This window comes from Gymnodraco acuticeps, unplaced genomic scaffold (genome assembly GCF_902827175.1).
Source record: "Gymnodraco acuticeps unplaced genomic scaffold, fGymAcu1.1, whole genome shotgun sequence".
Lineage (NCBI taxonomy): Eukaryota > Metazoa > Chordata > Actinopteri > Perciformes > Bathydraconidae > Gymnodraco > Gymnodraco acuticeps.
In genome coordinates, this window is record NW_022991219.1 from 1,711,299 (window position 1) to 1,999,656 (window position 288,358).

At 42.4% G+C, this 288,358-nt stretch overlaps 14 protein-coding genes and 2 long non-coding RNA genes across 21 annotated transcripts; 10 read left to right on the plus strand and 6 right to left on the minus strand.

Moving 5' to 3' along the window:
* Positions 1 to 20,266: 20,266 nt before the first annotated feature.
* slc25a10 (solute carrier family 25 member 10) lies at positions 20,267 to 33,888 on the minus strand. The gene is made up of 11 exons (XM_034239252.1): positions 33,799 to 33,888; positions 29,566 to 29,685; positions 26,985 to 27,099; positions 25,700 to 25,748; positions 25,017 to 25,058; positions 24,891 to 24,934; positions 24,730 to 24,800; positions 23,063 to 23,155; positions 22,901 to 22,978; positions 22,718 to 22,774; positions 20,267 to 22,084 (listed from the first exon to the last, which is right to left on the minus strand). The coding sequence occupies exons 1-11, from the start codon at positions 33,886 to 33,888 to the stop codon at positions 21,983 to 21,985; spliced, it is 861 nt and encodes a 286-aa protein (XP_034095143.1). The 3' UTR covers positions 20,267 to 21,982.
* An 8,405-nt stretch (positions 33,889 to 42,293) lies between these two features.
* LOC117561648 (claudin-9-like) lies at positions 42,294 to 45,417 on the minus strand. Its single transcript, XM_034239183.1, has 2 exons — positions 45,262 to 45,417; positions 42,294 to 44,698 (listed from the first exon to the last, which is right to left on the minus strand). The coding sequence occupies exon 2, from the start codon at positions 44,506 to 44,508 to the stop codon at positions 43,840 to 43,842; it is 669 nt and encodes a 222-aa protein (XP_034095074.1). The 5' UTR covers positions 44,509 to 44,698; positions 45,262 to 45,417; the 3' UTR covers positions 42,294 to 43,839.
* LOC117561649 (GTPase IMAP family member 4-like) lies at positions 44,388 to 47,453 on the plus strand. Its single transcript, XM_034239184.1, is given in 4 exon segments — positions 44,388 to 44,541; positions 46,352 to 46,377; positions 46,735 to 47,075; positions 47,077 to 47,453. Coding segments are annotated over 4 exon segments (504 nt in total). The 5' UTR covers positions 44,388 to 44,506; the 3' UTR covers positions 47,179 to 47,453.
* A 1,627-nt stretch (positions 47,454 to 49,080) lies between these two features.
* LOC117561650 (GTPase IMAP family member 7-like) lies at positions 49,081 to 50,041 on the plus strand. Its single transcript, XM_034239186.1, is given in 3 exon segments — positions 49,081 to 49,210; positions 49,323 to 49,663; positions 49,665 to 50,041. Coding segments are annotated over 3 exon segments (465 nt in total). The 5' UTR covers positions 49,081 to 49,188; the 3' UTR covers positions 49,767 to 50,041.
* Positions 50,042 to 51,664: 1,623 nt separating this feature from the next.
* On the plus strand, positions 51,665 to 52,925 carry LOC117561647 (GTPase IMAP family member 7-like). The gene is made up of 2 exons (XM_034239182.1): positions 51,665 to 51,794; positions 51,906 to 52,925. The coding sequence occupies exons 1-2, from the start codon at positions 51,773 to 51,775 to the stop codon at positions 52,703 to 52,705; spliced, it is 822 nt and encodes a 273-aa protein (XP_034095073.1). The 5' UTR covers positions 51,665 to 51,772; the 3' UTR covers positions 52,706 to 52,925.
* A 720-nt stretch (positions 52,926 to 53,645) lies between these two features.
* On the minus strand, positions 53,646 to 56,722 carry LOC117561645 (GTPase IMAP family member 4-like). Its single transcript, XM_034239179.1, has 3 exons — positions 56,556 to 56,722; positions 56,300 to 56,371; positions 53,646 to 54,965 (listed from the first exon to the last, which is right to left on the minus strand). The coding sequence occupies exons 1-3, from the start codon at positions 56,662 to 56,664 to the stop codon at positions 54,034 to 54,036; spliced, it is 1,113 nt and encodes a 370-aa protein (XP_034095070.1). The 5' UTR covers positions 56,665 to 56,722; the 3' UTR covers positions 53,646 to 54,033.
* An 807-nt stretch (positions 56,723 to 57,529) lies between these two features.
* Positions 57,530 to 60,052, minus strand: LOC117561646 (GTPase IMAP family member 9-like). 2 transcript variants are annotated; one of them, XM_034239180.1, is made up of 3 exons: positions 59,916 to 60,052; positions 59,712 to 59,827; positions 57,530 to 59,056 (listed from the first exon to the last, which is right to left on the minus strand). In XM_034239180.1, exons 2-3 carry the CDS (start codon positions 59,797 to 59,799, stop codon positions 58,254 to 58,256), a joined length of 891 nt encoding a protein of 296 aa, XP_034095071.1. In that variant the 5' UTR covers positions 59,800 to 59,827; positions 59,916 to 60,052; the 3' UTR covers positions 57,530 to 58,253. The 2 variants fall into 2 exon arrangements, with proteins under 2 accessions (XP_034095071.1, XP_034095072.1); XM_034239181.1 differs by having other exon boundaries at positions 59,939 to 60,033.
* A 1,960-nt stretch (positions 60,053 to 62,012) lies between these two features.
* Positions 62,013 to 64,454, minus strand: si:dkey-27j5.5 (GTP-binding protein Rhes). The gene is made up of 2 exons (XM_034239274.1): positions 63,650 to 64,454; positions 62,013 to 63,214 (listed from the first exon to the last, which is right to left on the minus strand). The coding sequence occupies exons 1-2, from the start codon at positions 64,260 to 64,262 to the stop codon at positions 62,685 to 62,687; spliced, it is 1,143 nt and encodes a 380-aa protein (XP_034095165.1). The 5' UTR covers positions 64,263 to 64,454; the 3' UTR covers positions 62,013 to 62,684.
* An 857-nt stretch (positions 64,455 to 65,311) lies between these two features.
* On the plus strand, positions 65,312 to 85,592 carry mycbpap (mycbp associated protein). 2 transcript variants are annotated; one of them, XM_034239307.1, is made up of 19 exons: positions 65,312 to 65,475; positions 67,654 to 67,775; positions 67,920 to 68,076; positions 68,217 to 68,323; positions 68,480 to 68,663; positions 68,958 to 69,073; positions 69,166 to 69,316; positions 69,914 to 70,029; positions 71,872 to 71,996; positions 72,787 to 72,895; positions 73,471 to 73,663; positions 73,816 to 74,003; positions 74,455 to 74,601; positions 76,689 to 76,787; positions 76,977 to 77,104; positions 77,230 to 77,357; positions 77,429 to 77,568; positions 81,805 to 81,984; positions 85,391 to 85,592. In XM_034239307.1, the coding sequence occupies exons 1-19, from the start codon at positions 65,424 to 65,426 to the stop codon at positions 85,478 to 85,480; spliced, it is 2,532 nt and encodes an 843-aa protein (XP_034095198.1). In that variant the 5' UTR covers positions 65,312 to 65,423; the 3' UTR covers positions 85,481 to 85,592. The 2 variants fall into 2 exon arrangements, with proteins under 2 accessions (XP_034095198.1, XP_034095199.1); XM_034239308.1 differs by lacking the exon at positions 67,654 to 67,775 and having other exon boundaries at positions 65,337 to 65,475.
* Positions 85,593 to 87,309: 1,717 nt separating this feature from the next.
* epn3b (epsin 3b) lies at positions 87,310 to 104,415 on the plus strand. 2 transcript variants are annotated; one of them, XM_034239223.1, is made up of 12 exons: positions 87,310 to 87,672; positions 92,499 to 92,736; positions 92,972 to 93,130; positions 94,085 to 94,168; positions 94,309 to 94,606; positions 95,928 to 96,046; positions 97,198 to 97,284; positions 102,063 to 102,186; positions 102,260 to 102,430; positions 102,556 to 102,651; positions 103,122 to 103,415; positions 103,840 to 104,415. In XM_034239223.1, exons 2-12 carry the CDS (start codon positions 92,668 to 92,670, stop codon positions 104,130 to 104,132), a joined length of 1,794 nt encoding a protein of 597 aa, XP_034095114.1. In that variant the 5' UTR covers positions 87,310 to 87,672; positions 92,499 to 92,667; the 3' UTR covers positions 104,133 to 104,415. The 2 variants fall into 2 exon arrangements, with proteins under 2 accessions (XP_034095114.1, XP_034095115.1); XM_034239224.1 differs by having other exon boundaries at positions 87,310 to 87,656.
* On the minus strand, positions 96,828 to 113,582 carry LOC117561678. The gene is made up of 3 exons (XR_004571419.1): positions 113,439 to 113,582; positions 100,126 to 100,280; positions 96,828 to 97,242 (listed from the first exon to the last, which is right to left on the minus strand). It is a non-coding gene; the product is annotated as an uncharacterized LOC117561678 (long non-coding RNA).
* Positions 113,284 to 134,275, plus strand: b3gntl1 (UDP-GlcNAc:betaGal beta-1,3-N-acetylglucosaminyltransferase-like 1). The gene is made up of 12 exons (XM_034239225.1): positions 113,284 to 113,678; positions 113,985 to 114,101; positions 114,200 to 114,299; positions 115,866 to 115,930; positions 118,289 to 118,354; positions 119,347 to 119,442; positions 127,709 to 127,804; positions 127,880 to 128,004; positions 130,152 to 130,287; positions 130,441 to 130,509; positions 130,683 to 130,757; positions 131,806 to 134,275. The coding sequence occupies exons 1-12, from the start codon at positions 113,592 to 113,594 to the stop codon at positions 131,884 to 131,886; spliced, it is 1,113 nt and encodes a 370-aa protein (XP_034095116.1). The 5' UTR covers positions 113,284 to 113,591; the 3' UTR covers positions 131,887 to 134,275.
* Positions 134,276 to 141,090: 6,815 nt separating this feature from the next.
* Positions 141,091 to 146,196, plus strand: metrnlb (meteorin like, glial cell differentiation regulator b). The gene is made up of 5 exons (XM_034239098.1): positions 141,091 to 141,475; positions 142,544 to 142,727; positions 142,814 to 143,039; positions 144,448 to 144,507; positions 145,385 to 146,196. The coding sequence occupies exons 1-5, from the start codon at positions 141,381 to 141,383 to the stop codon at positions 145,711 to 145,713; spliced, it is 894 nt and encodes a 297-aa protein (XP_034094989.1). The 5' UTR covers positions 141,091 to 141,380; the 3' UTR covers positions 145,714 to 146,196.
* Positions 146,197 to 218,181: 71,985 nt separating this feature from the next.
* LOC117561586 lies at positions 218,182 to 230,473 on the plus strand. Its single transcript, XM_034239093.1, has 6 exons — positions 218,182 to 218,216; positions 218,306 to 218,420; positions 221,893 to 221,983; positions 222,615 to 222,749; positions 222,847 to 222,917; positions 230,032 to 230,473. Exons 1-6 carry the CDS (start codon positions 218,182 to 218,184, stop codon positions 230,194 to 230,196), a joined length of 612 nt encoding a protein of 203 aa, XP_034094984.1. The 3' UTR covers positions 230,197 to 230,473.
* A 13,231-nt stretch (positions 230,474 to 243,704) lies between these two features.
* On the plus strand, positions 243,705 to 244,585 carry LOC117561639. The gene is made up of 3 exons (XR_004571414.1): positions 243,705 to 243,746; positions 243,926 to 244,003; positions 244,174 to 244,585. It is a non-coding gene; the product is annotated as an uncharacterized LOC117561639 (long non-coding RNA).
* A 7,988-nt stretch (positions 244,586 to 252,573) lies between these two features.
* LOC117561637 (polymeric immunoglobulin receptor-like) lies at positions 252,574 to 262,616 on the plus strand. 3 transcript variants are annotated; one of them, XM_034239172.1, is made up of 8 exons: positions 252,574 to 253,267; positions 258,186 to 258,512; positions 259,406 to 259,726; positions 259,928 to 260,227; positions 261,224 to 261,334; positions 261,412 to 261,513; positions 261,609 to 261,679; positions 262,281 to 262,616. In XM_034239172.1, the coding sequence occupies exons 1-8, from the start codon at positions 253,240 to 253,242 to the stop codon at positions 262,443 to 262,445; spliced, it is 1,425 nt and encodes a 474-aa protein (XP_034095063.1). In that variant the 5' UTR covers positions 252,574 to 253,239; the 3' UTR covers positions 262,446 to 262,616. The 3 variants fall into 3 exon arrangements, with proteins under 3 accessions (XP_034095063.1, XP_034095062.1, XP_034095061.1); XM_034239171.1 differs by lacking the exon at positions 252,574 to 253,267 and adding an exon at positions 257,773 to 257,954 and having other exon boundaries at positions 261,415 to 261,513; XM_034239170.1 differs by lacking the exon at positions 252,574 to 253,267 and adding an exon at positions 257,783 to 257,954.
* The last annotated feature ends 25,742 nt before the right edge of the window (positions 262,617 to 288,358 follow it).

The following is a 288,358-nucleotide window of genomic DNA, read 5'->3' on the forward strand; positions in this document are numbered from 1 at the left end:
TGGAGTGTAGATGTGGAAATAGGTGCATTCGATCAGCTGACTGTGTTTTCACAATAAAAGTAGTTTCTTAGTGAATGTCCTGTACTGGTCTTAATATCTCATAACATCAGCTTTTAATGTTCCTCTTGGATGTTCTTCTGGACCCTCAGAGAAGGAGAAAATGTCGTGTCTTTCAGGCATGTCCTTTCCTAACAAAAATGACAGGAAACATAAAACATATTATTGCACAACAAGTGTGTTATTTATGAAAGTGGTGTGTTTGTGTGTTTAGGGGCTGTAGATATAATTATTTTGTAATTGTAATGATTTTTTTTTATTTCAACAGTGAGCTACAAAGACGATCAGATTATGAATGAACAGTATGAAGCTCATCAACATTGAAATATATGTTATTATTAGGGCCGGGACTCGATTAAAAAAATTAATCTAATTAATTAGAGGCTTTGTAATTAATTAATCGAAATTAATCGCATTTTTAATCACATATAAATATTTGACCTAAGAACAGTGAGAAGCAATTTTTTTCACATGGATTTTAGTATACCATTAGGCGCATTCACACTGCAGTACTTTTCCCACAAAGGTTCATGAGAACTTAGTTCATGAGAACTCTTTGAACCTGGGGGTGGATTAGGCAAATGAAGCCGCTGACGTCACTTCTTCTTCTTCTGCTTTGGGTTTACTGGCAGGCCGCAAACCACTTCACGGCGTATACTGCCGCCCAAAGTCCCCGGCCGGAAGTCCCCGGAGTTGGGGACTGGCTTCAGTAGAAGCTGCTGGGAGTCCCAGCAGCCTTCCGAGTAAATCACCAGAACGCCGACACCTCCTCATCTCCACCGCTCCCATGTTTTATTTTGTGTTGCCATAAGTTAGTCTCTCTGCGTTTCTGCGCTGGGCTAATGCTAATAATGCTAATGCGAGGATAATAAAATGGCGGCTTCACAAAACTTTTTGCGAGTTTTACAGGGCGTGGTTTGCAATCCGCCCAACCAATCAGAAATATAGCTCTTTTCTCACAAGAGAGCCGTACGAAAGTCCCTGCTCTCTAGCAGCTCTATGCTCTCTAGCAGGGACTTTCGTGGGGGTAAAAAGGTTCTCATGAACTAATTTTAGTACCGGCTCTTTTTGGTGTGAACGCGATAAAAGAGGCTAACGTCCACGCTAGCTGCTATATGTTTTGCATTGAGGTGATACTTGAGGCTTGATGTGCTGCGGTGATATGCGAATTCCTTTTTGCATAATTTGCACACAACCGTGCTCTTATCAACGCTTCCATCCGTCCGTTTTTTAAAACAACATTTCCCACTATTGTTCACTGTGGTTTGTTGTTGTCTGAAGTCATGAACGTTAGTTGGTGCTCCAGTATAATCGGTACGCCTGAAACTCATCCAGTGAGAAACGTTCCGCGGTGCAAAAATAAGTGCGATTAAAATGCGTTAATTTTTGTGTAATTAATTAACGCGTTAAAGTCCCGGCCCTAGTTATTATCAAAATATTATGTAACTGTTATCAAAACGTAGGGCAACTGTAGAAGCTTGCTCTGTTGTCTCACTGAAAGAATCACTTTTACCACGTTTTTTACAGACAATATTGAGAGATAAATAGTAGCAGTTCTCACTATGTGTTAAATATCTTTGCCTTCAATACATTAAATTAGAAAGCTGACAAAACCATATTTCTTTAGCCTTTATTTATACAGGTGTAGATCTCATTGAGACACAAGGTCTCATTTTCACACAATCATATTGCTTGTTAACATCTAAATGTAACCTTTTGTATGGAAAAACTCCTCAACTTCACTGATGTGTAGGTGATCTAGTATTTAGTATTGTTTAATGGAATGTATATCAGTGTATTCAAGTCAATACTTCATTTATTTAAACAAATATCTTTCTGGATTCTTTGTACAGTATGAAAAATAGAGTCTTTGTACCTGTGCTGAAGTTCACTGCTGTGAGCAGTCCAGTTCTGTCTCTCACTCTCTGGTCCAGCCTGTCTGCATCACCTGGACACCTTAAACAAACAGATATATATGTAAAGTACCATGTGTACAAACAATATAACTGATTCTCTTCTGTTGAACATGTTGGATTGTGTATTGTCCGAGTCAGGGTCCTTTTTATTTTACTGTAACTTTGGAAGTTGTGTTACCAATGCTTACTGTTTATTTTATACCAATTTGGTAATGCAATTAATAAAAACAACAAGTTTTGGGTTCGTTCTTCAGATGACTGTGACGTTAACGTGTAAGCTCAATAATGAACTCCAGCTCAACCAACCATATTGTAATATCCAACCTAATCATCTTGAAATATGACATTAATAATTGTAATATACACACATCTTATTGTGAGGTTGATTTCACATACACTACTTCGACATGAGCTTGTCTACATACTTGAGCATAGCGAATTTAAATTAACCTTAGATGCATACAGTTCTACCTACATAATAATATATCTCTCTAAGTTACAAGGATGACCTTATTTTATAACCTCAAACAGAAGCCGTTTGTTCTACAGTATTATCCCACTTAACGCTTAACACTTGTCTATTTCGTTTTAACCTTTATATATACAGTCTATGGCAGTGACCACCAACTGGCGGCCCGCGGGCCACATCCGGCCCGCCAGACATTCTCATCCGGCCCGCACGACGGGGGTGACTGTGGCGTTGGCTGAGTGGTTACTACGTTCGCCTCCCACCCATTTTTATTTTTTAGAACGTCGTGAGTAAGGTGCAGTACCGGAGTCCAACAGAGAGGCAGCAGCTGCGGGACAGTAGACTGCGTACTGCGAAACCTTCCCTGCCTTCAAGAAGAAGTGACCCTTCGTTGTGAAGAGTCTGCTTTGTGCGCTCCGCAGCAGTAGCCCCGCTGCGACGGAGTCCAACAGAGGCAGGAGCTGCGGGACAGTATAGCCTAGAAGCAGGGTTGGGTTGTAACCATAGACTGGTTGTAACGGAATACATGTAACGGCGTTACGCAGAATATAAAATCAAGTAGGCTAACTGTATTCAGCTGGCGTTACATTTCAAAAATGAGTAATCTGATTACAGTTACTTTCGTAAACCTGAAGTGAATACATTTTGGAATACTTATTGGAATTATTGGTGGAAAAGTTTCCTCACAAAATGTAATATTCATTACCGGCAGAACTGTGTGCACACTGCACAGCGCTGCAGCATATCTGTGAGCGAGAGAGAGGTGCAGCTTGTCTGTGAGGCCCCGCCCCCGCACGCAGTGAGAGAGAGAGATCTCTTTTAAAATATATTGAAAGTTAGAAATGGAGATGGTTGGATAAAATGTGCAAGATAACGTTTATGTAGCATTTCTTTATTGTCGAAATTATGACATTTCATAACTATCAAATCAAAGTGAATGGCCTGCTGCTGCTGAATGCATGGGGCAAGTGACTGGAACAAGTTTTAAAAGTTATTACATCATTTCAGATAATAAATTAAAGGTCCGCTGCAGTACCTGAGCGTGCTCCACTAGCATTGTGGACTATATCAAAATCACTGGCCCGCGATTGTGTCTATTGGATACATTTTGGCCCTTGGACCAATGTAGTTGGTGATCCCTGGTCTATGGTTTTAACTTGGAGACTACGATTAGCATCGTTAGCACCGATGTAGCTACCACTCACTTACACGCTAACCCAAGCCTTAACATTCATTACGTAGCTGATTCAAATCATAAACACATCAATAAGTACTCGAATTTCAATTACCGCAAAAACCGCATTCATGCACCGTCTGTTTCAACCGCAGAGCGAGTCACAATAGTCCGATATATAAGCATGAAGAACAAACAACCACGGCCGGCTTCAAGTTGTGTTCCCTGGATGAACTGAGCAGGCAGAGTCCCTGTAGCTAGCTTCACGGAGCAGGTAGCAGAGAGACAAGAAGCTAGCAGCAGTCACTTGACAGAGCTGTCACTCAATGTGACCACGCCCTAATATATGCATAACTTTAAGGCTTAATATTAATTAAACAGATGAGTTGAGAAAAAAATGCACTCCCCACACAGTAGTCATGAAGGGGGAATCTAACTATAAGCCTACAGAGAATATGGTTTTTTGAACCACGATGTAAACATGTTTATTTCTGCTGTAAAGTTGGGCATTTTAACATGGGGGTCTATGGAAATTGCTCCCTTCTGCAGACTGCTTCTACTGGCCACTAGATGAACTGCAGTGTGTGGCACTTCCGTATTGGCGTCCCGGCTCTTCCCCAGAGTTTGCCGCTTGATTCACACCTAATAGTCCGCTTCTCTGGTGCGCACGAGACCACAGTTTGTTACATTGTTTCATTTTTCAGAAGGTTCGGTTTGCGTTCACACGGGCAAAACTCAAAAGGACTATAAACTTTAAACACAAGTCATGTGCACGGAAATGCAGTTAAACAATTGGTCAGACATTAAGGGGGTAAAAACGCAAATCCCGACAATTTCTACCGGAGCCTCCGCCATGGAGCATCGGCACTTTCGGCAGGTTATTCTCATGCTGCTGTTAATCTGGAGATCAACAGACACTAGCGGCCCGCGCATATGATTATATAATCAGACAACGTCCGTTAAAAAACATTATAACACATATGAGAGACGTTCTGCAGTAAGGAGGGGCGTTTCACCGACGACAGGTGTTCTTACTTTTATGTAGTTGACGGAGCATTTTTACTTTACACGACACTGTTCAACACTTAATTCAGCTTCACTCTTTAAATTAACAACCGCGGATATCTTGAAAGACTCTTTAGCTAAAGATTTTTGAAGACATCCACGTTCTGGTGACACGTAAATACTACGCTTCCTATGTTTTGGTGCGGACTGCGTTCACACCAGCAATGAACCGCTCCAGAGTTCGCAAGCAAGCGCTCCGAGACCACCTATTTTAGCGTTCACACCGACCCAAATGAACCGCACCAAGCGGCTAAACGCACCAGGGTTAGATTCAACCGGACTATAAAAGGCTGGTGTGAATGCGCCGTTATCTCAGTGGGTCTCAAACGTTTTGGTCACAAATTATTAAAAAGATTATTTCCACGGCACACCTTCATATGATCATTATAGTCTATACGGCAGTAAAACAAGAATAGAGTTTAAAAGGGGAGTGATTTGTAAAATATCCATAAAGAAAAAGAAAATCTGTTTACAGTTCTGTTTCATATGGGTGTTGAGACGTATCCATAGATCTCTTAATGTTGCTCTCAAAGTGCACCAGATTGATGCTTTTAACTTCAATATTTAAAAAAAAATCTTCCCGGGGGAGCATCCCCCCGGACCCCCCTAGAGGAGGTGATGTCCGTCCCCCACTTGTAAAAATAGCACTTTACCCCTGCCTATGTGCCATAAGCTGATTATCGAGCCTTCATTGTAACAGTCGCGGGTGTACTGTGTGTGCGCGTGGGGAGTGTTGCAGTAGAAAATTCCACTGTAGCGCCGCGGCCGCCGCCACTGTGGGCTAAGCCCCGAATGTTTTCAGGTCCAGGCGACGCCCCTGGGTGGGGAACCTTTTTCCTCTCAAGGGCCATTTCAATTTTTTCAACATCCTCAGAGGGCTGTACAAATGATTGACCTCTGCTTAAAAAACTAAAATCACTGCCCATTCATTTCGTCTTTCTTTCATGCTGTGCAAAGAAAAAGCAACATCTTAATCCAGATATCTCACCATGATTCGCGTATGCATGCACGTGCACGGTTGTGGCATGACCACCAAAACAGAAAGATATGGACACAAGATATGTGCAAATGTGTTTAGTTTCATATCCATGTGGACATGATTTAAGTGGTGGGGGACCTAACCTCCTCTAGGGGGGTCTGGGGGCATGCTCCCCCGGGAATTTTTTTGTTTTTAAACATTGAAGTTAAAAGCATCAATCTGGTGCACTTTGAGAGCAACATTAAGAGATCTATGGATACATCTCTCAACATCCATATGGAACAGAACTGTCAGCAGATTTATTTTTCTTTATGGATATTTTACGTCCAGCTGGGAAGAGACCAAGGGGTAGACCTAGGACCAGGTGGAGGGATTATATCTCTTCGCTGGCCTGGGAGCGCCTTGGGATCCCCCAGTCAGAGCTGGTTGATGTCGCCAGGGAAAATAAAGTTTGGGGCTCTCTGCTGGAACTGCTACCCCCGCGACCCGACCACGGATAAGCGGGAGAAGATGGATGGATGGATGGATGGATGTTTTACAAATCACTCTCCATTTAAACTGTATTCTTGTTTATTAATAACAACTTTTTTTACTGTCATATAGTATTTTATATAGTAGTTTACTTTATTCTCTTATTTGTTTATAACTATAATGATCATATAAAGATGTGCCTTTACCTCACTGGTTGGAGAAAAAGCTTCTTATATTCGTTAGCATAGCTAGCTAACCAGATGCTAATAACAACAAAGTTATTGACTGTATCAGTATGACCAGTATGACAGATGAATAGATCGCCACTGGGCTTTCAACTAAAGACAGAGCCACGCAAAAACTGCATGTGTACGGCTCCTTATGGGCTCTGCAATTTTTGAAGAGCCGGAGCCGCGTTCTGGTGCTCTCTGGCAGAACTGCACCCCTGTCAGACGAGATATATACCACGTGGTGACCACAGGCTGCTTCTCAGGTCGATTAAAGGGATAGTGGAAATGGAACCTCAAATAGTTTCGTTTTAACTTATATACAAGCATAATTATGTACCAAAACAATCACACCTGATTAAAAAAATATAATAATTGCCTTACGCATGTTAGAAGCACTTTATTGCAGCTTCCCCGAAGTTTTTTAGAAACGAAATGTTCGACTCAGCCAAACCGGAAGTGACGAAAACGTAGGAAGACGATACGATAACAAACCATGGCGTCTATGTAGAATGAACGTGGAAGGGTAAATATACCAGACAAAGAAGAAGGATTGTACGAGGTATCCAGTGATGATAGCGAGTCAGAAACATCCTCTCGGCTTTCTTACGAAAATGTCGTTTTAGGAACTGAATCTGAATCCGGTTCAGTAAGCGACGATGGTGACAATATTGAGCCAGACGATGGACCATTACGTCCTTATTTGTTCGAGCCCGAGCCCGAGGTGATGGTTCACGGCATGGGCAATGGCGAGGATGACCAGGACCAGGCGCCAGATGATGCACCCCTACGCACAAATAATCTTGACTGGTAGGTCCCTAAGCATAGCTCACGCATCTTAAGATCACCTGTAGCCTTTACAAATATTAATCATTGTTAACCAGTTAAGCCCGAAGGTCCCCCCAGTGGACCCCTCCCACAGTTTTTTTTCTCTCACATGTCTCAGGGCTTCTTAACATTTATGAAACTATTAATGTTTCATACCCTTTTAAAGGTAAGAAACTCCGCTAACTGACAATAAGAACAATTGTTAGCTAGAAAAAACACAAGAGTAATACCAAGCCTTTGAATTAGCATTGAGCGAAACAATGCTAACTAATGCTAACGCTTTTTTACACACAACACACGGTAGAAATGCCCTTATTACTATCTTAACTGCACAAACAAGATATACGATTTAAAGCTGAGACTCCACAGATTCCACACATGTAATGTCATTGTAAAGGAATATTTTAGTCTTGTTAAAGTATATAGAGTTTAGTGACTTGTCCTCGGGAATCTGTTTAATGGTTAAAGTGTATTCCTGCCTGTAATGTGATCCATAGCTTCTCAGGAAGACACAGGTCAAGAGGTCATCTGATGTCTTGTGGGGGGGGAGAAGCTTGGCTCATGTGGGTTTGCAATACAACGAGTCTTTGTCTCGACATCTGGCATGCATTAAAGGAAAACCCGCGTGTTTTAGGGCCCTCCTCTTCTTACATATAGATGGGTTCTTGGCGCTTTTGTCTTCAGAGTTGGTTGGTATCTTACATGAGAACTGTAGTATACTGTGATCTCTCCGGCCGTTTGTTTCTCAATAAATATCAGTGTATTGACAGGCGAATCCAGTTTCCCTCATTTGATGATTGGCTCAACATTGCTGCAAAGAAGTTTTTACTTCACAATTGGCGTCGCGAACAGTTACCAACAAATCGTCGAGCTGGTGAGTGTAATTTCAAATCTATATTTTGACATTGCCTCGCCAGACTCTGTGATTGACGGTATAAAAATTACCTGTGGAACAGATAGATGCAATATTTTTGGTTTCCTCTGTGTGTGTGCACGGCAAATATTCGGAGAGACCTTAAAGAGGGCATCAGTAATGTGGAACTTCTGTTTAAAAGCAATGTAGAGAATTGTAATTGAAACAAATTGCCGAATTCTGGAGATTTTCAACGGGTTTAAATCAGACCAATCCGTTTTCGGCTGTCTGCTCAAGCCTGCACGAGGGAGGGCGAATTCCCCTCCCCCCTGTGGTGAACGGCACATGAGGAATGTTTAAGAACACAGACTTGTATTTTCTGTTAATCACACCATAAGCTCAATAACTAAATTGAGCTATTAAATGGGAAGGGTGGTGGCAGAATATTACATTCACACTGTGTTTAATAAACTAACGGATTATTGAATTGGATGTTGTTTAAAATAAAAATAAAAAAAGTACTGAATTAATTTAATTAATTAATATCTCTGCTCTCGGTCGGTTGAGCAGTTTTACCACTACATTTGCATAGTGGTTTTGATTGAGAATAAGGTAGTTTATTGCTCATCAACAGATTACTAGTAAATATGGCTGAGAAGAGCCCATATTAAACAGATATTTCAGTGCCCCCGCTGAAGTTTCCCTAATTCGGATTAAATTAAGCTGGATGAGTTTAGCTGTCACCTGATATTTGTTGCGGGTTCATGTTTGTTTGTATAATTGTTTCGTGTTTGTTTGTCTACCCGCCGTCTTGTGCATGCTTTGTAACAACTAATAATGAATCAGTCCACAGCCAAGGTAAAATGAACTAAACTTTAGTTATCTCACCAAAAGTAAATTACTTGAGAAAAAAAATGCATGATGTAGGGATGTAGAGCAAAATTATACATTGTAATATACATTTCCGCAAAAGGAAAATAAATAGCAAAAAGCCTCTGTTTTATACCCGGGAACCTCAGAGGCATCACTGCGGGTCATCTGTCTGCTCAAATAGATCAATGTTGTATTATTTGTTTCATTTATTCTTAATCTATGTATTGTATGGTAATAATGAAAATAAAAAAAAACCTAATGTATTGAACACATTCCGAAACAAAGCAGATAAGACAAGACTCAGACATAATGGTGATTAAACCTTTTTGCACGATTGATGCAAAATGAAAACTTTGTCATTATCTGTTTCCAACTGGCCACTGGAATCAGATAAATTTATATAAGTTGAAGTTCAATTACAGTTTTAAATATAGTTCAACATTCTTTATTAAACTGTTTCAAATTATTTCTAGTCAAAATCCCCTCATTTTCTCTACTCTGCTTGGTGCTGCAGAAGAAGAAAATAAAATAAAACGCAAGACACGGGGTCAGAGACAGGCGTGACCTCTGGAAGGAAAAGATAATTTGAAGCAGACCACAGCACTGTGCGTTGGGGGTTTTTATGCCCTGAGCACAAAGGAACATCTCATGTCAGCAGTCAGTTTTTTTTGGCAGAACTGTTGAGCACTTTGAAAATGTATTTTCATGCCTCTGCAAGGCTTAGTCTTTCTATCTGTACAGCCACTGGTGTACAGATAGAAAGACTAAGTTCATAAACTCAACAAGTACTATACTTGGGCACAATTTTGAGATACTGGTACTTTATTTGAGTATTTAAATGTTTTGCCACTTTATTCTTCTGCTCCACTACGGTTCAGTGGTACATGGTGTATTTCTACTCCACTACATGTATTTAATACCTTTTAGTTACTTTCAGATCAGGATGAATGATGTGAAATCTAATCAAGTGTTGAATCAGACTTTAGTTCCACCTGGAGTAAATCCACCAGCTACCCTGCAGTATACAAAGTCATTCAAACTAGCTGCACCTTTACCAGCTTTGAGAACACTTTCATGATCAATCATTATAAAACATATCATATATCCATCCATCCATCCATCTTCTCCCGCTTATCCGTGGTCGGGTCGCGGGGGTAGCAGTTCCAGCAGAGAGCCCCAAACTTTCTTTTCCCTGGCGACATCAACCAGCTCTGACTGGGGGATCCCAAGGCGCTCCCAGGCCAGCGAAGAGATATAATCCCTCCACCTGGTCCTAGGTCTACCCCTTGGTCTCTTCCCAGCTGGACGTGCCTGGAACACCTCCCTAGGGAGGCGCCCAGGTGGCATCCTAACTAGGTGCCCGAACCACCTCAACTGGCTCCTTTCGACGCGAAGGAGGAGCGGCTCAACTCCGAGTCCCTCCCTGATGACCGAACTTCTCACCTTATCCCTAAGGGAGACACCAGCCACCCTGCGGAGAAAACCCATCTCGGCCGCTTGTATCCATATCATATATAGTATTCTGAAATAAACCAATCTGCACAGTGACTACTTTTACTGTCGCTATTTTCACTATATTTTGATGACAATACTTTTATACTTTTACTTGAGTAACATTTTGAATGCAGTACTTTTACTGTAACTTAGTATTCCTACACTCTGGTACTTCTACTTATACTCAAGAACAAGATCTGAGTACCTAAGCTAACGTTAGCCAGAAACCTTCCATTTTGACACAAAGAACAATGAGGTAATGTAAAGTAATTCACACAGCCTCTTCCCGACGAGCAGCAGGTTCAGCTTCATTTAAATATGTCGCGTAGTAATAGATGGATTTATTTTTTCCTCTAAAAGAGAGAATGTGTATTTTATGTTAGTATTTCAAAAAAATCTCCTGGGGGAGAATCCCCCCAGACCCCAAGCAGGGGTTGGGTTTTCAACATGTCAACTTTTTCACTTGTGAGGAAATGGCAGGAGTGCCTCCAGGTCGCCTTTTTATTTTTTTATTTACTACAACACAAATGTGCCTTTTTATTTCATACAGTTCAATTTGGATTGAGACAGGGAAATAATCTAAACCTCACGCGTGGCGTTTCACTGACAAGGGGGCGATATAGCGTGTATGTAATTACATTTCAAATACTGATTTGAGCCCCACCACTGTATGGGTTAGCCCTACCATAGATTACCCAACGCAAATATCGCAAATACTCGGGAGCCGATAAGTCAATAAGTTGCTTATCGCGACAGGCACACAATAAAACAGTGGAAACAAACATGTGTTTGACTTTCATTATTTAATGAAACTGTGTGCCCTTTATAGTCTGTGTCCAATATTGTGTATTTGTATATATATATTATATATGTACAGGGTTGGGAGGGTTACTTTGTAAATGTAATCAGTTACTGATTACTGAATACATGGCTCTGAAAGTAATCTGAATACAGTTACAGTTACGTGTCTTAAAAAAGTAACGTAATCAGATTGCTTTTGGATTACTTTCTTTTTCCATCACAGATGGATGTGTTGGTGAACAGGAGACACACAAAGCAAAAGGAAACTGAACGTGTTTTTACTGTTTTAATGGCTTATCAAGAGCACAACTGAAACATAGCATCTGAAACGATGCAACAACATATGCTAATACACTTTTTGGGGATGCAGCTTGGGATGTGAGGAGTGAGGGACACGGCTTAGAACGAGCGTGTCGTATTCTGTCCTGCCAGTGTTGCCAGGACATGAATTCAAATGTCAAACTCGGACTTCATTTTAAGGACATGTCGGCCAGGGGTGTAGAGCTATATTTGTTTAAGCACCGGATCGGCAAAACAGGAGAGTGTGTGCACCAGTCTGCCTTGATCTATGAATTAATGTCCGTGACTCTCACAGTATCTGCTGCCCACAGCTGTTTTATAGAAGGAACACCTCCTTCACTTCATGAAATCTCTGCAGCACCAGGAGGCAGCGGGAGGGTTCACTCAGAAGACGAGCGTGCAGTGCCTTTCACGCACCGCCTTCGCTGTATTTACCTTCAGAATCATAAGGCTAAAGAGCGACCGCAGGCTGATGTGTTTTAACCACACACACCTCTACACACACGACTTAAACGCAGACTTTTGTTCCTCCATGTTTCGTTGTTATTGTTTCACTGAGCGGACCCGCCCATTTTTTTTTCAAACGCTCCTTTTTTTGGTCCATCTGCGGCGGTAAAAGTGTTTGTGCGCTGTGATGATTCGGCTGTACCTTTAATAATGAATATTAAATGTTGTGAGGAAATATTTCCATCAATAATTCCAATAAGTATTCACTTCAGGTTTACGAAAGTAACTGTAATCAGATTACTCGTTTTTCAAATGTAACGCGAGCTGAATACAGTTACTTGATTTTTGTATTCTGATTACGTAGCGCCGTTACATGTATTCCGTTACAACCCAACCCTGTATATATATATATCCTAAATATATGCTAAGGTCCCGCTACGGACACGATAGCAGTCACTTCGTGCGCATGTGTGTAATTAAACCCATGATATCAAAATCTCACTCCAGCCAGGTACCCAAAGTTAGCAACCCTGTCCATACCCCAATAATATTTTATTGCAGATCAACATGAATCACACAAGCGACCTATTTTGGATTCAAAACGGCAAATTTCCCCAAAAGATGACAAGTTTGCATCCCTGCTTGTTATCGTTTTCATCACGGAGCTGGAAATATGGTGTATTGATTACTGATCTGTGCATGTCCAATTTGTTAACTGACTTTAGTTCTAATGTTAATGTTAATTTGATTTCAACCCATAAGTAATTATTTAAATTAACTCAACATTCCACATGATGGATTAGTGTTCCACATTTTTCCCACTAATTTGTTTATGATTTGCTTACAATGGTAAAGAGAGACATTGATGACCCTGTGTCTTTTTTGTTAGCACGTGGTTCCATTTTGTCTAATGGCGTTGGACAGCTTCACTAAGAGTCACCCAGTTCTACCCTGCTACAGTCCGGCTGAGTGCAGTCACAGAGATGCTATGGCTGCTCTACATGACATTAATGGTTTGGTCCAAGAATGGACACCATTTCCTGCTCCCAGAGAGAATGACGCTCCTCACACTGAACATTACAGCCTTCATACTGTCTCACGTGGGTCTGCTCCCCCCCACCGAGCCATGAACTGGAAGCTTGACGTCTGCTCTGAACACTTGGAACTGTCACACCAGCACCAACCCTTGGGTCAGTTAGATGAGACTAACGGCTTCACTTAGGGCATATGGGTCAGAAATATGACTCTCGTTACCACGGAGTGGGTTGTTTGTTTTTTTAAGGCTATTCATACTGCTATGCAGAGTGAAGAGCCCCTACTATTTTAACAAATAGGCCTAATGTCAGGGGCCTCTTACTGTCTACTTCTGCATGTATTCACATTATATGGACCATGTTTCCACCTGTTGAAACTAGGGCTGCACGGAACTCAGGCTACAATACAACCATTTTGTTCTGCTCTAACGATTCAATTTATAGATTCTACATCAAAATAGTTCGTTTTTATTGTTTCCAATGATAACGTCACCTTAAGTGGAGGAATGCAAACCTGTTTTAAAATGTAAGGTTTTGAATTTATTTGACATTTCTCAGTAATGACACCCTCAGACGCCCACTATCATTTATGCCAGTGGTTCCCAAACTTTGTTGTGCCCAAGGCACACCAAAGCACAAGTAAAAAATCTCAAGGCACACCTATTGTGAAAAAATAGCCCTTATAACACGTGTTATCACTCATATCATGTAAAGTATTTGTCAATGTGCATAATTATTTACTAATGCCAAATAAAATGTGACAAAGACAACTATATTACGAAATATTTCCCAAATTAATTTGAAACTTTATCAAATTAGGCTTCATCAAAGCAGCAACACACTCATTTACACCAGACAGGTCACAAAATAGAAAATGAGGCAAAGGAAACTCAGCAGAAATTCAGCACAGACAACTGTCAATGCAAGGAAGCTGCATTGTCCATGGTCCGGAACTACAAATTATAAATGTATTACTTTAAAAAATTTAATATATTACACTACTTCGTTACTATCTACATAAAGTAACTCGTTACTTTACTCGTTACTTTCCTCGCCGAGCACGTACAAACTGCGCATGCGTGAGTGGCAATAACTTTCCTTACCAGCAGGCGGCGGTAGTCAAGCCCCCAGGAAGTGCGCCGGACTCAGATGAAAATATTCGTGATGGCCAAACGGCGCTACTACACTTGCGTTTGGTTGCCAGGCCCGGAAACACTTTTCCCATTGACTTACATGGGGAAAGAGTGGTCTGTAACTCGTTGGATAATTTTTTTAACTAAATAAACTACCCAGTATGAACACTTGTATAGCCCTTATTAAAAACATTCGTTCCTCAAGTTGTAAAACATTTGCTAATAACGTTATTCTGAGAGTTATTTCCCTCTGCATTATGAACGCGCATCTAATCCACGGGACCGCGCAGCCCGGCACGTTCATGTTACGTGTCCCGACCAATCAGAGCACACTGTGCTCACAGGGAGGGTGGGGCTGGAGCTATTGGAGCTACAACGAGCCGTTAAAGGCAGAGAGTGAAATTCAGTGAATACACGTAGTTTACAGAGATGCTGTATGAGGAACCAATGTGAGTTGCGTTTATCTTTACCCATGGATGCACAATGGGAACGGACCCATATCGTCTTACTGCCATCCCACGGAGCTGTAATAATGGATATATTGCACATGTTTGCTGTAATTCATTGTCATACTACATGGGCTGTATGATTAAATCTTGTACCGTAAATGTTGTATTAAATAGAGTTAATATTACCGACATTATTAACGTCCCTGTAGCTTCGTATTGCACTGGGAAGCTTATTGCACTGTATATAAATATATATGTATACAGTGCAGTAATAATTTCATGCTAAATGAGGCCCTGTTGGATATCACTAGATCATTACTAGCTAGCCGCTAGCTGCTAACTGCCGCCTCGTTCATATCAAATCCATGATAACAACAACCCATTACCATGCTGTCATGAACGCGCGGTGCTGTTACGTGTACGCAAATTGACATACTTGATGTGAACGAGCATTTTGGTTAAAGTTGCGCATGCTCTATGAGTTCACGTACGGGTACTTCTCAGGCATGCTGGGTAATCTGTGACGTTTCACTCTCTCAAAAGTTGGGCCATTTTATCATCATGCGCTAATGAGCAGCTCTCATAGGAATGAATGAGGCCCCGCCTCCCACGCTGTATCCAGTTCTTATTATACATCCATGGCGGTAGTGTGTATTTGTCATTCAATACAGGCAACAACCGGAAAACAGAGAAGAAGAGAGAGGGATGAGAAAGAGATGGGGAAGTGAGTAAAGAGGGATAGGAAGGAGGAGAGATATTTGCGAGTTGCATACTCACTCTGAGTTTTCTCGATTAATAGCTTATATAGACAATACCATGCTTAAATAGACTCCTAAGTTATTATTTCATATGTGACAATATGTAAGAAAAGAGAGGGAAGAGTCAAATTATATTGAGAAATTGAGCAATTGATTTCATATTGGAACATTCATTTCTCAAACCTATGTTTTATGGAAGAGGAAATGTACTTCTGATAAACTAATCCTTGATCAAACGGTAAATGGTGAATTAATATAACATTCAGAATCATTGAGAAAGGGTTATTCCACAGGGACTAGCTCACATTTAACTTAAAATAACATTTCTCTGCTTTGGACTGATGAGTATATGATTCTTGCATGTTAAATGACTAACACAAACCTTACATTTATAATGTGCATGTGTTAGGAAGGCTCCCAAATCATTCTGAGGGGGCCTATCCTATTTTTGTAATTGAATGATAATGTGCTAATCCATTACTTTGAGTTGTCTGCACTCAGGAAAACATCCCTATCAAGTGTTAACCCAATAACTAGGACAGCTCTGAAGGCCAAGGGTCAGAGAGAGAGGATCACACTCTCCGGCTGCAGAGAGCAACTTATCCACGGGCAAGGAGGTCGTTCGAGATGAGAGGATTCTAATCTTCAACTTTCTGATGAGATGGGATGCTTCTTCATCTTTCTGCTCGGTGGGCTCAGGCAGACAACTCTGCAGGACGAGCGATGGTTTCAGAGGCTTCATACAAGGTTCCATGTTTCTTGGAGGAGCAGATGTTTTCATAACCTCTCCCATCACGGGGGGGGCATCTGGATGTGCCACTTGGAATAGGCACTGCTCTCAAGCAGATAGCAGAAGGAATGCAGGCAGATGAGCCTCTGTTTCACTGGGAGATCATAAAGTGCTCACTGAATGAGCCACAAAAGCAGAGCAATTGGGGGGGATTGAGATATGGCGCTCTGATGAAGAAGAGTTTTGAGCCAATCAGCACCTCAGTGCTAATCTACAGATAATTGAGTTATGGCGCTCTGATGAAGAAGAGTTTTGAGCCAATCAGCACCTCAGTGCTAATCTACAGTATCAGGATGCCTTTACACACCAGACATTCTGTGTCATAAAGAGAGGAGGAAAACATGTTCTTCTAGCTCTGATACAAAGATAACATTTGAATTGAATGACCAGATGATTACAGATGTACAATTAATGATTGTTTTTGTATTCCCAATGAACAGATATGTGTTAAATAGTGGTGATAAATATATTTTGTCAGATCAGATTGCACTTTCACACTAAACTAATTAATTAATTGATATTTTCAGATTTATAAGGTATTGAACAAGATGTTTTGATATTGATTACAGTTGATACTCTGAATAAAGAACAGATGTTTTGATATTGATTACAGTTGATACTCTGAATAAAGAACAGATGTTTTGATATTGATTACAGTTGACACTCTGAATAAAGAACAGATATTTTGATTTTTTCCTTTTCAGATTGTTAAACATCTTGAGAATTGTTTAGTTTTCCCTTCAGATTTTGAAATGACATGATTGATAGTTGAAGTAATGTAATTAATTAAATATCATGCCTTACTCTTGAATAAAGCGTAATGAAGTAAACGTAAGTAATGTTAAAGATTGAGGACACTGTAACTTTACAGATTATCTGTTTAATCTGATTACAGATTGATCGATTCATCACTGTGAATTTATACCTTAACTAGGAACCTTAGCTGGATATCTCATGATTCTGATTTATACCTCAATTGGATTTATTATAAATCCTAAATTCTAATTGTGTTTTAATAAGTAATTGCCTTGAAGTAAATCTTTGAGATGTAAGCTAATTTAGAATTTGTGTTTGATGAATGAGATTAACTGAGTGATAAATGATAAAAGGTCTTATTTTTTAAACATATATTCTGCTATTATATTTCATGTGTGTTCATTATTGTGCTTTTGACAAAAAGATGCCAAACACTGAAGAGAGATGATTTTTCTATTATAGTTGACTGTGTTCAATCTTGTTCTACTTATGATGTAATTAATGTGAGTGAGCCCACACAACTCTGAAGACGCTTATTGATTTAAGTATTGACTGAAATATTCTTTAGACTAATGTTAATTGATTATAATAAATTGATAAAAGGGTGGATCTGTAAAGGAATATTTTAGTCTTGTTAAAGTATATAGAGTTTAGTGACTTGTCCTCGGGAATCTGTCTATTGGTTAAAGTGTATTCCTGCCTGTAATGTGATCCATAGCTTCTCAGGAAGACACAGGTCAAGAGGTCATCTGATGTCTTGTGGGGGGGAGAAGCTTGGCTCATGTGGGTTTGCAATACAACGAGTCTTTGTCTCGACATCTGGCATGCATTAAAGGAAAACCCGCGTGTTTTAGGGCCCTCCTCTTCTTACATATAGATGGGTTCTTGGCGCTTTTGTCTTCAGAGTTGGCTGGTATCTTACATGAGAACTGTAGTATACTGTGATCTCTCCGGCCGTTTGTCTCTCAATAAATATCAGTGTATTGACAGGCGAATCCAGTTTCCCTCATTTGATGATTGGCTCAACATTGCTGCAAAGAAGTTTTTACTTCACAGTCATCACTGTCCGACCTCGAATTCCTGGAGCTATCAGCCAGAAAAGAGAAAGTAAACAACATCCGGTTCCAAAAATATTACAATAATTACGTCTTACCTTTTTTGATTTGTGATCAAAAGTTGTGTTCAACGGAATAAAAACGCATCTCAAGGTTAATCCAATGTCGTTGTGTCACGTAGAATTGTTTACTGATAATCAATCATCATATTCTCGAAACAATCGTCAGTAAAATGACGGGAGCACACGACTGCCGAATTACTCGTCAGCTTCGGCTCCGTGAAGTTTGCCCGTGTTATCTGAACAAATTTCACCCACTGACGACGAATGGCTGGGTTTCTTGGAAACGCATGCGTCGATACGCCATTCTCTGCATTTGCTGTCGCACTACAGCCATACAAAACACATCTATTCACCATAATAAAGGTCGGCTATTCACATGCAAATGCTATTGAATGTCCGCCATTGTTTGTGCCCGTCTTCCTATGCTCTCGTCATCACCCGAAGATTCCCGACGATTCCCGAAGTATTTCGTTTCATTGAGAGGGCGCAGTAAAATTGAAAATAAAATGAAACTAGGCGCATGAAATAAAATAAAATGGTTTATTATGCTTATTTTTAATAAAAATACATAAGTTAAACCCAAAATTCGCGGATTTCCACTATCCCTTTAAATGAAATCCTTGATTCCCTCACTTGCGTCGTTTCCCTGCGTTTAGTCCCTCCCACCAGGGAAGCATGGAGGGACGCAAGGAAACCACGAGAAGCAGGGAAATCAGTTTTAAGAGCAATGGGACGTCCTTTCCTCCGGAGCGTCACGTGAAGCGACGTCCGTTTGTGATGACGCTGCACAGCTGATCGTCTGACAGCAGCTCTGTCCCCGTTATTTCCACAAACACCCCCGCCTCTGTTAGTACACATTTACTGACACAAACATTTGTATCATCTGTTGTAGACCCAAATAAATAAAATAAAATAAGAACTCATTGTCAAAAAAGATAAACGCCATTCTTAAAATTTATAAACGAACAATAGTTTGATTAATATTGATTAGAGTGCACAATAGAAATAAAATAATTGAGAGAAGAAAAAGAGTTATGTTATCTATCAAAACCCAGTTAGATTAAAATTCATTGGATTGCACACTGTGTGTTTGTGTGGATATGTAGCACACTAACATTTTAATAGCACTTAATGACTGACTGAATGGAAATGACAATAAATGAAAATGTAAAACGAAAAAAGCGATCATGAAAATGTTTCCAAAAAATGAATTAAATGATTTTTGACCACTTTGTTGTTCAGATATATCACATATTTGTAACTAAATGATACATGAATTTAAACAAAACACGGTATAAACTGAGGAGTGACTCCCGTGAGGTTCATGTATTTTCTTCACTCTGCTCTCATGTCAAGAAGCATCAGATCAGTGCATGCACTGCCTCGTCCAATCAGTGAGCGATACACAGTAAGGGGGCGGGGTGAGTATCTGAGGATTTCATCGGAGGATGGTCTGGTGGTTCCTCGGTTATCGCTCTTTGCCTTTGCCTTATATGTCTTAAATGACATGATGAATTGGAAATGGGGGACCCTGATGTAAACAAGACGAAAGTCTTTCTCTGGTCTGCATCCCCTTAACAATTGTATGTTTTGAGCTGTACTGTACTGTACCCAATATACAAGCTGTTAATAAACTTTTCAATCAATCAATCAATCAAGCTCCTCCATGATCGCTCCTCGCTCCTCGATCCTCCGGCAGAAATAAGAGCCATGGGACGGTACTCAAGATGGCGCGGGCAAATCAACTTCCGGTGAGACCGAGGACCGAGGAGCGAGGAAATTAAAATAGTCGACCTGAGAAGCAGCCATAGACTGTATAAAGGTGGTGACACGTTAGGCTCGTGTTGTGTTCAAGGACCCTGACCTTGGCCAGGATAAACAGACACTCGCTTATTTAATTCTTTTGCGGTCTAGATTTCTTAAATATGTTTCTTTTTTGCGTGTGTTTATAAATCACCTCGAGCAGGGCCGTCCCTTGCTATAGGCAGTATAGGCGGGGGGCGCCAAAAAATTGGGGAGAAAAAGAAGAAAAAAAAGTCTATATATAGATAACGCTTGATTCACACTCCCTGCACGAATCATTATGAGCCAAGAGAATATTTACACGGAGATATTCCTGTTTGATAATGACATGATTTTATGGAATTAGAAAAATAAAATCATTATCAAATACAACTCTACCATGAATTACATCCAATCTGGGTTTCTACCTAAATCAATGTTTTTACCTGACATTCTTCTGTAAGGTAAACGGTGAAAAAATACAAAACAAACATTTTCCATTAGTATTTTAATTCCAAAATCATTGGTTAGTCGTCTACAACATAAACATTTACAACACCCAGCGCTGAGGGTCCCTCCAGTTTCATTTCTGTGCATATAAACAAAGCTGGGGTTAACATTGCTTACTATGGCTGATCAGTACCTCACATTATTGCAGAATTGCAGTCAGATGTTGTTCTCTTTTTTTTTTATATACTCATCCTTGGTTAAAGGTTTTTCAGGATTCATTGAAGTTGTTGGCAATGATATCATTTGCACGTTCCTATACTGCCCTCTGGAGGACAAACTGTAAGGCAACATGACTCGACGAGGTCTCCGTCAACACAGCAGGCACAGCACAGGAAAGGCAAAGGCCAAAATGATTGTACTATAACTGAGAAAAGTCATAGTTCAGATTGGCATTAACATTGTAGATTCCAAACATTATGTTATTTTTAGACCATGTTATAGTATGCAGCTAGTGTTTCTACACAGTAGTTAGTACAAGTCCAGGGATTTTAATAAAGTGCCTTATAAAACAGTAGCATCGTGAGTCAGAGTCTGACAGGCATTCAGCTCAACGAAACAGTAACATAACGGATGGAAATGCTACATATACACTTCTACAGTCCAGCGGTCTTCTCCAGACATCTCTATTCAAACAGTAAGAACTTTTTAAGAGATCAAGTGGTTGTACAGTATTTCACTGGGTCAGGGAAGAAAGAGCGCCCTTCCCCAGGATTTTACCAGCCTGCTCTTTCTGCTTCACAGTTTCTCCCACTCACGCCCAACTTACTTAAAAACACGAGACAAACAAGCTTGGTCCTCTTCTCCAAAACATATGGGAGTGAAACGATGACAGAGGAATAAAGAAAAGGAGAATCGGGTCAAAAGTGGAGGATATTTTAACCTGATAGTAGTTCCAGTTATAAAACATCAATTTAGTGAACTGTTAAATTCAGGTTGCATTTCATTTGGTCACCACTGTTGGGAATGATTACTATGTAATGACATACAACAGAGTTCAGTCGTGTTTTAGCAATGGCTTCTGGGAACTATAGATTTGAAAGAATGGCACTAGTTTGTTAGCATTTTGGACTTTTGCTATATGATAACTTGACACTCATGAAGTATTAGAGAGACACATTATTGGCACTCTTTAAGCAACAACTGTGGATTACACTTATGTTAGCTCAGAAGGCTTTGTACACCACTGGTGAAACTGGTGAAATTAAAACATAAATCACTAAATCTTAACTGGAAATAGTTAAAAGTCAACATTTAGTGTCCATCTTGACAAATTAATTGCTTCTTAAATGAACAATTACTATACTATATATAATCCCGTCACAAACTAACCCTACCTGAAATTAAACATCTGCTAGAGCTAATTCTAATTTGGCAGGTCACTCTAATAACCCTAATGTGAAGCACTTTTACAGTAAGCGTGTTCTTTCTTAACATATATAATGTTATAATCTATGCTGATAGAGGAAACCGTTAGTTCTTGTAATTGTATCTTCTAGAAGTTGGTGCTCGTAAAAATCAACATCATTATCAGTCGTGAGATAGAGGTAGAGCAAAAAGAGAAGGGGACCATGCACCAGCCCATTAAATAAACTGTGCACCACTCCCGTTCTCCCTTTTTTTGCCTAAAATCTAAAATGCCAAGAGTAAAGCGGGGGGGGGGGTGATGTGGCAGTTTGGGGTTCAGGGTCGCAGAGCGTGCTCAGGAGATGATGCGGATGCCGAAGTTTTGCTTGAGCTGCTCGAGGAAGATGAAGGTGAGCACTGTGTGAGGAATCAAGCGGATTCCTGCGGGGACGAGACCCTGCAACAAAAATCAGCAATATATTACTATTTGTAGTTTTCTCCCTTTACATTTATCCATTTCAGATACCCCATTGTATTTTTTTTGTAAATCTGTATCTGTAAATAAAATCGATGTTATCATTTCCAAAATTCAATTTTGTCAAACAAAGTATACACAACTTTTTCCTGTAGTCAAAAAACTGCCCTCTAATGTAAATGGAGGAAATGTATCTCACATTTAACATGTAGGTAGTATGCTTTTAATATCAAGTGCAGCTTTGGCCATCATAATCATATTTATGGGATTTTTTGATTTGTGTCTGTTTTTTAACGATTTTGAGTAACCAGAGCCTTTAATGTAGGGACAGTATTAGAATGGGGGGAAAGAGGGGATGACATTACTTTTTGTTTAAAGTAAGAATAAAGTCATTTGGAGCTGCATCAAAAATGCTGCCTCACGCATTAAAGTGTGTATACGTGTTATATTGTGAGACAATGTAAACAAAGTTGCACCAAAAACATAGCACACATGCAGTAACAGGCATGATGGGTGTTGAGCTTGACAAAGGCATCCACATTTGATAATTGCAGGTACAGTGTTGTGTTCTTATATTGTGTTGTGTTCTTATATTGTGTAGTACTGTTGTCTTACCTTGTAAAATGCCATGGGACCAAGCTTGGCAGTTTCTTGTAAGCAATGCCTCACCCCCTAAAGAGAGAGACACACTGGATGAGAATAAAGCTGAGGAATGAAGGGAGATGGACAAAGAGAAACAGAGGAAGGAAGGGATTAGAGGAGACAGTGATGAAGGGTGAGAGGGGGGGGTCCACTTACTGTGTACTCGCCCTTCGAGCTCATGAGCCTCGTCTTTAGTACGTCCAGAGGCTGACACAACAATGTAGCACAGCCTCCCTGCGGGGAAACTTACCATTAGTTTAAAGAGTCCTGTAAACTTTACACTGAGCCACATAACACAAGAATGAACCTGATACTCACAGCGATGAAGCTGGAGAGAAAGTGTGTGAGTATGTTATCCCCCATCATGCCTGTGCCCAGCACCAGCTGCTTGGCCTGGTCATAACACGCCAACTGAAGGTAGGAAAAAAGAAATGGTGCCATTTTAATGATGCATCTCTTTACTACCTGAAGCTAACTGAAGCCACATCGCTAATGCTCACTACAGCTCCACTTCCAAATAATTACAATGAGCCACACAATATAAAGCATGAGGTCACCTCTGAGACTGAATTAAATAATCTGTGGGAAAATCACATGTCATGATAACTAACAAAGACTCATCCACCCTTCACAACCCCAGAGTACTGCGAGAATCATTTGAACATTATCCACAGCACTAAAAAACAACAGAGTTCTCACCATGTGAAGTTTTGGAGTGACGTCAACAAACAGCAGTTCCCTAACGCTCAGAGAGTAGCGATCTGTGTGCTCAGTATGTTTGGATCTTACATGTGAATCAAGCTTTTCACACATGAACTAAAAGAAAAGTGCCACTCGCTGCTCCCTGACTGACAGCACTCTTCACCAATGTCTTAGGATTGCATTGACATCCTATGAGCCAAAAATCACTGCTCACTTCTCCCATTGAGAAAGTCAGCGATGGCAAATCACAAATGAGGTGATAGCACCTAGTTTGCTGCCCTCAGGGAGGCGCTACAGGTCACTGTCCACCAAAACTGCCCGCTTCAAAAACAGCTTCTTCCCCTTTGCAATACGGACACTAAATGGACTCTAAATAACCCCAATGAACAATCACACCTTGAACTTTATGTATATATGTCATGATGTATGTATTTGCCCTGTGCCGTGTGTTGTACTTTTTATTGTCTGTTTATTGTATGTTGAATTGTATGGAACAAGCTGTAATAATCTGCACTGAACACGAATTCCACCAGCCTGGCTGTGTGGTCATTAAAGATTATAATCTAATCTAATAGTAGACGTGTGGTGTAGTATTCATTCATATGTTAGTTACCCTTATCCCTTGTTATGGGTTTGTGCACTAAAGGGTTTGACAGTTCTTTTTGTATTCATTTAAATGCACTTTGTAATGTGTCTGGGTCAAATGTGACCAAAACGTATGATTTTCTTGTTATTACTTGAAAAAATAGTATTGTTATAGTACTACCTCTTTTTGTTACATTGGAGCTCATTAACTGTTTGTTAATGCACTTTTTGATGTGCTATTATTGTATTCAGTTAAATGCACTTTGTGATGTGCCTGGTTCAAATATTCAATATTTTACTTCTTAAGCAAACAAATGTAATGTTACAACTGTGCACTTTTTGTTTTTGCATGCCGGGCCGGCTAAAATGATTGGTCGTGCTTTTTACAGTGCTACAGATTCCACAGATGACATTTGTTCATGGATTTTTTGTCAAAGCACTTCAGATATTCATTGCTATCGGGATGTTAAGAGCATTCCATGGACTATAACAAAAAGTGTATCTCGAGCCGGTTTCTCAAACTTACCTACCCCACCTTTAACATGGTCATCAATTGCCTTCTTAGTGTATTTACGAGAAAACTTTTATCTTAATTGTGATAAAAAAAAAACAGACAGTTGCTCGTCACTGGCCGGAAAATACTCTGGTCTCGTTAATACCTGCAGGCAATTTAACCGTATTTCATATGTGTGACTTGCCTGTCCCACAGTGACCATTGCTCCTCTGCTGGAGGCCATGCTGGCTCCTGAGTACAGTCTCCTGAGACCCTCTGTGGGGCCAGACACAAGTCAGAGGTCAGACATGATCCCGCAGATTGCTTTATACAAAGTTACACACACTTTATTGCTCGAGGATTCACCTTCTCTGAAGACTCTGAAGAGCCCATCGATGGCATGTTTGTAGCTGAAAGAAGGAAAACATTCAGGTTTAAATACAATAAGAGATTTAGATAATCTAAACTTTTTTTATCTATAGTAACACTCACTTCCTCCTCAGCTCTGGTGGTAGTTTCATGTCATTCTGCATCCTGTATTAAAAAAAAGTCATTGTAGTTTTGTTACAGGAAAAAAAATGCATATGTTAGATGGTTGAGAATGTCCAACCAGTGTGAGTGGTACATTGAGACAGCTAAAGTGAAGTACATTGACCGAGAAAGTTATCCACATGATAGCATCTGCATTTGCTTCAGCTGTATACTTTGAATAAAAACAAGTCAGCCAAACAGCAGTTAACGGTATTCTCGTCCAGAACGTGATCTGCACTCTGGATGCCATTTCAGTTTGAACTTTTGTAATACAAGCAAAGAGAGTTGCATTTAGTTTTTGTTATGTTTGCACAATGGAACAGGTTTAGGAAGTTCTGTGTTTGAGCTGAAAGAGCATACACACTTCCTAGCAACCCAGAAGTGGATCATACAAATTCAAGATAAATTGGCCTGTGATTCATCCAACTATGTCAAATGAGAGAGCTGGCAGCCGGAAGAAAAACTGTTCTGGCAGCAGCATTCCTTTCTCATTAAATAAAGTACACTAAATTGTATAACTACAAATCGACTACATTTACCATCAACACTGATTGGACATTATCATTGAAAGTTGGCAAATGTTCCTTTTAAGCATTTAAATCTTCGGTATTTAAATCATTGATTGAATGGTAATGTAATGTTACCTGACATTCACCATGTCTGCCGGCGTGCCAACAAATCCTCCAGTGAAACCTGTTGGCAGAGAACACAATCCGGTATGGGTTATACTCAGGGGTGCACATAACTTTTTTGCCCTGGTTCTCAAAGGAGCACCTGGAGATGTTGCTTGGTGCTTATCCTTAAAATTAAATAAATAAACCGGTCTTTATTTGCCAGACACACGGCACTGAACACACATGCAGAGGTGAACACAGAACACACATGCAGAGGCGAACACAAGACAACATTAGCACGACCAGTAATCCTACAAGCTGTCATCACTGCCCTCCTGACTGTTCTCCTCACTGTCTTTCTCTCTGTCAGACATGGTAGCTGATGATGTAGGCCTACTTCTTTCTCTCTGGTTGAGTCTGCGATTAGCTGCTTGCATCCACAAGTCAGCAGCTAGGTTTGGGTCAAAAGTCCAGTTTCAAAAGGATATGTTTGGTTACTGTCCTATAGTATACATTGGAATGATTTCAAACCTGTTTATCCCAATAATTATAAAGGAGTGCCTTGAAAATATGTGTTTATATAAATTGTGACCAAACCGTTTGAACTTAGACTAAAGTGAACTATCTAAACACTCAGAGTCATTTACCTCACTGAGCTGTAGTATCAGCCTCTCAGTCTGACTGGAGAGGACTCTCCCTCCACATTATTGTAGAAACATCTTCTTCTTATATCCGCAGCTAGCACCAGATTATAATAACAACTGCGCCGGTACCGGTGCACCCTCCCTCGCTCACTCGCATTTTGGCTGTGAGCTGCGGGCGCCAGATAAGCCAACATCCCCCATTTCCATCACTTACAGCGCCCATCGTACAGGGCGAATGAAACGTGTAACCGGGGTGAAAAGGGTGTTACATTTACTTAATTATGAATGTTGTTACATCAAGGCCGAAAATTAGGATGAGCCCCAACGGTCAAAAATGTTTTTTTCCCTCCCAGAACTGCCAGCGCAGCGCCTCCACAGATCTGGCGCCCTAGGCGAACATCTATAACGCCAGTGCGACGGGCCGGCCCTGAGTTCATATGCAACTCGCAAATATCTTTCTTTTTTTTTTTCTTTTTTTCTCTCTCTCTCTCTCTCTCTCTATGTTGGTACGCAAATGCGCCTTTTTTCAAATGACCTGGTGCTCTTTTTTTGGCCGAGGTGCGCATGCGCACCAGTTATGTGCAGCCCTGGTTATACTGCACGTGTGTGAGTGTATGTTTGAGAGTGTGTGTAAAAAGGAGGAGAAGGGAGGCAGAATGTATGTTTTCTACCTCCGAAGGCTCCCAGCAGGACCTTCTGGTAAAAGGGCATGGGGCCCTGGCTTGTGCTGCCCATCATGTCCCTCACTGTCTCATAGATGGCGAATCTGGTGAGCGAATAGGACATCTGAGAGGAGAGGAAAGGAAAGAATAATGAGTATCTCACACTTTTTTCACCATTTTGAATATTCTTTTTCTAACCACAAGGAGGACCCTTTGGCAACACAACCAATTAAATTTTCTGGCTGTGATTCAAACGTTTCTAAAAAAGTAACCAAAACTAACTTTTGGTCACGTTAGAATGGATTTTTCACACGTCAATATTTCCACCTTTTTATTAGCAATCACACTGAGGCAGCATGAATATGAATGTATTCAAATCTTATTATAAAGCACCGCTTCGAGAAAAGTTACCAGTTCCTATGTCCTCATTCAAACTCTCTCACTGCAACCAAAACCATGAATACAATACATGAATTTACTCAAATTTCAGTCAGAAAAACAAAAGATGAAAATATCGAAACGACAAATCTTGGTCTGAAACTTTGGTGGTTGACTCCATCTTTACTGTGTTTTGCCTTTGCCAACCAACAGCCTTATTTTATCATTAGTGTGGTTTAAAATTGTTTTGTCTGTAACTCTTTATTGATACCATCTTAGTAAAGGCTGGCTCACAAAAGAGGTTACCACCCTCTGTGACACTTACCGAGTTAGATTTAGGTGAAAAGCCATACAAATCACAAACATGTCAACACCAAGCGGCAAACTCTGGGGAACAGCCGGGACGCCAATACGGAAGTGCCACACACTGCAGTTCATACATGGGCCGCTAGGAACTGGCTGCAGAAAGGATCAATTTCCATAGACCCCCATGTTAAAATGCCCAACTTTACAGCAGAAAAAAACATGTTTCTACCCATGGATGCAATAAATATTATTATCGATATAGTTAGATTCCACCTTCATGATTATGAATCTGTGAGTGAATTGTTTTCTAACACAACCCTTTTATTTATATTAGGTCTTAACGTTTTTGCATAAATTAGGGCGTGGTCACTTTGATGGACACGTACATGCCTCACTGTCAGCTAACAGCAACTTGTCCACAGTGTTGCCAACTTGGCGATTTTCTCGTTAAATTTGGCGGATTTCCAAACCCTCCGGCGACTTATTTGTGTCAAAAGCGACTAACGACTAATCTAGCGATTTATAATGGTGTTATTAGCGACTTTTCTGGTGTTTGGAGACTCACATTGTTCTGCAGTTAACGAGCCGCGGGTGCTGCCGTGAGCCCCGCCTCCCTCCCATAGTACTCACAGGCGCTCAGACTGACAGTTGCCTGGCCGCAGCAGAGCTGCTGCTGCAGTCAGAGCAGAGAGGAGACAACCACACTCCCCCGCGTCGAGACTGCAAATGAATTGCGCATGCGCCAACTGCCAAGCCGTCCTGGTTTTGAGCGGGATTTAAATGTTCTTCACTCACTTTCACACTATAATAAAGGGGAAGCAACAAAGTAATTTTACCTTGCAGAATAGAGACATTTCTGATCTACTGTCGTCTGGATTTAACTCGTTTTTTGTACTCCCCTCTACCATGCTCTCTCCTACAGCCGCCATTACATGATATGCAAATTAGGCGATGACGTCATTTAGCGACTTCTGGCGACTTTTCGGACAGCCAATAGCTACTTTCCTTACTATGGAGTTGGCAACACTGCTTGTCCACTCTGCTAGGCTACAACCATAGAGGCTACAACGTTAGTTAGTCATAGTACTGTACTTGACCCTTTAGCTTTAGCCGTGTTCGTGGTGATTGTGCCTTTTAGGGAATATTGTTACAAATACCAGACAATTAAAATGTCGTGCTGTGCGCTTGAATGTACTAACAGAACTTCCAAGAAGTCTAAAATGATAATATTATACATGTTAACCCCGTTCGCAGGTGTTTGTGTGCTTGGTAGCTTAGCTTGTTACTTATTAGCCAGCTAAGGACGTAACCCTTTATGCATACATATACATTTTAGTTTATGATTCAGCCTTGGGTAAGACTTTTATAGTCTATGGCTATGACGCCCATAATGCTAAACGGGAGCAAATGTTAATAGGGGACCCAATTATCCCAGTGGTGGCCGCCGGAGCTAACGGTTAGGTCCGGGCGGTGGAGTCCGTTTTTTCTCAACGTGTGAATGACAAGCATTAAGAATAACAAAATATAGCTAATTCTCTTGCAGATTGTCTCATTTGATTATGAATGTAACGTTTATATAGGGGAACTACACTGCTAGCAGTAACTTGGTATGCATGTATTTCATGTTAGCTTAGCTTCTTAGCCTGAGCTAGCTCTGTTTACTTCCAGTTCGGAGGCAGCAGGTCCCGCCTCGGCTCCGCCTCTTTGTCCTTATTTGGAGCAGGCGGGATTAGACTCTGACGTCACAGTCGAGCCGTTAGTGGCCGACTCCGCCTACTAAGGGCTTCACGGCAACTCTGCAGAATCCTATGGGTGACGTCACAGACACTACGTCCATTTATGTATACAGTCTATGGTCAACACACAGGCAGAGGCAGACAAACATAAGGCATGCAAACAGACATACCTGTCTGCAAAGGGAGGCAGAGAGGCCACTGTAAAGAGCCAGCACACCGTCACTCTTCACCACATGAATGGCCATCCCCATCATCCTCTTCTTCACCTCCTGCTGTGTCTGCAGGTGTACCTGGAAAGACAGTCATGCATTTTCCTTGGAGTTATTTTAATACCAATTTGGCACTGTGGTGACATAAATAATAAAGAAACCGTTGAACACAGAAAACAAATCTATAAACATGAGACAGAGCAACATCAGTTTTTGGGGGTAATTTATGACACCACTTCAGATATATTTGGTAAACTAATTGTGTCAAAGGGCTACATGTGTCAGCTCTTAAAGGGGTAGTTCAGCTCTTCACTGGATCCTAGACATCCCATAATACAACTCACAAGCCTTTTTAATTACATTACATTACATGTCACTTGTTAGACGCTTTGATCCAAAGTGACTTACATACATTCAGTACTGTGGACAATCCCCACAGGAGCAATCTGGGGTGAAGTGTCTTGCCCAGGGACACAACGACATGCTGACTGCAGTGGGACTCGAACTTGCTATCCCGTGATTCAAAGTTCAGTGCACTAAATTCAGCGCACAATTCCACTGAGCCACAGGCTCCCTAATTAGACCCTTTGCTGTCTGGTAAACACACGTGTCTTCAGACTTCACACTTCCATTTTGTAATGCAGGCTTACAGTTACAAATATTTGACCTTTGGGGACATCACTGTGAATAGTTGTTTCTCAGATTTGAAAATGCTTCACACACTAAATTAATTTCTCAGGCTAAGTAAAACTGACCACAGTGTAATGTCACACAGGCAGTTATGACCAATTCACAAGTCGTGTGTGTGTGTGTGTGTGTGTGTGTGTGTGTGTGTGTGTGTGTGTGTGTGTGTGTGTGTGTGTGTGTGTGTGTGTGTGTGTGTGTGGTCTTTGTCAGAGGCCTTCACAGCTCTATAACGTGAGCTTTGTCCTCTGTTCTAATCAGTATTTGGGTTTGAAGGCCACTAAGCTCTTCAAAAATCAATGTCTTACTGTCTCATCACTAACCTTTAAATATATATATTCCAACAAATCTGTATTGATGCGCAAGTTTGTTTTAGATTATAATTCTACAAATATATAAAGTAAAATACTAAAAATACGAGTGTAGCATCATATGTATCTGTTCAGACCTTATGAATGACGCTTTCAAACTTAAAAGTATCCTTAACAAAGTCAGAAGGCTTCCTCAGGAGAACAATCAATCAAAACCAAAAGTTAATGAGATACTCAAATCTGGTTCAAACTGGTGGACTGACAAAAAGACAATTCTCTTTGATAATAGGGGCACAATCTTTTATGGGCAAGGTTTCACTGGAAACAAATACTATACTACATAACTTCAGGGAATTTAATCTAGACACTGGCTGCCGGTCAAGTCCCGGATTCAATACAAAACACTCATCCTCACGTACAAGTCCCTCCATACCCTTGCCCCCCAGTACTTATCGGACCTCCTCCATCCCTACACCCCTTCTCGGAGTCTGCGGTCCTCAGACACGGGTCTGCTCTCCATCCCCCGCTCTCGCCTCCGAACTGTTGGTGACAGGGCGTTCAGTGTTGCGGCCCCCACCCTCTGGAATGCACTTCCTGCCGAGATCCGTAATGCTGCCTCCCTGGACATCTTCAAATCATCATTAAAAACACACCTGTTCACCCTGGCCTTCGGGCCCTAGCCCTTTCTTGGTCCCCCGGCTTCCTCTATTTTTTGTTTGCCCTTTGATTGTCTGTTTGTTTTGTTTGTCCACCATGTACAGCGACCTTGGGTCCCTTGAAAGGCGCTATATAAATATCATTTATTATTAGACACATTGAGTAGAAAACTTTGGTATTATCTTTAAAGCTCTGATTAAAAGGAGCCACATTATGTTGTGCAAACGCATTAAGCCATCAGCAGGTGAATGTGTAGAGGAACACGCGTGCACAGTGGTGAAATATTACACCCAGATAAGTTGATAAGTGTCTTGCTGAAAGATTGACTTTTTAGTTGAGGTCAAACTAATCCGGTCGAGGACAAAAACAATAGGCCAGCCTGTCTTGGAGTGTAATGGATATCTTAGTTAACACTGACAAACTAATCTCTGCACCATGACTAAGCAATCTTTGCCATGGGATGTGTGTGTTTGGTAAAGCCCTACTTCCCTGCTGTAAAACACACTAACATAATTATTCCCTCTAAAGTACATTTTAGGCTTTCTAAATTTAGATGCCATTCTGCAAGCTTTAACAGGAATTTGGTAACTGTACAGCATTATGAAGACACTTTTTGTAAACTGTTTCCAAATAGTCACCATCTGCCTCTGCTGACAGAGAAGCTGGCACATTTTATTTTAATGACTGTGATTCATGAACTGTGAAAGTAAAAATGTGTTCTTAAATATCCTCAAGGTTGCTACTTTAACTGTTCGGTAAACAAGGGTAGAAGCCTTTCAACAGAACCAGACTTAAAGAATCAAGATCCCAAAGCTGCTAACAACACAAATATGTATGAAAAGTTCTCTAAAAGAGTTGTTGTGGTTTTATAGATTATTGAAGAGTCCACACTCTAAAGTCTTACTTAAAGGTCCCATGTCATGGCCATTTCCACTGATCATAATTCCATTGTTGAGGTCTACTAGAATAGATTTATACTGTGCAATTTTCCAAACTCACATTGGATTCGCATACAGCATCTCCACGGATTGGTCCATTTCGTTCCGGGGACGACATGACATCATGATGTACCCGGAAGAATCAAATGGACAGTGACGTATCACCAACGAGGCGTTTTGGGGAGGTATTTTCTGTGTTAGAGTTTACTCGCTACATGGTGTACTTTGAGGGTTTTGACTCTGCACACCATTTACATGCATAAAAACCTTTATAACACACAAGGGGACGGGTAATAACCGGAAAAGCATGACATGTCACCTTTAAAAAACACACAAAAGTTATGTGCATCCCACCTTTTGACCCAGATCATGTGCACTAAATCTGGCAATTTAGTCCTAATAAAAAGCCTTGTGTCACACTGGAGAATGTCTAAACTGGTGGGAACAGGTTTCACTAACTGTGTTGGTTATTAGGTATTTTTGTTAGCCTCAATTATTGTAAGATTTAACATTTGAAATTACTTGAAATTGGGGGAAATTAATATCCTTAACATTCATAATTCTATCCTCTCTTATTGAATTTCTTTTTCATTGTTTGTAAAACGTTTTGGTGAAATTCAGATGCGAGAAAAACATGCCAGATCCAACACGATAAGACTGTTTTCAGAACCCAACAGAAAAATGTATTCCTGGGATAATTCTACCTTAAGTGCATCTGGCATCACCAGATAACAAGGAAGTTAGGCCGTTTTGAAGCACCTTCGAGGGAATTCAGACATAATTACACAACTGCCTGAGGAGCAGTTAGTATCCTCAGGGAATCAGGGTCATGTGGGGCAGACTGCAGTACAACCAAAGGAGAGGCGCAGTAAAGCGGGAAGAATGTTGGCATAAGCAAACGAGAATCTGGCTTACTCATGTGCAGCACAGCAAGCCAACGATTAACAAGAGTGAACATGCATGACCCCAAGAGAAAACACACACACTTTACAAGTACCATATTATATAAATTAGTAGAAATATCAACCAATTGGTCGTTTTGGTCGCCTTTTTTTTTACTGCTGAATGACTTATTTCCAAGAAACTTATGAGCACATTTCTGGTAAACACAATATTTAAAGTTGTGCTTTAGCAGATTTTTGTGGAGGAACTTAGATGTATATCTCCGTCGAGATGTACAATTGTGGAGTGTTAGTCGACTATTATGTTTTTGTTCAGAAACTGCCCTGATATTTATCTTAAATCTAGACTACATTGGGCCATTATGATTACTTTAAAATGAATCTAAACATTGCTTTATATTATCTTTGCTACATTAATAGCACTTAAGGTCATTTAGGCTAACCACTGGTCCTAACCTGTGCCCTATATTTGAGCAGACTTGCACGGTGTGATGGACATTGATGCCATAGCAGAGATATGTGATCCCTCAGAGTATGTCACCAGAAGCTAATTCAGCAGTAGCACGCACACAGTAATATGATAATCGTCAGGAGTTGAATAACTGTAAATTAACCCAGTAGTAGTCTGTAAAGCAGTGTCGCAGGATTTGCAAACAGCTGGTGTTCAGGCCTGCTATCCAGCACACAGCAGCGGAGGGTTACCTTCAGTAGATCCAGAGGATGCGTGCAGCAGGCGGCCCCGCAGGACGCCAGCCCACCAAAGTACCACCGTGACATCCGCTTCTCGGCCATGGCTCCGTGCTATGCCGTTGTCCGATGCAGCTACAGCGGGAGCTTCCTTTCTCCTCGTCGGTCCGCCTCCTCTGTCCGCTTCCCGGCTGACAGCTGGCAGTACGTGTTTTACAGGACACCGATAACCTCGTTAATCTTCTAACATAACGATAAGAGACCGCGCCACTCACTGAGGGACTTTGGGCTCGAGCAACATCGTGCACATTCTCATAGTGCGTGTAGAAAAACACAGTGTACGTCTGTGTGTGTACACTGTTTGGGCTACCACATGCAGCAGGAAGCAGCTGTGTGCAGCGGAAAAGAGCTCAGCCAATTGGGACCGTGGACGGCGGAGCTGCCTACCTACCGGGCACCGAGATTCAAAGGTCGACAGCGGGGTATAAGAATGCTAAAGCCCCGAACAGCACCGACTCACACACAGCCCACGTTCCCCTCCACAAACTGTCATGAGGCTTTAAAGTGATACGCATGCTTCCTGCAGCTGTAGAGAGGCGAAATATAGACCCTGTCTCTTTAATTGGAAGAGGAGAATAGCATTCTCAACCAGAAACTTGAAAGACCATATGCAGGAGTCACGCACACGATGGTGTTCCTTCAATGAGTTGAATTCAATTTAGACCAGTAGTTCTCAAACTTTTTCTGTCAGGCCCCCCCTTTGGAAAAAATAATAATTCGGGGCCCCCCCCAACACAAATAGTCACCAAGTTAACATTTATTAAAATACATCAATATGAACGTGAGCAGGGGCGGGGCTTCAGGGGGGGCTGTAGGGGCAGGGCTCCCCGGGCCCGGGACGGTCGGGACCCAATGGGGGCCCGTCGCCGAGGCAGCAGGCTCCGCCCCCGAGATATTCGCCGGCGGGCCCTGCTGCCTCGCGCCACTGAGTGCACTGACGTTCGTGGTCATATTAGGTATAAAGCATTGTAGCCTATAATATGAGTTGAACTTGTGCTGCTATTTTCACACTCATATTTAACATTAAAACATGAAAAATTGCAAGTGATACCCTTCTATTGTCTCCAAATGTATTTTGGGTAAAATCGTCATCAACAGCCGTCCATCAACATAATACGTAAATGAACGTCATCATCAATCACTTGTCATTCAACAGAGCACTGCCTAAGCATGAGCAGTTATAAACACAAAAGTGGAGCTACAAAACGCAAAGAAAAAGATAAAAAGGAGGACCAAAAGGTCAAATTGTCCAAGCTAGATGGATATTTCTTTCGCCCTACTCCTCCTCCTGCGGGAGATGAACCTGAAGTTGTTGCCACTGCCAGCCGTGTTTCATCCCCGAGCCCCAGCCCGCCAACAACGTTAGTGGGGGTTAGCCAGATTTACAGGTAGGCTACAATCACGGACACACACTGTCAACAAGAAAATGTGAGTTTGTGGTAAATGTTGATATCATATGGTTGTTGTTACTTCGTGTAGCTCGGCCGCCTAGCTTATTTCCTTTTCTGTCTCTCGGCTGTAGTGATGATGATAATAGGGACGACTCAGCAGCTGCTAGCTGCTCGTCTAGAGGAGAGCCAGGCCTGACGCTTGACCAGCCGCACCCCTCCCCCTCCGGCTCCTTACCTGCTGCGCCGCAAGGTGAAGAAGTACCGGACACTGGGAATGAAAGCAGCAACAGGTCTCCTCCTCACGCTACGCCTACGGGTGAAACTCAGACCACGGATCATGATGTGTCCTGCAATTATCCTCTGGAGCGTTTTCCGACTGATCGGGCAAACTATTTTGAAAACATTGAGGACGCCAATATCAAAAGATATATCCTTAAAATGGGCCCATGCAAACCCAAAGGTCCATTTCCCAAAGACAAGGATAACCGTTGCTTTTCAGAAAGCTATTACACCTCCACCACTAAAGTTGGGATGACATCTCCACGCAGCTGGATGTGCTATTCCCCAAAATGTGACTGCTGCTACTGTGAGCCTTGCTGGCTTTTTGCCAACCGAAAGGCACTGTTCTACAACAATGCATGGGTAAACGGAATAAAAGACTGGAAACATCTTTCTACTAAAATTGAGAGGCATGAATCCACTCAAATACACCTTGGTGCATGCGTAGTATATGAGCAGTGGAAAACCAACGGCACAATAGACGCTGACATGGAGAGAAATGTGCGTAATTCCGCCCAATTTTGGAGACAGGTCGTGGAGCGCATTGTTAATGTAACTCTCACTCTAGCTTCAAGCAACTTGGCATTCAGGGGCCATCGAGAGGTTCTAGGTCAGGGAAAAGCTGGCAACTTTTTGTCAATAATATAATTATTGGCTAGCTACGACCCTGTTTTGAAAGAGCTAATCAACCGACCAGAAGGGTCAGTGAAATACCTCAGTCACCAGATTCAAGATGAGATTATTTACATATTATCTCAACATGTGAAAGCTGACATCATTGATGAAATAAACGAAGCCCCATTTTATTCCGTCATCATGGACACAACGCAAGATGTGTCAAAGATAGACCAGTTGAGTCAGGTTTACCGTTACATCACTGTTGTTAAGAACGACATGGATATTGCAACAGATATACAGATCAATTAAGTCTTTTGGGGTTTTGAAGTGACTGAAGGTTCATCAGCTTCAGAGCTTGAAAACAAAATCCTTGGTTCTATAGAGAAAAACGGATTAGATCTGTCTAAATGTCGCGGACAGGGCTATGATGGGGCGGCTAATATGAGTGGTGTGTATTCAGGCGTGCAAGCAAGAATAGCCGAGAAGGAGCCCCTTGCTCACTATGTTCATTGCGCTGCTCATAATCTCAACATAGCACTCAACGACTCTGTTAAAAATGGCCCTGGAGTGAAGCAGTTCTATGACACTGTAGACGCTCTACAACTTTTTTGGTCACAGTATCAAACGATGGGCATTGCTCAGTGAGTTAATGACGCCAGAGAGCAGATCACATTAAAACGCTTATGTCCCACTCGCTGGTCATCTCGCCATGATGCGCTTGTTGCGTTAAGGCACAGATATGGAGACATTATAAAAGCCCTCGTCAAAATATCCCTTACCAGTGACAAAAAGGATGAGCGCAATGAAGCAAGTGCACTCAAGAATGCCATAAGCAAATTTCGCTTTCTATTTTTGGTCAACATGCAGACCAAGATTTTGGAAAGCATATTGTGCTTCACAGTTACTGCAAGCAAAAGACGCGGATATTCTCAAAGCATCTACTCTACTGCAAAATTCCATCAGTGTTTTGGTGGAGTATCGGGGACAATTTGATGAGGCGAAGTCCGCCACTCTTGCCCTGGCTACTAAATGGGGAAGTCAAACACAGTTTGAAACAACCAGGGCCAGGAAAGTTAAGAGACACTTTGATGAACTTTCTGAAGACAGCCGCCTCACTCAGAGAGCAACTTTCGGGTGACCGTTTTCAATGCATGTCTCGATATAATCATCCAGCAACTGTCCCAAAGATTCACCAGCTTAAATGCAACTGTGAACATGTTTGAGGCAATTCACCCCAACACACTACTGCAAGCAAAGGATGAGGATTTACACCAAGCTGCCCAGCGGCTTAGAGAGCACTACAGTCGGGACATCGCCGCCAGCTTCCCTGGCCAGCTGCTTTCTTTCAGAACCTGTTTCAGGGACAAAATACAAAAACTAAAATCTGTCGCGGATCTGGTAAAAATGCTCATTGTTTACAACCCAGCAATAACATCTACATTCAGTGAGGTTTGCACAGCCTTCATCTTATTTCTGACTCTTCCTGTCACCGTGGCAACCGCCGAGCGCTCTTTCTCCAAATTAAAACTCATCAAAAACTATTTGAGGAGCACGATGGGACAGGAGAGACTGAGTGGACTGGCCTTGCTGTCCATCGAAAGTGACCGAGCCAAGAAATTGGACATACAGCGGATTGTGGACGAGTTCGCGGAGCGCAAGGCTCGCCGAGTACCCTTCAAGTAGTGGTGAGTACACTTCAAATTTAATTTGTACAGTAGCCTACTTGTACGTGAACGTATGGGCCGCCGTGCCAATTTTACACTGCTCTGCTCTCATGGTGGCTGCTGGCTGTCCATGGTGAATGGTGTGTCAGAAAATCATTTTATTAGGCTATGTTTTCGTTGTCCTTGTGGTTTGTTGGACTTTATGTCATCTTATATCATTATTATCTCTGATATATATTTATATTTCGTTTCTATACCCTTTGTAGAAACGAAATCTTAAATATTACACCTTTTCTTTAGTTACTTTTCTTTCAAACATTGTTTTAAATTGTAATCTTACTGACTGAGCGACTTTTTACGCACGAGCGTCAGATTACCACCCCGGACTCCCGATATTTTTGTCAAGCTTTATTGGGTTGAAAGGGCCCGGTCATGTGGCCCCGCCCCCCGGCCCGGGTCTGATATGTGCCGCCAGTGAACGTGAGCATTCTTTCACACACAGTGACGTCACAGCTACCCACAATGCAACGCGCGCCATATATTTTTTATAAAGACGCCATTTTTCTGGAGGTGCAAAAATCCTGGGAATGCTAATATGAACAGCTAGCTTATGTAGCCAGGCAGAGCGCACTAGGTTTTTTTTCTGAATTAACGACCGAAGAAATCGCTGCATGTCTTCGGATTACATCTCTGGACTTGAGGGGTGTGCTCTAGGTCGTTACCAGCGTAAACTAGAGCTGTGTGAGTTGTTGGATGTACAATGTATGGAATTACGACCCTCAAAAGTGGCCTTCGGTCGATTTTGGCTGCATCTACGTCTATCTTCTGGAAACACCAGGTGAATACCCCACTTGTCACAATAATATTATCATGCCAATGCATATATGTGGTATTTTAGAGTTGACTATATTGATTAAGGCAATCGACTATGATATTCAGTATGCACCTCGCGTGAAATGGTTGATACCGGAAGTACGGTGTCGCCCTCGGCCCAAAACCCGTGTGTGTGTGAAAGAATTCCTTTCAAAAAAATTTAAAAAATCACTTTGCTAGAACAGTGATAATAAAACAATGCTCCATAAGTATGTGTGCTCAAAAAACAATACATAATACAATTGTGCAATCCCTTTGCTAGAACTATAAGTTATAATACTTTGCCACTTTGCAAAGAAAATGCTGATATTTGGCAAAAAAGTGTGTCTTATCACAGGTGGCTGCAATGAGCCTGTTTTGCACTGCACATTTCTTCAAAACGGGGTTGCAGGCTCAGTGGCGGTGCCAGAGATATCTTTTGGGGGTGCTCCCCACACGCATATATGCGTGTGGGGAGTGTTGCAGTAGAAACTGTGTGTATACAGTGTACCTGCAACTGTTACAATGAAGGCTCGATAATCAGCTCACGGCATATAGGTGTAAGCAGGGGTAAAGTGCTATTTTTATAGGTGGTGTGTGGACCTCACAGAGGATTCCGGGGGCATGCTCCCCAGGCAAGATTTTTTTTTAAATATTGAAGTTAAAAGCATCAATCTGGTGCACTTCGAGAGCAAAATGAAGAAATACCCATTTGAAACAGAACTGTAAACAGATGTACTTTTTCTTTATGGATATTTTACAAATCACCCTTTTAAACTTTATTCTTTTTTTACTGTCTGTTACGTTCCCTTCTAGATCTAGGGGGGTACAAAGGGAAGTAACAACACACCAGGATGACCAAGCACGACAAAAAGGGAGAGAAAACCGATCTCTGAGTAACGATCCAGTCGTTTAATGATCAATCAGGAACACGGCTCACCAGCCAACTTGCAAAACAACTCTTGCTACAAATATATATATATATTGGAGACATTGACACCACGCTGCACACATCCAGCCCGGGGAGAAGGGAGAGAGAGACTGCAGCTTTTCCCAGGTCCTTTATGGAGGACCTGATTAGTGATTGGGAGCACCTGGGGAGAGGCTGCACCTGGGGACAATCAGGCTGCACCTGGGGAATCAGAGGGAGAGAGAGAGAAACACACATACACGACCACACAAACACTACGGCACGTAACACTTCCCCCCATAAAACCAAACCAGTGTTTGGTCACAGTTACCAACAACACTCATTACATATTTCACAAGCATGCTTGGAAGCTGCCACCTGCTGCTTCCAAGCCACACACTCCGCCACTAAATGACCAGGGTCAAGACAATAAAAACACAATCGCTTAGTGTCGGGACCTGGGAGAGAAACAGAATGAGCACGTGTGACACGTCTGTTACGAGCCCTACAGTGAGGATATTTGCCCTGAGGATACACCTTACCCCCGGCTATATATAGTATTTCATACCTGTTTTTCATTTATTCTCTTATTTTTTATAACTATAATGATCATAATTAACGTGTGCCTCGGAAATAATTGTTTACATTAATCGTGACCAAAACGTTAGACCCACTGAGATAACTTAGACTAAAGTTAACTATCTAAACACTCAGAGAGTCCTTTAGTTCACTGAACCTCTCAGTCTGACAGGAGAGGACTCTCCTTCACTATAGGCGCATTGCATTCACACCGCAGTACTTTTCCCACTTTAGTTCATCAGAACTAAATTCACACCGCGTTCACACCGGAATAAATTCCTGGGGAAGGATTAGGCAAATGAAGCCGCTGACGTCACTTCTTCTGCTTTGGGTTTACTGACAGGCCGCAAACATCTTCACGGTGTATACTGCCACCCGAAGTCCCCGGCCGGAAGTCCCCGGAGTTGGGGACTGGCTTCAGTAGAAGCTGCTGGGACTCCCAGCAGCAGCTACTAAGGATAATAAAATGGTGGCTTCACAAAACTTTTTGGGAGTTTTACGGGGCGTGGTTTGCATACCGCCCAGCCAATCAGACATAGGAACCTTTTTCTCCCACGAAAGTACCTGCTCTCTAGTGCGGCTTACACACCAGCGCTTTTCCCATTCTAGCCTAGAGCTAGAGCTTTTCTGGTTCAGCTCCGGTTTCCCTTTTCTGCTCCCGCTTTGTTCACACCGCCCAGAGCCCGACTGGTGCTGCCGCTGCTGCGTCATCATTTACACCGCTGATTTGCTCGCCACGCTCACAACAACAACAACAACAACAACAACTGCATTGGGTCGATGATCGTGTTGCTTTTAATCATACGAAGCCAGATTAAATTAAATAAAAACTTCTCCAACCTTATACTTTTCTCCAGAGTGCGGTGTGAAGAGGAAAAACCGGTACTTTTCAGGCTCTAGCTCCGAGAACTGAAAACGCATTGGTGTGAAAGGGGCATAGCAGGGACTGAAAACTGACGGAAAAGGGGGTAAGAAGGTTCTCATGAACTAATTTGAGTTCCGGCTCTTTTTGGTGTGAACGCGACATTTCGGAACTATATCGGAACTAAAGTGGGAAAAGTACTGTGGTGTGAACGCGGCTCTTGCTGTTGAAAAAGCTCCTTGTATCCGTTAGCATAGCTTGCTAGCACCAGAAGCTAACAACAACGATCTCCGGTACCGGTGAGCTCTCTCTCTCTCTCTCTCTCTCTCTCTCTCTCTCTCTCTCTCTCTCGTGCACGCACGCACCCACGCACGCACGCACGCACGCACCCACGCACGCACGCACGCACGCACGCACGCACGCACGCACGCACATCTTTATTTAGATGCCAGTGCTCTTTCTGTTTTATATAAAATAAATTGTTATTGTTTTTTTTAATTCAGCAGTTTCGGTATTGAAAAGTCTAATAACCTTTCAATGGAAAAGTTTTCCATTGTTCTCAAAACATTCCATTTAATGTTCCCCATTGACTTCTGATACATACCAGATATTATTATAAAATTAAAGTATTATATATTATATATATATATTATATTAAAATACATAATAAAATATTCTATGAAAACATATGTACAATCAATGTTATTGAATGGCAAAATGCAGTAATAAATGTCTTGTCTCGTTTGAGTAAAGGGTAGAAGAATATCCACCTGATAATACAATTTTAAGAAAGATTACAGACTTGTTTTTATATTTTTTTAAGAAAGAGGAACTTTTAGCACACTCCAGACAGAAGAAAGGCTTTGCATGCAGTTATTTTTCCCTATCGCCTAAAACAAATCCGCTGTCCTGTGTTATCAAGAGTTAGCAAGTCAGCACATAAACTACAGAAAGTCACTGTTGAATTTCTGTTCCTTTTTTTGGACGACTGTTGGCACCATGCTGTTTAAGTTTCTGTTATAATGTGTCCAATACAGTTCTCCCACAAATCAATTGCAGCTTCTCAACCAAAAGCAACTATAAAGCAATACAACCCATACTGGTGCAACATGTTACATTTGAATTGCCTAATATGAGTCCACTCAGGGACCAACTGAGCCATGTCCAAAGTGGGAAAAAAAGACATGACATTATTTGACAATCATCGAAAATCAAACATTTTAATAATCACAGCAACATATTTTAGCAGAAAGACAAACTGGCATACTATTAATTGTATATCAAATATTACAGACAGGTTGATAAAAGCTGTAAACTAGCATCCATATTGGTCTCTCCAACTTGCTTTATATTGTATACTTATTAGGATGTAGTGTTTACATTGTCTTGTTAATGGCTGTTCATGCAAGAGTGCAGTTCAGTTACTGTGTGTTTACTGCCCCCTACTGTACTATATCTGCTGTTACAACACATGAAGGTAAAATAATGATTTGGGCTCTTATTTGGGTATAATCATAATGGTTTGCCATTTGAATACATGTCGGATTGGAGTGAGAATGTAGACATTGCTTATTTCCAAAAGCCTCGACCCAAAATGGACCTGCATGCTCATTCGTTGTTTTTGACCAGGCTGCACAAAGTGGGCGACCGTGGGCCAAAGTAGGACCACCATAAATCCGGATTGGCCCAGTAGATATTTATAGTAAATATAAATTACTCATGTGCTGCTTTTTTATTTTGTATAATCTGATCACGTTAGGCAGAGTGACAATTTGCACAAATATAATTTCATTAAAGGAAAATTGGGATCCTATTTTGCATCTTAATGCATTTTTCCCCATGGCCAACTATTCCGTAGTTATAAATTATACAAACCACCGTCAATACAAAGAATAAGGCTGGAAAATGCAATTTCCCACTTATGTACATGTACTGAATAATTATTATGACAACTGTACAGTGGGAGAAGCTGTAAACATTATAAGAATTGCTACATCTCTGAAATATATGTAAGACATGGCATTGGCTATAATGGTAATTTTAGTAAACTACATCAAGTCAGAAATTAAAACATTAGATAAGCAATGCATTTTCCAGTAAACTAAAGGAACAAAACTACTACTGCTGTATAATATTAACACTTTGATAATTATTTAGAATTGTCAGTTTTAAAAAAAAGCTTTAAAACGTATATGGGAAAATTGCTGTGTTGGACCTGATATCAATAAGAAAGTACTGTAGAAATACATATACAAAACCCAGTTAAAATTAATATCAAATAAAACAATAAAATACATTTAAATAAAAAATACATTTGCTCAGAAATGCCAAATGCTCAGAAACATTCATAATAAGAAAATAAACAATAATTCCCCTCACATGTTTTCAGTAAACACACCAGCATACACAGATATACTGTACACTGGTCTTCTGTACACAGACCACCCACACATACACAACACACACACACACACACATAGGCAGAGGCAGAGTGGAATTTAAGAAATGTGAGTCACACACATTAGTAAGGCTCAAAACATTTAAATACTCCCACAATGCATGTCAACTCCTACTCTGAGAGAAAGCTGTTAAATAATGTAAATTCTACTACAAACTCTTTGTTTCATATCATGTAAATGAATGAATACATGTCAAACTATCATTTACCAATGACTAATGAAATTCAAAATAAAATGCAATCCTTTAACCGCTTTATAAGATATAAAAGGCTATATGCTGAATACCCTCCAATAGATGGTGACCTTGTGATTTTCTGAAGCTTGTGTGACAAGGTTGCGACCTCTGTGTTTGTTTGTATCTCTCTTGTCCAATAAAATCATCTCATACAAAAGATTTCTCCTGTGGCTTCCCCTCTCCGGCTGCACCTGTACCTGGGTTGTCTTTCAGCACTCCAGCAAAAGTAGGCAGTCTTCCTCTGCTTTGCTGAGAGGACCCCAAATGCAACAGAAAGCCCCCCACCATGAGCAGCAGGCTGGCCCCCCAGCCCAGGTACAGCGCTGGGCCCAGCTCTCTCTTATAAGGCGCTGCGATATTGGGATCATAGAAGTCCCGGATAGTTGCATGGGCGGTCCAACAGATGGGTATCATGAACGCCAAGCCAGCCACCAGGAAGAGCACCCCTGCTATCCTGCCCACCCGAACCTTGGAGGCCTGGTTACCATCACCCATGCAGTGAGTGCACTTGGCCCCCGCCACCCCGAGCATGAGGGCCAGGAGGCAGAGGAGCAGGGAGAGAACAGTGAGGCCCCGGGCGGCTTGGGCAGTCACAGGAAGGGCCAGGGTGGAGTCATAGGTCTTGCACTGAATCTGGCCTGTGGTCTGAGACAGGCAGTTCATCCACAGTCCCTCCCACACCACCTGGGCAATCACCAGCTCTCCCCCCACGAAGGCGGAAACACGCCACAGAGGAGCCGCGCACACCAACGCCCCGCAAACCCAACCCAGCACCGCCAACACCAAGCCCAGCAGCTGAAGACCTGTTGAAGCCATGGCTGCTGAAAGACACTTGAATGTGCTCTCAATGTAAGAGAAATGTTCCTTAGAATAATCTCAGTCCAATCACTACGATGCTGCTGAGCACTCAGTAGATGAAAGTCAAGCCTTCACAGAGTTTATTCATTCAGTAAAATGTCCAGTGACTGTGAGAGCCCCTTCTTCTCTTCAGTTTCTTGTTCACCACCTGTTGTTAGATGACAGTTTTCATTACATTAAATTCATGGAAGCACATTTTAAATGAACACATTAGATGAATACTCCACCCCCCAAACAGGATCATTTGTATATAATTGTATATCCAACCTGGAAATTGTAAAGAAAACATTACTCATGTCTCCACAGGGAGTAGGAGCGTTTTAAATTAAGTGTATAGTGACATTTTAAAGTAGAAAGCATATGACTGGAGAGAGTTTGTCAACAAATGTTTTGGTCACATTTTGTGGCACCCATTGGCTTCAATTCCTCAATCATTTCTGAATAATTTACTGTTCTACGTACATCAGAAATTCAAGCTAAAAAAGATAAGTAATTGATACATAAGTTATTATTTTTGCGTTGAAGCATTCCTTCAAGTCATTACAGATCTGAACTAATGGCATGGCATTTTTGTTTTGTAACATTTGTACAACATATAATTACGTAATGTAACAGTACAGTAATTAAGAATAAAAACATTGAACGTTTTCCATCTGGACCTGTTCTTCTAATTTTCCCAGTTACAACTAAATACAACTTTAAAAATCTTACCTTTGAATCAATAATCTCACAATCAGATGTCCAAAGAGAGCAGGTTGATGGTTCTTCGTCGTTTCTGGGTTGTATAGTCATGTGATGTGAGTAGTTGGTGTCTTTCTTCTGTTATGACTGGCCAGCTTGTCTCTCTGGATTTCATACACAGGGGTGTGGGAGGGCAGCAGTGTGTAATACTGCATACTAAACACACACACACACACACACACACACACACACACACACACACACACACAGCTAGTTATGCAGAATAATACAGCACAAGGACACTTTGTTTCAGACATTGTTGATTGCTACCATGTTGTCATATCTTGGAGTCGGAGGCCATATTGAGGCGATGAATGGAGCCGAGGAGGAGATTGGAGACCCGACAAGTGGAACATTGAACAAACCAATTGTACAAAACGAGTGAAGAAAATCTACTCTAATATCTTTATTAGCTAGCACTTTAGTTGTTGATATCATGCAGGTGGGTAAATGGAGAGTTGCTCTTTAGAGACACTAGGTGGCATTAGAGAGACTACAACGATTCCAACTCCAGCCTTAACATCCCGCCTTTCCAGGCACTTGGGTCCAGAGTGCCTATTATTTGCATTTTGCCTATTGCCGGAAGAGGTTTTGTTGATTAGCTGAGAAATAGAATTCCTGACTGTACATCAAGCTGGCAGCAATGTCTGGGTCAAATTGTATTTGTCTTTGATAGCTGCAATGCAAACTTGTTGAATAGCATGTTTGGTCCCCGACCGCCCTAGTCGCCACAAAAGATTGAACACTGGTCTGATTATATTGTAATTGCACATCTTTGTCTAATTTAAACAATATTTCAGTGTGAAACATGGAGGGACAAAAACATGACTCCTTTAAGAATGCATGCCAAAAGGGGATTGGTCCTTTTGCATGAAGTCTCCAGCCTTCGGACAGTTTAAGTTTCACTTTCCAGGGAAACCATTGAGTCAAAAAGAGGGGGAGGGTGGAGTAACACAGCACAAATAAGTACAGGCACACTGTGATGTGGAAGAAACGGTTGAGAAAAGCAAAGACAGATTTTGTGCAATAAGTCAGTTTTAATTTGTGTTTTTCTCAACAGCAAGATGGGTTCGAGCTCAAGAGAAGGTTAGTGTCTTTACTTGTGTTTAAGCGTATATGCAGGCTTTTAGATTAGATTAGATACTTTATTGTCATTACATAATGCAAGCAGAGTGTAACAAAATTAAGAGGGTCTAACCAGAGTACAAACAGTCAGTTATATACACATCTATAAGCAGTCTGTACAAAATAAATGCACAATACAAGTAAAGATATAGATGTAAAATGCATAAATAAAAATAAATACACCGAGGCGTATATACAGTATATACAGCAGTATATGTGCAAAGATCAACGCGCTTCAGCACAGCACACAACAACACTTTTTGTACTACTTACTCCAAAGAATTCGAAGCAACTGCCTCTCTTTGATTTGTTCCACAGACTGCGACCTGAGGATCGTCCTGCTGGGGAAGACTGGATCAGGAAAGAGTGCATCAGGCAACACCATCCTGGGACACAGTGTTTTCAACTCAGAGGCTTCTCCATCCTCTGTGACCAAGACATGTAAAAAGAAGTCTGGCTACTTTGATAAAAGAACTGTGACTGTGGTCGACACCCCTGGTATCTTGGACACATCAATGAATGAAAAACTGTTGAACATTGAAATAGAGCGAAGTCTCACACTGACTGACCCCGGACCACATGTGTTCCTGCTGGTGATCAGACTGGATGTACGGTTCACAGAAGAGGAGAAGTCTGCCATCAAGTGGGTCAAAGACAACTTTGGTGAGGAAGCCTCCAAACACACACTGGTGCTTTTCACCAGGGGGGATGACATCAAGGAGAAGACCATTGAGACTTTTTTATTCGAGGGACCTGAACTAAAGGAGTGTATCAGTTGTTTTACGGCTGGGTACATTGTGTTTGAAAACACATGCAGAGATAATCGCACTCAGGTGGCTGATATGTTTGAAAAGATAGACAAGATGGTGCAGTTGAATGGTTACAACCCTTATACCTGGAGCATGTACGAAGAGGCCCAGAGAAAGAAGAATTCAAGGGAATGGCGGAGCAAGTGGGCAAACAATTTGAAGTACGGTACTCATTTGTTAACTGCAGCAACAATCACAGCTGCTGCTGGTGCTGCTGGTGCTGCTGCTGTTGGTGCTGGTGCTGCTGCGGCAGCACCAGCAGCAGCAGCTAAGGCCGTAACACCACTTCTATGGGGAGGGATTTTAAAAGGCCTTGGGTGGTGGGTAGTCAAGCCATGATCCTTTAAAGTTACAGAGAGGAACTTGTAACCTGTCTTTGTGTAATAGATGATGCATCTGTATGACTATATACATACTGTAGTAAACAAGACCATCAATCCAAGTCAAGATTGGTTTTTTTTATGAGGTTATTCTGAATACTTGTCATTGGTGCATACATGTCTGATTTTGGCTGAGGCAGGGGATATCATACAGGTACCAGAACCAGAACCTGCAGTCAGAGCAACACAAAAGGAAAGTTTCTCGTAGTAACTTTAAGCAAACTTGTGAAGTCATTCCATTGATTGCCTTTTTTGAATACATGTAGGAAAAATGTCATTGCTTAATGTACATTCATAAATATCAAACACAACCTGCATTGCACGATATATAAACTCTGAATAGCCAATCTTATATTGATTCTGTACACTCTTATCCTGAAAATGATTTTGTATTGAAAACACTATTCTTCCTTGTGTATGTTTTACTAGTCATAATGAAATAAAACAATGTGGTTTTAACTTTTGAAACTGTTGTTTGATGTATTAAAAAAAACGTTATTAGAAATTATTCCCTGTTGTGCAAGAAATCTCACCACATCATCCAGGGCTCCACACTGATGTTTGTTTTTCATAAACCAAGTCTGGTTGATTGCATAAGATAAAGACCCACTGTGGATCTTGTGTAAAAAAAACACAAATCTCTTATGGGACCATGCTAACTGAAAAACATGAACTTCAGTGTACATAACACCACATTTATCACCCATCAGTCTCAAGTTAAAGGTCCACGTGATATTAAGATAAAACTCCTACACAATTACAAGTTATATTAGGATCTACCTGGTTTGTTTTACATGAAAGGTCACAAGGTTGTTTGAAACTCCTGTTACTGTGCTAGCACAATTCAACAGCTGCCAAAATGCTTTTATGATTGCTAATGGTTTTATCAAAGTTGATCAATGTAACCAAACCTACATTCAATATTTGTTTTGTAAAGATATTTAACAAAGCGGTGCAGCTTAACGTGAACAGAACCGCAGCCTTGTTAAAAAAAAATCTCAAAGGGGACGACTGGTAATACTTTAATACAGGCACCACATCAGAAAAGCTACTTTCTGTGAACCATTCTCTACTGCTCATTCTGTCATTGTAATCCACAAAAGTCAATCTCAAATCTTTCATAGTAGAAAGTAGAAAGTAGTTCCATGGTTAACATTTAACCACTTATTGTGTTGATTATAAACCGGGAAGTTGTTACCAAAAAAAGTTGCTACACTGTTTCCAATGAAGGGCACACTATTCACCAAAATCTTGAATCTGATCGTAATAATGACACGTCTCCTTAAGAGGTGGAGGCAAAACTGAGATTAGGATGTTACAAGCTTTAGCATTTAAAATGTCTAAACTATTTCAACAATGTTTTAATCCCAAACAGATTTCTGAAAGTTTCACTTTCCAGGGAAACCACGTGGTGGAGAAGACAGAGAGTTTCATTTCACTGGAAACCACTGAGGGAGGGAAGGGAGGGAAAATAACTAACACACAGCAATGCAGAGTGTGATCTGGAAATAAAGGCTGGACAACACTGGCAGATTTAGGGGATAGAACTCGGTTCTGTGTGGTTTTTCAACCTCTACAACAAGATGGGTTTAAGCTCAAGTGAAGGTAAGTGTCTTTACTTGTGTTTAGGCATATATGCAGGCTTTAGTACTCCTTATTTTAACTAACTTAAAACTCAAGATTCAAAGCAACTGCCTCTCTTTGATTTGTTCCACAGACTGCGACCTGAGGATCGTCCTGCTGGGGAAGACTGGATCAGGAAAGAGTGCATCAGGGAACACCATCCTGGGACAAAGTGTTTTCACCTCAGAGGCTTCTCCATCCTCTGTGACAGACACCTCTAACAAAGAGTCTGGCTACTTTGATAAAAGAACCGTGACTGTGGTCGACACTCCTGGTATCTTGGACACATCAATGAATGAAAAACTGTTGAACATTGAAATAGAGCGAAGTCTCACACTGACTGACCCCGGACCACATGTGTTCCTGCTGGTGATCAGACTGGATGTACGGTTCACAGAAGAGGAGAAGTCTGCCATCAAGTGGGTCAAAGACAACTTTGGTGAGGAAGCCTCCAAACACACACTGGTGCTTTTCACCAGGGGGGATGAGCTCAAGGAGAAGACCATTGAGACTTTTTTATTCGAGGGACCTGAACTAAAGGAGTGTATCAGTTGTTTTACGGCTGGGTACATTGTGTTTGAAAACACATGCAGAGATAATCGCACTCAGGTGGCTGATATGTTTGAAAAGATAGACAAGATGGTGCAGTTGAATGGTTACAACCCTTATACCTGGAGCATGTACGAAGAGGCCCAGAGAAAGAAGAATTCAAGGGAATGGCGGAGCAAGTGGGCAAACAATTTGAAGTACGGTACTCATTTGTTAACTGCAGCAACAATCACAGCTGCTGCTGGTGCTGCTGGTGCTGCTGCTGTTGGTGCTGCTGCTGCTGCGGCACCAGCAGCAGCAGCTAAGGCCGTAACACCACTTCTATGGGGAGGGATTTTAAAAGGCCTTGGGTGGTGGGTAGTCAAGCCATGATCCTTTAAAGTTACAGAGAGGAACTTGTAACCTGTCTTTGTGTAATAGATGATGCATCTGTATGACTATATACATACTGTAGTAAACAAGACCATCAATCCAAGTCAAGATTGGGTTTTTTTATGAGGTTATTCTGAATACTTGTCATTGGTGCATACATGTCTGATTTTGGCTGAGGCAGGGGATATCATACAGGTACCAGAACCAGAACCTGCAGTCAGAGCAACACAAAAGGAAAGTTTCTCGTAGTAACTTTAAGCAAACTTGTGAAGTAATTCCATTGATTGCCTTTTTTGAATACATGTAGGAAAAATGTCATTGCTTAATGTACATTCATAAATATCAAACACAACCTGCATTGCACGATATATAAACTCTGAATAGCCAATCTTATATTGATTCTGTACACTCTTATCCTGAAAATGATTTTGTATTGAAAACACTATTCTTCCTTGTGTATGTTTTACTAGTCATAATGAAATAAAACAATGTGGTTTTAACTTTTGAAACTGTTGTTTGATGTATTAAAAAAAACGTTATTAGAAATTATTCCCTGTTGTGCAAGAAATCTCACCACATCATCCAGGGCTCCACACTGATGTTTGTTTTTCATAAACCAAGTCTGGTTGATTGCATAAGATAAAGACCCACTGTGGATCTTGTGTAAAAAAAACACAAATCTCTTATGGGACCATGCTAACTGAAAAACATGAACTTCAGTGTACATAACACCACATTTATCACCCATCAGTCTCAAGTTAAAGGTCCACGTGATATTAAGATAAAACTCCTACACAATTACAAGTTATATTAGGATCTACCTGGTTTGTTTTACATGAAAGGTCACAAGGTTGTTTGAAACTCCTGTTACTGTGCTAGCACAATTCAACAGCTGCCAAAATGCTTTTATGATTGCTAATGGTTTTATCAAAGTTGATCAATGTAACCAAACCTACATTCAATATTTGTTTTGTAAAGATATTTAACAAAGCGGTGCAGCTTAACGTGAACAGAACCGCAGCCTTGTTAAAAAAAAATCTCAAAGGGGACGACTGGTAATACTTTAATACAGGCACCACATCAGAAAAGCTACTTTCTGTGAACCATTCTCTACTGCTCATTCTGTCATTGTAATCCACAAAAGTCAATCTCAAATCTTTCATAGTAGAAAGTAGAAAGTAGTTCCATGGTTAACATTTAACCACTTATTGTGTTGATTATAAACCGGGAAGTTGTTACCAAAAAAGTTGCTACACTGTTTCCAATGAAGGGCACACTATTCACCAAAATCTTGAATCTGATCGTAATAATGACACGTCTCCTTAAGAGGTGGAGGCAAAACTGAGATTAGGATGTTACAAGCTTTAGCATTTAAAATGTCTAAACTATTTCAACAATGTTTTAATCCCAAACAGATTTCTGAAAGTTTCACTTTCCAGGGAAACCACGTGGTGGAGAAGACAGAGAGTTTCATTTCACTGGAAACCACTGAGGGAGGGAAGGGAGGGGAAATAACTAACACACAGCAATGCAGAGTGTGATCTGGAAATAAAGGCTGGACAACACTGGCAGATTTAGGGGATAGAACTCGGTTCTGTGTGGTTTTTCAACCTCTACAACAAGATGGGTTTAAGCTCAAGTGAAGGTAAGTGTCTTTACTTGTGTTTAGGCATATATGCAGGCTTAGTACTCCTTATTTTAACTAACTTAAAACTCAAGATTCAAAGCAACTGCCTCTCTTTGATTTGTTCCACAGACTGCGACCTGAGGATCGTCCTGCTGGGGAAGACTGGATCAGGAAAGAGTGCATCAGGGAACACCATCCTGGGACAAAGTGTTTTCACCTCAGAGGCTTCTCCATCCTCTGTGACAGACACCTCTAACAAAGAGTCTGGCTACTTTGATAAAAGAACCGTGACTGTGGTCGACACTCCTGGTATCTTGGACACATCAATGAATGAAAAACTGTTGAACATTGAAATAGAGCGAAGTCTCACACTGACTGACCCCGGACCACATGTGTTCCTGCTGGTGATCAGACTGGATGTACGGTTCACAGAAGAGGAGAAGTCTGCCATCAAGTGGGTCAAAGACAACTTTGGTGAGGAAGCCTCCAAACACACACTGGTGCTTTTCACCAGGGGGGATGAGCTCAAGGAGAAGTCCATTGAGACTCATTTATACCAACACCCTGAGCTCAAAGAGTGCCTCAGTATCTATACAGCTGGGTACATTGTGTTTGAAAATACATGCATGGAAAACCACACTCAGGTGGCTGATCTGTTTGAAAAGATAGACAAGATGGTGCAGTTGAATTGTTACCAGCATTATACGTGGAGCATGTACGAAGAGACCCAGAGAAAGAAGAATTCAAAGGAATGGTGGAGCAAGTGGGCAGTTACTATGGACAATTTGAGTAATAACATGATTTTGGCAGCAGTATTCACCACTGCTGTTAATTCCCCTGTAGCTGGTGTTCCTTTAGCAGCAGCTGCAGGGATTTCTAAAGCCATTGGGTGGTGGATGAAACCTAAAACAACGGTTGTTAACTTGTAAGGTCATTGTTGTGAAAAACTAAAAACATATATGTAATGTAAGCATCAGTAACCACTTTAGGCAGTAAGGCATTCATTGTGTATTATAGGTGTCAAACCTATAAATAACATCATGTATTATCATTTATTAATTCAACAGCTCCATCTTTTTTTTCACATGATCAAATGTAAAGCTGACAGATGTAAAACATTCATATCAATAAACATGACTTAAAGAAAAATAATGTCACTCTTTCTTATGTCTATTTTGAAATGTTAGTTTGTGTGCATTATTTTCATTGATTTTTCATTGGCTTTGGTGTTTTCTGTCTTGAACATTTTTTATTTGATGATGATGCTGTATTGGTCAAAAATGGTGCCATCACAAATGAAAAAAAGGGTCCCACAATTTTTTTTGTGTGTGTTTTGGTAATGATATAATGGATGAAATGAGTAGTACAGAATTGTATACAATGTAACCTCAGTACACTCTCTGATTTTGAGTCTTTCAAAAACATGGCCAAATCCTCTCTTTGAATTGGCCAAAGGAATAGGAAGGAAACACAGAGGAAATATATTTGTCTTAGATATCAAGAGCATGTCATAAGTTCAAATAGTTTACAGTGGATGGAAATGATTACCCTAAAAACAATTCCTTTAAAGAAATACAAAAAAAGATCTAACTTGTCAGAACCTGTAAAACATATCTATATAAAGATACACTGTACTTATTTTATGTTCCTCATACTTTTGAAATGACACAACACCATAATTTGATTGCAGACTTGGGGTTAAACAGTCTAAATTCATCATGTTGTTGGTATGTTATTGTCAGAGGTGGCTCTGTTAAGAATGCTTCCTCAGTGAAATGTGATCGGTCAGCGGACGTTGACCATTGTCTCTCATTTCCTTTAGGGAAGTGAGCTCATAATGTTACTAATAATAAAACAATGGAAACGGCACATCCATAAACATTTTATTATCCCATAAGTTATGAAATCATGCCCAATGTACTTACAAACGTTATGAGATCTATAGAGAACATGTCAACACATTCAAACTTAGTTGTTCAAGTATAACTCGGGGCATGGGTCTCATATCTAAGCTCCAAACGATAAATGAGAGGAAAGAAAACAAAAAGAAGAAAACACGTATTGCATGTCATACCGTTTGTTTACTGCCAGCATTTAATTCACATACTTCAGTTATAGCAATGTTGTGTCCAAACTTAATAATCCTAGAAGAAGAATGCAGGATAATACGAAAACACCATTCACAGATTAATTAAAACAATCATGAGTGCAGTATACTTCTACTGTATGTCACCTTGTCTTAGTCACTAACCTCTGCCTATACCGGAACATTTGCTTTCGCTTTGCATCTTATGCCCTTCCAGACACAAAAAGCAGCTAAACCACATAACACTCCCAGCAGGAGCACAGGAGCGCCTAGAGCCAAAGCCACCGTGGTGTCGGCCCCCACTGCTATGATAGCCCCCGCTAACACCAGCACAACAGCAGCAGCCGAGGCCACGCGTATATTCTTCCTTTTAACCTTCTTCTCCTTTTCTCTCTGTTTCTCTTTCTCCTCCCTCTCTGCATCCCATATTTTCCTCTCCTCCTCCTTCTTCTCTTCCTCCTCTTGTATCTTCCGCTCCTCCTCCTCCCTCAGCTTCCTCTGGGCTTTCTCATACAGCTCATTGGTGTAGTGTTTCCCCCCATTTTCCTGGATCATTTGCTTGACCATGGTAATCAAATCTTTGACCTGTACTTGGTCCTGCGGGTCTTTGTTGTTAAAGGCATGGTACCGGCGTCCAAACGTAATAGAGAGTCTCCGCAGCTCCTTGCACTCCTTCAGAGCATTGTCAGCTTTGGCCTGATCTTTGCATGTAAACATCATGATAGTGTACATGGAGGCATCATCCCCAAAGTTGTCCTGGATCCACTTCACAGCGTTTCTTTCCTCCTCGGTGAATCTTACTCCGAGCCTGATCACGAGTAGGAAGGCGTGAGGGCCGGGCACGGACATTGTGACGCATTCCTCTATTCTGGTTTTCAATTCTTCCTCTGTGATGCCTGTATCAAACAGACCTGGAGTGTCAATCACCTGGACCACAGTCCCGTCCACCTCCCCGCTCTGTGTCTCGCAGTGTTTGGTCACAGATACAGGGCTCGGGTCTTCTTTGAAGGCAGCTCTCCCAAGGATGGTGTTTCCTGTCGCACTCTTGCCAGATCCAGTCTTGCCCACCAGGACAATCCGCAACCCTCCAGAAATGTCCCCAGCTGGAACAGCAGAATTTATGTTTAGCCAATTGCTAATGTTTAGTTAATGTGTTTTCCATTAATCAGCATGAGTGTGTTGGTTATTAAGCACAATTTGGGTTGCAATGGTTGTGAAAGACCTCTTTGAATGATGTGTATCCCCCTCCATATAGTACAGACTTGACCCCTATGGACCACAAAGTAGATTTTTTAGTATTGTGGACAACCGTGAGGCCGCGCATAACCTCTACCTAATTGATATTTGGTGGCATCAATTCACAAAGAACTCAAGCATATGGGCCAGCAAACGTGGTGTAAAACCATGTGATAAAGCTGAAGTGCTATGATTGGGCCAAAACATTATTTCCAATCCACAGAAGTACTTACTTCTGTTAAAAACTATGAAATAAATGAGAAGCTAGAGAATAAAAAGCGCTAAACTGGACACAATGTTAACAAGATTTTTTAACCCCACTTTTCCATATGTGGCCAACTGTGATACTGCGGCTTAAATGAATCTCCTGGGGCACTAAAATCATTGCTAAAGAGACGACTGCAAACACGTTTACATGACACCTCAGACAGAAAAGGGACGTTGATTGTTACTCATTCTATTCAGATTTTTTAAAGCATGAATCACATTAATGATGTCATCCAAATAACAAGTCTATTGGCCAAATGGGACTACCTTTTTGTTGCAAAACACTAAATGTAGACCTATAGTAACTTGGTGCAGCTTTAATCCATCAGGAAGCATTCAAGCACTGAACACGAAAAAGCTCATACATAATTCGTACAATGTACAACATTGTATCTTTTATTGTAGTGGCCTAACCCTTTATAGCTTAGTAACATTGATAACACCTCTCGTTTAACAACTTCAAAAAGTTAATAAGTGACTTTAAAGAAATTAGTCTGCAGTTATAGATGTGCGAGAGACAATAAAGAATCATGCTTTTTCCTGTTAAGCCATCAAAATCAAGCAGCCAAAGGTAGACCCTGTAATACCAGAGAAGAATAAACACCAGACAAAGGGATTTTTCACAACCTGGAAATCCTAAAATAAATCAAATCAAATCAAATTTTACTTATATAGCACATTTATAAACGATTATTGGTCGAGCCAAAGTGCTGTACATATAATAAAATTAGCCTACAGTAGAGACACTTTACAGCAAATACAACAGCACAGATTGTTCAGAATATCAGTATGAGAAAAACGACACCCTCTATCCTTAGAAATGATTTGGTCAAAACAAACAAAACAATCAGGTTAAGCCAGTATAAAGTGTTTCTTGTTAGAAGGTGGTATAGACATATAGTTAGAGATTTCATGAGACAATGAATGAGCATACCGTCAAAGCTGTTCAGACCACACCCATCAGCCCGAGGAAGAGTTTTCTGATTCTTTTCTCGCAGTGGTATTGCTGTAATGGAAATTATTCCATTGAGACAAAAACAAATTCCACTATTAGTCACTGACATCATTATCAAGGTCCAGGTTTTTACGATTTTCTCTTTCCAGAGCCACAGTGTCACAGTAAGTTTTACATCTCACAGGGATAAAAGATCACGGTTGTTTATTTAAGTAAGTCAGAAAGGTTGTCTTACCTTCAGCCATTACTTCAATATCACTTTTTCCAGTTCCCAGGTGGCCAAATGTGTTGTTCCAGGCCTGAGTTGTAAACTTAGACAAGCTCCGTGGTTTGACTTCAGACATTGATTTTGATTTTCTGGGAAACTTCTGGAAGCCTGGCCTTTACAAAGGGGGCTTCCTATTTCCTTCTATTGTCTTCAGTTTACATCTGAAAAGTGCATCCCCAAAGAGGCTGTCCACAGCTCTGTGAATACACTGAGCAGTTTGTGTACGGGTACTCAGATCCTTTCCTGAAGTACAAATACCATAGCCTAAAAATACACCATTACAGGTAAAGTACTGGTTTAAAAATGATATTTAAGTAAAAGTGCAGTATTATAATTGGCGAAATGTATTTAAGGAGGATCTTAATTATGCAGCAAAGCAGCTTTCGTGGTATTCTATTTTTATAAAATGTTATATTATGTTTTTATCAATATTGAAAACATATCAAGAGCATTTAAATGTTTTTAAAGCTATTAAAAAAGAGCTACTTTATATTGTGCAATGTTTTGGCAGATACATGTAGTGCAGCATGATATTCCCCTCTGAGATTTAGTAGGGTAAGTAAACAGAAATGCACATTTAATGTACAAGTATCCCACTACTTGAGTAAATGTACTTAGTTACATTACAGTTGGTGGTTTTGGAAGCTTTTACCACAAAAAGAGAATAACATTTAAGGCTAAGTATTTACTAATAAACGCATGCAACCTACCATATAATGAGATTTGGATGTTTAAAAGTGAAGAACAGAGAACACCAGACAATCACATTCTTCCATTGTTAATTCCCCACATCAAAACCGAAATGTCTTAAATATATATGTACAAGCTCAGAAGCATATGATAGCCTTTAAAAACTTCAATCAACTATCATACATATGTCTAAAATACATAAGTATTATTATTATAGTTTGTTATTTGGTTTAATGAGTCTTCCGGGGAAGTAGTAAGCATCTTTCAGACTTTATTGAAGAACGATTTATTCCAACACAATCACATACAGTATGAAGCATGCATTTCAAATTAAGATTTTGTTTAAAGCTTAGTAAGAGCAATTACTGTACGTGTTTCAAGCTTAGCTTAGCTTAGAGCGTGTGTGTGTGCGTGTGTGTGTGTGTGTGTTTGTATATGTACGATATGTAAAGACAAACCAGGGCTTTTTGGGGTCATTTTGCCATTGACAGTTTTGCAGAAATTCAAAATCAATCATTGTTCTTAAAAATAAATGTAAACTATAAATGTTTAGTAAACAGTATACATTTAGTGTACAAGAAAAGCCATGTTGATAGCCGAATTCGACTTAAAGCCTATTGAGGTTGACATTAGCTGGAAACAGTAACTTCCTAGAGCCTCTGTGCCAGATCATTCCCGGTAGATGCTTTTTGTTTAAACTGTTGTTTCTGAATAATTAATTTGAGAACTATGTGTGTATCTGGCTTGGTCCAAAGTCATTGCTTAAAATAAATGTTGTTGCATGTCAATGGTTCGTCTAACATAGTCAAAACCCCATTTTGCAAAACTGATAACAGCATATTTCTAATTCCCACTGATACACAAGCATGCAGACTGAATTTTCAGTTAAAAATTAAGGTAACATCATTTTGAGTTGAGGATCGTTCATTATCCATAGCTTTTTCCATATTTGTATTTATTACAGGCTCCACAGAGCTACGTAAACGTGCAATTATAGGCTGCAAGTGACCCAACTACACCTAATGCACGAGCCCCAAACTGGAGAAGTCCTGCAGGTAAGAAAGCTCCTGCTGCGATAGATATCGCGGAAAAAATAGTGAGCTTATTACACCATGCCCTCTTCTCTTCCTCTCTTTTCCTTTCCTCCTCATAAAGTTTCTCCTGGGCTTGCTGGTACATCTCGTTGGTGTAGTGTTTTCCTCCATTAAACTCCACCATTTTGTCTATCTTCTCTAGAAGACTTTCAACCTGGATTCTGTTTCCTTCCTTGTTATTCATGAGTGAATGATACCTTCCTCCACACTGGTCTATCAGTCTTTTTAGATGTAAGCTCTCCGAGACATATTGGTACACTGATTTATCCTCTAGAAAGTCAGCGTGTGTGAACAGAATGATGGTATACATGGAAGAATCCGAACCAAAATTATCCTGGATCCACTTCACAGTGGCCTTCTCCTCATCAGTGAATCTAGCTTTCAGACTGATCACTAACAGAAAAGCATGGGGTCCAGGAACTGACTGCGTAATACACTCCTCAATTTTTCCTTTCACAACTTCTTGTGTTTTGTTAGTATCAAAAAGTCCGGGACTGTCGATCACAACGACTTTCCTCTCACCATCATTAGACTCTTCTTTGTGACAGCTGTTAGTAACAGACTCAGGAGATATATCCTTTTTAAAGGCATTTGGATTTCCCAGGATGGTGTTTCCAGAAGCACTTTTTCCAGATCCAGTTTTTCCAACAAGAACAATTCTCAGGTCTTTCAGTAGAGTTGAACCTGAAAAACAGTAATTCAAAGTAGCTGAGGCATTTTTAGCTTGAAAGCAAAGGCTAATCGACTGTGAGGGGACGTAGTAATGTATTGGTTTGTGGAATAAAATGTGGAATCTTCTAATTTGGCATTTGGCTATTACTATTTGTAAACCAGAAGTGCCACCAGACAGTCCAACTAAACAATTTGCCTGCTTAAATATGTATGATGAAAACACTGAAAGCACTCAATCAGGTAAACACTCTGGTATTAATGTGAGTCACAAGGTAGCCACTCCCTGAAGCATACCTTGCTTTGTCTATTTTATTCCAAAAGGACCCATCATTTACTAAATGAACGTCATGCTGTATTGAAAATGAACTGAAACTAGTGATAGAGACCATAACAGTCAGGAAAAGGTTTATTTAGGTAGTAAATTGAGAATTGGAGTCATTTTCTCGACTTTCTCTATAGAGTCTGACTTTTTTTGCATAGTGTCATTGCCCCCTGTTGGAAATAAGAAAGAATACAAGCTTAAGCATTGACTGCATTTTCTTAAACCCGGATGCTGCCACGTTGTTGTGTCTGACAACCTTCACTATACAGTATGTTATCAGTTGTACAGCTCCAAATGTTGTAAACCTACAGTACATATGGCATTGTTTCCTTTAAGATCACCTACCTTCGGTTTTGCAGTGAGCAGTTTGACCACATAAAGTAACCAGCGCAAGCAGGGTGCAGCCTGAGATTAAAGCTTTTCCTCCCAACATCTCTGTAACAATGACCTCCGTCGATTATCTAACAATAAAAAGAAAAGAAAATATAAACGGTGCATACGGTATATAGTTATATGATCAAACAATGAAGATAAAGCCCTTACACTTACAATTATTATTTAACGTAGGCTACCTGCACAAGTGTTTCTCAGCTGTCTGGTATGTTTGCAGGTGGAGAGATCCTTTTATAGCCTAAGAATGACAAACACACTCAACAGTCTTATGACACTAATGCTGTGCAATTTTAAGTTTCGTTTGTGCTTCATGACCAGACTTGCCAACCGTGAGACCTTGGGGGGGGGGGGGGTTAGTGGATCGCCGGAGCTGTATTAGATTAACATCTACACATGCTTATTGTAGTTGTAAGAAGTGCACTGTCTTGCAGCCTGTAGCATATGTGTGGGCTGGACCTGTATTTTTCAGGAAAGGAGTGAGCAGAGGGTATAGTTGTCGATTCTTGTTCTGTTTTCTGTGACTATCAGCTCACCCTCTCAGACTTTCAGTTCCGCGCGCTACTAAAGAGACGTGCTACCACGGAAACCAAACAATGGTGTAGCTGTATTAAAGTCCGAGTGGAAACAGTCCTGAGTAAATCTGATTTAGTCAGAAATCGGGAGAAATGCGGGAGAAATATGACCCCGGGAGAGGGCAATGAAATCGGGAGTCTCCCGCGAAAATCGGGAGGGTTGGCAAGTATGTTCATGACATGTAGTTTAATTGGCAAACCATAGCCTCAATCCACTGATCAGGCCAAACAAGAAAAGCCAGAACGGGTGGCAGGTGCTTGCTTGTGCATTTGTGTTCCATTTCTCTGTCATCTAACTGCGTGACAAGCCGCCTGCCTCCTTCAGTCTTTTCTACTTGGCATGATTTTGCCCCAGCTGCTGCGAACAAGCCACTGATTGTACTGTTGATGGACAGAACTCTTCAAACCATGGGTGTAAACAAACTCATATTCCCTCCTGTAAGTCCAACAAGATGTGATGAAAGCCAGTGGCTGTTCTGAATCATTAGCTTTATCTGACATGAAATCTTAAAGCAGCTGCACAATTCAGGTCTATTATATAGTCCAATGTGTCTCAGTGGGCTACTTTAACATCACTTAACAACCCAGTCCAATGTCACAACACAAATAAAATATCAGTGAAAGAGAAGATTAGACAAACATGTAGGTTATTTTACATTTACAAAAGCAGAATACAGAGCTGTTGATCTTCCTATTGATCAAAACTCTACTCACTGACCAACGTAGATGGCATCTACAAAATCCAAAGCAACACATTTTGTTTGTAGAACAGGGTGCTTTCAATTGTGAGCGGCCTTAACAGAACAACACATTTTCCAGCAAAGGTAGTAGAAAAACAGAATCACGTTTCAGAGGCAAAGCTGTTATCTTCTCTGGGCACAGTGTAGACCCGTGTGTATCATGTATGTGTGTGTGTGGTGATAATGGCATCCTCTTACCTGCAATGTGAATTTTCTCACGCGACAGCAGCAACCTATAGTTATAATCAAGCAGCAATTTAGCTTAACCACACCTCTTTAAATTAAACAATTTATTTGAACATATTTATTCCATAAAAGTTGTTGTCACTTTTAAAAAATGCATCTATCTGGTGAGTTTTAAGAAAGGATGATAAAGCACACAAATTAATGTTTGAAGTACTTGTATTGAAGCCGATGATAAGTGAGCACTTCAACCAACACAGTAAGTGAGACTGTGTTGCTTCAGCAGATGTGAAGTACAAATCTTCCCTATCGTCCCTTAAATGGCATATTCAAACATTTCATTAATGCACTAAACATCCCTTTACTGGAGAGTCTAATACTTTTCTGCAAACGGTTCTATTTACTCTAAAGAGTTGGTTTCATTTGTCATCATCCCTACATCTCTCTAAGCCTCTGCCTCATGGCGCGAGCGTTGTTCTGCTGCTTTCAGTCATAATGACTCACATGTTCACATCACATTGCTTTATAATGGCACCCAGCTAGAGCTATGTGAATGAAGAAACTACTATCAAGTTTTTTTGAGTGTTAACCCTTTTATCACTGTTTTTAGGGGTCTGGGGCCATGTTGTGTTAACAAACTGTGTAACTCTTTTCAAACGTAGGTTGGGATAAGGTCTGTAAAGCAGTGGCAATGGAAATGCATATATACAACTTTCACTAAATGCTTCACACACAGCAGAAACAAGTTGACACCAGAAAACTGTGTTAGGTGCCCTTTTAATAAACACTAAGCCAAACGACATTCATTACAAGAAAATGAATTTTTAAACTTTTATTTCTATTCATGAACATAAACATAAAATGTTCTGTTTGCTGGAAAACTTTCATCATTGTAATGTCATTCGGTCGTTTTGTGTTGTCATGTTTTATGTGGACCCGAGGAAAATAAGCTGATGAGCTGCATGGGGATCCTGATAAAAGACTAAATCCCTGTATGACTTGAGAGCAGTGGAAATCCTATTTTCAGGATGTGTGGGAATCCAGAGGAGAACTTCTGGCAATCGTGACTCACTCACTCACTCACACACTCACACACTCACACACTCACACACTCACACACTCACACACTCACACACTCACACACTCACACACTCACACACTCACACACACACACACACACACACACACACACACACACACACACACACACACACACACACACACACACACACACACACACGACAGATTAATAGATAGTCATTGTATATGTATGCTTCTTGTATTAATAGGCCAGCCATTGTGCTATTAAAACACATTTTATTTTTGAAAACATCATCTTAATGTGATTATAGATAGGAATAATGGCTTATATTTAAATAATATCAGTGTTTAATTCGTTGTTTTATCCGCTCTGTTACAATTCTTGTCTCTCACTGAATCGGACATTTCTCCAGAGCTTTCCCCGGCTTGGTTGCAGTAAGTGGCCCAATGACTTGTCTGAGGTCCGTGGTAAAACTGGGCCGACGGACCAGAGGATGCAGGGCCCCGAAGGCATCATCTCGCCCCGGAGTCTTGCTGACCTTCCCGGGCACACGGCCTGTCCGAATGGCCTGGTACGAACGCATGGACAGTTTGCGGTGCTGAGATGGCCCAGTTTCAGTAGGAAGCCCGCCTCGCTTTGCCAAAGTCTCAAACACTTTCTCCAGATTCGTGCTTTCTTTTGCAGACGTTTCAAAATATGCACATTCATCGCCGAGAGATTTGAGCACTTCTTCCCTAGATATTTCTCTCTCTGATTCCAGGAGATCCACTTTGTTGGCGCAGACCACCAGAGGAATCTGCTCTGGCATAGAGGATTTGGTGAGCTTTAATTTAGCGGCCAGAATCTCCTTTCGTAGGGCACACACCTCTTCGAAAGAGCTCCGGTCATCGAGACTGAATACCAGGAGAAAAATGTCCCCTGCATTAAAGACAAGAAATTAGTTGGATAATATGGATGTGAGAGATAGAATCAGAATCAGAAACAGGTTTATTACCAGGTAGGGTAACACTTATGATGAATTTTGTTGTGGTGCACACATAAGATAAAACACAGATAGAAAACTATTTGAAGAAAACTATAATAACATTAACAAATATTTAAAAATATATAGTAAAACAAATAGCAGTATTGAATATGGTTGTAATCCTCGAAATATAATTGAATACAAATATTTGCAGCAATAAAAAGCAAGATTGTACACTGTGTGCATTAATGTAATGCATATGGGTCTATGATGTGGCTGAATTACGCATGCACAAAAAAACTGCAACGATTCGCCTGTTATGGTTTTGGAAAATATATAAACTGAAAACAAATCTAAACTTTTGTCAGGACAGAGACTATAACACGCACCAGTGAGGATAGATAGCCGCCGCTTGGCTGGGAAATCCCTTTCCCTGGACGCGTCCAGAACGTCAATTTGATAGCTCTCTCCACGAATGCGAAACATTTTCCTGAGGAAATCCTCGGAGGTGGGATTATACTCCTCCATGAATCCTTCTCGAAGGTATCTTCTAACGATGGACGTCTTGCCGACCCTTGGCGCACCAAGAACCACGATGCGCTTACAGTTCTGAGGCTTGGTCGGTACTTGCTCTTGGCCAATCTTGCGCTGCCGGCTTTTACCGTGCAGAACCAGAGCTGCCAACTGATCCAGGGGGGATCTCTTGCAGGGGTGGCTGCTGTTGGCGGTGGACAGTTGCCTAACAGGTGGCCCTGAACGCGTCTTCTTCTCCTGTTTCCACTGAGACGTGGCCACTTTAAGTATCCCCAAACCTGCTTTGATTCCCGATGAACTCAGGTGCTGTGAAGCGTTTTTGTAAGCCAGAAAGACTTTGGAGGTGCCGGTGCCCTTCTCGTCCATATTACCATGAAACTGGGGAGCATCTATGGAGCAGCTGAGCTGGTGCGCCACAGGCAGAGAGGTGGTCTGTGACACGGTGGAGATGCTGCCTCTTTCCATCATTTTAATATAGCCTATGTCCAGCCCGTGGCTCAACAATGTGGACAGATTGTGAGAGCTGACGTTGCATAGGCTTGTTCAAGCTTGTCTCTGCAAAGGCTGATGTCCGTTGTCTTTATATGAGCCATCCTCAACCCCGTGATTCATGCGTCATGCTCATGGAGATGGTTGTTGTGTTCCTCAGGAGAACAGTGTGTTGAGGAAACAGTATGGGGGCTATACAACTCAGCGTATAACACATGATTTACATTTGCCATGTTTGATTGTTATATTATTATCCTATATATTATTATGAATAAAACAACCATTTAATGTATTATTTCATGATTATGACATTTGTTTTTGATTATTGTTATTACAGTATTAGCTTATTCATAGGTTAATTTAGCAAAATTAATATGCTTATTTTATTCCTGGCTCATTTTTTTTCTCCATGAAACATTCTGACATTTGACAACTTATCTAGGCTATTGTTGTTCCCTTTCATTTGAAATTGTTTTGGTAGCCTATTTTATTGCTTAAGAGAAAAGAAAGAAAACATGTGAAAGAAATAAAATACTTTTTAAAACGTTATTTACCCGAATTAAACTTTGCACACAGAACCGAAGAGCAGCCATACAAAACCAAAATAGAAACTAAAATAAAACATAAGAAAAATGAATTAGAAATCAAATTAATTACTTTTCACAGCTTTAGAGTTTGTGAAGTAGGCCTATTTAGTGTGTCCAGGTAGGACTTGAAGCAGGCAGGGCAGGCAAATGTGTTAGTAGCCAATATGGAATTTTGCATATAAAACAACAAGACTGATGCCATTATCAAAATAACCAAATATAATTAAATACATAATAATTGAAGGTCATAACCAAAAGTCTGTGGTACAGTCCCAAATAGGCTGATTAAGGTTTGATCTGTGTGGTGATAGAAACTAGGGTCCTTTATGTTACAATAACTGAATAAACCGGAAACACATGTGCAATACTGTCATACTCACATCTTGTTTAAAACAAACTCCTCTGCTCCTCCTTTGTTCTGAAGCGTCGTGGTGACCATGGTTACCAATAGAGAGAACATACTTGACGCTGAGGTGCAGCGCTAGCTCGGTTAGCACTGCTGGCTAACAAACGCTACATGAGTTTACCGAAACTTTCACGGCAGTGAGAACAAATGAATTACGGCGAGTCAGTGAGTAAGGGGCTCAGGCGTCTAAGTGCTGCAGGTAGGCTAAGTCACACACTTCTGTGTCTTTCTTTTACCCCCCTGTCCATGTCTCTGTAACTGTATACGAGCTAAGCGTTTGCAGCACCATGACCTCTCCACCTGCTCAGGAGCTGCACTGAAGTCAACAGCGAGAATGAAGCTGTGCCTCTCTTTATTTTTGTTGGAAAAGATACTCAGAACTTTGACTTTTGTTAAAGTAGCGAAACCACAATGTAGATAACTAAGTCCTTCGTAAATTAAAGTGTTGCCTTCAAAAATGTTGATTATATGTCACATCATTAATCCAAATCTGCAAAGTAATTTAGAAGTCGGAGTAGAAGTAGCATAACATGGAAATAATCAAGTAAAGTAGGCCTACAAGTATCTCAAAATTGTACTTAAGTACTTGAGTAAATGTACTTAGTTACTTCCTACAGCTGACAGTAACTGTGTCCATTAATACTTGAAGAAGAACTAATCAGCACTGGTGTAAAGTAACTAAGTAACTTAAGTTCATTTTCAGAGACTTGTACTTTACTGGAGTATTTCAATTTCGTACTACTTTATACTGCTCCCCTACTACAATTCAGAGGTACATAATGTACTTGTACTCCACTACATTTATTTAGATCCCTTGCAGATTTGGATTAATGATGTGAAACATAATGAAAAATTAAATAAGGCTTTATTACACCTGGAGTAAAATCACAATCTACCCTGCAGTATAAAGTAATTGAAACGAGCTGCAACTTTACCAGCTTTTATAACACTTTAATGATCAATAATTATGATCAAAACATATAATATACATACATCTGGAATGGGCCAATGTGCAAAACGAGTACTTTACTTTTAGAACGTATATTTTGATTCTAATGCTCTTGTAGGAGCCATGAAACGTGTATAGTAATGTGTTTTGTTTTAATATAAGATATTTGTTTGATCACTATTGATTGGTTGGCTTGGGTCCCATCTATATGGGCGGCACTCATTATACTCCTGTTCACCTGCGTGAGGTGTGTGTGGAAGAGAGGGTGACACAGGGTCGTTGTACTTTGTGTTGACCGCAAGTCTAATGATTGTTTGATTACTATAGCAATATATATGTCCAAGGAAAATAAGTTGATCATCCCAGATTTCATTAATCTACATTATCTTTAAACAGAGTTTTTGATCTCAGCAAGTACTTTGTTGTAGCGTGTCACACAATATCAAACGGGCCCGGCCTCAGCCTCTCAGCGACTTTGTTTGTTTCCTGCTGTCGCTATAGCTCTTGTACTTTTACTTCAGTGACATTTTGAGTGCAGGATATTTTTCTTGTAACAGAGTATTTCTACACTGTGGTGTTTTTACTTTTGATCCGAGTACTTTTTCCACCTCTGCTAATCAGAGTTCAGATACCATACTTTAGTCCCAAAACTCCTTTGGTAGTTTGTTTTATGAATGGGAAAAAATACATTATGATTATTATTGTACAAACCATTTATGATTGATCTAAACTTAGCCTATAATTATATATTTAAAATGTAATTTTTTTATATATTTTTTTGATTAATCGGGATATGCAAGGTAACTAGTAAAGTTGTCTAAGTGGAAAATAGGAAGATATTTTCAACTCAAATGTACTGTAGTCGAAGTAAAAGGTAGCATAAATGTGGAAATAACTGCTGAGTACTTGGGCAGCCTATTTGTTGCATTCTCTTAGGGAGAAAGTACATAAGATCATGGTCAGAAAAAAAGGCGTTTCATTGGCTGTTTCTTTTGCGAAAACATGTAGAATTGCAGCAGCAATTTCTTTGGATAAGGGCAAGGGCTTTGCTGCTGGCAAATCAAATCAATTATGTGAGAAACTGCACTTAGTTTGAGACTGACAACATGGAGGAAGTGAAGAAAAACACTTACAAAAGCCAAGGATCTTTCACTGTTGTTGTGGCCATGGAAACTATATTCAGAGAAATGAACAGAATTGCATAACCATGTCAGTGTTCCAGGGCGATAGCTGTGAGTTTGTGACCACTTATGTACTTTGCACAAATGAAGTAAAGCCTCTCTCACTTTTTAAAATGTAAGAATTAGGGATAAGCAACATGAAACATTATAGTCTCTGTGTGGAGAGATTACCAAGAGACTTGAAGTGTGGGAGCACTCAGAATGACTGTTCCCATTTTCCAGTTTATATCTTGACTCTCTCCTCTAGAGAACAAGAAGCTGAAACCATCAGAGGAGTTGCACATCTTGGGTTATGAGCAGCCCGACATCTGTACTCTTAAAGACTGTGAACTCCAGGCCATGTCCTTTCAGCCACAGGACAGCAATAAAGTAAACCCGCTTCATCCATTTACAGTATTTACTCTGACTTTGAAATGAACTTTGCTCCCCCAAAAATACAAATCATGTTTGTGTGGCACCAAGGGTGTTTTATAGCAGTTGAATATGTTACTGACAATATGATTATGTCTGTAGATTCATATACCTAAGCCACCGAAGGGCCGCCCCAAACCAGCTCACATGGCTCTTGTGCCTAAGACACAGCCAGCTGAAGGAGCAAGTGTTACTGTGCAGGGGCCAGCGACTCATCCAGTGAATCAGGACCCTGACTCTCAACCTCCAGACTGCACAGGTTGGTCATCTTCATTTGTCCTCATGAACAATAACACATTGTACAGTGTACTGTAGTGAGAAAGATGTTCATAATTTGTATCCTAAGGCTGAAATTAGTGTTATTTTCAGTGTTGGTTCCAATACTCTTTTTTTTTTCAGGATCAGAAGGGTTCAACTTTGATGACCAAGAGATGGTTCTTCCACACAGCATTCTGGGTACTTTAGAGGATTTCCAAAGTTATTTGGAAGCCAAAGGGGAGACAGAGGTATATCATAATGAAACAGCATTTACATTTTAACATATAGTATTTCAAATCGGGAAACCAAATACAGCTGTCATTCTGTAAACTGATGTAACGAAACAGAAACCGCTGACTGCGCAAGCCAACTCTGGTTCCTTCCTTCCTTTTCCCACTATCCAGTTGGTGAAGCGAATAGCAAAGTCCAGGAAATACACTCCATCTGAGGCCCCAGAGAGACATGGGTCTGAGGCTGTGGAGGACGGGCGTGGGATCCCTTCAGGCTGCAGAAACATTCAGAGCAATGCCCTGCAGCACTGGCAGGCTCACATGACGCAGCGCAGACGGCAGCAGGACCTCTTATCTGGTGAGCGGATTACACTGTACAGCAACCTGCACCAGAAATACATCACATTTGCATAATCATTTCTGCCTGCTTACAACCTAAAAAAAAAAGAATCAGCTCGCATTTGTCTAAGCATTAACAAGAGGCAATATATTATTGAATGAAAAACACTTGAACTGAATCAGGAGTTGATGAATGAATACATCTCATAGATGCATACTTCATATTTGCTCATGTATACATTAATATTTGATTTCCAAAATACTTTTTCTCCCATCTCTTTATTCATCTGCTGCTCTGTTCAACTCTCTCAAGACATGCTCGACAGGCCGGTAGAGAGCTTACTGATGAACCAAGCCAACCATTACAGAGAAACTCAGGAGCAGAGGGAGTTTCTAAACCGAGTCATGCCTCTCATCCACTCTGGATATGTATGACACACATTTGAGTCAGAATCCTCTCCTATTTGATTTGATTTTCTCTGCGGCTTCTTCACTCACGTGTCTTTACATCTATGTCTTAGGGTTACCGTGTGGGCAGTGAGTTTTGGAGCCTCCCACAGCGTATTGGAGATGAAATGAGTGGCATCGCAGCCACTCTGACTCAGACGGAGCAGGGCAGATGGTCACCTGTCGCACACGTAGCACAACCGGGCAGCGTACGCCGGGAATCAGGTACACACAGAAACCTCCTTCTTCAAACTGTTTCTTCTCATGGTGCATTCGCTTGGAACATCCAGTTGGCCCAACATTCTAAAAAGTGTTTGTGAAATCACATTCTAGATGTCCAATTTTCCCCCTGAAGACACATTTTTGAAAACCACACTTGGCGTTGAGGATAATCCCGAAACATCATAAAACAAATGCTCACCAAAGTAAAAAAGATAAAAATACAAAAATGCCTCGTGGTTCTTTGCCTCTGCCAACTAGTCAAGTCATCCATGTCTGTCCCAAAAGGCATCCGTTGTGTGGAATTGGCATATGTATTGTTGAGTTTTGTCTGAAAATGTGACCCTTGCCCCCCTAAATCTGATCAGTGTGTCCTTGAGTTCAAGAGGAGAATTGTGCAACATTTGAACAAAATCCCTCCAGACGTTTCATTTAATTCCATGTTAAGAATGGTACAGACGGACAACTTGAAAACAGTGTGCCACTGCAGTTGCAGCCGCTGATGTATAACAGGTAAAGATGAGTGATTGTCTCTTTTTTGGGGGACTACTCGGAATAAACTCTAATAATAAATCTCTCTGTGGAAAATGTTTGATTCTCTAGGAATTATTTCTGCTGAGACTCGTCCAGCGTCTCGGACTTGGGACCAGAGCACCTACCTGCAGCACCAGTGCCAGGAGCTGGGGGAGCTTCTGCAGGACATGGATATCAAAAAGCCGGTAACACAACTCACACACAACTGCAAAATAATTGCAACAGAAGTTTGAATCCACCAGGCATTTCTTCAGTTTTTTACAGTACTTTCCATCTCTTACAAACATCGATTAAGACTCAAGGATGAACTGATTGGGTTATGGTGGTCAAATGGTCCAGGTCACTGTGATCTCACAATAACATCGTTTTGGCAATAACTGAATTGCTCTTATGATTATACTGATAATTTCCCCAAAAATAATAGGATAAAAGGGTGACTTGATGACCTTTTTAGACTTGGATCTTTTGTTTGAGCTGGACATGGATTATCCTCTGAGGTCGTACACTGAACCTAAAAAATATATGCACCATATCTTTGTGCAGAATTTAACTGGGTTATGATGCTGAAAAAAGTGTGATGTTTAATGCAAATTGCACACAGGCATGAACACACACACACAAACCACTTTACATACTCTTGAGCAATTATGTGATGGTGTATCTTATTACCTGTAAAAAGTACAGTTAGTACGCACATGCATGATGAGATTAATGAGGAACTGGAGCCTTCACATTGAGTCCAGATATTAAGTCTGGAGCGTGTTGTATAGTAGCACTGAAAAGATGTGCAGGGTAACACCCACACACACACACACACACACACACACATTGTGTCCGTGACATTAGAGGAAATGGTAGCAGTGTGTTCTGCCGGGCTGGTGGATGTGTGATGCTGAGGGGGGGGTTGGGGTCTGAAGTGCCTCTTGACAAACACACAGGAGGAAACAGACTGTCTTGTCAGCAGCTGACTGGTCTGTGGCTTCGTGACATACAGGAGAGCGATAATAAGGAGAGGTAGGGGCTGTAACGAGAGAGAGGAACAAAGGTAGGGAAGAGGGGGGCGAATGACAGAAAGGGCGGAAGAAAATATAGCCTCTAGTGATACTCAAGAAGAAGAGTTTGAACTTCAGGAGAACAAAAGATTGCACTTTAATTATTATGTCACATGATATAATGGTAGAGCTAAGCTGATGATGTGTTTTTGTTTCTGAGGCCAATGGAGACTTTCATTGAAGAAAGACTCAGAAATCCTCTCCTTTTTATGACATAGTGTCGACTAGTGGTGTTGTGGAAGGATAAGACCCGAGTCAGCATATCGTTGGAGCCGATCTCCGTTTATTCTGACAACAGATGAACAACAAATCAGTCGTTACTACAGTATATTGTATGCCCTCACACTTCGGCCCCTGCATAGATTAAATAAGACATAACTAATTCAGTATACACACATGTTCATAGCTTAATGCAGAAATGTCCGAACACATTGCAGTTCACCGCTCCCGTGACACAAAAAGGGAAGAGGAAAATGTGAGGGACACCATATAAAGGGGGTCCCCACAAAATAATCGTATTGGTACACGGACTGAATAAATAAAAGTGCATGACAAATATATTTGACAAGGAACCCTAAAATGTACCTTTTTACAGAAATGTGACCAACAACTAGCAAAGAATATGTAATGATGACATTTACCTAAATTAAATATTTTCACTGCTTCTTTAGTTTGAACACACATGCATATGTTTCACAGTTGTCGGGGGAAAGTTTTAAGGACAGTGTATGTGCACATTGATAAAGTTTAATTTAGCCATTGACATCCGGACTGTGTGTTCCACAACACCTCGTCCTCAACACCTCCTTTTGTCCGTTCCGGCTGCACTTTCTGGATGTGCGCTGACAGGACATGCGTACCCTGAAAAGGACTCTGGGTATTGTGTTTCAATGCCCCGTGTCACAATGTTGAATGAGCATACAAAGCTAACTACCTCCTTCACAACCGACACCCACTGTGTGGCTTTTATTACAGGAGATGTATGGACTGGAGGTTATTGGCTCCAGCACGCCTGTCACTTCTGTCAGAGTGTGTCGTGGTCCCTTACTGGAGGAGCTGGAAGACGAGACAGAGCACAAGAACATGAGGAAGGAGGACCTGTAAGCTGGGCTTTGTTGATTTTTAGAGATTTGCCATTATTTCTTACCAAAGCTTGGTTAAATATATCAAAATCAGGCCAAATGTCTTGCCCTATTTCAAAGGCACTACAAATCACTACCCACAAATCAGTGCCATATTATAGGTTCTTAAATTTTAATTGAATGAATGGGAACCATGTCATAATCTCCAGTACATCTTTTTAATTAATTAATTTTTTATTATTTACGAGTCATTATTATTATTTAATTTGTTTCATAAAAAGAATAACAAAACTTGTTTTTAAAATAAAAACCAGGTGCTGCAACCAGGTGCTGCAACCAGGTGCTGCACATGTGGTTTAAATGTGAGGGAGTTATGAACAAAATACCCAGATAATTATAAGAAGGAAATGCAAATTTATGAATCACAAAAAATCATATCGAATGGATCGATTTTCATATACATTTGTATTCTCAGTTACCCATAATGTTGAAGTGTACGTCTCAACATGAACTACATTTTGTCACTCATGTTAGGGCAGCTTCCTGATGCTAAGCTTACAAATGTTAAGTTGAACAAGAAACACTTGAATGCATGATTGCCTTCAATGGTTCTCCTTTTAGGAGCTGGTTTTGTGCAGAGGGAAGAATCAGCATTCCAGATGTAAAGAAATAACATAACAATACTACAGATTCAAATGACATTCAAACTAATTTAATAAATCCATATCTAGTATCAGAAGTCAAGGTGCAGTCTAGTTTCTATCTTGTTGGCCGTGTGGTACTCCTGATTTATTGTTCTCTTCCACAGGAATCCTCTGGCGCAGTACGATGATGTTTGGACCGACGCTCTGCTCATTCCTGCCTTGAGGTTCGGAGGTCAACTTGCTAGCTGGACTGGAAACTCTCCCATCAACCAGGTACAGAGCGGCCTTAAAACAGATAGTTAGTCTGCACCAATGAGTTTCAAACCATGATATATCAAATATGATATCTTACCAGGCTCATAGTATGGACATGATTTCATTTCCTATTTCCCCAGTTGCACAGTCTAGTTAAATTCATCATAACATCCCTGAACGATGTTGAGCTACCATGAATCAGCATTTTTTCCTGATTTTTTTAAATTTTAAAATTCCCTGCAGAGGTCTTATTATAGTCAGGCTTTACATTTTAGGGAATAAAAGATCAGGAAGCTTTAGTTTAGGTGGACAATGATCAAGAGTACGGCAAACAGAAACGACTGTGATTAATTACAGTATGAAAACAGAATTTCTAGAAGGAATAGAGATTGAGTTGATAACACAACTGCTGTGATGGAATAAATGGTGTAAATGGATATGAAGCTACATTTACCATGTGAGTAGACCACAAGTAATTTCACCTTCCTCCATGTTTCTCTACCTGCCGTTTGCCTTTATTTGTCCATGCTTCCTGTTATTGGAGACGCCTACATCATATTAATACACTTTTCCCTCTATCACTCACTGATCAGGGACAAGTAGGAATCAGTGCCACAATTATCTTTGAGGCCCTGACTGGAGAAAGAGCATCATCCCACCTGGAGCTGCACAATGAGGGCAGCTCGGCCATCTTCTACAGCTGGCAGCAGCTTCCCGTGCCATGCTGCCTTGCTAACTTGCGATCACACACAATGCGTCATCTCTTCTACTTCAACTCTTCCAGTGGTAAACACACACACAGCCAGCCACCTGCTAAACCCTGGTCACACACTGTTTGTCCCAGTTTCAGCCCATTATACTTTATCTTTCATCTACTTTATCTTTATCTACTCATTGCACCTCAACCAGTTTTTAATTATGCTTCCACTCCCATCCAGGCGTTATGCGTCCAGGTGAAACCCAGTGTGTTGAGTTTGTATTTAAGTCAGAGGAGCCAGGCATCAGAACTGAGATATGGCAGCTCAACACCCACCCTGTGCTGCTGCGAGGTGCCTCCATGCAGGTCTCTCTGAGAGGAGTGGCTCTGCACCAGGACACAACTGCAGACCAGAGGCTTTTCATACAGGTGGGTACAATTACAGTGTGTTTTAGTGAGCTGCAACTGTTGCACAATTTTGATAATCAATTAATCGTAAAAGTAATTTTTCATGCAAAATGGCTGAAAGTACTATTTTCTGCTTCTTAAATATGGAAATGTCATGGTTTTCTCTGTTTATTTGATCTATAACAGAATAAATATTTGGGTTTTGGACTGACAAAACAACACTTTTAAGACCTCCTTTAGACTTTATGAAGTGGGGATGGCAATTTTCACTGTTTTGTGACTCGGTTTTTCTTATCAGTCTGAAAAATGTAAGCCATTTTATTAAATATTGGGAAATAAATGAAAATAGTTACTAGTTGCAGTTTTATCTGAAAGTACGACTGCAAATTGCAAGGACAGATGGCACTGAGATCTTCTTGAAGCCCATCTGTGTTTTTTTTTATCTTTGTTTCTGTTGTGCGTGCACGAGCAGACGAAGCTGGAAAAGATAGTGAAGGAGAAACTGTGTCGGTCCATTGTGTATGACGTGCTGCGGGGGGTCCGCACCCTAGAGAGACCCAGCTCTCCTGCAGAACTCTACGTCACCGAAGAGCAAGAGTTTTTACGCCAAAACCCCAAGGTAAATACTACAAGTGGAAGATCTTGTCCTTAAATCATCCCACACTTCAGTTTTTATAGGCGTTTATTTTCATATAAACCCTCCTTAGGTCTTAAATGTAGGGTAGGTAATGTTGGAGAAACCAGCTCGAGTGCGCTAGAATTTGAAAATACGCAACCGGAAAAAATCTGCCACTTCCTTACAGAGCCCCTCCTCCAACACACACGAACGCGCACATGACCAATGAGGGCACGAGATAAGTTTGTGCACAGATGGAAGGCTGACAGGCAGGTAGGCCATCGTCGTGCTTTTTTCAAAGATGACATTTCTTGATGTATTTATTGTCATTTTAAGCATTTAATATATTCATTGCTATCGGGATGTTAAGAGCATTCCTTGGAATATAACAAAAAAAAATTCTGAAATAAATTACATACCCCACCTTATACACAACCGGAAAAAACCGGAAAAAATAAATTAGGTAATTAATTTTTTTATTTATTTTTTGTATGTATTTTCAAATTCTAGTGCACTCGAGCTGGTTTCTCCAAAATTACCTACCCCACCTTTAAATGTAGATATAAATGTATAATTTTTTTATTGGTTTTTCAGTTGAATTATACTTAAAGTTCAGGGTATTCAACTGTTAGAAACAATACTGTTCAAATCATTATTTTAATTTTTTTTAAAGAATGTTTTCAAAGTCAATGAATAATTGTATTTAATAATTGTGATATCAATATTGACCAAAGATAATCGTGATTATGATTTTTGCCATAATCGAGCAGCCCTAATACATGGCCACATTTTTTACATCAGTGAGATACCAGACATGTTTCTTTGTATATAGTACCCCCTGAATCTTACTCACAGCATGGTGTGAGGTGATCCACCAGTGGGCCCATCGTGTTGTTCTTCTTGACCTTTTAACTGAAGACAAGGGTGTGATCAGCCCATTATAGCATGTCCTTCACAAACTCAAAAATATCCATCCATTATCACACTCATAATAGATACAAAATGATTATAACTTCAATTAGTCACTGTTGCCACTACACTGTACTAAATATGTCATGCACTAGTGTCCTAGTAACCTGGCTATAACTGGGTTAATTATGAGGCTGATTTAGCTAATTAGACTACAGTGAATATAGAGCATGGCTGTAGTAAAGGCCCATTTAGCTTTGATAGACAACATCAATAGACATCAAATCAAATCAAGTTTTATTTATATAGCACATTTTTAAAACGATTTTTGGTCGAGCCAAAGTGCTGTACATACAATAAAAATACTTTACAATATAATCATTAGACATGGCAGCTAATGATTGAAAACAACATAGGAAAGTGTAACAACAAATTAAGAGTACATTTATCTGTTTACAGGCTATCTACACTAATTAGGATAAATAGAAGGCTTTCAAAAGTCATTACCAAATATTGTGATGATTGCAGCTTTCTAACCCTAACCCACATTTTATCACCACAAAGGGTGGCACACATTTGTTGTCCTCATTAGAGTCCCTTCCACAAGGTGTTTTCAGTTCATAAAAGTTCATTGTAATTCCAAACGTAAGGCTTCAAACTGTAGTCCACAAACCAATAGACAACATCGCAGTGACGAGGTCAACTTCTTATTTACAGTGTTTGATTTATACTCCAAACACTGTTTTAATTCAATCATCAGCCAGTGGAGGACCTACAGATACCAAGGGTAATCAACCTCCAGTGAAAAGTGAGGTCAATGCTGGTGAGCCTTTAAATCTGCATTCTCTCTAAAGACCAGCAGGGTGCGACTATACTGGGTGAAAAAACAAGTCAGATTATATAGAATTCTATGAGAAAATGACCCTACTTTTCACTTTATGTATTACCTTAGTAAACTCGTTCCTAATAATAGTAATGGTCTCAATCGGTAATTGAAGTTTTCTTCAGTGCAGCATGATGTTAATTTTGTGTAAAGTATTGTCACAATGAATGTACAATAGATGATAAAGCAGGGTGTGGTTTAGGACGTGGCTACGTTGTGATTGACAGGTAGCTATGGTGTTGTATGGATGTATGGTTTATACTGCTTATATTGATAACTACTTCATACATTATTTTAGTTGCAGTATCTTTATCTGCCAGTGGAGGACCTAAAGAGACTGTCGCAAGAAGTTCAACCAGGAAGCAGCTGGGACCTCTCTGTGGATACACTGCGACAGGTAGAGACATTATTTAATGTTAAGGTGCATGATAAACCTTGGTTAGTACAATTAAAGTACATGTACAGTAGCAGGTTGAACCAATGTGAAGGTCCTCTTTGAATGCACTGTGCACTTGACTATCAAATGCTATACCATGATTAAAAACTCAACATATTTATTTGTCCATTCATTGGTTCTCCACCCAAGGTTGTTCTGTCTCTGCCTAAGCATGAGTCGGCTCAGGAACAGAGCCTGGCCCGGATCAACTCTCTGATTCTGCAGCTCTCTGAACCTCCTCAGCTCAAGCAGCAGCAGCTAACTGCAGGAACTGTTGGGTGAGGCATAAACACAAGCAATGAGTCATGAACCATCTCTATCATAGCTTCTACACACACGATACACACTTGTACATAGTGTAGTAAGTCTACAGGGTTATGGTGGTATGTGCTGCCCCCTGCAGGCAGCAGCTGTGGAGGGAACTCCTCGACACCATGGCTGGTGAGGCCATGTGGCTCAGAGAGGTTATGGGCCTTCCAGAGAGAGACACATGGATCTATGAAAAGGAGGAACCCCCAATCTCTGATGCTGGTGAGACTCAGACTTTCAATAAGATGTAGATTGATGGAGATTCCTTATGCTACTGAGTTATTTCATCACAGATATGGCTGATACCAAAGATGAGAAGAGTGAGAAAAAGGGAGGAGCGGCTGCTAAAGAAGAGAGAAGTGGAGTGAAGTCCAGAGTTAAGGAGGACAGCAAAGTGGAGTCCAAGTCAGCAACAACTGAAAAATCAGTGGAGGTGAGTGAAGAGAAGGTGTTTGTTGCCTTTGACAATTCATAGATGGGCTGCTATAAGATGTTCTCTCCACTGATAGGCAGGCCAGCAGATCCAAAACTTGTTTTAATTATGAAGTATGAAGACACATCACTTCAGCTGACTTACAGCTGACCCAACTGTGAGTCATCTTCACTACTTTGAGCTGTCATCATTCAATCATCTGATATTCAACAACTCCCATTTTCCTGTTACTACAGACTGCTGCCACACATTAGGCCACCTGCTGCCTGGTTCTCTGAAACAATGTGTTATACAGTATATCATGTGTGTCACCATCACACTTGATGTCATGATTCTTGTGTTATGTCACGTTTTAGTTTTGTATGTCTTGTTATGGGTGTGTTTCTGTTCTCTCTGTCATGTTTTCCTCCTTGTGTATTGTCTGGTCCCTCTCCCTGGGTTTTTCCTCCCTGTCGTTAGTTTCCCTGGTGTGTCTAATTGTTTGAGTGTGTTCACCTGTGGCCCTTGTGTTTCTCCTCCCCTGCCCGGCTGTTTCTCGTCTGGTGATTACCCCTCCCTGTATTTAGTCTGGTCTCTTCCTGTGTTCAGTGTTGGTGCTTCTTTTGTTTGTGACCTAGTTCACCGTAGAGTGTTTTGTTTGTTTCCATGTGATATGTTCGATAAGAGCCCTTGAAATAAAGGTATTATCAGTATTATCTGCGTTTGGATCCTACCTGCTTCACTCCGCGTATCAGAAAGCACCAACCAAGAAATGGACCCAGCGGATTTTCAGGAGTTTGAGATGGATCTGTTCGATCTAGACTTTTCTCTACAATGTTATCATGCTGAGTGGAAAGGAACTTCTTCTAGAAAGGACAAAGAGGCTATTCTCGAGAAGGCACGAATGGAGGTGGCCGAAATGCCTTGGTTGAGGAGTTCGTTGCCGGAATGGTTACAGCTTTTCACAAGTTGTCCTGAGGATTGGTCCGACGCTTCTAACCCTTTCCTCGGATCCGACTACGGTCCTGTTGGAGGTCCACGGAGTCTCCAAAGAGCCTCTAGGAGACGCAGGGCCAGGATTCCAGCCCGTGCTCCAACAGCCATGATTCCGGTGTGGGATTCCCGGCCTGCTAGCCCCAGGCATGCTAGCTCCCTGGCTCCCAATTCCCAACCTGGCACCATACGCCTTTGTGGGTTCCGCCTACACTCAACCCGTGCTTCTGCTCCAGTTCCTGCTCCTGTCCAGGAGTTTTATTCCGGAACTCGGCTGGCTTATGGAGGTCCACAGAGTACTCAGGCGGCTGCTAAGAGGAGTCGTCGCAAGGCCAGGCTAGCAGCCGGAGCAGCCACAATTCCGACTCCAGTACAAGCCCCAACAGCCGTGGTTCCGGCTCCAGTGCCGGACCCAGCAGCCATGCCTCCATGCTCCAGTACCGGCCCACGCAGCTTTGCGTCCATACTGGATTACCTGGCGTACACAGCCAGGGTCCAGGCTTCCAAACCGGACCTTACAGTCATGTTTCCGGATCCTGAACCGGACCTTACAGCCATGTTTCCGGCTCCAGAACCGGACCTTACAGCCATGTTTCCGGCTCCTGAACCGGACCTTACAGCCATGTTTCCGGCTCCAAAACCGGACCTTACAGCCATGATTCTGGCTTCAGTACCGGCCCCAGTAGCCATGGTCCCGACTCCAGTTTCGGCTCCAGGACTGGCGTACCGGCCAACACCAGCTCCCCGAGGCCTGTCGGCGTACCGGCCGACTCCAGCACCTCGTCTCCTGCTGGCTCCCCAGCCGACGCCAGCTCCCCGAGTCTTGTCGGCGTACCGGCCGACTCCAGCACCTCGTCTCCTGCTGGCTCCCCAGCCGACGCCAGCTCCCCGAGTCTTGTCGGCGTACCGGCCGACTCCAGCACCTCGTCTCCTGCTGGCTCCCCAGCCGACGCCAGCTCCCCGAGTCTTGTCGGCGTACCGGCCGACTCCAGCACCTCGTCTCCTGCTGGCTCCCCAGCCGACGCCAGCTCCCGAGTCTTGTCGGCGTACCGGCCGACTCCAGCACCTCGTCTCCTGCTGGCTCCCCAGCCGACGCCAACTCCATGTCTTGTCCCGTTGGAGGTCCCGCAGACTGCTCTTCTGCCGGGGGTCCTGCCAACCCCATGTCCTGTGTCGTTGGAGGTCCCGCAGACTGTTCTTCTGCCGGGGGTCCTGCCAACCCCATGTCCTGTGTCGTTGGAGGTCCCGCAGACTACTCTTCTGCCGGAGGTCCTGCCAACCCTATGTCCCGTGTCGTTGGAGGTCCCGCAGACTACTCTTCTGCCGGGGGTTCTGCCAACCCTATGTCCCGTGTCGTTGGAGGTTCCGGCCGGGGGTCCTGCCGGCCCTGTGTCCTCTTCCGTGGGGAATCTTGCCGACACCTGTCCCACCGGCTCCGGATCCTGTCCGGTCGACACCGGCTCCTGCCCGGCCTCCGGAGCTGTCCGGTCTTCGCCCTCGAGCCCGGTCCCCTGAGTTCGCCCGCTGTGGTCTTCGCCCCTCCTCGAACTCTGCCTTGCCCCCGGGCCGTCCGCCCGAGACCCCTTCCTTGAACTCTGCCTTGCCCCCGGGCCGTCCGCCCAAGACCCCTTCCTCGAACTCTGCCTTGCCCCCGGGCCATCCGCCCGAGACCCCCTCTTCGAACTCTGCCTCGCCCTGGGCTGTCAGCCAAGGCCCGTCCTCCGGACCCCCCCCACCCACCCTGCTGGACGTTGTTGGATTTTTGTTTTGGTGTTTAGGGACGTCTAGAATCCGTCCCTTGAGGGGGGGGGGTTCTGTCATGATTCTTGTGTTATGTCACGTTTTAGTTTTGTATGTCTTGTTATGGGTGTGTTTCTGTTCTCTCTGTCATGTTTTCCTCCTTGTGTATTGTCTGGTCCCTCTCCCTGGGTTTTTCCTCCCTGTCGTTAGTTTCCCTGGTGTGTCTAATTGTTTGAGTGTGTTCACCTGTGGCCCTTGTGTTTCTCCTCCCCTGCCCGGCTGTTTCTCGTCTGGTGATTACCCCTCCCTTTATTTAGTCTGGTCTCTTCCTGTGTTCAGTGTTGGTGCTTCTTTTGTTTGTGACCTAGTTCACCGTAGAGTGTTTTGTTTATTTCCATGTGATATGTTCGATAAGAGCCCTTGAAATAAAGGTATTATCAGTATTATCTGCGTTTGGGTCCTACCTGCTTCACTCCGCGTATCACTTGAGGGTTCATTTAATTTATAAGAGGAGCAAAAACAACTGTATAACATCTTATTATTTTTGACATTTCTAGGCCATATTCTGGTATTGACCATAACCATGATATTTAAATATAATTACCACACTATTAAAAGGATATTGATGTCATGTTTACTATACCCATATAATAATATCAATCATTACAGTTCCTTCAGAGTGTAGTTTATTTGCCAAAGAATGCACAAAAAACAAATTTGACTGATTACACACGTATTATTTACATTTTTAAAATAAATAATTTCTAAAGATATCCCATTCATGACGTTTTTCAGAATTATTTTGGCCAAAATAGTGAAAAATCATAGTGGAAAAATATGGTCGTGGTCCTATCCTGTTTTTTTAATAATGCGCAAAAACACTTTCACTCAGTTTCTATTTGTTTTTAATGCAGATATTTGTTTTCACCAATCCTCATTATACTCAGCCCAGAAACTTTGCATGGTCCTCTTCACAAATCTGAGTAACTTTGATGATACTGCGTCCTGATGACTCAGATGGTCGTCACATAAATAAAGTGCTCGGTGTGAATCTGCCCAGGGACCTGTAACATCTCTCTCCTAACGATCCGTGTCTCCATTGTCAGCCATCAAAGGCAGAAACAAATATTACATTTTGAAACAGACAACAGATGCAGTCTTTTCTGTGTGTGTGTATTCTGAGTATTCTCTACCCTGCATGATGGTTGAGTCATAGGTAAGGTACAGACTATTACTCACAGGGTACCATGGTAACAGGACACTGTGAAAACGTGCACCTGCTCTCCAACTGTGTGCCAGGGTTTGAATTAATAGACCATGGACCACCATCTGTGGTGCACACAGCTATACACTACCTGGTACAGAACAATTTATTAAACACCACTGGAAATGTGAGAGGTTGTTTTCATGATGTAAGATGTGGCTAACTATGAACCAGACAACTTGTTTTGGAAGTTAGATTTATTTCATTTATTTTATTTCATTAACTGATGTCTGTTGTCTATCTATCCGTTTTGTGTACAGGACAGCAAAAAGAAAGGGAAACGAAGAGAAGACGTGGTGAAAAGCTCTAAGGAAAAGCAAGGGAAGGAAACTGCCTCGCTGACTGATACCACCTCACAAAGCGTCAGTCAAGAATTTATCGAAGACCCAAATGTAGAGCCGGAGGCGATGGGCATTTACAAAAGACTCCTGCATTCAAAGGCAAGTTTTTCAACTATCTTACAGTATTTTAACCTGTTAAGCCTCCCGCAACATCTTGCAAGAAACAGCGTCTGAGGGCTTCTTAACATTTAACAAACTATGAATGTGTCATACCCACTTAACGGGAAGAAACTCCGCTACCTGACGATATGAACCATTTTTACCAAAACAAAACACAAGCCTAACGCCGAGCCTCTGAATTAGCACTAAGCGAAAGAGTGCTAACGCACTTAGCACATAACTCACGGTAGAAATATTGTATACTTCATCGGATCTGCACAAATCATTCAATTCATAGATATCATATGAAAGCTGAGATTCCACGGATTCCAATGGTATAAGTATCATCATTGTGCGACCAAAACCCGCGGCAGCGAAAACAAGCAAAGACAACACACAACTTCACTTTACGTAGCCAAAACGGCAAATATGTCTTACCTTTGCTGTTTTCTGATCAAAAGTGGTGTTCAATGGCATTAAAACGCATATAAACGCGGCTGAAGGTTAATCCAATGTCTCTGTGTCACTTTCAAATGATTACTGATAATCCATCATAACATTTATGTCAATAAGAGTAGTTTTCATATATAGCTGCTATGAGAGCTACGAGAGTGTATAGAGGCTTCTCAATACTCAAATTTCCCCTCCTCGACTCCCCTCCTCGGTTCCCCTCCTCGAGACTTAGACCCGCCCACAGGAGATGCGAGCGGAGGACCGAGGAGGGGAACCGAGGAGAGAGGAGGGGAAGCAGCAGACGTTTAAAGAAATGAGAACTCCTCTCCTCTGAGCGGTCATTTTAAAGAGACGTCCGTTCATTATTACGTGGCAACAGCTGCATCAGCTGTCGAGTGTTTTGTCATAGCGCTGTATCTCTGTTAGATCAGCTGAACATTGTTCCCCCACATATTTACTTTGAATTCATTGAGAGTGCGGTATAATGAGACAATAACAGACTACAGATGCGGACACACACACACAAATATATTTATATAAATATATACAATTTAAAGTATGAGAGCACTCTCATAATAACGTAACACAATCAGAGACTGGATATATCCCCCCTCTCTCTGGTCGCTGAAATGGGGAATTAAAATTACGGGCCAAAAGTTGTATTTACAAGTAGGCCTATTAAAAGTAAGCAGAGGACACCAAACCAACTGAGACCCGTCTGTCCGCCGCATTTACGCACTGTACAACACACACCTACACACTGTACCACACACACCTACACACTACCACACACACCTACAGCTCCTAAAGCATAAGCCGTTGTGTATTTTATTATGTGAAGCAATGGTCTTAGAAAAATATCGACTCTTTGTTTGTAGATATCTACTAAACTAAAGCAAATAAAGAGAGTAGGCCTGTTATACTGAGTGATATATATTATACACACTGCTCTGCTTTCTGCATGGACCTTACAGCTGTTCTCTCTGGAAACATCGCGACGCGATGAAAGCAGTTGCTAATATAATATCCAGGGGATGCATGCAGAGCTGTCATTGGCTGAGATAAGTCCGGCCGTGCGTCACGCCTCCACCGTTCCCGGAAATGCATCCGTGGAGGAGCCGTGGAGGACCCATCAGTGTATCCTCGGTTAGAGCTCCTCCAGAGAGCCTCCTCGACGCTCGATCCTCGGTCCTCGGTGTGCATTTAGAGAAATTAGATGTCCTTCAAAATGGCGCGCTGAAATTCATTTCCGGGTCACTACCGGAGGACCGAGGAGTCGAGGAGGGGAAATTTGAGTATTGAGAAGCCTCTTATGAGAGCTTCCGGTTTTGGGCATGCTGGCTGCGCATCACTCATTCACCAATGGTAATGTTTAGATGGATTTAGGAACCTCCCTCTAGATTCTATTGGCTCTATCAGTTCAAAAGTGGTGTCAACATTTTGCTGTCCTGTTTTTCCACGCTTACCCTGTTGCTGCTTTGTACAACTGAATTTCCCCTCAGGGATTAATAAAGGTTCATCTTATCTTATCTTATCAATCAGTGGGTCTTTTTTTCTAAACCTCTCTAAAAAGGTCAGATTTCACTTGTTTTGCATCAATCTTGATACAGGGTACTTATTATGTGTTACAGTTTTGACTCCTAAAGCTTTTAGTCTACTATCCCATCATTTAAGGGTGGTTTTCACTATAAGTAATGTTTTTTTTATTTGATTTTTTTACTATGTTCAATCTGAATTTACTTTAAAAATAAAAACATCTATATTGATTCTGACTTTTCTACATCCAACTCACAGGTTTATCATTGCTTTGAGAAAAAAGATTATTAATTTACCCCTTTTAGAAGTGAAGATATAGTCATTTGTTCTGGGAATGTCATTTTCGAGCCTGAAACCTGAAAAACAGGCTTGGGGCTTAACAGGTAAAGGAGCAACCAAATGAAGTTCAGCGTATTTGTGAGGAACACCCATGCACCTGTGTGTTGTTTAATATGTTCTTCAGCTCTGGAGGAGATTTCTAAAGTTTGAGAACTATTGTGATGACAGCAAGCTGGTCTAAGGTCCAGGTCTAAGACTCAGGCTGTGATTAAAAAAAATAACTTGTAAGATCAGCTTTGCAGAACTAGTATTATTAAAATGGATGAATCCAGACAAAGTTTATTGAAAGAAATTCAGCAGCATCATAAACTAAATTGGGTTGAACCTGTCCCTTAACCTTTTTCAAGGAACTTGATTATTGTATTCAAACTATCTAAAAAATGCAGCCATTTTAAAGTTAAACCCCCTTTCAGTGCAAGTTTCAAGTTATTATTTGATCACAATTTAAATTGGGGATCATTTAAAAAAAATCTAATCTAGGATTATAGAAATAGGTTGATTGATTTTTAAAGAGATGTTAAAATCTCTTTAGGAGTTAAGTGTGAATTGGAATTGTTGTGGCTCAACCTTAAAAGTACACCTGCATTACAAATTGGAGAGGTTTGTTTAGAGAAAAGTATATATAGAAGGGACTGTCTTATTGGTTCCTAGAACAGCAACCTTTATTGGAATTTTTAAAGTAAATTAAAGACCTATCTTTTTAATTTGGGGCAATTGGAATTTTTAGTATCACTGTTCATGTTCTATTGCTTTATGGTTCACTGATATAACTCATTTTGTTTGTTTATACCTTGTTTTTAATCATGTTCCTCACTTTTTATTGTCATTTTCTGTCATACTCTGAAAAGCACTTTGGGCAGCGTCAAGCATGAAAGGTGCTATACAAATAAAGTGTATTATTATTATTATTATTATTACAAAGGACCCTTCCCAGTAGCATTATGGGAGATTTTGGATCCTGCTCCATAACAGTCAGGGTGTTTAACTTTATTTCATGACTTTATGAAAGTGCAACACTTGCCTTTTTAAGATGTCCCACAGAGCATCCTACATTGATTTATATTGTTCTTTCTGACAGGTGTATGCTCTGATGGAAGACCTGGTGGACAACCTGTGTGACCTGACGGATGATCTTAAAGAGGGAGATGAACACACTATTACCACGTGAGAGGCAGGCACAGGATCCCACTGAATACATCATCCTATACCAAATGTAGGATCCATGTATCTCAGTACCAAATATTGTTGTAAAAATAAAAACAGCTTTTATTTTTCTGTCATAAATGTGGCGTAACATTCATTCTGTGTCACTCACTGTCACACTCACACATCATGATGATAGTACCGCTGACTCTGCAAAGGTCGCCCCTGCCCAGGGACGTGCACAGACATGTTGAGGGGCGGGAGCTCAAGGGAGAAAAAGGGCACTTCCCATAATCATTTATAAAAAATGTTTTAAAACAAAAAGTTAAATATAGTTGCACATCCCTGACTTAAAGGTAGGGTAGGTAAGTTTCAGAAACCGGCTCGAGTGCACTAAAATTTGAAAGTACACAGCCGAAAAGAATCCGCCCCTTCCTTCAGACTTCCTTAGAGCACCTCCTCCAACACACATGAATGCGCAATACACGCCCAATTACGGCACGCCCAATGAGGGCACGAGATACATTTGTGCGTGCACAAGATGGAAGGCTGACAGACAGGGCGGCCGGCTAAACGGATTGGTCGTGCTTTTTACAGTATTACGGCTTCCACAGATGACATTTTTTAATGGATTTTTGGTCAAAGCACTTAAGATATTCATTGCTATCGGGATGTTAAGAGCATTCCATGGAATATAACAAAAAGTGTATCTCGAGCCGGTTTCTCAAACTTACCTACCCCACCTTTAATGACCAATTTATTTTAATACCCTCACACTCACGCAATTGTTTAATACTCAACAGAATTCTAGAAAATAATCAGCTAACACAGAGACAATGGTCTTCTTTAGTATTCACTACGCACAAGAGCAGACAACAAACTAGTCAAATTAATAGTTATTAAATGAGCAGCCAACAATCAAAATTATGAAGTTACTGTTTAAGGACATTACAGGCAAAAATATCGTTTTTTCATGTACTATACATTTTGTTATTTTGGTCTATTTTGCTTCCATGTTTTCTTTCACTCTAATGGAAAGAAAACTTCCAAAAAACACATATAAATGGTGTTCGTTTTACTACCATGTCTGAATTCATCTATAGATTTAAAACTAATCTGCATTTAAAAATAACATTTCAGGGGAAAATACTGACTAACTATCTTTGTTAGTTTTTAGTTTTATCCTTTTCACCTGCAATGCCTTGGTAACTGCATGCAAATTAGCGCATTTTAATTAGGCCTATTTTAACGCCTAATTTGCATATCAATGTGACGATTGTGATGACGTTATTAGATACACATTTGACTGTATTCACCTTTAGTGTCTGTCTCCCCTTAAGTACTGTACAGTACATTAGCCTGTATGCCCATGATAAATTGCCATAGCTAAACCTGGAGCTAACTTATCCATTAGCTATAGCCTACCTAAGTTAACTATGTTTGTTTTTGTCTTCTGGCTAATTAGCTGTCAGTTTAGTCATTTGTTCATCACCACTCACCTTCAGACAAGCCAAGAAAAGCCGGCATAACATGGGACAGTAAAGTTGGAGGTGTTGCTACCTGTCTGTCTGAAGTGACTGCCGATGTCCGCACTCCGCACAGCTGTGCGCGAGACGTGGAGGGAGGGAGGGGAGGGGAGAGAGAGCATCTGAACTTCACAGTCTAATCTCCCGACCTGATATTTTTATTTTTGTATTCAATCAATATATTTTTGGAAAGGGAAACTGTGCGCAAACAGCAGTAGATATATATTCATTTATTTCAACAACAAAAAAAGGGAGAAAAAAAGGGCACTTTCTCTGGAGGAAGAAAAAGGGCAGGGGCTCAAGCCCACTTTGATGTCTATGTGTGCACGTGCCTGCCCCTGCCCCTCTCTGACGCTCTCCCGGTGTGATTGTGTATGTGTGCGTGGCCTGCCGGTGCCGTATGCGTGTGTGGATGCCTGAGAGAGAGAGGGAGTGAGTGAGCACCGTGCTGTGGCTTATCCTTGTCCTATGCGGATTTCACCGCTGACTGCTTGCCCAAGCGGCGCGCATCATCCACCGCAGGCAGGGGTATACAGACTATTGATGGGAACTCTGTGATCGGATCAACTTTCACGTTTACCGGATATAGGAGCGGATAGAACGGGGGAAACTGCCCTGCTTGGCCAAAGGGTTTATTACTGGGATTTATAGAGGAGATGATGCTCAAGGCGAGAGGTGAGCAATGGGCAAGGTAAGCGGCATGTTAAAATGACCAGGTTAGCTCTAATAAGTGTGAGTGGCTAAATAAACATGCTATCATTGAATCTGTATTGAGCCGTGCTGCCGAACGGATAACCCCACTTGGCCTTGCATAGGAATGTGTGTTACACATGGCAGCCCGCATAGGGAACCACCGCAAACTGTGTGTGTGTGTGTGTGTGTGTGTGTGTGTGTGTGTGTGTGTGTGTGTGTGTGTGTGTGTGTGTGTGTGTGTGTGTGTGTGTGTGTGGTGTGTGGTGTGTGTGGTGTGTGTGTGTGTGTGTGTGTGTGTGTGTGTGTGTGGTGTGTGTGTGGTGTGTGTGTGTGTGTGGTGTGTGTGATGTGTGTGTGTGTGTGTGGTGTGTGTGTGTGTGTGTGTGTGTGTGTGTGTGTGTGTGGTGTGTGTGTGTGTGTTGTGTGGTGTGTGTGTGTGTGTGTGTGTGTGTGTGTGTGTGGTGTGTGGAGGGGAGGTTGGGTAATGCATAATGCAGACCCACCATGGGCGCCCTCCTCCTATCCATCGTCACCTGAAATATACAGGACACCTGCTTTCTCAGCATGCATGCGCATAGGGTGACGTAAGTTCTCTGTGTTGGGAGCTTGTTGACACCAGGCCAGGCCATGTCACTTTATAAACTTTATCACTCTCACTTACTTACTTACTTAGCTACTTAGTTAGTACTATTCAAATGATAGTACCTACAGCAGAGTTGAAGTGTAATTAAGTAACCTACATTTACTCAATTATATTTGGAGGTATAGGCCTGCTACTTGAATCTACATCAGAGGGAACAAACATTACATCTTACTTCACTACTTTATGTGAAGGCTTTAGTCCCTGGCAGTAGTGGAATGTAACAAAGTACATTCACTCAAGTATTGTACTTAAGTACTATTTTTACATACCTCTACTTTCCATGTAATGCTACATACACTTTTACTCCATAAGTAGCCTATTGTACTTGTACTCTACTACTACATTTATTAAACACTCATAGTTACTAGCTACTACTTGGGTATATGAATACACATGATGTGATGCATTACTTTCATTCTTACAATACATAGTGTTTTAAAAAGTATCCGGAGTTGGCTTGACAAGCTTAAGTACAATTATTTTACATGTACTTATACTGACAAAAACACAATAATATTATACATTTTACTGATAATATTTCCGTACTACTACTTCAGTAATAGTTTAAATTCAAGATTTGTATTTGTCATGGAGTATTTTAAGACCATTGTAATTCTGCCTACATAGGTTATTTTTCCACCACTGGTTCCTAGTGACTGTTATTTACTCAGGAACGTATTCATATTTTGACTCTAACTTTTCTGATAACCGTTTGAATCATTTTCTATACAAAACATGTCATGACTCCAACTGCTCAAATGTGAATTTTTATTTTATTTATTTTTAACATTGTGTTGTTAGGGTTGCAGCGTAGATGTGAAGGTTCCGCCATGGGCTTGGGGTAATGGTGACATCATTTTTATTTTAAACGTTTTTAAACCAATCAATCAACGATCAAGGAATTCATCAGAATATCCATCCATCCATCCATCTTCTCCCGCTTATCCGTGGTCGGGTCGCGGGGGTAGCAGTTCCAGCAGAGAGCCCCAAACTTTCTTTTCCCTGGCCACATCAACCAGCTCTGACTGGGGGATCCTAAGGCGCTCCCAGGCCAGCAAAGAGATATAATCCCTCCACCTGGTCCTAGGTCTACCCCTTGGTCTCTTCCCAGCTGGACGTGCCTGGAACACCTCCCTAGGGAGGCGCCCAGGTGGCATCCTAACTAGGTGCCCGAACCACCTCAACTGGCTCCTTTCGACGCGTCATCAGAATATGAATACATATAAAACAAAATGTAACAGTACAATCTTACTATCTAATTAGATAATATTATTACAGTCATAGGGGACACTTTTTCTACATTAAATACCTTCAATACTTCTATTACATATTCCTCATTGGCCTACTTAAATACTTCTACTTAACCACATTTTAAATGCAGGAAATTCACTTATTACAGCGTTGTATTAGTGTTTCTACTTAGGTAAACAATCTGAATACTCCCTCCCTCACTGATTTACAGACAGCTGTCTCCCTGCAGTTGAGCCTCACTACTCGAGTGTTTGACTTCATCAGGTGACTCTTCTCGGAGTTGTTTCATCTCGATGTAGTGACAGTAGCACAGATTGAAGTACTTATTACACCACCAGATGATTCATTTAAATAGAGCTCAAAGCTGTGAGTCATAAAATATCAAACGACAATGGGTGCTGTCATCGTGTCCAAGGAGTTATTGCAATACTCGCAGGCCGAGCATCCCAACAGTCTGTCTCTGGATGAAACTTGATCTAATACACACTCTGAAACTGAGCTGTACTTTATAACAGAAATTCCTTATTTATTATACTTGAGGATAGATTTTATCATTTTAATTTTGGTTTTAGAGCACATGTTGATGTTTGTGTAACTGTGCATATTCAATGTTGCACAATTTGATATATTATTTGCTACTTAAATCTGATCGGATGTGGCTTGGAATGGTTGGATTTTTAGAAATACTTTAGGACAGATGGAAGATAGTGGAGTATATGGGCTACAACTTGTAGCCCATATGTACTCCCACATATGTAGCCTGCAAGTCAAATAGCATTGTTGGAAAATAACAGACGCTTAGTTAAGTATTGTATTTAAGTATAACTTTGACATGTACTTACTTTATTTGATGCTACTTTATGTAGCGTATACCAACTATATCATCTCAATGCAGCAATGGTAATGATTAATTTAACCTTGGAAGGGGTCGCTCTTCAGAATGAATATGTTTTCTTTTGAGACTTCAAGTAAATGCTATTGCTAATGCTACTTTACTTTTAGATAAGTATAATTTTGTTATGGATTTGTTGTATAGGATTTGTTTTATGATAGAAATACTTCTTTCACCACTCTCAAATAGTGACTTTTAGCAGTCTGAAGGGTGGAAGGCCACATTTGGTCCAGGGCTCACATGTATTCCTGGGAACCTTTTTACAGTAGATTTTGAATTTGGGATTGAATGACTTCACATAAATAGCAACATAAATTCCTCCCTCTAACACACTTACTGTCGATTGGCCCCAGATTTCTTCCCCTTTTAGGGCTGTAATGCACACAAAGAATAATATTACTAAAACATTGTGAGGATCAGATAAAGGGGTAGTTTCAAACACCTCGTGCAGTAGACAGCATCCGCCATTGAAAACCTTTGTGTGGGTTTGTCTATGTCCGAACACAAAGCTGAAGATGATTTTGCAGAAAGGTGATACTGGGTGAAGCTGCTGAGCTTTACTTTCTTCTCTGTGCCCTTCATTCTCTCCCTCTCCTGCACATGCACACAAACACTCAGAGAGTTTTCTGTCAGTGTCCCTGCTGTGTGTCTCAGTTCCTCTGCGCTTCTGTTGATGTTTGCTTTATCGACAGGATGAGGTTCATGTGACTTCTTTCCCTGACAGCCTTTGTGTGTAGAGCAGCAGTGGACAGTGACATGAACATGAGATCAGGTACATGAAAAGAGTATTTTAAAGGTCAGTTATTGCTTGTTGCCCCATGATTAAAGCAGCAGCAGTCTGTTAATAATATTCTCATGTTAGCCAAATGCATGGGCACTAGTTCAAGGGGCTGTTGAATGGATAGATTGTCAAAGGGTTCTGTCAAACAAAGGGGAGTACTGACCCCATTTTCTTGGGTCTGATTCCAATTACTTGATAATGAGCATCTGCATACTGCTTTAACCCACAGTTCTATACATTGCTAGAGGGACACATTTTTTCCCAAGAGACTGGCATTTGGCATTGAGGTCAAGTGTGTGGGAGTGTGTTTGTTGTTATGCGAATTGGCAAAAAGAGTGTTTGGCAGTAGGGGTTGCCTAAAAAAGTGCAACATTTCTACACATGTTCTAGACTCTTGTGAGTAGCATTCATACATACTGTTGAACAAGTTACTAAAGCAAGTCAGGTGTTCTTTTATCTGAAGATGATGCCCCAAGATAGATAATGATAAGAATGTAAACACATCACCTCTACATTGCCATTTAAAAATAAGTTTGTGTGTTAGCTGATCACTGAAGGGAAGACGTTTAGTTTGAGGTCACCAGAGGTTAGCTTTACTTTGGTGAGCACAGTGTGTTCAGTGTCAGTCACAGGGAGTTGTATCAGAGGATAGTGGGAAGTATCACTGGAGAAAAGTGTGACAGGAAACCTGAATGATCGATTCCCCTCCGTCCTCTCTGAATTATGGACTCAGAAGAGAAAATGGGTTATGTGCGTGTCTGTGGGCAAACAGGCAGCTGCATGTGTGTGTTGGCCTGAATAAATTAAGCTGCCAAGAAGCTCCATCAGACACCTGAGTGCCAGAGCTTCTGTATGACCTACTTCCTGAGCAGGGAGCCAGTGTTGAGCCACTCACTCAGTCACTATCATCAGTTATTGTGTGTATTCCTCAGTGTGCTCATTGACGCTATTAACAACACACACTAATACACATGTCGCCATACATAACATGGACACAACCATCATTAATAACAACTGGTTTGCATACTGTTTCATATTCATATTAATAATCATTGTAATATTTCGATGTTTATATTGGTTTGTTTAATTTGGTCTAAATTCTAAAACCAGTCTATTGCTGTGTTTATGTGTTGCCCCTTGCACGGATACAAAAAAACCTATATTTAGCTAATTAGATCGTCCCAAAAAAAGAGTAAGAATGAAGTTATTTCTAGAGTTTACTTTTATTCATATAATGTCTGTTTTTCTTTCTTACAGGGGCGTCCTATAACTCCTGACAGAGAAGAGGAGCCTTCATTGCCATAGCTACCTCTCCTCTCCTCCCCTCCCATTGTCCACGTTCCCCCTTTCACCCCGTCTCTTCATCTGTTAAGTGTTGTTTTTTTTACATTTTTCTATCCCTCCACATCCTCCATAACCTGTCACCATGACAACCTCAGCCCTGCGCCGGCAGGTGAAGAATATCGTGCACAACTATTCAGAAGCGGAGATCAAGGTAGCCTATTAAAAACAAGCTGTATACATCATTCTGATTTAATGCCTTTAAATCAATGTCGAGTCATATCAGATCAATTAACGTCAGAACACAACTTCATCTAACTATAAACTTGCTTTGACATCTGTTATTTCTCATTTTTTATGATATGGTTACTTTGGATGAGAAAGAAAATGATATGCATACAAATATGAGAAGAAAAGGACGTCAATGATCCTCTGTTGGTCACGTGTAGGTTCGTGAAGCCACTTCGAACGATCCATGGGGCCCGTCCTCGTCTCTCATGTCAGAGATCGCTGACTTGACCTTCAATGTGGTGGCGTTTGCTGAGGTCATGGGCATGGTGTGGAAACGCCTGAACGACAGCGGCAAGAACTGGAGGCACGTTTACAAGGTGACCTCATGAGAGAGTTCTGTCAGATTCGGCTGCTCAGAATATTTATAAATCCTCTCTGTGTACATGTTTCACTTCCTTCTTCTCGCTTACTAAAGCTTCAGCTGTTTCTTTAGCTTCCCTCTGACCACCATTTCCCGCCCTTCACCTTTCTCCTATTTGATGATTGACTGAGGTTGACATCTGTCGTTTGGAATGAAACACCTTTCCAACTGTAATGGATTTTGACAGATATTAGAGAACATATCCCACAGCTGTACTGTCCCTCTAGTGAAAACAGTAGGTTACATTTTCACTCATCCCGACAAATGTCACAATATCGACTCCATGAATTGTCCCAAAATTGTAAAAGATATTCTCAACAGTGCGTAGATAAGGTATCTTGCTGACTTAGGGGATCCTCTGACTTTCCTCTTGGGCCACAATGAGCTCAATCTAAAAACCCATTAGCTTCCTGTAGCTTATGGATATCAGGTCAACACTTCCTTTTTAATGTTGTTGTTTATAGTGCAATTTGCAACTTCAGAGGCATGGAGTTGGAAAGGAATTAGAGTTGAGAAACTACGTCCATCACAGGGTTGTTTCTGAAGTCGCCATTTTAGAGCTAATTCTAAGCTAATATTAAGCTAAAATAACATCAGTTTATAGTTGATAGATTCCAGGACTTATTGGGCCCATGCGTCCCACCACTTTAGCTCTCCAGCCGGACTGTTTACTTGCATACAACTAAAGCCCACACATTTTGACATGCTAGCAAACTAAAACTAAAAATCCTAGCATTAGTATTGTAAGTATTTCAGCATGCTAATCCTTTAGCTTACCTGTACAGCCTCACACATTGGCTAACACGGCTGCAGACTCTCCTGCATCCATGTCATTGCAGATCGCCCTGTACAGTAGATTTTTGTATGATATTAATGTACTATCAGTGTATTAATCAGCTTTTGACTCCAGGCCCTGACTCTGTTGGATTACCTGCTGAAGACAGGATCAGAGAGAGTGGCCCAACAGTGCCGTGAGAACGCTTTCACTATTCAGGTACTGGACTGCAACAGGAGAAGAACCTCATCAATCTGACTGTCTCAGGAACATCTTCATTACCACAGCTTGAATTGTATTTCTTTAAGTAAATGTCATCCTTCAATAATTAACATTTATTTTATGTATGTGTGGTTCAGACGCTACGTGACTTCCAGTACATGGATCGTGACGGCAGAGATCAGGGGGCCAACGTGAGGGAAAAAGCCCGCCAACTGGTGTGTCTCCTTCGGGACGAGGAGCGGCTTCGACAGGAGAGGAGTCAGGCCCTGAAGACCAAGGAGCGAATGGCTGGGGGGGGCAGTGGAGGGGGCGGAGGGGTGTATGGAGGTATACCACCGTCTTACCACCCAGGCAGGCGGACAAGCCAGCCCAGCATGGCTGTGCTTTACGGGGAGGAGTTCAGCCACTCCCGAGGCTCTCCATCTTCATTTAACTGTGAGTTCTGAGGGTATTTAAAACTGTAATAACTTACAATTCTGGGCCACATGGGGGCAGCAGAAACAATTTGTGAAGACAGCAGCGACATATCATCCCTTTTGAATTTACTTGGCGGGAAGCGAACAGTTACGGAGCAACATTTACAATTGTTTGAAGTTGTGTTTCTGCCAACGTGGCCAAAGTATTTCCATTCGTCAATGTCTTTTAGTTCTGTGTTATATGTCTCTAAAGCTACTAAGTACTCCACTGTGTTCACCAGCTAGTCACTAAATGTGTCTGCTGTGTTGCTTTACAGATAGTATACAATAGGTTTAACCTGCTCATCAATGGAGTAGGAACATTTTGAATACCACAAAACTGAAAAAAATAACACAGTTTGAAAACATTTATAATAAAGCGTAAATCTCCCTTAATTGCCGCTTGTCCATGATATCATCCAGTATGACGTCCTCTTTGCGTTTTTGTAGTGTACTAAGCTTTAATATGCTCGCACACTGAGGATGGAAAGCTAAAAATAACCTTTTAAACAATGTTAAGCAATGCAAAGGTGAGATTTAAGCTGGAAGTGTTCTCAAAGCGTCTTAGTGAATTAAATAGGCAAATGTACATCCAGCTTCCGTATGGGACTGTGTCTCATGCACTATGTGAGAGACAGTCACTGGGCTTGCATTTAGACTACTTTGCTGAAAACAGCTGCCTGCTGCGACTGAAAACAGCACTTTGAAGGATGTGAAAATGAATCACAACAGTAGCGTTGCCAGACAGCTGAACAACGAGCTGACCCTTGATATAAAGCTCTGTAAAGCTCAGGGGAGCTCCATACTCTGGTGATAATTATCATTTATCACTATCAGCTCCTTTGACATTGATTTTTGTTTCATAAATATTGATCACTGCTTAAAACTCTGAACTTATCTAGAGCACAGAACAAGGCAAGGCAAGGCAGGCAAGGCAAGTTTATTTATATAGCTCTTTCCAACACAAGGCAATTCAAAGTGCTTTACAAAAAATGAAAGAGATTAAGAAAATTAAGAACAGCTAACTTTATGTGTTGGCAGTTAAGTGGATGAAGAATTCTCCCTTGTATTCACGCTGATACCCAATGAAATGCATTTGGTGCTGAAGCCGAGCATTTTGGACAATCTGCCACATGGATTACCAATACTGCTGCGTGGGCATGAAAATATTCAAATGAGCCCCCCACTTCCTGTGCTCTTTGCCTCAGTGCGTCATTCAACCCCACGTCAATCTGACAATTTTCTCATCATACACACTCATTGCTTCCTCACTAAAACTCCTTCCCTTGTTCCCTCTGCAGCCTCGTCCTCGTCCCCTCGCGCCGCCTCAGACCTGGAGCAGGCTCGACCTCAGACCAGTGGCGAGGAGGAGCTGCAGCTGCAGTTAGCTTTAGCCATGAGCAGGGAGGAGAGTCAGAAGGTAATATATATACACACACACACACACACAACACACACACACACACACACACACACACACACACACACACACACACACACACACACACACACACACACACACACACACACACACACACACACACACACACACACACACACACACACACACACACACACACACACACACACACACACACACACACACACACACACACACACACACACACCACACACACACACACACACTCATTACAATATTGTGTAATCTCCTTCATCTCTCAGTGACAGCATACTCTCCCTCCACACACAGACCTTCCTCTGCAGCCACATGTCTCGTTGCCTCTTCATGATTCCAAAAGGACCATTTTGGTAGAAATGTTCCGAACATACGCCCACTTTAATCTAGCTAGCCCTTCCTTTCCCTGTTACCATAGAGATGGATGAAGACACACAACTACAGATAGCTCCAAGCCTTCTCCTAAAGTAGCCTGAGCAGTTACACACACAGAAACACAACTCACTACACAACTCACCATTCAGTGTATAGGACTCATTCTAAGTAAACTGTTTGTTGCCATCCAGTGATTTCTTCTTATTTTTGATAGCTAACTCCTTTAAATATCGACCGGCTCTCAAACACTTGGCCTGCATTCAACGCGTATTTTAATCACAGGTTTATATGTGGAATCTTATATTTCGTCAACAAAATTGTTGAAAGAAATCAACCGAAATCCAAATTAAATGTTTGTCAATCATAATAAACCCACAGTTGAATATGATATAAAACAGAAAATCTCCATAATACCCAATTCTGCCATTTTGATTGTAAAATGACTTCACTGATTAGTTGATTGTCAAAATAGAAGGCATTATGTTTCCCTAAATCAACTAATCCATTAACCACCTTGTCGTTGTTGCTCTTTCAAACATACATCCCTCTTTCCTCGCACAAGTATAATTTAATCTTCTCCATCTACAGTAAAAACATCCTCTGTGTTGCTCTGATCCAGCCTCTGCTCGCTGTCAACTAAATATTTCATCTGCACAAAAAAAGCCACCAGTGCTGCCTCTGTTTCACTTGCGTGTGTGTGTGTGTTTACGCACGTGTTTGTGTGTGTCCACGCTCATAACCGCGGCGATAATGTTGATGTCATGATACCGCCCCTGCAGGACCAGTGCTGTCGCCAAGGAGACGAGTCTCTGTTACAGAAGGCCCTGGATGAGAGCAGGAGAGAGAGTGAGTCGGGTACACAGGAGGTGAGTTTTAGAAACGCGTGTGCTCCGTACAGCATGTGTGTGGGTGCATTCGTGCTACACCAGGGTGAGCGGGTGCATTTGTAGGTTGTTTTTTTGGCAGGCATTAAGAGAATGAAGTGGAGTTTACTGTGAGGGAAACTAAACAAAAAGACATAGATCAGCATAACGAGGGAGGTTTGAGAGAGCTGAGAGAGGAGAAAGAGGTGCCTGCTGAATGACAATGGCTTTGTCTCGTCTAACCATGAGCTCAGCATAACATTTTCCCTGAAAGCATACTCCTTATCTGTTAAGCCCCATAGCCCCCGCCGGCGGGGATACGGGCTTTTTTTTTCTCACGAAACTGTGTCTCAGGGCTTCTTAACATTTAACAACCTATTAATGTGTCATACCCACTTAACGGGAAGAAACTCAGCTAACTGACGATATGAACCATTTTTACCGAAACAAAACACAAGTGTAACGCTGAGCCTCTGAATTAGCACTAAGCGAAAAAATGCTAACGCACTTGACGGTAGAAATATTTTATACTTCATCGGTTCTGCACAAACAAGATATCATACGAGAGCTGAGACTACACTGATTCCAATGGTATAAGTATATAAAACTCGCGGCAGCAAAAGCCAGCAAAGACAACACACAACTTCACTTTACGTAGCCAAAACGGCAAATATGTCTTACCTTTGCTGTTTTCTGATCAAAAGTGGTGTTCAAGGGCATTAAAACACAGATAAACGCTGCTGAAGGTTAATCCAATGTCTCTGTGTCCCTTTGAAATGATTACTGATCATCCATCATCATATTTATGGCAATAAGCCTATCGTTTTCAGTTTTTAGAGCGTAACATAGCTTTTGGTTTGGGCAAACTGCGTGTGCATCACTCTCACTCCTCATGGTAACGTGTAGGTGGATTTAGGAACTTCCCTCTCGATTCTATTGGCTCTAACGGTTAAAAAGAGGTGTCAATCACCAAAATCGACCAATGGGTTCCAGAGATATGGCAAATTCACCCAAATGACCCCAGAGGTGGGGTTTTTTCTTCTAAATCTCTCTAAAAAGGTCACATTTCACTTGTTTTGCATCAATCTTGATACAGGGTACTTATTATATGTTGTAGTTTGGATTCCTAAAGCTTTTAGTCTACTATCCCATCATTCAAGGGTGGTTTTCACTATAAGTACGGTCTTTTTTGGACGGAAACTATCATTTACATTTTTTTACTATGTTCAATCTGAATTTACTTTAAAATAAAAAAATTCTATATTTATTCTGACTCTTCTACATCCAACTCACAGGTTTATAATTGCTTTGAGAAAAAATATTATTAATTTACCCCTTTTAGAAGGGAAGATATAGTCATTGTTCTGGGAATGTCATTTTCGAGCCTGAAACCTGAAAAACAGGATTGGGGCTTAACAGGTTAAAGCACACCAGCTCCTTTCCTCATTAGGCGCTTTCACACTGCGGTACTTTTCCCACAAAGGTTCATGTGAACTTAGTTCATGTGAACTCTTTTATCGCGTTCACACCAAAAAGAGCCGGTACTAAAATTAGTTCATGAGAACCTTTTTACCCCCTCGAAAGTCCCTGCTAGAGAGCAGGGACTTTCGAGCGGCTCTTTTGTGAGAAAAGAGCTATATTTCTGATTGGCTGGAAGGATTGCAAACCACGCCCCGTAAAACTCCCAAAAAGTTTTGTGAAGCCGCCATTTTATTATCCTCGCATTAGCATTATTAGCATTAGCATTAACCCAGTGCAGAAACGCAGAGAGACTAACTTATGGCAACACAAAATAAAACATGGGAGTGGTGGAGATGAGGAGGTGTCGGCGTTCTGGCGATTTACTCGGAAGGCTTCAGTAGAAGCTGCTGGGAGTCCCAGCAGCTTCTACTGAAGCCAGTCCCTAACTCCGGGGACTTCCGGCCGGGGACTTTGGGCGGCAGTATACGCCGTGAAGTGGTTTGCGGCCTGCCAGTAAACCCAAAGCAGAAGAAGAACAAGTGACGTCAGCGGCTTCATTTGCCTAATCCACCCCCAGGGACTTTTTCCAGTGTGAACGCGATCTGTACTTAGTTCATGAGAACTAAAGAGTTCTCATGAACTAAGTTCACATGAACCTTTGTGGGAAAAGTACCGCAGTGGCCTATGGCCTATCAACAAGCCAATCAGAGTCGCCATCTGTCTTATGTAAAGGTCTCTAGGCCTTGTAGTCGGTCATGTAACGTTTTTCCCAACAGGGATATTAATGTCGTTAGTTTGTTTTTTACAGCGGAAAATTAGTACTACACTCTGTTAAAACATTCTTCTTCGCTGACAGAAATACAACTATTTTCCGAACACCGCCTCATAAAAATGAGTTTATATGGAAGTAATTTGCGTTAAGAATATAATTCAACATATTTGTGCACCTTCAAGACATTCACAGGTTTTCTTTACAGTATTAGCTTGTGAAAACTAAATCAAAACATAAACCTAACAACAATTAGACACAGGAAAGTAAACCAAGTTTACAATTTCATAGTCCTGGTATATGAACACCAAACTAGAAAATGTTTTTATGCAACATAAACAAAGAAGCATTTTTATATTTCCTGTGAAGTAGTTTATGTAACAAAGTGTATTGTTTGTGTTAGAATAGTTCCAGTGATTTGACCTGCAAACTTCATCTCAGCAATCTGCTGTAGCAAAGAAATAGCAATTGCTAACAGCAACAGACGTCCTTGAAGAAAATGCAATAATGGGAAGCGAGCATGATTAAAAGGACACACAAGAACAAAAATGCAACAATAGAACAAACAACTGCAAGAAATGAGTGTGCGTGTCTGAGTGTGCGCATCATCTCACCAGAGCGAACTCCTTGTTGAGGACCATCTGCTCCAGCAGCGATGACTCGTTGTGGAAGAGGTGAGGCTGCATGTGGCTCCACATGTGGGGGAACCACCAGAACTCATCCACATACTTTAATAGTAAATCGTCTCCCTCGTCCTCCTCCACCGTGCCTGCACACACAAAACCCACACATGGTCACGCACACACAAGGACAAAAGGACATGGAACAATATGTATAAATGCACACTTCATGTAGATAAGGAGCATATTATGGACCTTTGCTATATACAGCTTCACGGTGGCGTGATGGTATATCATCACTAAGCAACTGGGTTGTTTTAAGGTTGGGTTGCTAAATAAGGTGGCGGTCTGATACCATGGTGACAAAAAGTCATGCCATAGCAATAACAGATGCCATTGTAATACGTTCTAGTCCGTATCAACTATTTCCTAATTATAATTATGTTCAATCAGACCTCTATTATTCGTCTTGACTGTATCTTACTCCTGTGTTCTGCTGCTGCAGATTTAGACACTTTCACTAGAAAATCAATCAAATCTGTCCTTGAAACAACAACAAATGCACAGCCGTATGTCACCTCATCACACTTACGCCTTAAGGTTATTTCTTTACTTTTATTATAAAGGTAAGATAAAAATATGTATTATATTGTTTGTATTTCATTGTACTACAAGCTATATCAACTTCATGCGATTGATTATTCTGTCTGACGATTGTCCTGAAAGTATTTTTTTGCTTTGGTAAATGTTATTTTGGTAGATTAATTAGTGATGACTTAGGGTGTAAAAGTCTTTATTATATTATAAGGGTTTTTGTTGGTACTTTTAGGTGCCCTCCTCTCTGACTGACGTTATTCCTGACAAATTCTGCGCTGCCGGCTGCTGCAGAGTAAACGAAACAAGGAAGTCCTAATGCAGTCTGAAAAATCCCCTCAAGCATTATTCACTGCAATATGTCACTGTATCTCTTTGCCAATATACACACAAAACCAAACAAAATATATGCATATTGTGCCAAAGCATCTAATATACCTATTTCTGCTATTATACAGGCTGTAAAATAACAGAAACCATTGAATACTTATATAACTATCAAGGATGCTTAAAACAGTTGTTATAAATGTGTGCTTTCATTCTAGCTTGTGCATATTCATACTCAAATAAAACAACATTTAGTGAGCTTTAATATTCCTAAAAAAGTGCATAAAGACAGTCAGTATCACTTCAGCAGATCTTCACTGTTCGTGAAAACCGTGCATCTGTAAAACATCAACTTTTTAAAAATGTACAGCACAATGGGACAATGTCTTGTATTTTATTTCGACATTTTGGATGGTTTATTCAGCTTAAGAAATATCAAAATGGTGTCTTAAGATACACAATCCCCCAGGGTAACAGGGTATCCAGTAAATGTAATTGTTGGAGAAACATGGTTTTGATTGCATAGTGATGAATTACACATTGCACACATTCACATATATTTTTGAAGTAATGTATCAGAAAACTGTATAGAAATGGCTAAATTCAATAATACGTCCTTGTCTTGATGCGTTTGAGGATTACCGAAATGCCTTGTTATTTAAGTTCTGACTTAGTTAACAATGACTTACATGAATGATACATTCCTCTAATACGCAAATGAATATCCTGACTCAGGAATGCATACAAAAATGGCCAATAGTATAGACATGCTACAAAACGTGCCAAATTAAAAAGAAAATCTTAAGAGATGCATATACAAAAACCTGACTCAAAACAAGTCAAAATACTGTCTCTTCTATCTAAATTAACAAAGATCTGCCAAGCTGAATACATAAATAGGAATTGTCATATTATACAAGGACAGTAATATTTACCATACTCGCCTCCACAGATCTCCAGAGTTGACTCTCACCTGCGGCTCGTATTAATAGTTTTGTCTCCCTCTGTAGTCCGCCATGCTGGAGCTGGTGGACATATTTGGCCAATCATCCGAGGCCCCTCCCCCGCCTCATGACCCTTGGAACTCTACCCAACCCAGCGATGACGTCTCCTCGGACCCCTGGGACTCTGTAGGTGGGTGGCTCATCACACACACACGCTGTGAGGTTTTCTTATGCTTCACAATGTGTTTTTTTGCCTGTAACAGCGGTCCAATCCAGCGCTCCTGTGATTGGTAGCCCTTGGACGGCCCCTCCCTCCTCCTCCAATGCGTCCAATCCTTGGGCTCCATGTGAAGACTCACACACAGACCCCTGGGAAGCTCCACCCGTCTCCTCCAGTCCTGTCAATCATGCGTGGGACAGCCCAACAGACAGAGGTACCTGAGAAGTACCAAGCATCAACTAAATGCATATATGTTGTCGTTTTCAATATCTGTCCAAACAATGTTATCACTACCTTTTGCCTATTTTATTTAATGTTTTTGTTTTTTTTGACATGCAGATGGTGACGGGGAAGATCCGTTCGCTGCACAGGAAGAGGAAAATCCTAAACAGGAAGCTCCTCAGCTGTCCTCCCCTCAACCTGCTAGTCCCATAGGTATTGTAGTACAAGACAGCAAGAAGTACCACAGTCTGTACATTTGGATCTTAGACGCAGTAATTATCAGTCCAGCATGAGCCTATGGACAGCAGCACTCATAGATAGTACTCACAAAATAAGTTGATGTAGATACACAGTATAGACAAAAGGTGGTTTGCTGTTGTGTTTATTTTATTTACATACAGTATGTTCTGCTGCATTGCACGAAATGTTCCATAGCTTATGTCCATCCCTTAGGGTTGTGATCGTTTTTAGCTTTCAATTAGTTTTAGTTATATTTCAAATGTAGCTTTGGCTAAGCTAAATTCTACACAATGCATGTTGTAAAGTATGCAGGAATAAACTGCATGTGAAAAACTATTAATTGTTAGCAGTTCCAGTATAGTGCCATCTTGTGGTATTCAAAGCCGGTACAATAATTCTGCGTTGCCTTCGTAAACCTCATAATATTTCTGTTCCTGGAGCAGATGAAGAGCTGTTTGGAGTGAAGGCAGACTCCGACCTATTTTCCAGAGCAGATTTTAACCCTGATCCGTTTGGGAGCGACCCTCCTGTGAACCCTCTGGTAAACGGACGAGAGTCGGCCAGCCCGGAGATCTTTGACCTGTCCCGGCTCGCGCCCCCCCTCAGCGCCCCTGCTTCACGGTTGTGTCGAACCCCAGAAGCCTTCCTGGGACCTACGGGGGCCTCGCTGGTTAATTTAGACGCACTTATACCCTCCAACCCCGCCAGCAATATGCACAACAACCCCTTCCTCTTAGGTAACAAACCAGAGTTGAAGAGCCCACAAACTTTACTTGTATGTGAATGTGAATCTAGAACCGGGTTCTCAAAGAAAGAGGAAAGATAATGTCTGTGAAATGATTGTAATTTATTTTAATTTGCTTAAATGTATCAGGCCCTACACTTATAGAAATGTGTTTATTAGGATAAACCCTTTGAGATGCACCATCTCGTTTTCAAAGGGGTCCAGAAAACTTCAGGCGTGGAGATAAAAAAATAACTGCGTTGACACTTGAAACAATGTGGGCCTACTGTTTCTAGGAATAAATAATAATGAAGAATCTAACCAAGGTGCAGGATCAATAATAACATTGGTATTTAAAAAATCATATTAACTGTCATCCCTAACTGTATTTCCAAAAATACTATTGTGATATTGTCCTTTCCATCCTGCCTCCTCAGGTCTGAGCGCCCCGTCTCCCACCAACCCGTTCCACTGCGACCAGCCTCGCCTCACCCTCAACCAGATGCGACCGTGCTCCACATCCCCCCTGCCCCCCCACATGCTCTCCTACAGCCCGTCGCTGCCCCTCCCGCTGCACCACCAGGCCTCCGCCCTCCCCTCCTCCCTCACACAGCCTCACGCAGGACTCCTGGACCTCCCTTCCAACCTTCCCCAGCCCCTCCTGCCCCTCTCCCCCCGCCGGGCGCAGCACACTCAGTCACAGACACACAGCCACAACCCCTTCCTCTGAGACCCCCTGCAGCTTCTGAGCTCCGGTCTGCAGAGGGAGACGACAGAATGGACTCTTTATTTTGGATGAATCAACGAGACAAATGAGCCTGAACTGGACCGCGGATCCTGGTCTGATGTGATACAACTCGGATTGTATTTGACATATCAGCTGCTATACAACCTGAACTCTTGAAGAAAAAGCAAACACACACACACACACACACACACACACACACACACACACACACACACACACACACACACACACACACACACACACACACACACACACCACACACACACACACACACACACACACACACACACACACACACACACACACACACACACACACACACACACATCACACACACACACACACACACACACCACACACACACACACACACACACACACACACACACACACACACACACACACACACACACACACACACACACACACACACACACACACACACACACACACACACACACACACAGGCACTCAGTGCTCACTTAAAGGTGCAAACACACATTTGCACACACCACCAAACTTACAGGGTGTATCTCAACTGTCCCTTCGATGCCTTTTCTCAATCAACAGTGATGACCCCGAGCACTCTTTACCCACAGAGCCCAGAACTGTTCCTCAAGAAGATCAAAATGAAGCCACACACTTTGATTGTCCACCGAGATTCACCAGGATCCTTACCGCTGCTGCTTCACCGACGAAAGCATGAATGCACCCCACCCCCCAAGACTCCACTCTATTTTACTCTGCTGAGCACCTGAGACAAGTTCTTTAAATAACTCCTCTTTTTCTGATGAGTCCGATATATTGAGCTTTGTTGGCACAAATAAAACACTGGAGAGAGCCCAAAAGAGTGTTACTGTTACATTCAAGACAGCATGTATCACCGATCAAGAAATAATTGATACTGTATTCCTCCCTACAGTACATACACAGTAGGGCTGCAACCTATGATTATTGTCATTATAAATTAATCGGCCGGTTTATTTTCTAGATTATTCTATTTTAGTTTGGTCTACAAATGTCCTTCTCAGTTTCTCAATGTCCAAAGTAGTGTCTTGTTTTTTCCAAAAACCCAAAGATATTCAGTTATGATATAAATCAGACAACAAAATAAGGAAAATGTCCATATATGAGAGGCTGAACATAGCATTTTCTGCCTTTATTGCATAAAAACGTAGTGCTACGATTAATCTATTATCAAAATAGGCGAATCATCAACGATCGATTACTCAACTAAATTGTTGCAATCCTAATGAACACAATGATATATTTTTATAGTTGCCTTGTTACCTTGAAGGCTCTGGTTAGATACATTATTTGTTTATTCAAAACTGGTCTAAAACCAACCTAAACCATAGCTCCCTGTCATAATCTGGACCTTCACTGATTGTACCCTGTCAGACCCGTGTGCCTGTCTCTGCAGCTTACCCACAATGCATTCCCAGCCGGTTCATACAGTATGATGCCATGAAGCAGGGCCTCAGGGAGACCGCTCTGACCCTCCTCCAGTGAAACTCACCCTTAGAGAAAGACATTAGTCTAGAGGTAGAACCACAGGGAGAACAAATATTTTATTTAAGATGACGAGAAGGGATAAAGTAGGAGGGAGGAGTAAAAGTAAGAAAATTAGATAACGAAATAACAGATGATAAATGTATGTATTGTCCAGTGTCTCCTCTTTTCTTCTGCTCTGTGCTCACTCTGTGTTTGGAACAAATGAATCAGACAAAAAGATGTTTGGTCATCACTGCACTGAACCTGGACATGAATGTGAAATGCCTGCCTATAGATAAACACAGGCGTAGTACATATGTATTTAACAGAAAGATACCTATAAATTATGAAATATTATACCAATAAATGAATGGTGTTTGCATTTTACTCTCTGCGTTCATATTGTTGATTGATGAGTTACTAGAACTGCCACAGAGGTTACGTTTGTTTTTTTTGGTGTGCATGTCAGAAAGATTATGGAAAAAACTACTGTCCTGACTAGATATGAACGTTCATTGGTGTAAGAGTGCAGCATTGGCCAAGGAAACACATTACTTTTTGTAGGGGATCTGCATCAAAAGGCTGATACACACATTATTATTCACTTATGGAAACCCCTTGGCAGGAGGTCTGCTCTCTCCGGGGACCTTCTACTTCCTTCATTTGTTACGACATAGACACACTGAATATATCAATTTAATTAGAATTTAGCCCCTGAGCAACTTTCCCAGAATGAACGGAGGGCCGCCTCCAGTGCTTTATCCATTTCTCTTTATACTTCCACGGTTTTCAAGCTGTCATTGGAGGTACTCAAATGGCGGGGGCTTATTCTAATGAGCACGCATGACATAGGGGATGGTTCTGTCTGTAAGTATAATGTATGTGAGCCATGTATCTACCCAACTCAGCTTTCATCCCAGAGATACAAGACCTTCTCACTACGCTATGCACAACCTCTGCCAATATTATCATACTTGGAGATTTTAATATTCACGTTGACTCCCCCCTCCTGGCACTGAGTTTCTGCTACTTCTGGACTGCCTCAATCTGACACAGCATGTTAATGTCCCCACACACGCCAAGGGCCACACGCTCGACCTGGTCATCACAAACCGCCCCCATCAGCAATCTGCTAGTGTATGACTTGGGGGTGTCTGACCACAAGACCATCTCTATGGAGCTCTCTTTCCAATCCCCACTCAGCATGCCCAAACGCGAAATCCGCTTCAGGAACCTGAGGAACATCAACCCGGACACCATGACCCTGGACCTCCAGCAACTTTCCTCCGCCAACTTCTCATCAGTAAATGAGTCAGTTGCATATTACAACCAGTCCCTTAACAGTCTCCTTGATCTGCACGCCCCCATCAAAAGCAGGATGGTCACCTTCTCGCGCTCAGCCCCTTGGTACACCGGCGAACTGCGGAGAATGAATACAGCTGGGCGTGTCCTTGAGCGGCGGCTCAAGGCCTCAGGACTCACTGTTCACTGGTTAGCATATCGTGAACACCAGAAGGCCTACGCACAGTCCCTCAGAGGTGCACGGTCCCAGTACTACTCCTCCCTCATCAACAACAGTACTGGAAACTCCAAGCAACTCTTCTCCACCATAAACCACCTCCTCAAACCCCAAAGTCCTCTACACTCCGACTCCACTGAGAAGCAGTGTAGCAACTTTGCCGCCTTCTTCACTAACAAAGTTGATACTATCCGCTCCCTCCTCTCTAGCCCCTCTGCACCTCCAGTTACAACTGCTGACCCACAGCCTGGGACAACCCAGCCTCTTCGCTGTTTCACGGATATCTCTCAGCGAGAGGTTGAGGGCATCATTAGGAGGATGAAGCCCTCCACCTGTGTCCTGGACCCCCTTCCGTCAGCTGTTGTAAAATCGTACATCTGTACCATGAGCCCCATGATCACTAAGATCGTAAACCTCTCACTCCAGGCTGGCCATGTCCCCTCTGCCCTAAAAACCGCTGTCATCAAACCTCGTCTCAAAAAACCCTCCCTTGACCCGGGAGTCCTGGCCAACTACAGACCCATTTCCAACCTTCCTTTTCTATCAAAGGTGCTGGAAAAACTAGTTGCTGCTCAGCTCCAGGACCACCTAAACTCCAACAACTTATTTGAGAAGTTCCAGTCTGGTTTCCGCTCATGTCACAGCACAGAAACTGGTCACCAACGACCTGCTGATGACCGCTGATGCGGGCTCTCCCTCTCTCCTCATCCTCCTCGATCTCACTGCAGCTTTCGACACCGTCGATCACGGCATCCTCCTCCATCGTCTGCACTCCACCATCGGACTCTCTGACTCTCCCCTTGACTGGTTTAGATCATACCTCACCGGGAGAACAGAGTACGTCTCCTTGGGCGAGGCAGAGTCGGGTACCCACAACGTCACCTGTGGTGTCCCTCAAGGATCAGTTCTCGGCCCCACCCTCTTCACACTCTACATGCTCCCCCTTGGCTCTATCATCAGCTGACATGGAGTATCATTCCATTGCTACGCTGATGACACCCAACTGTACCTCAGGATCAACCCTACCTCCTCTGCAGCCCTGCCTTCACCCACACTCACTGCCTGCCTGGAGGAGATACAGGCGTGGATGAAGCAAAACTTCTTGAAACTCAACAGCTCCAAGACCGAAGCCATTATAGTTGGCACCCCACACCAGGTTCGGTCATCCACCATCACCACCATCACCTTCTCCGGCCAGGACATTACCCTCTCCTCAATAGTCACCAACCTGGGTGTTAAAATTGATGCCCATCTGACCTTTGAGGCCCACATTAAACAGCTGTGCAAGAACTCCTTTTATCACCTCAGGAACATCGCCAAACTCCGCCCCACACTCATTCTGTCTGACGCCGAAAAGCTGGTCCATGCCTTTGTCTCCTCCAGGCTGGACTACTGCAATGCACTCCTCATCGGGATCCCTAACAAAAGCATCCATAAACTCCAGTACATTCAGAACAGCGCTGCTAGGATCCTGATGAGGGTGCGCAAATATGATCACATCACCCCCATCCTTAAAGCACTACACTACCTCAGTTCCACGGCTACCCGTGGAACTGAGGATCGAATTCAAGGTCTCCGTCCTCACCCACCAGTGATGGAACTGCCCCTCCCTACCTCAAGCAACTCCTCACCCCCCATACCTCCTTGCGGACCACCTGCTCCAGCAACTCCAACTTCCTCAAACCCCCCAGGACTAAGCTCCATACTATGGGAGACCGGGCCTTCTGCTCGGCTGCTCCCAGTCTGTGGAATGCTCTCCCCGACCAAATGAGAGCACCACAGACCATCTCTTCAAAAGAGCCTTTGCCTAGACCTTTTTATCACCCTTTTATTTATTTTTTATTTTTGTATTGCTTTTTATTAATTCTACCGTGTTGTGTAATGTTTATTTATACTGTTCATGCTCACTACTTGTAGCACTTCGGGATTTGAAATCAAATATGAAGTGCTTTATAAATGGAACCCATTATTATTATTATTATTATTATTACAAGCACAGACAAAATGGGTGTTCTCGACATGTCCCCTTTAAGTTGGCAGTTTTTTAACCACTTGGGGGCATTAATAATGAGTGATAAATTAACATTAAAGTCACTAATTAAGTTGACAAGCATATACAAATGTTGCATTCAGCTGCGTTTTTTCTCGTTTTAATGCCATTGAACACGTCTTTTGATCAGATTGACAGCTAAGGTGAGACGATCTCCTGTAAAAACTACGTAAAGGTACGTGTTGTGATGTCTGTGTTTGCTTCCCCTGTCGCAAGTCTGGATGACTCAGTGATGATATATACCTAAATAATCTGTGGAACCTCAGCTTTAATCGGATATCTTGTATGTGCAGCTACGATAAGTAATAAGGGTATCTTTTATCTTGAGTTCTGTGCCAAAGTGCGTTAGCATTTTTCGCTAAGGGGTCATTTAGATGCTTCTTATGAGACTTGTGTTTTGTTTTGGTAAAAATGGTTTGTATCGTCAGTTAGCTGAGATTATTCCCGTTAATCTGGTATAACACATTAATAGGTTCTTAAATATTAAGATCCCCTGAGACATAGTGTCATGAAAAAAAATAAAAAAGTACCCGCCGAGGGGGACCTTGGGGCTTAACAGGTTAAACAATGCAAAACCCAAAGCTCTGTAAAGCAGGGAGCTGTAGCTTCAGGTAAAAAAAACTGCAAAACCAGCACCACAGGTAACATAGATTGAAATTGCTGTTAAATGTTATTATTGTCCACCATTCATCAGTAAAGCCACACTCGAAATCTAACGCACACATGCACTAATATCTAAAAATAAATGTTTATGTTGTTGCTAAAGAGAACAAGGAGTAGGTATTATTCATTTCACGTCTCGACCACTAGATGGTAATATTGACCCAGCTGTTTTTGCACCCTGCAGGTCTTCCTTCATTATTTTACTCCTGGGTAACAAAATGGATATGATTACATTCCTGTTAGTGAAGCAACCCATCAGTCAGCACACTTTATTTGATTAAGTAGTAAACAGCAGCAGTTGTTACTATTCAGTAAATATAGTAGTAGTAGTAGTAGTAGTTGTTGTAGTATTTGTGCACTAAAGCAGTGCCATGTGTATGTGTGTACAGTACACATGTGTATACATCATCATGGACTAAAGCAGTAAAGTATTGCAAGTTGCTGCAAAAATATCTTGCCTTTGAAAAGATATTGAACTCAAAGAAAGACTGATACTATCTTATTTAGTCCCTGCAGGTATCTCTTCTCTGTGTGTGTCTGCATGAGATGCTTCACAAGATCATTTAAAACAACCACAAATTGTCTAAAATATGCACAGTTCCCGAAAACTAACTGAATCGAGGAAATCCAATCATCCCGTTACCCACAGACACACACTCACACATTTCCCTCCTCTTTAATGTTTGGCCTGTCTGTCCAAACAAGATCAAGTGCAGCCTGATCACAGATCTAAACAGCAGCAGCCTGCAACATTTGATTTGCAACCTCGACATGTGGTGTTGATTTGGGGAAGGAAAGGATTAAATAGATGGGAGAACAGTTGTCAGAATGAGTAGACCATTGGGTCTGTTGCAAAATAATATCAGACACGATGTGGACCCGCTGTGCAGGGAAATGGGCAAACTTCACATTTACAACAGACTCAGAGGGACTCACCCTGAGCCTCCAGGAGTAAAACCAGTGAGATGTATAATTAAAAGTAAATCGTGCATGTCTTTCTGTAGTTATCAAACACTACTTGTCAGTTTTTTGGAAAAGCTTACATACAATAATGTCATTTGTTTGCTTCTTTCATTACATCATACCAGCATTGAAGCTTTGTATTGAAACTCCCCTCTTCAGCAGGTGTGTTGCACAGTCAGGTCAAGTTTTCTCCTGATCCCATACATCATGCACTCAAGCATGAAATAATAATTCCTGCTCGGTTGCCCCCCCCCCCTTGGAGCTGTTGTTCCTTGACTGCAATGAGGCCTTTGTCCAATTTAAAGAATTATTCAAAGTAATAAATTGTGTTTTGTCCAATCCAAAATGCTCCTGCAGGCCATGTGGGAACAATTATTCTCCGGTGTAATCTCTGGACCACATCCTGTCTGAGTGGTGGCCTATAGGAGTGTGTGTCTGACTGTGTCTAATACAAATCAGGACTTTATTAAAAATAACACAGAAGTAAATCAGCTTAGGTTTTTTATTGCTCATGAATTGCTATCATGACACACGTAAAAAATTAGGATGAATATGAGGATGATAATGAGCCGTCTGTACTATGGAAGTAGGCCTAGATGTAATGGGCACCAGAGTAGGGATGAACAGTATCCAGGACTAATTTGTTTTGATTCCTGACTCAAATCATGAACTGTTTGATCGTCCCTGCTTCAGCTGAGTGCTGGGATTTGTATTATTTTTGTTGTTACAGTTCATTTCATTTCATTTCAAACCTTTATTTATACAGATAAATCCCATTGAGATCATTGATCTCTTTTTCAAGGGAGACCTGCTCAAGTAGTTCCACATGAAACATAAAAAGTTAAAAACATAAATAGAACAACAAAAGGACATCATACAGCATCATTTACATAATTATCCACATAAACAGGTACCAATAGCTTCCGATTGAGTAGCATCCAACCGAGCTTTAAAAACATTTAGTGGCACCAGATTGTTCAGTTTCCATTTAATTTGCAGACTATTCCAAGACAGAGGAGCTGCGCATCTAAAAGCTGTCTTCCCTAAGACAGTCCTAGCAGTTGGCACATTTAATAAAACCACAGAATTCGATCTCAGGCAGTAGCCACTTACAATTTTCCGTGAGATCAGGGAGCAGATATAAGATGGAAGTTTCCCTAACATGGCTTTGTATATAAAAATGTATCAGTGACTGAGCCTCCGTACAGTTAGTGAAAGCAAACCAGCCCTTGCATACAGGGTACAGTGATGGGTTAATACTTTACAGTTTGTCACAAATCTCAGTGCACTGTGATACGCAGCATTTAACTTGACCAGGCAATTGGCAGGTGCATTCATATACATCAAATCACCATAGTCCAGCACAGGTAAAAAGGTCACAGTGACTAGCCTTTTCCTGGCCTCAAGCGAGAAACAGGACTTGTTCCTGTAGAAGAAACCTAGCCTAACCCTCAGCTTTTTAAGCAGGTTATTGACATGAAGTTTAAAAGTGAGACAATCATCAAGCCAGATACCAAGGTATTTAACCAGTGACTACGGTTAGATGCAAAAATAAATATATCTTCATATGTCAACACTCAGACTGATTCACACATACTACTGATACACTGAGCCTGCTCTATCTTTCTCTTCCTCTCTCTCTCATCCATGTGCTCTCCTATCTGAGAGAAAATGTAAATGATGATCAGAAACATTATTTCAGCCCATCCTGTTTTTCTGTCCGCTAACCAAGACAAACCATGCTGCTGCTGCCAACGTTAACATAAAAAAATCCACCCTGATCTGGTTCGCTATAGTCAACATTATGCAGGAAAGCAGCTCTGAGAGCTGCAACGTTGCATTAACAATGAGCATGACCAAACTAAAACATGAAGATAGAAAAAGAGAAGTATTTAAATAAACCGTGTTACTCTCTTATGTTGTTAAAATATAAGTTAATTCCTATCCTTATAAAAAGCAGTTTTGGATGACCTCGTACAGTCAGATACAAAAAAATACAATTTATAGTTCATGACAACTGAACATATCCTAATGAAGGCTCTGAGATGTGGATGAAAGCTTTGAAAAATGTCTAGAACATTGATCTTGTGCTAGGAATTTGTTATGATTGAATACTGAAACAAAATATATATGATGTGATTAATAATGGCAACTTTCTACTAACTAAAACAAAATTCCAAAGTGTATTTTACGAATTTAGATCTTAATTGAACATTATTGATGATTTGTCAGTTTAAAAAAAAGGAATAGCCTACTTCAGATTTGACTTGTAAATATCCAGCTTCCTGGAAAAGAGTGAGAGCTAAAAGGCAAACTAGCTTTTTTACACACTGCCTGTAACGTCACAAGTCATGTGATTGACGGGGAGTTTCAGCGAATCCGGAGTCTGTCCGTGTTTTACACCAGCCAATGAGCGTCTGCAATTCATTGTTTACGGAAGTTGTGAAGCCAGTATCCGCGCTGCAGGTTTGGACTAAATGTTTTTGCTAAAAGTGTTTCTTTAAGCGTCACAAAATGTACACACCACCTTTCGAGAGATGTAATTCGTCAATGAGGACACATTCAACTTAGAAAACAGAAATGACACAGTGAGAACTTACGTTTTGATTCCACGTGTAGCCCTCGTGGGTCAACCTTCGTCGCAGACTCAACTGCTAAATAACTTTGATTTCGGCCTTTATCACATCATCTAAACCTTGGTTGGTCGATTGTGTCTCTGCCCAAGTGCTTGCTCTGCGGGCTCAGAGGTAGGCATGAACCCCCCGAAGAGGCTCCGGTCCACAGGAGATGAGGAAGAACCACCGACAGGAGGGAAGGAGGAGGGGGGAGCTGTGGATGTGGTAGGTGATAGGTGATACACCTGCAATTTCAAATAAACAGCTAACATTGATTTTCTTAGCTAAAAGACAATATATATATTTGAGTATGTGGCCAGAATGAAATTGGGGTAATTGAAATTGGGTGATGTTACATTGCTCCTATTATTGAATTGAAATTGAAATAGAGAAACCATAAAAAAGTAGAAACAAGTAAGTATAAATATGTGCATTATACAACGATGAAGAACAAAATTAAATATGAAAGTTTGGAATCTATTCATTGATGCTTTCATCATGCGTAACTTGACTGTTTTGTCGTGTTTTCAGAGTATTGTCATGCCAATGTACAATGCATCCTGTTGGCTGGATGAATGTCTGCAGGCCATATTACATCAAGACTACACTGGCACCATGGAGCTGTCTGTCTTTGATGACGCAAGCACTGTATGTTTATTTTTGTACGCATTTAAACACACAGATCTAATTAGGCACAAAATATGAGACCCCAGTTCAAGTTTAAACTCTGTGTGTGTTTCTTTTAGGATGACTCGAGGACAGTGGTGGAGGGCTGGAAGGAGAGGCTGGAGGAGAGGGGCGTCTCCGTGGTGATCTCCGGCCACAACTCATCCCAACCCAGAGGAGGTCAGTGGACTTTAGGTGGTTGATCAGTATCAATTCCCGTGCCTGATTGAATCTCATTGTCAGTCGCTGACATCAGTAGAACATTTTCTATGAGAAGCCAGGGAAGATGTAAGAGTTGATGTAAGATCTGCAAAACTCAAAGTCCATTTACCAGCATTCAACCATGCTTCATGATGTTCTACTTCATAGATATCCTTGGACTAGTCTTTGTATTGTGTTCACAGACAGCTGACCTTGTCTGTTTCTAGAGTTTATTCAGTATTTTGCTGTGAAGGCAGTTAGAGGTTAGGGCTCAAGAAAAAGCTTAAAAGTGCACCCTGAGGTAATATCATATTATCAAAAGTGTTATTATTCATTGAGTTGCTGAGGAAAACATGTAGTGTATGTGTGTGATCCATTGTAGTAAGAGATGTGACATATTGCTTTGGCTTTTTAATTTATTCCAAATAAGAGGAGGTTTAACTAATTAACTTTTAAAGCTTTTTTGGTCTGTAATCCAACCTATGCTTTTTGACCATATTGTATGTACCTACAACCAGTATATAATCCTGTAAGATAACAATACCTACAGTTCCCTGGTATAAACCTAAAACTAAAGGAGTGTGTGTTTGCTGTCAGAGCTCCCAAACTGTGGCACAGTCATCCTGTTGGAATTCATCCTGATAAATCAAATACTCCCTTTAAATTTCCACCTTAACATATTTTGTATAATTACTGCTAGGGCTGCTCGGCTATGGCAAAAATCATAATCTCGATTATTTGGGTCAATAATTGCGATTATTAAATGCGATTATTCATTGACTTTGAAAACATCCATTTATTGGAGAGAAAAATGTGAACAGTATGTTTTTAACAGTTGATTACCCTGAACTTTAAATATAATTCAACTGAAAAACCAAAAAAAAAAATGTATTTAAAAAAAATAAAAAAGTTATAATAAAAATATAATCGTTTTATTTCGATTATGTTGTTTTTGTAATCGTTTCGTAATTCTTCATAGAGATGTCAGGCGCCTTGTCATCTTACTTCCTGTGGAAGAACAGGTGTGATTTGAAGGTGAAGAACTGGTGTGAGCTCCTTGGGTTAGAAACCAGGAGCTCAAGTGGGAGGTGCCGAGACGAAAGTCAATATATAATATCTGTGAAAAACGGACTAAAAAATAATTATGTGTTTTCATTTAGAGTATTAGTATTATTATTATAGTATTGTTCAATACCAGGAGAGGGTATTTGTTTATTTTTGATAGCGTGGGCTGTAGAAAATATATGAATGCCGGCAACACGGCTACAAAAGGGGTATAGTTTGTGATGGCCGGTCTCTGGTTCTCAAAGCCACGGAGAGAGAACCAGGCGACAGTGTGTGTGAGGCTCCGGAGACGCCGTTGGTTTTCAACCTGATCAATTCTTGGAGCTGTCTTGATAAATAAAGACAAAAAGAACGAATTTGAGTTGTCCAAAGCGTCCTCCGTTGCCCTCTAGCCTATCAAGTCAGGCTAAATCACTGGTACAGGCCAAAAACCTGAAGGACTTGACCTACATTAACATACACTGTTCTTTTGTCTTTCAGTGGGATATGCGAAGAACAAGGCAGTGTCTCAGAGCTGTGGGCAATACTTGTGCTTTCAGGATGCGGTGAGTGTGTGTTTTTGTGTTTGTGTGTGTGTGTGTGTCTGTGTGTGTGTGTGTGTGTGTCAGACAAAGTATGGTTCACTTCACTGTCCAGATGTCTTTAATAACACATATAGTAGTGTGTAAAAACTAATAAGATCATATTGTTTTGCCCAAATATACACGCTGTACATTGAGCCGTTTACACACAGACCTCAGTGACTGTTTGACAGACCTGTCAGAGAGCATGACTAATGAGCGGAGAGCAGCGTTTCATTATGTGTGTTTTATGTATTGATGTTTATACAGTATGATTGTCTTTCTTTGAAACAGTATTTTATGGTCACTGATCTGAAGGCTGTATTGTTAGATCAACTAATCAATGGCCAAAACATCAGAATGTGTGATCTCTGTTTAGATCTATTTCTTAACAGCTTGATCATACAGATTATCAAATGCTCTTTCATTTTAATAAAATAAAATATCCAAAGACAATAAGATTGCTTTCTCAGAAAACTCCTATGTGCTCTCTTGTATTTGTTTCATTCTACTTTTTGACACTGTTAATATACTGGTTTTCCTTAAACAACTTAAACCTACCTTATACCTGCATTTACATAATATTTTTCATCAGCATTTTTTCTTTGCACGGATATATCAGGGAAATATTGTTTAAATACATGTCTCTGTTTCCATTGTCTATTTGATTATTTCTGTTGTTGGTACCATATGCATATTGGGATTGTTATTGTTATTATCTAAGCTAATTTGAAGTAGCTGCTATAACACCACAACTCCCTTTTAGCGTCTCTATCTAGCTGCAAAGCTAGCCAGTAGCCATTACTGGTCTGTTCTATCAAGGCTGGGCTTTAAGACAAAAATCTCGTATCCCTATATAGTTTGATCCATATCTCGATAACGCTATATATTACAATATAGCATGATTGCTAGATAAAACAATAAATTAGTCAATAAATAAATAAGTGTATATAAATAACCCGTGGTTATTTAAAGCCTTTTTTGTGTGAATGACTTGCCAAATGAAGAAGTACTGACAGGGTGTCCGCGGGGTCTTAAAAAGTATTAAAAGTTGATAAATCAATTTAGCGAAAATTAAGGCTATTAAAAAGTATTAAACGTCATTTTCCAAGGTATTAAGAAGGTCCACAGCAACGACAACATTAAACACCCTTTAATTTACTGAAACGACATGTTGCGAAACCCCCTCAAGGTGGCCCCATGCATAGCGCGCCGTAAAATGCTGCTTCTTATTTTAAGTTTCGTTGCCTTGCTCCGCTCTGTGGGGGGGGGGGGGGGGGAGAGTCTGTGGGGGGCACGGAGGAGCAGCGGAGTCCGGGCGATGCTGCTCCTCCAAGGAAGAGACACATGTTCACTAAGCCAAACTATATCCGGTCACAGAGATCTGCTATTTTAAAGTAAGGTCAACACATATCGACCCTAAATATAGTCTATATTAAGAACGAGAAAAGTCTTAACATATATATCGTTTTGTAAACATACGACAAATGTGTGAGGGTGATGACGTCAGAGCATCGCCCTATGTGCCGGGCTTAGCCCCGGATAGCCCCAGCCCAATTTAACCCCTGGGTATTTGTGAGGGAGCTCCTATATGGCATTACCCCGCTGAAGCTCACCACAGTTTAATATATTTCATAGTTCAAAGTTTTGTCAATTGTTTTGTTTATTGGTCAAATACTGGTTTCTAATGGTTTCTGAGGAGTTTTACTGGAATGAAAGAGCACAGAGTACAGAAGCAACAAAGCAGCATACTGCATTAAACCTGACCTTCACAGAGAGGTCGAAGTTCATGTGGAGAGGAGGCTTCAGTAGTCTGTCTGCACTCTGTTTAGTTGTGCTATCTTACAATCAATATAGTAAATGTGAGCTAAAGTGTGTCGCCAATGTAACCGGTTAGAACTCAAGTTGCGATGAGGTCTTAAAATGTATGGAAAGGGTCTTAAAAAAGGTCTTAAAAGGTATTAAATGTGACTTCAGGATTCCTGCATATACCCTGACTGAGCATGTTCTGATTTATTTTTTCAATATGAACATAATAGTACATTTGATTTGGTATATGCTTGTTCACATCAAACCAGACGACACAATTGTTTATCAAAATATCCTTATATAGGATATCAATTCCTTTTGAAGATGAAAAATATCAAATTGAGAAATTACCAATCTTAAGATATTTGTTCAAGCGTGTGTGATCTTAAAAGAAAAACACCTAAAAGTATTGATAAAGTATACAATCATAGAGTGCACATACCGTCCGTACAAAAATGCTGAGTATAAGCCAAACTAGACGGGTATGATTTTTTCATAAAGTAACCTTTGAATTGATTTGTTGTTTTACTCCAGGATGATGTTATGCTTCTCCAAAGAGTTGGTCTGCAGTATGACGCCTCTGTCCTCCACCCACACTCTGTAAGTCCTCCCTCAAGTATTTGCTTACTCACTTCCCCCCCCCCCGCTTTCTCCATTTCTCTTCTCCTCACTTCTCTCCCTTCCCCTTCCCTTTCTCTCTCCCTCTGATCCTCTGACCAATCCCTCCCAAAAATATACGTGTTGTTGGCCTGCGTGTGGATGTGTGTGAATCCCTGCAGTTGGCATCCAGCACAGTGCGAGTATCCGGTGTTGATGCTTTCTGTGGCCCGCCAGGTCAGAGGTCAAAGGTTGTGTGTGTGAGGGAAGTGAGGGAGACAGCATGGAGACAGCAGGCTTGCTGCCCTGCACAAACAACATGCCTATTTCTGTTATGGCTGCAATATTTTATAGTTCTTGTACGATAATATGTTGTTGTTTTTTCCAGCTTTGTATAAAATCTTACTTCTTTATGTAAACCCCTCTTTACTTTTTATTGATCTCTCTTCTGAGATGTGGCCGGTTTGTCTCGAAAAGGGAACAAGTGATGCAGTTCAGATACATGATGCAAAAAAACTAAAGACTGTTTTCATGTTGCTTACTTTGCCATTTATTTTCTTGATTATTTAGTTAATTCTTTGGCCTACAAAAAATAAGAAAACTGTGCATCATAAATTGCCATAGCCAAGAGTGACATTTGAAAGAGGTCATATGTTGTAAGGAAACTATCCAATACCATAAACAAATAGAAATGGTTGTCATAAAACAAAAATCTGCAAAAGTTCACATCATTTTTGCTTGATGAATGATTGAAATATTTGATTGCTTAGTCCATTAATTATTTAATCTTCATACAAATGTTCTTAAAATCTGAACAACAATTCAAACCACAATGAGTCTGTGTGGTTGTTAGTCTGTTGAAACTCAAATGTACCTTTTTATTCTGAAGGCCTTCTAATGAAACCTTGTTACTTTTTCAAAATTGCTGAATTAGTTTCAATGTGTCCTTATCAGAAAAGTTTTTATCTTGACGTGTTTTTGTGTTTGTATGTTAGCTGATTGGCTGTCAAGTTCAGAGGGTCCCTGAGGGCTCTACGGAGCGTTACACCCGCTGGATCAACATGATCTCTCAGGATCAGCTCCTCACACAGGTAAATACCCGCAGCATGTTGTTCAGGCACTACTTTGCCTCTGAATGTGTGTGTATGTGAGAGGTCATGTGCCAGGCATCAACCAGGTCAGATAGAAACAGGATACGTACCTGCCGCTGCTGTTTCCACGGAAATGTGGCGGTGGACTAGACCGAGGACGCAGCTCCACTCCTGACCTCTCAGTCCGTCCCGCTCCCATCGGAGGAAACCACTCACACCGCCTGCTGAGGGGCTCAGTAGTGGAAACTGCTTGTGGTGGAAAAGATCATTTTGCAGAAATAAGTGCTGCAGGATTATTTCAGTTTCAACTGCTGACATGTTGTGCTCATTGTACTGCACCACTGTGTCAAGGTTGCTACATAATAATATCTTTAGAGACTTTTTTTATAAGCTCATAATTTGCTTCTGCACTCTGCCCCATTCAATTTAATAATAAATAGTTTTATGCCTTAAAGGTCCCCTATTATACTGTTTTTCATCAATATATTATAGTTCTCAGTTATATACAAAACATGTCTCTGAAGTGGTTGGCTCCAAACACCAAACAGATCATGCATTGTAGCATCCCTGTATCAAAAGTGCTGATTCTCTGTCTGTTACTTTAGATGAAAAGAAGGAGCCACTCCCCACGCGCCTCTGAGCGATATTTGGTTAAATAGAACACAATGGTGCTCTAGGAGGAGATTCAGGTGATACGGTGGGGGGTGTTACCTTAGTTGGTGATTGGCTAATGGTTACACAAGCCAAAAATCATTGTGACATCATAAAGTGGCCAAAATCTGATCAGCTCATTTTCAGACAGGTTTTTATATAAATGGATCAGGACAAAAAGAGAAGGGGTATTTTTTCCGGAAATGTTCAGAATCTCTTTACACAGAGGGGACACATGTTTATGTATAAAATACATGAGAAGGGGATTTTGCATAATAGGTGACCTATAAAAAATGACTGCTGTTCCTCCAGAGCAGGTGGAGCCAGAGCTCTGTTGTGGCTGTGGCAGATGGTGAAATACAAAGGATGGAAAAGATTTGAATGGTCAGGAGCCAAGTTTCAAAGCCAAGTCATGGAAAGCTATATGACTCGCCTAATCACACTCATCTGGAAAGAATGGAAACGTGACCCAGCATAAGCAAACCCAGCTGATAGCTCAACCCCACACTGGCACGGTGTTGGCCTGCTAACTGAAGACTATAATAATATACGGTATTTGGACTGTCGGGCCACAATGCATTTGGTCGCACTTCTGTTGACATTATACACATAAGCGAACCCAGCTATTACCTGGCAGGGCATTGGCTAATTAAAGGAACATGTTGCTGTTTTTTAATTGGCTGTTTATCATTATAATGTGGGTTTTAAATGCTAATTTATCATGTTAAACTTCCCTTTATGTTGCCAGCTCCCACAACTTTCTACCCATTGTCAACAAAAGTCTGCCAGATGAAGCGCATGCCTGCTTTAGAGCTTTGGTTTGAACTACCAATTGTGCTTCTGCAGTTTTTGTGTGCTCGGCTACTTAAATGGGTATTGCTGGAATATAATATTTGGGGCTTCTCACTATGTATGCCAACGTATTCAGTGTGGAGGGATTATGGTGTATGGAGGAAGACGAGGACACCCCAGCAGAGAGTCAAGCCCAGCGAGCTGGAGAGGATGCTGTACGCACGCACAATGCATGCTGGATATTGTAGGTTTTCTGCTAAATTGATTACCACAGCCCTTTTTCTTTGTTTACTCTGGTCCTCTAGCATCGATTTAAAAAATACATGTGCCTTTAAACTGCTTTGACAGATCAGTTTTATTTATCTGTTCAGCTGTGGAATAATTATTTTAAGGTGCTATTCAATGACAATCTTTACCACTTTTATAATTAAAGATTTTACTTTCACCATAATAAGAAGGGACATTAACCACTAAATGATACATGCTAAGACCCTTTATTTACGTAGAGATGGAACTCTACTGTTGCTGTCTGAACAAAACACACCGTCACCAAGGATACAACACAACCTGGACACACACACACACACACACACACACACACACACACACACACACACACACACACACACACACACACACACAGAGAGAGTCTGCATAACTCCTTAGCAGCCATTCCTGGATATTTATGTGATATTAAGTTTCATGGAGCATGAGAATGAGATCATGCATTGATCCTGCAGGCTTGAAGCAGCTCCTCACTTCTCCTCACATTTTCTCCTTTCTTCACTCTATCTGCCTTTACTCCCAGGTTCTGGGTGAGGAAACATAATCTAGCTCTCTGAGTTAAACCAGAGATTTACTCTGAGTGTGGCTCATTTAACCTGATCCAGAGGTGGAACCTGAGTGTTCATCTGTAGGATATTAGTTATGGTTATCACAACCCTCCCCTACCCCTCTGACTTCTGACACTGACTCACATCTTCTCTCACTGACTCACATCCTCTCTCTCTCTCTCTCGCTCTCGCTCTCGCTCTCGCTCTCTCTCTCTCTCTCTCTCTCTCTCTGTCCCCTGGTTTCCCAGAACTCATTCGTATTCCTCTTATTCATGCTTTTGGCCACAGCTTACATCTGCAAAATGTTGCAATATTACAACAGAAGGGAGAGGAGTTGTACACATGCATACACACACACACACACACACACACACACACACACACACACACACACACACACACACTCTTTCTAGATTCTGTCCAGCTGTTTGACTGGCTGAATCCAGATGTTTTCCTCTATTTTCTTCATCTGTGTTTCATTTAACTTTTGCAATTGTCTTCAACTTTAACCAAGAACACTCATAGTGACATAGCTGGAGCAAGAAACATCTCAACCTGGTATGACCCTCGGATTCAAAATGCAACAAAACTACAAACACACACACATGCAGAGGAAAGGAGGTACAAGTAGGGGTGAGGGTCTGGAGAGAGGGGTATGCAGAACTTGAATGGTGAGAAGAGGGGGACAAATTGGGTTAGAGGAGAAACGGGCCCAAACAAAGTCATTAGTATAAGAGCATGTGCCAGAGGATGGAGGTGTGTGTCCTTCCAGGAAGGTGTGAGACATGCTGCTGCACTCCAACCTGTTTTGTTTGCAGTCTTGCAGAGTCTTTCTGCAATGTACTGTTTGTTCAAAAACAAATGTGAAATTTCCCAGAGCCGTCTGTCTGCCAAACCCTGGTCAGGTTCTAGCTTATATAATGTTATGTTTTCTAAACACGAAACAAAGTTATTTTATGTGGAGCTGATACTAAATTCTGTTTCCTGCTCGGTGTGAGAGACAACCTGCAGGTTGTGGTTGTATTTATATATCATGATAACTCTTGCAGGATTTGATTATTCAAGCCTGAGTTCATACTTGTTTTAATGTTCACATTTAACACTATATTTATATGAATTGATATCAATATTTAAAAAAAGTATACTTATACTCCCAGCTAATACTAGTTTGTATCCAGGTGCATTGATCCATGGTTACATTTCCCTTTTTCTCACCTCTAAGACCTTATTTAAGTATATCAGTTTTTTCTTCCACCGTGTACTTGTGCAAAATTTGCTGTAGAATCACATATTTACTTTTATTCAATTGGAGATTAGTTTCGTATTTTGGAAAATCCATCTTGTTTGTTTTCTGTTACTCATCCCCTCTATTAGGAGTACTTTTACCCGTACTTTTCCCGTTTAGTTCCGTTAGTGCGTTCACAATTCACACCAAAAAGAGTACTTAGTTCCGGGAACTTTTACCCCCATTTGTAGTGCCTGCTACAGAGGTGATACTATCCTGGGGAGAAAAAAAGTACCAATTTCGATTGGCTGGGCGAATTGCAAACCACGCCTCGTAAAACTCTGAAAAGTTTTGTGAAGCCGCCATTGTATTTGCTGGCATTAGCATTATTAGCATTAGCCCTGTGCACCAACGGAGAGAGAATAATTTATGGCAACACAAAATAAAACATGGGAGCGGTGGAGATAAGGATGGGTCGGCGTTCTGGCGATTTACTCGGAAGGCTTCAGAAGAAGCTGCTGGGAGTCCCAGCAGTTCCCAACTCCGGGGATTTACGGCCGGGGACTTCGGGTGGCAGTGAAGTGGAAGTGGTTTGCGGCCTGCCAGTAAACCAGAAGAAGAAGAAGTGACGTTAGCGGCTCATTTGCGTAATATTCCCTCAGGGAATTTATTCCGGTGTGAACCATAGACTGTAAATGGACGTAGTGTCCGTGACGTCACCCATAGGATTCTGCAGAGTTGCCGTGAAGCCCTTAGTAGGCGGAGTCGGCCACTAACGGCTCGACTGTGACGTCAGAGTCTAATCCCGCCTGCTCCAAATAAGGGCAAAGAGGCGGGACCTGCTGCCTCCGAACTGGAAGTAAAGCTCAGGCTAAGAAGCTAAGCTAACATGAAATACATGCATACCAAGTTACTGCTAACAGTGTAGTTCCCCTATATACACGTTACATTCATAATCAAATGAGACAATCTGCAAGAGAATTAGCTATATTTTGTTATTCTTAATGCTTGTCATTCACACGTTGAGAAAAGACGGACTCCACCGCCCGGACCTAACGGAGCCGCAGTGGGCTAGCTCCGGGACGCCGGCTGGAGCTAGCCCCCTGCGGCTCCGTTAGCTCCGGCGGCCACCACTGGGATAATTGGGTCCCCTATTAACATTTGCTCCCGTTTAGCATTATGGGCGTCATAGCCATAGACTATAAAAGTCTTACCCAAGGCTGAATCATAAACTAAAATGTATATGTATGCATAAAGGGTTACGTCCTTAGCTGGCTAATAAGTAACAAGCTAAGCTACCAAGCACACAAACACCTGCGAACGGGGTTAACATGTATAATATTATCATTTTAGACTTCTTGGAAGTTCTGTTAGTACATTCAAGCGCACAGCACGACATTTGAATTGTCTGGTATTTGTAACAATATTCCCTAAAAGGCACAATCACCACGAACACGGCTAAAGCTAAAGGGTCAAGTACAGTACTATGACTAACTAACGTTGTAGCCTCTATGGTTGTAGCCTAGCAGAGTGGACAAGTTGCTGTTAGCTGACAGTGAGGCATGTACGTGTCCATCAAAGTGACCACGCCCTAATTTATGCAAAAACCAAAGACCTAATATAAATAAAAGGGTCGTGTTAGAAAACAATTCACTCACAGATTCATAATCATGAAGGTGGAATCTAACTATATCGATAATAATATGTATTGCATCCATGGGTAGAAACATGTTTTTTCTGCTGTAAAGTTGGGCATTTTAACATTTCTGCAGCCAGTCCCTAGCGGCCCATGTATGAACTGCAGTGTGTGGCACTTCCGTATTGGCGTCCCGGCTGTTCCCCAGAGTTTGCCGCTTGGTGTGAGCACTAAGCAGAGGTGTGGACTCGAGTCACATGACTTGGACTCGAGTCAGACTCGAGTCACACATTTTATGACTTGAGACTCGACTTGACAACATCACAAAAGACTTGCGACTCGACTTGGACTTGAACACCAATGACTCGGGACTTGACTTGGACTTGAGCCTTCTGACTTGAGGTGACTTGCTACTTTAATTCAGAGGTCTCCAACACGCCGATCGCGAGCTGCCGTTAGAAGAGCAGACTCCCGTCGGGGAAAGCAGAATCTCCAGCCGCTCCTACTCTTGCTGAGAATCCTTGCAGGCAGGGGCGGGTCTTTATTTAGCTGGGCCACCATGCGGCCAATCATATGCGAGGACACACTAGGATCATACCATTATGTGAAAGAAGGGTGGGGGCACAGCATGTGTAGTGGTACAGGCCAGCTGCACAGAGTGACGGGGAGACGGGGAGCCGGATTTAAATGCATATGCGTCGGAAAAAGTCAAGAAATGAGCGAAAACCGAAAAAAGAAGCAGCATCTGGCTGCTTTTCAATGATATTGGAGAAAGCAAAGCTGAGTGCAGGATTTGTAAAATGAAAATAACCTTCAGAGCAGGGTTTTTTTTTGGTAACCACTCAGGATTTATTGTCAGTGGTGGGAGAAGTTCAAAGAATTAAAAAAGTTACAATCAGGGTTCCCGCGGGGTCTTAACAAGTCTTAAAAAGTCTTACATTTGATAATCAGAATTTAAGGCCTTAAAAAGGTATTAAATATGATTCAGAAGGTCTTAAAAATTATCGGATTTTAAAGGTAGGCTACTTCTATGTTGCGATAGCGTCTAAATGTGTTTTGGGGGAAATGTCCGGGCTGCAAAGTAACCAGTACGGTAATAGCCTTTCAGTTCCCCCCACCAATTTGTATTGAATTAAATCAACATGGAACCACTCCAGTAATCACTAACTTTGTTCCCCCCGGCCCCTTATTGGAGAACACCCAGCTAGTAACCTAGCAACCAAACTTCAGCTCATGTAGCCTATCTTCGAATCTACTTACAAATAAATATGGGGAAGTGTAAGTTCCACCGTATTTGGTTGGAAAACGTCTAATTTAGTGCTTGGTTGAAACCAGTGGAGGGAACGTGTTTGAAGCCCGCTGCACCTTTTGCAAAATAAATTAGTGTTTGTTTTGCTAATGTAGCGTTAGCTAGTGCAGCAGCAGCTAATGCAACGTTAGCTAATGCAGCAGCTCCCGCAACAACACCGGGGGACCTCCGGGCGAAGTTTGGGTCTACGTCAACCCTAAAAGCGGAGGTGCTGTAGACGCTAAATACCGTAGCTAAACACCAATCATACAACAGCAACGATGAAATAGTGTAGCCAAGGCAGCAGAGCTCTGAATATAGCTCTTGTCACTCTCTCTCAGACACACACACACACACACACACACACACACACACACACACACACACACACACACACACACACACACTAGGGCTGCTCGATTATGGCAATAATCAAGATTATGTTGGTCAATAATTAATATCACGATTATTAAATATGATTATTCATTGACTTTGAAAACATCCATTTATTGAACTTTAAAATAAATAATAATTTGAACAGTATCTTTTTAACTGTTGATTACCCTGAACATATAATTCAACTGAAAAACCAATACAAAAATTAATTAATTAAATGATACATTACTAAAAAAATAATTAGATCAAATATGTTGTAGTGCACTGTCACAACCTAGCAAAGCAAAATAATCGTTTTTTCCGATTATGTTGTTTTCGTAATTGTGGCAGGCCAAAATCGTAATTGCGATTAAAATATGATTAATTGCACAGCCCTAACACACACACACTCAAGCACACACAGACACACTTTTTGTCTAACACGCTAACACAGTTCTGTACTGTTATGCTGTTGTGTTCAGTCATTGTTCTTATGTTGAACATGAATACATTTACTTTGTAAGTGATTATGGGACGTATTTCTTCTTTATATACATTTTCCTTCATACTTTATTGCCGTGAAATAGGTCTTAAATTCTATTCAAAGTGGTCTTAAAAAGGTGTTAAAAAGTCTTACATTTGAGTTGGTGAAACCTGCAGGAACCCTGTACAATAAAAAGTCCTGCATTCAAAAAGTAAAAGTACAAAAGTATTATCATCAAAATATAGTTAAGGTACCACCTGCAGAGGGATCTAGATGCAGGTGTTCTCTTCCCCATAGAGACCGCCTCGCTGCACATTATCCCTTGCATAAAGATAGATTGTGGGTCCCTTACAACATGTTGTACACAGTGGAAATAAACATTCTGGTTACCTCAATATCAGGAATCTTATACATTAAACTCCTTCTGAATCAAACCGTCACGGTAGCCTTACCTTACTGATCCCTCTTAAATTAGAAAAACACACGTTACTTTACCAGCAGAGAGAAAATTGATTATTAAATTGTTAATGTGACTAATAAAGAGCAATTTGATTATTAAGTATTATTCTGTTGATCGATGTCATTACATTTGGTGAAAAACACATAATGACTTGTTTATGACTCGTTTTGTCAAAGTTTAGGACTTGACTTGACTTGAACTTGCCCAACCTGACTTGAGACTTGACTTGGACTTGCAAAACAATGACTTGAGACTTGACTCGGACTTGAGCGCAAAGACTTGAGACTTGACTCGGACTTGCAAAACAATGACTTGGTCCCACCTCTGGCACTAAGTACGGCAAAGTACTTAGTGCGAGTGTGAAAGTGGCTAAAGGCTTCAATTTTCATGGGAGAGAAAAATAAGCCCTTAAAAGTGTTTGTTCACAGTGACCACCAGTATGTACACTTGCAGTGTGTCCAGAACACTATTATATTATATAAAGAGATGTTTGCTATGTTAAAGTCTGAAATTGTGTTTCAGATGTACACCTCTCATGGGCCAACAGTTGTCATGCCGACGTGGTTCTGCTCGAGGAACTGGTACCTGAAGGTTGGACCGTTTGATGAGGGGGGCAAGGTGAGAGTTCACCCAAAGTGTCCCTGACCCTCCTCACTGTGTGTGTGTTTCACACTCTCACTTCCTCCTCCCCAGGGAGTCCCGGAGGACTTGATCTTCTTCTACCAGAGTCTTCGTCAGGGAGGGGGCATGGCCAGGGTCGACCAGTGCCTGTTGGTGTACCGTTACCACGAGAAGGCCACCACACACTCTGTAACAGAGTCAGTATCACCCCCACTCCCTTTCCCCTGCTCAGCTACACACACACACACACACTTGGACACAGTGTTGATCCTCCACATACTCACAGCTGCCCGCTGGCATCCAAGGATTTCTCAGGACTCAAAACTCCTACACACAAATATTCACAGGCACATAGAAGCATGTTTTCGTAATCTTGAGATTTTCAGAATGTTTTTGGAATTCCCGAAACTTTCCCAGCATATCAGGAATTTAGGAATTTTAACCAGTTTTCTCACTGTGGAATATCGGGCATCTTCCTTAGGGAATCAGATATTTTCTTTTCGAACTACTGTGTGTGTGTGTGTGTGTGTGTGTGTGTGTGTGTGTGTGTGTGTGTGTGTGTGTGTGTTGTGTGTGTGTGTGTGTGTGTGTGTTGTGTGTGTGTGTGTGTGTGTGTGTGTGTGTGTGTGTGTGTGTGTGTGTGTGTGTGTGTGTGTGTGTGTGTGTGTGTGTGTGTGTGTGTGTGTGTGTGTGTGTGTGTGTGTGTGTGTGTGTGTGTGTGTGTGTGTGTGTGTGTGTGCGAGACGTGTGTGTGCGCGACGTGTGTGTGTCTGGAGAATGCTGTTGCCTGTGCTTCAACAAGGCCATGTAGTGTCTGCAGGTGGGTGTGAATGCCTCAAATGGTAAAACACACCAAAGAAGAAGGTCATTCCTCCACCCCCTCCACGCCTCCATCCCTTTCATCCCCTCCTTCCTTTCCTCCTTCCTTCCTTCCTGCTTACTTCCTTTCTCTTCTTCGTCTGTCAACTTCTCGTATATCTTCCCCTGTTGACGCATGTCTTCACCCATCATCTCCCTCGCTGTCTTCATCTATCATCTGTCTATTTACGGACACTTATTTTAAGCCGTGCCTTGCCTACTTTCCACTCTCCCCTAATTCTTGTCACCCCTTCCCCTCCACCGAGTGCCTACTTCCTCTTTGGTCAAAAGAAACCTTCACCTTCTTTCTGTCTATCAAACATGCACACCCACACACACACATCATGTGATAATAAAATCTCTTTCCGTGAGGTGAGAAGTGTGTTTTTAAAAGGTTAAGATGGTTCAAAAGAGGAACTGAGATGAGAGGCTTCTTAACACAGAAAGGCTTTGTTTATAAATGAGTGTGTACCCATCCCCTTGTGTGTTAGAGTGCACGAAAGTGTGTCTGCCTTTTGATCTGCAGGGTATTGATGAAGGTTTCAGTATGTGTATACACATACAGTTTATAGTAAATCTCTGCCATGTTACTGCCATGTCTCGGAATCAACACAAATGAACAGAAAAGCGATCCGCGGACCACCCGCGCTCCCTGATGGCGGTGGGTTTGTTTGTCATATGAGGCCCACTGTTAGAACCACTAAGACGCTCACTTCAGAAGATGAGAGCAGAGCACGTCCTGTGAATGTGTCCGTATAATTACTCAACATCAGTTTGTGTGCGTGTGTTTGTGGGTGTGAGGCACGTGCACAGCTTTGTAAATCAGTCAAAGTGCAAAGCAACAGGAAAACAAGCTAATTTAAAACAGACACATTCTTTCCATCTACCAAAAGAAATCAAACTGCTGTTTATGAGTCATAGTTTAATGTAATGCAGTGCATGCTTCAAGGAAATCGATTTAAAGAGGTGATAATGATTTGATACAGAAAGCAGGTTTCGGATTTGATACCTTTACTTTTATTGTGGTTATAGCTTTCTTTCAGCTGTGAATACATTGTATTATTTAAAGTAATTGCTGAGTTGGGGGAACTTGGCTTATTCGCCAAAGAGAAGTCAAATGAATCAGATCATCAGATAGGATGCGAAGAACAACCACTGATGAATGACTATTGACAGTTCAACTAGAAATATATATTGTTTTGGGTTCACTATCTCTACCAATTGCTTGTCTTACCTGATTTAGCTAAACATCATTTTTCATAATATGATCTGGGTATTAGTACATGCGGTATACCTTTAAGAGAACGTAGTAAATCTGTCAGTGTTTCCCTTTTCAGTCAAAATGAAACAATTTCAGGATAAATTCAACAGTCTTTTCTTAGTTTTAAAGACACCATCTCATCTTTTCATAATGTAGCATTAAGCTAATGAGCTACCTGCTTCTCCATCCATCCCTTAATCCTTCAGTCTTCACCGCTGTTTCCAGGGAAACCATTTGGAAGCTGCGAGTGGACTTCCTACAGGAGAGAGTTCTCAGCCAATGGGAGAGCTTCACCATATGGAACGCTGGGAAACAGGGCCGGAAGCTGTACCGAAGCCTGAGCCCGACCAATCAAAAGAAGGTATGCAACCTCTGGCTATGCAGATTGATGTGAAACATTATAATAGTTACTTTTAGTTAGCTCTATTAGTCTTCCTACTGTAGTGGAAAAAGTCTGACGTGATGTGAGAGTGCGTCAGCTTTCAAGCTAAAAATATTCTGCTTTACTCATAAGGTGAAGGCTTTCTGTGATGTCGATGAGAACAAGATCCAGAAAGGTTTTTACACATATGAGGACTCTGAGGTGAGATCAGCTACTGTTGATTCTAAGTACAAGGTCTGTTTTTTTTGCAAGCACGACAAATGATAAGCTTTGATTCAAATGAAACAACTTTATTGCAGTGGTTTAGATTATTATGAAGATGTGAAAAACACTAATTTTTTGGTTTTCTGTGTCTTTCTTTTGATATCATCCAGCAAAGACCCAAGCCAAAAGTCCCAGTTCTACACTACAAAGACGCCTCGGCCCCCTTCATTATCTGTGTAAAACTGGTGAGCAGAAAGCGTGTTTGTGTGTTGTATGTTTGCTGTTTCTGACCGCCTGTCCCTCAGGTCTGTAATCTGAGTTAACGACATAATGATCAAGGGCGTGTGCCCGGCACAGGACATACACACACACACACACACACACACACACACACACACACACACACACACACACACACACACACACTGGGGGCAGTCAGGAAATGGGTAGAGACAGCAGCCTGGTCTTTGATCACATGGCACTTATACAAACAACTGATGACTTTGCCACCGTTCATATTTGTACATTTTGTGCTCCCAAATCCTGCCAATATCTGTAGCTAGCTTTACCATAGATAGATACACACACACACACACACACACACACACACACACACACACACACACACACACACACACACACACGCACATTCTGCTGTTCTGGCAGCCAAATCCCTAATTGCCTATTTATCACCTAGCCAGATTCAGACCTCAAATCTAGAGTGACCCCACCTACGGGGGCTACTAATTGCTCAATTATGGGAATTGGGAGAAGTAATCATAGGCAGAAGAAAAAGAGACCTGGACTCCATCATTCTCCCTCTCCTATGGCACACACACACACACACACACACACACACACACACACACACACACACACACACACACACACACACACACACACACACACACACACACACACACACACACATACACACATACATACATACACCCACTCACCATGACAAACATGATAATTCATGAAAAGAACACCTGGACTCAATCAAACTATTTTTTTATATCCAGATGTCAAATAACTATAATTAACAAATATACAATTCATTTGAGCTTTTAACATTTCTCATGGTCAAATTACTGTTGGTGACTCTCGAAGTCTTTAGCCTGTACATAACCTTTAACTTGTATTCAGTGCAGTTAAAATACTGAAGATAACAAGGACCTTCATCAAAGAGATAAAGCATGGAAGAGTTAAAGGGCAAACAATCCTATAATAGCTTTGTGTGGATTTTTTTCACCTTCTACCATGTTTTATGTTTCTGTTCCTTCATCGTAGGACATGACAGGAGGCGTTCTGGAGGAAAACCTCAACTCCTTGCAGCTAAAGGAAGGAACTGATTACTACCATTTCAACTGACAGCTCAGAGTGATGGAGACGTGAAGAGGAGCCCTGCTGCTTTAGAAGAGGAATGCACACAGACTGAGGGATAGACAGGTGATAAGAAAGGAGTGAACTAAACACTGGCACAATAACTCTACCAAGGCTAGGGAAAGAGTACATTTTAATGTATGTTTTAAGCGTTAAAAGATTCTTTCTATCTGTGGAAATTGGTGTGAAAATGTAAAAGTGCAAAGTTGACGCAACCGCTGATGAAAGCAAAACAGTTTTATCCCAGCCCTGTTTCCTCCACCACAATAGTGAGATAGCTATCTTTGTTAGATGAGAACACTCTCTCAGTTCTGTTAATTAAATATGAGGTTACAGCCAGGAGAAGCAAGCCTGGAAACAGTGCACCAAAGCACGCTCCTGCCACATTACGCATGCTAAGGCACGACATGAGACCTTTCTTTTCCATATTCTAATTAGGAAAAGTTCTTTATAGTACTTTTTTGTGCAGTGCATACCACTGGTTGCTCAGAGGGAACTTACAAAACTGCGACATCCTGCTCTAACCCGCTATTCTTGATTAGCCAAGTCATTTTTCTAAATTACAAGACCAAGATTTAAAAAAAGAACACAGGCTAAATCCTGTCATGTTCATAATTCAGCAGCTGTTCCTCTGTTAGGTTTGGGATGAAAGAATGGAGTATTGTGCGCTGTGCTGCGTTGAAGAGGATGTTACGCTACCTAACGTCACTATGACAGTCAGGTAAGACTCCCACCTACATTGAGTACTATCCACAGTGGAAAACGATATAGAAAAAAACATCATCTGCCAAAAGGGGTTGAGTCGTGTTGAGTTTAGCTGAACCATGCAGGAGTAATTAGGAATATTTAACACATCATATCACATTTGTTTTATTCATACAAAAAATAAGAATGGGGAGTATTGTATAACCCAGAATGTTCTTTAATTTCCAGGTTTTTGTATCCTGTTTTAACGTACTCATTTTTGTAAGAATCAAACAAACTTTGTGCTAAAGTACGCTAACCATCCAGCCTGTGGCTTCATTCTGCTCAACAGATTAGATTGAAAGAAGTGAGAACAGGGAAGAAGTAAGTATGTTTATTTCCCCCAAATACCAACCTATTTCATAAAAAAAACTTGAACTTTGGTTTTCATGCCAAAAGAAGGATCTGTTTCTCATGCCAGAGGATATTTCTGTTGCCGATGTTGTAGGAATAAAATGTTTCTATGTTTTCTAACCCTGTGTGCCCGGAGATTGGTATTTGCCAACCTGTACGCTTGAACTAGTGTTGAAGTTAGAGGAAGCCATGTGAGTCAGCACCATCACAGAAGGTTTAACTTATAAAGGGCGGGATGTTTTATAACCGGAATCACTCCGATTTCTCAATAGCCTTCGCTGATGCAACCATGCAAAATCAGATACACGCACACAGCTGCTGCAAATGTACAAACATGGATACTGCATGTATTTGTTTTTCTTTCCCGGGGTCTCTTATGAAATCTGAAGAACAATAACCTCTTTAAGAGAGCACAGTTCAGATACATAAACACGCATAAAAAGTTTATTTTACCTCACAGAGTGTGGAGTTTTTCCGCCCAAAGGTAAACAGACCTTTACCCACAAAATCTCCCCCAATGTTTCCTGGGTCAGAGACGTGGTCTGCCTTACTGTAAATGTGGCCGCAGCAGTTTGCAAGGAGGCAACAGTGGCAGAAAAAAGGGTCTTCGACTCCGCTAAACTTTTATTTTCAAAAGTTTGTTTGTTATATACTGAACACAGTGTGCCGTATTAGAGGTTAGGCTCGGAGTCCCCGGGCGCCGTTCATAATGGCAGCCCACTGCTCCTAACACTAGGATGGGTCAAATGCAGAGAAACCATTTTGTTACATAGTAAGTAGGCCCACTGTTTGATAAACTGCGGGACTGTTTGGACCTGAGGGGGGGGGGGGAGGAACCCGAGGCCTCTGCCTCTGCCACCCCCAGTACAGTGCCGTGTTGGGGCTGAGAAAAATATCACATCCACTTAGCACTCGGTCTCCATTTAGACCCCTCTTCCCTCTGTTTGTGCACGCAAACACTAAAACAGGAAGGTGTCTTCCACAGAGATGGAATTCTTTACAGTAGGGCCGCAAGTAATAATGACGTCATTCGTCTGATGATTAGTTTCTCGATTCATTGTTTACTCTACAACCATTTTAAGAAATAGTAAATGCCGTTAAATGTTTCCAAAACCCAAGCTGACATTTTTTTAAAGCTTAATTTATCTTACCAACAGTCTGAAACTAAAGGAGTTTTAGTTTAATGTCACACGACACTAATAAACTGCATGATTTTGCTTAATAAATGGCTTAAAACAAACTGAACAAAATGATCTGCAATAAAAGGACCTCAACAATAGAGTTATGTGGAATCCTTTTCTGTTTTATCAGCAAATAATTATTTGACCTATCATCTGGCTCGCAGTTAGTTCGCAGGTAACGTATTAACATTTGTACGTATTATATTTTACACAAAAGTTATGTTTTTTGTGCGTTTTCCAACAAATGTCTGTCTGTCCGTCAGTTAGCCCACTACAACAACTATTTGATGGATTGCCAGGAAGTTGTAATGTGTACAGACATTCATGTTCCTCAGAAGATGAATCCTAAAGACTCAGATGATCCTCTGTCTTATCCATACTCGTCAACTAAATGGATGCTATATATTTTATAATGTAACCAACCAAAATATTTTGTTTAAATTAGACCACCGTCTCTCTAAATACATCCTGTCTCCTCCACCCTCTCTGCCCTCATGATTAAGCACTTGGTCGATGAGAGCGAGCTCTAATGGAGAAACTATGAAAGAAGCTCAGATAGAGAGTAAACAGAGCTTTACTCAGTGTTTACACTCCGTCTCTCTGCAGACATCAGACCTGATAACACACACACAATGAATGACCCTGACCCTGGAGCCTGCTTGCCCTCACTGGTCAAATAAACCTGAATGTGTATGGAGAAATGCACACACACACTCCCATATGCACTTACACAGCTGCGTGTCCTCTGGCTGTGCAGCTGATAAGAGAAAGAGTCGGTGTGTTCGGGTGAAGAGAGCTCACAGAGGTCGGACACTGAAGGCTTTTTTGTTTACCTGGAACTTCACCACATTCCTATGTTTCAACACTCTGTATGGAATTAAGATGTGTGTGTGTGTGTGTGTGTGTGTGTGTGTGTGTGTGTGTGTGTGTGTGTGTGTGTGTGGGTGTGTGTGTGTGTGTGTGTGGTGTGTGTGTGTGTGTGTGTGTGTGTGTGTGGTGTGTGTGTGGTGTGGTGTGTGTGTGTGTGTGTGTGTGGTGTGTGTGTGTGTGGTGTGTGTGTGTGGTGTGTGTGGTGTGTGTGTTGTGTGTGTGTGTGGTGTGTGTGTGTGTGTTGTGGTGTTAGTGTGTGTGTGTGTGTGTGTGTGTGTGTGTGTGTGGACAACGACTGTCAGTAAAAGGAGAGACACACTGTTATTCATTGGACTATTCTAAACTGGTCGACAAAAAGTTTAGAATAGCATTATGCAAAATGTTGATAAAGTCCAGAATATAGCTTCTCCGCATTTTTTCTATAAAATGTTACAGTATGCCATAGAAATGTATAATTTCACATATAAACGTAAAAGAGAGATATAAAACTTAGGAAGGAGAGCTAACGTGTATCAGGTTAAAGCTAGCTAGTGAGATTTAGCTGCTAGCTAGCTAAATGGACTTGAAAGGTCAGTTCAGCCCAAAATTAAAAACACAGATTTTTCAACTCTGTGAATCACTGATTGTTGGAGATATTGGCTGTATACATTATGTCACTACATATAGGGGGTATTTTTTGTACCCTAAAGTCTGTCTAAAAACAAAATTCATAATAACTATTTTAGGTCTTATATTGGTTACATTTTAGGTTTAAAATCTTTCTTTTATATGCAGTAATGTAGTATGTGCGGTCATCTTGAAAACTGTTTCTCAGTTGATCTGCTTTTATAGGTAATGCATTCTTCTTTGTTGTCCAGTATGAAGTTGAATACTGGACATATAACTGTCATCTTGAGCAAGGCACTGAAGCCACTAAAAGATCCAGTGACTTAGTTGACCCCAATCGGTAAATAAAGATGTTAAAAAATAGAGAGAGGAGTGTGCTTTGTGCAGGTAATGAGGAAAGAAAGGTCAAGAAGATTGTAATCAGAGATAGTGAGGTGTGTGCGTGTGTGAGACAGCGTTCCTCCTGTCAGGCCACTTGAGAGGAGCCAGGTGACAGCAGGGGGGTGAGGGGGCAGGTCAGAGGCTCTGCTGCTCTGTAAATACTTCAAATGGTGAAGAGCGCATGAGGTCAAACCGCACATCAGCAGCTTGGACTTCCTCTGCTGCGGGGACAGGATTAGACCTGGGTCAGACTCCCTCTGCAGCCTCCAGAGCTTTAGGACCAGTCGTGTTTATGGGGAAATCAATGTTACACCATATGTTTTTCAAATCCTGTGACTGGGGGAAATGTGTTAGATGGGATAATGAAACAGAGGGAATTAAAGTGTAGGGCATCACCCTACCTGACTGGTTATTTTGTAGGGAGATTCTCAGCACTCCTGGGCTAAGTCCTCCCTCAGTCCAATTGTGGCAAACATGATTCAAGTCATCATTCAAATAGCAATGTTTATACCCTGTTCATATATTTACAGACATTCACAATACATTTGTGTAAATTACATCCATCCATCCATCCATCTTCTTCCGCTTATCCGTGGTCGGGTCGCGGGGGTAGCAGTTCCAGCAGAGAGCCCCAAACTTTCTTTTCCCTGGCGACATCAACCAGCTCTGACTGGGGGATCCCAAGGCGCTCCCAGGCCAGCGAAGAGATATAATCCCTCCACCTGGTCCTAGGTCTACCCCTTGGTCTCTTCCCAGCTGGACGTGCCTGGAACACCTCCCTAGGGAGGCGCCCAGGTGGCATCCTAACTAGGTGCCCGAACCACCTCAACTGGCTCCTTTCGACGCGAAGGAGGAGCGGCTCAACTCCGAGTCCCTCCCTGATGACCGAACTTCTCACCTTATCCCTAAGGGAGACACCAGCCACCCTGCGGAGAAAACCCATCTCGGCCGCTTGTATCCGCGATCTCGTTCTTTCGGTCATGACCCATCCTTCATGACCATAGGTGAGGGTAGGAACGAAAATGGCCCGGTAGACAGAGAGCTTTGCCTTCTGGCTCAGCTCCCTTTTCGTCACAACGGTGCGGTAAAGCGACTGCAGTACCGCTCCCGCTGCTCCGATTCTCCGGCCCATCTCACGCTCCATTGTTCCCTCACTCGAGAACAAGACCCCGAGATACTTGAACTCCTTCACTTGGAGTAAGGACTCATTCCCTACTTGAAGTGGACAGTCCATCGGTTTCCTGCTGAGAACCATGGCCTCAGATTTGGAGGTGCTGATCCTCATCCCAGCCGCTTCACACTCGGTTGCGAACCGATCCAGTGAGTGCTGAAGGTCGCAGACCGATGAAGCCATTAGAACCACATCATCTGCAAAAAGCAGTGGTGCAATCCTTAGTCCACCGAACTGCAGACCCCCTCCCCCATGACTACGCCTCGAAATCCGATCCATGTATATTACAAACAGGATTGGTGACAAAGCACAGCCCTGGCGGAGGCCAACCCTCACCGGAAATGGGTCCGACTTACTGCCGAGGACCCGGACACAGCTCTCGCTTTGGGAGTACAGAGATTGGATGGCCCTGAGTAGAGACCCCCTCACCCCATACTCCCGCAGCACCTCCCACAGTAACTCCCTGGGAACTCGGTCATACGCCTTCTCCAAGTCTACAAAACACATGTAGACCGGATAAGCGTACTCCAGGCCCCCTCCAGGATCCTTGCGAGAGTAAAAAGCTGATCCGTCGTTCCACGACCAGGACGGAATCCGCATTGTTCCTCCTCAATCTGAGGTTCGACAATCGGCCTGACCCTCCTTTCGAGTACCTTAGAGTAAACTTTCCCGGGGAGGCTGAGTAGTGTGATGCCTCTGTAATTGGCACACACCCTCTGATCCCCCTTTTTAAAAAGGGGGACCACCACCCCGGTCTGCCACTCCTTCGGTACCGTTTTCGTAAATTACAATCTAAAAAATGTAATTGTGCCCTCTATGGCGGCACCTATGACGTTAAGTGGTAACTGCACGTTTGTTTTTGTATCTCACTGTCCAGTGATTGACACTTGTGATTTTTCCCAGGAATGTCAGGGATACCCAGTTCATAAAAATGCCAACACAAAGACAGTGAGTCAGTGATGTGTGCCTAATTTGGCGACAATAACTTAACAGAAAATTATTTAAATTAAAACTGTAAGACGTTTACTTTAAAGAAATGATTTTTGGTTCCACTTTTTTAAAAGTAATCTTTTATTCAGGGTTTATAAAGAAACTATGGTTTCATTGTTGGGAAATTAATCAAATGCCAATGTTTTACATGACTGCATATATTTAAATAGCAGTTAATAAGGACACATTGTGGGCTCTATGGTTATGACAAATGTCTTGCTGCTTGTTTGCTCTTGTATTGTTGCAGTTATAAATGATGGTAATCCTTTCATAAATAGATGAAAGTGGTCCTATGGTCCAATAAGTCAAAGGGATTCTTCCAACCCTTTATCCCAAATGTTGACCTCATTATTAATGGCCCATAACTTATCTATAAAGCCATATAAACCTAGGAACCCTTTATAAATGTTGCCTTTTTTTAAACTAATTTTAGTCTGTGACTCAGTTTCCATGTAATAATTTGAGTGTGGGTGTTTTAAAGTTAAGCCTATAGTTGTTGCTTTTGTTTTAGCCTATTGCACAGCATCCTCCAGACCAACAAAAAGGGTGGACAAATTAATGTAGTTTGATTTGATTTCTTAAAATAAATGGCTAATTTAATACACTAATAACAGCACTGTAGCAGTATTGGAAAATCACATTTCCACAGAGCTATAATGAAAGTGTGTGTGTGTGTGTGTGTGTGTGTGTGTGTGTGTGTGTGTGTGTGTGTGTGTGTGTGTGTGTGTGTGTGTGTGTGTGTGTGTGTGTGTGTGTGTGTGGTGTGTGTGTGTGTGTGTGTGTGTGTGTGTGTGTGTGTGTGTGTGTGTGTGTGTGTGTGTGTGTGTGTGTGTGTGTGTGTGTGTGGTGTGTGTGTGTGTGTGTGTGTGTGTGTGTGTGTGTGGAGAAGGGGGGAGGGGTTCGGTATTTCTCGAAATGCGTTACATAGCTCTGGCAGTGTGGGGGAATGTGACGACTCAGTAACATACTTGCTGGTCTGACTGTTTTCTCACGGGAAAACCTTCCGAGATCCAAACAGACATTTAGAGCACATGTGCAACTTCACATTACGTCAGGGCCTTTTTTCCTAAGGAGCTTCATAGTGAAATATCATGATACAGGCAGCCATATTCAATCTCCATTAAAATAGGCTACACAAAAAGACATACCTAAATCCCATGGCCAATAAAATAAACAAATCATTCCAATCTTTGTAAAAGAGGTTTTTGTGCATGTTTGAGAGAGCTGCTCTAATTTTCCCTGCGATAATATGATCCATCAATTTCAAGGACCGCCTACTTCCATCTATGTAACATTGCAAAAATCAGGCATATCTTGCTTCAAAACGATGCAGAGAAACTAGTCCATTCATTTGTTACTTCAAGGCTGGATTATTGTAACTCTTTATTATCAGGGTGTACCAAGAAGTCAGTCAAGTCGCTTCAGCTGATTCAAAATGCTGCAGCTCGTGTACTAACCAGAGTTAGGAAAAGGGACCACATTACTCCTGTTCTGGCTGCCTTACACTGGCTCCCTATAGAACAGAGGATAGAATTTAAAATTCTTCTTCTCGCCTACAAAGCCCTTAATGGGCAGGCGCCATCTTACCTTAAAGAACTCATTATACCCTACTGTCCTACTAGGGCATTGCGTTCCAAGGATGCAGGGTTGTTGGTTGTTCCTAGAGTCTCTAAAAGTACAATGGGAGCCAGAGCCTTTTCTTATCAGGCTCCACATTTGTGGAAACAGCTTCCAGTTTGTGTTCGGGCGGCAGACACCCTATCCGTTTTTAAGAGTGCGCTTAAGACCTTCCTTTTTGATAAAGCTTATAGTTAGGGCTGATTAGATTCAGCCCCTAGTTTTGCTGATATAGGCTTAGTTTGTCGGGGGACATCTTACTTCTTCCTTCTCTCTGTCTATACCTGTGTACTCTCATGTTCCAATTAACCCAGCTTCCCCAAATGTCTTTCTTTTTGGTGTATATATACGCCGGGATCCGGAGTCATGGATGATCCTGCGCTCCTCTGTCCTGGATCGCGAGCCCTGGATCTTGAGTCGTGGCTGTGGTCCTGGATCATAGGTCCTGGATGGATATCCTCGTGGATTCATCTTCCTATTATACACACATGCATTTCCAAACATTTGGACTACCTATGTTGCAAATGTAGGCTATTATCTTTTCAATTTACACACGGCATCTATTGCACGTCTGTCCGTCCTGGGAGAGGGATCCCTCCTCTGTTGCTCTCCCTGAGGTTTCTCCCATTTTTCCCTTTAAACTGTGGGTTTTCTCCGGAAGTTTTTCCTTGTACGATGTGAGGGTCTAAGGACAGAGGGTGTCGTATTGTCATACTGATATTCTGTACAAACTGTGACGTCCACTGAGACAAATGTAACATTTGTGATATTGGGCTATATAAATAAACATTGATTGATTGATCTGTTTATAACGCTAACACACTGAAATTGTTTTGTGCTGTTTCTCTCTGGCATCTTAAGACCTGTAGGACTTAAAAAGCAGCTGCCAAACTTCCCCTAGAAAGCTTGGCAAATACACGGGGCATTGGCTAAAAGGAATAGAAGTAAAATGCTTTAAAAGCAGCCATATTGTGTTTACTTTCATGGGCGTTTGTCGAATTTTCTTTATTGAAGGCGAATTTTATTTGTGCATTGGCTATTTGTGGGGCAAGTTTTTTATTACCTTATGCTATGATTCAAACATATATGCTAATAACTTATAACCAGTGTGACGAGCTTTGGCTAAATGCTCTTCAATGTAGGTCCAAACCGTCCAATTTAAATGTGTGTAAAAGTCTGGTGGTATTAGAAGTGAGTCCTCGAGGGCTTTCTCCACACACATGTCCCGGTGGTTGTGTGGGCGTGGTTTGAAGCGAGCGCTCGCGTGTCGCTCAAGTGGACTCAGCAGCTGGCACGCGCTCCACAGAGCAGGAGTTTTTAAACAAGTCTGTCGTCCTGCTGCGCGCGCTCTCTTGGATACTTATTTTACAAACTTCGTGTCAAAATGTTTTTCAGTCACACTAGCGACCTCAGCCTCGACTAAACCCGCCATGTAGCGTAAGCGCTCGCGCTGAACGGAGCTCTGTGGGACTTTTTTTTACGGGATCTTGCTGTTCGGGAGCAGCAGAGCGCGCTGCTCGGAGGTCTGCTGTGCGGGACTCGGGGAGCGCCGCGGCGGACAGGACACCATGCTCCGGCCGTTGGGTGCGCTCTGGATCACGGCTGTGCTCCTGTGCATGGCGGGGGCACAGTACTCCAGCGACCAGTGCAGCTGGAGAGGAAGGTGAGGAAAAACCTGGAGAAAGGACTTATGGGCATCTAAGTTTGGATAATATTCTCTATTGCCATGCAAAGTACGGTTTCAACAAAGAAATAAGATTAGATGTACTTGTCTTTATTTATCCCAGATTTGTTTTGTTTTTAATTTAAAACACACATGTTATACACTTTCTTACATTTGAAAAGAAGGTTTTTTGATTGTTTTTGATCTATCATGTGTGTTTTTACTTTAACCCATGGAAATGACATTCTGTAAATGCAGTGTAATCATGAAAGGGACTGCAGTCGTGTGAGAGGGAGGCTGTGTCTTTGAAGTGGCTCTGCTGTGCATTACTCTGGATTTCAGCTGGTTCAAAGGAGTAATTAGACGCATGTATGTTTGATTAAGAGTTAATATAATCTCCAGGAAGGCCACTGGAAGGTCAGAGTAAAAAAAAACAAGGTTTCATATTCTGATGGAATGGAAACTAGTACAGATGTTTTTGGCCTGCTTTGTGCCCTTACTTGTGGTTACTTCACAGACAGAGCTCAGTGTTGCATATAAAAAACATTACATCATTTTAGACAATCACTCTTCTCCAAGAGGAAAATTGCTATCAAGGATGGTTCAACCCATTATAAGTGTAAACAAGGTGCTTTAACTTGACTTTGAATCATATCATAAGCCTCTTACATATAGGAATGTCTCTGCTTCAGTTCCTACCTTAAGTAAATACAGCTATATGGCCCCTTTGATCACTTTTCCAAGTCTGTAAGTCATAAAATATGAAAGCCGGTCCTCAGCACCCTCTGTGTTGTAAAGTTTACCAGCGGCAAACTTCTTACGACTTAATAGCCCAATCAGTTCCTCGGGTTGATGTAACTTGTGCACATCAGAGGACAGCGACAGATTAGTCAGCAGACAGCTGCACTAGACTTGATCTTAATGAACTTTGCAATATCAAAGAACCCCTTCCGTGCGTTCCCTTGTTGTTGGTGATCTTAGGCATTTGATTATGTTCCTCACTCTGGATCAGAGACGAAACCACATGGCAAAAACATATTAAAAGTAAATGTGTCTTCTCCTCTGCAGTGGTTTGAGCCACGAGTCTCACCGCAGGGACGTGGAGCAGGTCTACCTGCGCTGCTCTCAGGGCTCTCTGGAGTGGCTCTACCCCACGGGAGCCATCATTATCAACCTGCGGCCAAACACAGAGCCCCCATCAGGACACGTGGCAGGTCTCCATGTGTGCATCAAACCCCACCCTCTCTCCCAGGTAAGAGCGAGACATCAGAAAATGACCATTGCAGTGTGATGCGATCAGATGGGTGGTGCTCACGTGTGTCCTCCCTCCATGTGCAGGGCTCTCATGTGTTTCTGGAGAATAACGGGGACCTGAGGATGCTGCTGGCAGAGAAGGACCAGGCTCAGGGCACAGTGACCTGCTTCAGCCTGGCAGAGGGGGCTCTCTTTGTGGAGTCCGTCCCCCAGGCAGACATCAGCCGGAGGATCACGGCTTTCCAGTACGAGCTGGTGCCCAGTCAGGGTCCCGGGGCACACATGTACCCGTACCTGCACCCTGGTTTAGGTGAGGGAATGCAAGCAGCCATTCTTCATGGTTCTTACATGTAGGATGAAGAGATTTATGTGAATCTACTCAACTGTTGTACTTACTGTATATACAACTTTAACATTGTGTATTTTCATTTGACCTTGATTTAGTATACTTCTATACCACCAGTACATTTCAAAGCAAAAATGTGTTTTACTCCACTATATTACTAAATAAAAAAAACTATAGTTACCTTTTTAGATTAAGAGTTTACAAAGAAGATTAGCTTATTACATATGATGCAGTTTCATAGAATAAACTAGTTTATGAAGTTAGCTACTGAATTACCAGCTACATTAGGAAAGTACCGTTACATGTAAATACATAAAACTAATAATCTAATTTTAAAAGAACCATCCTGCATGAGGAGTACTTTTCCTTTTGACATTTTAAAGATTACTCCAGACCCTAAATTAACATTTATATATATGTTTTCCATATGCTTCAATGTTTTATCTCTTAGTTTATTCATAAACTGAGAGAATCTTGATGAATTAAGGTTTTATGGGCTACTTTTAACAACAGCGAAACTATACCAAAACATCTGTTCACATACTTTGTGCAGTATAAGCTAGTAAGGTTTGATTTAATATCATCTAAAAAAAATGGAGTAGTATAAATATTTATGGCAATACATCTATCTCAAGTAAGTGTCAGTACTCTTAAAGTGGTCGGTTAAACTCCTCGTACTTTACACAGGCCGTCTTCTTACTGACATAAAGGGAAGTTGACAGAAGGCCACGTTACTGTTCGTCCCCATTTCTTCATCTCACCTACATGGTGCTCCTCTCTGACACACACCCCCCCCCTCCCCCCACTTCCTCACTCCCACACTCCCTTGTCTCAGCCAGACTTATGAAAACAAGCAGGCCAATCAAAAGGTCACGTTAGGGTCAAGCACAAAGGTCAGCCAATCGTCTCTCAACTGTCAATCAAGAGCAGACCACCGCCCCTAAAGAAGGGGATTTGGGGTAGCCCACCCGTATGAGTAGAATGGTCTGAAGGAGGGTGGAGAGGAAGGCAGGACTGCCCTCCTAATGAGACAGAAGAAAGCCTGTCCACGCCTGTCTGTCTGTGTGTCTGGAGCTTTTATAGCTGTTTTTATAGCTGACAGGGTCAGGGGGTAATTCAGTGATTACGTCTCTTCCCTCACCTGCTGTTCTCATTCACATTCACACACTCTCTCCTGATGTCTTTTTTGTCTCGTAAACACCCGCCAAGACAGAGAAAAAGAGAGAACAGGAAGCAGACAAAGGGTGAAAAAACTCCCAGGATGATACAGATATTAATAAGGAGAGAAAATGTATTGTGACAATAAGAAATTGTTTTTTAAGTAATGTGTTAAGTATTTCATGTTGCCTTTTTTTCTGTTTTCCCATTATAGTTACCTGTAAACCCTGTTCAGGTGAAGAGGTCCTTATGGCAGTGTGTACCAGTGACTTTGGTAAACAGATGCACACACACAAACATATATATTACAGGAATAGTTTGTAGTTTATAGAAATACGCTTAATCCCTTTCTTGCCAAGTAAGACAAGAAGATAAATCGACTGTCATGTCTGTGCGGTAAAATCTGAAGCTACAGCCAGCAGCTGTCTAAAGGAAACCAAACCATCCAACATGCAGCTCTTAAGCTCATAAATTAGCACATGATATCTTGAAAGTTACCAGCTGTGTTCAGTTGTTATGCTAAGCTAAGCTAATTGTCTCCAAGCTACTTTTACTAAACAGTGGTCATTAGGGCAATGAAAGAATATTACTCTTTTGGACTTTTTTATACATCTTTCAAGATTATTTGAGTATGTTTCTTTAAATACATCAAAGGTATGTGATCTGAATAAGCTAAATGTAGCAGAAAACTCACTTTATTGCACAACAGTATCAATCTAAAGTAGCTATAGCCAACGTTAGCTACCGTAGCTGTATCTATATGTTTAAAGAATTGCGTAAGAGTATGTTTTATTGCCTATTTATTTAAATTTAGAATTTGTCGAAATGTACTTGTACATAGACTCTTCTTGCACTATTTCTATTTTCTTTGTATTTACTTGCACATCTCAAAACATTCTCTTGCACTATTTTATTTGTTTTATGCCATATATATTCATGTTGCATTGTTGGAGGAGCCTGTGACTTAAGTTTTTCTTTGCCAGATCTACACTGTAGCTACTGTGCACATGACAATAAAGCCTTGAATCTTGAAAAAAAGGAAGATTGATTGATTTCAACGGCTACATTGCCCCATTATTATTCACACACTTTCATTGTTACTATCTCTGAGTCATTCATTTAATCTCCTTCTCCTGCTCCTGTATCTGTAGCTGGCAGTGGCATCTTTCGAGGTGTGGGATCTAAAAACCGCTCCCCTGCTGCGGTGACTCTGAGTCGGCTGTTCCGCCAGAAGAGCAGGGTGTTTGCTCGGGGGGGAGCCAGGAAGCGGGGCTGGGGGGGACGCATCAATGTTCCCTCACAATGCATCGGGCACCCTGGAGGGGACGAGTACCTTCTGACTGGCTCCGTACATTTTGGTGAAGCCTGGCTTGGCTGTGCACCTCGATACAAAGACTTCCTGAGGCTGTACATCAGAGCACAGAGAGCCGGAACAAACCCCTGTGAAATAGACACAAACGGAGAAATCTCTTCTGGGTGAAACAAGGTGAAGCACATCTCAAACAAGTCAGTGAGGAAGACGCAAAGAGGAACAGGCTTGAGATTTTGAGGATGTAGAGACGGTATGTTTGAGCCTGTCACAGTGATACACAGAAATACGGACGCCCTGCCATCTTTAAAAGCTAAGTCTGAAAACCTGAGCAACTTGTCAGTTGGACAGTTTGAACCTTTTAGTAGCCACCGTGCTGCAAGAACTAAATTGTCCCGTTTGACTGTATACTTCTGTGTGCTCAATGTTGTTTATTCTCATAACGACAATACTGCTTGTGTGATCATTCTTGAAATGATTGTTTGCTTTGTAAAAAGCTTTCTGTAAAATGTAGAAATCTTCTGACAGAAGTGTACAGTATGCAGCTCTGTGAGTCTTTAAGTGTGTGCGTGTGTGTTTTGCAAATTATTTCAAATGGTTTCTATATATTTACAAAAAATAAAAAGCCATTGAAAGGTGTAATCATTAAAACCAGATGGTGAGTGAAGTTAATAGAAGGACCAAAATATATAGGAGCAAATATTACCGTTCTCTCTGATGAAAACAAAGAGATATTATACCCCAAACTACCGAGAAGAAAACAACCATTATGAGTGTTCAGTGGCCGTCAGCTGGCAGGAGAGCAGCAGTGCGTCAGTGCTGGCGTAGCTGCCCCTGTGGAGCTTTGAGGAGCCTCTGTTCTGGTTGGCATCCTCCTTGCTTCTGCGCGTGTGTGTATTCATGCATTCACAGCTGAGAGAGAGAAGCAAATTGTTAAATAACTAATGTGGTAACGTTTTTCCCCTCATGTAAGCAGACTCCTGTGGCCTAAATGATCACACAAGCTTAAACAATAAGTGCTAATGCAACGTGCCCTCTCTCTCGCACAGAGGCATGTACAGCTGTCGGAATGAAACTACCGTGACGGATGGGTGCATTGATGTGTGGGTTAACGGGTGGAGAGGTAAAAGAAGAGGCGGATGTGTGAATGACCTTAGAGGTGTGTAGCTGCACCTCTCCTCTGCCTCCTGTCGGCAGTTGTGTGCGCGTGATGATTTCCTTCTTTCCTCAGGAAGAGCAAGAATGAATGGAATGTCCCCACCCACACACACTCCCTCTGCTGAGACAAACCATGTGTTCTGTACTACAGAGCAATAACAATCCTTCTTAATACCTGACAAGTATCATTCAGCAGGATGCAGTTCCGTGAAACTGCCAATGTGTCTGAAATACACGGTAAAGTCACCACTAGAGTACAGAACGAGAAAAACACACACAACTTGAGACCATGTTGTGAGGTAAAACAGTAGCTGTGACGCCAAATTGGGCCATGGCCGTAAAGCGGTGGGGGAAAGGGGGAGGCTTCCTCACTTCCTACCTTTCTAATTCCACACCCATCTTCAAACTCAGACTTTGTTTTGAACTCAACTACCCACCTGTAAATGTTTGTAATGCCACATTTGACCAGTGGTGTAAAGTGGGTTTTATATCGACTATGTTGTTTATTGCGAAGCTATCACAAACACAGAATCTGTCCACAGACAAACAGAAATATAAACACTGGACAAAGGGCTCAAAACAGCTTCCGTGGTAGTTCCCGATGCAGTAGGTATCTTCAGGATCACATTTTGCCATGATGACAATCACACAGACTCACGTGAAACCGATACCAGCGTCAACAGCTGTTAATGAATTAAATCACACAAAGACAAGCCACTTCAAAAAAATATATTTCTATGAATCTTCTTTATAAATGTACAGATAGAAGAAGCAAATATACCTATACATAATACTCCCCCTTCATTGGGGGTGGGTTGGTGTATGCGCTGTAACATTTGTTTGTTAGTTTGTATTACACCAAAAAGGTTAGGATTAATAAAAAAATAAAATGGTTTATCACTTGTTATCAAGTTAATGATGATTTCACTTCCAGATTAATTCTTTCCGAGAGAGTGTGCTGAGGAAATAAATGCCTTTCAGGTGGAGAAGGACTACATGGAGAAGGAAAGAGAAAGCTTCAACATTCTTCACATGAAGGTATAACCAAACGTTTTGAGTCTTAAACAAATAATGTGAATATAAACTAAGGGAAACTGCAGCAAACACTAGATATCGTTGAAGTGTTGTCAGTTGACATAACCATCTCAAACACCTGTCGGTTCACAATGTAAAGTACCCTACTTGGCCTGGTTCTTCAAATATCACTTTCACTCATGTCACCTTAAAACATTTTTGTAACATACAATCCATGTTTATTTCATATATTTTCTAACTGTCACTACCGGATTTTTGAAATGTGGCATAATAAATACGGGAAGCAGGCTTTTAAGGTTGGGAGTATGTATGAAGAGTTGCAGGTTTTTAATAGAGAAAAGTCAGAAACCAGCCTTCAAGAAAACGGTATAGGCAGCATAAACCAAATATTTTTCGAGTCATCATCCACACTTATCTCACTGAGCCTGTCACTGCAACCATTAATGTTACCAAAGTAGTATGAAAGTATGAATGAAATGTCAAAAAGCATAGGGGGTCCATTTATCTGCCACAAATACCCGGTAACACTTTATATTAAGGTACACAAATTAACCATCAACTAGTAATTAACATGCATATTAGCAGTATATTGGCTTTATTAGTCATTATAAAACACTTATTAATGCTTTATTCTGCATGACCATATTCTACAAGTAATATGCCATTAGTTGAGTTTTTCCTCAATAACCCTCTAATTAGTGCTTATTTATTGCAAGTAAGGAAGTTGTTGTACATGAGTTTTGGTCTTAATATGATCTGCTCAATATGGGCCTAATAAGGCAGTAGTGCCACAAGAATAGTAATTCTACCATAATAACACTTATTAACAAGACATGAAACTATAAGTGTTAATTGTGTCTAAATAATTCAAAATTAGGTATTTATATCTAATAATATGTGGTTAGGGTTGTAATGCTAAACCCTTCTACTCTCCATAGGAGTGGCCGTCCTGTAAAGATGACTGCAAGAGCACAGCGCAGAATGCTCAATGAGGTGAAGAAGAATCCTAGAGTGTCAGCTAGAGACTTAAAGAAATCTCTGGCACATGCTAACATCTCTGTTGACGAATCTACGATACGTAAAACACTGAACAAGAATGGAGTTCATGGGAGGACACCACGGAGGAAGCCACTGCTGTCCAGAAAAAACATTGCTGCACGTTTGAAGTTTGCAAAAGAGCACCTGGATGCACTACTGGCAAAATATTTTGTGGACAGATGAAACCAAAGTTGAGTTGTTTGGAAGGAACACACAACGCTATGTGTGGAGAATCCAAAGGGTTCACATACTTTTTCTTGCAACTGTATGAGATCATTAAGTGCCTTGTAACTTCTTTTTGTATAGTTTCACTCCGTTTGAATGTCAGTGGACTGCAAATAAGTCAATAAAGGAGCATGGATGCTCATTCCCTGGCTCTCAAAAGAGTTTGGCAGGCTGTTTAATCTAGGTTCACACTGAGACAATACAACACATAGAGAGAGCAGTACACCTATTGTGTAAGTACATACAAGCAGGTCACACAGTATGATCACAAATAAATAAAATCTGTTAAAAATCTGTTTTTATTAAAACGTACAGGCTGCATTATGTGTTCTCAGCCTTGGAGAAACTTGACATGTTTTGGTATGTGTCTGAACCTCTCTTCAGTGGTTCATTAATAAAACAGATATTTCAACGAGGTGTATTTACAAAGTGTGAAGAGGAGGCAACTTTAGAATAGGGAACGTGTTCATGTCAATTAGAGTCAAACTAATAGCTTATTGGTTATGAACAAGACTTCACTTTAAAATAGGGAACATATTCTTAGATAGAAATACCTAATTAGAGTCAAACTAATAGCTTCTTGGTTATGAACAAGACTTCACTTTAAAATGGCGAACATGTTCTTAGATATAAATACCTAATTTGTAGTTATTTAGACACAATTAACACTTATAAGTTAAGAGCCTTGGTGTCATCCTGGACAGCTCCCTCTCATTTTCACCTCACATAAATAACATCACCCGGACTGCCTTCTTCCACATACGCAACATCTCCAGACTCCGCCCATCCCTTACTTAATCAAACACTGAAGTCCTGGTCAATGCATTTGTCACGTCCTGCATCGACTACTGTAACGCCATCCTCTCAGGCATACCCACCAAGCTCATCAATAAACTACAAATCATACAGAACTCCGCAGCCCGGATCATCACCGGCACCAAGGCCTCCGAACACATCACCCCCATCCTCATCCAACTCCACTGGCTCCCTGTTCAATCCCGTATCAACTTCAAAAACCTACTGCTCACTTACAAAGCCCTACATAACCTGCCCCCCCCCTATCTGGCTGACCTTCTTCAGGAGTACACCCCCTCTCGCTCCCTCCGCTCCTCCTCTGCTGGTCTGCTGACCGTCCCCACGCCTCGTCACCATGGGTGCTCGGGCTTTTAGCTGCACTGCTCCCAGACTCTGGAACTCCCTCCCCCTGCACATCCGACAGTCTGACACAATCACCATATTCAAATCTCAATTAAAAACCCACCTGTTAAAATCTGCTTACTCACTGTAGTGTTCCCCATTATATGTTTCATTTGTGTCCACTTGACTGTCTCCTCCATGATTTCCTGTTTGTGTTTTTATCATGTTCTGTTGCCTATTAGCGTTTTCTTTTTTTCTTTCTTTTCTTTTCTTTATTTATTTATTTTTAACAAATTGTACGGTGTCCTTGGGTGTCATGAAAGGCGCCTTAGAATAAAATGTATTATTATTATTATATTATTTTATAGTTTCATGTCTTGAAGTTGTTACATAAGAAGAGATCATATTTGTTAAGTGTTATTATGGGAGAATAACTATTCTTGTGGTACTACTGCCTTATTAGGCCCATATTGAGCAGAGCATATTAAGACCAAAACTCATGTACAACAACTTCCTTGCAATAGATAAGCACTAATTAGAGGGTTATTGAGGAAAAACTCTCAACTAATGGCTTATTACTTGTAGAATATGGTCATGTAGAATACGGCATTAATAAGTGTTTTATAATGACTAATAAAGAGCCAATATACTGCTAATATGCATGCTAATGAACAACTAGTTGATGGTTAATTTGTGTACCTTAATATAAAGTGTTACCAAATACCCTTATTGATTGTCTCTAATAAAGACCTATGCAAATTAAATAAAATAAATAAAACAAGATATTGTTTGCATAGAGTGCATTAATGTAATGCGACTGTTCAAGTGATGGTGCGCAGCCTCCTGCCAGAGGGAAGTGGGGGCAAACAGTTTGGGTCCAGGGTGAGAGGGGTCGGCCACAATCTTCCTTCTTATACTTCTACTCCACTACATTCAAAAGGGAAATAATGTAATTGTACTTAAACAGTTTCAGCTACTTTCAACAAAATGCCTCTTAAAAATTAAATTAGTGGAGTGTGTGTGTGTGTGTGTGTGTGTGTGTGTGTGTGTGTGTGTGTGTGTTGGGTAGTTTGAGAAGACCACAACACACGCGTCCTGCACGCTGCAGACATGCCACACAGCAGAAACCCAACCCACCGTAGCAACACCCAACACTCCTTGGCAACCCAACCTGGCAAGGGGCCCAGGTCGCCTTGGCATCCTCTCTAATTCGGGACACACTTATCCCTCCCTCACGGGGTCTTCATGGTAACCTTTCAGCGTGAGCGAGCCTGAGATATGGAAACAGTGTGTGCTGCAGTATGCAAGGGGCACAGCTGAGCGGTCAGCTGGAGTCCAGGGAATGGCTGAGCTCAGGGAAAACACACACATGCTTACACCCACATATACCACCACTGGCATTTTATAATGTGCTGGACAGGGTGGGGTCAGTGGTTTTAAACAGTGGCACAATACTTTAGGTTAAAGTATGTCTGGTTTCTACAGGGGGTCCAAAGTATGACCTTTAATGAAGCTGTCTGCCCCCTGACACGGATGCAAGACTTTAAGGTCAACTAAAATCCAAAAGTTTCAGGAAAAAAGATTCTCTCTCTTTTAGTCCTGATCCATTTATATAAAAACCTATCTGAAAATGAGCTGATCAGATTTTGGCCACTTTGTGATGTCATAACGATTTTTTGGCTTGTGTAACCATTAGCCAATAACCAACCAAGGTAACACTTGCAGTGACGTGTCCTAAAACCCGGAAGTAAGCTGCGCATGGGTTCCCTTGACAAAAAAGCAATGGGATTTCTCCATGGGATTTTGGAAAATAGCTCTAAATAAGATCTGTGGGAAACAAACCTATTAGACAAATGCACGTTCTGTTCAGCCAGATAATATCCACATGTCTACCCTACTTTCATCATTTTCTAATCATGAATCCTTCCATCCATCTTCTCCTGCTTATCCGTGGTCGGGTCGCGGGGGTAGCAGTTCCAGCAGAGAACCCCAAACTTTCTTTTCCCTGGCCACATCAACCAGCTCTGACTGGGGGATCCCAAGGCGCTCCCAGGCCAGCGAAGAGATATAATCCCTCCACCTGGTCCTAGGTCTACCCCTTGGTCTTGTAACATTACAAATAGTCAGAAAATATTATTTACAATATTAATAAAACTATGAATTCAATTTTAACTGATTGACAAGGCAAAACACTGCACAGCGGCAGCAGCATTAAAGGAAAAATATCGTCTTACCTTGTGTTGGGGCTTCACAAAACTCCAAATGTAGCCTGGGGTGGCACTAATGAAGACCCTCATTAGAGCAGATACATCCACATTGTCCAAAATGTTACTATGGACATGCATCAAAGTCAGATGTGTCAGTCTCTTCTGAGTCATATTACTCTAGTTGTAGAGGTGGTGGGCTGAGGAGTAGCTGGTGGTCCACTCTTTTTATTGCGTTGTTTGTTGGAGAAAAAAAATCCAAAATCCTTTTTTGCGCCATTCTAGAAAGTTGTCACTCTGCAGTGTGTGTGTTGCGTCAAATACGTCACTCTCCCACGACCTAGATGACTCGGATTTTATTTATTTGGAAAATAAATTCAAGCCACCTGACTGATACAAATATATACTATGACTATTATATGCTACTGTATACAGCTAATTTTATTTTAAGTAAAATCATAACTATTTTATGCAGTTTAATCATTTTTATTTAGGTGGTCACTCAGTTTTTCAAATGTACACCACTCGCCAACAGGGGGTGCTGCAGCACCCCCAGCACCCCTACTTCCCACGGCTATGCCCAGGAGTAACACCAACGCGGCCTCCACCATGAGATACTGCTGCTACAGCCCCGGCCACCGTGCCAGGAGATTCCACTAAAGTAGGCAGACTCAAAACCCCTGTTCAACTAGTCCAGTTAGCAAAGTAGCCTTGAGTTCACTTTTAACAAGAGCAGAGGAGACAGAAACGTGATAATGGTCAGCAACTAACTGCAAATCAACCTTCCTTCGCCAGTCTAACTGACCCACAGTAGGACTGGCCACAAACTGCTCCAAAACAAAAGCCAACCTTAGCAATGGCTACTTACAATTAAAAAAAATAAAATGTTTTTAACAAACTTCCCCAGATCCTGCCTACCAAACTTACCTAACTATCGTCTGGAGCGTGCCGGGCTCGAGGCGACTTTAAAGGCAAACATCAGCGGCCGAAACCCTGAAACGCCTGCCCCCAACAGGGAATAAATCCCCACCCAGGATTACCCCGAAAATAAAAAAGGCAAAATAAAAAATGAGTGCCTGAAGGAAAGACTGATTCAGCCCAACTAGACACTCCCCTATCTAAACTGAGGAAGCTTTTAAACAGTAAGATACTTCACAGCCAATGCTACCAAACACAATATCAACGCTAAACCACAAACATAATACTCAATCTTTGTCTCAAAGATCGGACAAGCCCCCATTTGTTACGTTCCCTCTAAATCTAGGGGTACCAAGGGAAGTAACAAAACACAACGTTGATCAGGTACGAGAGAAAAGAGAGGAATCTGGAGTCACGAACAGGCCTTTTAATAGTCAAAAAAATAACACGGGCTGCTCACCAGCTAACTTGCACATTAAACTAGTGTCCCATATCCAGGAGCACATCTCTTAATGATCTACAGAACACAGGTTGTACGCATGCAGCCAGTGGAGGAAAATGGGCAATCACTGCAGTCTTCCTCCGGTCCTATATGGAGGCCCTGATTGGGAATTAAGAGCACCTGGGGATAGGCTGCACCTGGGGACAATCAGGCTGCACCTAAGGAATCAGAGGGAGAGAGAGAAAGACACACACACACACAAACTGAGGTTACCTACTGTAACCCCAGCTTCTATGAGTAAATGGCGCAGCCCTCTAAGGCTATCGCTATTGGGTAATCCCCCTGCGCCCCTGCGCAGCACTGAAACACTTGTAGCCCACGCCCACCCGCAAGGTGGGCCCCACCCTCGGGCTTCCTTCCGGTATAAATAGGAAGGAGGCCCGACAATCTGCTCCCATACAAATAACTTTTCTTCAGCTATTCGTAGAGCCAGTGGGGCCCAGCACTTATGGCGCGTTTCCACTGCAGGCCTCGCTCGGTTTGGTTAGGCCTTATTAGGCCCGGCTCACTTTAATGCTGCGCTTTGTAGCAGATATCTCTGCTCCGCACCGATCCTATATGAGTTTGTTTTAAAATAAGGAAAACTCAAAACAACCAGGATAGGGGTTAAATAATAATCTGTTTTAATGATAAAAGGTAAGAATACAATACACTTCTCAAAGGGGTAGACCCACCCCTGCCCTGGTCCTAATGCCGGGAGAACATCATCAGTCTTGACGGCAGGAGGAAAAGAGACCGGACACAAGGACTCAACAGGAGATATTGTAAAAACAACAGGAGGAGCTGTGTGGATGGTCCTCCCTTACAGGTCATCTATTGGCCCATATACAAACGATGGACTTTCGTCTTCAGACTTCCCTCTCTGCTCCCCTCCCCCATCATTTCTAGTCTCCTGTCATGCAAAAGCTGCTTCTATTTCATACAGAGTAATTAAACATGTTTAAGCCAACCACTCCATAATGTTGTAGCAATTTAGTCCCCACACATGAAAGAATCAAACAGAGAAGTCAATAAAACACAAGTACAGGTATCGTTTTGAGCAGTAATCCCATCTAGCTGCTGCAATAGACACACTTCTTCCCCAAACATCTTTAACGCACACACATCTTTATCATTAACAGAAGTTGATTGTTCTTGTAGCCTAAGGGCTTCTGTGAACTTCCCTTCACCTCGGAGTCTGCTTTACTGGACTGAATACATTTATTGATAATTCAGAAGGACTATTGTCTCTCTTAACTGTGTGACTCAATTCTCAAGGCTTTTTCTGGGTCTGCAGGACATGCATCATTAATTACAAGAATGTAACTGCATTAAATCTGAGGAAAATCCCCCTTTGGCTTCCCCTGTTACTTGCCCAGACTATTGATCATTAACAGAGAAACTCAAGGGGCCTCCTTCCATATCTGGAAATTGCAACAAGACTTTCTGCCATTCAAACGTAACACACTTCTTATATATCAGGTGATATAATCTTCAATTCTCCACAGCTTCCATTACAGTTTAGGAACGGGGGTAGTTACTATAGTAACGCAGTGTAGGCGGAGCCGTGACGTCATCTTCAATGAGAGCCCCAGAAAAACAACACAGCCGTTAGCTCTTAGCACTCAGAGCTCACAGCTCTTCATATCTGTTCAGAAACTAGACAAAAGTTAAACAAGTACAAACCACAGACTGCCTGTGTCATGGCGAATACAGTCGCTGGTTTATTTATGTCTGTATATGCCGTTGTTGTGTGTGTGGACCAAGCGGCAAACTGTGGGGTAGAGCCGGGAAGCCAATACGGAAGTGCCACACACTGCAGTTCATATATTGGCCGATAGGCGATGGCTGCAGAAAGGAGCAATTTCCATAGACCCCCATGTTAAAATGCCCGATTTTACAGCAGAAAAAAACATGTTTCTACCCCTGGCTCCATACATTTTATTATCGATATAGTTAGATTCCACCTTCATGATTATGGATCTGTGAGTGAATTGTTTTCTAACGCGACCCTTTATATTTATATTAGGTCTTAAAGTTTGTGCATACATTAGGGCGTGGTCACTTTGATTGACAGATACGTGCCTCACTGTCAGCTAACAGCAACTTGTCCAATCTGCTAGGCTACAACCATAGAGGCTACAACGTTAGTTAGTTGTAGTTACTGTACTTGATCCTTTAGCTGTGTTCGTGGTGATCGTGCCTGTTAGGGAATATTGTTACAAATACCAGATAATTAAAATGTCGTGCTGTGCGCTTGAATGTACTAACAGATCTTCCAAGAAGTCTACTTTCAGCTTTTTTCGGTGAGTAAAATGATAATATTATACATGTTAACCCCGTTAGCAGGTGTTTGTGTGCTTGTTAGCTTAGCCTGTTATGTAGCTTATTAGCCAGCTAAGGACGTAACCCTTTATACATGTATACAGTTTAGTTTATGATTCAGCCTTGGGTAAGACTTTTATACTATATGGCTATGACGCCCATAATGCTAAACGGGAGCAAATGTTAAAACGGGTGGGCCGCCGGAGTCCACGCCGCCGAAGCTAACGGGGCTGCAGGGTGCTAGCTCGCTAGCGCGACCCGGCGGCCGTAGCTAGCACCCTGGGGCTCCGTTAGCTTCGGCCAGCGGCGGAGTCCGGCGTTATAACTGGAGATCAAGGAATGCATCGTAACGCGGACTTGGTTCGCCTGCAGCCCGCTGTAGTATTAGCTAAATAAATGATATTGAGCAAGGCTTATTAAGCTGAACACCGCCACAATTATTCTGCTATGTATCGGTACTTATTTTATTTTATTAACGTGTGAATGACAAGCATTAAGAATAATACCAAATAGCTAATCATCTTGCAGATTGTCTCGTTTGATTATGAATGTAACGTTTATATAGTGGAACTACACTGTTTTATCAAAACCAAAGTGCCACGCAGTGACTTGGTATGCATGTATTTCAGCAGGAAATGTGCAACCTAAATGACATTTACCAACACAGACTATATAGAAATATTTGTAAAAGTTGTTCATGCGTTACTAAGTGAATATGGCATTAACCCTCCTGTTGTCTTCGGGTCAAATCTGACCGATTTACTACTTTCATCAATCATGTTTTACATTCGATTGATACTGAGAGCATGTTAGCTTAGCTTCTTAGCCTGAGCTAGGACTCGAACGTCACGCTCGTTGGCAGCAGGTCCCGCCCTGTCCCGCCTCGGCTCCGCCTCTTTGCCCTTATAGAGAGGCGAAGTCCCTCCCCTTCCGAAAGCCTCCATGGGACCCCGGAAGCGGAAAATTATACATTGAAGTCAATGGAGAGAGAAAGGTTATCTTTTGATCCCGTTTGAATTGTGCCACGAATGACACATATGATGTTTGTCAATTTAAAAGAACATTTTGCAAGTCAAAAAAATAAAAATGTGTCGTAAAACTGTGAAGTTACACATTTTTTCGTGTGAAACCGCTCAGTGAACTACAGGTCTCTCGTCTCGCACAATACGCGTCACCAACATAAAGATGGCCGTCACGTTAGCACATTTCACCACATTCTTTCAGAATGAGAATAGAAGTATTTTACGAGGTGAAAATCACTACAAGTCTGGGCACGTTGAGAGCTGTACCTATATGAAAGGGGAGTTAGTCGGTTCTGTAAGAGCCAGCATGCGGGACCGGCTTTACAAGGTTTCGGTGAGTAATATGAGTGCAATGTGTAACGTTAATGTCAGCTAGCTAACATTAGCTAACAAGGTACACTAACGTGTTTTGTTTTAGCAACTAGTTTTCTCCTTAAGAACTTCGTGGTCTCTGTGTATGCTGTGGATAACATTAGTGTTCACAAGAACAAGGTACACTCCCGTGTTTTGTTTTAGTTGCTCTTCAGATTGAAGCGGCCAGTTTTATATCGACTATACTGTATGTGTGATCTCCTTTTTCTCGTTGTGTCATTTGAGTTTATTTGCTGTGTGTCGATTCAAGGATTTTGGTTATCTAGTCACAGCTGTTTGTGACTCCCTCTGGTACACCGGTATGTGTTTTCCTAATGTAGAGAGCATTGATTAATTAATAAACTACACACTGAGTCTAGATCCTGACCAAATCCTTTTTTATTGTTGATCAAATGTTTTTCAAAAATGTATTCATACACATTTAGAAAAATACAATGTACAATCACAAACAATACAACACAAATTACAAAAAATACAGAAAAAACAAACAATAACAACAGACAAGAGGACAAAACTATGGAAAAATAAACCCTCCCACCCCCAGATCCGGACCATCCTTGTATTATTGCTCATTCAATCTATTTAGCATGCTAACAAATGGTACTTACTTTATTTTTACAGATCTGCATGGGAGACGATGGCGCGATGCAGAGCGTTGTCTGTGATTGTGCACAGGAGATGTACAAATGCAGCCACGCTGCAGCATTGGCAATATTTGCCATGTGGCAGATCAGCTCCACAGATGTTGAGTGCCAGTGGAGGAAGCCTGGCACTTCCAAAGTAGTCCAGCCGGTGTCTCAACTTTACCAACAGCGAGAGGAGACATACAACCCACTGGCCAGAGACATCGCCAACTGTCAACTGGGGGGTTGTAAACGAGGCCGAAGGGGTGAAGGCTTTTGTGGAGGCCTATCAAGTGACAGTGTTCGAATCGAGTCTGGTCTCTTTGTGAGTGAGTCGGGTGTTTTGGGAGCATCACCCGATGGACTTGTGCAGCCATCTGCCCTGCTGTAGGTGAAGTGTCCACACAGCCAGAGGAACATGACCATCGCGGAGGCAGTCCAGTTACCATCCTTCTGTCTCCGTGCGGAGGGTGGGTCATATATTCTCAAGGAGAATCACCCATACTGGCACCAGGTCCAAGGGCAGCTGCACATCACAGACCGGAGTCTCTGCTACTTTGTTGTGTGGACCACGAAGGAGGCGATCATCATCCCCATCCCCAAAGACCCTGCATGGCATGGAAATCTCCTCCTCCTGGAACAATTCTACACCCAGCATATGCTCCCTGTGTTGGCCAGTAGAGAGGAGGACATTTCAATAAACATACTCTTAACACCCTCGGACTCTGCGTTGTGTTTCGTATGTGTGATGGGGTGTTATGCAGAGGGGAGGAAAACAGGACACAGCAGATTGGGATTGTGGTGGAGATGCTGAGCAGTTATTTAATTGTTGCATGTAATTATTATTATACTGCGTGCTTCTTAGTTATTCCATCTTTTGCTGTAACATGGATCTGTATGTAACTCTATATTTACTTGTTATCTACCACACTTCCTTCTACATCATACACCATCATTATACATGATGGTGTATATAGGATATATATATTTGTATACATATCTGTAAATTGTATAATTTTATTTAAACGTCTTTTTGATCTCTCAAACTGAGTAAGATTGACAATAAAGTTGACTTTGAAAAATATATATATTCTTTATGAAAATAGTTGACTGTTGTCAAATGAATCCAAATGAAACGTTGGACTGAACTACAACTACGCCTTTAAATCTCTACGGACTGTTTTTCAGTGGGATGGCAAGTTCCTATCTTTAAACATTTATTAGTTTTTTCTCAGAACAGATTTGATTTTCTGAAGTTAATTTAACTTTGCCGACCATGTAAGGTCATCATTAAAAGGTACAATCAATTTGTTTAGGGTTGACTAAAATAATGAAAAACATTCATTTGGATAATTTACTGACAGAATAAGAAACTCAATGATGCTCTACTCACCTGTTCCCTTTTTATAAAGTGAAACAGTTGAAACGATAGATTTTAGTAAACTTAAAAACAACCTTCTCCAAAAGCTATCAAGGAATATACCGAATACTTGTTTTAGAACTTTATTACATATTTGTATATACATAGTTTGAATGATCCATAATTGACAGAAGCTTGTGTTTACACTGACCTGTTACTCATATATTAATGTCTTTGTAACTTCAGTAAACCACTACCTCACTAATTTATTTCATTCATCACGGTTCAGTAAACTAAGTGATACATGAACCAGTTTAATCATTATAATAACGTAGGATTGCAACTCTTTGAAAATGTATGTGGCTCTTAAAAGAGCTGTTGTGTTTGGGTGTGCTGGTCTCAGGTCAGTCTAAGCCAGTGGTTCTCAAAGTGGGGGGCGCGCCCCCCAGGGGGGCGCAGAGGCATGACAGGGGGGGCGCGAGAGACCAGGGGGAAAAATGGTTATTTAAAAAAAAAAAAAAAGATTAAAAAAAATAAATAAATCATATTTGAAATATTATTGATTGAAAATAATATGATACAGTACTATTACATCTGGGTCTCTGTGTTTCATTAAAGCTTGGCTCTGTGTGTGTGTGTGTGTGTGTGTGTGTGTGTGTGTGTGTGTGTGTGTGTGTGTGTGTGTGTGTGTGTGTGTGTGTGTGTGTGTGTGTGTGTGTGTGTGTGTGTGTGTGTGTGTGTGGAACGAGCCATTTTGTGTGTGTGCGCGAGTGAGAGAGAGAGAGAGCGCACCGGTACCAGAGATTGTTGTTGTTAGCTTCTGGTGCTAGCGAGCTACGCTAACGGATATAAGGAGTTTTTTCAACAACAAAGGCTCAGTGAGCTAAAGGACTCTCTCAGTGTTATCTCAGTGGGTCTCAAACGTTTTGGTCACCATTAATGTAAACAATTATTTCCGAGGCACACGTTTATATGATCATTATAGTTATAAAATAAGAGAATACATTAAAAACAGGTATGAAATACTATATATTAAAAAAAGAATACAGTTTAAAAGGGGAGTGATTTGTAAAATATCCATAAAGAAAAAGTAAATCTGTTTACAATTCTGTTTCAAATGGGTGTTGAGAGATGTATCCATAGATCTCTTCATTTTGCTCTCAAAGTGCACCAGATTGATGCTTTTAACTTCAATATTTAAAAATCTTCCCGGGGGAGCTTGCCCCCAGACCCCCCTATGTGAGATCCACACACCACCTATAAAAATAGTACTTTACCCCTGCTTACACCTATATGCCGTGAGCTGATTATCGAGCCTTCATGGTAACAGTCGCGGGTACACTATGTATATGCGTGGGGAGTGTTGCAGTAGAACATTCCACTGTAGCGCCCGGTACATTAATGGGAAACCCTAAATGTTTGAGCACCCTCTATGAAACGTCAAGCTACCTCACAGCACCCCCAAAATAAATCTCTGGCGCCGCCACTGAGCCTGACTATTTGTGTTGGGGGGGCCCGACTTTTTTTTTCCTCCAAAGGGGGGGCCTGACAGAAAAAGTTTGAGAACCACTGGTCTAAGCCCTCTCTCCGCGGATGCGGCGGGCCAGCTGGATGTCCTTGGGCATGATGGGGACCCTCTTTGCTTGGTTCATCTTACTGGGGGGCAGCTACATGGATGTCGGTGCAGTCCACAATCATTGCGCAGTTGAAGGCAGAATGAATTTATTATTGACTCCGAATGAAGCACAACTTCATGTCATACAATGCAATGACTTTATTTGTAATTGTGTAAAAAAATATGAGCATTGATTAGCAAGCAGGACCTGCAGGAACAGAGAATGGTGATGGAGCTGGGAAGAGAGAAGAATAAAGAAAACAGATCAACTTTATTATCGGATATTAAAAATTCAATTTCAAAACAAGTTGCCGCTCCTACAGTTTTCTAGTATGTAAAGATGATTTCACATGACCTATGCAAAATATCACACTCAATACATGTGTGTCTCTGGGGGGTGCATTGTGCCTTTGATGTATATAAATAATATACCATAACCAAATACTATTACGTACAGTGGAAATCAGGTTGCCAGAGCAGGTCAGTGTGCATGTTCCTCAACGTCTCAGCAGTTACAGGTGAGGTAAAGAAAATAAAAGAGAAAAAGGTCAGTAACAACACTTTAAAGTAACAACACTTTGAATAATTATCTCTTCTAACAATTTTCTCTCAATAAGCACACAACGACTGTCTTTCCAACAAACAGATTGTCATCACAATGAAACACGTCCAGAAGAATGTCATGCAAAGCTCCATGCCTGCCTTCGACTCTCCCTGAACTGCTTCCTTAGCACCCGGTGGAGGGCGCAGTAGGCTACTCTTCAAAAGTTTCACGAAATACTTACCATCATGTTTGGTTACTGTTTAACATTTTGGTTTACTTCATGTAATAAAATAATAACTTCATGGTAAGGCTACTAAAAATGACAAGGCTAAGTAATGTAATGCTAACTAACGTGCTCGCTACTCGTCGCTACTAGCTAGGTAGCTAACTTGACTATGTTCTATGCACAACATGTATATTACCTATGATATTACCTGATATGTCTGATCCAGCGACTCCTGGTCCTTTCATCAGACGGGAATCGATAGAAGGAGCAAGTGGTATGATCACTTTTATGACTACAACCTGGTACAAAGCACACAGGCATCTTGTAAAAGTGAATTTATTTTTAGCGATCTATAATTTATTGGAGGGAATAAATCAGTTATGAGATATTCTTCTTCTTCGCTTTAATTACGAGTCTTATTATAAATCACCGAGCATGCCTGTGACATCACTTACGCGACCCAGAATGGGATTTGGGATTTGTAGTCTTTGTAGTAGCGTATTTTTCATAGTCTTATATTTCAGCAGTTTTACGACAAAATGTGACTTTTTTGACATGGAAATGATTGTTTAAGATTGACAAACATCATATGTGTAGTTCGTGGCACAATTCAAACGGGATCAAAAGATACGTGTTCTCTCTCCATTGAATTCAATGTAAATTTTTCGCTTCCGGGGTCCCATGGTCCGGAAGTAGATGGGCGTGACTTCGCCTCTCCATTTGGAGAAGGCGGGAGAAGGCGGGAGTTAGACTCTGACGACACCGTCGAGCCGTTAGTGGCCGACTCCGCTTACTAAGGGCTTCACGGCAACTCTGCAGAATCCTATGGGTGACGTCACGGACCCTACGTCCATTTATATATACGTCTATGGTGTGGACGGTCGGAGCATATATAACGTTAGCTTAGCCAAGCTCCATTTAGAAAACACGCATTTTAAAAGGGTTTTTCGCCTGCCGTCTGTCTGCAGACTTGTCAAAGCATTAATTCATGGTTTTTACTAACCGGTATCAGTATGTTGTTACTTCGGCATCATTTTGAAACGTGTATTACAATTAAATCACGGTCAAATATGTTCATCTTGTTGTAGTTGTAGCCCCCTTGCCAGCGATTCTCTCTCTAGTTTAGCATACTCAGCCCGACTCAGCCTGGTTGTTCCTGGCCATAGAACCACGATTTTATGGGGCCAGAACAACTGTGAATTAGGACCCGCTAGTCGGTACTAGGCCAAGTGGAAACGCAACCAAAAACGGGCCCCGCACGGCTCGGCACGCTTAAAGCGAGCTACCCGCTGCAGTGGAAACGCGCCATTAGAGGGCTGCGCCATTTACTCATAGAAGCTGGGGTTACAGTAGGTAATCTCAGTTCTATTTCGTATATGGCTTTGCCCTCTAAGGCTATCGCTATTGGGTTAAGGGCGAAGCATGATGTAGTCTGCGCCCCACTGGGTCCGCCCGGCACTAGAAGCACAGACACACCTGCTCAATAACACCCCCCTGCCTGTTGTGCCATGTGTAATGGCGCATCACCGTCCCTGGAACATAGCAAAACATGCCTATCTTCCCTGACGGGGTGAAGGCTGGGAACAATACATACCAGCCACTGTGAGAAAGTAGAAACGAAGGTCCCACCTTGTCCAACGATCATAGAGGGGGAACAGCAGCTCTCTGCGTGTCAGACCGGTAGGAGAGCGCCCAGCTGATCCCTGATCCCTGACGTCACTCACTCTGACCAGGCACTCCGTACAAAGTGTGTCAGAGGAAAAAGGAACCTCCCTCCTATAAGAGGGAAAAGGAGCTGCTCTCCGCATGCCGAGAGGCAGGGGAGAGGCGCACAGCTGGATCCCTGACGTCACTAGTTCCGACAGGACACCAGTACAGGGTGCGTCAGAGAGGAATGGGAGACATCCCTCAAATAAAAATGAATAAATGAACAGGGAGAGGACCAAGATGCAGCCGTGCAAATATCTTCCACTGACATTCCTCCGTGCAAAGCCGTGGAGGAGGAAATTCCTCTGGTGGAGTGCGCATTGATATTCTCCGGGGGCTCCACCCCAGAGGAGACATATGCCTGTGACACAGCCTCACACAGCCAGTAGCCACTTTCACACCGCAGGACTTGCCGTACTTTAGTGCCGGCACTAAAGTACCACGGCACTAAAGTACCACGGCACTGAATCCGCCAGGGGGCTAGTGCCAATCGCATTCACACCGCAGTACTTTCCCTGAGGCAAGATTACGCTGACGTCACTTCGTCTTCTTCTTCTCTGGGTTTACTGGCAGGCCGCAAAACCACTTCACGGCGAGTACAAAAAAAAACGAGAGAAGAAGAACTACACGGGGAGGGGGTATAAAGCCCACCCGCTGTATGAGGCGTTTGTTTACTTTCCGACCTCAGACATGATGGAGTTCATAAGGGTAATAAGGGTAATTTACAAATAAAATACCCCATTATAACAATGGACTTTATCTTTATGTATTTATTATATATTACCCCCTCAGGCTGATTTTGGAAAAGGACATTAACCCTTGTTTGGTGTTTTTCCCTTATTTATCTAAAACAAATGACATGATAAATTACTTGTGTTTATGTGTGTAAGACTTGTGTTTCTGCCCCTGCCATTGCTGCACAAGGTTGCAACATTGTAGATAAATTCAACCACCTACACCTGTCTGCTCTCACATTCTTCTATTCTGCAAATTTGGGGGTGGGACACAATAAATAAAGCTTCGCCAGTTTGTTTGTTTTATTGCACAGTCAAGACATAACAATAACGGCATCACGCTGTTCCAGGTGTGTCGTATGCGTGTAAATTGAAGTTAAATAAAAGTGTGAAATGTAAAATAAAGTGTAAATAGTTTCAAAACAATGTAACAGTGGCAATATATATAGCAGCAGACACACCTTAGTGCAAGTTAGGTGTCAGTATTAAAAAACAGTGGCAATATATATATATATAATAACAATAGAAAATCGTTACCACTCTTATTATTGTGGTCTTTAATTTTTTTATAGTCCTGCCTGAGTTTCTTTATTTTTACCTGGCATCCGTGTGCACTGTGCACGATTCCCAGCTCAAGTAGCTTTTGCGAACATCGCTCAAAACATTTGGAGTTGGGAACTGCTTTCTGTAGAAGCTGCTGCATCCCGTCCTCAGAGTAAATTGCCAGAAGCGCCGACACTTCCTCATCATTCCACCGCTCCGGTGTTGTAGTACGTGTGGTCATAACTACTTTAAAGTACAAAAAACGACTCGCTCAGGTGTGGATGTGGTTTTGTAGCGAGGAAAAAAATGGCTGCCTAACAAAAAAAATCAGAGTCTAACGGGGCGTGATTTGCAATTCGCCCAGCCAATAGAAATAGAATAGAAATTGGCACTCTTTTATCACCAGGTTCGTACCACCTCTCTAGCAGGGACTGAAAATGGCCAAAATAGTTCCCGGCACTGAGTAGTCCCGGCGGTGTGAACGTGACATTATTGGTACTAACGGAACTAAAGAACCAAAGTACCAGGGAAAGTCCTGCGGTGTGAATGCGGCTATTGTGACAGCCGTTGCGCAGACAGAGGTTGCCCGATCGAGCGCTCTCTATAATGGACAAACAGGCGCTGAGAACGGCGCCAGGCCGCCGTGTGCGCCACATAGCAAGACAGCGCGCGCACCGGACAGAGGAGATGAGATGTGGCTTCTTCCTCCGATTTATGAGGAGGCGGAAAAAACCCATCCAGGGTGATCACTCTTGACCTAAAGGAGCTTGTGATGACCTTTGGCATAAAGGCTGGGTTAGGGCGTAGCACAGCCGAACTGCCATCTCCTTGGATCCGGAGGCATGACGGAGCCACAGAGAGAGCGGACAAATCACTCACCCTTTTCGCTGATGTTAGAGCCAAAAGCAGTACTACTTTGGCTGATAACATTTTAAGGGGAACCTGCTCTAAAGGTTCAAATGGGGCTTTGCTTAGTGCTCGTAACACCAAAGCCAAATCCCACTGAGGCGCCAGTGCGCGTGATACCGGTCTGAGTCTTCGTACTCCTCGCAGAAAACGTTTCGTCAGGGGGTGACAACAACGTCCCTGCTCCGAAACCCACGTGACAAGATGATATGGCAGCCGCATATACCTTGATTGTGTTGAAAGCCAAATTCCTGTCCAACAACAGCTGGAGCAATGACAGCACGTGAGGCAGGGGGCACGTAATGGGGTCCAGGCTTCTTTCTACACACCAACGCTGGAACGCTGCCCACTTGGCTGTGTAGGACGCTATGGTAGACGCGGCCCTGGCCCTCTGAATGGTACGTACAACATCTTGAGAGAGACCCAACCCCTCTAATACCTCATTCACACCAACGGTGTTTCAGGGCCGGTTCGGAGCTGGAGCTTGAAAAGCACCGGGTTTTCCTCTGCACACCGCAGTGGAGCAGCCTCTTAGCTCCGGAATCCGGTTCGTTTCAAGCACCAAACAATTGTCCGGCCAGAGCAAAAGCACCACATACGTCACGCTTACGTCGAGGCGGGTGCAGGGGCAGAGACAGATCAACTCCTGAACAACAAAAAGCCCGCGTTTTATCCAGTTTGTACACAACGATGGAGAAACTTAACAAGAGTTTCAGAGTTTCAGTGTTTCTGCCATATACTGTATATATAAAGGTTTCTGCTCATGGTGAAGCAACGTGTCTGCGTGTTAAGGTGGAACCTGAGCATTAACGTTGATCACCTCTCATTATAACTCATTATAAATCTATAAAACAATAAATATTAAACTTTACTTCACGTGTTCATTTGAGAACAGCTGTTACATACCTGGGTGAAGGTTACAGTTCATTTAAATGAAAGATAAAACGTTACTCCCAGGGGCGTCGCCTGGGGTAGGCATCCGGGGCTTTAGCCCCGGATGTTTTTTCTTTAGCCCCGGACAAATTCTCCCTCAATAATATAATACATTAACCTACTTTACCTATAGGACGGACGGCAGAAATGTAATTTCCCATGTTCAGTGAATGCAACACAGAGGCAAGACGACGCCACCAGACCAATCAGAGAGTTGCATGGAAATAAACGTGTTTTATTGGCTGACAGGTACGTACCTCTCCTCTGTGACAATGTTTAAACTTTAAACTGTCAGCCCCGGACGCGGAGATTCTGAAGATGGACATTAGACATTTCTTTAATAAAAAAGACGGCAATTCTCAAGTGGTGGCTCACACAACAACCCCAGAGCCACCACCTGAGCCAGATGAACAAGGTATGTACCTGTCAGTAAACTTACAAGTTATGCGAACATGTAAGCAAAGCATACATTATAGCTACGTTGATGTTACTTTGAATCGCGCGGGTAAGCTAAATCGTTAGCAAGTAGCTATAGCTAGCCAGATATATTAAATAAACACTTTGTCATACAATCTAAATGTTGTGTTTTTTTAGCGTTACTTGGTGATTTCAAAGAAAGCTCTCTGGGAAATGTTGACTTACTGTCTGTGTTCGACATTACATTTTACATTACATTGCATTTAGCTGACGCTTTTGTCCAAAGCGACTTACAATAAGTACATTCGACCAGGAAGACACAACCTTGAAGAAAACAGAATCATATAAGTACATCAGGTTTCATAGAGCCAAACATTTCAAGTGCTACTCAACTGGCTTTAGGTAAGCCAGTCCTTTATTAGTATAAAAGTGCTTCGTTAATAGTTCTAACGCTCGAAGTGGAGTCGAAAGAGATGAGTTTTCAGTTTGCGCCGGAAGATGTGCAAGCTATCTGCCGTCCTGATGTCAATGGGGAGCTCATTCCACCATCTTGGAGCCAGGACAGCAAACCCACGTGTTTTTGCCGATGGGAACTTGGGTCCCCCTCGCAGCGAGGGCGCAGCGAGTCGTTTGGCTGATGCAGAGCGTAGTGCACGCGCTGGGGTGTACAGTTTAACCATGTCCTGGATGTAGGAAGGGCCAGATCCATTCGCAGCATGGTAAGCAAGTACCAGTGTCTTGAAGTGGATTCTAGCAGTTACCGGAAGCCAGTGAAGGGAGCGGAGGAGCGGAGTGGTGTGGGAAAATGTAGGAAGGTTGAAGACCAGACGAGCCGCTGCATTCTGGATGAGCTGCAGAGGTCGGATGGCACATGCAGGTAGACCAGCCAGGAGGGAGTTGCAGTAGTCTAGGCGTGAGATGACGAGAGCCTGGAACAGAACCTGAGTCGCTTTCTGTGTCAGCTGGGGACGTATCTTCCTGATGTTGTAAAGCGTGTATCTGCAGCAACGGGTTGTAGCAGCGATGTTTGCAGTGAAGGACAGGTTGTTATCTAGGGTCACACCCAGATTCCTTGCAGTCTGAGTCGGGGAAACAACTGAGTTGCCGATGTTGATTGTTAGGTCAAGAGTGGGACAATCTTTTCCCGGGAGGTAGAGCAGCTCAGTCTTGTCAAGGTTGAGCTTGAGGTGGTGAGCAGACATCCACTGAGAGATGTCAGCTAGACAAGCAGAGATGCGTGCAACGACCTGGGTCTCTGAGCGGGGAAAGGACAGAATTAATTGGGTGTCATCAGCGTAGCAGTGGTAAGAAAAACCATGCAGGCTAATGACTGATCCGAGCGAGTTTGTGTACAGGGAAAGAGGAGGGGACCAAGAACAGAGCCCTGAGGGACCCCTGTAGTTAATTGACAAGGGTCGGACTCAGACCCTCTCCAAGTCACCCTGTAGGTACGGTCTTTCAGGTATGAGGTGAGGAGGGAAAGAGCAGAGCCTGAAACTCCATGTTTTTGGAGAGTGCGAAGGAGGATCTGATGATTCACCATGTCGAATGCAGCAGACAGGTCCAACAGGATGATGACAGAGGAGATGGATGCCATTTTGGCAGTGTGCAGTTCCTCCATGACAGCAATGAGAGCAGTTTCTGTGGAGTGACCTGCCTTGAAACCAGACTGGTGCGGATCCAGAAGGTTGTTCTGATTGAGATAACAGGAGAGTTGTTTAAAGACAGCGCGTTCAAGTGATTTAGACAGGAACGGGAGGAGAGAGACAGGCCTGTAGTTTATAACATCAGACGGGTTGAGAGTGGGTTTCTTTAGGAGAGGGTTTACTCTTGCCTCCTTGAGACTGTTTGGAAAGTGACCAGAAGTTAGAGAAGTGTTGATGAAATGGGTGAGAAACGGTAGAATATCAGGAGCGATAGTCTGAAGGAGGTTTGAAGGGATAGGGTCCAGAGGACAGGTGGTAGGGCGGGCAGAAGTAATGAGGGTAAGAACCTCACTTGGAGAGAGAGGGGAAAAGGAGGTTAGTGTGTTGGTGGAAGGAAGGTCTGGTGACCCAGCGGTGAGTATAGGTGAGTCAGAAAAAGAAGAGCGAATATCATCAACCTTTTTTTAAAAGTGGGTAACAAAGTCGCTTGACAGAAGTGAGGAGGGGGGAGGGGCTTTTGGAGGGTCCAAGAGGGTGGAGAAGATGGAAAATAGTTTTTTAGGATTGGAATAGGAAGATTGGATCTTATCTTGAAAGAAAGTGCTTTTTGCCTGAGAGATCGAAGCAGAGAAAGAGGAGAGGAGAGCCTGATAGGTTAGGAGGTCGTCACAGTGTTTGGATTTCCACCGTTTCCGCTCTGCTGCCCTAAGGACGGTTCTATTAGCACGCAGTGCATCATTTAGCCAGGGAGCAGGAGGGGACTGACGAGCCTGCCGAGATGTGAGAGGACAGAGAGAGTCCAGAGAGGATGAGAGAGTAGAGAGGAGAGTTTCTGCAGCAGAGTTTGGTGGCAGGAGTTGGAACGAGTCAGAGGAAGGGAGGGCTGAGAGCACCGACGAGGCAAAGGTAGAGGGGGAGAGGGAGCGAAGGTTACGGCGGACAAGTGCAGGATGAGAAGAGATTAGTTTGTTATATTTGGAAAGGGGTAGAGAGAATGAAATGAAGAAGTGATCGGATGTGTGGAGCGGGTTTACAGAGAGGTTAGAAGTAGCGCAGTTCCTTGAGAATATGAGATCAAGGACATTGCCATGTAGACATGAAGCTAGAAGCTACCTTACAGTAGTACACAGTTGATCCTGATTCCTGAGTCCTGTCAGTTAAAGTGTTTCATAGTTAGCTTAGCTAAGCATCAACCTAGCACTGAAATATATATATGGATGTTATGTGACAGTATTTCTGAGAAAAAGTAAGCTGAAATGGTGGCATAGTTGCCACTGCTTTACGTGTCGACAGCTAGGGCTGTCCCGAATACCATTTTTTGGGCTCCGGATATTCGGTAGTAATCAGCAGCGAATATTCGAATATTCGGTGCGGAGAGATTTTTTTTTTTTTTTAATCAATTTTTTTTCATAACACGCTGCGAGACACCTGACAAAACGCTGTTAAGCAGAAGCGCAGAAAGAGAATACTATTACGATTTTTATTTATTTATTGTCTCAGTACTCGCATACATTAAAACTAAATGTGTCCTCTGCATTTAACCCAGCCGCAGTGCAGCGCCGGGGACCAAATCTGGTTCCAAATTCCGTCTATAACATTTTACAACCTGAAGATATAAAACACATATTTCTGTTATAACAACAATACTTTTAATAACATAGCCGTAACAGTAGGCCAAACAGTGTAATACTTGTTACCGATACAGTAAACAGTATTTAAATAAATGAAGAACGAAAAATAAATGAACGAACTGTATGCCAATAATTGCCTTAGCCCCAGATGTTCCCACATTGCTCCTATTATTTTCACTATTCGGATAAAATTGAAAAACTAATATAAAAAAACAATTCGGTTGCTTGCTTGCAACTATTTTCCAAGCAAAGTAAGAGCACGATTTTACCATGTGTAACGTTACTGTTTAAACGGCGGATAAAGCAGCTTCATCATGGCAACTTGACAACAGCTAAGCTAAGCTAGGCTAGTACTTACAGCATCCGGTGACTTTTCAGAGTTGTTGTGCCACCGTGGTAGGCCAGGTTCTTGTCGCATATTTGGCACACTGCCTTCTTCTTACCGTCGTCCAATTTAAAATGGTCCCACACAGCTGAAGTCTTCGGCATTTTGTGTTCAGGTGTGTGAAGCGAGGTGAAGCGTGCCGTTTGCGTTCGTAACTGTGAGTGAACGCGATGTCAGGAGCACAGGCTGAGATTGTATATATTTCCGCATTTTAACAGTGCAATTCAAAAGTATAAATATAGTATAAGAATATGGCAATATGGCACCTTTATTGATAGCATACATTTAGGGGGAAAAAAATATTTTTTGGAGAAAAAAAAAAAAAAAGAATATCCGAATAATGAAATTGAAACCCGAATAGTTGGCCAACGAACGAATATTCGAATAGTCGAATATTCGGGTACAGCCCTATCGCCAGCATGTTTGAACGTATTTGCAGCAGTAAATGTGGCTGTCTGGCCACTGACGTTGCCATAACAACACCTGCATTTAAATGTGCAACCTCTTTTTGTGACAGATTTTGCATGAAAATATAATTCTTCTGATTTATATTTCCTATTGACAGCTAGTTTCTATGTGAACATTATGAGATGGACAGCCAGCTAACAAGCTTTTTATACAAATATTTCAGATCAAAGTCAATCCAGTGGGGCTCCTGAAAGGGAGCAAGGGACACTATGCTCCCAAATATTAAGCCTTGACCCGCATCTTAAAATTGATATGATCAAAAAATGATCTGCATTGTCGGAGGCCTTTTTTCCTCATTATCATGTCAAATTGTACAGCTTTCCTTAGTGTTGAATGCAGAAAGATGACTATATTAGAGTATTAAGTGAAAATGACTATATTAAAGTTTTAAGTAAATATATTAAGTGAATTACTCAAACTGCATTTGTATAGGAATGATTCTGTCCTATTGGCAGATAACTACTCTAACAGTGATATCTACAAGAGATGTAAATGTAACTATTTTCAATTGATTAGTATTACATTTTGTGACAGTGTGGTGACACTCATTTTAATGAAGACAAATGTGTGTATCTTGAAATTCATTTATTTGACAGAGCTGGAAACTGATACATACTTGTTTGTGTTTACCTACACAGTCATCACAGATGAGCCAAACAGAGTAGAGGATGAAGAAAGGAGAACAGGAGAAAGGGACACACAAGAAGGAGATACAACAGACAAGAATGACAATGGAGACAACAATGAACAGGAACACCAGAACAGACAAGAGTCAATGAGTAACATGACTGATTTAGGGACTGCAGATACAGGGCCAAGGCAAGTGAGACATCACTGCTTTCCATCCAGCATGTTTGGCCAGCAAAAGAGATCATTTCAACCGCAAACAGCAAGTGATGAGGGATTATTATTTCCTCCTTCCATCCCTTTTTTCTGTTTAATCTGATTACTAACAACTTCTAATAATTTGACATAGTTTATGATGTAATTGGAAATGAAGTGTTTTTAAATAATAAACCCGTTTCTGATTCTGATTCTTTGATTTCTTTTTGACATATGGGTGTTGAGAGATGTATCCATATCTCTTAATGTTGCTCTCAAAGTGCACAAGATTGATGCTTTTAACTTCAGTATTTAAAAAAAGTCTTCCTGGGGGACCCCAGAGGAGGTTAGTTCCCCCCAAAATAGCACTTTGTCTGTGCTTATGTAACTCCGGTGTAGTGTCCCCTCGTCAACAGATCACTCAGAGCTGGTGATTACTTTCCTGCATTTCAATGGACAGCATATAAAAAGGACACGTGAGCTGCATTGCTTAAGAGATCCTCTCATGCTATCTCTTTTTACAAAATAAGTGTCCAGTCAACAACAAAACATCAGTGATCGTATAGTGGTAGTATATTTTTCACAAGCAATGTGAAACATTAAACTTATACAAACTGGTGTACAAAACTCACATACCTGCGTTGATCTCCTGGAGTGTCTCTACTCTTTCTTCTCCACATCTCTTGTCCACCATCAGAGATTGCAAACATTTCAGAAACAGCTAGAGGTAGGGGACAAACAACTTGTTCGCTGGGCATGTCAAAAACCTCCCTGCTTTGATCAAGACTTTAGGGAGCCTTTCAGCCCCTCTAGCAAAGGGACTGGAAAGCAAGCTTTGAAAATTCAGTACCATCTACATGCTGTCATGTTCCAGTAGGGTTGGGTACCGAGAACCGGTTCCGAACCGGAACCGGTTCCAACATTTCGATTCCAACGGCATCGTTTAGAAATGTGAATTTCGGTTCCGCTTTTCGATGCCTGAGGAAATTTCTCTCGCCGCTCTCCGTAGCCTACTGGGGCGGGAAATGTAGCGTTGTACCTACACTTCTACACAGCTTAACCTGGAACCACCATGAGCGGTAGACGCTCTAAAGCAGGGGTGGCCAACCCGCGGCTCGCGAGCCGCATGCGGCTCGAGAGCCAGTTTCATGCGGCTCTTCAATTCATATCGAATTTTATATGTGTGAGTGTGGGGGAGAGACACGGACTCCTGACAGTTAGACCTGATATTTAATAGGTCTGTTAAGTATTGAATGCTGATAATTCTGACGTAATTTGACCGGTCAAAGTTGTTTGGGCACGGATAAAATCACTCCGTTACTTTCGTCCCGGCTCTCCCTACGTGTGTATGTGTGGTGTCAGGTGTCAGTATGAGAGGATGACAGCGCCGCCGTCTAATTTTGATCAGGAGCGAAGCGGAGGGGTCTAGATCTGCATGAAGGGTGTTATTTTCCCATTATCCCGCTTATTACATGGCCACATTCTCAACAAAGTAACGATATGACTCCCAATATTAATTGAAATGCTTTTATAGATTTAGAAAATGTTTTTATTGATTTAAAAAAATAGTACGCTATTATTTATTTAAAATGACATGCATCCGCTAAGAGAAATAGTCCGTTGTTACTGTTTGAATGTAGCAACGGCAGGAACTGCTTGACAGCGGTCTGTCTGTTCTGGATTAACAACGTGTCACGTGTTCTGAATTGACCAATCAGAATCGAGTATTAAACACTATCTGACCATGAATTGAGTTTGATCCTAAAATGGCAGGGAAGAAATGCACAGCTAAGCGAAAATATGAAGACGAACATAGGACGTTTTTAGTAGAGTGGGAGAGTTCATATTTTTTTATCGAACGCAATTGCAAGCCATTTTGCCTTATATGCCAGACAGCATTAACCCATTTCAAGGCTTCAAATCTTCAGCGCCATTTCACCTCACTCCATGCTAACATCGACCATGACTTCCCAAAAGGTACGGAACTTCGCAAGCAGAAGATAAACACCTTGAAAAGTCAGGCAGAAAAGCAGACACAGTTTTTCAAAAAAATAACGAAGCACTCGGAGACCGTAACACTTGCATCTTATCAAGTTGCTTGGAACATAGCACAAGCTAAAAAGCCGTACAATGAAGGGGAGTTTGTTCAAAAATGCCTCAGTGACGTGGTTGAAATCTTGTCTCCAGAAAACAAAAAACTGAAACAAGCAGTATCAGACGTCCAACTGTCCCGCCACACTGTTGAACGCAGAATATCGGACATTAGCACCGCCATTGAAGCGCAGTTACACTCTGATCTTCAAACATGTGAGTTTTTCAGTGTGGCATTGGATGAGTCTTGTGACATACAAGACAAGCCTCAGTTGGCAATATTTGCACGATCAGTCTCAAAGGATTGTGTTATAAAAGAAGAACTCCTTGATATTGTGCCATTAAAAGACAGAACCCGTGGCATCGATGTAAAAGAAACAATGATAAATGTGTTTGTGAAAGCAAATGTGCCCAAGCAGAAACTAACTGCAATAGCCACGGATGGAGCGCCATCAATGGTCGGATCTGTGAACGGGCTTGTGGGGCTGTGCAAAGCTGACAACACATTTCCCGAATTTTGGAATTTCCACTGCATCATTCACCGGGAGCAACTTGTGTCCAAATCACTGAATTTAGACAACGTCATGAAGCCTGTGATGGAAATCGTAAACTACATCCGCACGCATGCTCTTAACCACAGGCAATTTAAGAATCTCATCGCTGAACTCGACCAAGGGCTTCCAGGAGACCTGCCGCTGCACTGCACTGTGAGGTGGCTTTCTAAAGGCAAAGTGCTGTCTTGCTTCTTTGAGCTGTTGGATGCTGTGAAACTGTTCATGGAACAGAAGGACAAGGATTATCCGGAGCTCTCAGACCCCAAGTGGATTATGGATCTGGCCTTTTTGGTCGACATGCTGTGTCATCTGGACAGACTGAACCTGGATCTGCAGGGAAAGTTAAAAATGCTGCCTGACTTAGTGCAAAGTGTATTTGCGTTTGTTAACAAACTGAAACTGTTTAAGACACATCTTCAAAAGGGAGAATTAGCGCATTTTCCCTCTCTGCTAAAAGCAAGCGCACAAGCCACCGGTGCCACCCGGAAAAAGCAAACAGCCCGTTATGCAATATTGATTGAAACCCTGCAGGAAAACTTTGCGACCCGGTTCCATGATCTACATGTGAAAAGGCCACAGATTACGTTCCTCGTTGATCCTTTTAATGCTGAGACGGACTGTTTGAAAGCCCCGCTAGTCAAGGACGAGGCGATGGCCGAGTTGGAGATGATCGAACTTTCAGAGGATGACCGACTGAAACCTGTTCTGAGGGAAGGGACCCTTGAGTTCTGGAAAACTGTGCCGATCGAAAAATACCCAAATGTCAAACGGGCTGCGCTCAAGCTACTTTCAATGTTTGGGTCAATATACGTCTGTGAGTCTGTGTTTTCTACCCTGAAACATGTGAAATCCAAGCATCGATCTGTTCTGACTGACACACATGTGAGAGAATTGCTTCGAGTGGCCACAACGGAATACAAGCCAGATTTGAGGAGGATTGTTCAAAGCAAGGAATGTCAGAAGTCTCACTAATTTAAAGTAAGATAACAAACCTTTTCAATTTTGTTTACTGAGAGTTTGTGTGTGAGTGCACACAATGTTCATTGTTATGTTGTTATGTTAACTGGCCTCTGAATACTGGTAGGAGAGGTTTAATTCAATTTCTGTCAATATTATGGTGTGTGCCATTTACAATAAATCTGTCTGAGCAGAGCTGTGTGTGTGTGTGTGTGTGTCTCTCTGTGTGTGTGTGTGTGTGTGTGTGTGTGTGTGTGTGTGTGTGTGTGTGTGTGTGTGTGTGTGTGTGTGTGTGTGTGTGTGTGTGTGTGTGTGTGTGTGTGTGTGTGTGTGTGTGTGTGTGTGTGTGTGTGTGTGTGGCCTAGCATTACTATACTTGTGGGGACCTAAATCTGTTGACACAGTCACGTGTGGGGACTCGCCTCCCTTATGGGGACAAATTGGAAGTCCCCATGAGGGGAATCATTAATTTTAGGGTGAAGACTTGGTTAGGTTTAGGATTAGGGTTAGTGTAAGGTTAAGGGTTAGGCATGTGTTGGTTATGGTTAGGGTTAGGATAAGTCTCCAGGAAATGCATGTAAGTCAATGTAATGTCCCCTGAAGTGATGTATACTGTGTGTGTGTGTGTGTGTGTGTGTGTGTGTGTGAAGTTTTATATTTTCATTTTATCTGTGAGAGAGAGAAGGGAGGAAGAAAGTGAAGGAGCACAGAGAAAGGCTGAGAACAAAAGAGAGAATGAGGGAGGGGGGGTGCACGTGCATCTGTGACTGTGTTTGATGTGGCTCTTTGCAGTAACATAGTCAAAATGTTGGCTCTTAACCTCTGACTGGTTGGCCACCCCTGCTCTAAAGTGCGGCTTCACTTTGTTAGGAAAGACAATGGGTCGGCAGAGTGCAACACCTGTTCCAAACTTATTTCCTCCAAAGGAGGGAACACGACCAATATGACGAAACACCTTCGCCTGCACGGTATACAGATCAAGGAGTGTACCGTTTTCAACCTGTTTCGCCAGTCTCCGTCCGCCTCACAACCACCGTCGTCTTCCGCTGTCGTCCCGGCTCAACCAACACCGAGCACTCCCTCAGCGGAGCCCTCGCAATCAGGTATGTAAGTTAACATTACTCAAAACTAAAGGATGGTTGTTTTGTTTGAGAGGTTGTGAGTAAAATGTGTGGATATTCTATATTTTTGTAGATGAAAGTTTGCGGTCGCGTAGTTGCGCGGCTACAACGGCTCAAGCTAACAAGCCCGTCCCAGCCCGTGTCAACCCATTCACCTTAGCAGCAAAGGGAAAGATGACAGTAGAGAAACGTGAGGAGTGCCACAGAAAAGTCACCGCTTTTGTGGTGAAAAGGCTGCATCCCTTCTCAGAAGTAGAAGCACCTACATTTCGGTACGCAAAGACAATTATACAAATGTTATAGCTGCCCAGCTGATGACGCTGCGGCCTGGTGGTGGAACATGAGAACAACCTATCCTTGCCTGTCAGACATGGCCTTCTCATATTTATGTGTCCAGGCTTCCTCTACACCCAGTGAACGTGTTTTCTCGACTGCTGGTGACACAATCTGTGCTGAACGCTCACGCATACTGCCTGAGAAGGCAGATATGCTTGTTTTCCTCAATAAGAACTGTTTTTAAATGGAGGGGGGGTTTCCTTTAAAAGTTGGACTGTTGCTGTGTTGTAGCTTCAGTCACTCAAATAAATGTTGTTTTTTTGGTGAAAGAAGCATGTATCATTTTTTTACCCTGCCCCTCAAAGAATCGGAATTGAGAATCGTTAAGAATCGGAATCGAAAACTAGAATCGGAATCGGAATCGTGGAAATTCAAACGATACCCAACCCTATGTTCCAGACACTGCTCTCAACCACTCAGGGCCTGCACAAATACCTGCAGAAAGAAACAATTGACTTGGTGCAGGCAGTAGATTACAAAACAGCAGTTGAGAACACACTGAAAAGTTACCAAAGTAATGAGAAAGCACATGAGGTCTATGACAAGACCAAGGCCCTGTGCAATGATCTTGATATTCCCGAAACTGTGACACAGAGGAAGAAGCGTAGAAACATGGAAGACTTTGTAGTCAAGGCATCATGTGGAGCAATGTGAAACATTAAACATAAATAAACTGGTGTACAAAACTCGCATACCTGCATTTCAATGGACAGCATAAAAGGACTCGTGAGCTGGGTTCTGGTGCTCAGATTAGCTATTGATGATCACGTTGATAAATCATATAAAACAAATAGCCAATCACACTCAAAACATGTTGCTGTGACTGTGAGCATTAAACAATTAACATTAAACTAAACAAACACAACAGTACGTTATTGTCCTTATAAAATAAAAACATACATTTTGTCCACCGAGATAATACAGGCACCTTACCCTCAAGAGATCCTCACGTGCTATGAGAATCTCCCACATCCATTGCCGTAACAAAGCTAATGCAGGCACACGTTTGTGACACCAGATGGCGCAATTGTGTATGTGCGTGTGGGGAGTCTTGCAGTAGAAAATTTGACTGTAGCGCCGCCACTGTGGGCTAAGCCCCGAATGTTTCCAGGTCCAGGCGACGCCCCTGCTCCACACTCATGGTTCAGTCCACCTTAAGAAATAAGACCGACCTCGGAAGCAGTTGTGTTTTTAAAAAAAACTTTATTGACACGAGTACACTTTTTTATAAGAATATAACTAAACCACAAAAATGACCCCGGAAAAGCTGCAGAGAGAGCCATAAGAAATGAATGCAACAGATTTCATCTGCGCGGTTTGGCTTTATGAAGCAGGCACGCAAATGGTTACGTCATGACGCAAACGATGACGCAACGACGCATTACCAGTCAGACTCTGGGCGGTGTGAAAAGAGCCAGAGCTAAACCGAAGAACTGGTTCTGAACCTGAAAAGCTCTAGCACGGAGCTTGAACTGGAGTTGCGTTGGTGTGAATGAGGTATAAGTGTTCCCGTTCAGGAGCCATGCCCATAAGTGCTGGCCTATCACTGGGTGACTGCTGATCGCTCCTCCCACCTGCGAGAGAGCGCCCCCGCGCCACGGAATTTCCCACGGCCTGCCTGACAGCGTACGCTGTAGGCATGGAAACTGAAGAAACACACTCCTCAATGTCAGTTTCAGTACTTTGATGATGACACCCTGAAACAGAGCAATGCCGCAGGATAAGCTGACAAAGTACTACATACATGCATGTCATGACCAATACACATATATTCAATTACATAGAGTAAAGACACACCAAACAATAGTGGAAACAGTCTTACATGAGTGAGTGGATGAACGTCTCAACTCGAGGCGGAGTGAATGAACAACATGTGAACTAAAATGGCCGCTCGGCACTTCCGGGTCAAAGCACGGCATATCCGGACAGCGACAGCAGTGACGCTGCCCTCTAGTGGCCGGCGATAAACTCTTCATCCCCCCCAGACCGGAAAACTATGGGACGGAATAGATTAACGGTCTAAATCCAGCTGCCGGACTCGGGCTCGTAACATGCAGGCGGCCTCCTCACGCGGCCTGGCCGAGTAGGCCGGGGCAGCGTCGGCGGCGACTGCGGCACCGGTGCGCCCAGGAAGGCACCTGTAGGAACGGTGAGGTCAGAGGACGCCTGCAGGTGCCGGTGGGGAAGCGCCCATAGCTGAGTCGCGGGGTCCAACAGCCGGCCACTGAGCAATCCCCTGGGGCGTCGCCCAGCCCGGGTGGATAGGTGGGGGCTGATGGCCCAGAGCAGCGGGCGGCGGCAACGGTGCAGCCGGCTGCTCACAGGCGCAGGGTGTGGCCGGCGTATAGGCACGGAGAAAACGCCGGTTGCGCAGTATCAAACGTCCCAAACCGTCAACCCTGACCCGATACTGGTCGTGGCCCGGCGACTCCACCACGACTCCTGACCTGTCCCATTTGTGGGGGCTCGGGCCTTGCTGGTTCTGGAGGAATACCCTTTCGCCGAGTGCCAATGGGCGGAGCGGTCTTGAGTGAGTCCCCAGAGACTCGGTGGTACGGGACATACGGGTCCGAAGGGCGTCCTCCTTCGCCGCCCATGCCTCGCGCCATAGCAGGCAGATGTGCGGGTTCGAGAACTTCTCGAGGCGGTTCACGAAGGAGAGCGAGCCACGAAGGGGGCGGCCGAAGATGATCTGCGCTGGCGAGAGGTTGCAGTCGGGGTCAGGTGTGTTTCGCAACTGCAGAATAGCACGCAGGAAGCGGTCCTGATCAAGGCCGCCCGACGGGCCGGTGTTGGACATCAGGAGGCGCTTAGCGGTCTTAACCGCAACTTCCGCCCTCCCATTCGACTGCGGAAAGCTAACGGACGACACACAGTGTTTGACGTGCCATAAGCGGAGGAAGTCCTCAGTGTGGCTCGCCTTGAATTCCGGACCACCGTCGCTCGAGAGCTCCTCCGGTACGCCGAAGGTGGCGAAGAACGAACAGAGGTGTTGGACCAGGCCAGCTGAGCCCGCCAGGGCAGTACCCGCCGTAGAGCTCAGGACCTCTACCCAGCCCGAGAGACGGTCCCCGACAACTAGGTAGTGGCGGCCCCCATAGTCGAAGAAGTCAGCAAACACCGCCTCGAATGGCGTGGACGGGGGTGAGGACGGCAGGGGGGGTGTAGCCGCCTGTGACGGAGCATTGCGGTTGCAGTCTGCACACCCGTCCCTGGTGGCCTGAATGTCCCCGGACATCCCGGGCCAGTAAACTATGGCTCGGGCATGCTGCCCCATCGCTGAGGTCCCCTGGTGAGCGGCATGGAGATGCCGAAGGACTCTCCCACGGAGGGATGGGGGGACCACGACGCGGTCCCGATAGAGCAGGACGCCGTCCTGTGCGTAGACGGACTCACAGACCGATCACAGACTCGCCAGGGCAGGGTCATTTACGTCAATCCCACCCTCCTGCTCGATGAGTTGGAGGAGGTGGCCGAGGCATCCGTCAGCCGCTGTCTCCCGTGCGAGGAGGGGCCAAGAGACGGCTCCGAGCTCCCGTGCGTCGTCGCGGATGGAGGCCATGACTGCTGACTCCACGGCGTCAGGCCCGCTCGGCAGCCCCAATGAGAGGCCGTTCGCTGAGCCCGAGGGGGAAGGATGCCTCGACGTGGCATCAGCGGCATAGTTGCTCTTGCCAGGCAGATGCACAATGTCAAAGCGCCATGGCAGGGTGCGCTGCTTGAGTCTAAACAGACGCGAGTTTGTTATCTCATCCAGCGTACGGTCGCCAAAGATCTTCACCAACGGCTTATGGTCGGTGACCACGACGAGGTTGTCGGACCCCTGCGTGAAGTACCGCGTCTGTTCCAGACCCCAGGCCACAGCTAGGGCCTCTCCCTCGGCGGCCGCATAGCGCTGCTCCGCAGGGGACAGGAAACGCGAACCCGCGAGGGTGATACTCCATCCACCTGGACAGCAGTCCGGTATGCCCGAGGCACAGTGACAATGTTGCTGGAGCAGGAAGTAGCCAATGCCACGCATGGACCAGTCAGGGCGGAGGCAGGTACGCTTCTGCATGTCGTAGATCTCCACGCCCTCGCGGATGGCCTCCATTATGGCTTGCTTGGACGCCTGGAAGGCCTCCTCCAGGAACACACAGCGTGGGCTGAGGAACGGCTTAACGCAACTGGGCGTAGTCGGCCACCTGGTTGACAAGGCCGAACCAACTCCTGATGTCCGTCGTGGAGCCAGGGGTGGGGAAGTCCCGGATGGCGTCCAAGTATTTCGGGAGCGGTTCGATGGTAGATTCCGACACCCTGAAGCCAGCAAAATTGACGCACCTCTCCGCGAACTGAAACTTGTCTGAGTTCAACACGATTCCCGACCGGCCGACACGCGTCAGGAAGTCGATGGTCCTCCACCAGTGTTGCTCCAGGTTGGTGTCATAGTGGATGGTGTCATCCACACAACGTTCCTTGCGTTCATAGTCCGAGAGGACGGCATCAAACCGACGGTTGTAGCCATCCCCTGATGACAGTAAGCCCTGTGGTGCCCTGGTGTAGCGCCAACGGCCGAAGGGTGTGACGAAGGTAGTGAGGTGGCGATCCGACTCACGCAGGGGGACACTGTGGTAGCCGTTCCAGGCGTCCGTGACGGTCTTCCAGGTGCCCTTTGGGACGCGGCGTGCAAGGTGGAATGGGGACTCAGTGGCGAAGGTCTCACGTTGGCAGAACTTGTTAAGGGGGGAGAGGTCCACGGTCCTGCGTGGGGAACCGCCGTGCTTCCGAGTGACTACCATACGATGGCACCACGTCACTGGCTCGCCGTATGGCACACGTTCAATGACCCCAAGGGCTTCGTCCCGCAGGAGGTCATCGTGTACCCTCCGCTGCCAGTGTAGAGGCACTGTAGCCGCGGTGTGACATGCCCTAGGCGTAGCTGCGGGGTCCACGTGCATCTCGATAGGTGGCCCCTCCATGCATGGTAGTGCTCAATGGGGGCAAGTATTGAACGTCGACGAGGCATATCTCCCGAGTAGCCAATCTTTCATCCTGTTCTCTGTTTCATATTGTTCTCTGGCTTACAAGGGAACGGCAGTGCTACGGGGCGCGCCGGGGGGACCGTGCGCTGAGGACATGTGCACTGGGCGTCCCGAGGGTCACCTGGCCCCACGCAGCCGCCGTTGGCTGACCTCGTCGCATTGACGGACAAGGGCTGGTCTGGCGTGTCAGCCGTGTCAGGGCTACGCCTGTCCTTGTGTCCCCCTGCAACGTCGTCCGATGGGAAGTTCACGGGCAAGAGGCCGAGGTTGAGCAACGACTTGTAGGAGAGGTACATGGCCCGGACCGAGCTGCTCACATATACCATGGAACGGCAGGATGTGACACGCCCCCCGCTGCAGGTTATCGAGAGCCTAGCGAAGAACGCTCCCTCGATGGTTATGGGGGAGCGGTTGGCGGCCGACAGGCTGAGGCTGACGGGTCGCAGGTCGTCTCGCGAGAAACCACAGGCCAGGAACTCCAGCGACCAAAGGTCCGACTGCGCGCCAGTGTCCGCGACGGCGGATATCCGAGCTCCATCGGCCGAGCCCCGGTTGCCGGTGCCATCCCTCAGCCCGACTGGCATGTCCATCGAGATGGTGATTAATGCTCGGGGGTGGTCTCTCAGCCTGGCCCGTCTCCATTCGCCCTTGGAGAAGATGTGGTGCTCGAGTCTGATAGGTGCTTGCCTGTTGACACATCCGTGCGACGTAGGGGCGCGGCGTCGGCGATGGCTCCTGTGACGTCGGCCAGGGCGGGCCCCAGCTTGCACCGATGAGACCTGGGAGACCGGCTCCGACCCCATGGCGGCCTGTTGACTGTCGGACGACGGCTGTTGACGCCTCTGTCGTCGGCGGGCCCTGTAGCAGCCGATGCACACCTGGTGAGGCTTAGGATTCCACCCGCGAGGCCCCTCCGTGAAGACGTTAAAGACGCTCTTACATTCCGGGCACAAGGCACGTTTAGCCCCGTCCGCAGGGCTCGGGGCGGGGCTCGTCTGTGGAGTCGTCTTCAGGCGCCGGAATGACGACATGGCTGATAGGGAGGATGACGGGAGAGTGTTACGGGCCATCTCTCTGTTCTCGACGAGTGCAATTACGTCATTAACTGGCTTAACCAGGACGTCAGGTGTCCCCAGCGTCTCGGGGCGTATGTCCGAGTCATAAATGCCATTGAGCAGAACATCACGGATGATGTGGTCGGTATAGTCCACGTCCTTACCACTCGCATACCGCATTATATGCGCATGTCTCTGCTTTACCCCGCACTCTGGCAGCGAATGCACGGAATGTCTCATCGCGTTCCTGGCGGAACTGAAGTAGCTCGGTGCGCAGGACGCATGTAGCGACTGGGATGACAGCTAGGGAACGCATGACGTGATTAGTTCTGGCAAGGGTCCGGAAGCGGCGTCGGGGGCGGCTTTCAACAGGCTGTCTCCAAGTACAGGCCCAGCGCATTGAAACAGCTGGAAGGGGGCCTGGGCATCCCCTATGCCTGAGCCGGCGCGGAATACGTCCCAACGGCGGATGAACACGTTCCATTCCTCTATCGACACGCCCACATCAACTTTGGGCCGATCGAGTCTCGGGCCGTGAGGGCTGGCGCGGCCATGACAGGCGCTGGTGGCTAAATCCATGAATCGTCAATATAATAATGACGAGTGCTTCAGACAAGTCTTCGGATTCGAACTCGCAGCCGGGGACGGGGCATCCAACAACGACCATGGTGTCGTCATGAAGAAACACACTCCTCAATGTCAGTTTCGGTACTTTAATGACAAGGATGACGACACCCTGAAACAGAGCAATGCCGCAGGATAAGCTGACAAAGTACTACATACATGCATGTCATGACCAATACACATATATTCAATTACATAGAGCAAAGACACACCAAACAATAGTGGAAACAGTCTTACATGAGTGAGTGGATGAACGTCTCAACTCGAGGCGGAGTGAATTGTCACTACCCGATCTGCAGCTCTGCCCGATCTGCAGTGCGCATGTGCGAGATGGTCCGCCATATTGGACAACTCCGGACGGCAACCCAAGTAGGACAACATTGACACAGTGGCTTTTGACAAAGCTCAAAAATAAAACTCGAGAGAGATGAGTTATTGTTATTACAACGTGACTTCACTATTATTTAATAACTCTTTTTATTGGGTTCTTTTATTTGGGGTTAAGTACATTGTCAGAATAAGTGAGGAATGGATTTAACTTCTGTTAGACAGCTATCATACTGAATACATATTTACTGTGAATGTATGCAAAAATGTATGGCATATACATGAGGCGTTTTTGTAGAAATACTACGTCCTACGTTGTGGACCAACGTAGTTATTACACGTTTTTTTATGAGACTGGGTTGTTTAAACACATGAAAAACCATGTTCTCAACATGAGTGTCATTGATTGTCATTTTTACAGGTGTGGTGCAATGAGACACTGTGAATAGTAGGCGCCCATCTAACGCGTTCGCTTTTAACGGCGAAGGTAATGGCGTCAAAAAAGTCAGATTGGCTCACCAGTGTCTTCCCTTTCACCAGTGAGCCTGTTCTTTTACTGGACACAGATAACAGGCTCATCACAGACAAACTGGATGTGGCCAAGTACTTGAACATTTTTTTCACAAACATAGCCACAACTCTTGTAAATAAATTAACCTCCCACTCAGGGCTTTTTGGAGTAGATCACATCATGACCTACTACACAAACCTAGGGGTACGCAAAGATGATTTCAGTCTAGCAAGGGTAACAACAGCAGAGGTACTCATTAAACTGAGCGCCCTCCAACCTAACAAGGCCACTGGCCACGACAATATCCCCTCCAAATTCCTCAGAGACACAGCAACCGCCATCTCACCAGTCATAGCTCACATAATTAACCTCTCCATAAAACAGGGAAAAGTACCCAAAGACTTCAAAATTGCAAGAGTAACCCCCCTGCACAAAAAGGGCAGCAAATTGGACCCAGGCAACTACCGCCCTGTTTCTATACTTACCTCCATCTCGAAAGTCATGGAAAAAATAGTATATGAACAGGTCGAAAAGTACCTCGCGGAAAAGAAACTAATCTATGAATTTCAATCTGGCTTTAGAACATCCCACTCCACTGACACATGCCTTCTTTATTTGAGCGACCACATCAAACAAGAGGTGGACGAGGGCAAGTACTGCGGCATGGTGATGCTGGACCTACAAAAGGCTTTCGACACTGTCAATCACCCCATTCTGATTGACAAGCTAAAAGCCATTGGTTTTGATAAACTATCGGTGAGCTGGATGCAATCCTACCTGGAGGGGAGAGAACAGATGGTGGAGGTAAACGGTACTCTGTCCCCCCCCCTCCCAGTGAGCTGTGGTGTTCCACAAGGAAGCATATTAGGTCCGTTACTGTTCCTAATTTATGTAAATGACATGTCATCAGCATGTGACTGCAACTTGTTCCTGTTCACGGACGACTCAGCCCTACTGGTCTCTGACAGGAGCAGGTTGCAGGTTGAAAAAACCCTCAGCTCCGAGCTCGGCAGAATCTGCACCTGGCTCGCCGATAATAAATTATCATTACACCTGGGTAAAACAGAGTCCATTCTCTTCGGTTCGAAACATAATCTCAACAAATCCGACGACTTCTCAGTTGCAGTGGGCGACATTATTGTCACAAGTAAGAAGGAAATTACATACCTAGGATCTATTCTTGAGGCAAACCTCTCCTGTGACAAAATGGCATCCAATGTAATAAAAAAAGTCAATCAAAGAACTAGATTCCTATACCGGATCTCCTCTCTGGTTAACAAAAACACCCTGAAAACTCTGGCAGGAGCACTCATTCAAGGGTACTATGACTATGCTTGCACGTCATGGTACCATAGCACCTCCAAGGCGCTAAAAATAAAACTTCAAACATCGCAAAATAAACTGGTCAGACTACTGCTTGACCTTTCATCTAGAACCCACCTCACCTCTGCCCACTTTGACAACCTAGGATGGCTTAGAGTAGACGACAGAGTACAGCTACTTGCAATGGGCCTGGTCTACAAGATCCACTACACCTCTATGGTACCCATGTACATGTCAAAATTCTTCCCAAAGGTCAAGGAATACCATGATCATAACACCAGAGGGAGCTCCACAAATCATGTGAAACCCAGATTTGGCACAAAAAAGGGGGAATACACGTTTCGCAATTATGCCACATCAAGGTGGAACGCTCTTCCCACAACTGTAAAGGAAAGTAAAACTATACTTACCTTCAAAACCTCTCTTAAAGAGCACCTTCGGGGGAGAGCATTGCAAAACTGGCCCCGGTAATGGTACAAATCTCAACCTGTCGTTCAATGGACAGCTTCCCCCCCCATCTATGTATATACTCGCATTTTAGACTCTGTTACTAACTGTGTATCTGTAGACTTGGTATGTCTTAAATGTCCGGTTAGGATGTATTAGAACGAAATCTAAAATGAAAATTGTAAATAAGCAATCTGTATGTAAAATACCACCTGTATGTAAATTGTAAATAAGCCATCTGTATGTCAAATATGTCTTATATGTCTTAAATGACATGATGAATTGGAAATGGGGGACCCTGATGTAAACAAGACGAAAGTCTTTCTCTGGTCTGCATCCCCTTAACAATTGTATGTTTTGAGCTGTACTGTACTGTACCCAATATACAAGCTGTTAATAAACTTTTCAATCAATCAATCAATCACACATGGCTTGTTGATGCCTCTGTTGACCGCAGTAGAAACATCTTGCCTCCACTAGGCGGCGACGTCGTTCCTCCGGTGAGATTCTGGCCCTGCCGAGCTGCATCGGCTCCTCCGAGTCAATGGGTGGCGCTGTGGCCTCTGAAGCAGGTGACGAGCCGAATGATGTCCTCCGGACATGATGAACAGCTGTTGAGAACCCTCTGGTTCCGCTGGACGAAACGGCAGTCTTCTTTCTTTCTCTATCTCTCTCACAGATGCGATTGTCAATCTTAATAGCAGCCGCTACCATACTTTCTAAGTCTGTGGGAGGATCCATAAGCAATAAATGATCCTTAATTTTCGCTGATAGTCCGTTCCGAAATATGTCCCTTAACGCTGAATCATTCCAATCGCAATCAATAGCCATAGTGCGGAACTCAATTGCATAATCCGCCACTCGGCGTTGATTTTGCTGAATGTATGTCAAATTATGTGCGCTCTCTACAGCTGGTGTGTGATGTGCAAACACTCTTTTAAACGAGTGGATGAACTGAGAGACAGAGTTGCAAGTTGCAGAATGTTTCTCCCACTCCGCCGTAGCCCATGCAGCCGCATGGCCGGACAGATGAGAAATGATAAATGCAATCTGAGCATAATCAGAGCTATATATGTAGGGCATTAACTTAAAGTGTAGATCACACTGAGTCAGAAAGGATCTACAATCATTGGAATCTCCGGAAAACTTATCTGGAGGGGCCAAGGGAGGCAACGGGACAGCATGAGATCCAGGAAGCGGCGCCGCTGTAGTAGGAGGGGCTGCCAGCTGTTGAGGATGAGCCGCAGCATCAGGTAATGCCGGAGAAGTGGCACCGGCGTCCAGGCGTGCCAGCACACGATGCACCGCCTCCGCCATGTCGCTGATTTGGGTGTTGACCGAGGCTTGGAGTCCATGTTGCTGCTCCGCCAGGTCCCTCACTGCCTGGTGTATGACAGAGAACTTCTCCTCATGATGGTGTAGACGTTCGCCCTGAAGTCGTATCGCTGTTTTAACTGGTTCTGCATCTGCTAATTCCATGTTTTGGCCAGATTGTACTGTTCGGGCTGTACAAGGACGTGGAATCAAATGCACGATGCAGAAACAAACAAAGTATCAAAATAAAGCGTTTTAATGTAGACAGGTCATAACACACTGAATACATAAAGCAACAAAACAAAAACTACTAATTCACTAATCTAACTCTATGGACGATAACTCTATGGACAATGACAAAAGGATCTTACGCTGGAAGGCTTGGAACACACAAGACAATCTGGCAACGAGACAGGGGAAGACGAGAACTATATATACTAGACAGACAACACCAGGTGAAGACAATTAGACAATCACAACCGTGGGAAAACAGACAAGGCAGGAAACGTACTTTAGACACATGAGGGTAGACAAGACTATCAAAATAAAACAGGAACCTATCTAAACACATAACATGAAACCTAAACTAGGGAACAATCTTAGCAGAGCCGTCTACGCACAACACCCGGTCAGCCTGGCGGGCGACATACTGGTCCTTGGGGGAGGCCAACGTAGGGCGCCGTCCGGCGATCAAGTTGGCCTGCCTAACCCCAAAGAACGCCATCAGGCTCGGCTCCAGAGCAGGGGTGGTTGGGAAACCATCCTCCGTGAATCCCTCCACCTTAGTGAAGGGAACAAAGGTGGACACCGGAGCCCTCAGGGTCCTCCGGTTCGCCGCCGCCCCCTCCTGGTACCTCCTAATGGCGGGGAAGCGCGGCCAGACCGGGTCACTCCTGCCCGTCTGAACCCTGGAAAAAACTCCGGCCATGTCGTCCAGAGCCATCCTCTCCCGTCCTAGGGGAACGGGGAGACCTCTGCAGGCTGCCGCCTTGCCGATGATCTCCGGCAGCTCCAGCATGATGCCACCCAATGCCGGCAGCGCCGTGGCAACGGAGAAGGGGACCGCGTGCTCGGCCGCCGCACCCTGCTCCGACTCCGTCTCCCCGTCCGAGCCATGGAGGGAGACGGGGTAGGAGTCGTCCGACTCCTGCCCAGCACTCGGCTCCAGGGACAGGCTGCCGTCCCTGTGCTCCTGGACGGGCCAATCGTCCTCCTCGGCCGCAGCAGCTAGAGCGTCCGCTCTTCACTTCCTGTCGGCTGATGGGAGACGGACACAATGTGAACAAGTGACCTGCTGGCTGAGAGCCGCGTCCGCGTGCTTTGGCCCCAGGCAGGATTCGCAAATCGCGTGTAGGTCATAGATCATGATATAACCTGTTTTACATGAGGGACAATCACGGACGCAGTTGTTGCTCATGACTCAATTTCTGTGCTTCAGTAACTGTGCTGGTTTGCTGAAGAAAAGAGGGAGCAGATTGTCGGGCCTCCTTCCTATTTATACCGGAAGGAAGCCCGAGGGTGGGGCCCACCTTGCGGGTGGGCGTGGACTACAAGTGTTTTAGTGCTGCGCGGGGGCGCAGGGGGATTACCCAATAGCGATAGCCTTAGAGGGCGAAGCCATATACGAAATAGAACACTACGGCACGTAACAATGAGGATAAAAGACCATTTACTCTACAGTACCATGAACCTTGTCTGAATGTTGAAGTGTCCGCTTGTATAGACTGCCCCTTTGTGGCGTCAATGTGACATTTTGATTGAACTTCTCTAACAAAAGTGCCTGTAAACTACATTCACAATAAGCTAAAGGGAATCGTTTATACTTCACACTAATATATTAATTTAGTCCTGAATTGTGCTGAGGTGAGTGTGTTTTCTTTGTTTCAGTCAGTCAGACAATACAAAAATTTCATAAGACAGGAAACGATGTTCTTGTTGATTGTTTAAGATAGATAAGCATTGTTGCTCTAAATCAGCGGTTCTCTCACTGGTGGTCGGAATCTAACCTGGGTCCTCGCCGGAGCCTCGCAACGGCAGGTGTTTGCGGTAGCGGCGCTGTGAAAGTCCACGGCCCACCTATGCCAGAGCCAGCGACCCCACCGAAGGCAGCAGCCCACCAACAGCAGCGGCCCACCGGGAAAAGTCCTGAATCTCCCGATGGCCGATCCGAGCCTGCTCACACACACACAACTGAAACCAAAATCATTTACAGATATATGTAAAAATCTCTCATACACACATGTGAAACGCTCTCACACACACACAGCGTTGCAGTCAGGAACAAAAGCAATGTGGAGCAGCACCTCACCACTTCATAAGGAGTTTAACCGTGACACTTTTCGAAATCCCGTTTGTGTCCCCCCACTTTACAAATTACTATGTTTATTATTCATTTTTAATGCAAGCCATCATCGCCATGGAGGAGCACACAGCCTCTGTGAACGAGAGAGAGAGAGAGAGAGAGAGAGAGAGAGAGAGAGAGAGAGAGAGAGAGAGAGCGAGAGAGAGAGAGAGAGAGAGAGAGAGAGAATTAGTGTGAATGCTTTTTACAGCATTCCACTATAGTTCTTCGATTCGTTATTAGTGCAATGCTGTTTACAGCATTCCACTACTTCAAATCTTTATTCTTCCCCTTCATCTTCTTATTAGTGTGAATGCTGTTTACAGCATTCCACTATAGTTCATTCAGATTCTTCATATCTTTTACACTTTTTGAGATATTTAACTTAGTTTGGAGCTTGGTAGAGAGGCCTTTTTCAGATTTTAACATTAGTGTGTATTGCGCAGCTCGTTAAGTCTAGAGTGCTTTGATCTCAAAACAGAGTGCAGGAGTGCTTGAAATTCTCCCTAAAAAATGTTTTAAACCTGCCATAATTCCCAGACCCTACACTCCTCAGACATAATTTTTCATGAAAAACTTTATGGAAACATATTAAACAAAATGCCTCTTGAGGGCATGAACTCTCCTTCAGATCAAATGGAAAGGCTCTCCTTTCACAGCACATCTCCATGGAAACCTTTGATCTCTGGGCTTACTTACACACACAGGTGTTTGTACACATTCATTCACTAGTACTTACATTTCATAACTAACTCCTTCAGCCTACTTTCAGCTGCATAAACCATTCAACTATTAACTAATTCAGCTATTTCAGGACATTGACGATATACATTTTGTTGTTTATACCTTTTAAAAACCTTTTCTTTTAAATATTAAGCTTTTTCTGCATTTTTATTGCTAAAAGCAGCTACCATTCAGCTAATAACATATTGAGCTTTTTCTGCATTTTCAGCTAAATTCAGCCACAAATGTTCACAGTTTACAGCATTCGCACACATTTTCTGCAGGAAATGCATTTTCTAGTTATTTCAGCCAATTCTTTGGCTCTCCATAACTTCAGCTTACTTTCAGCTACAGAAACCATTCAAATACTAAACTATTCAGCCTTTTCATGAATCGATGGGAAACCTTCAACTTTTTAAAGATATTTTATACTTTTTTAAATATTCAGCTTTTTAAACTCTTTTTTTTAACATGGAATTTCTGCTTAGCAGGAGTTACCAGTCCATCTGGGTCATACAGTCCTGACACTTGGCTCAGCAGTTCTCTTCTCGTAAGAGGGTTTGGTGTCTGGGCTCGGATTTCCTCCTGTAGAAGGTTTTGACCAAGTCGCATCTTTTTCTTTCTCCTGGAAAAGTTTATTCCAACCATGACATGGAGTTTGTCCTCTTCCACCATGTAGCCCTAGCCAAGCGCCTTATTGTTCTCCTCACACATTTGGTTTGGTAGAATCATGGTCTTTCTCTGATCCGATTCCAACTCGTTGCCGCATTTCTTCCTCCCACTTTGACCAGAGAACACCCATGGCTTGAGCTAAAACCCTCCGGCCTTTAGGATCTGCTGCATATTTGCTGTGATGGTATACAGCTGCTCACGATTGTTGTGTGAAGTGAGTATATCATCGACGTAGCTGTCCTGCTGAAGTACCTGCCGCTCCTTTTCAAGGTGGGTGAAGGGAGGCAGGTTAGCAGTCTCCCGCATGGCTAGCTCTGCGATGCACCCTGCAGGTTTATCTCCGATGTTTACCCTGGTGACTGCATATTCCTCCAGCTCTTGATCTTCAGAGTCTCTCCAAAGGAATCTATGTAGGTGCATCTCTCTGTCTTCCAACCACACTGAATTATACATTTTCTTCACGTCACCCAGAGCAGCATGAACTCCACACCTAAATCTTAGGAGAACAGCACGGATAGGGTTGAGGACGTCTGGACCTTTCATTAGCAGATTGTTCATGCTTATGCCCTTGAATCTCTGGCTGCTGTTCCACACAAGCCTTACTGGAGTTGTGACAGAGTGTGGGTTGGGAGCGATGAGGTGACTCACGTACCAGACAGGCCCGTCCCAGTTTCTGATCATGTCCTTAGACAACTTGATTGCAGCCTTGCGATCTACCATTCCATGCACTTGTGTGGTGTAGGCGTCTTTCCAGTCCGGTGCTTTGGCTAGTTGTCTCACCGTTCTGAGGAATGTGGCTTCGACTGCCTGCTTATTGTTTGGCAATGACACAAGATCCTCCAACCATTGATATTTGGCGACGGCCTGCCAATGACGTTCTTTGCTGTGATTGTCACATGCCACATAAGAAAGGCCCTCCTTTACGACCTCCAGTTCTCTTTCTTCAGCGAAAGACATCTATTTTCCACCTGGCTGGCAGTTACCACAGCGACAACCTCCACATTTTGGCTCACAAGCTGCACCAATGCTGTCCCATGTCCACCACTCTAGGAAGTCCCGGTTGCTGGTTGAAGTCCATGACTCCCAGAACCTGCCGACGACCTGTTCGTTTGGTGGAGGCTGCCTTCCAATTACCTCTTTGTATTGTACAGCAGCTGCCCTCGTTGACCTGGAAAAATGTGTCTTGGACATGTGAGCCGACACAGTAACATCCTCAAAGAGTTCAGGGTGAGTTCCTCCAACAGTCTTCCCCAGAGGTCCGTCCCATAGGACTAGGTCTCCAACAGCTCTGATTCTTTGAGGTGCTAGTTGACCTTCTCTGTGGCTTATCAGCAGACTTATTTCCCTGGGTCTTTTTAGTTCACAGAGTGGTATGTCTGGAAATAGTTTTTGTAGCTGCTCTGGAGTTACACTTCCCTGGACATCTGCTATGCTGTCGAGACCATAACAAACCAATTGCTGTGATTTGAGGGTGCTCTTGGGAGTGTTTACTCTGATCTTTAGAAGGTATCTTCGGGTCTCCACGAAAACCTTCATCCCTCCAACTCCATGGATGACAAGTGTGATCTCTTCACTCTTTAGGTTCAGTTTCTTTGCAGCATTGTGAGTTATATAGTTTGTGTCAGAGGCCAAATCAAATAATGTCCCAAGTTTTTCTCCAGCATTGGCTGTGACTTCAAGAATCATCATCAGCACCGGTGGTTCTTCCAATCCACTCTCCTCTAGAAGTCCTAACTGGTCTTTCCTAGTGCTGAGGGTTCTTGATGACACTGTTTTACCAACTCCGGAGGTAGCTCGTTGAGGAAGTCTTCTTGGTTCTCTGTACATCTCCTGTCTTTATTTCCCTCTGAACCAGGTCCGCTTTTATTCTGACTTGCTTGGCTTCTCCTGGCCTTGGTGTAGGGACATAGGGAGAAGTGATGGTCGGGAACATGCTCATTCCTGCAGTCTTGATTCTTACACAGAAAGCCAGGTTTGCTATATAACCTTCCATCATGAACCTCAAGACATCTACTGCATGCTCCCAGTTTCGTCACTGCCCTCTTTTTCTCCGTTAGCTCCAGCGCTCTAAACTTCCTGCAGAAGTAGAGCTTTCTCCTGTGTTTCTCGTCCCCACAGATTACACACCCTGCCTGGTCGTTGGTCATTTTGGTAGACTTGGTCCTGGCATGCCTTGGCCTCCTTTCTGCATGGTTTCTCTTCCCTCAGTTGCTCGAGCTGCTCATATATGCTCTCTTGCTCTTTAAGGAAAGCCAGGAGACAGTCAAACCGATTCAGCTTGTTGACTTATCACAAGGTTTGTCAAAGCGGACAGGCGTTGTCACAACAATAGCTGGGGATTGTGGGTAGTGTAGTCTCTTTGGCGCTCCACATTTCAGAGAAAACAAGTTGTTTCTCAGAATTGAAGGGGAAAAACACAAAAGCATTGCACACAATTTAAACCTATCAATGTCGTTTAATTAACAAAGGTAATCTGGTGGTTTTGAGTTGATGAGTAGTGGAGATATCACTGTCAAATCAATCGACAGTAAGGAGAATACTTACTTCCGGGTGTACAATTCTCCGTTATCCAATGGGAATGGACGCTCACATTGCCTTTAAGAGCTGCCGACATAAACGGGTGCGGTGCTTCCATGAGTGTCAAATACGGCCGCCGATGGGAATACATTGCAATCAGTTGAAAGCTCTTTGCGTCCGTTTATGAAGCTGAAGGAGCCTCGACGCATCCCAACTGCACGCCACGGGACCCTGACCAAGCGTCGCTCCTGGACGCTTAGGGAGTGAGAGTGTGTTGCTGTCGTAGTTCTTTATTTATCTACAGAGATCGGGCCTCAGAATAGACCGGAAACTATTCTTGTACCGTTTTGTTTTAATTTCACAATAAAGTTAGTAGTAATATTTTGTTTTGATATTATTGTTTTGTATTAACTACAAGACCGCTGGGTCATGTTAAGACCATCTTTTCTGTGTTGCTGTGGGTTTTTTCCATCGCTTTTGTGTTACAAATATCAAAACAATAACAAAATATATCCGTCGTAAACTAAACTAGAAACAGCAGTATATTTTATTGTGTTAACACTGTAAATTTGACAGTTTTTTAACCCAAACCACCTACTGGTTAAAGCATGTTATTACACGTTTAAGTAATTGCAATGCAGGTAGATTGTGTTGCTTTTTAATGACTAAAAATGACTATAGAATAGAAAATATCAAGAAGATACTGTAAGTGATCTCTACAATAAAACAGTTTAGTGCCTGATATTAAAAATATATATTAATAGGAGGATGTGCAAAACAGACAAACTAATAAGGCTTTATTTAAACATTAAAGAATACTTTAGGTTAAAGGTGGGGTAGGTCATTTTGGAGAAACCAGCTTGAGTGCGCTAGAACAGTGATTCTCAAACTTTTTTCAATAATGTACCCCCTTTGAAAAAAAAATGCAGCCAAGTACCCCCTGATCAGCACAACAACTATTTGTTAGGGAAGAAATGCCTATTGTTACAACCCGGCTCCTGGGCTGCAACAAAAAGCAGGGAGGCGAGACGAAGGGTAAGAAAATAACAAGTGTTTATTCTCTTATAAACAATATAATGATAGAACCAGCCACAGGTCCCCGAGGCTGGCACCGGGAAAGTGCCCAGAGGAGTGAGAGCCACGCAACCGGCTGGGCTCCTCCTTTATCCCGCTCCACCAGGTGTAGCTCATCCGATAGGCATCCGCTCCCAGGTGCGGCTCATCAGCACCTGAAACAACCTGAACAAACCACACACACACAAACACACGGCACCCCACGTGATGTGGAGGGGTCGTCACACTCCCTCCCATAAGAAAGGAGTTCCACTAGAACACCGTTAACTACCTAAATAGCTAGGAGCTCTTCTCCGATATTTTGGTGTGGACAGAAGACCACTCTGGCCAGTCCCTTGACCAAGCACCTGGAAGAACCCGGAATGTCCCTCCAGAGACCGCAACCTAGCCCCCGGCAACAAACCTAAGAGCTGGCCCCCAGGTCGCTGCCGAACAGGCCCACCCGTCTGACACGCGTGACATGATCTAACATGCCGAGACACATCTCTCCTCAAACCAGGCCAAAAGAAATACTGCAATAGGTAACCACATGTTCTACGGACACCCAGATGTCCCGACTGCCCATGCGCTTTTCTGAGGACCTCCCCGCGAAACCTGACAGGAACCACAATCTGATACCCTGGCCCACCAATAAAGCCTTTCCCACGTGCCCACCACTTTCTGACCAGCAATCCCCCTTGCAGCTGACAACCCCTGGTGACACAATTTCCATCCCCGGTGGAGAGAACCGCCTCAAAAAACAGGGAGGGAGACATCCGCTTTCTGCTCTATCACCAACTCACTGCGGGATGCCGATAACAACAAGTTAGGAATAACCACAGAATCAATCTCACTGACCTCTTCACCCTGCTCAGATTCCTCCTGTGCACGGCTCAGAGCCCGTGTCCCAGAACAAGCCACAAACACTGCAGGAGAGCACTTGGCATTCTCCTCTGCCTTAACGATCACAGTGGATGAAGATGACTGCGTGGTAGGCGGTGGGCCCTCAGCCCACACACGGCTGCCAGCCAGGCCGTTACCCAGGATAACATCCACACCACCGATCGGCATTACAGGACGGACCCCCATGGCGACCTCACCCTGCACCAGACCAGAGTTAAGCACAACAGAATGCAGAGGAACAGGCACAACACTCATTCCCATCCCTCGCATCCGGACAAAATCCCCAGTTCCAGATTTGTCCGAAGACGGTAACACAGAGCTCAGAATGTAGGAATCATACGATGCAGTGTCTCTCAAAATCTTTACCGGCACGCTGACATCACTTCCCACCAATGACACGTATCCGGTTGACACAAATGCAGAAAACAGTGGGTCCTTCCACCCGCATGGCTCATTAATCTGCTGACAGGGAGAGATGACAGGTAACGGCACCACAGACACAGCACAAGCAGCAGAGTTAAACTGGCCTACACAGTTCCCCTTTTTTGCCTTAGCTTTCGGACAGTCAGCCTTCCAGTGCCCTCTCTCCCTGCAGAAATGACAGATTTCTGAATCACCCTGTGGCTGACCTCGCATCTCACGCTCAACCCAGTGCGGATTAGCTTCCTCTTCCCATCTCCCTGCACGATACATACCAGCTCCATCCTGGACCCTGAAGTCGCGACCGCCCCTGTGCATTAGCACATAGTCATCTGCCAGAGCAGCAGCCTCTGCAGCAGTTTTCACCTTACGCTCACTGATGTAAACCGCAATGTGGCTGGGCACAGAATTTTTTAATTGCTCCAACACCATCAACTCACATAATGCGACATACGTATCCACTTTCAAGGAGTTACACCACCTACCGAAAGAGGTAACCAGATCCCTGGCAAACTCCACATGTGTCTGCTTGTCAGACATCTCCCAGGACCGAAACCTCTGTCGATAAGCCTCAGGGACCAACTCGTAAGCCTTCAACACCGCAGTTTTAACCCTCAGATACACTTTGCTGTCCGCCACCGTTAAAGCAGAATAAGCTTCCTGGGCCCTACCTGTTAGCACACACTGCAGCAATAAGGTGCTATTAGCCTCTGACCACTCTCTGCTCTCAGCAACACGCTCAAACAAGGAGAAAAACGTATATCTGGATCTCGTTCATTAAATTGAGGCACAACCCGCAGATTATCGGCAACGTCAAATGGAGTAGCTCTACCAGGGAAATTAGAGGCCTGACTTGCAGCCCCAGCAGGTAAACTCAACCTCCGCTCCTCTAACTCAAGCCTTTTAATTTATACCTGCAACAGCAACAGCTCCTTTCTCTGCTCAAAAGTCAGGTCTGTATCACGGCAGCCAGACGTACTGCCACTGTCTCTGCTAGGATCAACAGTATATTTTCCCACTTTGAAAACACCCAACTCGAACAGATTTGCTCTAACAATCCCTCTTATGTTTTCCTTCATCCTCTTATCCCCAACATCCAAACGGAAATGTTCAGCAACACCGATCAGCTGCTCACGTGAGAAGCCCTCCAGTAGCTCCTCTGTAGGCGCTCTAACAAAGTCCTCCACACTCTCCATCATGACAACACTGAGTGCACGCTCACGCTACTACACAGCCTAAACGCTACCGTGGCCCGTCCCTCTAACTGCCTACAGAAGCTAGCTAAACTCCCCGCTAGTCTTCAAGTGCTAGTTATGGTGGGTACTTATGCACTTAATACCGTAAGCTCGGCGAAGCGACCAGCAAACCGGCAGCTCCACCCGCAGCCTCGGCGTGCTCCTGAGCTAATAGCTCTAACCACTTTCACACCGCACTAACAGCCCCCCCTACGACCTCCAAGGAAGACCGTACTAGACCTAACAGGGACAGATATGGAGTCAGATTTGGGTCAATATTCTAGCGCGTAAAACAAGCTACCCACGAGCAGAAAATGTGCTTTTACATGCGCATAAAATGACCCTCGCGCGCAGATTAAACCCCCGCGAGCGGCTCTGCGCCCGCGAGAGAGACAGCCCTCTTGCTCGCTCGCGGGAGTGTCAGCCTCGCGGAGTCTGTCTACGCACGCGTGAAAAGTTTCTGGCACTTTGGGGCGGAGCCACTGGACTTTGTTTGACAGCTGCCAGGAAACCCGGAGTTGCCAGGTTTGATAAATGCCTGAACTACCAAGAGCCGAGGAGTGACGGCAGCAAAATCAGTTGGACGAGATTGAATGGTAAAGTTGTCCATAAAAAACTATTATATTCGTAAAGTGTACAGCTAATATATATATATATATATATGTATATATATATAAATACATTTTATATAAAACAATATATTTTTGAGTGGGCTGTATCTGTCGAAAATTGCATATATATATATATATAAATTAATTGTATATAAAACAATATAAACAATGTGGGCTTCGTAAATAATTGGACAGCCTTCTGGGGAAAACCTGGTCTGATTAAGAGAGACGGCATTCATCCTACTTTGGAAGGTGCAAATCTCATTTCGGCAAACATTTCAGGGCTTTGTGGACTTAATCCATGACAAACTGGAGTTGAGACCAGGAGGCGGAGTCGCAGTCTTACACGCTTCTCTGCGCTCTCTCCTAGGCAGTCATCCATAGGAATCCCGAACCCAATAAAATACCCAATATTAGCGGTGTGTGTGTCTGCCCAAGGACAAGTTAAGGTAAAACCTAATAGAGGTGTCATACATAATAACCTAATAAAAGTAAATGTAACAACTACTACAGTGCAACAAAACAGGAATATTAAATGTGGTCTCTTAAACATAAGATCTCTAGCATCTAAAGCAATATTGGTAAATGATTTAATATCAGATTATAATATTGATATATGCTGTCTCACTGAAACTTGGTTGAGACATGAAGAATATGTCAGCATAAATGAGGCCACTCCACCCAGCCATATCAATACTCATATTGCCCGAGGCACGGGCCGAGGAGGTGGAGTTGCAGCAATCTTTGACTCAAGTTTACTTATCAATACTAAACCAAAATTAAATTATACCTCCTTTGAAAGTCTCCTTTTTTAGTCTTACGCATCCGACCTGGAAAACTTTGCAGCCAATCTTATTTGTTACAGTGTACCGTGCACCAGGTCCTTATTCAGAATTATTATCTGAATTCTCTGAGTTTTTATCAACTTTGGTACTTAAAACAGATAAAGTAATTATCGTAGGTGACTTTAATATTCATGTTGACGATGATAAAAATAGCCTTACTGTTGCATTTAACTCTATATTAGATTCTGTTGGTTTTTGTCAGAGTGTAAATAAACCAACCCACTGCTATAATCACACTCTCGACCTTGTTCTGACTTATGGTATTGAAATTGAGCAACTATTAGTCGAACCGCATAATCCTGCTTTATCCGACCATTTCTTAGTAACTTTTGAAGTACTGTTACGAGACTACAAAGCATTAGTCAAAAGCTCCTGCAGCAGAAACCTATCTGTTAGTGCTATAGCCAAATTTAAGGAAGATATTCCACCAATACTTAACTCGATAGCATGTCTGCATGTAAGGGAGGAAACTTATACAAAATGTACACCACCCCAAATTGATCATGTTGTTGATAGTGCTACAGATGCGCTGCGAATAAAATTAGACTCTGTTGCTCCTTTGAAAAAGAAGAAAATAAAACAACATAGATTAGCTCCATGGCATAATGCCGAAACCCGCAAAATAAAGCAAAAGTCGAGACAACTTGAAAGGATATGGCGTTCCACTAAACTTGAAGAATCTCGTTTAATTTGGCATATTACTCTCAATGAATATAAGAAAGCACTGCGTAAAGCGAGAGCAGCCTACTACTCTTCATTAATAGATGAGAATAAGAATAATGCAAGATTTCTTTTCAGCACTGTTGCCAGGCTGACAGAAAGCCACAGCTCAATTGAGCCTTCTATTCCCATAGCACTCAGTAGTAATGATTCTATGTGCTTTTTTAATGATAAAATTGTTACTCTTAGAAACAAAATTAATGACCTCTTGCCTTTGACCAGTATAGTGTTATCAACAGCTCCCGGAAACGTAAGTTCTAATATTACACTAGATAGTAAACTAGAATGCTTTTCAGCCATAAACCTTGAACAATTAAATTCAATGATTCTCTCTTCTAAACCATCAACGTGCATGTTAGACCCAATTCCAACTAAGCTGTTGAAGGAAGTTTTTCCATTAATTAGCACTTATTTATTAAATATTATGAATATGTTTTTATTATCAGGCTATGTTCCACAATCATTCAAAGTAGCAGTGATAAAACCGCTTCTTAAAAAGCACAACCTCGATCCAGAGGTTTTAGCCAATTATAGACCTATTTCCAATCTTCCGTTCCTCTCAAAAATTCTTGAGAAAGCGGTCGCAAAACAGTTGTGTGATTACTTAAAAAACAACGATTTATTTGAAGATTTTCAGTCTGGCTTTAGAACACATCATAGCACAGAGACAGCTCTGGTTAAAGTCACAAATGACATTCTAATAGCCTCTGACAAGGGACGTGTCTCTATTCTTGTTTTGCTCGATCTCAGTGCTGCATTTGATACTATCGACCATGATATCTTATTGCAAAGACTAGAGCACTTAGTTGGCATACAGGGAACTGCTTTAGACTGGTTTAGGTCCTATCTATCTGAACGCTCTCAGTTTGTACGTGTCAATGATGAATCTTCCACGCAAACCAAAGTTAGCCATGGAGTGCCACAGGGCTCAGACCTATTTTGTTCACATTATATATGCTTCCGTTAGGCAATATTATAAGGAATCATTCTGTACATTTTCATTGTTATGCGGATGATACTCAACTATATTTATCAATCAAGCCTGATGAAATTAATCATCTAAATAAAATTCAAGACTGCCTTAAGGACTTAAAAACGTGGATGACCTTAAACTTTTTGATGTTAAACACGACCAAAACTGAAGTTATTGTACTTGGCCCGAAGAATCTACGAAACAAATTATCTAAGGATATATTAACTATGGATGGCATTAATTTGGCCTCCAGTGAGACTGTAAGGAATCTTGGTGTTATATTTGATCAGGATTTATCCTTTAACGCCCACATAAAATCAATTTCAAGGACCGCCTACTTCCATCTACGTAACATTGCAAAAATCAGGCATATCTTGCCTCAAAACGATGCAGAGAAACTAGTCCATGCATTTGTTACTTCAAGGCTGGATTATTGTAACTCTTTATTATCAGGGTGTACCAAGAAGTCAGTCAAGTCGCTTCAGCTGATTCAAAATGCTGCAGCTCGTGTACTAACCAGAGTTAGGAAAAGGGACCACATTACTCCTGTTCTGGCTGCCTTACACTGGCTCCCTATAGAACACAGGATAGAATTTAAAATTCTTCTTCTCGCCTACAAAGCCCTTAATGGGCAGGCGCCATCTTACCTTAAAGAACTCATTATACCCTACTGTCCTACTAGGGCATTGCGTTCCAAGAATGCAGGGTTGTTGGTTGTTCCTAGAGTCTCTAAAAGTACAATGGGAGCCAGAGCCTTTTCTTATCAAGCTCCACATTTGTGGAATCAGCTTCCAGTTTGTGTTCGGGCGGCAGACACCCTATCCGTTTTTAAGAGTGCGCTTAAGACCTTCCTTTTTGATAAAGCTTATAGTTAGGGCTGATTAGATTCAGCCCCTAGTTTTGCTGATATAGGCTTAGTTTGTCGGGGGACATCTTACTTCTTCCTTCTCTCTGTCTATACTTGTGTACTCTCATGTTCCGATTAACCCAGCTTCCCCAAATGTCTTTCTTTTTGGTGTCTGTATACGCCGGGATCCGGAGTCATGGATCTTGAGTCGTGGCTGTGGTCCTGGATCATAGGTCCTGGATGGATATCCTCGTGGATTCATCTTCCTATTATACACACATGCATTTCCAAACATTTGGACTACCTATGTTGCAAATGTATTATCTTTTCAATTTACACACGGCATCTATTGCACGTCTGTCCGTCCTGGGAGAGGGATCCCTCCTCTGTTGCTCTCCCTGAGGTTTCTCCCATTTTTCCCTTTAAACTGTGGGTTTTCTTCGGAAGTTTTTCCTTGTACGATGTGAGGGTCTAAGGACAGAGGGTGTCGTATTGTCATACTGATATTTTGTACAAACTGTAAAGTCCACTGAGACAAATGTAACATTTGTGATATTGGGCTATATAAATAAACATTGATTGATTGATTGAATATACTTTTTAGTGGGCTGTATCTGTCGAGAATTGCATATATATATATATATATATAAATTAATTTTATATAAAACAATATATTTTTGAGTGGGCTGTATCTGTCGAAAATTGCTAGCTACTGTCTGCTGTACACTCTTAGAAGGGATGTGTCAAAAATGACACACGGGTTGAATTTCAACACACCTACAGAGTGTGCTCAGGGACAACACGTGTTGTGTTTATTTATGTGTAAATCATTTTTACACACAAAATGTGTTACATGCCCCTAACACACAATGTGCACATTTTACACATTGTGTGTCATAAATGTGTAACCAAGATGAACACACTCATTTGTTATTTCTGCACATTTTGTGTTATATTTCTTTAACCAGAATTAACATTTGATTGTGTTATATCTGCACATTGTGTGTCAATGACGATTACTGGAAGTACCAGGTGGTGGATATGGTTTTTATTCAAAAAATCGAATGCAAGAATACATTCATTGGACATTTATTTACAAGGATTTCATTAGCACAATATGTCATTAAGAAAATAATTGTTAACATTTAAAAATATTAATATTTTTCTAATTCATCAAATGTTGACAGAATAGATAATTCATAAAATCACACCTAAAAAAACCTTATACCTTGGTTAAAACAAACTTAATCTTCAGCAAACTATTGTTGTAAATGACTTTCAGCTGAGGGAATATAGTGATGAGATTCTTCACAAGGACCACCTTTTCAGTGTTGGATGGATAATTAAGGATACAAATCAGGGTCGGCTCTAGAACAACTTGAATGGGGGGGGCAATCATTTACCAAGGGGGGGCACACACTGCCGTCAACAACCAACACACAAACACCAACGCAACTTCAATTTAAAAAAACATGCTGTAAAGTCTATTGTCTTTCACACACATTGCAGGGGTGTAGTGCTATTGTATACTGCACCTATGACTTGTGCATACATGCACGGTTGTGGCACGACCACCAGAACAGAAACATATAAGGACAGAGGGTGTCGTTTTCTCATACTGATATTCTGCACAAACTGTGCTGTTGTATTTGCTGTAAAGTGTCTTTACTGTAGGTTATTTTTGTATTATACTGTATATACAGCACTTTGGCTCGACCAAAAATCGTTGAAAAATGTGCTATATAAATAAAACTTGATTTGATTTGATATGGACATAGGCCATCATATAAAAAGTGTGCAAATGTATTTAGTATCCTATCCATGTGAACATGTTTTAGGTGGGGGTGGACCTAACCTCCTCTAGGAGGGTCTGGGGGCATGCTCCCCCGGGAAGATTATTTTTAAAATATTGAAGTTAAAAGCATCAATCTGGTGCACTTTGAGAGCAAAGTGAAGAGATCTATGGATAGCCTACATCTCTCAGCATCCATATGAAACACAACTGTACACAGATTTACTTTTTCTTTATGGATATTTCACTAATCATTCCCCTTTTAAACGGTATTCTTGTGTTACTGTCCTATAGTATTTCATACCCGTTTTTCATTTATTCTCTCTTTAATAACTATAATGATCATATAAAGGTATTCCTCGAAAATACTTACATAAATGGTGACCAAACCGTTTGAGACCCACTGAGATAACTTACACTAAAGTGAACTATCTAAACACTGAGAGAGTCCTTACCTCACTGAGCTGACGTTATAAGATCCTCTCAGTCTGACAGGAGAGGACTCTCCTCCACCTTGGTGTAGAAACAGCCCTTTATATCCGTTAGCATAGCTAGCTAACCAGATGCTAACCACAACATTCCACGTTACCGCTCGCGCACTCACAAAATGCGCTCGTGCCACACACACACAGAGCTTGAATGAAACACAGAGACCCATGTACTTGTACTGTACTGTATATCATATTATTTTTGATGGCTTTACTGTATAATCAGTGTAACAGATGAACAGATCGCCACTGGGCTTTCATCTAAACACTCAGCCACGTAATGATAACAAAAAAAAGGTCGGGGGTCATTGGTCAAGCAACACACCAATCAGAGAGCAGCAGTGAGCACACCTCAGGCTGTTTTATATTTGTATTATTTATTTCTGATGTATTTCACACAAAAAACCTTTAGTGGAAACGTTTTCACTTAGCCTATATGATAAAAAAAAAGAAAACATCGGCAAAGTGACAAGGCTTGCCCACCCTGCGTTGGGGGGGCACAGTGACTCATTTGGGGGGGCATGGCCCGCGAATGACCCCCCATGACGCCGACCCTGATACAAATGAATGACAAGTGAGCTATTTATTTTTTATTTTTCAAAAAGAATACAACAGTTCTAGCATACAAATATTACAAATGCGTGATAATAAAGCAATTGGTTATAAAGAATGTCCTTTTGTATCAAGCAAATACAAAAACAATTTTTACAACTTATTATATTTATATATATGCAATTTTCGACAGATACAGCCCACTCAAAAATATATTGTTTTATATAAAATGTATTTATATATATATTAGCTGTACACTTTACGAATATAATAGTTTTTTATGGACAACTTTACCATTCAATCTCGTCCAACTGATTTTGCTGCCGTCACTCCTCGGCTCTTGGTAGTTCAGGCATGTATCAAACCTGGCAACTCCGGGTTTCCTGGCAGCTGTCAATCAAAGTCCAGTGGCTCCGCCCCAAAGTGCCAGAAACTTTTCACGCACGCGTAGACAGACTCCGCGAGGCTGATACTCCCGCGAGCGAGCAAGAAAGCTGTCTCTCTCGCTCGCGAGCGCAGAGCCGCTCGCGGGGGTTTAATCTGCGCGCGAGGGTCATTTTATGCGCGTGTAAAAGCACATTTTCCGCTCGTGAGTAGCTTGTTTTACGCGCTAGAATATTGACCCAAATCTGACTCCATAGACAGATACCACAGTAACTAATGATCTGTGCTCGTACTTGCTGCCATACACTCTCCGTGTATTAGAACTGCGAAACACTCACCCCCGCAACGCTACTCCCAAAACAACCAGCCGCACCCAGCGACAACAGCAGCTGCGCGAAATCCGTCCCCACAATGGACATCCAGTTGCACACGCTTCCCAGGTCCAAAGCAACGAGCCCCCATCTGTTACAACCCGGCTCCTGGGCTGCAACAAAAAGCAGGGAGGCGAGACGCGTATGGGTAAGAAAATAACAAGTGTTTATTCTCTTATAAACAATATAATGATAGAACCAGCCACAGGTCCCCGAGGCTGGCACCGAGAAAGTGCCCAGAGGAGTGAGAGCCACGCAACCGGCTGGGCTCCTCCTTTATCCCGCTCCACCGGTGTAGCTCATCCGATAGGCATCCGCCCCCAGGTGCGGCTCATCAGCACCTGAAACAACTGAGGTTACCTACTGTAACCCAGCTTCTATGAGTATTGGCGCAGCCCTCTAAGGCTATCGCTATTGGGTTTACCCTTCTGCGCCCCCGCGCAGTACTGAAAACACTTGTAGTCCACGCCCACCCGCTAGGTGGGCCCCACCCTCGGGCCTCCTTCCGGTATAAATAGGGAGGTTGCCCGGCGATCTGCTCCAATACAATATAACTTTTCTTCAGCTATTCGTAGAGCCAGTGGGGCCCAGCGTTTAGAGGGCTGCGCCAATACTCATAGAAGCTGGGTTACAGTAGGTAACCTCAGTTCTATTTCGTATATGGCTTCGCCCTCTAAGGCTATCGCTATTGGGTTAAGGGCGAAGCATGATGTAGTCTGCGCCCCACTGGGTCCGTCCAGCACTAGAAGCACAGACATACCTGCTTAATAACACCCCCCCTGCCTGTTGTGCCATGCGTAATGGCACATCCCCGTCCCTGGAGCAAACATACCTGTTTTCCTGACGGGGTGAAGGCTGGGAACAATACATGCCGACCGCTTTGAGAAAGTAGAGACGAAGGTCCCACCTTGTCCTGCGATCATAGAGCACGCCCAGAGGATGAGAGGTGTGTGTATGCTGTCCTCACGAGCAGTGCTGGAATTGGGCCGGTACTCACCGGTACGCAGTACCGGCACTTCTGGTTCTGACCCATGGAGTACCGGCACTTCTTGCTCAGTACCGGCATGCTGGCGGTACTCCGGTACTCATGCACCGTGCCAGTACTCAACACTCTCCCGCCGTTCTTATTATACATCCATATATATATATACAGCCGCCCGGTACTCAGTAGATGCGTTATGAGGTGCCGAACGGACAATCTCATCACTCTAACCGCTGGAGTTTCACAGCGGCTGTCAGCTGTTTACTCCTGTCATTCAAACAGAACGTGCTGGAGAGGGGGCGGGGCTTATCTTCTCCATGTAAATACTGTGGTGGAAACGACTATGTCAACATTAACCTATTTGACCGTGATTTAATAGTAATACACGTTTCAAAATAATAATAATAATAATAATAATAATAATGCCGAAGTAACAACATACTGAAAACTGTTAGTAAAACCATGTTTTAATGCTTTACAATTTACATACCTAGATGCACGTGTGTTGTGTTTATGCAATGCAACTCCCACCCAGTGGGTGGCTATGTAGAGTGATAGAACAGAGCAGGCACGCCCCCGAGAGAAGGAAAGCAAGTCACGTCACAAATGAGCATTTCTAAAATGTTAGCGTGGATTAATAAACGTGCAAAAAGACAGCGGTTGTCGCCGGAAGAAACTTCAAATACAGAGAATGCTGTGCCTGTGTTGGAAATTGTGTCTGATGGGGAGCTTTCTTTGGTTGATCCTCCTGCTCCAAGTTCTAGTGCATTAGCATTAGCACTAGCTCCGCCGCCTCCTCCAGAGCCTCTAACGTTAGCTGCTGCTGGCGCAACTGCCACCACCAACACCGGGCAAAGCGATGCACCTGACTGCTGGACAACGGACCAGGTGCAATATTTTTGCAAGACCAATGCATGGCTCCTTCTTAAAGATAAGAAGCTAGGATGTCGGATATGCAGAGATGTCAAATCTTTGGGAATACACACTGGACAAGGACTGAAACTGTCAACTGAATAGGGTGAGTGTGCAGTGTCTCATTTCGGTGTTGACAAGGGCAAACAACAAGCTAGCCTGAGAAAAAAAATCAAAGAACATAAAGAATCACAAGCCCATGTAAAAGCTGCTGACATCCTTACATCTGCTCAGGGGCGGATCTAGACAAATATTCATGGGGTGGCAAGAGGGTGGCAGGAGATTTTGAGGGGTGGCATCCCCTGACAGAAGTATATGCTGATTTAAATCGCAATCATATCAATCAATTAGGGGTGTAACGGTACACGTACCCGTACTGAAATTATTCGGTACGGGCCCTTCGGTTCGGTACACGTGTGTACTGAACGAATATAGTGTTAAACGTAAACAAATTGAGAACATGAACAACTTTCTGGAAGTAATCTCAGGTATATATCATAGAGCGACCAAGTAATTTCATTGGACGAGAGGCATACTATGAGAGCTGGTCACAGGGATGCGTTCAAATGTAGTCAGTAATTTAAGGAACTGTCGAAATGGCGAACGCAGATAAAGTTGAGCTGAAAATCCTCCAGCATCATTGAAGTCTCCGGTTTGGGAACATTTTGGTTTCGCAGTTACGTACAAGGATGACGGACAAAGACAGGTGGACTGAACCAAAGCTGTTTGTCGGTATTGTTCAACTAACATTGGTTACGCGGCTGGCAATACATCACACTCATTTGAAAAGGCATCACCCGAATGTGAATATCACCGGTACCAAAAGAAAAAAGACTGAAGTGCAAACCCAACTCCCACTAGCATGTAAGCCTCCACCACTCGCAAAGAGTTCAGACCGAGCCAAAGCTATTACAAACGCCAAATATCCTTATGTTGCCATGTTAGCAAAGCGCTACCTGGCTGTGCTACCTCTGTCCCTAGAGAGGGTGTTCTCCACAGCAGGAGACATTGTTAGTGCCAGCAGATCTGCCATTTCAGCAAGCAATGTGGACAAGTTCATCTTTCTTTAAACAACATGAAAATACAATGACAAGCAAGTCCTAATGTCAAGCTGGCTGCTTAGGTACTAGTACAGTTCAAATACAGATTATTTCAGTTCATCGAAATGCTGCACCTTAATGTTTATTTTACTATATTTTGTATTTATTTGAATACATTAGTCACAGTTTAATAATAATAAAAAAAATGTTTTTTATGTTTTGTGATAATTTTTTCTGCTGTACCGAAAACGTACCGAACCGAACCGTGACCTAAAAATGAGGTACGTACCGAACCGAAATGTTTGTGAACCGTTACACCCCTACAATCAATGTTAACTTGGAAAGCCACAATATTAATATTTTAACTCAATCACATAGGTGATATTATTGTGGCACATCAGTAAAGCCTTACATATAAGGTCGCAGACGTAATTTAATGAATTTTAACTGAACAATAACCGAATGAGTTTGTCTCACTCTTAGACCAGCAGGGGTTCCAAATCTATGCAGACTGCTGCAATAAGTATATTAATTAACTGTCTCATCGATGTTTGTCTGAATGAATATGATACTATTAACAATCATATTATTCCTATCAGCTGTCAATCACTGTTAATAAATAATAATAATAATAGATTTAATTTGTTAGCGTTTTTACAGGTGCTCAAAGACGCTTTACAGATATAGTGAAGAACTGTTATGATTCACATATTCATTTATTATTGAATAAACTATATTTATTTTTTGGAGGAGTTAATGATGAATGTTCATCAAGATGCTTGCTCACCCTCCTTCAAATTTGAAAAACAAGTAATTATATCATTATTGATATACAGTTACAACCTTGACTTTGCATCAGAAAGAACAAACATTAAAGAAGTGACTAACTGCATCAGTTAGGGTTAAAAAACGTGTATTCAGCTAAAACATCGCTGCAGTTATTATCCAGTGGAAGGTCCTTACCTACTGGCCTAGTTAAATCAAAGTGGTTACTTTCTGTTGGCTGGGCAGTGTAGTTTTACACACCGTCTTATTTTACTTTTTCAGGACTTACAATTGTTTTTTGGGGGCAGACCCCCTCAAAGAAAAAAATATATACACGCATACAAGGTCATCATCTTAACAGTTTGTTATTCTCATCGAGTCATCCGTGAGCAGAGCATCAAGTTGGCATGTCTATTACAGCTGAATGCGGCGATTACTATTTTGTTCAGCAAAACGCCTCACAAATGTATTAAGATCAACAGCTGTAGTGCGTTTTGATTCAATGCTGAGTACAGCCAAACTTGACATTATCTTCTCTGTCATTGTAGACCGCAACTACCTCATTCCTTCAGTGCTTGGGTCCGAAAGGCTTCTCGTTTTGCGCCGTCCCGTTCAAATGAATTCGCCACCAATCATATTTCCACTCTTGCGCCAGGACCGGGTGAGGGGTTACATGACGTGCATCTTGTGCTGCATTCACTTGCACTCGGACATTAGAAACTTTCTCTCATAAATGTCCGATGAGCAACAACTTTTCTTTCAAAACAAAGATGCCAACTGGGGTGGCAGCTGGGGTGGCAAGGCTATTGTTTAGGGTGGCAGTTGCCACCCCGTGCCACCCCGGTAGATCCGCCCCTGCATCTGCTTCACGTGAAACTATTCAACATCAAGTGCAGTCTATGCATAAATCTGAATTAGACACCACTATCAGAGTTTTTCGAACGGCATATAAAATTGGCAAACATAGCCGGCCATTCACAGACATGCCAATTGATTTGAATGTACAGAAACTGAATGGGCTGAACGTGGGCAGGGTTTTGCACTCCAATAAAACCTGTGGCGAAATCATCGACCACATAGCTCATGAGCTGAAGAAAAAAATGGCAAAAGACATTACAGAAAACCAAAGAAAACTCTGTGTTTTGGTCGATGAATCTACCACTATTAGTGGTAAAACGGTGCTTGTTGTGTGTCTACGCTCAGCATTAGCTGATGCTGAGCCCGAAACGTTTTTTTGGGAGCTGATCGAGTTGGATGGAACAACGGCTGATGACATCACAAAGGCGTTAATGGAGTGTCTTGGAAGAGATTTTAACGAGGACTTTTTAGGTCAGTGTTTCGTTTCTTTTGCATGTGATGGGGCTTCAGTCATGCTAGGGAAGAGAACAGGCGTTGCTACCCAGTTGTGTAGTAAATTCCCAAGCCTGTTTGTGTGGCACTGCTCCAATCATCGTCTAGAGCTGGCAGTTGGGGATGTGGTCAAGGAGGTCTCAGGGCTCAATCATTTCCAGATCTTTTTTGACAAACTCTATTCCTTGTTCCATGCCTCCCCCAAAAATCAGAGGCAGTTAGCGCAGTGTGCGCAAGCAGTCGGACAGCGTCTCCTGGTGATAGGGCGTGTTTTGTCCATCCGCTGGGTGGCTTCAAGTGAAAGGAGCGTCAGAGCAGTCTGGGAAAACTACCGAGTGCTTCATGATCACTTCACAAATGCTGCAAACGACACGAGCAGGGATTTCAGAGACAGAGCAAAGTACAAGGGCCTGGATGATGTGCTCACATCTGCAACGTTTGTCAGCAATCTGGGACTGATGTACGATGCGCTCACAGAGCTCAGCGACCTCTCTCGGCAACTCCAAAAAAGAGAGATGACACTGCCTACAGCAGATAGGCTCTTAACTCGAGAAATACGAGTTTTTGAATCCATGGTCACCATGCCTGGCCCACACATGACTACAGTTCATACAGCTCTAGCTGAGAAGTCCTTCAAGGGTGTTGCCCTGCGTGAGAATGACAGGCTTGTACAGATTCATGCAGGTCAGTTTTTCCGCAGTATGGTAGAGAATCTGAGACACAGAATGACTTCCACAACCTCCTCTCATGTCAGCACAAGAGAAATCCCATTACATGGCCGGGAGGCCCGGGACAATCAGCTAATCCAGGACATGAAAGTTATCCATCCTGGAAGTTGGCCTGAAGAGGAGTTAGACGTACAGTATGGGGACGTAGAGGTGCTACGTTTGTGCGAAGTGCTGAAAGTGGACAGAAGAGAGACTGTTCAGGGCTTTCGCGAATACAAGGAAACCAGGGCATCCCGTACACCTGCTGCCATGGAGCCTCTACTGAAAGCAGTCCGAACCATCGCTGTCTCCACTAGTGAGTGTGAGCGGGCATTCAGCTGCATGAACGATATCCTTACTGCAAAAAGGAATGCTCTCTCTGTCAGCCGACTGTCCAGCCTGGTTTTCATTAAATGTAATGGACCATCACTAGGACAGTTCAATCCGGAACAGTATGTGAGGTCCTGGCTGGCAAAGGGAAGGAGAAGTGCTGATGAAAGAGCCTGTCCAGCTCCAGCCCCTGATACTGATGTCCCCAAGGCCTTCTGGAGCCTTTTCTAACAATGTGAAGTATATTGCAAAGCAGCTCACCCAGTGAGAAGACTTTTGGCATAATGTGCCGATTTGTACAGATCCTGGAGATAGAAGGACTTCAGACCAACCAGGGAGTTATCTGATCAGCTTGGTGTTCAATGTAACTCTTTACCATGGCTCAGACTTTGTTACTTGCAGTTACAGTTTCTCATTTTAGATTGTGCAAATTTTGCATTTGTTTTTACATGTTCTTTGTTCATGCTCTTTATCATTTTTCTGAGTTGGAAAGTTAGATTGCATCATAGTTTACTTTATACATATTTGTATTCTTCAGTGGTGAAGTATATTGCAAAGCAGCTCAGCCATGTGAGAAGACTTTTGGCACTTTTTCGTTTTTCGTTTTCTGAGTTGGAAAGTTAGATTGCATTCAAAATGTACAGAAATACTTAATTTTGTTAAAGCTTTTTATAAAAAATGCTTCTGACCAGAGCTTTGTTTCCTTGTCATTAATGTTGAACACCACCAGAGGGGCTCTCACCTGAAAGGTCTCTGCTTCATGTGTCTTCAGCAGAAGATCTAGACTTTGATTGCTATATTTTCAGTTAATATTGACCTTACTGAGCTTTAGCCATATCCGCTGCCTATCATAAAAAATGTTAAGTACAGTGAACCTTTCTAAAATATACAGTAGTAAAGAGACAAACCCACCAGCATTATAGTAGCCAAATTCTTGTTTGTGGGCTGTATATATATAAAATTGACTTGAAAAAGTTGCTGATTTTAGAGTACTGGCACCTTTTTCATTCCAATTCAAGCACTGCTCACGAGGCGTTATAACAGTGCTCGTGGATTTATTATGACCGTGAGTAGGAGGCATATCTGGGACAGAGGAATTCCTCGAGCTCTGCAGTTTATAAACCAATAGGTTAAAACAGCAGGCTTCTGCAGTGATTGATTGATTGATTGAAAAGTTTATTAACAGCTTGTATATTGGGTACAGTACAGTACAGCTCAAAACATACAATTGTTAAGGGGATGCAGACCAGAGAAAGACTTTCGTCTTGTTTACATCAGGGTCCCCCATTTCCAATTCATCATGTCATTTAAGACATATAAGACATATTTGACATACAGATGGCTTATTTACAATTTACATACAGGTGGTTTTTTACATACAGATTGCTTATTTACAATTTTCATTTTAGATTTCGTTCTAATACATCCTAACCGGACATTTAAGACATACCAAGTCTACAGATATACAGTTAGTAACAGAGTCTAAAATGCGAGTATATACATAGATGGGGGGTGGGGGAAGCTGTCCATTGAACGACAGGTTGAGATTTGTACCATTACCGGGGCCAGTTTTGCAATGCTCTCCCCCGAAGGTGCTCTTTAAGAGAGGTTTTGAAGGTAAGTATAGTTTTACTTTCCTTTACAGTTGTGGGAAGAGCGTTCCACCTTGATGTGGCATAATTGCGAAACGTGTATTCCCCCTTTTTTGTGCCAAATCTGGGTTTCACATGATTTGTGGAGCTCCCTCTGGTGTTATGATCATGGTATTCCTTGACCTTTGGGAAGAATTTTGACATGTACATGGGTACCATAGAGGTGTAGTGGATCTTGTAGACCAGGCCCATTGCAAGTAGCTGTATTCTGTCGTCTACTCTAAGCCATCCTAGGTTGTCAAAGTGGGCAGAGGTGAGGTGGGTTCTAGATGAAAGGTCAAGCAGTAGTCTGACCAGTTTATTTTGCGATGTTTGAAGTTTTATTTTTAGCGCCTTGGAGGTGCTATGGTACCATGATGTGCAAGCATAGTCATAGTACCCTTGAATGAGTGCTCCTGCCAGAGTTTTCAGGGTGTTTTTGTTTACCAGAGAGGAGATCCGGTATAGGAATCTAGTTCTTTGATTGACTTTTTTTATTACATTGGATGCCATTTTGTCACAGGAGAGGTTTGCCTCAAGAATAGATCCTAGGTATGTAATTTCCTTCTTACTTGTGACAATAATGTCGCCCACTGCAACTGAGAAGTCGTCGGATTTGCTGAGATTATGTTTCGAACCGAAGAGAATGGACTCTGTTTTACCCAGGTGTAATGATAATTTATTATCGGCGAGCCAGGTGCAGATTCTGCCGAGCTCGGAGCTGAGGGTTTTTTCAACCTGCAACCTGTTCCTGTCAGAGACCAGCAGGGCTGAGTCGTCCGCGAACAGGAACAAGTTGCAGTCACATGCTGATGACATGTCATTTACATAAATTAGGAACAGTAATGGACCTAATATGCTTCCTTGTGGAACACCACAGCTCACTGGGAGGGGGGGGGGACAGAGTACCGTTTACCTCCACCATCTGTTCTCTCCCCTCCAGGTAGGATTGCATCCAGCTCACCGATAGTTTATCAAAACCAATTGCTTTTAGCTTGTCAATCAGAATGGGGTGATTGACAGTGTCGAAAGCCTTTTGTAGGTCCAGCATCACCATGCCGCAGTACTTGCCCTCGTCCACCTCTTGTTTGATGTGGTCGCTCAAATAAAGAAGGCATGTGTCAGTGGAGTGGGATGTTCTAAAGCCAGATTGAAATTCATAGATTAGTTTATTTTCCGCGAGGTACTTTTCGACCTGTTCATATACTATTTTTTCCATGACTTTCGAGATGGAGGTAAGTATAGAAACAGGGCGGTAGTTGCCTGGGTCCAATTTGCTGCCCTTTTTGTGCAGGGGGGTTACTCTTGCAATTTTGAAGTCTTTGGGTACTTTCCCCTGTTTTATGGAGAGGTTAATTATGTGAGCTATGACAGGTGAGATGGCGGTTGCTGTGTCTCTGAGGAATTTGGAGGGGATATTGTCATGGCCAGTGGCCTTGTTAGGTTGGAGGGCGCTCAGTTTAATGAGTACCTCTGCTGTTGTTACCCTTGCTAGACTGAAATCATCTTTGCGTACCCCTAGGTTTTTGTAGTAGGTCATGATGTGATCTACTCCAAAAAGCCCTGAGTGGGAGGGTAATTTATTTACAAGAGTTGTGGCTATGTTTGTGAAAAAAATGTTCAAGTACTTGGCCACATCCAGTTTGTCTGTGATGAGCCTGTTATCTGTCTTTATGTTTAAGTTAGAAAATCTCGTTTTGAGTTTTTTACTGCAGCCAAGCTGGTTATTGAGTAATTTCCAAAGTTCACGGGGTTTATTTTTGTTTTCCTCAGTTTTGACATTGATGAAATTCTTTTTGGCAGTTTTGATCATGGAGCTAACGTAATTTCTTAGTCTGTTTCTTTCAATTTTGAGTTCAGTCACGTGGGCCTGGAGTTCACTGCTCGTGCTTTTGGAAAGCATTGACTGACTTTTATGAAACTCAGAGCATTTTTTGTCTCTGGTTTTCATGGCGGTCAGTATGCCGGAGTGCATCCACGGCTCAGCGCGATTTTTTACCCTGGTTGTTCTTAGGGGGGCCAAATCATTGAGTATTACAGAGAATTTGTTTTTGAAACCAAGCCATGTTTCTTCAACTTGTGTACCACTGAGCTCATCTGACCAGTCCAGGCTCTCCAGTTCTAGGTTAAAGGCCTCGCTAGAGTAGTTTTTGAGGTCTCTAGATATGACTGTTTTGTGACAGCCGGCCCTTTGTTTTAGCTTTTTGCGGGTACAGAATATCATATAATGATCACTTAACCCGCATGCTATAACCCCTTTACTGGAGATCCTGGACTTGTCAGAGGTCAGAATGAGATCAATGGTAGTTTGTGTTGTTTCACATACCCGGGTGGGTTGGGTGATTAGCTGGCTGAAGCCGTGCAGATCACAAATCCTACTGAAGGACTTGAAGACGGACGTGTCTTTACGTTGCATATCCGTGTTCCAGTCTCCAATAATAATTGTTTCTACATCCCCCACATCAGCCAAACACCCATCTAATGTATCATAAAAGTCACTCTGTTCCGGTGGTCTATAGATTGTCCCGACTATTACAGATTTAGCATTGTCAAAAAGAATTTCAACCCACACAGATTCAATATTTTCATGATGCAGGTCAGTACGGTTTTTGAAATTGGTGTCTTTATGTATGTACATGCAGACACCACCTCCATTCACGTTCCTGTCCCTTCTCACTACAAGATAATCTTCAATTTCAATCTCTGAATCTGTAATGGAATTGTCCAATTTGGTCTCAGAAAAGCATAATATGCTTGCCTTACCGTTCATGAATAGCTGCCTGAGTTCAGCCAGTTTGTGTCTCAGGCTGTTAGTGTTCAGATGAAAAATATGTAGTCCATTTTTGTTGCTTAAATGCACAATGTCGTCAGCTTGCAGATATTTGTCTTTGTCCGTTACAGCAACCGGCTTGTCGTGGTGGCGGTGTGTGGTGGTGGTGGTGGTGGTGGTGGTGGTGGTGGTGGTGGGGGGTGGGGGGTGGGGGGAGGGTGGCTCCTTTGTAGCTTTAGCCGTTGATATGCTAGCAGGGTGGCTAACAACATGGCTAACAACATGGCGGATATTTGTTCCCTCGGATCTCGGTTCTCTTCCTCTCGTCACTGCCTCATGCGTGTCTGTCTGCCGAGGCGTCCCCGGGGGAATCTCGAAGTCTCCGTTTATTCCTTGGTTTCCGCTGTCTCCACGGTCTCTGTTGTCGTCGCGTAGTTGTTGTTGCAGCGGAAGAGATGCTAGTTCTGATGTGAATGAAGCACCTCTGGAGACTCCCCCTGTGGGGGAGACCCAGGGGAATCCCCCCCGTGACCAGCTGACGCTAATGCCGAGCAGCTGCGTTACGGAGAGGGCTGTGTGGTTTGTGACACGCCGGAGGAGAGCTGTCAGTTTCTCACTCGCTGCCAGAGAGCGCTCTGCTGCTGGCTGAGTTTTTAATTCCACTCCAGATAACGTTTGTCTGAGAGGGAAGGGAACAGCTCTCCTTCCAACTTGTTATGAAACCCAGGCTTTGACAGATGCGATACGAGATGTACCGTCTGTAAAGCGACTTCCTCCCTGGAGCGAGCCAGCAACTAGCAGGTCGTCCAAAGGAAACCACCCTCTCATCCCTCCTCTGTGTAGCGGCTCCAGCCTTCTCTACACAAAAATGGGAGGAGCCAGGAAATATCCAAACGGCAGACGATTGTCTGGTCTGATATTCCCTGAAATGAGAAACCGCAGGAATTTCCTGTGTTTCGGGATGATGGGTGGAAGTATGCATCCTTCAGGTGGAAGTGAACCAGTCGTCCTGGTGAACACATTCCAGCCCCTGTTTGATCGTCAGCATGTGGAATACTGACAGATCGAGGATGTCTCATTGCCCCAGTCTTTTTCGGGATTCGAAAAATAACGGGAGTGAAAACCCCTGATGTTCCTCCCTTTGAGGAAACCTGGAAATATCCTCTTTCAACAGGAGTTCCAGCAGCTCGGATTTGGAGCGCAAGACATAGCTTCTGGGAGGACAGGAGTGTTTCCTGTATCCCATTGAACTGTGGGGGGCTTTTTCGTCACCACGCTGCGGGGTGTGACACGTCGAAGGAGAGCTGTCAGCGTGTCCACTCCACTCTCTGCCGTGAGAGTCGTGCTCTCATGCGGGCTGAGTTCAATTCCACCCAGGTAAACAATACTCTTATCTGGGCTGGAATGGGACAGCTCTTTTCCCAATTTATCATGAAACCCAGCTTTGACAGATACGATATGAGTTGTACCGTCTGTAAAGCCGCTTCCTCCCTGGAGCGAGCCATGCAGCAGCAGGTCGTCCAGGTAAAAATAGTACTCTCATCCCTCATCTGTGTAGCGGCTGCAACGCCGTCTCTACACACTTTGAAAAAGTACGAGGAGCCAGGGAATAGCCGAACGGCAGACGGTTGTACTGGTACGCTATTCCCTGGAATGAAAACCGCAGGAATTTCCTGTGTTGCGGAATGATGGGTACATGGAAGTATGCATCTTTTAGGTCTATAGAGGTGAACCAATCTCCCTGGTGAACACACTCTAGCACCTTTTTGACCGTCAGCATGTGAAACAGGTCGAGGATGGGTCTCATTCCCCCTGTCTTTTTCGGGATAAGAAAATAGCGGGAGTAATACCCCTGATTTTCTTCCTCCTGGGGAACCCTGGAAATAGCCTCTTTCAACAGGAGTTCCCGTAGCTCTGCTTGGAGCGCAAGACACTGTTCACGGGATGTTAGGCATGTCACCTGTATCCCGTTGAACTGTGGGGGGGGGGAGGCGAACTGCAGGGTGTACCCTCTGCTGATCAGCCTGTTCATCCATCTGTCCATCAAACACATGCGCTGCCACGCCGAGAAACACTCTGACAGCGGGCGCGCATGCTCGAGATGTGTTGTGGTTGTCATGACGACGAGCCACGCCAGAGCCCTCGCCGCCGCTGCCCGTGAGGCAACCCAAGGTGGGCCTAGAGCGAAAGGGCTGTGCGGAGGCCTCCACACGCTGCGTATCACTCCGCCTCACATCATGAGGCGTGTACACGCTCAGAGGATGGGTGGAGGTGTGTGCAGTAATATCCACATGAGGCGTTAACACTGCGCTCCTGGGCTTATTATGACCGTGTATAGGTGGCGTATCTCGGACAGAAGAATGCCGCGAGGTCTGTGGTTTAATAACCGAAGAGTCATAACCATCAGATCCCTGCAGCGAACCCTGCTGCCTACTAATCACCAGATTGAAGGCAGCTGGTGTAATTACTGTGCTCCGCAGCTTATTAATCGATAGATTAAATAGCGCAGGCTTTTGTACCGAACCCGGCTGGCTATTAACCGATAGGTCATGGCAGCTGGCTCACCGGCCAGAGTGGGGGATATGTGAAACACATTTGAAACTGATGACTCAGCCAACATGTTGGGAAATAATCTTCTTTTATTTTCCTCACACTGTCTCCCCAACCGTCAAGGCCGCTCTGCTTCCTCGGCGGCTCTCATGGAGCAGACGCCGAACGGGAGTACCTCACTCCCTTTTTACCCCCCCTCTACTGGTGGGGGGGCGGAGGCCCCATGAGGCAACCCAAGGTGGGCCTAGCGAAAAGGCTGTGAGGACGCCTCCACACGTTGCATTCACTCCGCCTCTCATCATGATGCGCGTACACGCTCAGAGGATGGGTGGAGGGGTGTGCAGTGATAACCACATGAGGCGTTACCACGGCGCTCATGGCTTATTGTCACCGTGTGTAGGTGGCGTATCTCGGATAGAGGAATGCCGCGAGGTCTGTGGTTTAATAACCGAAAGTTATAACCACCAGAACCCTGCAGCGAACCATGCTGCCTACTAATCACCAGATTGAAGGCAGCTGGTGTAGTTACTGTGCTCCGCAGCTTATTAATCGATAGATTAAAAAGCGCAGGCTTTTGTAACGAATCCTGCTGGCTATTAACCGATAGGTCATAGGCAGCTGGTTTACCCAGAGTGGGGGATATGTGAAACACATTTGAAACTCATGACTCAGCCAACATGTTGGAAAATAAGCTTATTTTTATTTTCCTCACACTCCCTCCCAAACCGTCAAGGCCGCTCTGTCTCCTCGGCAGCTCTCATGGAGCAGACGCCGAACGGGAGTACCTCGTTCCCTTTTTTTTTTTACCCCCCCTCTCCTGGTGGGGGGGCGGAGGCCCCGCGAGGCAACCCAAGGTGGGCCTAGCGAAAAGGCTGTGAGGACGCCTCCACACGTTGCATTCACTCCGCCTCTCATCATGATGCGCGTACACGCTCAGAGGATGGGTGGAGGTGTGTGCAGTGATAACCACATGAGGCGTTACCACGGCGCTCATGGGCTTATTGTCACCGTGTGTAGGTGGCGTATCTCGGATAGAGGAATGCCGCGAGGTCTGTGGTTTAATAACCGAAAGTTATAACCACCAGAACCCTGCAGCGAACCATGCTGCCTACTAATCACCAGATTGAAGGCAGCTGGTGTAGTTACTGTGCTCCGCAGCTTATTAATCGATAGATTAAAATGCGCAGGCTTTTGTAACGAATCCTGCTGGCTATTTAACCGATAGGTCATAGGCAGCTGGTTTACCCAGAGTGGGGGATATGTGAAACACATTTGAAACTGATGACCCAGCCAACATGTTGGAAAATAAGCTTATTTTTATTTTCCTCACACTCCCCCGGTGCCCCGGCAGCCGCTGACGGACGATTCTGACGCCTCGGCTGCTGTTGCTGCTGGTGTCTGTCCGTCTGCCGCTGTGGCCGGGTTGGCTGCTGCTGCTGCCGCTAGTGTCACTGCTGCTTCACCGCTGGCTGTCCTCGCCTGGGACACCGCCATGGCTGCGCACAGCGACGGTGGTGTGTTCTGGATGGGCTCCTGCCCACCCCAGACGTCTTCCTCACCCGCAGCAGCTAGAGCGTCCGCCCTTCGCTTCCTGTCGGATGAAGGAAGACGCACATAGTGAGGACATGCGACCTGCTGGCTGAGAGCCGCGTCCGCGTGCTCTGGCCCCAGACAGGCTGCGCATATCGGATGCAAATCGTAGCTCATAATGTAGCCCGTATTGCACGAAGGGCACATACGGACACACTCTTTATTGCTCATGATGTTGCTTTTCTCGTGCTTCAGTAAACTGCTGGTTGCTGAAGAAAAGAGGGAGCAGATCGCCGGGCAACCTCCCTATTTATACCGGAAGGAGGCCCGAGGGTGGGGCCCACCTAGCGGGTGGGCGTGGACTACAAGTGTTTTCAGTACTGCGCGGGGGCGCAGAAGGGTAAACCCAATAGCGATAGCCTTAGAGGGCGAAGCCATATACGAAATAGAACCTGAACAAACCACACACACACACAAACACACGGCACCCCACGTGATGTGGAGGGGTCGTCACACTATATAAACAGGTACAGCACAGTGCTGCACCATCGGTGTCGGATTTATTAAAACAACAACCTTGTAACTGAGAAACACTTAAATGCTACATTTCAAATGTTTACAATCCATCACTAAATTCATGGCAAACCAATTTTAACATCATGCAATAACACTAAGACGACATTAGTTGCATTGAACTGATCTTTTTAATAAGTTGTACTAACAATGTAGTGAGAAACATGGGCTTGTGCTTCACTGAGGATCTTTGTTATTCTCAGTGACAGGAAGGCCACTGCAGTTATTACACTTCGCGTTTTGAAATATGTGTAACTCTGTTAATATAAAACCCACACTGCTCAAACTTCCTTACTTTTCCTAAAATTGGTATTTTAATTTTTTTTCATTAACATAAAAATAAATCTCACGTACCCCCTGCAGTACTCCAACGTACCCCTAGGGGTCCGCGTACCCCCATTTGAGAACCACTGCGCTAGAATTTCAAAGTACACAACCGGAAAAAATCTGCCACTTCCTTACAGAGCCCCTCCTCCAACACACACGAACGCGCACATGACCAATGAGGGCATGAGATAAGTTTGTGCAGAGATGGAAGGCTGACAGGCAGGTAGGCCATCCAGTTATTTTAGCCGGGCCGGCTAAAATGATTGGTCGTGCTTTTTAAAGCGCCACGGCTTCCACAGATGACATTTTTCTAGGACACGTTTGATTCCTGTTTTGGATAGTGTGCCATCGATGGGTTTAATTCCATTTCAAAGTGCTGTTTGACGCTTGGTGTAAACTTCACGCACTGCCACTCCAACATCCAATCACAGAGCTTGAAGACTGATCACGGAGTTTGTCAAGCAAAGCAAATGGTGTAGTCCCAAACGATAGCTGAGGATTCTGGGTAGTGTAGTGTTTTCTGCCATCCTAAACTCCGAAAAAATATTTGTTTCTCCGAATCGAAGGGGGAAAATACAAAAGCATTGTACACAAGGATAATTTGGTGTTTTTGAGTTGATGAGTAGTGCAGATATCACTGTAAAATCAATCGACAGTAAGGAGAATACTTACTTCCGGGTGTAAAATCCTCCGTTATCCAATGGGAATCGACGCTCACATTGCCTTTAACTGCCGCCGACATGGACCGATGCGGTGCTTCCATGAGCGCCAAATACCGCCGCCGATGGGAATACATTGCAATCAGTTGAAAGCTCTTTGCGTCCGTTTATGAAGCTGAAGGAGACTCGGCGCGTCACAACTGCACGCCAAAGGACCCTGACCAAGCGTCGCTATTGGGCTATCAGGGAGTGAGGCTTGTTCAAGGCTTGTTACGACGAACACAATCTAAGCTTTCAGAATATGTAAAGCTTGTGTAATTCTAAGCAGGTGAAGGATAACTGTCACCCTGTTTAGTTTGGAAATTAGCTGACAAAAGCACAATGTACACTCTGATTGTGTCTGATTACTCTGTGATTAACCTTAATCATATATTTTGTTGCAGTTATCAAGCCTTTATTGAAGTATATTCAGTACTTTTCAATATTGTGGAGTTGGTTTAACCTGACTTTCTGTGTGTTTATTGTCTCACAAACACTGTCATTTAGTCAACCTTTTAATAACATCTCTGTGTCTACAGCTCAGTGTGACTGTGTCAAACACATGCATTGTCTCTCTCACAGACATGCAAATATCCTCCCATCTCCCTCTGTAAGGGATACAACTGCAAAAACTGTAGAGACTCTGAAAGCAGAGGATTCATGGGACATACTGGTGTGAATCAGACTCACAGTGGAATGTTGGAAACTACGCCAAGATTCACACAACCGTTGACTTGTTTTCTCCAGGCCTGTGAAACAGGTTGTTTTGAGTTGGCTTAATGTTCACCTTCTTATAAAATATAAGCAGAATACATTATTAAAGCCCGCGTCACACTGTCCCGAAATTGACACCCGATGGACATAATATGGAATTGTGAATTTCGCACGAAGATGGCCCGAACCACACACGAAGGCAATATTTACATTACATTTAAGACATACAACTGCAACGAAAGTAACAAAAACAATTATGTTAAAGTACTATGATACTGTACTGATATGTTCAGACTTTGTTCTTTACTTTATCCGTCTTTATATGTAGAAGATATTAAGTTTTCTCCGTAATGTTGTTTCCATAGCAACAACAACTTCCTGTCAACTCGCCTTCAAAATAATATATTATATCCTTTTCAGTTTCACAGAACACAAATTGGGTTATTTACATAATATGTTTACATGATTTTGTTGTGCAATAAAACAACCCGATGGACACACGATAAAGGAAATGACAACTGACAAATACCACTGGAAAACCTATCAACAGAATGTGTAAGTGTGATTGTGAAGCAGATGTGTTTTTTCAGGAGGTTTATTTTTTGACTCTCTTCTGATTTTTCCCCCTGAAGCAGTTATCTTTCACCAAGTGGTCTACATCATCCCTGCTCTGCTGCTCACAATGACATTCGCCCTGGTTATATGCAAAATGGACAAACGGAGAGGTATGTTTAACACACAGAAGGATTCACAAAGCATGAACACACACAGGCAACCACATCGACAAGTCGTGTAACCATTTCTTATGTTGTGTGTTTCCAGGAACAAGAGCCAATGTTAACAGAGACAACACCAATGAAGCAGCAATAGAGGAAGTGCTGGGTGAAGCAGTTGTAAGATAACTTAAATATAATTATGTAAAGTATAGTTTTTGGGTTTTATGAAGGATGTATTTCATATCACTGCAGTTGGCCTCATAGATTATATTCTATAATCTTTAGACATCATTTATAAGGCTGTTTGAGAAAAGTTATGGATCTGACAACAAGGGTTCGTCCTCCTGGGAGCATGATTACGTTTTGAGAATTTGAGAATAAGATACCTTCTCAAGATTTAGATATTTATTGGGAACAAGTGGACATATGGTATGATTATGGCATCAGAGAAAAGGTCAGGTGGTCACCAAAATTCCTGCCATGAAATGTTGTATGTATCATCAGGTCAGAATTTAATTTGTCCAATACTGAGGTTAAATACTGGCAAAACTCATGACATCCTGTTGGAGATTTGGAGGGATAACTGGTCCGCTTTTCAAATCTCCGCGCGTTCCTATGAAGCTGGTTATAATACAGGAAGGAATCCATATCTACAAAGTAACCGTTAACAATAATCTACTTTAATGGCAATATGACAATGCAATACAATCATTACAATACAACATGATATATTACAGTTATATTGCAATGCTTAAGGAGTAATGCCGGCTTACTCCTGCTCTAGTCCGCATACTGCAGAGCTACTTTCACCCGAGCGCAGCATGTGAAGAAGAGGCCGAACGCCAGGGATCCTCCGGAGATATACCAGAGTAAGAAGGAGGGGTTTGGTGTTAGGTCAGCTGGTCATCTTTTCAGGTCATCTCATTGGGAGACGCAACGCAGCAGGAAACGCAGCAGGAAACCAAACAGGCTCACTTTCCAACAAAAGGTCTCAAGGCCTGCATACCTACACCTCCCCCACAGAGCCATAAAACCCTGTTTACTCCAACCAGCCCAGAATGTTTATAGCCATTTGTAGTCCTTACATTTATGAAAGGATAAAACAGAGAAATCAATATAAAACACAAACACAGGTATTGTTTGAACAGTATTCACTTAACTGCTACTATTGATAAGCACCAGAGAAACCCAAGAGACCTCTCTTAACCTCACAAAGACTGCAGCTAGATCTAAGTTGAATGCAAATCAGGACATGCTTTCACCTTCCCCCATCTTCCTTTGTCCTCAAAAACACATGTCAACAGGCCCCAAATGCAGCTCACAGTTTTACCCAAATTATTCTCATTTTAAGCTTATCCATAGTTTGCTAACATGAATAAATACAAATATAACTCTACAAATCCCCCTTTTTATCTCCTTCTCCAGAGATAAACTTAGACAAGGCATTTTGAAATATACCCACGGTCATTCTTTTCTACTGTGTCCGTAAATCCATCCGAAGCTGGTATTCAGAGTACTTGAAACCTTCATGGAGACCGAACACCACTTTCCATGGCAGTGAAGGAACCATGAGGGGGTAGCTGAGTGCTAGAATCATCAGCCCCCCCCCCCCCCCTCCCTCGGAGGAATAGCCCACAAGGACAGCTAATAGGGAGGGGGAGATGCAGCTTTCCCTTCACGGGTAGAACTGAGTAGAACCGAAGTAGAATCCTCTGCTGCGCCGTCCTGGCTTGCGGTGTCTTTGTCCACCCAATCCGCTGACGGCAGCTTCTGGGCTGCCTGCTAGAGAGATGTCTTCCTCCTCCTCGTCCTGCTGATGGCGGCTTCCGGGTCGATGCTGTAGAGATGTCTCCAGGGTCCTCCTTCTCCGGCCCGCTGATGATGCCTCCCGGGTCGTCTGCTGTAAGGATGTCTCCAGGGTCCTGCTCCTCCAGTCTGCTGCTTCCGAGTAGTCCACGTCTGCCCGGGCCACGTCCGTCCTGATGTCGTCCCCTGGTCCTAGCAGGTGGTTTCCCCGCCGCACACTGGCTCCCGTGGTACGAGCTGTCCCCCTTTTCTCCCAGGCAGACGGCATAAGAGGTCCGCTGGGTCACTCGGTCGGGGTCGGAGAGCCTGGGGTTGAGCCACTTTGTCCTCGTGCTTCTCGGGTCCCCCTTGCCGGTGACCTGTGTGGAGAAATCTGATACAACTCCCTCAAGCCTACGCTCAGCTGTTTTGACCCACTTGGAGCCTGTTGGTGGGGTGTCTTGAAACAACAGCCGTCTGTGAACAGGTTTTCCAAATTAATTGTAGACCTCCTATCTGCCAGTGCAGCTTCAGAATCTTAATACTTGGATTGTGCCAACTAAATAAGAACCTCAACATCTTTAGGTAAACTAAATAACATATTTCAATAGCTCTGAATTTCTGACAAGCATCTGTGTTTTATTTTTAAATGAAATCCTATTTAAAATCCAAATCTAATATGAACTGCTAATGTTTCTGGTAAAGAAACACACTAATGTTATGGATTCAAAAACAACCAAAATCACGATGCTAACAAAGTGAATGATTTCCTGGTGATACTGCTTCTACCTGTCAGTGCTTAGATATTATCACGCTGAAAAAATGAATACAGAATTCCAACAAACTGTCATCAAATGTCTTTCTATTATAAATTTAGATTAAATGTATATCCCTATAATGACCTAAATAATAAAGTATATGGCTCTTACTTCTTTACCAGGCTAGTTACAGGATGTTGTCTAAATTAAATTCTGTCTCAATACACTACTATGTTTTAGCTTTAACTGTAATATGTTCTTTCTACATTTCAAACCTCAGTTACTCTAATGTCTGTTAAAATATTACAAAATTGTTTCACTATCACAGGTCAACTTCTTCGGTTTCACAGTAGCCCCTTGGCCACTGCTTCTTTGTTACCTGTTATAATTCAAATCAATATTTAGAAACATCTCAACATTCATCAAACAGTATCTTATCCCCAGATATGGAGCAGGTTAATTACATTCAATGCTCAATCCTTAAAAGAAAAATTTAAATTGTGAATTTTACAGCCATGTTGACATTTATACATTATACTCACTCCCCCCTTTTACACATGAAATCATGTGTAACAAAAGCCTGTAATGGGAGGGGAACAAAAACTGTCAGGTAATTGGTTAGGAACATAACGAACATTATTATCATTATTTCCACAGTGAACACTTCAGTGAAAAGAAGTGTTCCTCTCCGTCCTTCAGGCCTAAAAGAAACAGAATCTTCAGATTGTAGTTTTACATTTGCCAACCGCCAACTCATGTGAGAGGAAAATATCACATGTGCGGTTTCCCCTTTTTGTGGAATTTTTAGGAAACCTCTCGTTTCCCTTGGAGCTCCAAAATAATATGTTAGTCCAAAAACATGCTTGGTTAGTTATTGTTTTAGAATCATGCAGTTACACTGATCACATGCCGGCATACATTCACACTCACACCGTCTGGTTGTCATGTCAAGTTTGGTCAGGTTCACCCCAGAGTCAGTCATCCACAGTGCCTTGTCAAGTTACACTGTCGGTCAGGGTCAAAGGTCAGTTGGTCTCCGTCTTTTTTGGCCATGTGTCGTGCTCTGCAGAGACTTTGACATTTCAGCATAGGCCAGTATCCTTTGTCTACAAAAATATGTCACGATTTCAACTATAATTTTCAAGATGATTCTCACTTGTCATTGGGACTTCCGCCTCCCACTTTTCCTGAAACTTGGTACAAAACTCACTTCCTTCGAGTACCACTACTAATTAAAATGTCTAATGATCTATTTCAGAAACTTGTGTACAATAACTATTATCTTGAGTCAAAACATTACTAGGATCTGTGTCGCTCTGCATTTCATAGCTCATTATAATTCTGGTCTACTTAAAAAACGATGTTAAACTCTTTAGCAGTGTGTGGAACCTTGGGTGTCCGAACATGCAACAATTACTCCCTCCTTTATCAAGGATTTAAAACCGAAGTCTGGTAATAACTATGCCACAATGGTGAAATCAACACTTTAGATTGGAATTTAATATGTGGCTTGGCACTAGCCATTAATACAAACAAAGATTTGTCCTATAGAGTGGTTCCTAAAACTATCCTTTTAATGGTGATCAATATTGTAACCAATGAGACCGCTACTTTATTCACACGTGAATAAAGATGTCTTAAAGAATGAATTGTTAACATGATGAAAATATTGAAGAATATGGTTCTACTCTGTCAGTGTGTTTTAGGATGATTATCATTTTACTTTAATAGTTTCCTCTTTACTGCTATTTTTAATTTACCAAATGATTAATAAATCTTTCTGTCTTTATGAAGTTAATTCAAGTTATTTAAATGTGCGTTTCGTGAATAAGTGTGTTTATGTGTAACTCACTCATTCCCGTTCTCCTTTCCTCCTCCCCTGGTTTTCTCAAGCCGTGACCCCGGCCTCCTCACTTCTAATCGACCATGCCAACTCCTCTGATTCTGTCTTCTCTTCAGTCCATCAGCTGTTGAATCCATCCGCTGTAACTTTTGTAGGCAGCCATTGGCCCAGTCACATCTGCAGCCCCATCATGCCACTGTTGTTGCACTCCTCCTTTACAGTCTCTCTGCTGTTTTTATGGAGGGCGGATTCTGCTCTCATGTCTATTGTGCCAAATCTCGCGGCGCAGTTTGGAACTTCATGTCCTGTTTGAGGGACCGATGAGAGTTTGCCTCTTTGTCAGCATACTGGTTTGGTTCTGGATGCCTCAGGTCGTTGTTGGTTCAGCTCTGGTTCTCTGTCTGTACGATGGAGAAGGAGGAGTCTCCTGTTGGGTTAGGTCTCGTTGTCTGCTTGGAGGGTCGGGATCAAAGCCTTTCTAACTCAGAGGGGGAGTCCAGGTCCCGGTACACATTACCTATAAGAAGTCTAGCACACTGATGTTAAATAAATCCAACCCTTTCCACTCTGTCTCTTTCTAATCATACTATCTGTCTTAGTTGTTAAATGCCATCTAAACAACATAATTAATGTCTACTTATGATATTACAAAAACTAACTCCAAAAATTGTTTCATCCATTGTTACATATTTACCCAACACAACTCTGAAATACTTACATGTTTCCAGCATCACATATTCCACACACTATGAAAGAACATCTCCATATCTTCTCTCATTTTAAATCCCACTGTTACTTCGAACAATAGTAAACCTGCAGAGCACACCAATCGGATCACAGTAATGAAATTTGAATCAAGTGTAGGCCTATGTCTTCTTTCTGAACATTTATTTATATTGTCTACATTTGCAAACAGTTCGAGTGTAAAATGTGTTTTGCACAATGTATTTACACTCTACAGATTCTTGAGTTTACTCATCTCCTGGTGCTGTCGTTGTAAAAAATGTTCAATCCCTTATTGTTTTGTACCAGTTTACCAAACAATACCGGCCAGCAATGTAATGATTAAACTCTAAGCTCGCATAAGTTTCAAGGGTGTGATACCCCCTTTCAGCCACTAGATGGCAGCAGCAGAAGTTTCAAGGGTGTGATACCACCTTTCAGCCACTAGATGGCAGCAGCAGAAGTTTCCAGACAAAGGGAAACGCTCTACCTTGGTTTAATATATAACAGACCTCTGGCTTTAAGCTTTTAGCATTGGTCTGTTATTTAAACCCCAGTTTTAAACGGCGACTCGATCTGATATATCGAGTTTTCAGGTTTTGCCGTGCAGGATTCAAACCTCGCATTCACACAAACTGCACCATTTCTACGCCACTCAGGAATATTCACCTGCAGATCCGCGCCAAACTGCTCTATTTACGTCACGCAGGACTTCCGTCTACCTGTCGATCCACGTTTACGTTTTGTATATAACTTTCCTAACATAGTAAAATATGCATTGTATATTCCATTTAAACTATAAAAACACTGTGAAACGCCTACAGACAATCCTAAAGTTTTAGCGTATCCAATTACAGACAGGCGACTTTCATCGTCTGCTTACCTTATTTGCAAAGTTGCAGAGTCCTGCTGATTGTCTGAGATGTTTGAAAGCGTCTGAATTCTTCCTCCGCTTCGTTATCTCTAGACGTCGGGGTCACCATTTTGTTGGAGATTTGGAGGGATAACTGGTCCGCTTTTCAAATCTCCGCGCGTTCCTATGAAGCTGGTTATAATACAGGAAGGAATCCATATCTACAAAGTAACCGTTAACAATAATCTACTTTAATGGCAATATGACAATGCAATACAATCATTACAATACAACATGATATATTACAGTTATATTGCAATGCTTAAGGAGTAATGCCGGCTTACTCCTGCTCTAGTCCGCATACTACAGAGCTACTTTCACCCGAGGGCAGCATGTGAAGAAGAGCCGAACGCCAGGGATCCTCCGGAGATATACCAGAGTAAGAAGGAGGGGTTTGGTGTTAGGTCAGCTGGTCATCTTTTCAGGTCATCTCATTGGGAGACGCAACGCAGCAGGAAACGCAGCAGGAAACCAAACAGGCTCACTTTCCAACAAAAGGTCTCAAGGCCTGCATACCTACACCTCCCCCACAGAGCCATAAAACCCTGTTTACTCCAACCAGCCCAGAATGTTTATAGCCATTTGTAGTCCTTACATTTATGAAAGGATAAAACAGAGAAATCAATATAAAACACAAACACAGGTATTGTTTGAACAGTATTCACTTAACTGCTACTATTGATAAGCACCAGAGAAACCCAAGAGACCTCTCTTAACCTCACAAAGACTGCAGCTAGATCTAAGTTGAATGCAAATCAGGACATGCTTTCACCTTCCCCCATCTTCCTTTGTCCTCAAAAACACATGTCAACAGGCCCCAAATGCAGCTCACAGTTTTACCCAAATTATTCTCATTTTAAGCTTATCCATAGTTTGCTAACATGAATAAATACAAATATAACTCTACAATCCCCATCAGTCTCTGTCTTAGTTCTGATGAGCAAATGTTGTAGCATGTCAGTATTGACATTGATCATGTTAGCATGCAGATGTTAGCATTTAGCTTAAAGCACGGTGAGCATTAGGGTAGATTCTCCTTATTGTGACATCATGGTGGCAGATGAAAGGCCAGGGGGTCATTAAAATGATTAATAATTATTCTAATCAGCCAATGAATATGTATATCACATTTCACTTCAATTGAACCTATAAATAGAAGGAATTCTTGAATTACTGATCACATTTAAAAGACCTATTTTTATGTGCATAATAATATGAATTTTGATCAGAGTATAAATTCTCTTTTTATATTTGTTGATTCTTTTTTAGATTTATGCAAACCAAGAGTTGGTGCTCTCAGAAAAGTTGCCCACCAAACAGCGGCGTGCCTGTCAACGCAATGAGTATGCAGGTGAAGACCAACAAGACTCTGTGTACCGCAACATCTCCGCATCAGAGGATATCTACTGCAATGACATTTACATAAACAGTTAGCCATATGAACAGCATGCACCGCTGTGATCATCTTCTCATTTCTAGGTCACATTTGTAACCAATGATGTGCTGATGATGTGTTCAGGAGCAACAAAGATATGTATTTTATCAATAATTACCATCAGTTATATTTGTATTCATTGCTTTATTAATTGCTTTAACTTTACTTTTGCTTTTTACTTATGTTCAATATGAAGGCATGTTGTTAATATACCAACTGTTTAACACACCTGCACTTCCAACAAGAAACTGTAAATAACCATTTAAACTTATTATTATCTATGGTAAGTTACCTTCATGGATATATGTACCTTAAGCGACCTTGGGTATATGAAAGGCGCTATATAAATGTAAGTAATATTAAGTGTGATAAAATGAAAACAATGGATAAATAAACAAAACCAAGAAAATCCAGTCTATGTTGAAACACTACATCACCAGGTTATTTGTTTTTGAAAATATGTTCATATATGTGCATAATATGCATATATTCTAAAACAAAATATTACTCCTTGTTATTTAGTTGACTCATTATTTATTTTCGATGTAATAGACTAAGATTTTAATTAATCTTTCATTCTGCATGACTTAATTCCAAGGAATTTATGAGCACATCTCTGTAATCTGTTAATTAAAATATCTTATTACTTAGTCAAGATAACTTTAATTAGTTGAGGGCTAACTTGGATTAAGCACGATAAAAAAACTATAACAATTCTGGGGTTACATTTGATTTCACACATCATAGTTTACCTAACCTGCATGTCTTTGGACTCGGCTAAAGAACATGTTATCGTCACACAGAAGAGAGTTATTGCTCCCGAATTAAAGAGCCCAATTTATGTGAAGCTTGTATACATGTGAATCAAAATGTTGATCTCACAAGGATCAGAATCAGAATACTTTATGTATGTTGTTACAGCAGAAAAAGAGCCAAAGACAGCTTAATGTTACGTAGAAGCCAGCAAAAAAAGTATTAAAGTAAAAGAAAAGTTATAATATAATAACAAATATAATAAAATAAAAAGTTACACAATTTACAAAATACACATCTTGTAGCAGTTCTAAGGATTTAGCAGCCAGGCATATATTGCAGTTATTAACGGCATATACATATATTGCATATATAGCACATAGTTGGTTGGTATTTAACAGCAAGGGGTTTTCTAGCACGCTATTGGTAAAAATGAGGAAGTGCTGACACTGCAGGTGTGATATTTACCCACATTATATTTTGTACATTTTGTACTTTGCTGTATGTGAGAAACAAATAGTTCACATTAATTTATTGAGAGAAATCTAAGCAATTAAGTGTTAAACCCCCATACATTGTAATGATCCTTTGTTTCACAACCACATTTCAACAATCGACACATATCTACGGTAGGCCCAAAAAACTTCCATTAGGAGAAAAGCGCTTCCTGTACCACAATGCAGATCAAAAATAAAAAGTGCAAATAAAACGTACAAATGAAGAAACACCTTCATGTAAGTGTTTTGGGCCGTTGAAGCGTGTTTGCACGGGTCAGCCACTTCACATAGCACTGTCAAACATATCAAAAGTATGTGTGTGTGTGTGTTCCTTACTTATGACCCAACAGTGAGACAATGACCCTATTTCAAATGAAACAGGAACATGAAACAAATGCTTGGAACTCAGTCGGGGTGTTAAGTGCCACTTCTGCTGTGATGGTTTGAAAATATATGTGTGAGGAGTGTGCTATTTGTGTGCCTTTTTTTAGGAAGTGCACTGTATTCTGTATTTTTTTCATATGTTATACTGACTAACACTTTTAAAGTTGCTATTGTAACTCCTGTCTTCCTGATAGTGGCATTTTCCCTGGTCATAATTTATCAATTCAAAGTGAAGGGTGTGCATTACATACAGACCATGTTCAAACACACACAGTCCTACACACATAACTGTGACTGAATCTGGTGTGTTGTATGAATGCGTGTTCATGCAGGAAATGAAGTCAGCATGTGCTGAATTGTAACAAAGATTTGATGGGAGTGTAATCTGGATTCTGTAGAAAACAAAACTTAAACCAAATGTCAGTAGTGGCTTCAATAATCCTTACACTCCTAGAGACAAAAACATGGCGCACAATGAAGCCTTCTGCTTGTTCTGGTATTCATCAAAAGGTCTTATAACCTGGAAATGGTTAATGTGTTTAGAAATGTATATTGAGTAATGTGTGTGTATTTTTTATTACATTACTTTTATTTATGTCATTATTACAAACTCTATTATCTTTATTATCACCTGTGAAGAGGATGTAAGTTCACAGGTTCAGCAAGAATAAAATACATTACAAAGAACAGCAGCAAGCTACAACTACTCTGTACACTAATTAGAGTTTGAGTGGATCCTAGATATTTGTATTATTCATGATCCATTACTATATAACCTACTATGCAGTAGCGTAGGCCGAAATGTACTTTAAGATGGGCCTATAAAAAATAGGGTGGGCCAGATTTTTCTTCTGCGCATCGCATCAGAAGCTAACAACAATCCCAGCCGGTACCGGTGGCATACTTGCCAACCCTCCCGATTTTCGCGGGAGACTCCCGATTTCATTGCCCTCTCGCAGTTTCCTCCCATATTTCTCCCGCATTTCTCCCGATTTCTGACTAAATCAGATTTACACACGACTGTTTCCACTCTGACTTTAATACAGCTACACCATTCTTTGGTTTCCATGGTAGTGCGTCTCTTTAGTAGCGCGCGCAACTGAAAAGAGGTTTCTCAATTCTCCTCGACTCCACTCCTCAACTCCTATCCTCGATACTTAGTCCCGCCCACAGGAGATGCGAGCGGAGCACTGAGGAGGGGAACCGAGGAGAGAGGAGGGGAAGCAGCAGGCGATTAGATAAATGAGAACTCCTCTCCTCTGAGCGGTCATTTTAAAGAGACGTCCATTAATGATGACAGGAGGCACAGCAGCCCTCTGTCTGATGGACAGATGTGTTCATGATGACTTATATATTTACTTTGATTCATTGACAGTGCGGTATAATGAGACAATAACAGGCTACAGATGCGGACACACACACACACACATATATTTATATAAATATATACAATTTCAGAATCAAACAAGTATGAGAGCACTCTCATTACGGCCCGTCCACACAGCAGCTTTTGGCGATTTGTCCACCGCTTCCAGCTCGTCTCCGCCCATTGACTTTGAATGGGGATGACGTCACTTTCCCTCGCTTGTCGCCGAACTGCATTGTGGGGGGGCGAGGCGAAGATTTCCAGGATTTCCAGGATGTTCAGGATTCCAAAGTTGAACAATGTTCAACTTTTGAGGCTGAGCTAGAAGCGACAGCCAATCAGATCCGTTTATGCAAATCTGACAGTTCAAGCGCTAGCCAATCAAACCGCGTGCAAGCTGGGAGAGCCAGACCGCAGTTCATTCTATATTCCTAACAAAAATGGAGGAGAAGTTAGTTGCGGTAGCAAATCACCCGGTTCTTTATGACCAGTCCCTATTTACTTACCGGGATACAAACCGGAGGAACCAGGCATGGAGGGAGGTGGCAGAGGCAGTGGGTGAAACTGGTAGGTTTTCACTTGTTTGGGGATTTTATATCCAGTTTACTTCGTTGCTAGTTTACTTCGTTGCTAGCAAGCATAGACAGTATCATTAGCCAGCATGGAATGTAGCATAAAATAGCACCATAGACATTAATCTCATAAATGTTTAAAGAAATAGTGGAGAAGAACCGGGGTTTTTTGCTTTGTATGTCGGGGGCGGGAGATTCATGTGATTGGTTGTTGGTCGCGAAATCCCCAAGCTTTCAGACACGCCCAGCTCCAAGATTTTCAAGATTTTTGAAAAGCTGCTGTGTGGACGTACCGTTCAGGCGAGCTTTTTGAGACCTCCCCCGGCTGCGATCGGCTATTCTCGTCTACTTTCGAGGCGAGCCGCAACGCGTCTCAAACAAGCCTACTATTTTAGAAACTGCTTTCATCGCGTCGCGATGTTTCCAGAGAGAACAGCTGCGAGGTCTATATCCAGTCTCTGATTGTGTTACGGCCCGTACACACAGCAGCTTTTGGCAATTTGTCCACCGCTTCCAGCGCGTCTCCGCCCATTGACTTTGAATGGGGATGACGTCACTTTCCCTCGCTTGTCGCCGAACTGCATTGTGGGGGGGCGAGGCGAAGATTTCCAGGATTTCCAGGATGTTCAGTATTCCAAAGTTGAACAATGTTCAACTTTTGAGGCTGAGCTGGAAGCGACAGCCAATCAGATCCGTTTATGCAAATCTGACAGTTCAAGCGCTAGCCAATCAAACCGCGTGCAAGCTGGGAGAACCAGACCCGCAGTTCATTTCTATATTCCACAAAAATGGAGGAGAAGTTAGTTATTGCGGTAGCAAATCACCCGGTTCTTTATGACCAGTCCCTATTTACTTACCGGGATACAAACCGGAGGAGCGAGGCATGGAGGGAGGTGGCAGAGGCAGTGGGTGAAACTGGTAGGTTTTCACTTGTTTGGGGATTTTATATCCAGTTTACTTCGTTGCTAGTTTACTTCGTTGCTAGCAAGCATAGACAGTATCATTAGCCAGCATGGAATGTAGCATAAAATAGCACCATAGACATTAATCTCATAAATGTTCAAAATGTTAAAAGAAATAGTGGAGAAGAACCGGGTTTTTTTGCTTTGTATGTCGGGGGCGGGAGATTCATGTGATTGGTTGTTGGTCGCGAAATCCCCAAGCTTTCAGACACGCCCAGCTCCAAGATTTTCAAGATTTTTGAAAAGCTGCTGTGTGGACGTACCGTTACGCGGACAGCCCGGAGTCGGCTTCGCCTTCTTCTTCTCTCGGTTTTTTGGCGGATTGCAAACAGCTTGAAGGTGGAATACCGCCACCTCCGGAGTCGGCTTGACTCGGTTTGCATTTATAAAGAATGCACACATGTGTTTAATCGTTAATGTCAGATATGTACTAAGTAAATACATTTGTTCCTGCTCAAGATTAGATTCAACTTTATTGTTATTGCACATATTACAGGTACTGAGACAACGAAATGCAGTTTAGCTTCTAACCAGGTGCAACAAGCACTGAAGTGAAAAGTAATGTACACAATCTATAGAATAAAATATAGAATGAATTGAATGATGAATAAACAGTGAGGGGTATGAATACACTAGATATCAGCCTGTGAGCAGTATGAACAGTGTGTATGAATATGCTAAGATATATAAAGTATGAAAACGGTAAGCAGTGCAAGTATAGTATAAAATATATGGATATTAATTTAATGATGATAAATATTGTGGAACAATGATGAAAAATGGGAATGGATGTGGCGACGTAAAACTGACACAAAACAACAACAAACTTTTGCCGAGCCAATTGGAGAGTTTCATCACCAGCACGTGGTAAAAACCACCAATGAGCGCTCAGCTCGAGATATCAGCGAGTCGTTTCCCATCAAGCATTTCGCTTCCGCAGCCCGTGGAGAGGAACTGCGCCGCCTCGCCGCGCCTCGCTCTCAAGGCTGCGGGCGTCTTTGTCCCGCGAGATTTCAACGTCTCATGTGGGCGAGCCTCCAGAGCAAGTCGGACAAAATGACTAACCATCATGCAACGCACGAGCAAGACGTTGATCGAAATTGCGCAGGTCTGCGCAGGTCTCGCTTGTCTCAAACAAGCCTACTATCCAGGGGATGCATGCAGAGCTGTCACGGCCCGTCCACACAGCGGCGTGCGTTGAAGCTTCCAACGCTTCTGCCCATTCACTTTGAATGGGGTGACGTCACTTTTAGCCGAACTGCATCGTGGGAAGCGACGCGGAGCGTTGCTGGCGTGGCTCGCTGCAAAAGTTGAGCAATGTTCAACTTTTGACGCCTCGGCAGAAGCGTCAGCCAATCGAATCATATGCCAGTACAAGCTCTAGCCAATCAAACCGCTGCTTGTGTTTCAGGGGCGGGAGATTCATGTGATTGGTTGTTGGTCGAGTGTCAGACACGCCCGCCGGCAAGCGTCAACGCACGCCGCTGTGTGGACGGGCCGTCATTGGCTGAGATAAATCCGGCCGTGCGTCACGCCTCCACCGTTCCCGGAAATGCATCCGCGGAGGAGCCGTGGAGGACCCATCAGTGTATCCTCGGTTATAGCTCCTCCAGAGAGTCTCCTCGACGCTCGATCCTCGATGTGCATTTAGGGTCCTTCTCAAGTCGATTAAATGGAATCCTTGCGTCCCTCACTTGCGTCGTTTCCCTGAGTTTAGTCCCTCCCACCAGGGAAGCATGGAGAGACGCAAGGAAACCACGAGAAGCAGGAAATTAGTTTTAAGAGCAATGGGACGTCCTTTCTTCCGGAGCGTCACGTGAAGCGACGTCCGTTTGTGATGACACCGCACAGCTGTTCGTCTGACAGCAGCCAGCTCTGTCCCCCTTATTTTTTCACAAACACCCCCGCCTCTGTTAGTACACATTTACTGACATAAACATTTCTATCATCTGTTGTAGACCCAAATACATTGAATAAAATAAGAACTCATTCTCAAAAAAGATAAACGCCATTCTTAAAATGTATAAACGAAAAAAGCGATCATGAAAATGTTTCCAAAAAATGAATAAAACATTTTTTGACCACTTTGTTGTTCAGACATATCACATATTTGTAACTAAATGATACATTAATTGAAACAAAACACAGTATAGACTGAGGAGTGACTCTCGTGAGTTTCATGTATTTTCTTCACTCCGCTGGGAAACTGCTCTCATGTCAAGAAGCATCAGATCAGTGCATGCCCTGCATCGTCCAATCAGTGAGCGATACACAGTAAGGGGGCGGAGCGAGTATCTGTGGATTTCATCGGAGGATGGTCTGGTGGTTCCTCGATTATCGCTCCTCGATTGTCGCTCCTCCGGCAGAAATAAGCGCCATGGGACGGTACTCAAGATGGCGCAGACAAATCAACTTCCGGTGATACCGAGGAGCGAGGAAATTAAAATAATCGACCTGAGAAGGACCCTTAGAGAAATGAGATGTCCTTCAAAATGGCGCGCTGAAATTCATTTCCGGGTCACTACCGGAGGAGTCAAGGAGTCGAGGAGTCGAGGAGGGGAAATTTGAGTATTGAGAAACCTCTAGTCTGAGAGGGTGAAGAAGATAGTCACAGCAAACAGAACAAGAATCGACAACTCTACCCTCTGCTCACTCCTTTCCTGTAAAATACAGGTCCAGCCCAAACATATTCTCCATCAAGACAGTGCACTTACAACTACAATAAGCATGTTAATGTTTCTAACTTTCGATAGGCCTATATTTTAAAAGAGATCTCTCTCTCTCTCATCTGCGTGCGGGGGCGGGGCCTCACAGACACGCTGCATCTCTCTCTCGCTCACAGACATGCTGTAGCGCTGTGCAGTGTGCACCTGGTGTGCACACAGTTCTGCCGGTAATGAATATTACATTTTGTGAGGAAACTTTTCCACCAATAATTCCAATAAGTATTCCAAAATGTATTCACTTCAGGTTTACGAAAGTAACTGTCATCAGATTACTCGTTTTTCTAAATTAACGCCAGCTGAATACACTTCATTTTTGTATTCTGATTACGTAACGCCGTTACATGTATTCCGTTACAACCAGTACTCAAGTTGTAAAAAAAAAATCAGGGGGGATGGTGGATTTTATCATATGGGGACATAATTTGTGCTGATAACCCGCAGAGGGTGGGAGACCAACCTATGGAGCCCCCTAGGGGACATGGAGAAGAAAAAACAAAATCTTTGAAAAAAATAAAATGTTTTGCGAGATCTCGCAAAACCTTTGCGAGATATCGCAAAACCCCTTTGCGAGATCTCGCAATACTTTTGCGAGATCTCGCAAAACCCCGTTGCAGTTTGTAGCTGCAGATTGTGACCAATTCTTGATGTTTAGCTCGGATGACGCCGCGTATCGAACTGTTCTGATAAAAACGACTCTGTAGCTCGTTGTCTACTTGCTATGATTGTAAAGTCATGTTGTTTGTATTTTTACAACGTTATGTTCATGAGTTATTGATCCGCGAAATTCGAATCTGTCAATAACTCAGCTCAGAGGGACGTGCATGTCCCCTCGCTCTGAGTGTTCTCTTGAGGTGTCTTCACTTATGTGAAACCCTTTATATATACAGTCTATGTGTGAAACCCGTGCCTATTGCCAAGCACTGATGTTATATCTTTATATTTAAGGCCAAGCTCAAAGTAAAATCGATGAACCACTCCATTGTTGTGGTTTCTGTGTTGCCGTAGCAGCCGAACTGACCAGGAAGTACTAAATGAAAAGTATTGCGAGATCTCGCGAAGGTTTTGCGAGATCTCGCAAAACATTTTTTTTTTCAAATTTTTTTTCTTCTTCTCCATGTCCCCTAGGGGGCTCCGTACCAGCATAAAGATAATTATTATACTCCTAAAACAACATGCATGTTATGGATGTTCAGATACTCCTTTCATTGCTCTTGACCAAGGCACCTCAGAATTGGAGTCGGTCCCCGGGCTGCCATGACATTTAGGGTCAAATGCAGAGGACAATTAGTGCAAAATCTTTTTTTCACTTTAATTTAAAGGGGGGGAGGGGATACAAAAATGTGGTTATAATGGAAGTATATGGTACAAATCTTGTAGGTTAACAGTCCCTCCTTTATTATTCAGATGGATCAACTGATTATACTAATAATAAAGTCAAAATAGTTTTTAGAATATTGAATTATAGTGTATTTTTTCAAAAAAGCAGTTACTGGTATACGATCAAAACTGGTATCTAAAGGGTTACATTTGTATCGTAATTAATTAAATCATTATGTAAATTCTTCATGAAAAACTTGAGGACATTTTTTTGAAAAATATTGATCCGTCATCATTTTATTGCAGTTCAAATACAAATATTTTATGTTAACATTCCCAATGTTACTTTTTTTAACAGGGCATTAAGTGCAAATTGAAATTGTTTACAAAATATGAAAATATATTAAAAGATTATACAGATAATACAAAATAGGACCAATGTTGTCAATGGCTGCCTACTCCACTCTCCCCATCACATAGAAGTTTCCAAAGATTTTCATAATCATGTTTTTTGGTCTCAATTTTTCTGGCTCTTGCTTTCGGATTGTTAGCTAAGCAATGGCTTTGAAGCCAAGTCTTGACATATACCTCTGGTCTGAACTTGTTCAGTGGAGGGCCAACACACTTGATGAAAAGCACGGCTGACATGCTTTTTACCTCTAGGGCAGTGGCGGTTCTAGAACATTTTACATGGGGGGGCAAAGGGGAGGCAAGAGGTCATGCCAGGGTGGCATAGGAGGGCGGACAGTACGTGGTATGTTATACTGTATATAACCTATTTATTGTTAATTCATGCCCTAACACAAGTGTTCTTAATGCACAAGAGAAACAAGGTGTTCAGACAAACAATCGGGTGCCCTTTGAGTCCCCCAAGCTTACCTCAACCATTTTAAATGAAAGGAAACTACAAAATGTATTTTAAAGCAATGAATTAATGGAACAGGTTGTTTTGCATTACAATGTAAAATTAAATATATATTTTGTTTTAAAAAAAATTGGTTGTCTTAGACAGACATATTTGCATGTCCTCACTAAGCATTATTACATATTAATTTAATATTAAACAAATCAAAATGGCCAATTATCCCAAAATGTTGCTGCTAATATAATCACATGTTTGTCAACTTTAACTGATCAAAAATCAATTCTGAAAAAATACTTGAATTATCTATGAAATTGCAATATTGTCCTTCAGTTTGTTTCAACCCCGTCACGCCATACCATTTACCCTCCTATTAAAATAATGGATCAGTCCATGTGTGATCTGCATTGAGGGAATTACATCACAAAAGTGTCAGTTTCTTCTCTTACCTATATTTCAGATTAAGATTGACAAACTCAACATTTCAACTATGTTGTATGAATTAATAATAGTAAATAATTGTTTATTACAAAAATAAACAATAGTTTTGCAAAATATTACAATTTTGTAATGTCCTTGACTTCCAAGTGGTGCCATATCTTAGCTAAACAAGGTGTCATGCCTACTTTTTGTCAAAAACTTCAACCCTGTTACATTTTTTCAAGGAAATTCCTAGTAATTATTTATATTTTGTGCCTGAGGTGGGGAAATGTAAGTAGTCCACTACCAGATGTTATGACCAAACATTTTGGTTTCATTTTTCAAAGATATAAAGACCCAAAAGGCACCCGATTCAGAGAATACCCAGAATTCTGCATACTGTAAGTACTTAATTATAATTAAGTACACAAATGACATCACCCATCTCTTCAGAGAGCTACAGGTGACCTGTGCAGCAACACATTTCAATCAATATTAGTCAATACTAAGAGCTGCTAGATTGTGCTGCTGTAATGGAATATGTAAGGAGAATAAGAACATACCATGTGGTCCAGCTGGAGTTTCATCTGCCTCCTGATCCCTGCCTCTGGCCCTCTTTTAGATACTTCATCTTTATTCCTCACATATATTTCTTCTTCTTCACTAATGTCTTCATCTCCTCCTCTTCCTCCTGCTCTGAGCCTCCTGGTCTCTTCATCTCCTCCTCTTCCTCCTGCTCTGACCCTCCTGGTCTCTTCAGCTCTCTTTTCCTTTTCCTCTTTCTGTTCGTCCTGATCACTTCTCAGATATGTCTTTTTGTTGTTGTTGAATCACTCCTATAATCTGGCCTGCAAGAGTCTACTTGTGAAAAGCACTGGTACAAATGCTTGTATAACTTTACACGTTAGGGCCATGTAGCCTAGCTAATATGTAGCATATCATAAATATAACATCAGAAAGTATTGATCAAGCGCACACATGCAGCTGTGTTTGGATCCAGTTTTTACGGTAAAGGATGTATCCTGGTTTCATTGATCTGGCCTCATGGCTGTGATGTGTAGTTTACGTGGATTTAATAGTAGGCTACCGCGTAGTTTAGCAAAGTGATCGATCTCCCAGCTAACGCTGTCTGCGTAGTATTTTGTAACGTAACGCCCCAAACAGCGCAGAGAGTACATTCTGACGAAGAGATAGGTTGGTGTGCTCTCTATCTCTGTTTCCCATATTCCTACTGATTTCAGTCTTTTTTCTCAAACTATTTTAGGAGAGCGCGTTAAAACGGCAGCGTTTTATTAATATTTAGTTTCAAGCTCTCGTCCTTAGTAAAAACAAAACTAGTGGAAAGGGAAATGCTCCCAGGGGAAGCTGATCCATAGGTGCTGGGACAGCTCGCTCCCTCTCTGCAGCGGTGTGAGTCGCGGTCTGTGTGAACGCCGCTCCGCAGTTTAATGCAGGGCCGTAGCTGCGTTTTTAACGGGCCTAAAATGATATTTAAAATGATTCAATTTGAACTAATGTAATGCTTGTTTTGTTGCTTGAGAAGCTTGTGGAAATAGTGTAGGTTTGTTTTAGTACAGTTTTAGGGAAACAAAAGTTAGGGGGGCAGCTGCGGGGGCAAGGCTCTACAGTGGGGGGGGGGGGGGGGGCACCCTTGCCCCCCCTGCTCTAGGGAGCTTTTAGTTGTGGTTAAAATGTTCATCTGACTAAACCCACGTTCACACTCAGCTGTGGAGATGACCAGAGTGTTCACTGCTTGAAGGAGGGGTTTCAGCTCTTCTGGTGCTGGTGGTATCATTTCATCAACAGTTTTGAGTCTTATCAGCTAGCTAACACGAGAGAAAAACGTAGCTAAACTCCAAACTAAGTTGTTATTGCTGCTTATGTCCATAGATTCCACCTTTGGTGACTAAAGTAGTGAGTAATGACTAAGATTACTGATTCTTGACTTACCTGAAATGTTATTTTTAGTATTTTTAAATATGAAGTCCCTCAGATCGCGTTGTCCAGCTCACTGTAAGACCGAACAGTATAGGTTCTTGAAGAATATGGGTTGTTTTAACCCAAACATTTATAAAAGTTATTTCACCGCACATTTTCTGATGACTATGAACTGATTTGTAATATTGTGTATACAGTATTCATCCACTTTGGGTCATATTGGAGATTGTACTCAAATGTTTTTACTGAATCTGTCTGACGTCATCACGTAGGTGCTCCGCCCCCGACGTGCCTCACTGCTCTCACCCATGCGTTCGTTCATTTGAGTCCGCCATTATAGCTCCTCTCGGATGAAATAACTCAAACTTCCAGAAGTTTGCCCACCGTGCTCTCGAGTCTCACTGCCGGAATTTGACCGCGATACTCTGGTAAGTGTTAGTGTATTCTATAACCCCGAAGGCAGGAGAGACTGAAAAGAGTCAAGGGAAGCTTATAAAAGTTAACAGCATTTAATTACACAAAAGATGCGGTGGTGTACAAAATGAAATGTGCGAGTGGAGGCGCTCTCCTCATCCGCCCGGTCAGTCCAGGTCAGCCGGTAGAAAGAGGTCAATCCTTGGCTTGCTCTTCCTGTTGTCATCGGAGGTCTTCTCCTATTGGCCGGCGTCGTCGGGGGCGGGTCCAATACAATTTCTGCCTTTTTCTGTTGTTAAATTATATCATTCTGGTGTCTGTGGTTATTTAAACATTTCCTAATAAACGTTATTCAGCGGTAATAAACGAGTGCTAAACCCAGTGTGCTCAGTGTACAACATCACATGTCATTTCACCTTTGATTCACGGTCTGAAAATGCAGCATTTCACCACATGCTAATGCTAACCGGAAATGAATAATTTTCAGAATAAAAGTATTAAGTTAATAGTTAGTGAACTTCCGGTTTTTCAGAATAAAACTGATTTAAATTAAATAGTGTATTTAATTCAAATTAAATATCAACATTGATTTTAATTCAAATTAAATATCAACATTGATTTTAATTTCTAACATAAGTTACGTCTTGCCTTTGCACAGTATTTAAATGATTTGTTATTCATTTCTGCATCTAATGCTCTTTGTGTCGCATGGTGTGTTAGTTTGATTTGAGCTCTTGTTAGCTAGCCTAGATTTAATATCTGCCTCACTTGAAAAATGATTTAAACCTGTAAGACAGTATTTTATATTGCTTTAAGTTATATCTCAAAGTGGAACGTTTGTGTTGCAAAAGTTCTCTGGAAAATTCGAACCGCAAATGGCGGGAGTTTTTTTTCTTCTCTTGTTACTGCATGCATGTATGGTCATATTTTATTAACTTAGAGGCATATAGGATTTACGTTCATTTCATCCACTACAATTACCATAACCGTGCGTTCTGCATGTTTGTAAAAGCAAGCTAACTTGAAATACTAGACTATTCATTTTACAATGGGTTTCAAGTTAGCTTGCTTTTACAAAATATGCAGAACGCACGGTTGTGGCACAACGTTAGTGGATAAAAGTAACGTAAATCCTCTATGCCTCTAAGTTAATAAAACATGCCCAGACATCCATGCGGTAACAAAAGAAGAAAGCGCGCCGCCTGCCGCCATTTTATGCTCGAAAATAGTGTTTCTCTGATCATTTTGTGAAAACTTTGCAACCCAGCTAACCTTCAATGTTTTTTCTCTTTAGGCTGAAACTGAAGCAACTGGCAGATAAAGGGCTTCTTCAACCTAGTAAGCCTTGCAGTGGAGAAACTATAACGCGCTTGGGGAGGGGGGAGCTTGTGGAGCCTCAGCAGTGAAACTGTGGTGGCTTACACTGTAGGTGCGCCGCGTTGGGGGGGGTGCTAGTGTGTGTTAAGATGAGAGATAAAAACCATGCAAAGTTAATGCAGACTACCTTTGCCCTGCAGCGCAATGAGATCATCAATGATGAGCTACCTGTTGGAGAGACCCTGGAACGCTGGCCTGCCTTGACAATGGAGTCACAGGTGAAAATATTTTAGATATTACAACTATATAATAATTTTGTGTGCCTTTGTCACTGATAACTTGGCATGTTTACTCAGATTTAGCATGTCATGTTTCTGTTTATCTCTGCTGCCTTCAGTCCACATATACATTGTACTCTGAATTAAATAGTCATTTTATATGTTGGCAGATTTGTGCAGAGTTTCACAGGATAACGAACCTCAACCTGAAGAACCACTTTTACGCGGAGTTGGATCGGCATGCTGTTGAGCTTGTTCAGGAAGAAGGCGCCACGCAAAGACGAAGTGTCTGAAGTTCAGCTCTTCACCGCCTATGACCTCCAGGTGAGTCGGTTAAGCCTCTTGGTGTTTTAATATCATACTAGAGTGGATTTTCTGTGTGTGTTGGGGGGCGGGGGGTCAGCCTGATAGATTTAGATTTATTATTAAGATACTTGTGTTTGGGGAGGGAACAGCAGTGTTAATGTTATTGCACCTTGTTGTTGTGCTAATGAGATACAGGTGGGATCGCAGACGCCTCAATTGCTTCAAAATGGTAATCTCTTCAGTCATGGAAGAGCCCTTGTGATATAAATTGTTGTGTGGCTATGCTGTTAAGCATCCAAAGTAAAACAAAGATATATTTTCGCACTCAAGGATCAAGGTGACGTCCATAGCCGACGTGCTGCTCTCCTCCCTGCCTGGATTTCTGCATGAGGATGACTCCAGGTTTCTGAGGCTGTGGCATGTAAGTCAGCATAATAACTGTTTTGAATGTATGTGACAGATCATCAAAAAATATAGTTTATCTTCTAAATACACATGCACACACATACACACAGACAGACACACACACATATAGATACATAGACACATACACATACATATACACATACAAACAGACACACATACATACACACACACACACACATGCACACACATAGATACACATACACAAACACAGGCATACACACACACACATGCCGACACATACACACACACAGATACACACACACATACAGACACAGACACACACATTCAGACACACACATACATACACACACACACACACACGCAGACACATACACACAGATACACACACATAGACACATACACACACATAGACACACACATACATAGACACACATACACACACACATTGACAGACACACACAGACAGACACAAATAGATACACAGACAGATACACACACACAGATACACACACATAGACACAGATAGACACACACACACATACATAGACACACATACACACACACACACACACACACACACACACACACATAGACAGACATACACATACAGACACACACATACATACATACACACACACACACACACACACACACACACACACACGCAGACACATACACACACATAGACACATACACACATACATAGACACACATACACACACACATTGACAGACACACACAGACAGACACACATAGATACACAGACAGATACACACACATAGACACAGATAGACACATACACACACACACATAGACACACATACACACACACACACACACATAGATACACATTCACAAACACAAGGTTTTGTTTAGTTCCTTATGTAGTGTGAGGGTTATTTCTTTGTATGTACACAGACTCCTTTTTAAGAGTCCTCCCTTTGTTTGGTTATTTGTCAACCTGTGCCCTTTTGGCCCTTTTGTTTGTTCAGGCTACACGCCTTCCATTTTGTTTACCGCTGATACTTAAAATAAATCACTTATAATTATACAAATACCAATCTGGTCGTGTTTCTTCCCTTTAGTTCCCCTAGCCTAATAGGGAACGTAACAGAAGTGTTGATGACATGGGTGAGAAACGGTAGAATATCAGGAGTCTGAAGGAGGTTTGAAGGGATAGGGTCCAGAGGGCAGGTGGTAGGGCGGGCAGAGGTAATGGGGGTAAGAACCTCACTTGGAGAGAGAGGGGAGAAGGAGGTTAGTGTGTGGGTGAAGGGAGGGTCTGGTGACCCAGCAGTGAGTAAAGGTGAGTCAGAAAAAGAAGAGCGAATATCATCAACCTTTTTTTCAAAGTAGTTAACAAAGTCGCTTGACAGAAGTGAGGAGGGGGAAGGGGCTTTGGGGGGGTCCAAGAGGGTGGAAAAGATGGAAAATAGTTTTTTGGGATTGGAATAGGAAGATTGGATCTTATCTTGAAAGAAAGTGCTTTTTGCCTGAGAGATCGAAGCAGAGAAAGAGGAGAGCCTGATAGGTTAGGAGGTCGTCATGGTGTTTGGATTTCCACCGTTTCCGCTCTGCTGCCCGAAGGATGGTTCTATTAGCACGCAGTGCGTCATTTAGCCAGGGAGCAGGAGGGGACTGACGAGTCTGCCGAGATGTGAGAGGACAGAGAGAGTCCAGAGAGGATGAGAGAGTAGAGAGGAGAGTTTCTGCAGCAGAGTTTGGAGGCAGAAGTTGGAACGAGTCAGAGGAAGGGAGGGCTGAGAGCACCGATGAGGCAAAGGTAGAGGGGGAGAGGGAACGGAGGTTACGGCGGACAGGTGCAGATTTAGAAGAGATTAGTTTGTTATGTTTGGAAAGGGGTAGAGAGAATGAAATGAAAAAGTGATCGGAGGTGTGAAGTGGGTTCACACCTGGTTAAACCCACTTCACACCTCCGATCACTTTTTAGTAGTGCAGTTCCTTGAGAATATGAGATCAAGGACATTGCCAGCTTTATGAGTTGGTGGGGATGGAGACAGTGAGAAGGCAAAGGTGGTTAACAGAGATGTTGGTTCAGATATCTTCCCTGTCTGGAGGTTGAAGTCTCCGAGAAGTACAGCGGGAGGGCCAGTTTCAGGGATTTGTGAGAGGAGATTATCTAATTCCTCCAAGAAGTCCCCCAAGGTGCCTGGTGGACGGTAGAGAACAACAATGGTTAATTGTATAGGATGGGTTACTGTGACGGCATGGAATTCAAAGGTGGAAGTAGTGAAGTTAGTCTTTGGTTGGATATTTGAATTTCCTTTAAAGGTCCCATCTCATGGCCATTTCTACTGATCATAATTCCATTGTTGAGGTATACTAAAATAGATTTATATTGTGCAATTTTCCAAAAATCACATTGGTTTCTCATACAGCATCTCTGTATAGTATGTGTATTCACTATGTCCTAAACAGCTTGTTGGAGCTCCTGCCCCCCCCCTCCCTATGAGCCCAGTGGCCGTCAGCGAGACAGCGAGACACAGCAAAACCCAGCCCGAAACCAGCCCGAACACACATACACACACCCGCAGCCTGGCTTGGAGTGTGTATATGTGCTCACACACCGACTCACAGCCTCGCCGTGTCCCGCCGTCTCAGGGAGGAGAAATCGGCGGAGCTGCAGCTGAGAAAAGATTGAGTGTGTGTGGTCCAATCCACGGACTTAACCTAACGGCTCCGCGGACGTAACGTAACGGCTCCACAGATTGGTCCATTTGGGTATGGGCACGTCACTGTACCCAGGAAGAAAAAGAGAAATCTCCAACGAGGCGTTCTGGGGCAGCATAGACAGGTATTTTCTGTGTTAGAGTTTTACTCGCGACAGGGTGTACTTTGAGGGTTTGTGACTTTGCAGACCGTTTACATGCATAAAAACCTGGGTAAAAACCTGGGTAATAACTGGAAAAGCATGACATGAGACCTTTAATAGATTCAATGTCTTGTGACCCGATGACTTGATTACTGTTGAGAAATGTAAGCAGTTTCTCTATTGAAAAGTCTAATTTCCTTTCAGTGGCTTTCACGTCATGTGACCCAATGACTTAATATCAATGTAACATTCTTGTACAACACTGGAAGAGTACACACCAGAGATGGGGACTCGAGTTTGTGACTCGGACTCGAGTCGCACTTAAGTCGCACACACAGAGACTTCAGACTTGACTTGGACTCCTGCTCAAAAGACTTCGGACTCGACTTGGACTCGTGTTTTGGGACTCGTGAACAATCATTGTGTTTTCTATTTTTGGCGTATTAAAGGCGGGGTAGGTAAGTTTGAGAAACCGGCTCGAGATCGCTAGAATTTGAAAATACACAACCGGAGAAAATCTGCCACTTCCTCACAGAGCCCCTCCTCCAACACACACGAACGCGCACATGACCAATGAGGGCACGAGATAAGTTTGTGCCCCGATGGGAGGCTGACAGGCAGGTAGGAAATCCAGTTACTTTAGCCGGGCCGGCTATCGGGATGTTAAGAGCATTCCATGGAATATAACAAAAGTGTATCTCGAGCCGGTTTCTCAAACTTACCTACCCCACATTTAACATTAACATCATGGTAACACCATGGCGACCGGCGGCACACCTGCAGCTGTACCGCTTGTAATTAGGTTCAATTATAAAAACTTCGAACAAAACGCCGGCGGCACCAACAAAAGGAGCGTTCACTGCAAAGTCTGCAATATTAAAATCAAGGATACTGGTGCAACAACGTCAAATTTCATCAGGCACTTGAAAACTCACCCGGAGAGGTCAGTCACATTAACGCATATGGACGGTTAGCAAACATGTTTAGCTCAGCATCAGCTATGTAATGTTAACTTAGCTTGTTTTGTAACTGAATATTTGAAAAGATGAGTGAATGTTTGGTTGTCACACTTGTTTGCGTTGAGTGGCGTTGACATCCAACTCTTGACATGACATAAAAAAGGTCGGTAACGTTAATCATTACGTTCCGCTGCCACCATCTACTGGCTAACGTTAAATGTAGAACAATATAGTTACATACATAAATACATCTGTCGGTTTATAGGCAGGTTACAGGTTTATTGTTGACCACGTAACGTTAATGTTACAGGTTTATCAGGTTACCATTACACTGGGTTTGAGTGAGAGGATAGAGGAATATGTTTATTTATAGTAGACTTAAAAGATGTAAAGAGACCCAGTGTAATTAAACAATACGGTTGCAGAGGTCAAATTTTAACATTTTTGTCCACTGGCCAAATGGCTAGCCTAGTGAATGTTGAAATGTTACCAGCCACTCAATAGATTGCCATTGTTATTTTCCTGCGGGGGATTAATAAAGTATTTGTGATACTGATTTCTGATTCTGAAGTGTTTTGCTTATAAGTTGTTTGCATTTAGCTAAAGTGTGATGTTTTTCCTCATATTGCATTGCAATAGCCTGTTTAAAGTGATCATATAACAAACAACTAATCAGTACTGATACTGTATGCTAATAGATATGAGTGATAATAATACAGTAAATGCTTTGAATTTCTTAGATATAGCTGTGCAGTATTCTTAACAGACTGGATAGCAGCAGACAATAGAAGGCTTATTACAACCAGAAGAGACATGAGACTTTTATTTTTTAGAGACTTGAGACTTGACTTGGACTCGTGACCAAAGACTTGAGACTTGATCAAGTCTCACCCCACAAAGACTTGAGACTTGACTTGGACTCGTGACCAAAGACTTGAGACTTGACTTGGACTTGCAAAAAAAGACTTGTGAACATCTCTGGTACACACCTCTTTTTATAGGATTTTTTAATTTTATATGACGATTATTTAGAATTTTCAGCAGATTCTTTATTGAAAAATCGCATGTCCTTTCCTATGTAGTATAACACTGAATCATGAGCCCTTTGAACCCCAAATCAATGCATAATTGTATACACTGTCCATGTGGGAGTACATATTGAGGGGTGAGAACCAGAGGGAAGTAAGTGACATTTGACCAACTTTACGAGAGCCAAAACAAAAAATGACCATACTTTATCCTGACTTTGTTTATTAAATTAAATCTTTAATATGAAAACTTCATAAACATGTGGATGACAACTAGTGCTGCGTCGACGATGTCGACGCGTCGACTTCAAAATATCGTCTACGACATATTTCCGCGTCGACGCGTCGCTACACACACGTGGGTCACCCAAAGCAACAAGCAGTTCGCAATCGCACTTCAAACACAATGGAGACTGAAACGGCTACCACCTCCTCCTCACAGGATTGCGCACGAAGCCCCCAAACGAAAACATCTCGCCCTAGGTCTTCAAAAGCATGGGAATATTTTAAAGTTAGTCCAAAACGCAAAGATATTGTCATTTGCAGTCTTTACCAAATGGAGTTGGCATATCACACAAGCACTGTGAAGCAGCAGCTAGCTGTGGTGGCTACCATTAGCAGCTAGCATTTGCTCTCCGATTTTTACATACAAATGGAATTATGGATTATAAATTCAATCATTTTTGTATACATAGACGTTAAAAACCTATGGATTAACCGATTCAGCCGCGTTTTTTCTCATTTTAATGCCATTGAACACGTCTTTTGATCAGATTGACAGCTACGGTGGTGAGAGGATCTCCCTAGAAGCTCTGTAAAGGTACGTGTTGTGATGACTGTATTTGCTTCCCCTGTCGCGAGTCCGGATCACTCAGTGATGATACTATATACCTACATAATCTGTGGAGTCTCAGCTTTAATCGGATATATTGTATGTGCAGCTACGATAAGTAATAAGTAGGGATGCTCCGATCGATCGGTCACCGATCGATATCGGCCGATACTCACTCTCTACCGATCGATCGGTGCTCTCTAAACATGCCGATCGCGAGAGCCGATCACATGACGTAAAATACATGACACTTTTCTCTGTGTGCGGCAAAACAAGCTCGCCAAAATGGCTTCACCGGTTTGGCATTATTTTAAGGTGTCCGAAAAAGACAGTAAAATAGCGGTATGCAACGTGTGTGAAGCAGACATCCTGCAGCTCCGCCCGCCGGACAGGTAAGCGCAGCGAAACACACACACAGGGAGAACCAGACCGCAGTTCATTTCCTCATATTCCAAACGAGAAATTACGGTAGCAAATCACCCGGTTCTTTACGACCAGAACTATTAACGGGATACAAACCGGAGGAACCAGGCATGGAGGGAGGGTGGCAGAGACAGTGGGTGAAACTGGTAAGTTTTCGCCTGTTTGGGGGAGTTTATATATATATATATATATATATATATATATATATATATATATATATATATATATATATATTGCTCGCATAAAATCCCCGGGGTTTTTTGCTTTGTATGTCGGGGGCGGGAGATTCATGTGATTGGTTGTTGGTCGCGTTGCTCGCAAAAAATCCCCAAGCTTTCAGACACGCCCAGCTCCAAGATTTTCAAGATTTTTGAAAAGCTGCTGTGTGGACGTACCGTAAGAGTTAGACCTAACACACTTAGCTATTTTATCTACCTCTGGAACAAGCTAAACTAGTTATTATAAATATATTTATTCTTCATTGTCGGGTCACTCATTACTGGATCAGTGAGCTGCATGAGATACTGACAGGCTGTCAGGAGAGGGAGAGAGAGGAGAGAGGAAAAGAGAGCGCTTCCGCTAATTTCTCCCGTGTTATTATCCAAAGTGAATGTAAACTTGAATAATAGGCTACAGAGTCCATTGTGATCATATCAAATATCAATATCACATTAGTTCACTGAATAACAATAAATTACATTAAACCTGGCCTAATAACTGTTTGGCCAATCAAAAACTACTTTAGAACATTGGGAATGTCAAATATAGCAATATAATTATATACGACAACAGCATATTTCATGCAGATCATGTAAGTTTCAGATTGATTTGAAACGACAAACTAGCCTACTCTGCCTACATAGGAGTGAGGGATACTCCCATTTGTGCGAGTACGTCTTTCTTTTTCACAGCAGTGATCCCAGGTGGACCTGTGTGCATCTTCTTTGGTTCAATTGCATGAGCACCTCTGGTCTCCTGCTTTCCAACTTGCAGTTTGGTCGGAAAGCTCATATTTGAACTGAATCCTTTTCGGATCCTCTTTTGTGATCCTGATCCTGATTTTGTGATCCTGATTTGTGATTTTGTGATCCTCTTTTGTTTTTGCCATTTCATTTTCTGCCAACAAACTGTTTGTCCCTCTGTGTCTTTGGTTCTGTTTCGGACCGTGTATTGTAGGGCTGTGCAATTAATCGTATTTTAATCTCGATTTTGGCTTGCAACGAGGTCCACAGTTTCCCCGCAGCGAGGCCCCCCCCCCCCGCCCCCCTGTTGACAGTTCACGAACGTGCCCCCTCGACTTCATCCACCACATCACAGTCATCAATTAAGGATGCACTTTACAGTACAGAGACCGGAGCGTCTGCTCACTGCAAGGGTCAGAGAGAGAGAGACCGGAGCGTCTGCTCACTGTGAGGGTCAGAGAGAGGGAGACCAGAGCGTCTGCTCACTGTGAGGGTCAGAGAGAGAGAGACCGGAGCGTCTGCTCGCTGTGGGGGTCAGAGAGAGAGAGAGCCCGGGGCGTCTGCTCGCTGTGGGGGTCAGAGAGAGAGACCGGGGCGTCTGCTCGCTGCGAGGGTCAGAGAGAGAGACCGGAGCGTCTGCTAGCTGTGAGGGTCAGAGAGGGAGAGACCGGAGCGTCTACTCGCTGCGAGGGTCGAGAGACAGAGACCGGAGCGTTAGCTCACTGCGAGGGTCAGAGAGAGGGAGGCGCTGTTGCTACGGGGTTAGCTGCTAGAGGAGGAAGGTAAGCGGAAGCTGGGTTGCTGTGGACTGCTGAAGGTAGGAAAGAAGAAGAAGAAGGGATGGAGGGATGAAGGGATGTATGTGCAAGGGGATTTTCGTGAAGCCTGTGAGCAGGCACAGAGGGCAATACGACCTGGCCCCCGCCAGGGGGTGCTGGTGAGTCGGGCTGTGTCCGAGGAGGAGGACGGAGGCCTGTGACGTCACGACCCGTGATGCGCGCGCGCGCGCGCCGCACGGTGGTTGGCTCTGGAGCAGGAAGAGCTGTGTGTGTCGTTGTTCTTGCCGTTGTGCTGCTGTAGGCTTTGTAGAGGTTGAACAGTCGAGCCTTGTTATCATTTCGGTGAAAGTGGATGCCGTTTTCTTTCAGGAAACGTTGGAGTTGAATGACTGTCCACCTCCTGAGTTCGGGCTCTGTTTCGGAGCGCGGCTCCGTCCGAGAGGCATGTCGGGTGCGCCGCTGCGAGTGGCCGGGGGCTGCTAATGAGGCAGGCTGCCGTTGGTGGGGAGATTGGAGCTGGCTGTGCCTGTTGTGGCCCCGGTTGTTTGCCCTCGCTGGCGGAGTAGACGAAGCCTGGGACCTGTCTGGAGTTGGAGGTGTCTCGTTGGGGGAGCTTGAGTGGGAGCGGTTGTGGCTGGTGTGTGGGACACTGATTGCCGAGCGCACGCGGCTCCGTTCGGATGCTTGGCTTAGATCCAACTGCTGAAACGTGGATGGCGGGTAGCCGATGTCGAAGAGATCTTCGTCTGACTCCGGTGAGTTGATCAGCAGTTCGGAATCCATGGTAAGTTGAATGTTCTCGTGGTAGCGTTTAGCTTGTTTGAACCGTGACGACGCACGGCGTGAATCACGGTCTGGCTGTCAGTCCTTGAAAGGATGGAGACAAGCGGCGGCCGGAAGTTTTGCCGGATATAAATAGGGGTGGCCGTGGTTCGAGGCGGAGTTTTAGGCGTGGCCATGCTCCTGAACCTATGTTAACAATTTAACCTCATTTTAAAAAGATGTGGCTTTAGCTGAATACTTTGCAGTTGAGTTATACTTAAAGTTCAGGGTAATCAACTGTTAAAAAGATACTGTTCAAATTATTATTTATTTTTTAAAGTTCAATAAATGGATGTTTTCAAAGTCAATGAATAATCGTATTTAATAATCGTGATATCAATATTGACCAAAATAATCGTGATTATGATTTTTGCCATAATTGAGCAGCCCTAGTGTGTTGTGAGAAGAACTTGAAATCCAGAAAGTCACTGTACCCAAGCTCAATCACCTTCTATGGCCTGTTCCTCCTTGCCATCCTCACAAGAGTGTACAGTAGTACCCCTCCGAACTGTACAAAGGCCCTTTTTTTCTGTCGGTCTCAATGGCTGCATGAACACTGTCACATTCCATCTTGCTGTGTCCAGACTCCATGAATGTATGGTCAATAATGGAGATGGGCAAGGTTTTAACTGCATGGAGACACATGGCACTAAAACCAGCATTCCTGTTCTGCCCACCACATGTGTCAGAGTACAGCACCACATGCTCAGTACCTGAAAGAGTTGACAGATACTGGAACATGCATGTGCTGATCTCTGATGAGTTGAATTCTCTGTTGAAGATGGATCTGTAGAAACTAAGTTTCCTTTGTCACTCAGCATTGACTTTGAATCCTGGATTATTTCATTCTCTTCATCAAGCTCTTCTGCATCTTGAAATAAGCTTAGTAACACTTCTTCAGTAGTGAAAAGCTTTCTTCTCATGGTTGACCTAGCTTGCTTACATATGGTGTCAGCCATTTTGACTCAAATGCTATCCAAAGGCTTTACCCATAATACATTTCTCAGGGCCAAAAGGGCGTAAGTGCACTTACGTCCTTTTGGCCCCAAATAGTTCAGTGTGTTCTGTGTTAGGTCTTTTGTTTTTTGATGAATAACTCTGGATTGGTTTTGAATTCACATGCACCCTATTGGCAGTAGAAAGAGCTCATTGAGAGCTTTCATTTGATATATATAACTCATTTTTGACCAAAATGTCACTTAATGTCACTGGTTCTCACCCCTCGATATTATTACAGGATGTCTCAGAATATCAGAATCAGAATACCTTTATTCGTCCCACAGAGGTGACATTTACGATGTTTACAGCTAAGAGCCAAAGGTAGCTTAAAGGGATAGTGGAAATCCGCGAATTTTGGGTTTAACTTATGTATTTTTATTAAAAATAAGCATAATAAACAATTTTTTTAATTTCATGCGCCTAGTTTCATTTTATTTTCAATTTTACTGCGCCCTCTCAATGAAACGAAATACTTCGGGAATCGTCGGGAATCTTCGGGTGATGACGAGAGCATAGGAAGACGGGCACAAACAATGGCGGACATTCAATAGCATTTGCATGTGAATAGCCGAGTATATTGCCATAAATATGATGATTGATTATCAGTAAAAAATTCTACGTGACACAACGACATTGGATTAACCTTGAGATGCGTTTTTATTCCGTTGAACACAACTTTTGATCACAAATCAAAAAAGGTAAGACGTAATTATTGTAATATTTTTGGAACCGGATGTTGTTTACTTTCTCTTTTCTGGCTGATAGCTATAGGAATTCGAGGTCTTACAGTGATGACATTACATGTGTGGAATCTGTGGAGTCTCAGCTTTAAATCGTATATCTTGTTTGTGCAGTTAAGATAGTAATAAGGGCATTTCTACCGTGTGTTGTGTGTAAAAAAGCGTAAGCATTAGTTAGCATTGTTTCGCTCAATGCTAATTCAAAGGCTTGGTATTACGCTTGTGTTTTTTCTAGCTAACAATTGTTCTTATTGTCAGTTAGTGGAGTTTCTTACCTTTAAAAGGGTATGAAACATTAATAGTTTCATAAATGTTAAGAAGCCTTGAGACATGTGAGAGAAAAAAAACTGTGGGAGGGGTCCACTGGGGGGACCTTCGGGATTAACTGGTTAACAATGATTAATATTTGTAAAGGCTACAGGTGATCTTAAGATGCGTGAGCTATGCTTAGGGACCTACCAGTCAAGATTATTTGTGCGTAGGGGTGCATCATCTGGCGCCTGGTCCTGGTCATCCTCGCCATTGCCCATGCCGTGAACCATCACCTCGGGCTCGGGCTCGAACAAATAAGGACGTAATGGTCCATCGTCTGGCTCAATATTGTCACCATCGTCGCTTACTGAACCGGATTCAGATTCAGTTCCTAAAACGACATTTTCGTAGGAAAGCCGAGAGGATGTTTCTGACTCGCTATCATCACTGGATACCTCGTACAATCCTTCTTCTTTGTCTGGTATATTTGCCCTTCCACGTTCATTCTGCATAGACGCCATGGTTTGTTATCGTATCGTCTTCCTAAGTTTTCGTCACTTCCGGTTTGGCTGAGTCGAACATTTCGTTTCTAAAAAACTTCGGGGAAGCTGCAATAAAGTGCTTCTAACATGCGTAAGGCATTTATTATATTTTTTTAATCAGGTGTGATTGTTTTGGTACGTAATTATGCTTGTATATAAGTTAAAACGAAACTATTTGAGGTTCCATTTCCACTATCCCTTTAATATCTAAGTATATCACTCAAGAAGCATGCATACAAACAAAAGATACAAAACTAGAAATTACACAATTTACAAGCGATATAGCAGCCAGGTGAAAGTATACCGGTTAGCACCGTCTGAAGTCCACCACCAGCTCTTTTTTATTCCTTGTCTTAAATTATATTGAATGTATATTTAGCTTCTGAACCATTGGTCAGACATAAGAAGAACATTGAGATTTAGCGTTCTTTTTCAGTTTTTCTATTTTTCCATTTTTTTATTAATCAAATAATTTATCCAACAATGAGAAAGTAACCTTCAGAGCACCAATACAATTCTGGCTCAGTTGTGCTCCACAGTAATATTCTCCGGATCAAGTGTCTATTAGTGAGTTTTGTGTCAGAGGAGAACAGCGCCAGCAGAGGGCTCACTAGGATAAACACTAAGTTGTGTGTGACTGTGTTTTGCAGGAAGTGGACTTGATCAGAAGTGTCCAGGCTCTTCTGAAGAGAATCAGATCAAGTGAGCCTTCACATAGCAGTCACTAGGTAGTATATTCCCCTCAAAGCCGCGGTGCTTAAGGGGGATGGCTTTCGGGCTGTTCCCGGGCCTTCACATAGCAGTCACGAGGTAGTATATTCCCCTCAAAGCCGCGATGCTTAAGGGGGATGGCTTCTCGGGCTGTTCCCGGGCCTTCACATAGCAGTCAGTATATTCCCCTCAAAGCCGCGGTGCTTAAGGGGGATGGCTTCTCGGGCTGTTCCCTGGCCTTCACATAGCAGTTTCACTAGGTAGTATATTCCCCTCAAAGCCACGGTGCTTAGGGGGAATGGCCACATGGCTGTTTCGCCAGGCCCTCTACTTATCAGACTGATCACCACCGTCAGGCTCTCAGTCCTCGCAGTTTTGGGGGATAGGGATGTAATCTCCATGCCGTGTTGGGGGAGAGTTATCTAATCTCCACGCGTGTTGGGGGATAGTTATCTATTCATCACTCAATGTTCTTTGTAAATCTGTGGAGTGATGAGGCCCGAGCCTAGACGCCAAACTCAAACTATATGCTGCTTATAATAAACATATTAAGAACACGTGAGTTGTCTGACTGAAATGGGGCGAAGCCTGCGAGCTAGTTCAGGCAGTTAACTCGAGCACCAATGATACATTAACACGTGACGCACCTCGTCCGTCTTACAACCAACTAAACACATTCTCCTAAGCATGCCACTCTATTTAAGCTGCCAGGTCTTCCTGCCTCGCTATGCTGCTGCTGATGCCACTGCTGTGTTCACTTGCTATTGCTACGTTCATGTTTCTGTTGTGTTTCATGTTGCTGCTACTTGCCTGCCCCACCACCACCCCAGCTTCTACCCCAGCTTCCACCTGTAGGCTCGGGATAGTTATCTAATCATCACTCAATGTTCTTTGTAAATCTGTGGAGTGATGAGGCCCGAGCCTAGACGCCAAACTCAAACTATATGCTGCTTATAATAAACATATTAAGAACACGTGAGTTGTCTGACTGAAATGGGGTTTTTCGGATGGTTCTTTCTTTTTTGGTTACTGTGATCTTCTACAGTTGGGACGTTACTACTGCTATTTCTACAGTAACACCAGAGTTGCTGTAATTTTTGGTTGGAAACACGGTATTATACTCTAAAATGGTATACAGTAATTTACTGTGCACAAACACTGTAAATAACTGTGGATTTCACAGCCATTTTTTACAGTGCACTCACTGCTCTAAATGCAGAAATGAAAAAGGTCTAACATTTGACTGGCATGCTGACACGTTCTTTATTTTGGGTGGGACATTTTCCCACTTCTTCTTTCTGTTTATTTTTCTTCGAAACTGCAATGCAATAACATGAGGATGTGGAGCCTTGAGAACCTGCCTTTCACTCTGTGCAGTAAGTTACATACATTAATCTGTTTTTATGCTAATTACATTTGGAAGAATCATTTTTTGTAGCTATACAGCAATATAACAGCTTGCATTTTTAACTACATGATGAGATGAGAAAAGGCATATTATTGACGTATAAGAGATTCATAGGAAGCCAAATAAACTTCAAATGAAAAATAAAAGTTATAGATGATTTCTATGATTTTTTTATTTATTTTGTGTTTTTTCTTTTCAGTTGCTCTGATCTGTGTGAGGAGCGCAGCAGCGTTGATCCATGTGTTTGAATATGAAGGAAGACAGGCTGTAGTATATTGTCCCTATATACAGGGTTATGAGGATTATGAGAAGTACCTGTGCAAGAACGAATGCGGCAACGACGATGATGTTCTTATTAAGACGACAGAAGCAAATAAACACAAATACTCCATCGAGGATGACGGAAAGGGACTCTTCACAGCAACCATCTCTGATCTGAGTTTGACGGATGCTGGGAAATACTGGTGTGGGGTGACCAGGACTGGAAAGGATATCTACTCTGAAGTGCAACTAGATGTAGTTGAAGGTAAGGCAAAAAAAGGTTGTGCTGAATTTAAGTGTGATCGCTACGAGCAGATGGTTATTATAACCAACAAAATTTGTTATTTTCTCATGTATAGTACCATCTTACTTAGATTTGTGTATTCATAACATGAATTTAAATTAATGACACAGACAGCATCATTGTTTTATTACTTTTACTGACTGTTTCAAAGTACAGTTCAGCTTTTTTAAACACTTTATAAATAACCCTACTAATTACATTTTGTATAGGTCAGTTACACGATAACACGGTGCTGCTGGTAGAGTTAGAAAACAAAAGCAGTTATAGAAATACAGTATCATGGAAGTAAATATATACACCTTTTACTGTTTTAAAACATTATCCCATATGTTATGTATGAAATGACCCAAAATGAACACAGTAAGTGGACTATTACTACTACATCCCAAACGTATTCTTTTAACAGCATTTGAATTATTCTTTACCAAGCTTTTGGATCCATATATATAAGTGTTTTAGGGTTTAAACATAATCACTATAAGCTGTTTACACTGTAATTGAAGTTTTCTTGAGTGTCATCTCTCCTTCTCTGCACTTATGTCAGGGGCATTATTATACTTTTTCACTCTAGTACATTTAACGTAAGTGTTTTTATATATAAAAAACATATGATCATGCTATAAAATTGATGCAGAAAAATCAGAAGGTGTTGTATGTGCTTACGATACGACACGATACGATAATACTTTAATGATCGAGTCTGAAATTTGACTTGCTTCACAGCAGCTCCATGTGTAACATCAACATAGACAAATATCAAGACACAATACATGAAGAACAAACAACAAACATTTAACATAACAGCACTAACATTACAAGCTTGTAACAGTGTGAGATGTGTGTTTCTCCAACAGACAGCTGTTGTGACACAACCAGCACAGTTCAGGGTAACGAGGAGAGTTCAGCATCATTCAGCTGTACGTATGAGCCGGAGAACAAGGACAGTGAGAAGTACTTCTGCAGAGGAAACCAGCCTTCCAGGTGTCTGCAGAACACTTTAATCACGTCTCCCAACCAACAAAACAGACGGTTCAGACTTACAGATGACAAGGCGTCAAGAAGGTTCACACTGACAATCACCAGTTTGACCAAACAGGATGCTGGCTCGTACCTTTGTGGTGTCCATAGAAACACCGATCTGGATTTGTTTGAGGCTTTTGAGCTAGCAGTCCAAGGTGAGACATCCTCCTTAACCATTATTTATGTTATGTATGTTAATCAGCCAGAAAACAACTTTCTGTCACATTTGCAAACAGAATTATGAAAGATTTAAAAACCAAAGCTTTGAATTTACACTTTTATGATTTTTGTATCCATTTATTTTCTGAGCTGAACAGAAGCTGCAGTTTTGTCTCACACCTCCTATTGTTCCACAGGGTGGTGCTGTGTGAACACAAACAAGCTGAAAGGCATTGTGGGACATCCAGTAACCATGCACTGCCCCTACCCACCACAACACAGGGATAACAGGAAGTTTCTCTGTAAGGGATATAACCGCAAAAACTGTAGAGACATGGTGAAGACTCAAAGCAGGTTCACGCTGCAAGATGATGTTTCCTCCAGCTCTTTCTCTGTGATGATCACAGAGCTGAAAGCAGAGGATTCTGGGACATACTGGTGTGGATCAGACTCACAGTGGAATGTTGGAAACTACCTCAAGATTCAACTATCAGCAGGTAATACTTAAGCAACCTTGTGATGGGAACACACCAGCCGCGAGGATACAGTTAGCACTGGATTTAATTCCTCTGTCTGGAAATCTGCTGTATAAAGCTATTAATTAATATTTTACAAATCTGGGAAATAGGCTTTATGTGAGTTTGTATTATCACTGCAAAGTTTATTTGTAAATTCAAGGGTTTTTGTGTGCAGCTAGTTGCATGCCAGGAGGCTAGACTGTATAGAAAATGCAAACTACAAGAGCAAAGATATATTACTTTGATTTATTTATTGTAAAGTGCGCCACACAACCATTGACTTGTCTTCTCCAGGCCTGTGAAATAGGTTGTTTTGAGTTGGCTTGATGTTCACCTTCTTGTAAAATATAAGCAGAATACATTATTACAAGAAATCTAACACAAACTAAAATACTTTTGTATTCAACTTTTTTGGGAACGTATTGGTCAGATAACTACATGGGACATGCTACAAACATTATATTTGATTTTGTTTTAGATTTTCATATAAATAAAAGCATATCATTAAACGGTATGGTATGATTCCCATGCCCTAGCTTCTAGTTTCTAATACTAGCTAAATAGCACTTAACATAAAACGTGCTGAAGAAACATCATTACTCACCATAAAGTATAGGACTGGACACATTTTAAATAGGACCTGATGATTGCGGTACATACACATCTGGGAATCACCAGCATTATTAAATGTTATCCACTTGAGAACACCACTGTCAAGAAAGTGTCAGTATATATCACCTGAACCAAAGTTTTGAGCCAATGTATCCAGTAAATGTTCATCCTTTGGGGAAAGTGAATGTATTGACAGAATCTCATGTCAATTCTTTAAATAGTTGTTGAGATATTTCAGTCCAGATCAAGTTGGTGGGCTGACCAACTGACCAACAAAAATGCCATCCTTAAAGTTCCACACCAAGCAATGCTAAAAATAAGAATATTTATTAAGTGTAGTAATAAGAACATTTTCTCTTACAGCATTTGAGAATCAGACTACCAGAACTGTGGTCTCTACCATCACTGTGGTATCCACCAGCACTGTTGGATCACAACTGACAAATACCACTGGAAAACCTATCAACAGAATGTGTAAGTGTGATTGTGAAGCAGATGTGTTTTTTCAGGAGGTTTATTTTTTGACTCTCTTCTGCTTTTCCCCCCTGAAGCAGTTCTCTTTCACCCAGTGGTCTACATCATCCCTGCTCTGCTGCTCACACTGACATTCGCCCTGGTTATAGTTTGTAAATGCAGAATGGACAAACGGAGAGGTGTTTAACATACAGAAGGATTCACAAAGCATGAACACACACAGGCAACCACATCGACAAGTTGTGTAACCATTTCTTATGTTGTGTGTTTCCAGGAACAAGAGCCAATGTTAACAGAGACAACACCAATGAAGCAGCAATAGAGGAATTGCTGGGTGAAGCAGATGTAAGATAACTTAAATATAATTATGTAAAGTATAGTTTTTGGGTTTATGAAGGATGTATTGCATATCACTGCAGTTGGCCTATTAGAATATATTCTATAATCTTTAGACATCATTTATAAGGCTGTTTGAGAAAAGTTATGGATCTGACAACAAGGGTTCGTCCTCCTGGGAGCATGATTACGTTTTGAGAATTTGAGAATAAGATACCTTCTCAAGATTTAGATATTTATTGGGAACAAGTGGACATATGGTATGATTATGGCATTAGAGAAAAGGTCAGATGGTCACCAAACTCATGAAAAATAATTCCTGCCATGAAATGTTGTAATATGGTCCCAAGAGGCTGCATCCTATTGAGTTTGGTGACCTTCCGAGTTTTCATCTAGCACCATCATCAGGTCAGAATGTAATTTGCCCAATACTGAGGTTAGATACTGGCAAAACTCATGATATCCCCATCAGTCTCTGTCTTAGTTCTGATGAGCAAATGTTGTTCTTGAATTACTGATCACATTTAAAAGACCTATTTTTATGTGCATAATAATATGAATTTTGATCAGAGTATAAATTCTCTTTTTATATTTGTTGATTCTTTTTTAGATTTATGCAAACCAAGAGTTGGTGCTCTCAGAAAAGTTGCCCAGCAAACAGCGGCGTGCCTGTCAACGCAATGAGTATGCAGGTGAAGACCAACAAGACTCTGTGTACCGCAACATCTCCGCATCAGAGGATATCTACTGCAATGACATTTACATAAACAGTTAGCCATATGAACAGCATGCACCGCTGTGATCATCCTCTCATTTCTAGGTCACATTTGTAACCAATGATGTGCTGATGATGTGTTCAGGAGCAACAAAGATATGTATTTTATCAATAATTACCATCAGTTATATTTGTATTCATTGCTTTATTAAAGGGATAGTGGAAATGGAACCTCAAATAGTTTCGTTTTAACTTATATACAAGCATAATTACGTACCAAAACAATCACACCTGATTAAAAAAATATAATAATTGCCTTACGCATGTTAGAAGCACTTTATTGCAGCTTCCCCGAAGTTTTTTAGAAACGAAATGTTCGACTCAGCCAAACCGGAAGTGACGAAAACTCAGGAAGACGATACGATAACAAACTATGGCGTCTATGCAGAATGAACGTGGAAGGGCAAATATACCAGACAAAGAAGAAGGATTGTACGAGGTATCCAGTGATGATAGCGAGTCAGAAACATCCTCTCGGCTTTCCTACGAAAATGTCGTTTTAGGAACTGAATCTGAATCCGGTTCAGTAAGCGACGATGGTGACAATTGAGCCCTACGATGGACCATTACGTCCTTATTTGTTCGAGCCCGAGGTGATGGTTCATGGCATGGGCAATGGCGAGGATGACCAGGACCAGGCGCCAGATGATGCACCCCTACGCACAAATAATCTTGACTGGTAGGTCCCTAAGTATAGCTCACGCATCTTAAGATCACCTGTAGCCTTTACAAATATTAATCATTGTTAACCAGTTAAGCCCGAAGGTACCCCCAGTGGACCCCTCCCACAGTTTTTTTTCTCTCACATGTCTCAGGGCTTCTTAACATTTATGAAACTATTAATGTTTCATACCCTTTTAAAGGTAAGAAACTCCGCTAACTGACAATAAGAACAATTGTTAGCTAGAAAAAACACAAGAGTAATACCAAGCCTTTGAATTAGCATTGAGCGAAACAATGCTAACTAATGCTAACACTTTTTTACACACAACACACGGTGGAAATGCCCTTATTACTATCTTAACTGCACAAACAAGATATACGATTTAAAGCTGAGACTCCACAGATGTAATGTCATCACTGTAAGACCTCGAATTCCTGGAGCTATCAGCCAGAAAAGAGAAAGTAAACAACATCCGGTTCCAAAAATATTACAATAATTACATCTTACCTTTTTTGATTTGTGATCAAAAGTTGTGTTCAACGGAATAAAAACGCATCTCAAGGTTAATCCAATGTCGTTGTGTCACGTAGAATTTTTTACTGATAATCAATCATCATATTTATGGCAATATACTCGGTATAAAGTATTGCCGTCTTACAGTCTTATAGTATTACCTATAGTGAACATTTCTGAACAAATTTCACCCACTGACGACGAATGGCTGGGTTTCTTGGAAACGCATGAGTCGATACGCCATTCTCTGCATTTGCTGTCGCACTACAGCCATACAAAACACATCTATTCACCATAATAAAGGTCGGCTATTCACATGCAAATGCTATTGAATGTCCGCCATTGTTTGTGCCCGTCTTCCTCTGCTCTCGTCATCACCCGAAGATTCCCGACGATTCCCGAAGTATTTCGTTTCATTGAGAGGGCGCAGTAAAATTGAAAATAAAATGAAACTAGGCGCATGAAATTTAAAAAAATTGTTTATTATGCTTATTTTTAATACAAATACATAAGTTAAACCCAAAATTCGCGGATTTCCACTATCCCTTTAATTGCTTTAACTTTACTTTTGCTTTTTACTTATGTTCAATATGAAGGCATGTTGTTAATATACCAACTGTTTAATACACCTGCATTTCCAACAAGAAACTGTAAATAACCATTTAAACTTATTATTATCTATGTAAGTTACCTTCATGGATATATGTACCTTAAGCGACCTTGGGTATATGAAAGGCGCTATATAAATGTAAGTAATTTTTATTATTAAGTGTGATAAAATGAAAACAATGGATAAATAAACAAAACCAAGAAAATCCAGTCTATGTTGAAACACTACATCACCAGGTTATTTGTTTTTACAAATACTTTCATATATGTGCATATATGCATATATTCTAAAATTAAATATTACTCCTTGTTATTTAGTTGACTCATTATTTATTTTCGATCAAAAAAGCAATGGGATTTCTCCATAGGATTTTGGAAAATAGCTCGAAATAAGATCTGTGGGAAACGAACCTATTAGATAAATGCACGTTTTGTTCAGCCAGATAATATCAACATGTCTACCCCATAGACTATATATAATATACCCTAGACATGTGGGACGCCAAAAAAGCCCGAGATTATGGAATTAAACCAATAAATAAAAGCAAGGATAATTGTGTGTTATTGGTGAGTAAATAACAGTGTGTTATTTTAAAAATACAGGTTTCAGTATTCTGAGGCTCTGAGCCCCATTTATTTTCCTCACAGACGGCAACAAAAGTCAGAAATTATACGATTTAAAATAAAAGCAATAATTGTGGCTTGATATTGAGTAAGAACATGTTTTTATGAACCACACAGCTTCCGGTCTTCCACGACCCGACCGGAGAAAAAGACGTGCTACAGGCACGAAACACATTACCAGTAGAAATACATTGCTTTTAAAATCATGCTGTGCAACACGAAAAAAAAGGGAAAATGGTGTTGGTGAACACGAATCAATAGATTAAAAATCGTGTTGGTGAACACGAAATGCCATGAGACTGGGTTGGGTTAAAACCAGTGGCGAGCCGTGACTTTTATACCTAGGCCCTCTGACCCCCCCTTCCCGTTATTACGTCTCAGCGTATACTTCAGCGGAATATCAAAACCGCGGCCCGGGGTGCAAAACGCATCAATGACAGCGACCCTCTACCACACAAAACAACACAATTTATATAAACACCTATCATGACAGGGCACCCACAGCCAAGTAACAATTACAAATGAATTAAGGCGGCCCGCATTGAAAATGACTTAGGCCTACCTTTGATGATCAAATCACTTAAACACAAAGTCCATCCTCCTGTCCTTTTGGATGAAGCATTTGCGGGTCATTCAGCTGATCCTTTGCCACTCCAGTTTATCATTGTAACTCAATCTTGAAAATGACTCGGTTAATAATTTCGCAACGATGTCATCACTATCACTGAAGTGAGCCATCATGAACGAACTTATGCTAATTATAAATCTATCGATCATAAATCTATCCATTTGATTTATGATTCGAAAATAATAAAAGTAGGGTAGACATGTGGATATTATCCGGCTGAACAAAACGTGCATTTATCTAACACGTTCGTTTTCCACAGACCTTATTTCAAGCTATTTTCCAAAATCCTATGGAGAAATCCCATTGCTTTCTGTCGAGGGAATCCGAGCGCAGCTTACTTCCGGGTTTTAGGATGCGTCACTGCACCACTTGTATAGACCTCACAGCGGGCGGAACTTGTCATAAAGTCCGCGAAAATAAAGCCCGCCCATTTAGAGGGAAGATATGATTGGTCAATTGTACTGTCATTTGACATTACTCTCTCGTGCTCTTGGCTGGCTGCAAACTCGAACGAAAGCTTCGAACTGAGAGGGCTAGAACCGAAAGCCGGAAGGAGGAGATCATCCAGAGCGAGCTCGAGATTGCAAATGGTCGGCGGTGGCAACACTGGACTGTGACTGGACGAGAGATGGCAGAGGGAAGTGACGAGGCAGGAAGCGAGTTAGGAGACATGGACGTAGCGGGCAGGAGTTGTGATAATGGAAAATGGGATATAGTGAGGAGAAAGAAACGTAAAAATTGAGGAAATACTCATTCGGATGAGAGCAATAGTGAGGATGAATGGAGAGAAAGAGTAGTCGGAAATAGGCAACAGGAGTTCATGGTGATTGTGAAACTTGCGCAAGAGGGAGCTTCGTTCGGCGTGTGGAACCCTATACGGTTAACTAAATCCATCAGTAAAGAAATCGGGGATGTAATGAGTGCTAAAGTATTGAGGAATGGATCAATGTTGATCAAATGTAGGGATAGAGAACAACAGGGGAGAGCAATAAAGATGAGTACCGTGGAGGGTAAGAAAGTGGAATGTTCACTGTTCAGTGGTAAAAAGCTAGTCAGGGGAGTTGTGACAGGAATCCCCGTCAGAATATCAGCTGATGATGTGAAAGGGAATATAACAAATGCAAAAATAAGTGATGTCAAACGCATGAAAGCAAACCGCAATGGGATTAAAGAAGATAGTCTTTCGGTTCTGATCACCTTTGATGAAAAAAGGCTTCCGGAAAAGATACTTATTGGATATATGTGTTATGATGTGAGACCGTATGTTCCACCACCACTAAGATGTTTTAAATGTCCGAGATTTGGACATGTTGCGGCAGTGTGCAAGGGAAAACAAAGGTGTGGTGGAGATCATGAATACGGAAAATGTGAAGAAGGGGCAAAGCTGAAATGTTGCAATTGCGGAGGGGAGCATAGTTCAGCTTCCCGGGGATGTGAGGTTAGCAAGAAAGCAGAAGAGGTGCAGCGAGTCAGGGTGACGCAGGGAGTTAGCTATGCAGAGGCAGCAAAGACAGTTTCAGGAGGAACGCAGGTTAAAATGGGAAACAACAATAAGAGCAAAGAAACAGGAAAAGTCCACAACTGTGTTAAGTTGAAGGAGGACACTCTGATAGTAAGTAAAAGAGAGTTTGTACTGTTTATGGCAGAGATTATCAACTGTTCAGCGCAGACTACAAGCCGGAATGAAAGAATCAAAATAATTGTCAAATCAGCTGAAAAGTACCTTGATGTGAAAGGAATGCACTGGGAAAATGTGAAAGATATCCTAAATGATGACGTCCAACAACCTCAGACATGGACTGGATCATCCTGATGGTGTTAATTGTACTGCAGTGGAATGCTAGAAGTTTAATTGCAAATGGACAAGAGTTCAAAAAATATATTGACAACCTGGGAGAGAAACCTAATGTTCTTTGTATTCAGGAAACATGGCTGAAACCACAACTGGATTTTATTGTGAAGGGATACACTGCAGTTAGAAGAGATAGGGCAGAGGGGGAGGAGTTGCAACATTCATACAGAGTGGTATAAGTTACAAAGTTATGCATGTAGGTACAGATCATGAAGCAATAGTTATAAGGGTATGGAATGATAGAGGACCTATAGATATACATATCTTGCCTCAAAACGATGCAGAGAAACTAGTCCATGCATTTGTTACTTCAAGGCTGGATTATTGTAACTCTTTATTATCAGGGTGTACCAAGAAGTCAGTCAAGTCGCTTCAGCTGATTCAAAATGCTGCAGCTCGTGTACTAACCAGAGTTAGGAAAAGGGACCACATTACTCCTGTTCTGGCTGCCTTACACTGGCTCCCTATAGAACACAGGATAGAATTTAAAATTCTTCTTCTCGCCTATAAAGCCCTTAATGGGCAGGCGCCATCTTACCTTAAAGAACTCATTATACCCTACTGTCCTACTAGGGCATTGCGTTCCAAGAATGCAGGGTTGTTGGTTGTTCCTAGAGTCTCTAAAAGTACAATGGGAGCCAGAGCCTTTTCTTATCAAGCTCCACATTTGTGGAATCAGCTTCCAGTTTGTGTTCGGGCGGCAGACACCCTATCCGTTTTTAAGAGTGCGCTTAAGACCTTCCTTTTTGATAAAGCTTATAGTTAGGGCTGATTAGATTCAGCGCCTAGTTTTGCTGATATAGGCTTAGTTTGTCGGGGGACATCTTACTTCTTCCTTCTCTCTGTCTATACTTGTATACTCTCATGTTCTGATTAACCCAGCTTCCCCAAATGTCTTTCTTTTTGGTGTCTATATACGCCGGGATCCGGAGTCATGGATGATCCTGCGCTCCTCTGTCCTGGATCGCGAGCCCTGGATCTTGAGTCGTGGCTGTGGTCCTGGATCATAGGTCCTGGATGGATATCCTAGTGGATTCATCTTCCTATTATACACACATGCATTTCCAAACATTTGGACTACCTATGTTACAAATGTATTATCTTTTCAATTTACACACGGCATCTATTGCATGTCTGTCCGTCCTGGGAGAGGGATCCCTCCTCTGTTGCTCTGCCTGAGGTTTCTCCCATTTTTCCCTTTAAACTGTGGGTTTTCTTCGTAAGTTTTTCCTTGTACGATGTGAGGGTCTAAGGACAGAGGGTGTCGTATTGTCATACTGATATTTTGTACAAACTGTAAAGTCCACTAAGACAAATGTAACATTTGTGATATTGGGCTATATAAATAAACATTGATTGATTGATTGATATAGTAAATTATTATAATCCATGTGGGAAATTAGATCAAAGTATATTAGAGGATGCTGGGGGTTCACTGCAAGACAAAGTAATATGGTGTGGGGATTTTAATTCACATAGCTCGCTATGGGGAAGCAGTAGCACACATGCAAATGGTGCAGTAGTTGAGGAATTTATAGATGACCACGGGCTAGTGTGCATTAACACTGGAGAAGGAACACGATATAATTGCACGAAGAATATAGAAACAGTACTCGATCTGACATTTGTATCTAGTACAATAGCAGGTATAAGTACATGGAATGTGGTAAAGCATACTACAGTGGGCAGCGATCATTATCCGGTAATGATTAAAGTTGGGACCAACATAAGGTTTGAAAAGGAAAAGAAAATTCCTAGATGGAAATTGGGAAAGGCTAATTGGGATGCCTTCCAAGTTGTAAGTACGAATAGATGTAAAACACTTCAAGAGGAAAATTATGATATAAATAAATTCAATGATGAGCTGGTTAAGGTTATCATTCATTCAGCTAAAGAAACAATTCCGGAAATTGCAGGAGTTAGGCGTACCAAGAGTGTACCCTGGTGGAATGGTGAATGTAGCAAATCCATTAAAGACAGAAATAAAGCATTCAGGCAACTCAAAAAACTCCATTCTCAGGAAGCTTTGAATCAGTATAAAAGGGCCAGGCTATAGTGAGGAGAACAATAAGAACGCAAAAACGCACTTTTTGGAGGCAATATTGCAATAGTATTGGAAGAGAAGTACAGCTTGCAGATGTTTGGGGCATGATTAGGAGAATGGGGGGAATTCGAAGGAATTATGAGTTGCCAGTTTTGAGCAGAGGGGACATAATGGCTGTCACAAACGTAGGAAAGGCGGAACTTCTAGCTCAAACATTTAGGAAAGTTCATAGTTCAGATAACCTTACAGAGGAAGCCAGGCAGTGCAGACATAATACACTAATGGAAAACCCGAGAATATTGGATAGAGAAGAAGCGTTAGGAGATCAGTTGGACCTGCATTTTAGTATGTTTGAGTTGAGAAGAGCAATTATTAGTGCTCGTCAAACCACTCCTGGGAAAGATGGTGTTTGTTACAAAATGTTGGAACACATGACAGATAACACTCTCGTCATTGTGTTAAGGTTGTTTAATAGGGTGTGGGATTCTGGCCAACTTCCTTCAGTGTGGAAACAAGCGATAATAGTGCCCATCCTAAAGCCAGGGAAAGACCCTTCAGATCCATCTAGCTACAGGCCTATTGCCCTGACATCTCATTTATGCAAAATCATGGAGAGAATGGTTACAGAAAGGTTAACATATATCTTAGAAAGTAAAAGATCTGTTGTCCCCATATCAAAGTGGGTTCCGTAGGGGTCGGAATACAATGGATTCTATATTGTGCTTAGAATCAGACATCAGGAAAGCACAGACCAATAAGGAAGTAGTGATTGCAGTCTTCTTTGATATTGAAAAGGCTTATGACATGCTCTGGAAGGAAGGACTACTAATCAAGTTAAAATCATTGGGAATTGGTGGTAAAGCATATAATTGGGTTATGATTTTTTTACTGGACAGAAAAATACAAGTAAGAGTAGGTGCAGAATATTCAAGTGTTTATGCTGTGGAAAATGGTACTCCGCAAGGTGTATGTAGTCCGTTGCTGTTCAATATAATGATACATGACATCTTTAATCAAGTGCATCCAAGTATGGGAAAATCTTTGTATGCAGATGATGGGGCTTTGTGGGCAAAAGGCCGCAATGTAGCACATGTTGGAAAGAAAATACAAGCTGCAATAGTTGAAGTGGAGAAATGGACAAATAAATGGGGATTCAAACTGTCAGTAGTTAAGACGCAGGTCATTTGTTTTACAAAACGGCATAACATTGCTCCTATATCGTTAAAATTGTATGAGCAACCTCTTGAACAGGTTAATACAATAAGACTTCTTGGTGTTTGGTTTGACGGAAAGTTAACATGGAGCAATCATATAGGAAAAGTTCAAAATAAATGTAAAAAGGTCAACAATGTACTTCGGTGTTTGGCGGGACAGGAGTGGGGAGCGAGTAGGTCATCACTTCTGAATATATATTGGGCACTCATGAGACCTGTATTCGATTATGGGTGTATAGCGTTCATGGCCGCAGCAGAATCAAACCTTAAAAAGCTGGATGTCCTACAAGCTCAGGCCCTGAGAATATGTAGTGGAGCTTTTAAAACATCTCAAGTATCAGCAATACAGGTGGAAATGGGAGAAATGCCTTTAAGGATAAGAAGAGTGAAGTTAATGTTGGCATACTGGGTAAACCTTCAGGGGCATAGTGATAGTCATCCTGCGAAAAGTATCTTGAAAGATTGCTGGGAGCACAATGAGTCACATTTAACAAGTTTTGGATGGATTGGCAATGTTAAAAACGTTTGGTCTACTGTCAAAACCGCTTTCTTTCACCTACGAAACATCTCCAGACTCCGGCCCTCTCTCCCCGACCCTGTTGCAGAAACATTAATTCATACCTTCATCTCCTCTCGACTGGACTACTGCAATGGAGTTCTGTTCGGGGTCACCAGCAAAGCCCTGGACAGGCTCCAGTACGTCCAGAACTCTGCAGCCAGGCTCCTCACCCACACTAAGCCCTGGCAACACATCACCCCTACCCTCATCCACCTTCACTGGCTCCCGGTCAAGTCACGCATCCAGTACAAACTCCTCCTGCTAACTTACAAATCTCTCCACTCCCTAGCCCCTCCATACATCTCTGACCTCCTTCAGCCCTACACCCCCTCTCGTCACCTGCGGTCCTCTGACAAAGGGCTGCTCTCCATCCAGCGCTCCAAGCTGAAAACATTTGGCAACAGAGCCTTCAGTGTCGCAGCCCCCACCCTCTGGAATTCTCTCCCCTCTGCAATCAGGAATGCAGACACTCTGGACACCTTCAAAAAACACCTCAAACACCATCTGTTCACTCAGGCCTTTGGCCTCAACTAATATACAGTACTCAGCAACCTGTTCCTGTTTTGTTTTCTTCAGCCTATGTATCTGTATGATTATTATTACTTTTTGTTGTGTTACTTCCCATTGTAAAGCGTCCTTGGGTTTTGTGAAAGGCGCTATATAAATTGAAATTATTATTATTATTAAAGCAGCAAGTATAGGTTTGAATCAAATACAGTATTGCCCCACAGTTCCAATCTCGTCCATTCCACCCTGGTTGTTCCCATTGCCAAGTGTAGACCTCAATATACGAGAGGAGTTAAAGGAAAAGAAAGAACTACCAGTATGTTTATGTTTATGTTTATTAAGGATCCCCATTAGCTTTTGCTCTCGACAAAAGCTACTCTTCCTGGGGTCCGACACTTAAAACAATACAACAATAATACAACAATAATACAGCAACATTTAGGACATAATTCCTGACATCATTAACAACATTAAAAACATCACCAATATCATCAACAACATGCGATCAAATTCAATTAGGGTTCACAGCTCACAAGGGTACATGGTCATTAGTAGGTGGCCCTTCAATCTCTTCTTGAAAAAGGTTCTGGACTCTATTTCAGTAAGGTATTTTGGCAATGAGTTCCATTCCTTTATAGCTCTATAAGACACAGAAGATTTCAGAAGATGTGTCCTGGGTTTAGGTGCCAGTAGATGGCCTGATGTAGCTTGTCTAGTCTTATGGTCATGCTCGTCTCTTGTGTAAACTATTTGATCATAAAAATACAGTGGTTTTTTGCTAAATTGGACATTTTTTAGAAAAGTGATAACACGAGATTGCAGACGTTTCTCAACTGGAAGCCATGATAGGCTTCTATGCATAACTCCAATATGAGTGCACTTCGAACAGTGGAGAGCTAGTCTGGCAGCCTTGTTTTGAGCTATTTGTAATTTCTGTAAATGTGTTTTTGCTGCTGATGACCATATGACCGGACAGTACTCAAGATGTGACAAAACCAGAGACTGAATTACTTGTTTCAAAGTGGTTGGTGTTACATACTTTGTACATTTTCTCGCCACAGCTATGCTCCTTCCCATTTGAGTTACGATACTGTCAATTTGCTTTGTCCACCGTAAACCAGAATCAAGAACAATGCCAAGCAACATAGTCTCGTTTACCTGTTCCACTGGCTGACCAGCCAGTGTCAGGCTTAATTGAGGATTGCTGCTTAACATATGTCTGGATCCGAACAACATTGCTTTTGTTTTTGCAATGTTGAGTACCAGTTAGTTATTGTTGACCCAGTCTGCTATGGCTTTAATCTCTATTTTAAGTAGATAGTTTAACTCACTGCATGTTGATGCTGTACTGTACATTGTGGAATCATCAGCATTAGTGCTGCACCATTAATCGAAAAAAGATCGTGATCTCGATTCAGACACCTATGCGATCTCATTTCTAAATTACGGCGATCCTATGACGTCATGCTGATTTTATTTATTTTTAATTTTTTTTTTTTAATTATTATTTTGCTTCTGAATAATACCAACTTGCAATGTCAATCATACTTAAACGATGTAAAGCAAATATACTCTATACATTTAACATTAAAGTACCATGATCGCATGCAAATGGTAGTGTTCTGTCTGTCTCTCCTCCTCTCATACAGTGTTAACGCTGCAGCCACTAGTGTTGCTAGTTTTTGCGGAAGGAATAAGCAACCAGGTCTATGAAAACAAGCGCAAAAGAACATGAGCACTTTAAACCTATATATGTCCGGTCGGCTATTTGAAAAATAACCTATCTACAAGCTCACAACCGCAACAACCATTATTACTTACTACCAAGCAACTTTACAGAAAGATAAGCCCAATGTGGCTTATAATAAGTATACCTGGCAACACTCACTGACTGCAGCACGTGAGGGCAGGAGCCGGCAGTATGTTTACAGAAGCGTTAGCATTAGCACTGATTAGCAAAGAGTGACGAGAGCGACTAGTAGTACAAGAAAAACAGAAATGAGTGACACAGAAATTAGTGACGAGGAGGTCGAGGACAATGACAACAACACCGATGAAAATCCCGGTGGCGACTCTGGCGAGAGTGAGAGGGAAGTTGTGCTTGTGCTGAAAAAAGTAGATGGACTGTGCTAGTAGCTAGGCAGCTAGGCTTTATTTACATTTATTCTGAAGCTGTAACTTTATGTTCTGTTCCGTTTTTATATTCAGTACTGACTGCAGTATTTAAATTAATCCTTTTGATTCAGTGACATTACTACTCAGTGGAGTCTAGCACTTTGTTTAAGTTTATGTTTTTTTCAGTACAAGAACCTTTAAGTGCAGTAGTTGAACTGGGTGCTAGCCGGTTAGGCTTTTTTAAATATTATTATTCTAAAGCTGTGAATGTTTTGTTTTTATATTCAGCACTGTGGTGAGGTATTTTGAGTAACTTAAGTGCATTCCTCCCTGTAACAAACAGTTGGGTGTCCTGTCACTGTGGACAGGTGCTACTGCAAAGTTTACATTTTGTTATTATAAAGCTGCAAAAATTCAATTTGTTATGTTCAGCACTCAGCAGCAGCAATATCTTTATTTTAGTTACTGTATGTTTTGTTACCAGAAAGACTTGAGTTTAAGTCAAGCACTTTGTTTAAAGCCACAGTAGTTGGCTGTCAAATTCATTTTAGTTACTCTATGTTTTTGCTACAAGAAACTGAGACTTGGATTTAAGTCAAGCACTTTGATGTTGATGGTGTCTGTTTAAAGCCACAATAGTTGGCTCCAGGTGCCACATTTTGAATGTAGTAATGTTTGTTCAGTATTCAGCAACTACAGACTAAAGACAAAGTTATGTTTTTGTTACAAGAGAGACACATGTTGTCTGTTTAAATTCATTGTACTCACGTGACGTCTAAGAGTAAGAGTGCAATAAATATTTTCATTGAAACGATGAGAATCGTGTAAGAATCGTGATCTCAATTCTTATGGAGGAAAATCGTGATTCACATTTGAGCAAGAATCGTGCAGCACTAATCAGCATACATTATTACACTGGACTTATTTAATACGTAAGGAAGGTCATTTGTGAGTATAGAATACAACAAAGGCCCAAGCGAACTCTCCTGTGGGACCCCACACTGCAACACCTTACTTTCAGAAAAGCTCCCATTGAAAAACACTCGCTGCCTTCTCCTAATCAGGTAACTCTCCATCCAACATATAGCAACAGAATCAAACCATAGCATCTGAGTTTGTTCAGCAGCAGACTATGATCGATTACATCGAATGCAGCGCTAAAGTCTAACATCACAGCTCCTACAAGCCTCCTATCATCCATGCTCTTTAACCAGTCGTCGGTCATTTGTGCAAGTGCTGTACTTGTAGAGTGACCATCTCTATAGGCATGTTGGTAGTTCGTTGTCAGATTGTTACTTGAAAAGTAGTATTGAATTTGGGTGTATACTATTTTTTCTATTAATTTACTTAACACTGGGAGGAGACTTATAGGTCGACTATTGGAACCAGCAACGGTTTTTCTTTTATCCTTGGGTAATGGGATGACCTTGGCTTCCTTCCAGATCTCGGGGCACACGCCTTGCTCTAAACTTTTATTAAAAATGTGACTCAATGGCTTGGATATGTATTTGGCCGTCATTTTGAGCAGTTTACCATCCAAGTTGTCAATCCCAGGAGATTTATCATCGGACAGATGTAAAAGCATATTTTCAACATATTCTTCTGTAACATTGTGGAATTCAAACATACACTGCTTTTCCCTCATGATGCAATCTTTAATGATGTGATGTGACACTGTGTCCTTGACTGCACCCATGGCATTCCTCAGCTTATCTACTTTATTTGTAAAATAATCATTAAAATGATTTGCAATATCTGCTGGCTTGGTAATGAATTTACCCTCGGTTTCTATAAAAGAAGGATGCATGTTTGAGTTCCTCCCCATTATGTTATTCAATATTTTCCATAATTTCTTTCCATCATTCGTAGAATCACTGATTTCCTGCATGTAGTATTCCCTCTTTCTACATTTATTCAATTTGGTTACCGCATTTCTTAGTTTACAGTAATGTTGTTTGTCACATAGAGAACCTGTTCTGTCTGCAGTTTTTTTAGTATCATCTCGTTGGACCATTAAACTTCTCATCTCGTCATTCAACCAAGGTGCACACTTTGACCGGGCAGACCATTTTCTCATAGGAACATGCTGATCGGCAATCCCCATGAAAGACTTCATAAATACTCCCAGTGCTTTTTCTGGGTTTTCCTCATGGCAAACATCAAACCATTGCACATTCTTTCCCTCCTCTACAAATTGTTCCTGATTAAACCCCTTATAAGACCTTCTATAATTTATCTTGGAGCCAGCCTTAGGTATTTTGGTCTTGCGTACTATAGCAACTAGATTATGATCACTAAAGCCAACTGTGAGTGACAACACTTTAGTGCAGTGCTCTGGCCTGTTAGTATAGATGTGGTCAATGCAGGTCGTTGTATTAGCCCCATGTTTATTTGTAGCCCTTCTGGTTGGTGATGTTATTACCTGAGTCATATTACACATTTTGGCAGCTAATGCAATCTTGTTCCACATGGGGCATTTCTCATTTAAGGCATTGATATTCAGGTCTCCCATGAAATATATTTCGCTATTACACTCAGCTGTATTATCTACCATTTCACAAATACCATCTAGATAGTTTGAATTGGCACTCGGTGGCCTATAACAGCATCCAATTAATATGGGTTTTAAATTTGGCAATTGTATTTGTAACCATAAAGCTTCTATTTCATTTTTCATTAGGTCGTATCGTACTTTAGCTGGAAAATGATTTTGTACATAGATCAAAACTCCGCCACCATTCTTATCTCTATCCTTTCTGAACAGATTGTAACCATGCATTGCAACCTCTGAATCATCAACAGATGAGTCCAGGTGTGATTCTGAGATAGCCAGTATGTGTATATTATTTGATTCTACCAAATGACAGAGTGCATGCACCTTATTCCTCAAACTACACACATTCAAGTGAGCAAGTAACATTCTCTTCTTTCACAGATTAACAGAATGTGACATTATTGTCATGTGTTCATAATTAGTTCATATCAGATATACCTTAAAAGTCCAGTGATACAATTAGGTTCTGGAGTGCTGTGGGGGGCGGATTATCAATTTGTCATGCCTCAGGAAGGCAATCTCTCCCCTCTCAGTATGGCGCATAGTCCAGAATTATTTTGCAAGATATCACTCAAACTCAACAATCATATTTACAGATGGTTCCAAAGATCCAGAAACAGGGCGTGCAGGGGCAGCAGTTTATATCCCAGTGAGTAATACACATATAAAGAAAAGGGTGCAGACCATGTGTCAGTATACACCACAGCAGTGGTTCTCAACTGGTCAGGCCTCGGGACCCACTTTTTACTTGGTCAATACATCGCGACCCAACATTTTGAAGCACTCAAATCTATTCAACAAAAAAACTTGCTGTAATATATGAACTTTTCAGCATACAATATTAATAAAAGTGAAGTACAGTGCATATATCCCTTATATCCCTTCACATAACTAAAGCATGCTTTTTAAAAAGGCTTAAAAAGATGATGGAATCAAAGCTGAACTATATAAAAAGGAACACAGTATGCTTAAAACCCAACCCCAGCAGGGGGGTCTGGGGGGATTCTCCCCCAGGAGATTTTTAGAAATACTAACATAAACTATGCATTCTGGTACACTCTGAGAATAAAATAAATAAATCTATTACTACCCGACATATTAATAATATGTTATGCCATTGTTTGTTTTTCACTTTGTTCTGACATCTTGCTGCGAGAAGAGTAAAGAGGAGATAGTCTGTGTGACTCACTTTAAATTGTGGGTAAGGGTAGATAGCTCCCATTGTTCTGTGACCTGTCAATCATCAAACCGGGGGTCATATTTCATTATGTGTTCATTTGTATCTGAAGTTGTACCCATGGATGTATAAAGAAGAGTTCTACCGCAAAGTTATTCTCCGTGGGGACTTCCGAAATGGATAGAGGAGAAAGAAATACATAATAGTATAATTGCATCTGACAGCTTTTCAGCATTATCAAGTATACGATCAGGCAGATCTTCATTTAGAATGGACATAATAAATGAAATATTTCTAATTTTATATAAAATGCAAAACAAAGGCATAGCAACTCGTTTCATCTGGGTTCCTGCTCATGTTGGTGTGGAGGGTAATGAACAGGTGGATATTATGGCCAAACAAACACTCAGAATTATGAACATAGACATAGAAGTTCCACTCAGCAAAGCGGAGGTTAAAACATTCATACAGAAATATGCACAAACAACATGGCAAGAACATTGGGATCTTAGTGATACAGGAAGACATCTTTATAAAATTCAAAGGTATGTGGGGGATGGAAGGAAGGTAGGGTTTAAAAGAAGGGAGGAAAATGTCATTTCTCGGATGGGAATAGGTCATACAGGTCTCAATCATACATTAAGTATAATAGGAAAGCATCCAACCGGAAAGTGTATACACTGTAGCCAGCCAGAAACTGTTGAGCATGTTTTACTGCTTTGCAGGAAATATAGTACTCTGGAATGCTTTGCCAGACACTCAAGAAAGCAAAATTCCATGACTTGTCACTATCAGGGCTGTTAGGGAAAAAATCAGGCAATATATATTGTGAGATTATTACGTTTCTAAGAGAAATTGATCAATTTAAAATAATCTAGAGTTTTGGTTCTTTGTTTTGTTTTTGTTTATTGTTTTCTGCATAGTCTCTTGTCCACACTCCATTCCAGTTGGTGGCGGTAATGCACCTAAAAGTTGGTTTGCCAACCGCCAATAAACACTAAAGAAGAAGAAGATTGGCTAGTTGCACAAGATGTCGTCTATCAACTTCCGGCGGCTGGGTGTGCGGTTGTAAACTTCCGGTCTATAGTAGAGCGGTAGAGGGAAGAGCGGTAGAGGGAAGAGCGATAGATAGCGAGAAAGAGATAGCGTATAGATATTATATAGGCACTATTTTACACTCGATGTCTCCAAGACCTACCGAAGGTTAACATCAGTGATGTACATCGGCTGGTACAAGCGGCAGGCTCAGCCCCGAGGAGCAAAAGAGAAAAGGGGTTCAAGATGTAGCTACATATCCAGCTACGTCGACAATTATGAAGGTAAGTGACAAACAAAGCTGTAGTTACTGGCTAACTTTGACAAATGTACAGTCTTGATACAGTGTAAAGCGTTTTAATGATGTACTATTACGTTTTTTTGGATAACATGAATGATATCCAATTCCCCACAGTTTCAAACAAAGAACTACCTTCAGGGAGAGTGAGCATCAGGGCTAGCTGTTACAGGTCCATGAGAAAGCATGAAAAGCCTCACGATCTCAGAGTAGGGAGGAAAATAAAAAGTGTTAATCGGTTCAAAGCCTCAATCAGGTTCATGTTCTGGGGTTTTGATGTAGCTAGAGTAGGTAACCTGTGATTTAGGATTCAAATAAGCCCAGCTAGCTGACGTGTTGCAACAGATTACATAGTGACAATACATTTGCTCACATCAACTGGTAGCTAGCTATGTGTGTGTAGCATGAAGGTGCTACAGATTTATTTTCGTTTTGTAACCCTCTCGTGTAAAATGATAAATACATTAGCTAAACCCAAACTTAGCTTTCATCAAAGATTCTTAATGAGAGGTTGAAAACCGTCTCTGCTTTCATGGAAACCCCAGAAACTGTTTGTGACGGCTGCTGTTCTTTACTGAATGGTTAGTATAATCCATGTAGGGTCCAATTATTTGTATTGGCCAGTGTTAGGTAAGTGCTGGTTTTGTACCCTACATCTATTTTAAGCTGTTCAACGTTCTACTAACACTATTTGATGTAGTTATAATATAAGATAATACATTGAGAGAGCTGAGACAGGCTATACAAGCGTATCTGTTTGAATGTCCTCAAATTACAGTATTCCAAACAGCAGAACTTCTGTGTATGTGATGTGACTGACAACCTGACATGGTTTAGCCTTTCCCCACACCTATTACTTGCCTGATCAGCCTGCTCTCAGCTTTCTCATTTGTCTGTGTTGTATTGAAGCAGTGTCCTAAATGTAAAATGACTGACATTTTGTTTTAAGAACTGCTCACCTGTGGAGATTGCAGTGGCAAAGTGTTCCTGTGTAGCTGGAACAGCACTCTGCAACCACAATGTTGCACTGCTGTTCCAGACCGCACACTACTCCACACTCAACCTGGCTGCTGTCCCCCCTGTCCTCAGCTGCACTGAAACAGAGCAGCGATGGCACAAGCCAAGAACCATGGTAAGTACAGTATGTGTTCACAACCAATCCACGGTTTAATGAGTATTTCCTTTGTGCCAAGAGCTGATTTAGTATGTTGCATCAACAACCTTTTCAATTAATTTGACAATTATTTTGTGTAATTAATAGGGTGTGAAACCAGGCAGAGTGAGTGACATGGTGTTCATTTCCACTAAGCCAAAGCAGTTTACAGTTGCTGACGGTGTAAGGTAATATATATTGTCCTAAGTAATTGTATGTAGCCTGCTACAACTTTGTGATTGTCTCACTACTCAACTCAACGACTAACACTCTTTCAGAGGATATGTTGGAAATGCACACATTATATATATTTTTTGCATCTACTTTCTGGATATTGTACATCTGTTCATCTGTTATATAAACTAGCATTACTTAAATATGCAGAGACTAATTGAAATGTTTAAATATGTATTTTTCCCCCAGATATAACATCAACCTATGTTTTGTAAAAGTTTATTAAATTAATCTGTAAAATGTTATCATATTGTGGATTTATTAAATTATGTATTTTCCTTTGTTATGTATGTGTGCGTTTGTTTTGAGGATATAATTCATTAGTACCTAAACATAGTATGGTATAACTGCTTTTTGTAATGAAATACACAATTGGTTTGGGAGCAAGAAATCTTTTAATCGTTGTTGTCCAGGCTTGCCGAAATGAATGGAAACTTATCTCCCGATTATAACATTGTGTAACTTGCTGCTGTTAAATACCGTCAAACTATGTGCTTTATGTGCAATATATACTTTATATACATATGCCATCTTTAATAACTGTAATATATACCGGGCTGCTAAATCCTAAGAACTGCAGCTACAGGATTTGATTTGTAGATTTGATTTGTTTTTGATCTGTATTTTTGAAAATTATGTAACTTTTTATCTTTTTTTTTAGCATATTGTTTATTATATTATACAGGGTTCGTACGGGTGCTTGAAATCCTTGAAAATGTTTGAAATTTTACGTGGTGTTTTCAAGGTTGGGAAAGTGCTTGAATATTGGGAATGGTGCTTGAAATTGAGATAAAGTGCTTGAAAATGTAAATGCTTTACTTTTACAATAAGTTGCTGTCTGACTGAATAGTTCGCTTTTTAGATGAAAAGCAAAGAATTGCTTCGCTTCTACATAAAACAGCCCCGCTCCGGCCTTCCCGCGCTATGCGCGTGACCTGCAGGTGTTTTTGTTTGTGTGACCTGGGCATTCTAAGGAGAGTGATATAGAGATGACAGTATGCCAGGAGTTTGCTGTTTTAACGAGCGTTGACTATCCGAAGAAAAATACAAGCCATGGCTAAAACCATGCAAAGGTTGCCAAAAAGAAATTCAGTTGTTCTCGATGGGAGAGTTTGCGCTGACGAGCCACATGAAAGGCAAGCCGTAGTAGAGCATTTTGGCTTAGGCTAACGTTGCATGTTACGTTTGTTTAAGCTAGTAACGTTAGCGAACTCAATGTGGGATGATTGCTTATGCAGGTGACAATAATTTCAGAGGAGCGTACCTATGTCAGTCGCCATCATGTGGTGTTTCATGTCACACAGAATGATTTTAAAAGCAATGTATTTCTACTGGTAGTTCGTGCCTAAACTTGCTCCATCGAAATCAGTCGCATTGACCCGAAGACACATTTTGAGTTATATACACTGTTGGAAAGAGGATATTCCTAGCTTTCTAACGGAGGAAACATATTTTCGTTTGTACTGGTCTGGGGGAAGCTCGCGAGTGTGTGTTTGTGTATTTTTGCGTTTGTGTGTATTGTGTTTATTTCCCAGGGAAAACACTCACGAGAAACACCGGCTGTTGTTATGCCTGCTGTGATGTTAAGTTACTCCGTTCTCCGCTTGTAATTATGCCTTTACAAGCTTCAAAGCTGTATTTATCATCTGAATTTGCCGAAACAAGTTTAATATTCTGAAAGCTAAGACTTTGTTTATTTGAAATCAGATGAAAACAAACTGTAACGGACCCTGCCGTGTTATCTGATTACTATACGCCATATATTCATAATTTCAGCCGGAGGGAGGGGGAGCAGCGCTACGGAACAGCAGAGTGGCGAACTTTAGTGGAGTAGAAGTGTAGTACACAGTTGCATAAAATGAAAGTACAAGTATTTTAAAATTGTATTTAACCCTCTATCTATGGCATAGTGTTGCCCTCAGGCAACAAACCACTTTTTTCGATCTCACACTGGCCCTCTACATATATATATATTTTTAAATATACACATACACAATGTCACCTGACATGCTGGTGTCCAATACAATTAGGGAATTATATGGGTGTGGCATTTTGTCTGGGGGTGGAGCAGTCCTTTCTGCAAGCAAAACTGCAGGGGACTCAGGGCCACCACTTGGTAAGATACATTTCACTTTTTAACATATTAGAAATGTACACAACTTAAAATAAACGCACACATACACACACAGAGACACAGACACACACACAGACACGCACACAGACACACACATACACAAAGACATATACACACATACACACACATACACAAAGACATACATACACAGACACACACACTCACATACACACACACATAGACAGACACACACACACACAGACAGACACATACACAGAGACAGACACACACACTCACACATACATACACACACAGACACACACATAGACACACACACAACCTACTGACCCAAAGGACCCCCCCAGCTCGGCCACAGTCCGGCTCTGTCGGCCTTGTAGTGTTGCAGTAGTCAGGAAGGCAGGAACTAATTGTTACCTTGGCTGTGTAAGATGTCGGTTTGTTTACCTCAATAGATTTCTATGCTGTTTGGCTTTTTTTTTTTTAAAGGACTTTTGTGAAGGTTTGTGTCTCCCACTTCCATTTCCTTTCATGTAAATAGTTTAATCCTGTGATTGCTCCTGCATGTTGTGTGAAGATGCATTCAGGGAGTCGTGTGTTCTGCAGACCTGTGGCGGAGTACTCATCCGCCGCAGAGTAGCGAATAAATCCAGTTTTATTTTATTTTTTATTTGTCATCCTCGTGTAGAATGCTATTACGAAACACACATTTGGTTGTTTATAGCATAAAGAACATCTGATTTAATGTGAGGTAGGGAAATAATCATTTGAGTATAAGTATGTGCATATAAATATGTAATTTACAAGTGCCGCTGTAAGCTGCTTGAAAAGCTTGAAAATGCTTGAAAAGTGCTTGAATTTGGAAAAGGTGTAAGAACCCTGATTATAACTTAGTACTTTTTAACGCATGTAAGATATTCAACACTAAGCTGTCTGTGGCTCTTTCCTGCTTCAACGCTGCAAATGTCCCCTCTGTGGGACTAATAAAGGTATTCTGATTCTGATAACGGGACGAATTTGTACAAAGGGGCACACAGCAATGTAGTGCCGACTTTCTTACACGCTGGAAGGCCAATCGCTTTTCTTTACCCCGAAATCAGCTCATTCTTGCTCTCGGTGTGACATAACAAGTTAGGCTTGTTTGAGACGCGTTGCGGCTCGCCTCGAAAGTAGACGAGAATAGCCGATCGCAGCCGGGGGAGGTCTCACAAAGCTCGCCTGAAGTCGGACAGCTCGGAGTCGGCTTCGTCTTCTTCTTCTCTCGGTTTTTTGGCGGATTGCAAACAACTTTAAGGTGCATACCGCCACCTCCGGAGTCGGCTTGACTCGGTTTGCATTTAGACAACGAAATGCTGTTTAGCTTCTAACCAGGTGCAACAAGCAGTGAAGTGAAAAGTAATGTACACAATAGACAGAATAAAATATAGAATGAATTGAATGATGAATAAACAGTGAGGGGTATGAATACACTAGAGCAGTGAGCAGTATGAATATGCTAAGCTATATAAAGTATGAAAACGGTAAGCAGTGCAAATATAGTATAACATAGATATTAATTCCATGATGATAAACATTGTGGAACAATGATGAAAAATGGGAATGGATGTGGCGACGTAAAACTGACACAAAACTACAACAAACTTTTGCCGAGCCAATTGGAGAGTTTCATCACCAGCACGGGGTAAAACCCACCAATGAGCGCTCAGCTCGAGATACCAGCGAGTCGTTTCCCATCAAGCATTTCGCTTCCGCAGCCCGTGGAGAGGAACTGCGCCGCCTCGCCCTCAAGGCTGCGGGCGTCTTTGTCCCGCGAGATTTCAACGTCTCATGTAGGCGGGCCTCCAGAGCAAGTTGGACAAAATGACTAACCATCATGCAACGCACTAGCAAGACGTTGATCGCAACTGCGCAGGTCTCGCTTGTCTCAAACAAGCCTACTGTCAAGCTGTCAAAACTCTGTACTCAAACCGGAAGTACTCAGCCGCACACCCAGCCGCCGGAAGTTGATAGACGCCATCTTGTGCACAGAGCCTATAGCGGGCCCTCTGTGAATGTAGAGAGGGACCAACAAGCCCTCCCGTCTTCACATAACTCGCAGAGATGGCATTTAACCCTTCACATTCCAACAGAAACTGAACAGGCAGATTCGAAGGATTTATTTCTTTGCAAAATTATTTTAAATACAATTAAATCAAGTTATTTTGGTAAAACTAATGAAAAATATAACAACAAAAAAATATTTTTAAAAAAACGTTTTTTTTATTTAATGTTTTCAAATATTATTTTTTAGAATATCTTAGGCCCTCACAGAGGGCCTAGAGCAGGGGTGCCCAACCAGTTGATCGCGATCGACCGGGAGATTCCCAGTCGATCGCGAGATGTGTCTAAAAATAGAACAACAATATTCTGTGTTATCGTTAATGTCCTATAACATAATCTTCCCGTGCCAGAATAATGCACTTGAACGCATCAAAGCTTTGTGATTGGCCGGCTAGGGCGTGGCTGGTGGGCAGTGGGAACTATTTCGCTGACGTTGTCCGTGTCAACAACAGGAGTTACAGTCCGCACACACACAAGACCGCAATTATGGCAGAAGCAAAAAAGCCCAAAATATATAATTTTCACTCCGAGTGGGAGGATGATTATTTTGTTATCTATTCCAATTCAAAGTCCATCTGTCTCATCTGCAATGCGAGCGTGGCTTTATCGAAGAAGGGTAATTTAGGAGCAGCATTTCAAAAACAGTGCACAAACGCTACGAGACGGAATTCCCTCCTGATTCTGCCCTACGCTCCCAAAAGGGGAGGGGCCTGAAAGGACAGCTAAATGCACAGCAGTCCATTTTCACCCGGCACCATAAACAAGAGCAAGGCTACTAACATAGCATCTTATTGTGTCAGTCACGTTCTTGCGAAACACATGAAGTCTTTCAAAGACGGCGAAGTTGTGAAAGAAGCTTTCCTGGAGGCTGCCGACGCGCTTTTGGGGGACAGTAAAAATAACAGAAGCATTTCAACAGGTTTTTGATATGATAAAAACTCAAGTTAGATACCGTTATTAATCAGCTGTACGTTTTTGGTTTGTTTGAACTTATTCATTATAATTATTGTACAAAATGGTATAAGAATGCAAACTTAAATTGATTATAGTCTATCATCAATTCAGGTTACGAAACCAGTGTTGCTTGCATCCTATTTTAAAGGCATTTCTTTTTATACTCTACTAAAAAGCAACAAAAAAAGGGTTTGATTCTATTAATTTTGTCTTTTTTATTGCACTTTGGCAGCAGATTCCTGTGTAGCTTCAGATCTGAGTTGTCTTGATTGTAAGCCTCATTTATACTTTTGTAGCAACACTATTTTTATATAATGGCAAAGAAAGGGTTCAGTGTCTTTTCTTTTTTTCCTGTGTCATATGTGGCAGCACTGTTCAATGTTTCTTGAAAACATTACCCACTGTAGTATGTGACGTGTGAATAAACTCCAACTCTGTATCAACAACACTGTTGTGTAACTTCAGTTAAATACTTGTATGTGTGTAGATTAGAAAGAGGTAAAATAAAGGATCTGCAGTATTTTATGGAGTATTAATTGTGAAGTCAACTTGGAAAATCCTCACAGGAGATCAAGGGGTTAAAAAGTCGGGCTGATTGACAGAGTGGCAGCTGTCTGAAATCATTCCCTAATTGCTAATCAGCCTGAAAGAAGGGCAGTAATCAAAGCTGGAAAGGGACAAACTAAAAAGCGTGCGTCCAGCAGCAGCAACGAACCAGCAGAAGAAACGTCAAAGAAGCAGCACTGGTGCAGCCATGAGAAGCGGCCGGTGAGAGACGAACTGTGTGTTTAGTTAACAGTCATACAACTTGCCGTTCGTGGCGCACGTTAGAACGTGCGTTCTAGTTCAGTGTCATTTGTTTGTTTGATGTCCTCAAGCTAAAGCAATTATGATTGTTGATTTAAAAACTAATGTGATTTGTTTATTGAGAGATGTAGATTGATAAAAACGGTTTGCATGCTGCTAAACATTCAGTCTATTATATTTGCATTTTTAATGAGACTGCATAAGTTAAAAACATAATTCATAAAAATACATTAAGAAAGTAAAACAATATTCACAAGTGTTAAGTATATGTAAAGCATGTATTTTTGCATTTATTATTTGATGTGTATTGTATTTACAGTAATTATTTTTTATTTTTCATTTAAGGTTTTTTACCTTACAACCTTACTACATAAGCTGTACTGCAACAACAAAAACGAAAGTAAAGAAGAACTCAAAAGAAACAAAGTTGTGGTCATTGTACGAGTGAAACCCAGTTAAAACCTCCTATGGACTGTACCATCCCTTTCAAGCAGGGAAACTGCAAATATACCCAAGGGCTTGACATTAATCGTACAAAGGTCAGTTTTATACAATTAGAAGTGTGTATTTACCTGGTAGTTTACCTGGTCAGTAATGGCTACGCCTCTCTATTTGGACTGGTAGATCTCGGCAGACTGGCAACTTTAAAAGTAGCTCTCAGTTAAAAAAAGGTTGGGCACCCCTGGCCTAGAGGGCCCTGACGGCTCGCCACTGGTTAAAACACATCAGCCACACCGCTCTTTAGCCCTTCTAATGATTCTGAAGGTAAACACAGTGAAGGCGGTGCGTAAAAGGCACTGCGTCCTCGTCTTCTCAGAGGCTGAGTTAACCCTCTCGCTGCCTTCTGGTGCTGCAGAGATTTCATGAAGTGAAGGAGGTTTTCCTTCTATAAAACAGCTGCGGGCAGCAGATACTGTGAGAGTCACGGACATGAATTCATAGATCAAGGCAGACTGGTGCACACACTCTCCTGTTTTGCCAATCCGGTGCTTAAACAAATATAGCTCTAAACCCCTGGCCGAAATGTCCTTAAAATTAAGTCCGAGTTCGACATTTTAATTCATGTCCTGCTAACACTGGCAGGACAGAAGGCGACACGCCCTTTCTAAGCCGTGTCCCTCACTCCTCACATCCCAAGCTGCATCCCCAAAAAGTTTATTATGTTGTTACATCGTTTCAGATGTTATGTTTCAGTTGTGTTCTTGATAAGCCATTAAAACGGTAAAAACACGTTCAGTTTCCTTTTGCTTTTTGTGTCTCCTGTTCACCAAAACATACCCATCTGTGATGGAAAAAGAAAGTAATCCAAAAGTAATCTATAAAAGTAATCTGATTACGTTACTTTTTTAAGACACGTAACTGTAACTGTATTCTGATTACTTTCAGAGCAATGTATTCAGTTATCAGTAACTGATTACATTTACAAAGTAACCCTCCCAACCCTGGCCATCAGTTCCCGGGCCTAGGAGCCCTGAGTGTAGGAAAGGAAGTAGAGGTCATGAGTTCAAAGCCATATTTCCAGCAACTTAAGTGGGCTGGTATCAGACTTCTCCACACAGGTTGCTGACACCAAAGGGGGACTCGAGATGCACGAGGCCAACACAGCGGAGTTCGTCTGGCTGAAGGTCATCAGGCCTAAGTGGCTCAACCCTAGGTTCTCCGGCCCCTACAGACGGACATCCCATGCTGTCCGCCTAGGAGGAAAGGAGGACAACTGGTACCACTGGAGCCAGTGTGCGGCGGGGAAACCTCCTGCTAGGGCTTTGGACGACATCAGGACGGACTTGGCCCTCGTCGACCCGGAAGCTGCCATCAGCGGACCGGAGGAGAAGGACCCCGAGGACATCCATCCAGCAGACGGCCCAGAAGCCGCCGTCAGCGGGCTGGGGGACAAAGAGAGGACTTCACGGGGAAGCAGAGGAATCTACTTCCCTCTCATCAGTTCCACCATTGAAGGGAAAGCCGCGTCTCCCCCTCCCTATCAGATGCCCTTGTTGGCGTATTCCCCTGAGGGGGAGGAGGACCCTGATGATTCACCAACACAAGGATACTGCTTTCTAGCAAGGTTACCCACTCTAATAGTTCCTTCACCACCATGGCAAGTTGTGTTCTGTCTCCATGAAGGTTTCAAGTACTCTAAATCCCAGCTTCTGATGGATTGTATAATGTTGGGGGACGGA

Excerpts from the sequence above, each read along its gene's own strand:
- LOC117561648 (XM_034239183.1), bottom strand. The coding sequence starts at position 44,508 with ATGGCTTCAACAGGTCTTCAGCTGCTGGGCTTGGTGTTGGCGGTGCTG.
- LOC117561637 (XM_034239170.1), top strand. The coding sequence starts at position 257,912 with ATGAGGATGTGGAGCCTTGAGAACCTGCCTTTCACTCTGTGCA. Across the intron at positions 258,513-259,405 it reads GCAACTAGATGTAGTTGAAG|ACAGCTGTTGTGACACAACC; the intron begins GTAAGGCAAAAA and ends TTTCTCCAACAG. Across the intron at positions 259,727-259,927 it reads TTTTGAGCTAGCAGTCCAAG|GGTGGTGCTGTGTGAACACA; the intron begins GTGAGACATCCT and ends ATTGTTCCACAG.
- b3gntl1 (XM_034239225.1), top strand. The coding sequence starts at position 113,592 with ATGAACCCCCCGAAGAGGCTCCGGTCCACAGGAGATGAGGAAGAACCA. Across the intron at positions 114,102-114,199 it reads TCTTTGATGACGCAAGCACT|GATGACTCGAGGACAGTGGT; the intron begins GTATGTTTATTT and ends TGTTTCTTTTAG. Across the intron at positions 119,443-127,708 it reads AGGATCAGCTCCTCACACAG|ATGTACACCTCTCATGGGCC; the intron begins GTAAATACCCGC and ends ATTGTGTTTCAG.
- epn3b (XM_034239223.1), top strand. The coding sequence starts at position 92,668 with ATGACAACCTCAGCCCTGCGCCGGCAGGTGAAGAATATCGTGCACAAC. Across the intron at positions 96,047-97,197 it reads GCAGGGAGGAGAGTCAGAAG|GACCAGTGCTGTCGCCAAGG; the intron begins GTAATATATATA and ends CCGCCCCTGCAG. Across the intron at positions 103,416-103,839 it reads CAACAACCCCTTCCTCTTAG|GTCTGAGCGCCCCGTCTCCC; the intron begins GTAACAAACCAG and ends CTGCCTCCTCAG.
- slc25a10 (XM_034239252.1), bottom strand. The coding sequence starts at position 33,888 with ATGGCCGAGAAGCGGATGTCACGGTGGTACTTTGGTGGGCTGGCGTCC. Across the intron at positions 29,686-33,798 it reads ATCCTCTGGATCTACTGAAG|GTACACCTGCAGACACAGCA; the intron begins GTAACCCTCCGC and ends CTGTCTTTCCAG. Across the intron at positions 24,801-24,890 it reads CTTCAGAGTCTTCAGAGAAG|AGGGTCTCAGGAGACTGTAC; the intron begins GTGAATCCTCGA and ends CTGGCCCCACAG.
- LOC117561645 (XM_034239179.1), bottom strand. The coding sequence starts at position 56,664 with ATGTCTGAAGTCAAACCACGGAGCTTGTCTAAGTTTACAACTCAGGCC. Across the intron at positions 56,372-56,555 it reads TATTGAAGTAATGGCTGAAG|CAATACCACTGCGAGAAAAG; the intron begins GTAAGACAACCT and ends TTTCCATTACAG. Across the intron at positions 54,966-56,299 it reads TGGTCTGAACAGCTTTGACG|CTGGGGACATTTCTGGAGGG; the intron begins GTATGCTCATTC and ends CTGCTGTTCCAG.
- si:dkey-27j5.5 (XM_034239274.1), bottom strand. The coding sequence starts at position 64,262 with ATGATGGAAAGAGGCAGCATCTCCACCGTGTCACAGACCACCTCTCTG. Across the intron at positions 63,215-63,649 it reads GCGGCTATCTATCCTCACTG|GGGACATTTTTCTCCTGGTA; the intron begins GTGCGTGTTATA and ends TCTTTAATGCAG.
- mycbpap (XM_034239307.1), top strand. The coding sequence starts at position 65,424 with ATGAATTACGGCGAGTCAGTGAGTAAGGGGCTCAGGCGTCTAAGTGCT. Across the intron at positions 73,664-73,815 it reads CTACTTCAACTCTTCCAGTG|GCGTTATGCGTCCAGGTGAA; the intron begins GTAAACACACAC and ends ACTCCCATCCAG. Across the intron at positions 81,985-85,390 it reads AAAGACTCCTGCATTCAAAG|GTGTATGCTCTGATGGAAGA; the intron begins GCAAGTTTTTCA and ends TCTTTCTGACAG.
- LOC117561586 (XM_034239093.1), top strand. The coding sequence starts at position 218,182 with ATGGCAGCTGGCTCACCGGCCAGAGTGGGGGATAT. Across the intron at positions 218,217-218,305 it reads CCGGCCAGAGTGGGGGATAT|GCCGCTCTGCTTCCTCGGCG; the intron begins GTGAAACACATT and ends CCAACCGTCAAG. Across the intron at positions 222,918-230,031 it reads AAGTGCTGGGTGAAGCAGTT|ATTTATGCAAACCAAGAGTT; the intron begins GTAAGATAACTT and ends ATTCTTTTTTAG.
- LOC117561647 (XM_034239182.1), top strand. The coding sequence starts at position 51,773 with ATGGGTTTAAGCTCAAGTGAAG. Across the intron at positions 51,795-51,905 it reads GGGTTTAAGCTCAAGTGAAG|ACTGCGACCTGAGGATCGTC; the intron begins GTAAGTGTCTTT and ends TTTGTTCCACAG.
- metrnlb (XM_034239098.1), top strand. The coding sequence starts at position 141,381 with ATGCTCCGGCCGTTGGGTGCGCTCTGGATCACGGCTGTGCTCCTGTGC. Across the intron at positions 143,040-144,447 it reads GTACCTGCACCCTGGTTTAG|TTACCTGTAAACCCTGTTCA; the intron begins GTGAGGGAATGC and ends TTCCCATTATAG. Across the intron at positions 144,508-145,384 it reads AGTGTGTACCAGTGACTTTG|CTGGCAGTGGCATCTTTCGA; the intron begins GTAAACAGATGC and ends CTGTATCTGTAG.
- LOC117561646 (XM_034239180.1), bottom strand. The coding sequence starts at position 59,799 with ATGTTGGGAGGAAAAGCTTTAATCTCAGGCTGCACCCTGCTTGCGCTG. Across the intron at positions 59,057-59,711 it reads TGCTCACTGCAAAACCGAAG|GTTCAACTCTACTGAAAGAC; the intron begins GTAGGTGATCTT and ends ACTGTTTTTCAG.